General features: G+C 41.2%; 5 protein-coding genes, 2 long non-coding RNA genes, 1 other non-coding gene and 1 pseudogene across 20 annotated transcripts; 2 read left to right on the top strand and 7 right to left on the bottom strand.

The window, feature by feature from the left end:
• Positions 1-6,403: 6,403 nt before the first annotated feature.
• On the top strand, positions 6,404-6,594 carry LOC120097991 (U2 spliceosomal RNA). The gene has a single exon (XR_015642097.1). It is a non-coding gene; the product is annotated as a U2 spliceosomal RNA (small nuclear RNA).
• Positions 6,595-8,516: 1,922 nt separating this feature from the next.
• Positions 8,517-47,478, bottom strand: Zfp91-ps1 (zinc finger protein 91, pseudogene 1). 3 transcript variants are annotated; one of them, XM_087591791.1, is made up of 5 exons: positions 47,359-47,478; positions 44,902-45,014; positions 14,179-14,302; positions 13,924-13,984; positions 8,517-12,692 (listed from the first exon to the last, which is right to left on the bottom strand). In XM_087591791.1, exons 3-5 carry the CDS (start codon positions 14,210-14,212, stop codon positions 10,535-10,537), a joined length of 2,253 nt encoding a protein of 750 aa, XP_087447917.1. In that variant the 5' UTR covers positions 14,213-14,302; positions 44,902-45,014; positions 47,359-47,478; the 3' UTR covers positions 8,517-10,534. The 3 variants fall into 3 exon arrangements, with proteins under 3 accessions (XP_087447917.1, XP_087447915.1, XP_087447916.1); XM_087591789.1 differs by lacking the exon at positions 44,902-45,014 and having other exon boundaries at positions 14,179-14,305; XM_087591790.1 differs by lacking the exon at positions 44,902-45,014.
• Positions 47,479-47,580: 102 nt separating this feature from the next.
• Positions 47,581-53,548, top strand: LOC147999932 (uncharacterized). Its single transcript, XR_015641393.1, has 2 exons — positions 47,581-48,541; positions 52,619-53,548. It is a non-coding gene; the product is annotated as an uncharacterized LOC147999932 (long non-coding RNA).
• A 21,554-nt stretch (positions 53,549-75,102) lies between these two features.
• On the bottom strand, positions 75,103-107,334 carry Zfp808l2 (zinc finger protein 808 like 2). 2 transcript variants are annotated; one of them, XM_087591794.1, is made up of 4 exons: positions 107,247-107,334; positions 81,708-81,831; positions 81,452-81,512; positions 75,103-80,220 (listed from the first exon to the last, which is right to left on the bottom strand). In XM_087591794.1, exons 1-4 carry the CDS (start codon positions 107,247-107,249, stop codon positions 78,315-78,317), a joined length of 2,094 nt encoding a protein of 697 aa, XP_087447920.1. In that variant the 5' UTR covers positions 107,250-107,334; the 3' UTR covers positions 75,103-78,314. The 2 variants fall into 2 exon arrangements, with proteins under 2 accessions (XP_087447920.1, XP_087447919.1); XM_087591793.1 differs by lacking the exon at positions 107,247-107,334 and having other exon boundaries at positions 81,708-84,655.
• Positions 107,072-149,863, bottom strand: LOC147999931 (uncharacterized). 4 transcript variants are annotated; one of them, XM_087591787.1, is made up of 6 exons: positions 149,744-149,863; positions 127,334-127,457; positions 127,078-127,138; positions 123,872-125,847; positions 117,350-117,500; positions 107,072-107,359 (listed from the first exon to the last, which is right to left on the bottom strand). In XM_087591787.1, coding segments are annotated over exons 1-5 (2,241 nt in total). In that variant the 5' UTR covers positions 149,822-149,863; the 3' UTR covers positions 107,072-107,359; positions 117,350-117,498. The 4 variants fall into 4 exon arrangements, with proteins under 4 accessions (XP_087447913.1, XP_087447914.1, XP_087447912.1 ...); XM_087591788.1 differs by lacking the exon at positions 149,744-149,863 and adding an exon at positions 131,075-131,600; XM_087591786.1 differs by lacking the exons at positions 107,072-107,359; positions 117,350-117,500 and adding an exon at positions 131,075-134,120 and having other exon boundaries at positions 121,810-125,847.
• A 7,375-nt stretch (positions 149,864-157,238) lies between these two features.
• Nus1-ps1 (NUS1 dehydrodolichyl diphosphate synthase subunit, pseudogene 1) lies at positions 157,239-158,297 on the bottom strand (annotated as a pseudogene). Its single transcript, XR_015641388.1, has one exon. The product of XR_015641388.1 is annotated as an NUS1 dehydrodolichyl diphosphate synthase subunit, pseudogene 1 (transcript).
• Positions 158,298-169,412: 11,115 nt separating this feature from the next.
• LOC134478814 (zinc finger protein 431-like) lies at positions 169,413-228,959 on the bottom strand. Of its 5 annotated transcripts, XM_087591781.1 has the most exons (5): positions 215,483-215,612; positions 210,872-211,073; positions 180,275-180,401; positions 179,815-179,875; positions 169,413-178,190 (listed from the first exon to the last, which is right to left on the bottom strand). In XM_087591781.1, the coding sequence occupies exons 2-5, from the start codon at positions 210,935-210,937 to the stop codon at positions 176,675-176,677; spliced, it is 1,770 nt and encodes a 589-aa protein (XP_087447907.1). In that variant the 5' UTR covers positions 210,938-211,073; positions 215,483-215,612; the 3' UTR covers positions 169,413-176,674. The 5 variants fall into 5 exon arrangements, with proteins under 5 accessions (XP_087447907.1, XP_087447910.1, XP_087447908.1 ...); XM_087591784.1 differs by lacking the exons at positions 210,872-211,073; positions 215,483-215,612 and adding an exon at positions 228,560-228,959 and having other exon boundaries at positions 180,275-180,398; XM_087591782.1 differs by lacking the exons at positions 210,872-211,073; positions 215,483-215,612 and adding an exon at positions 228,560-228,801.
• Positions 228,960-238,080: 9,121 nt separating this feature from the next.
• On the bottom strand, positions 238,081-245,019 carry LOC147999930 (uncharacterized). The gene is made up of 3 exons (XR_015641387.1): positions 244,707-245,019; positions 240,493-240,595; positions 238,081-239,153 (listed from the first exon to the last, which is right to left on the bottom strand). It is a non-coding gene; the product is annotated as an uncharacterized LOC147999930 (long non-coding RNA).
• A 3,946-nt stretch (positions 245,020-248,965) lies between these two features.
• Zfp715-ps4 (zinc finger protein 715, pseudogene 4) lies at positions 248,966-279,543 on the bottom strand. 2 transcript variants are annotated; one of them, XM_087591777.1, is made up of 4 exons: positions 279,407-279,543; positions 256,339-256,465; positions 256,085-256,145; positions 248,966-254,858 (listed from the first exon to the last, which is right to left on the bottom strand). In XM_087591777.1, the coding sequence occupies exons 1-4, from the start codon at positions 279,407-279,409 to the stop codon at positions 252,887-252,889; spliced, it is 2,163 nt and encodes a 720-aa protein (XP_087447903.1). In that variant the 5' UTR covers positions 279,410-279,543; the 3' UTR covers positions 248,966-252,886. The 2 variants fall into 2 exon arrangements, with proteins under 2 accessions (XP_087447903.1, XP_087447904.1); XM_087591778.1 differs by having other exon boundaries at positions 256,339-256,462.
• Positions 279,544-288,358: the final 8,815 nt, after the last annotated feature.

Genomic DNA, 288,358 nt, shown 5'->3' with positions numbered 1-288,358 from the left:
AGGTCTATAGCACTCCTGACACACAGGCTTATAGGACAGTCTAGCCACTGTCAGAAATAGCAGAACAAAGTAACACTAGAGATAATCTGATGGCGAGAGGCAAGCGCAGGAACCCAAGCAACAGAAACCAAGACTACATGGCACCATCGGAGCCCAATTCTCCCATCAAAACAAACATGGAATATCCAAACACACCAGAAAAGCAAGATCTATTTTCAAAATCATATTTGATCATGATGCTGGAGGACTTCAAGAAAGACATGAAGAACTCCCTTAGGGAACAAGTAGAAGCCTACAGAGAATAATCGCAAAAATGCCTGAAAGAATCGCAAAAATCCCTGAAAGATTTCCAGGAAAACATAAATAAACAAGTAGAAGCCCATAGAGAGGAGACACAAAAATCCCTGAAAGAATTCCAGGAAAACATAAATAAACAAGTAGAAGCCCATAGAGAGGAGACACAAAAATCCCTGAAAGAATTCCAGGAAAACACAATCAAACAGTTGAAGGAATTATAAATGGAAATAGAAGCAATCAAGAAAGAACACATGGAAACAACCCTGGATATAGAAAACCAAAAGAAGAGACAAGGAGCTGTAGATACAAGCTTCACCAACAGAATACAAGAGATGGAAGAGAGAATCTCAGGAGCAGAAGATTCCATAGAAATCATTGACTCAACTGTCAAAGATAATGTAAAGCGGAAAAAGCTACTGGTCCAAAACATACAGGAAATCCAGGACTCAATGAGAAGATCAAACCTAAGGATAATAGGTATAGAAGAGAGTGAAGACTCCCAGCTCAAAGGACCAGTAAATATCTTCAACAAAATCATAGAAGAAAACTTCCCTAATCTAAAAAAAGAGATATCCATAGACATACAAGAAGCCTACAGAACTCCAAATAGATTGGACCAGAAAAGAAACACCCCCCGTCACATAATTGTCAAAACGCCAAACGCACAAAATAAAGAAAGAATATTAAAAGCAGTAAGGGAAAAAGGTCAAGTAACATATAAAGGCAGACCTATCAGAATCACACCAGACTTCTCGCCAGAAACTATGAAGGCCAGAAGATCCTGGACTGATGTCATACAGACCCTAAGAGAACACAAATGCCAGCCCAGGTTACTGTATCCAGCAAAACTCTCAACTAACATAGATGGAGAAACCAAGATATTCCATGACAAAACCAAATTTACACAATACCTTTCTACAAATCCATCACTACAAAGGATAATAAATGGTAAAGCCCAACACAAGGAGGCAAGCTATACCCTAGAAGAAGCAAGAAACTAATCGTCTTGGCAACAAAACAAAGAGAATGAAAGCACACAAACATAACCTCACATCCAAATATGAATATAAAGGGAACCAATAATCACTATTCCTTAATATCTCTCAACATCAATGGCCTCAACTCCCCAATAAAAAGACATAGATTAACAAACTGGATACGCAATGAGGACCCTGCATTCTGCTGCCTACAGGAAACACACCTCAGAGACAAAGACAGACACTACCTCAGAGTGAAAGGCTGGAAAACAACTTTCCAAGCAAATGGTCAGAAGAAGCAAGCTGGAGTAGCCATTCTAATATCAAATAAAATCAATTTCCAACTAAAAGTCATCAAAAAAGATAAGGAAGGACACTTCATATTCATCAAAGGAAAAATCCACCAAGATGAACTCTCAATCCTAAATATCTATGCCCTAAATACAAGGGCACCTACATACGTAAAAGAAACCTTACTAAAGCTCAAAACACACATTGCACCTCACACAATAATAGTGGGAGATTTCAACACACCACTCTCATCAATGGACAGATCATGGAAACAGAAATTAAACAGTGATGTCGACAGACTAAGAGAAGTCATGAGCCAAATGGATTAACGGATATTTATAGAACATTCTATCCTAAAGCAAAAGGATATACCTTCTTCTCAGCTCCTCATGGTACTTTCTCCAAAATTGACCATATAATTGGTCAAAAAACGGGCCTCAACAGGTACAGAAAGATAGAAATAATCCCATGCGTGCTATCGGACCACCACGGCCTAAAACTGGTCTTCAATAACAATCAAGGAAGAATGCCCACATATACGTGGAAATTGAACAATGCTCTACTCAATGATAACCTGGTCAAGGAAGAAATAAAGAAAGAAATTAAAAACTTTTTAGAATTTAATGAAAATGAAGATACAACATACCCAAACTTATGGGACACAATGAAAGCTGTGCTAAGAGGAAAACTCATACCTCTGAGTGCCTGCAGAAAGAAACAGGAAAGAGCATATGTCAGCAGCTTGACAGCACACCTAAAAGCTCTAGAACAAAAAGAAGCAAATACACCCAGGAGGAGTAGAAGGCAGGAAATAATCAAACTCAGAGCTGAAATCAACCAAGTAGAAACAAAAAGGACCATAGAAAGAATCAACAGAACCAAAAGTTGGTTCTTTGAGAAAATCAACAAGATAGATAAACCCTTAGCCAGACTAACGAGAGGACACGGAGAGTGCGTCCAAATTAACAAAATCAGAAATGAAAAGGGAGACATAACTACAGATTCAGAGGAAATTCAAAAAATCATCAGATCTTACTATAAAAACCTATATTCAACAAAATTTGAAAATCTTCAGGAAATGGACAATTTCCTAGACAGATACCAGGTATCGAAGTTAAATCAGGAACAGATTAACCAGTTAAACAACCCCATAACTCCTAAGGAAATAGAAGCAGTCATTAAAGGTCTCCCAACCAAAAAGAGCCCAGGTCCAGACGGGTTTAGTGCAGAATTCTATCAAACCTTCATAGAAGACCTCATACCAATATTATCCAAACTATTCCACAAAATTGAAACAGATGGAGCACTACCGAATTCCTTCTACGAAGCCACAATTACTCTTATACCTAAACCACACAAAGACATAACAAAGAAAGAGAACTTCAGACCAAGTTCCCTTATGAATATCGACGCAAAAATACTCAATAAAATTCTGGCAAACCGAATTCAAGAGCACATCAAAACAATCATCCACCATGATCAAGTAGGCTTCATCCCAGGCATGCAGGTATGGTTTAATATACGGAAAACCATCAACGTGATCCATTATATAAACAAACTGAAAGAACAAAACCACATGATCATTTCATTAGATGCTGAGAAAGCATTTGACAAAATTCAACACCCCTTCATGATAAAAGTCCTGGAAAGAATAGGAATTCAAGGCCCATACCTAAACATAGTAAAAGCCATATACAGCAAACCAGTTGCTAACATTAAACTAAATGGAGAGAAACTTGAAGCAATCCCACTAAAATCAGGGACTAGACAAGGCTGCCCACTCTCTCCCTACTTATTCAATATAGTTCTTGAAGTTCTAGCCAGAGCAATCAGACAACAAAAGGAGATCAAGGGGATACAGATCGGAAAAGAAGAGGTCAAAATATCACTATTTGCAGATGACATGATAGTATATTTAAGTGATCCCAAAAGTTCCACCAGAGAACTACTAAAGCTGATAAACAACTTCAGCAAAGTGGCTGGGTATAAAATTAACTCAAATAAATCAGTTGCCTTCCTCTATACAAAAGAGAAACAAGCCGAGAAAGAAATTAGGGAAACGACACCCTTCATAATACACCCAAATAATATAAAGTACCTCGGTGTGACTTTAACCAAGCAAGTAAAAGATCTGTACAATAAGAACTTCAAGACACTGAGGAAAGAAATTGAAGAAGACCTCAGAAGATGGAAAGATCTCCCATGCTCATGGATTGGCAGGATTAATATAGTAAAAATGGCCATTTTACCAAAAGCAATCTACAGATTCAATGCAATCCCCATCAAAATACCAATCCAATTCTTCAAAGAGTTAGACAGAACAATTTGCAAATTCATCTGGAATAACAAAAAACCCAGGATAGCTAAAGCTATCCTCAACAATAAAAGGACTTCAGGGGGAATCACTATGCCTGAACTCAAGCAGTATTACAGAGCAATAGTGATAAAAACTGCATGGTATTGGTACAGAGACAGACATTGAAGACCCAGAAATGAACCCACACACCTATGGTCACTTGATTTTTGACAAAGGAGCCAAAACCATCCAATGGAAAAAAGATAGCATTTTCAGCAAATGGTGCTGATTCAACTGGAGGGCAACATGTAGAAGAATGCAGATCGATCCATGCTTATCACCCTGTACAAAGCTTAAGTCCAAGTGGATCAAGGACCTCCACATCAAACCAGACACACTCAAACTAATAGAAGAAAAACTAGGGAAGCATCTGGAACACATAGGCACTGGAAAAAATTTCCTGAACAAAACACCAATGGCTTATGCTCTAAGATCAAGAATCGACAAATGGGATCTCATAAAACTGCAAAGCTTCTGTAAGGCAAAGGACACTGTGGTTAGGACAAAACGGCAACCAACAGATTGGGAAAAGATCTGTACCAATCCTACAACAGATAGAGGCCTTATATCCAAAATATACAAAGAACTCAAGAAGTTAGACCGCAGGGAAACAAATAACCCTATTAAAAAATGGGGTTCAGAGCTAAACAAAAAATTCACAGCTGAGGAATGCCGAACGGCTGAGAAACACCTAAAGAAATGTTCAACATCTTTAGTCATAAGGGAAATGCAAATCAAAACAACCCTGAGATTTCACCTCACACCAGTGACAATGGCTAAGATCAAAAACTCAGGTGACAGCAGATGCTGGCGAGGATGTGGAGAAAGAGGAACACTCCTCCATTGTTGGTGGGATTGCAGACTGGTAAAACCATTCTGGAAATCAGTCTGGAGGTTCCTCAGAAAATTGGATATTGAACTGCCTGAGGATCCAGCTATACCTCTCTTGGGCATATACCCAAAAGATGCCTCAACATATAAAAGAGACACGTGCTCCACTATGTTCATCGCAGCCTTATTTATAATAGCCAGAAGCTGGAAAGAACCCAGATGCCCTTCAACAGAGGAATGGATACAGAAAATGTGGTACATCTACACAATGGAATATTACTCAGCTATCAAAAACAACGAGGGTTGGGGATTTAGCTCAGTGGTAGAGCGCTTGCCTAGCAAGCACAAGGCCCTGGGTTCGGTCCCCAGCTCCGAAAAAAAGAAAAAAAAAAAAAAAAAAAGAAAAAAAAAAAAAAACAAAGAGTTTATGAAATTCGTAGGCAAATGGTTGGAACTGGAAAATATCATCCTGAGTGAGCTAACCCAATCACAGAAAGACATACATGGTATGCACTCATTGATAAGTGGCTATTAGCCCAAATGCTTGAATTACCCTAGATCCCTAGAACAAACGAAACTCAAGACGGATGATCAAAATGTGAATGCTTCACTCCTTCTTTAAATGAGGAAAAAGAATACCCTTGGCAGGGAAGGGAGAGGCAAAGATTAAAACAGAGACTGAAGGAACACCCATTCAGAGCCTGCCCCACATGTGGCCCATACATATACAGCCACCCAATTAGACAAGATGGATGAAGCAAAGAAGTGCAGACCGACAGGAGCCGGATGTAGATCGCTCCTGAGAGACACAGCCAGAATACAGCAAATACAGAGGCGAATGCCAGCAGCAAACCACTGAACTGAGAATAGGTCCCCCGTTGAAGGAATCAGAGAAAGAACTGGAAGAGCTTGAAGGGGCTCGAGACCCCAAAAGTACAACAATGCCAAGCAACCAGAGCTTCCAGGGACTAAGCCACTACCTAAAGACTATACATGGACTGACCCTGGACTCTGACCCCATAGGTAGCAATGAATATCCTAGTAAGAGCACCAGTGGAAGGGGAAGCCCTGGGTCCTGCTAAGACCGAACCCCCAGTGAACTAGTCTATGGGGGGAGGGCGGCAATGGGGGGAGGGTTGGGAGGGGAACACCCATAAGGAAGGGGAGGGGGGAGGGGGATGTTTGCCCGGAAACCGGGAAAGGGAATAACACTCGAAATGTATATAAGAAATACTCAAGTTAATAAAAAAAAAAAAAAAAAGAAAAAAAGAAAAAAAAATAAAATATTTCTTTGGTGGATGTTATGAGGTCACACGTTGTCAGTGTTTTGCATCCCTGTGCTATGAACTTTAAACCATGTAATGAAATAGGGCTGCCCAGTGCAAATGGCCCATTCGGAGAAAAGATGTTTCCCATATTTGTACTTATACCTGGACTGGTCTCTGGAGCGAGGGGTGTTTATGAATTTGTTCTAGATTTTATTGTCTGTTGCTAGAGCTGGTGTCTCATGACTTTCTCTATGTTAATTGTGGTCTATCCTGAAGCTGGTGCTTTATGGCTGTTTTTTCAAACAGGCCTGGTGTTCCAAATGGATACAAGGGTTGCTTCAGTGGAGATAAAAAAGGTTTACCTTTCCCTTTCAAAATAATTAATCGCTTCTCGGCCTTTTGGCTAAGATCAAGTGTAGTATCTGTTCTTATCAGTTTAATATCTGATACGTCCTCTATCCGAGGACAATATATTAAATGGATTTTTAGAACTAGGAGTTGGAATAGGAGCTTGCTCCGTCCACTCCACGCATCGACCTGGTATTGCAGTACCTCCAGGAACGGTGCACCCCCTCGGGGGACTTAAAAAAAAATTGTCCAGAAATGGGGTTTATCTCATTCTTTCAATATGAGAATCCAGACAACCCTGGGAAAAAAGTAAGGTATGGATGGCAATCTCAGTGCAGCACTGTTAGAAGCCAGCACATCTTCTCAGTGGGAGGTGAAAACACATATCTGTATTAGCAGAGGTTTTCCAGATGAACAGAACCCAAAGCATGGCTCTCTCTATGTACGGATGAAGTGGATATAGAGAAATGTCTCATGGAATGTTGTCCACGAGTAAAACAATGACTGTGTAACAATGGCAAGCTGAAGAATACAGTCGTGTCTATATGTCTCAGCTGGTCTTCAGCATATTCCAGAATTCCTAACACGGAACCTGGAATGCTAGAAAAATAGTGATCTCTCTTGACAGAGTATGGCAGGAAGAAAAAGAAAAAGTTCCCATCTTCATCATCCTTACATATGTAAGCTTCCACCAGAAGATATGGCCTAGATAAAGATTTTTCTTGTCAACTCAAAAGCTCCAGAAAAACAGAGGGGTTTTGCCATGTTATATATTCCAAATAAGAAAAAGACCTCACATTAACCACCTGTTTCAGTTTAGGTAGTTGACTGCAGCACTTTGACGTGAAGGGCATTTTACCTCATCCTGAGTGCTGTGTGTCTGAAGGCTGTGACATTCTAAAGAAGACTCCATTTCTTTTTTTCCTTTTCTGTCAAAGGATATTTTCTTTATTTACAGTTCAAACGTTATCCCCTTTCCCAGTTTCCACTCCAGAAACCCACTATCACATAGCCCCTCCCCTGCTTCTCTGAGGGTGCTCCCACAAACCCACCCACTCTTGCTTGCCTTCCTGGCATTCCACTACACTGAAGCATTGCAGCTTGACAGGACCAAGGGTCTCTCCTCCCACTGATTTCCAATAGGGCCATCCTCTACTACAGATGTAGCTGGAGTCATGGGTGGCTCCACGTGTGCTCTTTTGTTGGGCGTTTAGTGCCTGGAAGCTCTGTGGGATCAGCTCTGTGGGATTCTTCCTATGGGGTTGGAAACCTCTTTAGGTCCTCCAATCCTGTTTCTAACTCCTCCATTGGGGACCCCGTACTCAGCCCAATGGTTTGCTTTAAAAATCCACCTCTGTATTTGCCAGGCTCTAGCTGAGCCTTTCACCTGACAGCTTTATCAGGCTCCAGTCAGCAAGCATTTCTTGGCATTTGCAATAGTATGTGTTTGGTGACTGTATGTGGGGTGAACACCCAGTGGAGTATTCTCTTGATGTCTTCCCTTCAGTCTCTACTCCATACTTTGTCTCCTTATTTCCTTCTGTGGGTATTTTGTTTTCCCTTCTACGGACTGAACGTCCACACTTTGGTCTTCCTTCTTCATGAGCTTCATAGGATATGTTAATTTTATTGTGGGTATTCTGAGCTTTTGGGCTAATTCCAATTTATCAGTTTGTGGATAACATGTGTGTCTGTTTGTGACCGAGTTGCCTCAGTAACTATGATATTTTATAGTTCCAACCATTTGCCTAGGAATTTTATGCAATCATTGTATTTAATGGCCAAGTAGTACTCCATTGTGTAAACTTACCACATTTTCTGTATCCATTCCTGTGTTTGAGGCCATCTGAGTTCTTTTAAATAAGGCTTCGATAAACATAGAGCAGCATGTGTCCTTGGGAAATGACACCCTTGACATTAGTCACAAAAATATAAAATACATTGTTGTGACATTAACCAAGCAAGTAAAATATCTGCATGACAAGAACATTAAGCCTCTGAAGAAAAATTGAAGATCTCAGAAGATGGAAAGATCTCCCATGCTCAGGGATTGGCAAGATTAATATTGCAAAAATGGCCAAATGGCAAAAAGAAATCTACAAATTCAATGAAATCTCCACCAAATTTCCAACTCAATTATTCAAAGACTTAGAGCAATTTGCAAATTCATTTGGAATAACAAAAAAACCAGAATAGCATACAAAATACTCAACAATACAAGAACTTCTGGGGAAATCATCATTCCCAAGCAGTACTACAGAGCAATGGGGATAAAAACTGTATGGTATTGGTACAGAGACAGGCAGATCAGTGGAACAGCATTGAAGACCCAGAAATGAACCCACACTCATGTGGTCAACTGATGTTTGACAAAGGAACTAAAACCATCAGGTGGCAAAAAGATAACATTTCAATCAATGGTGCTGGTTCAACTGAAGGTTAACATGTAGAAGAATGCAAATTGACCCATTCTTATCACCCTGTACAAACCTTAAATTCAAGTGGATGAAAGAACTCCACATAAAACCAGATACTCAAAGTAATAGAAGAAAACTTGGGGATGAGCCTCAAATACATGGGAAAAGGTGAAAATTTACTGAACAAAATACCAATGGCTTCTCTGTAGGTGTATGTGTTGCTGCAAAATTATAAAAAATGGAATGCTGTCTTTTACCCCCACTTGGTCAGCACCACAGTGACCCTAGTTATCTGTTAGATATCTTAATCTCAATCAGCAAAGCCTCTCACCCTCTTTGCTCTAGCCCCTATAACACTGCCTATGGCCTCTCTCTGAGCCTGGCAACAATCTGTCTACCAATGCAGTCCCCAAGGCAGGCTGTCACCATGCCAGAAATATACATCTCAATTCCATGGTGGCTTAGTATCCCAGCTGACACATACTCTATTAAACTTAATTCCCCGCAAGAAACAACACACAATAACCTCTGATCCAATTGATAAGATCCTCTTCCCTCAAACTTTTCTGCCTTTCATCCTTCCCTCTCATCCAATGACAGGCCTCGTCCTATCTTGTACCTGCCTTCACGTGCTTAATGGCATCACTCACTCCTCCATGCCCTTTAAGATGACTGTGCTCTGTGCTGTCTTTCCCTGGCAGGTGAGCATCTATGACCGTGAAGGCTGAGCTGTTCAGTTTCAGGGGGTACAAGATCTACCTGGAACATGGGCAGCACTATGCCAAGACATTGGAAGGTTTTCCAGTTTTCTTACTGGCAAAAGTGAGTCTGCATTCCTTTCCAAAAGGAATCCTAGGCAGATGAACTAGACAGTCCTCTACAGAAACACACACACACACACACACACACACACACACACACACACACACACACACACACACACACACACACGAAACACAGGCTGAAGAAATTCAAAAGAAAAGAACCCGCAGTACAGTCACATTCCAGGGAGTCATCCCTGTGTGTCTCGTGCTGATATGATGTTAAGAAGAATCAGAAAACGGGAGTCAGGAAAGCTCATTGAGTGCAGGCTATAAGGACTGACAAAAAAAGCAAAAAAGGTTAAGCGGGTACCAAACATAGCAATGGTGGCTGCCAAGGGTGCCACAAAGGCAGCCAATAAACAAAAGATTGTGAATCCCGTGAAGGTTTCTGCTCTGAGAGTTGGTAGGAAAAGCTTATTTGGTAAATCAGAGTTTAAAATAAAATCTGTCTTTAACTCTTAACAGAACAAAACAAACAAACAAAAAAAGATAAATGTGGATTGGAAAACTTTTATCACAATTTTTAAATTGTAGGGTTTCTCTCCAGTATGTATTTTTCTATGTATTTGGAGACTATTATGTTGGGAAAAGGCTTTGTCACATTGGTTACATTTGGAGGGTATCTCTCCTGTGTATGTCCTTTAATGTATTTGGAGATTACTGTGTTGTGAAAGGCTTTATCACATTGCTTACTTTTGTAGGGTTTCTTTTGGTATGAACTCTATGTGCCTAGAGACTATTTTGTTGTGAAAAGGGTTTAACACATTCACTACGTTTGACAGGTTTTGCTCCTGTATGAATTCTTCTATGTACCTGGAGTCTACTGGGTCATGAAAAGGCTTTATCACATTCCTTACATTTGTAGGGTTTCTCTCCAGTATGAATCCTTTCATGTATCAGGAGACTATTGTGTTGCGAAAAGGCTTCACCAGTCACTACATTTGTAGGGTTTGTCTTCAGTATGAATTCTTTTATGCCTCTGAATGTTACCGTGGTCTGAAAAGACTTTATCACATTCATTATATTTGTAGGGTTTCTCCCCCGTATGAACTCTTTTATGCCTGTAGAGGATACTGGGTCGTGAAAAGGCTTTATCACATTCATTACATTTGTAGGGTTTCTCTCCAGTGTGAACTCTTTTATGTATCTGGAGGCTAGTGTGGTATAAAAAGGTTTTATCACATTCATTACATTTGTAGGGTTTTTCTCCTGTATGAATTCTTTTATGCGTCCGTAGGCTATTGTGGTCTGAAAAGGCTTTATCACATTCATTACATTTGTAGGGTTTCTCTCCAGTGTGAACTCTTTTATGCTTCTGGAGGCTACTGTGTACTGAAAAGGCTTTATCACATTCATTACATTTGTAGGGTTTCTCTCCAGTGTGAACTCTTTTATGTATCTGGAGGCTACTGTGGTCTGAAAAGGCTTTACCACATTCATTACATTTGTAGGGTTTCTCTCCAGTGTGAACTCTTTTATGCTTCTGGAGGCTACTGTGTCGAGAAAAGGCTTTATCACATTCATTACATTTGTATGGTTTCTCTCCAGTGTGAACTCTTTGATGCTTCTGGAGGCTACTGTGTACTGAAAAGGCTTTATCACATTCATTACATTTGTAGGGTTTCTCTCCAGTGTGAACTCTTTTATGCTGCTGGAGTCTACTAGGTCGTGAAAAGGCTTTATCACATTCATTACATTTGTAGGGTTTCTCTCCAGTGTGAACTGGTTTATGCTGCTGGAGGCTACTGTGGTCTGAAAATGCTTTATCACATTCATTACATTTGTAGGGTTTCTCTCCAGTGTGAACTGGTTTATGCTGCTGGAGGCTACTGTGTCGTGAAAAGGCTTTATCACATTCATTACATTTGAAGGGTTTCTCTCCAGTGTGAACTCTTTTATGTGTCTGGAGGCTACTGGGTTGTGAAAAGGCTTTATCACATTCATTACATTTGTAGGGTTTCTCTCCAGTGTGAACTCTTTTATGCTTCTGGAGGTTACTGTGTACAGAAAAGGCTTTATTACATTCATTACACTTGAAGGGTTTCTCTCCAGTGTGAACTCTTTTATGTGTCTGGAGTCTACTGTGTCGTGAAAAAGCTTTATCACATTCATTACATTTGTAGGGTTTCTCTCCTGTATGAATTCTTTTATGCGTCGGTAGGCTATTGTGGTCTGCAAAGGCTTTATCACATTCATTACATTTGTAGGGTTTCTCTCCGGTGTGAACTCTATTATGCTTCTGGAGGCCACTGTGTCGTGAAAAGTCTTTATCACATTCATTACATTTGTAGGGTTTCTCTCCAGTGTGAACTCTTTTATGTGTCTGTAGGCTATGGTGTTGTGAAAAGGCTTTATCACATTCCTTACATTTGTAGGGTTTCTCTCCAGTATGAACTCTATTATGCCTCTTGAGTCTACTGTGTCGTGAAAATGCTTTATCACATTCATTACATTTGTAGGGTTTCTCTCCAGTGTGGACTCTTTTATGCCTCTGGAGGCTACTGTGTATTGAAAAGGCTTTATCACATTCATTACATTTGTAGGGTTTCTCTCCAGTATGAACTCTATTATGCATCTGGAGTCTACTTGGTCGTGAAAAGGCTTTATCACATTCATTACATTTGTAGGGTTTCTCTCCAGTATGAACTCTATTATGCCTCTTGAGTCTACTATGTCGTGAAAAGGCTTTATCACATTCATTGCATTTGTAGGGTTTCTCTCCAGTGTGAACTCTTTGATACTTCTGGAGTCTAATGGGTTGTGAAAAAGCTTTATCACATTCAGGACATTTGTAGGGTTTCTTCTCAGTATGAAGTCTTTCATGCTTTTTAAGTTTACTGTGATTTGCAAAAACTTTACCACATTGACTACATTCATAAGGTTTCTGTCTAGCTTGTGTTCTTTTATGTAATTGGAGAACTGTGTAAGGAGCAAAAGCTTCAACACACTGAATAACTTCAGAGGGCTTCTTTTCTGAATGAATCTTTTCATTCCTTTGAGGATGACTGTGAGCATGTAAAGCAAAGGGTTTTCCACAGTGAGTATATTCGGAGGGAATCTCTGCACTCTGACTTCTTTCATGCCTGAGAAGATAATATGCACATGTGAAAGCTTTACCACACTCATGAACACTTTCATCTGGATGATTTAATGTTACTGTTTCTCTAAATATAAAGAGGCATCTGGCCTTAATTTTTTTTTCACTTCGTTCACATTCAAGCTTTCCCTTGACTATGAGCTGTTTTGCATCTTCCAAGATCCCTGAAATGGCAGAGCATTTATTACATAGCTCAGATTTATATATCCTTTTTCTATAAAAGGTTTTTCCCAAATTTGAAGAAAAGCAAAGGAGCTCAGACCTTTAATACACTAAGTGTATTCCAATATTTACTGTAGTGTTGTTCATACTATATTTGGGAAGTAATCCAGGAGAAACAGAAGCATTTCTCCATTCCTAGTACTCAAGAGAATTTATTACAAATTGAGGTTCCATATGTATTGCCAATGAAGTTGGAAAAATAATTAATTGTAAAACATTTATCATGTAGAAACAGTCTGGTATAACAGCCACCCACTATATATCTTCACATTTTTATGGGAGAGAGAGTGTCAGAAAAAGATTGAGATACATAGACAGAAAGATAGGTAGAAAGATAAATAGATGGAAGGATGGAAGGATGGATGGATATGATAGATAAAGATAGATACATAGATGGATAGATAGACAGACAGACAGAGAGGTACATTGTTTCCTTCAAAATCCCTTTTATATACATGGTTTGTGTTCATTATGATATATGACATATCTATGAAAGGAAGATGAACACATTGCATTCACATAATTTAACACTTTGTTCTTCATAGACAAGTAATATAGGGATGGAGGTTAATGCACAACATCCTTCTTACAACAAATAATCTGCCAATTTCAGTAAATCTAACAATATCACTATTAATATCGGAATAAGCTTATTAGAAGCTTTTCGACTTGTATTTGTCAACCACTCAACATGTGGAGCTTTTACAAAATTAGCAGAAATGTATTGCCAGTTGTACAGTGTAGTTGTAATAGGGCTGTCTTTCAAATGGTGATGTACACTAAGGCATTGTTTCCAAGTCCACTTTCTTAAAAAATTGCATTGCAAAAACAAATCAGATAAAAGCGCACGGAATACCATGGTTTTGTTAGAATGTATCAATCACCAATGTATTTAAAGCAGTTCTTATTTACACTGTTGCTTTACTTTCAAACTTTCAGCACACATTAAAATTTCTTCAGAGGCATATTTGTATGATCTTGCATATAAGAAGTACCTTCTCTGTGTTCTAGAACTTTGACAATGTTCCTCAATATTTTGGTCTTCCCAATTAAAGCCTGAAATAGAGTAAGAGAAAAACAATGAATGGAAATTATGAAATATGTAAGCAACAATGTTCTGTAAATCTTAAAGTCATGCTCGCTTTACTCACCAAATTCTCTACCCGTCTCAATTGAAATACAGAAGTGCTTCAAAAGAAAGAAAATGTTTTCTCCAATTTTAAAACAAGAAAGGGAATTTATACTCTTACCTATAGCATTGAGGTTCCTGTAGGTCTCCAGCATGACATCTTTGTAGAGCTTCTTCTGGAAGGGATCCAGCAAAGCCCACTCTTCCCGCGTGAAGTTCACATGCACATCCTCATAAGTCACTGTCTTCTCAAGTATCCCATACATGGGTACAAAAGAAAGCATGATAGAGACAACATTGGGCATGTATTCTTCATAAACAATGTGTTCATATAATTATGGGGATTATCAGATTTATTTCTTGACTCCAAAGTTCTACTGTAACAATACATACTTGTAGGAAATGTATTAATGAGGTTCACCCCTGTCATGTCACAGCCTGTTCAATAGGATGTAGCCTTTCTAGTGAAATGACACCTACATATGTAAAGAGGACACAAGCTCTACAAGATCAATAGTGCTTACCAAACATCGAAGAAATTGTATTAACACTAACAATTACTGACTGTAAAACTCAGTTAAAAGCTGGGTCTATTGTCCTGTGCCTTTAACACTGCAGTCAGGAGACAGAAGCAGAATTATCACATTGAGTCGGATGCCAGTGTGGGGTATATAATGAGTTCTAGAACAGCCAAAGGTACATAGTAAGACCCTGTATCCTCTACCAGAATTGACTAACCAAACCAGAAATATAGAAAGACCTCAGGTTTTTCCTTAAATCTATAAGAGCATTATACATAAAATCCAGTTCTGTAGTCATCTTCCAGAAACCTGAGGTCCACAGGTACAAATTGTAACATTAACAAGATATTACCAAAAGGGAATATATGTTTAAACATTTATATTAGGCAGGGGGGTGGTGATTGAGCTCAGTGGTAGAGCGCTTGCCTAGCAAGCCCAAGACCCTGGGTTCGGTCCTCAGCTCCAGGGGAAACAAAAAGAACTTTACACTTAGGCAGAAGAAAATCTTAGCTATATGAAAGTTGATTAGATGTAAACAACACAGTGCAGGATGGAGGGCTCAGCAGTGAAGTACAGGGCATGGATCTCATGCTTTCACTGGGAATCTGCATGTAAATTCTCCAGTTCCTTGTCTCTAATTGGACTTTGATCGATCAAGATCCATTGACAGCAGCCAATGGAAAGGGTAGAAAAGGTGAGACATCCAGGTTCCCAAAGGTGAGGAAAGAGAAGCAGGAGACAGGAAAGGGAGATTTGTCTTGCTTTGGAGAGAGAGCCAAAAACCATGTAAGATGTCCAGAGGAGTGTTCATTGCCCCCAACCCCAGGTTGGAGATTAGAGATGGAATTAGGCTGAGAGTAGTTTTATGGTGGTGAGCAGTGAAAAGGTAACTGGGCAACAAAGCTAAGGGCAGATATAGAGCGTCGAGAAAAGAGTAACGGAGAGGACACACTAGCTGTGGGAAGCTTGGATGAGACATAAGTCAGGATAAACATATTAGTGTGTGTGTGTGAGTGTGTGTGTGTGTGTGTGTGTGTGTGTGTGTGTGTGTGTGTGTGTTCTATTGTGTGACACTGTTCCCCCATACAAGGGAACCAGGGCAGGGACTGGAAGTATACCTGTAAGGAACTTAAAGCAGGGTAGTGAAAGGGCTACATGCTTCAGGAAGAGCTCTTGCAGGTCCTACAAATAAGTGAGGTGAATTGTTGTATTTACAGCAGGATCACAGCCATCCATTATTCTACTTTCAGCAGGTGTCAGACCAGTGTCTGGCTACTCTGAGGACTAGACACACCTGAGGTGTATATTCATGCATATAGGCAAAAGACTCATAGTTTTTCTAACATAAAGTCACAACAAACAAGACAGGTAGAAAGAAGATCAGTGAATGCCCTGCAATGACTGAGAGGACTCAGAAGTATTAACAACATGAGTACATGGTATCCTAGGAAATAGAATGATAATGACTAAGAAATTTCAAAAATCAAAATGTGGGGTAAGTTCAGCACAAAAGCATATGCTTGACATATAAAGACACCTTCATTCCAGGCCCATTTATATCAATAAAAAAGAAAGGCCAGGCACGTTGGCCCACATATGATTCCAGCATTAGAACCCAGATTCAATTTGATCCCTACATTCATGACTAGCATATAGGCCTACCTTGAGGATACCCACGGCCACAAAGAGAAACTGTCTTCAAAAACAAGCCAAATTTGAAAAATATGAAAATATTAGTTAAGCAAAATAGCTTAGCATTGCTTCTTCTGTATCTCATATGATTTAAGGACAGAGTCTATTAAAAGGAAGGCGGGAGAGGAAGGAAGGACATGAGAAGGAAGCTGAAGGATGAATTTCAAGGAAAACAGAATAACAGAAATAAGTGGATATTGATTAAGTCTATAGACACTCAAATCTCATCCAAAAAAGGAATTGCCTCTTGTAGGAGTCCTTCTCCACATATTCTCACCAACAAGTCCACCAACAAGAGACAAATGTTTAAAGTCAACATATTATCTAGATGCTCTTTCATCCACCTAACTACGCTAGACCATGCTCTCTATAGGTTCATGGTCATTCCATGACAAAAATGCATTTAATATAACATCAAGGACCCTTAAAGTCTGTTACAGCATGTACAGTGTTCAAATGTCCAAAGTCTCCTGTCACCCTCAAGACAATCTTTAGACTGTCACATACTCTAAAGTCTGAAAGCAAGTTATATCTTTATCACATAAAATGGCAAATCCCATGGGGTAGAGAGCTGAATTCCCAGAAGTATGGACAATCCTGAGACCTCAGGGGAGACCGCCACTTCTGCCACTTCTGTTCACATTCCTCAACCAAAAGGAACCTGCATAGTGTCCCCTGCATACAGGTATATAGGACTGGTCACTGGCAGGAACCTGCTGATTCCTGAACTGAACTGGAACTGAACTGAACCAGTACCAGAGATCCCTCCACCCAAATCTTGTGGGTGGGACAGCTGGACCGTCAGAAGTGTGGACAATCCCAAGAACACACAGGAGACAACTACTTACTGCACACCTATCTGACCAAAGATTAAACCTCCTAGTGACATCTGTGCCCCCTGGGCACAGGGACCGAGGAGTCAGGGACAGGACCCTTCGAGTTTCTGCCTGTGCTGAGAGCTGAAAGGCAGTCACAAGGAGTCACACCTGAGAGCAGAGGTAAGATCACCTTTTCTGCTCCAAGCAACCCGTCTAGTGGCCTCAGGACACACAAGCCAGAAGACTTCTGTGACAGGACACTTCTGGCTTCTGGCTGTGCCCAGAACAGAACTGAATGAATCCCACAGGTCCCAGCACCCAAATCCCGTAGGGGAGAGAGCTAAATTCCCAGAAATAAGGACAAATCTGAGACCTCAGGAGAGAACGCCAATTCTGCCCACTTCTGATCACATTCCTGACCCAAGGGGAACATGCATAGTAGCCTCTGGATACAGGAATAGAGCTGCAGTCAGTGGCAGGAACCTGCTAGTAGTTTCTGCTGGAGCCTGGAGATGAACTGAACTGGTCCCACAGCTCCCTCTACCCAAAACCTGTAGGGGAGAAAACTGGACCCTCAGAAGTGCAAACAATCCTGAGAACTCAGGGGAACCAACTACTTTCCACCCACATTCTTCACACAAGAGGAAATTTCTTAGAGCCATCTGTGCCCTTTGGGCACAGGGACCTAGAAGCAGTCAGGGGCAGGAACCTTCTGGTTTCTGCTTGTGCCAAAAGCTGAAAGCCAGTCACCAAAATAGCCTACACACCATGAGCAGAGGTAAGACCAACACTTCTGTGCCAGCAACCCGCCTGGAGGCTTCAGGTCAAACAAACCCAGGAGTAGGTCTCTGTTCCCAGATTCAGCTGAAAGAAAACAGGCCTACAGGAGGGTCAAGCCACTGTCAGAGACAGCAACACAAGCTAACACCAGAGACAACCAGCACAGGATCCTTATCAACAGGAACCAAAACGACTTGGCATCATCAGACCCCAGTTCTCTGAGCAAAACAAATTCTGGATTTCCAAACACACTGGAAAAGCAAGATTTGGGTTAAAATCACATTTTACGATGATGATGGAGAACATAAATAACTCCCTTAAAGAAATACAGCACAGACAAGTAAACAAGTAGAAGCCCTTAAAGAGGAAACACAAAAATCCCTTCAAGAATTACAGGAAAATACAACCAAACAGGTAAAGGAATTGAATAAAAGCATCTATGATTTAAAAATGTAAATAGAAACGATAAAGAAAGCACAAAGGGGGGTTGGGGATTAAGCTCAGTGGTGGAGCGCTTGCCTAGGAAGCGCAAGGCCCTGGGTTAGGTCCCCAGCTCCGAAAAAAAAAAGATCCAAAAAAAAAAAAAAAAAAAAAAGAAAGCACAAAGGGAGATAACCCTGGAGATAGAAAACCTAGGAAAGAGATCAGGACTCGTAGGTGCAAGTGTCACCAATGGAATACAAGCGATAGAAGAGAGAATCTCAGGGGCAGAAGATACCATAGAAAACATTGACACAACCATCAAATACAATGCAAAATGCAAAAATCTCCTAGTCCAAAACATCCAGGAAATCTAGGACACAATGAGAAGATTAAACCTATGGACAATAGGTATAGGAGAAAGTGAAGACTCCTAACTTAAAGGGTCAGTAAATATCTTCAACAAAATTATAGAAGAAAACATCCCTTACCTAAATAAAGAGATGCTCATAAATATACATGAAGACTACAAAACTCCAAATAGGATGGACCAGAAAAGAAATTGCTCCTGTCACATTATACTTAAAAGACCAAATGCACACAACAAAGAAAGAATATTAAAAGCAGTAAGGAAAAAAGGTCAAGTCACATATAAAGGCAGACCTATAAGAATTACACCAGACTTCTCACCAGAAACTATGAAAGCCAGAAGATCCTGGGCGGATGTCATAAGAACACTAGGAGAACACAAATGCCAGTGCATGCAACTGTATCCAGCAAAACTCTCAATTAATATAGATGGAGAAACCAAGATATTCTATTACAAAATGAAATTTACATAATTTCTTTCTAAAAAGCCAGCCCTACAAAGGACAATATGTGGAAAATTCCAACACATGTAAGAAAACTAAATCCTAGAAAAATCTCATGCAATGAACCCAAAAGAAGAGAACCAAACAAACATAATTCCACCTCTAACAACAAAACTAACAGGAAACATAAATCACTATTCCTTAATATAGTTTAACATCAATGGACTCGACTCCCCAATAAAAAGATGTAGACTAACAGACTGGATATGTAAAGAGGACCCAGCATTTTGCTACATACAGGAAACACAACTCAGAGACAAAGACAGACACTACTTCAGAGTAAAAGGCTGGAAAACAACTTTCCAAGCAATTGATCTGAAGAAACAAGCTGAAGCAGCCATTGTAATATCGAATAAAATCGACTTACAACCAAAAGTTATCAAGGAAAATAAGGAAGAAAACTTCATACTCATCAAAGGAAAAATCCACCAAGACAAACTCTCAATCCTAAATATCTATGCTCCAAATGCAATGGCACCTACATTCTTATTAAAACAAACAAACAAAAAAAAACTTATTGAAGCTCAAAGCATACATTGCACCTCACACAATAATAGTAGGAGAACCCCACTCTCATCAATGGATAGATCATGGAAATACAAATGAAACAGAGACATAGAGAAACTAACAGAAGTTATGAACCAAAAGGACTTAAGAAATATTTATAGAACATTTCATCCTAAAAACAAGGATTATACCTTCATTTCAGGACCTCATGGTACCTTCTCCAAAACTGACCATATAATCAGTTACAAAACAGACTTCAACAGATATAAAAAGATTAAAATAATCCCATGCATCCAATCAGATCACCATAGACAAAGGCGGGTCTTCAATAACAACAATAATGACAGAAAGCCCACATATACATGGAAGTTGAACAAAGCTCTACTCAACGATAACAAGGAAGAAATAAAGAAAGAAATAAAAGACCTTTTAGAAATTAATGAAAAAGAAGGCACAACATATCCAAACTTATGGGACACTATGAAAGAAGTTCAAAAAGGAAAACTCACAGCTCTGAGTGCCTCCAAAAAGGAATAGGAGAGAGCATACATCAATCAGCAGCTTGAAAGCACACAGAAAAGCTCTAGAACAAAAGGAAGCAAATACACCCAAGAGGAGTAGAAGGCAGAAAATAATCAAACTCAGGGCTGAAATCAACCAAGTAGAAATGAAAAGGACCATACAAAGATCAACAAAACCAGGAGCTGGTTCTTTGAGAAAATCAACAAGACAGATTAACACTTAGCCAGACTAAACAGAGGGCACAGAGAGTGTATCCAAATTCATAACATCAGAAATGAAAAGGGAGACATAACAACAGAATCTGAGGAAATTAAAATAATCATCAGATCCCACCACAAAAGCCTATATTCAACAAAACTGGAAAATCTGGAGGAAATTTTCTAGACAAGTACCAGATACCAAAGTTAAATCAGCATCAGCTAAAGCATCTAAACAATCCTATCCTTCCTAAAGAAACAGCAGCAGTTATTAAAAGTCTCCCAACCAAAAAGAGCCCAGGACCAGATGGGTTTATTGCAGAATTCTATCAGACCTTCATAGAAGATATCGTACCAGTACTGTCCAAACTATTCCACAAAATACAAACAGACACAAACCACACAAAAACCCAACAAATAAAGAAAACTTCAGACAAATTTCCTTTGTGAATATGGACACAGAATTATTCAATAAAATTCTTGCAAACCTAATCCAAGAACACATCAAAATGATCATCCATCATGATAAAGTAGGCTTCATCCCAGGGATGCAGGGATGTTTCAACATACAGAAATCCATCAACGTAATCCACTATATAAACAAACTCAAAGAAAAAAACTACATGATCATTTCATTAGATGCTCAGAAAGCATTTGAGAAAATTCAACACCCCTTCACAATAAAAGTCCCGGAAAGATCAGGAGTCAAGGCCCATACATAAACATAGTAAAAGCAATACACAGCAAACCAGTAGCCAACATTAAACTGAATGGAGAGAAACTTGAAGCAATCCCACTAGAATCGGGGACTAGACAAGGCTGCCCAATCTCTCACTACCTGTTCAACATACTACTCGAAGTCCTAGCCAGAGCAATCGGACAACAAAAGGAGGTCAGGGGAATGCAAATTGGAAAGGAAGAGGTCAAAATATCACTATTTGCAGATGATATGATAATATACTTTAGTGACCCCTAAAGTTCCACCAGAGAATTACTAAGCCTGATAAACAACTTCAGCAAAGTCGCTTGGTATAAAAGTAAATCAAACAAATCAGTAGCCTTCCTCTACTCAAAGGATAAACAGGCTGAGAAAGAAATGAGAGAAAAGGCATTCCTTCACAATAGTCCCAAATAACATAAAATACCTTGGTGAGACTCTAAGCAAGCAAGTGAAAGAACTTCAAGTCTCTGAAGAAAGAAATTGAGGAAGATCTCAAAAGATGGAAAGATCTCCCATGCTCATGGATTGGAAAGATTAATAAGTTAAAAATGGCCATCTTCCCAAAAGCAATCTACAGATTGAATGCAATCCCCATCAAAATTCCAACTCAATTCTTCATAGAGTTAGAAAGAGCAATTTGCAAATTCATTTGGAATAACAAAAAACCCAGGATAGCGAAAACGATCCTTAACAATAAAAGAACTTCTGTGGGAATCATCATCTCTGACTTCAAACAGTATTACAGAACAATAACGATAAAAACTGTATGGAATTGGTACACAGACAGTCAGGTAGATCAGTGGAACAGAACTGAAGACTGAGAAATGAACCCACACACCTATGGTCACTAGATCTTTGACAAAAAAGCTAAAACCATTCAATAGAAAAAAGATAGCATTTACAACAATTTGTGCTGGTTCAGCTAGAGGTCACCATGTATAGGAATGCAAATGGAACCATTCTTATCACCCTGTCCATAGCTTAAGTCCAAGTGGTTCAAGGACCTCCACATAAAGCCAGATACACTCAAACTAATAGGAAAAAAGTGAGGAAGAGTCTCGATCACATGGGCACTGGGGAAAATTTCCTGAACAAAACACCAATGGCTTAAGCTCCAAGATCAAGAATCATGGGGCTCATAAAACTGCAAAGCTTATGTAAGGCAAAGGACACTGTCAATAGGACAAAACGGCAACCAACAGATTGGGAAAAGATTTTTGCCAATCCTACATCTGATAGGCTAATATGTAAAATATACAGAGAATTCAAGAAACTAGACCCCAGGGAGTCAAATAACCCTATTAAAGATGGAGTACAGAGCTGAATAAAGAATACTCAGCTTAGGCACATTGGAATCCTTACTCATAATGGAAAAGAAAATCAATACAACCCTAAGATTCCACTTCACACCACTCAGAATGGCTAAGATCAAAACCTCAGGTGACCACAAATGCTGGCGAGGATGTGGAGAAACAGGGACACTCCTCCATTGTTGGTGGGATTGCAAACTGGTACAACCACGCTCGAAATCAATCTGAAAGGTCCTCAGAAAATTGGTCATTCCACTACGTGTGGACCCAGTATACCTCTCCTGGGCATATACGGAAAAGGTGCTCCAACATACGAAAAAGACACATGCTCTACTATGTTGACAGCAGTCTTATTTATAATAGCAAATGCTGGAAAGAAACCAGATGACCTTCAACAGAAGAATGGATACCGAAAATGTGGTACATCTACCCCATGGAGTACCACTCAGCTATCAAAATATTGACTTCATGAAAGTTGTAGGCAAATGGATTGAACTAGAAAATATCATCCTGAGTGAAGTAACCCAATCACAGAAAAATACACATGGTATGCACTCACTGATAAGTGGATATTAGCCCAAAAGCTCAAATTACCCAAGATGCAATCCACAGACCACATGATGTTCAAGAAGGACAAGCAAAGTGTGGATGTTTAACTCCTTCTTAAAAGGAGGGTATATGGAAGAATAGTTTGGAGAAGAGATGGAAGGAACAGCCATTCAGAGCCATATATATCCAACAAAACTAAATAAAGTTAATGAAGCTAAGAACTGCATGCTGACAGGAGCCAAATATAGCTGTCTCCTCAGAGGCACAGCAAGAGCATGTCCAATACAGAGGCAAATGCAAGCAGCAAACCATTGAACTGAGAATGGGATCCCTGTTGGAGGAATTAGAGAAAGGATTGAAAACGCTGAAGGGGCTTGCCACCCCATAACAAAAACAGAGCTCCCAGGGACTAAACCACTTCCAAAGACTATACATGAACTAAGCCTGGGCTCCAGCTTCATAATGTAGCAGAGGATGGCCTTGCTGGGCAACAATAGGAGGAAAATCCCTTGGTCCTACCAAGGGTGAACACCCGCCCCCCAGTGTAAGGGAAAGTCAGGAGGGTGGGAAGGTACGGTGGTTGGGGTGGGGAATACCCTTATAATGAAGGAGAGGAGGATAGGATAAAGGGCTTACGTCCGGGCATCTGGGAAAAGGAATAACATTTGAAATGTAAACAAAGAAGTATACAATAAAATACAAAAATGGCACAGAATATCACTTCCCATTCCAATAAACAGGGATGGGTACATCAGTAGATGGAGCAAGGCGAGAAACCTGCAGGTCAAAAGACAAGTCCTATGGCTCTGTCTCAGACATATGTGGCTTACATTTTAAGGGGCAACTTATAACATAGCTGTTGTTTTGGTTACTTCTACATTATGTATGCAGCTCTCTATAGCAGATGACTCATGTTTTGTATCTCAACATCATGTGGTCAGGAAATACAACTGAAGCTTCATCCTCATGACCTCAAGTAATGAACTCAACAGGCTCATCAATGGGGCTCTGACTCTGCAGAACACAGATGGCTGGAAGAGTGCTGAATTGAAACCACAGAGCAAGCATCCATGACCTTTGCATCCTTCTTGTTTCCAACCCACAAGAAATAAGTGGTCTTGTTGAGTCTGGCTTCTAAACTGGGCTGGACCCCATACAGATGAATAACAGTTGTAGAATCTTTTACTGGGACTAGGAATCACTTTGCCTACCCCTTCCATTAATTGGAGGGTTAGTAGGAAAGCTTGTTACTCTCATGGCATCTTCTAAGATTTCAAGTCCATAGAAAGGATCTTCTGTTTAAAGGTGATAATCTCCTTGCATTTCAATTCATGCTTTCCTTTCAGCACTTGATGGTCATTTGAAACTAATTTTCTTCTGGATAAGCCACAAATTTGATTTCACTCCTACGGAACTTGTCGAGTTATTTCATTTGGAACTTCTACAAACTGGACCTCAATATTCCTACAAGTCCGTGTACCACACACTATAAGCTTCAGTGTGTGCACTGCATAGAGAGAGTGGCAGCAACACAGCAATGGCTAGAAATCCAGATTCTCCCCTCCTCAAGGAATGCCCTCTCACTGAGGAAAGAAAGCCCAGTGCATCTCCCCAGATCCACACATATACCAACAAAACAGGGTGGATCACAGCTCATCATACTCTGATAGATCCACCAGTGTACTCTTCCACGTCTGGGGTCTGGGGTCTGGGGTCCTCACACTTACCACGGTGGGACTGTGATCTCCCTCAGATTTCCTAATGGATGTGTCTAAGGGGAATCCTAGAACACACTGCTTGCTATCTCCCACTGGTGTGTGTGACTGCTCGGCCTCCCCATATCCCTCATTAGCTTGAGCCACACAGCTAAGTCTTAGGAACTTAGCATCTCCCCTACTGGAGGTATGCTGGTCAAGCAACTGAGACAAAACAGGTCTCCTGTGATCCACACTTCCACACGAAGTTGTCAGTGATGTCAATTCCTACACAGGATCCTCTTTGTTTGTAGTTACCCCCCAACCCCCGCCCCACGCCAAGGACAGAGACCTCAGAAAACACTAATGAAAGGTCCTTTCTCCTTCCTACTGTCCACTCTTGGAACATCTTGGAAGGTGTTGTAAGACTGTCTTCCAGGAGTGGGTCCCAGAGTCTCACCCACCAATCTTGTGTGTTTACATTAAAAGGTATGAATTAACACTCGTTAGAAAATTACAAAATCACACACCCTAAGTCAGACAGGACTTTATTCATAAAGGTGAGCCCTGCAGATGAAGGCTTTAAACTTCAATTAGTCTGTGATCTAGCTGTTGCCTACCCTGTTTCACTCTGCACTGTACACAGGACACTGGTCCTCCTGTACTGTTCTGAGGGCAGAAGTCCTGCTCCACATACAAATCCTTTCCCTGTTACTGCAAAGCACAGTACAGTCCATGACTCAAATAGGTAATTTTAAAACTCGGTTGAGGTACTGCCCTTTATCTTAAGAATTTAGAAACTTAAATCAAGAAAGCAAGGCCATTGTTCTGGGGACCAATACACATGCTGTAGGCCACCTGCTTCACTTCCATTTTCCTTCCTCCACCTTATCTCACTTCTGTCCTTCTCCCTAAACCTTTTCACTTCCACCTTCCCCTCCCCAGCCCAATAACCTGCTCTAGCCTATATTTTACATGTTAAAATGGGGAGAAGTTTCCAAGGAAAGACACCTGAATATGTGAATACTCCTCATCCTAGGCAGCCCCTCTGGGAAAAGTGGAATTAACATCAAAATACAAACAGCACCAGAGCAATCCACAGTGCCTCTATGTCCTAAGCAATGGAAGATCCTACATCATAGATTCTCCTGTTCCCTTAACAGATTAAATTCCAGTACTACCCAGCCTTTGAGGTGTGGTTTATAACACCCACAAAATTCACTCCAAATTGATTTTAAATGGCAAGGGACAAGATCTGGAGGGCACTGAGTGTAGGGAGCGGCTAATGATGGCGCCGACATCCGGTGGTCGTTTGTGGTAAACACCTACAGCGCATGTGTTGGCAGACCCCCAGCACCTACAAGGCCAGGGTGATATTCATGCTAAATAGGTATTTCATACTCCACCAATCCCCAGTGGACAAATTTACAGCCACAGCCTGTCTTGTATTTAAGGCGAGTGCCTTTGTTCCCCGGGGTCCCCGTATCATCAACTAGGTGTTCCTACAATAAAGGCTGATTGAGAAGGATCCAACGGTGTTGTGTCTTCCTTGTCGGTCGAGGTGGGCACGACAACTGGTGGCCCGTACGGTGACCCGAGAAAATTATCTTTTCTCGTCTGGATCCAGAACTTTTTCAGCCTCAGGACGGTCGGCTCCGGTAAGTTCCCAGTAGGGGCAATTAGTTGCCGGAATTGGGACAATAGAGTTCCTAGAAGTGGAACGGTAAAGTTCCTAGAATAGGGACTGTAAAGCTCCGGGATAAGGGATTGTAAAACTTCCCTGGTAGGACAATAAAGTTCTCTGGAAAAGCAGAGACAATGATAGCCTTGGTTTAGAGGCAAAAAAGGGTTTGTGGAGCACTGCAATGTTGTCTTTTCCATTTGATCCTTTGTGGGTTGGACTAGCACTTTTGCCTTATACTCTTTTTGTGTTGTGGTGTTGCTTCTGTCTGAATTGCCACCGTCCAGGGCATGAATGCATTTGTTGGGAAGAGTCCATGATGAGCCACAAGATCGTGTGTAAATAAACACGCCAGCTCGCCAACTCGCCTTGCTTGTAAATCGATCGTAAATAAGGTCGTAAAAGCATGGGAAGCTCACACTCCACCCCGCTCCTGTCAGCTCTTCAGGAGATTCTTGGTCAGCGTAAGCTTAAAATTGAAAAGAAAATCCTGCTGAGTTTTCTTGATGAGTGTAACCGTTGTGCCCCGTGGTTTATAGTGTCAGGGTTGCTCACTTTGAGAGCATGGGAGAAGCTGAGAAAAGATCTGGATAAGGAGACTACAGAGGGCAAGCTTAAACCGGGGACAAGGCCGCTTTGGCGTATGATCCGTGCCTGCTTGGAAGATAAACGATGTGAAGAAGCTGTTAGGACAGGTCAGAGAATCCTTACAGAACAACAGGAGAGTATGTCAGAAGGAGAGAGAGTTTTGAAGGAAGGAAAGAAAAGAAAAGGAGGAAAAGAGGTAAAAGAGAAGGCAGAAAAGATCAAGGAGAGGATAGACAAAGGCGAGAATAGTAATCAGAATCAAGGAACAAAGAAAATTTATCCCTCATTAAAGGCATTGACCTTGGAGATGTCTAGTGATTCAGAGTTTAGTGATAGTGACTTAGCTGACCTTGAGGAGGAGGTAGCTCATTATGAGAAAGAGATTTATCATTCTGACTGGCCAAACACTTACGCTGTGCAGAAACAAGCCAAGGACTTAAATAAGAAGGCAATTATGCCAACAGCACCTCCTGCACCACCGTATAACATTCAAGATAAAACAATGGTGAAGCCTGCAGGAAGTACTTCTTTTTGCCCGGAAGTATGGAAAGAGTTAGGATTGAGTTTTCCAGTTTTTCTGGATGCAAACGGGCAGCGACATCATGAACCTGTTGACTTTAAGACAATAAAACAATTAACAGAGTCAGTCAAAACCTATGGAGTCAACTCAGCTTTTGTTATTGCTCAAATTGAGGCTCTTGGCAGATACTGTCTCACCCCTGGAGACTGGGGGAGTTTAACCAGAGCCTGCCTCTCTCCGGCTATGGAACAGGTGTAGTGAAAGGAAACTTAATTTTATGGACCCCGCTCTAGTGGCGGTGTGTTGGTTGATAGCCAACGTTAATTTTTGAAGCATAGTGTTTTATCTGTGCTTGTGCTCCTAGCCCACACAGTAGGGGGGAGCGAAACTAGCTGCAGAGCTGCTACAGTGAACATGGAGACTGCTCAGTCTCACCCAATTTTTCTGGCTCTTCAAGAGCTGTTTAAAAGAAAAAGGCTTAGGATAAAAAGAAGCACTATAGAGAGATTTCTTAGTGAGTGCGATTGCCATTGCACCTTGGCTCACTCTCTGGGAATCTCGAGGTGGACAGCTAAGAAAAGCTGGGAAAGATTTAAATTTTGCTTGGGAACAAGGAACCTTAAAGGGACAGGCTGCGTTAGAAATGCTACAGGAGGAATGATCTGAAAAGGCTGAGAGTGAGGTGGGGGAGGACTCTAAGGAAAACAAGAACAAGAAAAGAATTTCTGCTTTTAGTGGCCAGACCTTCAACTTTTGCTCACAGAAAGAGAGTGCTCATTAAGAGAAGTTCTTTCAGGGAGCCTGCCTTATCTGTTGGTTTTATTCCAAGAGAGGAGTCAGTCTCCAACATTAAGTTATTTTTCTCATTAGTCATCATTAACATGGAGAGTGCCTTTGATCCTATCCCCACAGCAGCCAGTTCCTGCCCCTATGGTCAAAATGTCCCAGGTTGGGGGACAGAGAAGCCCCTCGGACAACAAAACTGCCAACAGCCAAAGGTAAAAGTTAAAACAGAGAACATTCCAGGCCCAAGCCTAACCAGATGTGTTTCAAATGCAGATGCTTCATCTACTCTGACCAACTTTTACTCGGACAGGACGAGATAAAAATAATGAGGACCTGAAGATCCGATCCTTCTCCTGATTTAGTAGCTCTGTTCCAAGAACCAGGGGCCATAAAACCTTTTGGCCCTTATCTCCTGGAGCCATAAAAACAGGGACATATTGGGGTAAGATGGGCTAGAAAAGGCCTCGATGATTTGGGCTAGCATGAGTAAAATTGTAATAAAAAAGAGACAAGGTAATGGAAAGTGTTTTTGTGTATGCATTCTTTTAGGGTTATGTTTTAGTCTTTGGACCTGATTAGAGACAGTTTACACCCTAGACATGAGAGAGAATGGGTTTGGGAAAAACAGTCCTCCCAGACTCTCCACAGATGCTTTGGAGAAAGAGAAAAACTTTCAGAGCTCTCCTGAGAACAGAAGAAAGGTAGGAGATGTCCTGCCTCTCTGCTGGCTCCTATTAGAGAAATGCTTATTTCTGGTTCTGAACTCCATAGATAAGATATCTGAGTTCTTTCAGTGGGACACCATCTAGTTTTTTCCCTCTATGTCTATTGTCTGTCCTTGGTGCACCAAGCTGTCCATGTCTGTCAGTTTATGTCTGTGGTTTTTGTTTCTCATTGTTTAAATGTTTTATGTTTCATGTTCAAAAGAAAAAATGGTAAAAACTTTATCTGCCGGTCATTCACACCTTGATTTGGTCTTAACTCGTTTCTGAAAAGAGAACAAATAAATAAAAAGCAGTTTCAATCGGCCTTTGGAGCCCTGTACCTGCAGCAAAGAGCCTAGGTCAGCTGGAGAAGCTGCCCGGGGGCGGAGCATCTGCAGGAGCTGATCTTAAAGGCGCCAACAGCTCCTCAGCTTCTTGGTATGGGAGCTGATGGCTGTTTCTCTTAGAAAAATCCCTGAGTTGTTATTAGACTTAGCAGGTGACAAGGTGTTTCTTTTAAAATCACAGCTAGAAAAGCAAAAATGGTGCTTGGTCTACATATTAAAGACATGTGTTAACCACTTCAATTTTGTTTCTGACTGGTTTTAAATGTATAAATATGTTCTACATGCCTTGGTCATAGATTATTGGCCTTTAAGTTATTGGATATGGTTAAAAAATTATAACATCTATAACAAGAAGTTGACATAAAACTGATAATTTATATAGAGTCATTCTAGACAATATGTGACATGAGCCGACCTAGAGAAACAGGTCTAAATTGAGATAATATTTTTATAGAACTCTTATCCTAGAAGCCAGGCACCCCCAAATTACAGAATGTAAAATTGTGTTAGAAGTTTTTAAAAGATTTCATGATTCTTTCAATTTAATTTCTGATTCTGCTTATGTAGTTAACGCTGTGCGCTCACTTAAAATTACAGGGCCAATTAGGTTGACTAGTACTATATGTCAAATTCTTTTAGAATTACAAAAATTAATTTGGACCAAGAAAAAATAAGTTTTTCATACAACATATTCGAGCTCATACTAATTTGCCTGGTCCCATGGCCAGTTATAACGCTTTGGTGGATGCTAGTACTCGCAGAGAATTTATTTTTCATACAGCTCCAGTTGATCTTGCTAGAAAATTTCATCAAAAGTTTCATGTTCCTGCTTTCACTCTTCAACAAAAATTTAAAATCTCTAGAGCTACAGCTCGTGATGTAGTATTACGTTGCCAGAATTGTGTTCAGTTTCACCACCCTCCTCAGGTGGGAGTTAACCCTCGTGGTCTGATTCCACTAAAACTCTGACAGATAGATGTCACACACATATCTCAATTTAGAAATTTAAAATATACACATGTTTCTGTTGATACCTGTTCTGACATTATACATGCCACTCTGATGACTGGTAAAAAGGCTCCTAATGCCATTAGTCATTGCTTAGAGGCGTGGACAGCCTGGGGAAAGCCTGACAGCCTCAAGACAGACAACGGACCTGCCTACACTACAAAGTCTTTTCAGACATTTTGCCAAACAATACAGGTCAAACATATACAGGATTGCCATACAATCCCCAAGGTCAAGGAATTGTAGAAAGAGCACATCGTACTTTAAAAGAGCTCTTACAAAAACAAAAAGGGGGAATTGCCTATGGCAAAACACCAAGAGAACAGTTGTCTTTAGCTCTTTTTACTCTAAATTTCTTAATTTTGGATATGCATGGCCGCTCTGCTGCGGATCACCATGCTGCTACTAAACCTATGACTATTCAAATACAGACAGCTGAGACTATCAATCAGATTGTAGACAGAACCGCAGTGGCATTAGAGATACAAGAAGAATTTAATGCCCACTTGGCATCTGGCTTTCTATTAGCTAACCAACGAATAGATTTGATTCAAGAACAAATTGAGACATTATATCATATGACGCAGCTGTCCTGCGTTTCCTCTCTTAGAGGCTTATGTGTTATTCCATTGCAAGCTAACTTTTCTCAGTATTTTCAACAGAGCAAAGAAATCTCAAATTATTTGAAAGGAAACTGGTCCATGGAAGCGGAACAATTATCGAGACAATTGCTGATTGCTGTCCTTAACAACACCAGAATGGAACCCATCACGTTTGGAGATTTCACCTCGTGGATCACTAATGCTTTCTCATTTTTCAAAGAATGGGCTGGCATGTTTGCCTGGGGGGCCATTGTCCTCTTGGGATGTGGAGTATGTCTATGGCTTTTTTGCCGTTTACAACGAGAGCATGCCAGACACAAAGCGATTGTTTATCAAGCTATGGCAGCCACTGAAAGCGGTGCTTCTCCCAGTGTATGGCTGGCCTCTCTGATAGATTGAGAGTTCGCCCTAGATCATATTTTGTCACTGTCATGTGAAGTCATTGTATCCAGAGACGGGCAACTTTCCTCAGGCTCGGACCAACCTAAGCCAGGAGCCCGGTGGCGATAGGGTTAATTTCCAGTGACGGGTAAGGCCGAGTTTTTAGAGAGGAACGACCTAAGACAGGAACAATGACGTGTATTGACGTGACACCCAGATCTAGACCAGTCATAGACAGAGGTGGCCTTGCCCTGTTTGAACATTCGGGCTGGTCCTATGCCCCTCTGCTCTGTTTCTCCCCTAATATTAAACACACACGTATAGCCCAGGACGGTGTGTTGTACATAAGTCATCTCTAGCCATTGGGGTACAGTCCTAACTGCAAGAGTGGTTCGCCATGGCCGAGCTGGGCACTCTGTGAGGCATGTCTGACCTATCTCAGACCACTACCTCCACCTAATGGGTTCATTTTTTAAAAAAACAAAAAAGAGGGAGATGTAGGGAGCGGCTAATGATGGCGCCGACATCCGGTGGTCGTTTGTGGTAAACACCTACAGCGCATGTGTTGGCAGACCCCCAGCACCTACAAGGCCAGGGTGATATTCATGCTAAATAGGTATTTCATACTCCACCAATCCCCAGTGGACAAATTTACAGCCACAGCCTGTCTTGTATTTAAGGCGAGTGCCTTTGTTCCCCGGGGTCCCCGTATCATCAACTAGGTGTTCCTACAATAAAGGCTGATTGAGAAGGATCCAACGGTGTTGCGTCTTCCTTGCCGGTCGAGGTGGGCGCGACAACTGAGAAGCTAGGTCTCCGCATTTGGCATCCTGCCCATGATGTTTCTGACAGAAATCCCTTGCTCCAAAGGCTTTGCACAGATGCAGCTCCCAAACGGAACACATGAGAACACCTAATGGCCAGGACCACACGGAATCTACAAGATGGCTGCTAGTTCCCACCAAGCCCATGCATGGGAGGGCCACCTCCCTACCTCCCCCTTCTCAGTCCACTGCTAATTCAGGTTAGGGGCAGTGGTCACATGCTCGCCATGATTGGACTTCGTAGTTCAGGGTTGGCACTCCAGTAAGGCACTCAGCAGCAGAGTTCAAAGTATGTCACACCAATCACTCAAGCCTGCTCGGTAGTAGAGTGAAACTTGCAGCAGGAACAAAAGAACCCGGAAGAACACTCCTTTTCTCCTGATTGGAGGGTCATTAAAAACGCCGTGACTGGCCAGTGAATCTTGAGTGACATGAGCACCTCCATTAGGATTAGAGTGCGCTGAAGGCCCACAGTAGCAAGTTTTCTGGCCCATCAGTGTACTCTAGGAGATGACCCTCTTTAGATTTGCAAGATTTGTGTTTCAGTATCCCATTTGTCTGTCCTCCAATAGCCGACCTTTCTGTCTTCCACCACTAAGCAGGAATTTATTCCCCCTCCTTCTTCTACTCCTTGTCCTCATCTTCCTCTTCCTAGTGCTGCTCCTCCTCTTCCTGGTGTATTTCTTCTCCTCTTCCTCATCTTCTTTTTCTCCTACTCCTTGTCATTTTTGTTCCTCTTCTTGTTCTTTTTCCCCTTCCTATTCTTTTCTGCCACCATCTTTCTGCCCCTGCTCCTCCACTCATGCTAAACCCCCTTGAATCAAGATGGATAGCTTCTAAAGTCCAATTTTCACTACATGACCCCTTGGCAGAATGGTTCCAAGGATATTAATAATTAAAGAGAGCTTTTAGGACACAAAATATGATGTTTGTTTCTGTAATTTCACATTTGCATAAGGAAAATTGTAGCTAATATTCATCTGCTATACGATGTAAGGGTCTGAAAATTGTTGAAGACCACAGACTCTGATAGTATACAAAAACAAAGAGGGTTACTGTGCAGAAACAATCACCATTCAGGGGTCAATCATGATTTGAAATAGCAACCCCAGACAAATGACGCTCTGGAGCCACAGGTTGTCATTGGTCTGCATGCCTTCCTCATGAACTTCTAACCATATAATGAAATAGGGCTGCCCAGTGCAGATGTCCTATCCTGAGAAAGAATATTTCCCATCTTTTGTGGTTATCCCCTGGCTGGTCTCTGGGGGTATGGTTCTATGAATTTGTTCTAGGTTTTATGGTCTGTTCCTAGAGCTGGTGTCTCAGGACTTTCTCTATATTAATTAGGCTCTACTTCTTAAGCTGGTGCTTTATGGCTGTTTTTTAAATTAGGCCTGGTCTTACAAATGGATACAAAAGAGTTGCCTCAGTGGAGATAAATGGGGTTTATCTTTCCTTTCAAAATGATTCTCCAGAAATGGCGTTTATCTTGCTCTTTCAATATGAGACTCTAGACAACACTGGGAGAAAAGCAGGAAGTGGATGCCGATCACAGTGGAGCACTATTGGTAGCCAGCACATCTTCCTCAGTGGGAGGTGAAAACCCATATCTGCATTAGCAGAGGTTTTCCAGATGAACAGAACCCAAAGCATGGCTCTCTCTATGTATAGATGAAGTGGATATAGAGAAATGTCTCATGGAATGTTGTCCACGAGTAAGACAGTGACTGCAACAATGGCAAGTTGAAGAATACAGTCGTGTCTATATGACTCAGCTGGTCTTCAGCATATTCCAGAATTCCTAACACGGAACTTCTAATGCTGGAAAAATAGTGATCTCTCTTGCCAGAGTATGGCAGGAAGAAAAAGAAAAAGAGTTCCCATCTTCATCATCCTTACATATGTAAGCTTCCACCAGAAGATATGGCCTAGATAAAGATTTTTCTTATCAACTCATGAGCTCCACAAAAAAAGGGGGATGGGTTCCCATAGTAAATATTCCAATAAGAAAAATCCCTCAGAGTGCACACCTGTTTCAGTTTAAGGAACTGACTGCAGTCATTTGACCTGAAGTGCATGTATCCTCATCCTGAGTGCTCTGTGTCTCAAGGAATCTTCTGTAGAAGGTTCCTTTTCTTTTCTTTTTTCTTTTCTCTTCTATTACTGGATATTATCTTTATTTACACTTCATATGTTATCACCTTTCCTGTTTTCCCCTTCAGAAACCCCCTCTCACATAGGCCCTCCCCTGCTTCTCTGAGGGTGCTCTGAAAAACCCACCCACTCTCACCTGCCTTCCTGCTATTACCCTACACTGAATCATCAAGCCTTCGCAGGCCCAAGTGCCACTCCTCCCACTGAAGTCCAACAAGGCCATTCTCTGCTACATATGTAGCTGAAGCAAAGGGTCACTCCATGTGTACTCTTTTGTTGGGTGTTTAGTCCCTGGGAGCTCTGGGGGGGGTCTGCTCCATTGATATTGTTGTTCTTCCTGTGGGGATGCAAACCCCTTCAGCTCCTCCAAATCTTTCTTTAACTCCTCCATTGCGGACCCCGGACCCAGTCCAGTAGTTGGCTGTGAGCCTCCAACTCTGTATTTGTCAAGGTATGGCCGAGCCTCTCAGGAGAAAGCTGTATCAGGCTCCTGTCAGCAGGCACTTCATGGCATCTGCAATAGTGTCTGAGTCTGGTGAGTGTATATGGGATGGATCCCCAGGTGGGTCAGTCTCTGGATGGCCTTTCCTTCAGTCTCTGCTCCACACTTTGTGTCCTTATTTCCTCCTGTGTGTATTTTGTTCCTCCTTCTAAGAAAGACTGAAGTATCCACACTTTGGTCTTCCTCCTTCTTGAGCTTCAGATAGTCAGTGAATTGTATTCTGGGTATTCTGAGCTTTTGGGGTAATATCCACTTATCAGTTGTGCATACCATGTGTGTTCCTTTGTGGTTGGGTTACCTCACTCAGGATGATATTTTCTAGTTCCATCCATTTGCCTAAGTATTTCACGAAGTCATTGTTTTAATAACTGAGTTATACTCAATTGTGTAAATGTACCACATTTTCTGCATCCATTACTCTGTTGAAGACATCTGGGTTCTTTTCAACTTATGACTTTGCCTCAAGACATCCAGAAAAGACCACAAGATCCCACCCAAGCAATCTGCCTTCAAATAGGCAGGAACTTTCCATTCTTTAGCATTTTATCCCTCAGCACATCAGCACAGATGCCTTTGCCACAGCTCCCGTCCACCGGGCTATATACCAAGGTAGAAAAAGAAGTTCAAAGAATAAAAAATACAGCCAAAAAGTCAGAAGTCTAAAAATGGAATCTCACCCCTAAGAAGCCCTAAATACCTCAAATTCCAGACCCTGCCCTCTACCTGTAAGTAAGTAAAGGATCCCATTTCTTGAGCCTGCTCTCCCAGGATCCAGATAAAAGGGTTTAAGATAAGGCCCTTAGATAGGTGATCCCAACCTAGTAAAGATAAGAGGAAGCTTCTTCCAGGAACTAGCTGACCATTAAGTTAGATTAAAATCTTAAAAGAACAAACAGCCTTGAGAAGCAGGAAGCTTCTCCTAGGAACTAAAGGGAACAAAAAGTTAAGCAATCTTGACAGGAAGCTTGTGATTTTCCAATGACACTACCCCTGCCCCCTTGGATTGTGGTTTCTCCCTTTAAATACCCTTTCTCCCAGCATGTCAGGGTCGAACCCCACTGCCCCTGCATGGGATATGAGTCTCGACCCCAGTGCACTGGTTCCTATCAATAAACCTCATGTTTATTACAGCAAGGACGGTCTCATCATCCCGAGACTTGAGTGAGGGTCTCCCTGCTCTGGGGGTCTTTCAAAGCCAAAATCTTGGGTCTCTTGGATGTCATGATGAAGGTAACAACTATGAGCATTCGTTACCCAAGACATCAGATGGGAAGAGACTCAGTGGCACTGGACAATAACCAGGCAAATCAGGTGGCTCCAGAAATGGTTATGCAAAGGACCATCCCAGTTTTGGGCCAGCAAGACACACCTGCTGGGAACCAGAATTAGACTAAAGGATGGGCTCATTTAGAATATACAGCAGAAGAAAGGGCCCAAATTGCTTAGAAGAGGAAGGGCAGTGGCACACTCAAGGGTAAAGCTATACTCCCCAGCGAATAAACAAAAGACTCACTTTCCCAAATGTACAAATGGACTCATTTAGCCCTCACCTGCATAAAGACAACAATTCACAGACACCCTAAGGTTGATTGGGAACAATTTAAGGATAGAGTGGTGACTACTTGTTTTAGCCCCTTGGCAGTTAGGAGATGTACATTGCAAATATATTTCACCAATCACTTCTTTTATTTTTTTTTTTTCTTTTCCTTTTTGGGAGCTGGGGACTGAACCCAGGGCATTGTGCTTGCTAGGCAAGCGCTCTACCACTGAGCTAAATCCCCAACCCTTACCAATCATTTCTTAACTACACCAATACTCTGAAAGAGCGGGCCATTCTTCAAGGACAGAATCCTAAGTGGAAGGCTTCAGAGGATGCAAAAGATAGAAAAAGTAGGAGATAGAAAGTATGAAAGCTGGGGTGGGGTAGCAAGGAGCTAAGGCTTCTGCTAAGGAAGCTTCTTAAGAACAGCAGCATTTATACTACCTACAAGGAAAATGGAAAGAAATGGGAGACTTCCATGAAGTCAGCAGAATCAACCATACAATGGCCAAATTAAGGAGGGATCTGATCAAACAATGTTGCTCACTGAGTACAGGGCCATCTCATTAACATTAAAGACCATGCCTCCACTACTTTGGAACTCATGTCTTCAGCCCCATGTGGTAGCAATTTTTGGAATCTCAGCATCAGAGACAACCCGTCTCTAAAGGACCTGGCCCCAGACCATTAACAGATTTCAAAAGCATATGCCTGATTTTAGAGAAGAAGCTCTGCTTTTTTAATACATACCTCAAGGCCTTAGGGAAAGGCCCCAGGTCCTAGGCTCCAGGCCCCTACAGGCTCTAAGATGTGGCTGAGTTTGAGAAGGAGCTATGTAATTCTCTATCCATGAAGTCCTCATGGAAAGCCTTGCTCAATCAGGCCAGTCCTCACCACAACAGTGTTTTTCCTTTTCAAATGGTGTCACCTGATGTCCTGCCCACCTCGCGGATCCATACTTATCTCAAGAAGAAAAGCGGTCCTTTATGGCACACCAGGCCTTAGTGGTGGTTGTGACCCTGCAATGGTCCATGAAGCTGCTTGTTAAAGGGCTGCTCTTTGATCTGGCGTTGGGCCTAGTGGCTGTTGGTTAATCATGGCTGTCTCCTGTGTTACCTTCTGAAGCCATATTTTCTGACAATCCGGGTGAAAAACCATGTGTATCCTAGCATCCTAATCTCTAAGATGCTTGGTTACCCTGCTACGGACCTGAGGGAGGCAGACTCTCCCTGAGGTAAACTCTACTCAGTGTGATTCACTATTTCCCAGGCATTGGAAAATCCTTTACATCAAAGATTCTGTACTCTTTTCATCACAGCTTAATATCAATGTCTACTCCAGGAACTTTGAAAGTGGTAACATCACAGTCCAGAAAGGGACAGAATAAAAGGAAGTTGATAACTTCCCTTCTTTGACAATATTTAATATTACGAATGAACAGTAAGGTAATCAATTTTAGATGATTGATGAGCATCTGACTGGCCTATTTTTGGGTCTACACACTAGGCTATCAAGAATCTGAATAAAACATTGAACTTAGTATGAAACCAAGATACTGTAGTTACACTAGTCCTACGAAATAGAAGATCTGCATAATGCAATGTGGCCCATCGACTCAGGGGAGAAGAGGAGAGGCAACTAGGCGAAGAATTAAGGGAGGGGTACCGGGGAGGAGGGCAGTGTTCAGGATGTAAACTGAATACATAAAAGAAATAAATCAAGTTATTAAAAAGCAGGGGATGGCTTTTATAGTCAAGCTCAAGGCCTAGGTACATAGCATGTGCTTACAGAAGTAGAATCTTTTTTCAGTTAGTAACTTAGTTCACTATCACCCAGGTAACAGAACATGCCAGGAACACTGGAGACCATGTATGATGTGGAGATCACAAGAATGTACATGAAGAACAAGTCAAAAAAAAAAAAAAGGTAACATTTACCTTGGAATCAAATTTTACCATTAAGATTAATTAGTAAAGGAAATAAAAACCGAAATATGCTGGCCGATCACAAATACAGTTCTGATTATTTCCTTTGTTTGAGACAGGGTCTGATTTAGAACCCCAGCTGACTTTGATTTGATGAGCACACTATAATGTATAACACATATTAAAAGTATAGTAGATAGCAGTCTGTGTTTATGCAAGCGCCTTTCAACAAATATTCCTAGCATCGGAATCTTCTACAGAAGAGAGAGCTGAGAAGTCATCTGACGTTGGTCTCATTATTAGTAAAGGAGAATGTTCTTAACAGGATTATTCCTCACGGCAGCCTAGTCTTGTCAATCTTGGGATCACTCCAACCCTTAAAGGATTTGCACTGATGCTAACTGCTCTACAGCTAATGTAGAAGAAAGTCCTCCCTGGTTTGTGTAGTTGGAAGGGGAAATTTACTGTGTTCCAATCATCCACACAACCCTACTGTATGGTTAATTTTCACTGATATCATAAAATAGGCCATGGCCAAGAGGAATCATTATTAAAAGCGTTGAATTGGACTTGCACTTCTAAAGGCTTAGAGTCCATTGTTGTGGTTTGCCTTGGAGTTCTCTCTGAATTTGTAAAATAAAGACAAGAGCTCAAGATTTGGGCAGAGGGAGGAGTCGGGAGCAAGAGGGGAGGAGTCAGGAGAGGGGAGGAGTCAGGAGGGGGAGGAGTCGAGGGAAGGGAAAGGAGAGAAGCGAGGAGAGAGTTGTCTTGGGAGAAGGAGAAGCTGGAGACCTGGCAAATAAAAGGTGCAAGGGATGAGGCATTTGGGAGCTAGGAATAGGACAGTGTAGGTTGGATCTGCCCAATCTAGACGCTAGATTGTTTTCATATTAATTGAGTTGTGTTTTCTTTGTAGTGGCCGATCGGGTTGGAGAGGAAACTGCAACAAACTGCAACAAAATGGCACCCAACGGATCTATTAGAACTCAACAAACCTGAGATAAAATTTTACTTCCCTCTCACCCCCAGAATAGGGCTCTGATAGAGATCTAGGCAGGAGTACTGGTGGATTGGGAGTTGACTGGGTCTGAGGGGTCTACGGAGAAATGCAGAGAGGCTCCCTGTCCCAAACCCCAGACAGAGAGCTACAGCCGAGGGCATCATCTAGAATCGAGGAAAGGGACAGAAGAACCTAGAGCACAACTGCCTGTGAGGGAGTTTTCTAGCCAGCAAATTGAACAGGATTCCCGAGATCACCACACGACCAAGCAAAGCCGGAGACAACCCAAAGAGGTGGAGGGAGAAAAAGGTATAAAGGGCTTTGGATCAGGTACTACTTTGATGTAAGAGAGATATATAACCTTTTGATACTTAAAGATGAGAAACACAATGAATATCTTTTGGGCCTTATGGGATGATATTTTGAATGGTCTGACGGTTGTGAATTTTGAGGAAATAGACACTTTATCATTTACCGGTATTGCAATATTCATTCTTCTGATTTACTATATCTTCTCAAAAGACAGGGCCCTAAATAGCAAATTTCTAGCCTTAGAAAAGAAATTACAAGTACTGCTAGAACAGAAATTTCTGAAATTTATAGATGACTCTGAACAACAGAGAGATAAGCGTATGTCTTGGCAACAGGAGCTAGAAGAGACGCTACAAAAAAAGAATTCGACAACTCATAGATCAAATTGAACAGCAGGGAGATAGAGATAGAATCTGGAAGCAAAGTCTAGAGGATAACTTACTAAAACTAGCAAATCAAAATAAGGCAGAGGCTGCAATATCAGAATTACAACATAAAGAGAAGCTAAGATTATGGAAGCAGAGCTTAGAACAGAAGATACAGGTAATTATGGAACAACATGAACAACAGAAAGAGAAAATTAAGTCTTGGCAATGTAGCCTAGAAGGAACACTAGAATTGAAGACACAGGAAATTATAGATCAGAATAAGAGACAGAAAGATGAAAATGAAGGTGGTAGACAGGAACTAGAAAGGATGTTAGTACAGAACATACAACAGCTCACAGGTCATACTGAACAGCAGAGAGAAAGTAATGAGGTTTGGAAGCAAGACTTGGAGAATAACTTTTTAAAATTAATCAATCAAAAGATAATGGATAGCAGATTATTAGAAGTACAATATAAAGAAAAATTCAAAGTGTGGAAGCAAAGCCTTGAACAGAGAATTCAGGAACTCAAGGAACAGGGGGAAAGACAGAAGGAGAGATATGAAGCATGGGTACAGATTTTAAGAGAGGAATTTAAAATTACAACTAAAGAAAAAACTCAGGTAGAGACAGAAGATAAAATTAGGGAAAGCCAACCTAAGGTTATTAGGAAACAAACTTTAGTCTATCCAGTTAGTGTACAACAAAGGCCTCCAGACTATGATCATCCACAGGGTTATGAAGAATTTGAATGGCAACCCATGGATGTGTTAGAATTGAGGAAATTTAAGGAAAGCGTAACTAATTTTGGAATGCATTCACCATTTGTAAAACAAATCTTGATTTCTTGGGCTATTAAAAATAGAGTAATCCCCCAAGACTGGAAAGATATGGTAAGAGCAATTCTAGAGCCTGCTGAAAATTTACAATGGATTTCGTGGTGGAGAGAAGAAGTGAGGGAGATAGCACGACAAAACAGAGCTAGGGGCAGAGAGATTTCCACAGATCAACTGCTTGGTGAAGGCCGCTTTGCTGAAGTAGAGATGCAGGCTGTATATGATGAAGAAACTCTGGCATGGCGTCGATTGTCAGCCTTAAAGGCCTGGGACAAAGTCGCAGAATCAGGGAAAAGACTTGAAACATTCACTCAAGTCATACAAGGTCCTAAAGAAACCTTCCCTGACTTTTTACAAAGGCTTACCTCAGCTGTGGAAAGGAGTGTATCAGATTCAGCGGCAAGAAAGGCGATAATTGAGTCTTTAGCCTTTGAAAATGCAAATACCGAATGCAGGGAAGTAATCAGACCACTGAAGGCGAGGTCCGCACCAATAGATGAGTGGATTAGATATACAGCTATTGTTGGATCTTGTTCTCCTGAAATGACTGTGATAGGAGAAGCTGCCACTGGGCAGCTAGAGATGACTCAAGATTTCAAATGTTTTAATTGTGGTGAGCAGGGTCATCTCAGATATTACTGCAAGAAAAACCAAAGTAATACCAAAAGGGGGACTATGCCTCCTGGAATGTGTCAAAGATGTGGCAGAGGTGGACATTTGACTAAGGAATGTAGAGCAATAACAGACAGATGGGGCCGCATCCTGCCAAAAAACTCCCAGGGGGGCCTCTCGAAGGCCCCAATGCCAGGCAGGGAGAGTTCTCTTCCTCAGAACAATTAAAGGGCACGACTTCAAAAATAGATATTCTGGGACCAGAGGAGGCTGAGGGAAGTCCTATGGACAATTACAAAAGCCTCAAAGGGAGCAAAAAATGAATATTTTGGCAAACGTCTATAGAGGACCAAAGGCCAAAACTAAAAATACTGGTAAACAATATTGAAGTTGAAGGAATGGTTGATACTGGAGCAGATGTTACCATCATCTCTCCAAAATCTTGGCCCACTAGTTGGCCACTTCAAGGAGTGGATATGCAGTTTCAAGGTGTTGGCACTTTATCCCAAATAAAACAAAGCACCAGGTGGCTTAAATGTATAGGACCAGAAGGTCAGGTAGGAAAATTAAGGCCATACGTGGCTGATATAGCTATTAACTTATGGGGAAGAGATCTAATACAGCAGTGGAAAACTCAAATTAATATCCCCTCAGTTTCAGGGTCTGGCCCTGAAATTCATCAGGCTCCTAATAAAAACTTTAAATCAGTCAGGGAATGTTATCAAGGACAGTTAGAGACTGTCCAAGCTGTCCATAAGCAAGATACAGCAGAGGCTGACAATATAGTGCTACCCCAAGGAGCCACTGCTGTTAAGACAACAACAGCTTTGCCACTAAGGTGGCTGACTGACCAACCCATCTGGATTGATCAGTGGTCTATGGCAAAAGAAAAACTACAGGCATTAGAACAGCTAGTCCAGGAGCAGCTGGAGGCTCAGCATATAGAGGAGTCCACCAGCCCTTGGAATTCTCCAGTATGTGTCATTAAAAAAAGGTCTGCCAAATGGAGGGTGTTGACAGATCTCAGAGCAATTAATAAGATTATTCGGCCGATGGGTTCCCTGCAGCCTGGGATCCCACTGCCTTCTTTGTTGCCTAAGGAGTGGCCTATTACAGTGATTGACTTAAAAGATTATTTTTTCACTATTCCTCTACATGAAGGCGATAAGGAAAGGTTTGCCTTTTCAGTGCCTACCCTCAATAGAGGTCGCCCCATAAAAAGATATCAATGGAAAGTCCTGCCACAAGGAATGTTGAATAGCCCTACCTCGTGTCAATATTTTGTACAGCAGCCATTGGAGATGATTCGCAAACAATTTCCCCAATCTATTATTTATCATTACATGGATGACATTTTATTGTCTGATTCAGATATAAATATCCTGGAAAGAATGTTTGATGAAGGGAAAAAAACCTTACCTTGCTGGGGATTACGAATCGCCCCTGAGAAAATACAAAGAGGGGATTCTATTAATTATCTAGGGTATAAAGTGAGTCTACAAAGGATTAGGCCACAAAAGGTGCAAATCAAAAGAAATCAATTAAGGACACTTAATGATTTTCAGAAACTACTGGGAGATATTAACTGGTTGAGGCCTGTGATTGGCTTGACCACTCAAGAGTTGAGCAATTTATTTCAAACGTTACAAGGCGATAAAGATTTAAACAGCCCAAGGAAACTATCAGCTGAGGCTGAGAAAGAGCTAGCTTTGGTAGAAAGGAAATTGCAGGACACACATCTAGATCGTATTGATCCAAAGATGGCCTGCATATTAGTCATCTTACCCTCTACTCATTCCCCTACAGGAATCCTCATGCAGAGGGAAGATTATATCTTAGAATGGATATTTTTAGCACATAAACAGAGTAAGAAACTGAAAACCTACATTGAGAAGGTCTCTGAATTGATACTTAAAGGAAAATTGAGACTTCGACAATTAGCTGGAATGGATCCGGCTGAAATTGTGGTACCTTTTACTAATGCAGAAATTGCCTCTTTGTGGGTACAAAATGAACATTGGCAAAGAGCATGCAGTAACTTCTTAGGAGAGATTAACAACAGATACCCTAAAAGCAAGCGACTTCAGTTCATAAAACGAACTAACTGGATCCTCCCTCGTATAATAAAGGGAACTCCAATATCTGGAGCCCCTACATTTTACACTGATGCCAGTAAGTCAGGAAAGGCAGGATATAAATCAGAAAATGTAAGCAAGGTGACTGAGAGTCCCTATAAATCAGTTCAAAAATCTGAATTGTATGCAATACTCATGGTGTTGTCAGATTTTCAAGAGCCTCTTAATATAGTAACTGACTCTCAATATGCAGAAAGGGTTGTTTTACACATAGAGACTGCTGAACTTATTCAGGACTATTCTGAATTGACATCACTATTTATTCAGCTACAACAAAAGATCAGAAATAGGAGTTACCCACTATATATAACACACATAAGATCCCATACAGGTCTGCCAGGCCCTCTGGCACAAGGTAATAATGAAATTGACCAGCTACTGATAGGAAGTGCACTAGAGGCTTCAGAATTCCATAAAAAACACCATGTTAATAGCAAAGGCTTAAAGAAAGAATTCTCTATCACTTGGCAACAAGCCAAGGAGATTGTGAGGCAATGTCCTACTTGCTCGTTATATAGTCAAACTCCATTGCCTACAGGAACTAACCCTAAGGGCACCCAAAGAAATGAAATTTGGCAAATGGATGTTCTCCATTTTACAGAGTTTGGTAAGCTGAAATAAATACACCATACTATAGATACATATTCAGGATTTCAATGGGCAACTGCCATAGCGTCAGAAAAGGCCGATTCTGTAATTACACATTTGTTAGAAGTTATGGCTATAATGGGAATACCCATACAAATTAAAACGGACAATGGTCCAGCATATAAATCAAACTAGATTAAGCACTTCTTTGAATATTATAATATAAAACATGTTACAAGTATACTACACAATCCTATAGGACAAGCGATTGTGGAGAGATCTAATCGAAGTCTAAAGGAGATGCTTAACAGGCAAAAAGGGGCAACAAAAACTCCCAGAGATAGGCTACATAGTGCTTTATTAACCTTAAATTTTTTAATGCTGATAAACAAAACAGCACAGCTGCTGAAAGACACTGGATTGTGGAAAAGACTACTGAACTAAACCAGCCTGCTTATATTAAGGATATTCTGACGTCAGAATGGAAAATGGGAAATGTGTTACGCTGGGGAAGGGGTTATGCCTATGTTTCTACAGGAGAAGAAAAGCTGTGGGTTCCTTCCTAGCTGATAAAGATCAGACATGACAAGGGGAGACCTCCTGAAGTCCTTGGCAACACAGAAGAAAAGGGAGACTAAGACAATCAACAAATAGGTGATGTATATATGAGGATGTCTAGGTCTCCGTGTATGAACTGGCTAAAGTGTCTATAAACAGCCAGTAACATTTTGAGTACGAATTTCTCATAACTTGTTATTACATGCATCCTGTAAAATGGCATGTATGACAAAATTATGTTACGGTTTGATTATATGATCAAACTAACCTGGAGAAAGGCAGTCACCTTTCTTTGTTGATCTTTATTTTCTAAGCTGTGCACCCTGCTTACTCCATGTGGATGCGCTTACAGAACTATATGGTGCTTGTAAGTCTTGTGTGCTGCAGGATGAAAGAAGAGAAAGACAGCCCTGAAATGACCCACATTCTGGGATGCTGAGATTCCGGGACCTTCGTGCTTGATTCCCCTCAATGACACTGAAGCTTCTTCATTTAAAGGCTTGCTTTCAGAACTTTCCCAGAATGGCCAGCTTACTTATCCAGCCCTTCAGACTGTCATAGTCAAGATGTCAGCTAAGGGATGAACTTTCTCAGCAGAGTGACTGGCAGGCAAATCCCAGCTAGCTCTACTTCGACAAAGCCAACTCTTCCTAATTCCCCTTGGGCCCCAGAAGGGAATTCTTCACCCCAATTCAGCTGGAAACAGACGAGGAAGATCATCGTCCCAGTTCCTTCTGTTGGGGTGGATGGTTCTGGTTATTCTAAGAGTTGTGGATATGTTTTCTTTTAAGGGATACTATACAAATGTAGCTTTGGGCAGGGGGAACTAGAGAATTTAAACTCAGGGGTTGCTACCTTTCCTTTCCTCTTTTCTATCCTTACTTTTAAAAAAAGGGGGGGGGTGATATAGTAATTCATAGAAGTTAGAGAAATAGACAAACAGGGATAGATTAGCAAACTTACTCTAAAACAAAATTTTACAGCTATATCTTACATTGATAGAAATGTTTGTAATTGATACAAAGTTGAAGCTGCAATCTTTTCATTGGTATAGAATGCATTTTACACAAATGCGAGGTTTTCATTGGTATACTTTCTTATTGATTTATAATTGAGATTAATATTGCTACTTTAACATAAGCATTGTGCCTCCACTATGCATCTAAGAATACAAATCTTAGACCCAGTCCTATAACTGCTATTATACATTGTTTTTAGTTGATTGACTAGTACCAGCTAAAGACCAGATAGCAAAGTCATGGTTCTGAGTCAGTTTAGATGGGTTTTTGGAAATACTTTGATTAGAGAGGGCCAACGGTAGTCTATGCTTAACAGTTCAGAAACGCCTATGTAGACAGGAAATCTTCAAGGGCGTCAGAAGTCCACAGAATAACCCGTTTATGGACATTTCTTCATCTAGATCATTTGACTAGAGACCTGTCTACCCCTGACAGGACCACCCAGATTACCCTAGAGCTACCAGGGATAAACCACCAACCAAAGAGAACACCTGGAGGGATCCAAGGCCCCAGCTGTTCACATAGCAGAGGATGGCCTTATCTGACATCAATGGGAGCAGGGAAGGCCCTTGGTCCTGTGGAGACGCTGCCCCTACGTAGGGGAATGCTAGGGAGGTGAGGCAGGAGTTGGTGGGGGTGCGGGGGAGGGATATCATAGAGGGTTTGCAGAGGGGAAACCAGGAAGAGGGATAACATTTGAAATGTAAATATATCCAATAACCAATAAAAATGAACGAATTAATGAGAAATGAAATATAAAATGTGAAATCAATCGTTGACTCTTTCAAAAGAAAAACATTATTAATAAGAAAATCCCCACATATCCGTACCAATTTTGAATAAGTAAAGGCCATTCCCTGGCAGAGAGAATGGCTTTGACCTGGACCCTATGTGCAATGTTAGGTGCTAGATAAGTAACGTAACACACAGCTGGAACATATGGCATTCTTCTCAACCCACTGAGCTGAAGTAATTGTGCAAGTGGATTGGACACAGCTGCAAAGGGGTACCCTCCAGTTGGAAATTCAATATGCATTGATCAAGCCAACCTCCCCAAAACATATGATTTTGTATAGAACTTGGGTGAGTTTATCCATATTTGTTTGTATAAAAGTCTTTCTTCTCTGAGGGTGTCTCTCTTCTCCTGGCTCATAGAAGTTTACTGCTCCAAACTTCCCCCAAGCCTATCAAGTGAGTGCATCTGGACTTGAGGGAAAGGATCTAGCAATCAATCCTTTACTCAATTACCCGATTCCCTTTTAGTAGACAACGTTTGAGAAAAACTTGGAAATAAACATTAAAGTCACCTTTCAAAGTGTGTCACTTTTCTCCCTGTGACTTCAACTACCAGGCTGGAAGTTAGAGCAGCCCAGTTCCCTGGAGATAGAAGAAAGGCTACTTAACCCTCCTGCTGTTTTAAGGTGAGGGGCTACACACCAGAGATTGCAGTTTACATTCTGGCCTCTGAGGAACTCAGGAAAGTCAGCTACAGCTGCAAAACGCCGTAGACTTAAAATAGGTAAAACGGCAACCCTAAATATCTCGCAAGACCAAGTCTTGCCCCCGCGGACATTCTTCCCCTCCGCTGCCTCAAAAGAAACCAAAAAGAAAGAACAGCCAGGGTTGGCCCCCTGCAACCCACCACACCGAGTCCGGCGGCTGAGCCGCCCGCTCCTTCTCGTTTTGGGCAGCGGTCACCTACTCACCATGTCCCGACTTAGTAGATTGCCAGCACGTCCATAAGACACCCGGCAGCCGACAACAAAACACATCAGGCCAATCATTCAAGCCCGCTAAGCAACTCAGATAAATCGGATGCTGGAAACAGGGCACCAGGAAGTACACTCCTCTTCTACTAGTGGACGTCCTGCCTGGAGGCCCTGATTGGCCAGTGAATCTTGAGTGACATGAACCCCTCCCGTAGGATTAGAGTGCGCTGAAGGCGCACAGCATAGCGTTTCCTGGCCCAGGATTCTAGTCCAGGAGCTTACCCTTCTCAGAGCAGCAAGATTTTTATTTCAGTATCTCTTTAGCGTGTCTTCCAATAACCTATCTTTCTGCCTTCCAGCACTCAGCAGGAGATTCTTCCTCCTGCTCTTGCTGCTGTTGCTGCTCCTCAATCAAGAGGGATACCTTGCAAGGTACAGTATTCAGCTTGGAGCAGGCTAAAGTACAGGTTCCAAGGATAGTAACAATTAAAGAGAGACTTTAGGACACAAAGTGTGATATTTGTTTCTCTGATTGTACGCTGACGTCGGGTAAATTGAAGCTAATATTCAACTGCTACATGTGAGACTGCAAACAACCCTGGGAGAAAAGCAGGGAATGGATTCCGACAGCTACGGAGCACTAATGTTAGAAGCACATCTTCCTCAGTGGGAAGGTGAAACATCATATCTGTGTTAGTAAAGGTTTTCCAGATGAACAGAACTAATACAATGGAAATGTCTATGTGTGCATGGAGTGGATATATAAGAATGGCTCGCAGAATGTGGTCCAACTAGTAAAACAAAAACTGTATACCAATGGAAATTTGAAGAATACAGCAGTAGCTGTGTGTCTCAGCTCGTCTTTACCATATGCCAGAATTAAAGAGAAGGAGATGCTAATGCCAGAAAAAAAATGATCTTTCTAGCCAGTGTATGGCAAGAAGAGAAAGAACTACCAACTTCAATATCCTTTATACATGGAAGCGCCCACCACAAGCTATGGCCTAGACTAATTTTTTCTTGTCAATCAATACCTCCAGATTAAAGAAGAGATTTCCCATCTTGAATATTGCAAATAATAACAATCCCTCAGAGTGCCCATCTGTTTGGTTTTAGGGAACTGAACTCTTGTAACTAGAGTAATTTGAACTAGCTGCATTAGTGTCAACAACAGTTCACAGTAAGTTCAGGTCTTTGTCCATATTCTTCTTTCTTTACATTTGTTTCTACTTTATTTATTTTCTTAGATATTTTATGTATTTACATTTCAAATGTTATCTCCTTTTCCCCCTCTCCTATACCCCCGCCCCCTACCCTTGCTTCTATGACGATGCTCCCTCCCCACACATCGATTCCAAACTTAACGCCCTGGCAATACACTTTCCAGATTCTTCATTGCCTGGCCTGTGGTCCAGAGTAATGGTCAGTCAGGGTGATTATCGACCAAGGGAAATTGATGACGTCACTACTCATTGCTAATGTCAAGTACTGCCAATACAGGAAAACTTTCACCTTCAGAGCCAAGCCTAGAAGAGATGCAGGACTGTCCTCCCATCATGTGGCCTTAGAGACAGGACTAAAGGTTCAAAGCAATTCTCTATTACGTAGCATGACTCAGCCTGGGCTTCAGCAGACCTTGTCCTAAGCAGAACTTGTAAAAAAGGGAAAGAAATTCTTGTGCCTGGGACACATCACAGAATGCAAACAAGTAAGAGTTCAGAGCAGTGCTGCATTAAAGGGAACCAATGGAGGACTTTTTACAAACATAAATAGAATTGAAAAACACATAGGCATTCTGACTTAGAAAAAGAGCAGCCCTTTTCCTGGAAAAGCATTTATCAAATACCGTTTGACCTTGTCTCTATCTGGAGTGTTGCCTGCTGGGACCTGGAACTTGCCACAAACAACTACGGGCAATGAAGGCCTGTGTTTCACATTTCTGAGTTGACTTCTCTATGTCAATGCTGACTGCACATATCTCCCCAGGACAGTAACCTAAGTGCTATTTGAATACTCATGGGCTTCACTGACATCACAAATCCTACACCCACGGATCTAGTCTGTTTTCATTCACCCAACATGAATTAATACATTCTGTAAAATTAGTAAATCACCACCCTGCCATGATCAGGTCCTTTTTTTAAATGGCTACTCCAGTAGCTGATTGTGCCCACCGCCCCAGTAGTGTACCCAATAAACTTCCTCCTATTCTGGTCTGAATGCAGAGGCTATGCCCCTCATGCAAATCCTTTCCCTCTGGATGCAATAAACAGTTGATTATATGACTCAAATGTGAACTTTTAAAACACAGTGGTGGTACAGATGTTAACTTAAGATTCAGCTGGTGTTATCAGTAGGACAGCAATGTTACTGACGTGGGAAATAACATAGTGGAATGAGGGCTCTGTGACTCGCCATGGGAACGCTTGTCTCAGAAACAATGTTCTAAAAGGCTGGATGTACAGCTGGTGTAGAATTAACATCCTTTCCCAGGGAGAGATCACTCATTCCCCTCTGGCTGATGCCCAAAGAAGAGGCAGCCTAAGACAGAGTTTGAGTTCCACGTGTGCTGTCATCCATAAGACTCTTTTAAGTTTGGGCTCCAGGTGATGCTTTGAACAATTTAAATGGGAATAGGATCTTGCAAGTTTAGTCACTGAGGCTGATGGAGATTTACACAGCAAAACTATACTAGTCCTTAATGTTTTGATCAAAAAGATAGACTTAAAAGATGTTTCAATTCCACAACCCTCCCATATACAAAGGACACAGAAGACAAATACAGAATACATCAAGGAACAGTCACATGACACTGCAATGGTTACTGTTCTTACCTGAACACCTGTGCTGAGCTATTCTAACCTCAAGGTAAAGTAGCTTTTCCTCCTGAGCAAGCTGGTTCAGAGGAAGGCAATAGATGCCTAAATGCAGGACAAAAGAATTACATTTCAACTAGCCCTGACTGCTCTCTTTCTCATGACAACGACTTCACTGCAGAGAATTCCAGTGTTTTAAGGTATTCTTTTTGAATTTTTTTTTTATATGTATGGGTATTTTGCCCCCATGTGCCTGTGCACAGTATATGCTTAGACCAGCAGGGGGAAGCAGATCCTTTACAGAGATAGTAACCACGGAGTTTTGGGAATTGGCCTCCTGCCCCTCTAACAGTGCCTTATCAAACTGCTGTGCTATCTGAGCACATTTTTATTTAAATTTTATTTTTATACATGTTGATCTCAATATATCGTACTACTTTTTTGCCTTCCTTATCTCTTCCTTATGCACCCTGAAATCCTTCCTTTCCAATTTCTTGTTAACCACGTGTGAAAATGTATGCACAAATAGATGCATAACACCTGCTTTGTGAGGTACTGTTTGGTGTGTACATGATTTCAGGGATAAACACTTTGCATTGGATGTGCCATTAGGGAGCTCATACCGGCCTGAGGAAAAATTTCCCACTTGCAGTAACCTGGCCCTGAAGTAACCAGGGTGTTTCAAACAGGAAACATTATCAAGTATAGAAAAATTGGAGTGTAAGTACCTCAGCTAACACTTAATGGTGTCATTACCCTGAACCTCTGGAGCTGCAAGGAAGTATATGGATATAGGCCTGAGCCAATCACATTCTGACTTGTTTCTCTAGGACTAGCACCATACCCCATTGATCCCTTTCACCTTGGATGACCTCGAAATCCTGAAACGGCTGTCTCCACTTTCCAAGCACGGTGATTACAGGCCTGTGCCACCAGGTCTGGCTGAGGTGGCTTCCACTTTAGTGAGTCATTAGAATCACAGCATGAGCAACATGAGCAGTTCCACATATCTATGCAGTAATGACAGAGCATTCTGAGTCTGGGTTTCACCATCTGTAGAAAAGGACAGAACTCTGCCCTAGTCCTTTTGTGACTTATAACAGACATGATAAAGCGAAACAATATTGCTCCTAATTAGAAAGACAGTGGAGGGACTGAAGAGATGGCTCAGTGGTTAAGAGCACTGACTGCTCTTCCAGAGGTCCTGAGTTCAATTCCCAGCAACCACATGGTGGCTCACTACCATCTGTAATGGGATCTGATGCCCTTCTGGTGTGTCTGAAGACAGCTAGAGTGTACTCACATACATGAAATGAATAAATCTTTAAAGAAAAAAAAAGAAAGAAAGAAAGACAGTGGAGCTGAAGGGAAGAGGGCTGCATTTCATGGTAGAAATCTATTGCTAGACTTAGGACCACATTCTCTGTCTTTGCTACCTTAACCATATAGACTCAGCCACTCATCCCCATTAAGCCAATTAAAAGGACTGATTCATCAAGCTCTGACATGTTCACCTCTAATGCTGGTATTTTCAGACAAGGTGGGCAAAATTCTTTGAGATTATCCAACAGGTAGGAGTTCCAGGCCAGCCAGAGACTAAGTGAAAATACTCTTTAAAATAAAACAATAAAAATGAAGGAAAAGGAAAAAAGGAAATTATTTATAACAGATGAAAAAGATTAACATATTTACTCCGCGTGACTCATTTGGAACAGGGAATTTTCTCCTATTCCTAAGTCCTTAACAGCATTCTAGCTCTTCTTGCCTCTGAAAAGTATTCAGTAAATGGGAAGATATGCGGAGAAGTTCATACCTAGAGGAATCAGTCATTTTCCAGAGACTCCAAGGGAAATTCAAAGTTCATGGGGTCCACTGTTACACTACAGCATAACCAAAGGGAGAGATATGAATGAATCTTTAGAATATCTACTTCCTACCAGGAGGGCAGGTTATAAGTATGTCCTTGTGGGACTGAAAGACTTTATGGTCTAATTGGAGACTGCCATGCTGGGTATGCAGGGGGCTATCACTGACATCTCTGTGTACATGCCAAGAAAAAAGAGAGGTGAAGAATCAGACAGGACTGACTCGTCACAGCTGAGTGGATATTGAAAGTACAATGGAAGGCGGCTGGTGTTCACGTCCGCCCCAAGTATTGCACTCTGGAGGGCCTTTTCTTCCTCTTGCTTTTACATCCAAAGCCCTACCCCCAATAGTTCATCCATACTCCATGATTCTTTCTAAAGGCTTGACTTCCACAGACTTATGAGAGTGACTTCTGTTTGAGGTCCATCGTCCCCTGAGGACAGCCTTGATGTCACCGAGAGTCACCACCACTCAGAGTTCCTAACTGTAAGTTTTGCAGGCATCAAGGAATCAGAATACAATCCCATTCAGCAAACAAATCTTCATACATACATGTTTCTTTTCTCTCCCTACAGGAAGAATAAATTACATCAGAGGTTCACCTCCCAGGCATTGCTGTGGGCTCCCAATGCTGCCAAATGAGTCCAGAAGCCAGGCACATTGTTTTAGGGACTTTCATTAAAAGGAGGTTTGCTCTTTCATCTAGATACAGATGTCATTCTATAGGACGGCTGTCCAAGAACTCTCTATGTATACAACCATGGTCTAAAGCGCAGAGACTGGACTGCCACCGTGCCCATGTCCTGGACTTACAGGTATGTACCTCGAAGACACACTGAGGTTTTCCTATGTCTTACATTTGAATCAAAGAATGGATGAATGATAAACTAAGATTTAAAAAGGAAACCTCATACTTCTGATGTTCGTTAATATGTACTGATATTTTATAACAATAAGTTAAACTGGCAAATCATTTCATGTGTTCTCAAAAACTGGGTTCTTTCCTTTGTAATCCCTCCATGTAAAAATGTTTCAACTGTGTTTGTGGATATACATCTGTGCCATGGGTGTAGGTAGCAGTGAGAAAACACCTCACAGATGTCTATTATCTACTTCAACTATGTGAGTTTTAGAGATAAAACCCAAGGATGCTTTGAGCTTCAAGTGGCATCATTGATCCTTATTTGGTTTAACATTTTATATACTGCTGGTGTCTGACCTACATATGCCACACCCTAAGTATAGAAATAAGAAAAGAATTTGTAGGGCTGGAGAGATGGCTCAGCGGTTAAGAGCACTGACTGCTCTTCTGGAGGTTCTGAGTTCAATTCCCAGCAACCACATGGTGGCTCACAACCATCTGTAATGGGATCCAATGCCCTCCAAATGCACAAAACAAAGAAAGAATTTTAAAAGCAGTAAGGAAACAAGGTCAAGTGACATATAAAGGCAGACCTATAACAATTACACCAGACTTCTCACCATAGACTAAGAAAGCCAGAAGATCCTGGAGAGATGTTGTACAGACCCTAAGAAAACACAAATGCCAACACAGGTTACTGTAGCCAGCAAAATTTTCCATTAACATAGATGGAGAAACCAAGATATTCCATGACAAAACCAAATTTATGCAATACCTTTCTAAAAATCCAGCCCTAAAAAGGAAAATAGATGGAAAACTCCAACACAAGGAGAGAAACTAGACTGTACAGAAAGCAAGAATATAATTTCCCTGCAATGAAACCAAAAGAAAGACAAACATAATTCCACCTTTAACAATGAAAATAAAAGGAAGCGACAATCACTATTCCTTAATATCTCTCAACATCAATGGACTCAATTCCCCAATAAAAAGACATAGACTAACAGACTGGATACGTAAAGAGGACCCAGTATTTTGCTGCAAGCAGGAAACACAGAGACAAAGACAGACACTACCTCTGAGTAAATGGCTGGAAAACAATTTTGCAAGCAAATGGTCTGAAGAAACAAGCTGAAGTTGCCATCCAAGAGTCATTAAAAAAGATAAGGAAGGACACTTTATATTCATCACAGGAAACATCCACCAAGATGAACTCTCAATCCTAAATATCTATGCTCCAAATGCAAGGGCACCTACATTCATAAAAGGAACCTTACTAAAGCTCAAAGCATACATTGCATCTCACAGGATAATACTAGGAGATTTCAACATCCTACTCTCATCACTGGATATATCATGGAAAAAGAAATTAAAAAGAGGCGTAGAGAAACTAACAGAAGTTATGAATCAATTGGATATAACAGATATTTATCGAACATTCCATGCTGAAAGCAAAAGCATATACCTTCTTCTCAGCACCTCATGGAACCTTCTCCAAAATTGACCATATAATCGGTCACAAAACAGGCCTCAACAGATACAGGAACATAGAAATAATCCCAAGCATCCTTTCAGATCACCACGCACTAAGACTGGTCTTCGATAACAACAATAATGACAGAAAGCCCACATATACATGGAAGTTGAACAATGCTCTACTCAATGACAACGTGGTCAAGGAAGAAATAAAGAAAGAAATTAAAGACTTCTTAGAATTTAGTGAAAATGAAGATAAAACATTCCCAAACTTATAGGACACAGTGAAAGTGGTACTAAGAGGAAAACTCATAGCTCTGAGTGCCTGTAAAAAGATACAGGAGAGAGCATATGCCAGCACCTTGACATCACACATTACAGCTCTAGAACAAAAAGAAATAAATAAACCCAAAAAAGAGTAGAAGTCAGGAAATAATCAAACTCAGAGCTGAAATCAACCAAGTAGGAAAGAAAAGGACTATACAAAGAATCAGCAAACGCAGGAGCTGGTTCTTTAAGAAAATTAACGAGATAGATAAACACTTAGGCAGATTAACCAGAGGTCACAGAGAGTGTATCCCAATTAAGAAAATCAGAAATGAAAAGGGAGAGATAACAACAGAATCTGAAGAAATTTGAAATCATCATTAGATCCTATTACAAAAGCCTATATTCAACAAAACTGGAAAATCTGGAGGAAATGGACAATTTTCTAGACAGATACCAGGTACCAAAGTTAAATCAGGAACAAATAAATCATCTAAACAACGCCATAACTCCAAAAGAATTAGAAGCAGTTATTAAAAGTCTCCCAACCAAAAAGAGCCCAGGTTCAGATGGGTTCAGTGCAGAACACTATCAGACCTTCTTAGAAGACCTCATACCAATACTGTCCAAACTATTCCACAAAATTGAAAGAGATGGAGCACTACCAAATTCCTTCTATGAAGCCACAGTTACTCTTATACCAAAACCACACAAATACCCAACAAAGAAAGAGAACTTCAGACCAAGTTCCCTTATGAATATCGACGCAAAAATACTCAATAAAATTCTTGCAAACCGAATCTAAAAACATATGAGAACAATCATCCATCATGATCAAGTAGGCTTCATCCCAGAGATGCAGGGATGGTTTAATACACGAAAATCCATCAATGTAACCCACTATTTAAACAAACTCAATGATAAGAACGACATGGTCATTTCATTAGATGCTGAGAAAGCATTTGACAAAATTCAACACCCCTTCATGACAAAAGTCCTGGAAAGATCAGCAATTTAAGGAATTTATGTTTACTATCTAAACATAGTAAAAGCCATATACAGTAAACCAGTAGCTAACATCAAACTAAATGGAGAGAAACTTGAAGCAATCCCACTAAAATCAGGGACTAGACAAGGCTGCCCACAACCTCCCTACTTATTCAATATAGTACTCGAAGTACTAGCCAGAGCAATCAGACAGTGAAAGAAGGTCAAAGGGATGCAAATTGGAAGGGAAGAAATCAAAATATCACTATTTGAAGATGATGCGATAGTGTACTTAAGTGACTCCAAAAGTTCTACCAGAGTACTACTCAACCTGATAAACATCTTCAGCAAAGGGTCGGGGTATAAAATTAACTCAAACAAATGAGTAGCCTTCCTCTACTCAAAGGATAAACAGGCTGAGAAAGAAATTAAGGAAATGACACCCTTTATTATTCCAAATAACATAAATATCTTGGTGTGACTTAAACCAAGAAAGTGAAAGATCTGTATGGCAAGAACTTCAAGTCTCTGAAGAAAGAAATTGAAGAAGATCCAAGAAGGTGGAAAGATCTTCCATGCTCATGAATTGGCAGGATTAATATAGTAAAGATGGCCATTTTGCCAAAAGCAATCTACAGATTCAATGCAATCCCCATCAATATTTCTACTCGATTCTTTATACAGATAGAAAGAGCAATGTGCAAATTCATTTGGAATAACAAAAAACCCAGGATAGCGAAAACTATACTCAACAATAAAAGAACTTCTGGGGGAATCGCCTTCCCTGACTTCAAGCAGTATTACAGAGCAATAGTCATAAAAACTGTATGGTACTGGTACAGAGACAGGCAGGTAGATCAGTGGAACAGATTGAAGACCCAGAAATGAACCCACACACCTATAGGTACTTGATCTTTGACAAAGGAACTAAATTCATAGAATGGAAGAAAGATAGCATTTTCAATAAATGGTGCTGGTTCAACTGGAGGTCAACATATAGAAGAATGCCAATTGATCTATTCTTATCACCATGTACAAAGCTTAAGCCCAAGTGGGTCAAGGACCTCCACATGAAACCAGATACACTCAAATTAATAGAAGAAAAAGTGGGGAAGAGTCTCGAACACTTGGGCACTGGGGAAAATTCCTGAACAGAACACCAATGGCTTATGCTCTAAGATCAAGAATAGACAAATGGGACCTCATGAAACTGCAAAGCTTTTGTAAAGCAAAAGACACTGTCAATAGGACAAAACAGCAACCAACAGATTGGGAAAGATCTTTACCAATCCTACATCTGATAGAGGGTTAATATCCAAAATACACAAAGAACTCAAGAAGTTAGACTCCAGAGACCCAAATCGCCCTATTAAAAAAAGGGGTACAGAGCTAAACAAAACATTCCTAGCTGAGGATTATCGAATGGCCAAAAAGCACCTAAAGAAATGTTCAACATCCTTAGTCATCAGGGAAATGCAAATCAAAAAAACCCTGAGATTCCACCTCACACCAGGCAGAATGGCTAAGACAAAAATCTCTCGACAGCAGATGCTGGCGAGGATGTTGAGAAAGAGAAATACTCCTCCATTGTTGGTGGGACTGCAAACTGGTACAACCACTCTGGAAATCAGTCTGGAGGTTCCTCAGAATATTGGACATTAAACTACCTGAGGACCCAGCTATACATCTCTTGGGCATATACCCAAAAGATGCTCCAACATATAACAAAGACACATGCTCCACTATGTTCATAGCAGCCTTATTTATAATAGCCAGAAGCTGGAAAGAACCTAGATGCCCGTCAAAAGAGGAATGGATTCAAAAGTGTGGTAAATCTACACAATGACTTCAGCTATCAAAAACAATGACTTCATGAAATGCATAGGCAAATGAAATGAACTAGAAAATATCATCCTGAGTGAGGTTACTCAATCACACAAAAACACACTTGGTATATACTCATTGGTAAGTGGATATTAGCCAAAAATTCAAATTACCCAAGACGTAATCTACAGACCACAGTAACCTCAAGGATAAGGATGACCAAAATGCAGATGTTCCCATCCCTTTTTAAAATGGGGAAAATATTCACAGGAGGTGATATGGAAGCAAAGATTAGAGCAGTGACTCAAGTAATGGCCATTCAGAATCTGACACACCTGTGGCCCATATATATGCAGCCACCAAAACTAGATAAGATTGATGAAGCTAGAAAATGCATGCGGAAAGGGACTGGCTATAGATCTCTCCTGAGAGACACATCCAGACAATGTCCAATACAGAGGTCAATACTAGCAGCAAACCACCGAACTGAGAATAGGGCTCCCCTGGAGGAATTAGAGGAAGTATTGAAAGAGTTGAAGGAGCTTGCAACCCCATAAAAACAACAATGCCAACCAACCAGAGCTTCCAGGGACTAAACCACTACTGGACTGACCCAGGGCTCCAACTGCATGTGTAGCAGAGAATAGACTTGGTGGGGCACCAGTGGAAGGGAAAGTCCTTGGTCTGATCAAGGTTGGAGCCCCAGTGCAGGGGAATATGGGGGGAGGGCAATACGGAGATTTATAAGGGGAATACATGTATGGGGGGATGGGGAGGGAAGAGAATGGGGGATTATGGACAGGACACGGGGAAGGGAAATAACCTTCAAAAGGTAAGTAAAGATATATATAATAAAAATTTAAAGAAAAATGGAAAATAAAAAGTCATGCCAAGAATGGTCTTTAGAGGAAAATAAATGTCATTGAAAAAATGCAAAGGTAAATTAACTTTGAAAAGGAAGACGCATTCCTTGGCAGAGGCTGTGGAATTACTAAATTATATTTGATCTTTCCCCTATGTAGACTGTTAGGGGCTGAGTCCCATAACCTGAGACACACAGCTGCAGCCAATGAGTGGTCTGTGTCTCAAACATCGAACTGACAGAACTATGTCAATGAGGACAGCACATATCCACATAGGACAGTACCCTAACTGGAAATTCAACATTCATTGCATCAACCTAATCGCTCCAAATTTTACACCCACCAATCTTGTGTGTATTACATTAAAACGTATGAATTAACACTTGGTAGAAAATTAAAAAATCACCAAGCCTTTGTCAATCAGGTCTTTCTTTAAAATGGCAAGGCCTACAGCTGAGTACTTTAAACATTAATGCGTCTGTGTCCTAGCTATTACCCATCCTGTTTCACTCTCCAGTGTACACAGGACACTGTTTCTACTGTTGTGGTCTAAGAGCAGAGGCCATGCTCCACATGCAAATCCTCTCCCTGTTACTGCAATGCAGATCATTCCATGACTCAAATAGGTAATTTTAAAACTCTCTTGTGGTACTACACTTAAATTGAAGGATTTAGAAACTTTAATCAAGAAGAAAGCAAGGGGGATATGGGCACAAGAGAAGCAAGTCCGCTGCATCTGAGACACCGCCGGAACCTGAAGGGACCAACTGGATAAAAGATCTCTGCACCCAAATCCCTTGGGAGGGAGAGCTGAACCTTCAGAGAGGCAGACACGCCTGGGAAACCAGAAGAGACTACACTCTGCCCACATCTCTGACTCCAGAGGAAAACACCAAACGCCATCTAGAACCCTGGTGCACAGAAGCTCCCGGAAAGGGCGGCACAGATCTTCCTGGTTGCTGCCCCCGCTGAGAGCTCATAAACAACACCCCACAAGCAGACTTGACCCTCAGGATCACAGGTAAGACAAACCATCCTGCTCCAAGCGACCTGCCTGGTGAACTCAAGACACAGGCCCACAGGAACAGCTGAAGACCTGTAGATAGGAAAAACTACAAGCCCGAAAGCAGAACACTCTGTTCCCATAACTGTCTGAAAGAAAACAGGAAAACAGGTCTACAGCACTCCTGACACACAGGCTTCTTGGACAGTCTAGCCACTGTCAGAAATAGCAGGACAAAGTAACACTAGAGATAATCTGATGGTGAGAGGCAAGCGCAGGAATCCAGGCAACAGAAACCAACACAACATGGCATCATCGGAGCCCAATTCTCCCACCAAAGCAAACACGGAATATCCAAACACACCAGAAAAACAAAATCTAGTTTCAAAATCATATTTGATCATGATGCTGGAGGACTTCAAGAAAGACATGAAGAACTCCCTTAGAGAAACACAGGAAAACATAAATAAACAAGTAGAAGCCTACAGAGAGGAATCACAAAAATCCCTGAAAGAATTCCAGGAAAACACAATCAAACAATTGAAGAATTATAAATGGAAATAGAAGCAATCAAGAAAGAACACATGGAAACAACCCTGGATATAGAAAACCAAAGAAAGAGACAAGGAGCCGTAGATACAAGCATCACCAACAGAATACAAGACATAGAAGAGAGAATCTCAGGAGCAGAAGATTCCATAGAAATCATCAACTCAACTGTCAAAGATAATGTAAAGCGGAAAGAGCTGCTGGTCCAAAACATACAGGAAATCCAGGACTCAATGAGAAGATCAAACCTAAGGATAATAGGTATAGAAGACAGTGAAGACTCCCAGCTCAAAGGACCAGTAAATATCCTCAACAAAATCATAGAAGAAAACTTCCCTAACCTAAAAAAGAGATACCCATAGGCATACAAGAAGCCTACACAACTCCAAATAGATTGGACCAGAAAAGAAACACCTCCCGACACATAATAGTCAAAACACCAAATGCACAAAATAAAGAAAGAATATTAAAAGCAGTAAGGGAAAAAGGTCAAGTAACATATAAAGGCAGACCTATCAGAATCACACCAGACTTTTCACCAGAGACTATGAAAGCCAGAAGATCCTGGACAGATGTCATACAGACCCTAAGAGAACATAAATGCCAGCCCAGGTTACTATATCCTGCAAAACTCTCAATTAACATAGATGGAGAAACCAAGATATTCCATGACAAAACCAAATTTACACAATATCTTTCTACAAATCCAGCACTACAAGGGATAATAAATGGTAAACCCAACATAAGGAGGCAAGCTACACCCTAGAAAAAGCAAGAAACTAATCATCTTGGCAACAAAACATAGAGAAGAAGAGCATACAAACATAACCTCACATCCAAATATGAATATAACAGGAAGCAATAATAACTTTTCCTTAGTATCTCTCAACATCAATGGTCTCAACTCCCCAATAAAAAGACATAGATTAACAAACTGGATACGCAATGAGGACCCTGCATTCTGCTGCCTACAGGAAACACACCTCAGAGACAAAGACAGACACTACCTCAGAGTAAAAGGTTGGAAAACAAATTTCCAAGCAAATGGTCAGAAGAAGCAAGCTGGAGTAGCCATTCTAATATCAAATAAAATCAATTTTCAACTAAAAGTCATCAAAAAAGATAATGAAGGACACTTCATATTCATCAAAGGAAAAATCCACCAAGATGAACTCTCAATCCTAAATATCTATGCCCCAAATACAAGGGCACCTACACATGTAAAAGAAACCTTACTAAAGCTCAAAACACACATTGAACCTCACACAATAATAGTAGGAGATTTCAACACCCCACTCTCATCAATGGACAGATCATGGAAACAAAGACATAGACATAGACAGACATAAAAGAGACATAGACAAACTAAGAGAAGTTATGAACCAAATAGACTTAACAGATATTTATAGAACATTCTATCCTAAAGCAAAAGAATATACATTCTTCTCATCTCCTCATGGTACCTTCTCCAAAACTGACCATATAATTGGTCAAAGAAAGGGCCTCAACAGGTACAGAAAGATAGAAATAATACCATTCGTGCTATCAGACCACCACGGCCTAAAGCTGCTCTTCAATAACAATAAGGGAAGAACGCCCACATATACGTGGAAGTTGAACAATGCTCTACTCAACGATAACCTGGTCAAGGAAGAAATAAAGAAAGAAATTAAAGACTTCTTAGAATTTAATGAAAAGGAACGTACAACATACCCAAACTTATGGGACACAATGAAAGCTGTGCTAAGAGGAAAACTCATACCTCTGAGTGCCTGCAGAAAGAAACAGGAGAGAGCATATGTCAGCAGCTTGACAGCACACCTAAAAGCTCTAGAACAAATAATCAAACTCAGAGCTGAAATCAGCCAAGTAGAAACAAAAAGGACCATAGAAAGAATCAACAGAACCAAAAGTTGGTTCCTTGAGAAAATCAACAAGATAGATAAACCCTTAGCCAGACTAACGAGAGGACACAGAGAGTTTGTTCAAATTAACAAAATCAGAAATGAAAAGGGAGACATAACTACAGATTCAGAGGAAATTCAAAAAATCATCAGATCTTACTATGAAACCCTATATTCAACAAAAATTGAAAATCTGAGGGAAATGGACAATTTCCTAGACAGATACCAGGTACCGAAGTTAAATCAGGAACAGATAAACCAGTTAAACAACCCCATAACTCCTAAGGAAATAGAAGCAGTCATTAAAGGTCTCCCAAACAAAAAGAGCCCAGGTCCAGACAGGTTTAGTGCAGAACACTATCAGACCTTCTTAGAAGACCTCATACCAATACTGTCCAAACTATTCCACAAAATTGAAAGAGATGGAGCACTACCAAATTCCTTCTATGAAGCCACAGTTACTCTTATACCAAAATCACACAAATACCCAACAAAGAAAGAGAACTTCAGACCAAGTTCCCTTATGAATATCGACGCAAAAATACTCAATAAAATTCTGACAAACCGAATCCAAGAGCACATCAAAACAATCATCCACCATGATCAAGTAGGCTTCATCCCACGCATGCAGGGATGGTTTAATATACGGAAAACCATCAACGTGATCCATTATATAAACAAAGTGAAAGAACAAAACCACATTATCATTTCATTAGATGCTAAGAAAGCATTTGACAAAATTCAAAACCCCTTCATGATAAAAGTCCTGAAAAGAATAGGAATTCAAGGCCCGTACCTAAACATAGTAAAAGCTATATACAGCAAACCAGTTGCTAACATTAAACTAAATGGAGAGAAACTTGAAGCAATACCACCAAAATCAGGGACTAAACAAGGCTGCCCACTCTCTCCCTACTTATTCAATGTAGTTCTTGAAGTTCTAGCCAGAGCAATCAGACAACAAAAGGAAATCAAGGGGATACAGATTGGAAAAGAAGAAGTCAACATATCACTATTTGCAGATGATATGATAGTATATTTAAGTGATACCAAAAGTTCCACCAGAGAACTACTAAAGCTGGTAAACAACTTCAGCAAAGTGGCTGGGTTTAAAATTGTCTCAAACAAATCAGTAGCCTTCCTCTACACAAAAGAGAAATAAGCCGAGAAAGAAATTAGGGAAATGACACCCTTCATAATAGACCCAAACAATATAAAGTACCTCAGTGTGACTTTAACCAAGCAAGTAAAAGATCTGTACAATAAGAACTTCAAGACTCTGAAGAAAGAAATTGAAGAAGACCTCAGAAGATGGAAAGATCTCCCATGCTCATGGATTGGCAGGATTAATATAGTAAAAATGGCCATTCTACCAAAAGCAATCTACAGATTCAATGCAATCCCCATCAAAATACCAATCCAATTCTTCAAAGAGTTAGATAGAACAATTTACAAATTCATCTGGAATAACAAAAAACCCAGGATAGCTAAAACTATTCTCAACAATAAAAGGACTTCAGGGGGAATCACTATCCCTGAACTCAAGCAGTATTACAGAGCAATAGTGATAAAAACTGCATGGTACTGGTACAGAGACAGACAGCTAGACCAATGGAACAGAATTGAAGACCCAGAAATGAACCCACACACCTATGGGCACTTGATTTTTGACAAAGGAGCCAAAACCATCCAATGGAAAAAAAGATAGCATTTTCAGCAAATGGTGCTGATTCAACTGGAGGTCAACATGTAGAAGAATGCAAATCGATCCATGCTTATCACTCTGTATAAAGCTTAAGTCCAAGTAGATCAAGGACCTCCACATCAAACCAGATACACTCAAACTAATAGAAGAAAAACTAGGAAAGCGTCTCGAACACATGGCCACTGGAAAAAATTTCCTGAACAAAACACCAATGGCTTATGCTCTAAGATCAAGAATCGACAAATGGGATCTCATAAAACTGCACAGCTTCTGTAAGGCAAAGGAAACTGTGCTTAGGACAAAACTGCAACCAACAGATTGCGAAAAGATCTATACCAATCCTACAACAGATAGAGGGCTTATGTCGAACATATACAAAGAACTCAAGAAGTTAGACCGCAGGGAGACAAATAACCCTATTAAAAAATGGGGTTCAGTACTAAACAAAGAATTCACAACTGAGGAAGGCCGAATGGCTGAGAAACACCTAAAGAAATGTTCAACATCTTTAGTCATAAGGGAAATGCAAATCAAAACAACCCTCACACCAGTGAGAATGGCTAAGATCAAAAACTCAGGTGACAACAAATGCTGGCGAGGATGTGCAGAAAGAGGAATACTCCTCCATTGTTGGTGGGATTGCAGACTGGTACAACCATTCTGGAAATCAGTCTGGAGGTTCCTCAGAAAATTGGACATTGAACTACCTGAGGATCCAGCTATACCTCTCTTGGGCATATACCCAAAAGATGCCCCAACATATAACAAAGACATGTGCTCCACTATGTTCATAGCAGCCTTATTTATAATAGCCAGAAGCTGGAAAGAACCCAGGTGCCCTTCAACAGAGGAATGGATACAGAAAATATGGTACATCTACACAATGGAATATTACTCAGCTATCAAAAACAATGCCTTTATGAAATTCATAGACAAATGGTTGGAACTGGAAAATATCATCCTGAGTGAGGTAACCCAATCACAGAAAAACACACAAGGTATGCACTCATTGATAAGTGGCTATTAGCCCAAATGCTTGAATTACCCTAGATGCATAGAACACATGAAACTCAAGACGGATCATCAAACCGTGAATGCTTCACTCCTTCTTTAAAAGGGGAACAAGAATACCCTTCGCAGGGAATAGAGAGGCAAAGATTAAAACAGAGACAGAAGGAACACCCATTCAGAGCCTGCCCCACATGTGGCCCATACATATACAGACACCCAATTAGACAAGATGGATGAAGCAAAGAGGGGCAGGCCGATAGGAGCCGGATGTAGATCTCTCCTAAGAGACACAGCCAGAATACAGCAAATGCAGAGGCGAATGCCAGCAGCAAACCACTGAACTGAGAATAGGACCCCCATTGAAGGAATCAGAGAAAGAACTGGAAGAGCTTGAAGGGCTCGAGACCCCTTATGAACAACAATGTCAAGCAACCAGAGCTTCCAGGGACTAAGCCACTATCTAAAGACTATACATGGACTCACCCTGGACTCTGACCTCATAGGTAGCATTGAATATCCTAGTAAGATCACCAGTGGAAGGGGAAGCCCTTGGTCCTGCTAAGACTAACCCCCAGTGAACGTGATTGTTGGGGGGAGGGCAGCAATGGGGGGAGGATGGGGAGGGGAAAACCCATAAAGAAGGAGAGGGGGAGGGGAACACACATAAAGAAGGAGAGGAGGAGGGATTAGGGGGATGTTTTCCCGGAAATCAAGAAAGGGAATAGCATTAGAAATGTAAATAAGAAATACTCAAGTTAATTTAAAAAAAAAGAAAGAAGAAGAAGAAGAAGAAGAAGAAGAAGAAGAAGAAGAAGAAGAAGAAGAAGAAGAAGAAGAAGAAGAAGAAGAAGAAGAAGAAAATAAGAAGGAGGAGGAGGAGGAGGAGAAGGAGAAGGAGGAGGAGGAGGAGGAGGAGGAGGGGAAGGGGAAGGGGAAGGGGAAGGGGAAGGGGAAGGGGAAGGGGAAGGGGAAGAAGGAGAAGGAGAAGGAGAAGGAGAAGAAGAAGAAGAAGAAGAAGAAGAAGAAGAAGAAGAAGAAGAAGAAGAAGAAGAAGAAGAAGAAGAAGAAGAAGAAGAAGAAGAAGAAGAAGAAGAAGAAGAAGAAGAAAGCATGGTCATTACTGAAGGGAGCAACACGTTGGGATCAGTGTCAGTGCCCCCTGAGGCAACATAGTCTGTGTCAGAAACGTTTTTCTAAAGGGCTGAAAATACAGCTGTCTAGAATTAATGTCTTTCCAGGGTACAAATCAGCAAAGACACAATTAAAATATTAACGAAGATAAAGAAATCTCTGTAACAAGGACACTCACCTAATTCTCCCTGATGCTGAAAGAAGAGCCAGGGTAGTAGAGATTTGCATTCCACTTATGCCACTATCCTATGTCTCTTTGGGTTTTACATCCTTGGTTATTAAGGATGGCATGGAGACAACTTGGTTTAGCCACTTGGTGGTTGGGAGATTTACATAGAACACACATTATATCAATTATTTAGCGACACCAAAACCCTGAAAGAGCAGGCTATTCTTCAGAAACACAGTCCTAAGTGGAAGACCACACAGGATGCAAAAGTTAAAAAAAAAAAAAAGGAGGTAGAAAGTATAAAACCTCGGGTGGGATAGTGAGGGGCTAAGGCGGATGCTAAGGGAAGTTTCTCAAGAACAGCAGCTGTAGACTACCTACAGGGAAAAATGGAAAAAATGCAACACTCCCAGGAAATCAGCAGAAACTACCATACAATGGACAAAAGAAAGAGGGCTCTATCAAACAATTCTGCACACTGAGAACAGAGTAATTTCATCAAAATTACTGACCATGACTACAGCGGTTTGGAACTGATTCCATTAGCCCCACGTGGTAGGAATTATTGGAATCTCAGGATCAGAGATAGCCCCTCTCCAAAGGACCTGGCCCCAGACCATTACCAGCTCTCCCAAGCACATGGTTGGTTTTACAGAAGGAGCTCTATTTCTTGTTTTTGTTTCTTTAATAAATACATCAAGGCATTAACTAAAGGCTCCAAGTTCTAGGACCCAGTCTGTAACATGCTCTGTCAAGGATATGGCTGAGTTTCAGAAGGAACCATGTAATTCTCTATCCATGAAGGCCTCACGGAGAGCCTTGCTCAATCAGGCCATTCTGCACCACAACAGTGCTTTTCCTTTTCGAATGGCTTCACCAGATGTCTTGTACTTAGCTATCCTTACTCTGCCAACTCTGTCACTGAAGTACACATAGCTCACTTGTAGGTCAACTCCTCTACATGCTTGCAGCTCTTTTCAAAGCTGCTCCTCTTGTCCCAAATACCTTGTGCATGAGATCATACTTTACTATGTTCAAAGTGGGTTGTTGTAAAAAGCACTAACTATAGAAGCAGGCTTTATCCCTAACATTTACATGGCAGCTCACAGTGATCTATATGTAACTAGAGCTCCACAGAACATCAGATTGTTTTGAAACAGTCTGAGCTGAAGTAAATTTGCAAGTGCATTGGACATATCTCCAATAGTGCCCTCTAGTTGGAAATTCAATATTAAATGGATCAAGCTAATCTTCCCAATTTGTACAGAACATGAATTAATACAGACTGGGAAATTACAAAATCACTCACTGTGGCACAACCTGGTACTGCTACATAATCTTGGCGCTAACACTTGTTTGCTTGCCCTATTTGTCTCCATGATTTACACGAGAAACTAGTCCTCCTACTGTGGTCTGAAGGTAGAAGCCATGCTCCACATGCAGATCCTTTTCCTCTTGCTTCAATGAATGTTGTCTACATGGCTCCAAGAGGGAATTTTAAAACTGAGTGGTGGTGTGGGCAGTTAATTTAAGAATTTAGCTTGCTAATGAAGAAGACAATATTTGTGGCCCTCAGGAGCAACAACTGGGATCAGGGACACATGGCTGTGGTAGAGCTTTTCTCTGAAACATCTTTCTAGTTTGCAGGTACAGCTGCTCTAGCATTAATATGTGTTTGATAAGGGATTTACTGCCCAACACTAAATAATTACTTTAAAAATATCTTTAAAAAGAGTGTGTATTCAGTTCAAAGAAAACCAAACAGGAACAGATTTTGCATTCCACATATGCTATCATTCCTACTTATTTCTGAGTTTTAGGCCTTTAGGGAAAGGACTCTTCAAGTCTAGCATCTGAGGAAGATGGTGGTTTTCAGCACAGACTTACATTTTAATCATGAAGTAAGATCTCTATGATAGCATTAAATGATGTATCAATGCCACAATTCTCACACATACAAAGGACAGAGAACAGGCAGAGAATACATCATGGAAAAGTCACCTGATAGTACTGTGGTTACTGCTCTTACATGAACAACTCTGCTGAGCTATGCTAATATCATAGTAAAGCAGCTTTTCTTCCTGTACAAGCTGGTTCAGAGGAAGGCGTTGGATGCATCAATGCAGGACAAGAATGAATTACATTTCATTTATAGCTGACTGCTCTCTTTCTCAGGACAATGACTGCACTTTGGAGAATTCCAGCTTTTTGAGCTATTCTTTTTAAATGCTATTTTATATGTATTGGTATCTTCACTATATGGGTCTGAGAACAGTATAAGCTGAGACCAGAAGTGGGCAGCAGGTACTTCATAATTATAGTTAGCAACCAAGTAGTTTTGAAAATAAGAATCCTTGTCTACTGTAACAAAGACCAGTTTATCTTAAACTGCTAAGATGTCTATCTGGACACATTTTCATATAAAATGTATTTTTATACACGTTACATAAAAATATATTGCATTATTTTGACTTTGCTCTATTTTTTCTTTATCTGTCCCCATTTTTTTCAATTTTTTCTTGTTAAGGATGAAAAATAATGCACAAATATATCAATAAAACCTGCCGGTGCAGCCCTGATTTATAGTTTCATGGATGAATAATTTGCTTTCTATGTGACACTAGTGAACTCATCCCATCCTGAGTATAATTGTTGCCCTTGGACTCCTACGAGGATCCTACACTGATCCTGAATTGTCCTAGGTTGTCTTGGGCAAGAAATATCAATAATAGAAAATGTTTGGTGATAAATACCTTACCAAACACTTACTGGTTTCAGGACCTTGAGCTTCTGGAGCTGCAGGGAAGACTACGGATACTGGTCTGAGCCAATCATAGTCTCCCTTGTTTCTCTAGGACTAGCACCATACCCCATTGATCACTTTCACCTTGGATGACTGTAAAATCCTGAAACTACTGTCTCCATTTTCCAAGCATTGTGATTACAGGCCTGTGCCACCATATCTGGTTGAGGGCCCCGGCCTGAGGTGGTTCAGAGGACACCTGAAAGGGGGCGAAAGAATGGAGGACAGGAGGCACAAGGAAGGAGAGCAAGTCTGTGTTCTGATCAAGCTCTCAAACTTTAATGAACAAAAACAGCAGCTTATAAAGACAAGCAGGTGGGAAGGTCACCCAGGACCCAAGACTGAGAGATCACTGCCACCATCTTCCCTAAAGCCCTAACCGTAATTTGCAAGTATGGACTGATAAGAACAGATGCTGGAGACAGAAGCTGTAAAAGTGATAAGAATGGACTTCTGGCTTCTATGTCCCAGAGGGTGTAAGTGGGCTTCACATTCCTGAAACATTCCTGAGAGAGAGGCTGAGTAAGGACTTAGCTCCTGGCAGTTGCCTTGCCTTCCACTTCATTTACTGAGTCATTAGAATCACAGCATGAACAAGATGAGCAGGTCCACATATCTATTCAGTAATGGCATAGCACTCTGAGTCTGGGTTTCACCATCTGTATAATAAGGAGAGAACTCTGCCTTTGGTGTCCTTTGGTGACTCATAACAAACAGTATAATAAAGCAAAAACAAAATTCCTCCTAATTTGAAAGACATTGGAGTTGAAGGTTGAAGGGCTGCATTTCAGGGTAGACATCTATTGCTAGACTTAAGACCACAGTCTGTGTCTTAGCTACCCTAACCAGATAGACTCAAAAGAACTGACCCATCTAGCTGTGACAAGTTCGCCTATAATGCTGGTATTTTGGAGGCAGGGTGGGCAGAATTCTCTGATGTTCTAGAACAGGCAAGAGTTCCAGGGCAGACAGAGACTCCTGGTAACAATACATTTTCATATAAAACAACAAAAATGAATAAAAAGAACAAAACAAAATTATTAATGAGAAATGAAAATATATTAATGTATTTGCTCAGTGTGACTCATTTGGAACAGCAATTTTCTCCTTTTTCTAATTCTTTAACTGAATTTTAGTTGCTTTTCCCCCTGACATGTATTCAGTTAAGGAATAAACTTTTGTTATGCACAGAAGTCCTTACCTAGAGGAATCAGTCATGTTTAAGAATTACATTCCAAGGGAAATTCTAAGGATATGGGGTCCAGTGTTCTATTAGACCATAAGCAAAAGGAGAAATATTAATGTAGTTTTTGACTACCTAATTCCTACCATGCAGGCAATTTACAGGGACTATTTGGTGGCCACTAAATGCCTTTAAGTTTTAATGGGAGACTGCCACAGAGGCTATGCATTGTGCTAACACAGATAGATCTGTGTAGTTGTTGCAAAAAAGAGGAGGGGAAGAACTGGACAGGACTGACCCACCACATCTGAGTGGATACAGAGATTACAATGGAAAGCAGCTAGTGTTCAGGTGTACCCTAAGCATCGGGGTTGAGGGCCTTTTCTTCCTCTTTAATATACAATGCCCACTCCCTAGTAGTTGATCAATAGTCCATGATTCTTTCTTTTATTTATTTATTTATTTTTTTGGTTCTTTTTTTCGGCGCTGGGGACCGAACCCAGGGCCTTGCGCTTCCTAGGTAAGCGCTCTACCACTGAGCTAAATCCCCAGCCCCCTTTCTTTTATTTTTTAAGATGTATTTACTTTATAACTATGAGTACACCATCACTATCTTCAGACACACCAAAGAAGTCATCTGATCCCATTACAAATGGTTGCGAGCCACTGTGCCATTGCTGGGTATTAAACTCAGCAGTCGGTGCTCTTAACTGATGAGCCCTCTCTCCAGCTCCCATTGTTCTTTCTAAATACCTGACTTCCATAGTTTTAGAGTGATTTCTGTTTGAGGTCCATGGTACCCTGAAGACAGACTTGATGTCACCCAGAGTTACCAACAGAGTTCAAAAATGAATGATTTTTAGTCATCAAGGAACTCGAATAGGATCCCATTCAGCATGTCAATCTTCACGTATGCATGTTCCTGTTCTCCCCTTACACGAAGCACAACTCACATCAGACTTAAACCTGACATGCATTGTTGTGGGCTCCAACTGCTGCCAAATGAGTCCAGAAAACACTCAGATTCTATTAGGGAATGTCAATAAAATAAGGTATGACCTTTCTTTTCGGGTTTCCTTCTTGAGACAGAATCTGGCTATAAAGTATGTCACTACAAAGTACAGCAATGTGCCTCAAATTCAGAGAGACTGGCCTACCACCCTCCCCATGTCCTGGGATTACACGAATGCAGCCCAAAGGCCAACTGAGATGTTTTTTCAAGACTTAGCTTTGAATCAAAGAATGAATGGCAAGGTAAAACTTACAGATTAAGCCTCGTGGGTTTGATGTTTAGTAATACCTACTGAAACATTGCTATAATAATTTACACAGGAAAATCATTTCATATTTTCTCAAAAATGGGGCATATCCTTTGCATTGTTCATTTCCTCTGCATAAAAAATGTTTCAACTGTGTTTGTGCATATACACCTGTGACATGGGTATAGGTAGCAGTGAGAAAAAAGCATCTTACAGGTGTCTATTGTCTACGTCCACTATGTGCATTCTACAGATAAGATCCAAGTATGCATTTAGCTTCAAGTGACATCATTGTTCCTTATTTTGTTTAAAGTTTTATATACTGCCAGTGTGTGACATACCTATGCCAGATTCTAACTATAGAAATGAGAAAAGAATTCATAGATAATATGCGTCTATTGGAAATTGAAATTATGTCATGAGGTTTAGAAGGAACCAGCTATACCCACTGCGACAGTTGTCTGGAACTCATTGTGGTTCCGAGAAAATTGTTCTGAGTAAGTGTTTCTCTCTAAGAATGCAATAACATATTAAAAGAGATAGCACTGGGCTGGAGAGATGGCTCAGCGGTTAAGAGCACTGACTGCTCTTCCAGAGGTCATGAGTTCAATTCCCAGCAACCACATGGTGGCTCACAACCATCTGTGATGGGATCTGATGCCCTCTTCTGGTGAGTCTGAAGTCAGCTACAGTGTACTCACATACATAAAATAAATAAATAAATCTTAAAAAAAAAAGAGATAGCACTTCAACATTTTTTCTTGCAAATAAGATCCATTATCAACTTATACTTTACTTCAATACTTACAGTTACTATGGTTATGCTTACTTGTATTTATACTATGGCTACAATCTAAAATGAAGACAGCATTAGCACTCAGCAGGCATGTTCTCTTCTTCCTCCAGGAATCAAGGTGGATATATTTCACAATACACTATTCAACTTGCAGGAGGGTGAACTATCACATTCACAGGAGAACTGTTCTAAGAAGATTCCAATTAAAAAGAGATTTAGGATACAAAATATTGCATTTGTTTCTGTGACTTCACGATGGTATCAGGACAACTGCAGCTACTACCTAGAGACTCCTGACACTGGGAAAAAAGAAGGAAATGGATGAAAATGATTTTGGAGCACTATCATTACCTAGAAATATCTTCAGCAGTGGGAAGGTGAAAATCACACAGCTGTAGTAGGTAAACTTCTGTCCATGAACAGAACAGATAGCCTAAAACTTCTCTCAAACTAAATATTCTTTTTGCTCTGATCACCATGTCAGTGAAGAAATAAGAAAGTAATTATAGACTTTCCAGAATTCAATGAAAATGAAGCCACAACAGACACACACACACACACACACACACACACACACACACACACACACCAAACTGAACCCAAGAACACATGTAAACATCAACCACAAACCTATTGAATCAAGGACCTCAACATAATATCAGACACAAGTACTCAAGACGCAATTTCCTGAAAAGAATGGCAATGGTTCAGGCACCAACATCAGCAATTGAAAAGTGGGACTTCATGAAACTACAAAATATCTTTAAGGTAAAGGTCACTGTCAGTAGGACAAAACAGCAGCCTAAAGATTGAAACAGAATATTCACTAACGCTTTATCTTACGTAGGGTTAGTATTAAAAATTTCTGAAGAACTCAAGAGGTTAGACAGTAACAACTCAAATATTCCAATTAAAGTATAGGTACAGTACTAAACAGAGAATGGTCAACAGAGAAATTTTGAATAAGCAAGGAATACTTAAGGAAAGGTACAGATGCTGAGAAACAAGATGTCTGAATTTTGAATCATGCCAAAGATGCATCTGTACTTGAAATTCCTTGCTCCAAATGCTTTGTGCAGATGAGTCTCCCATACTGAAGTTATTCATGTGAAACCCATAAGAACACTTAGTGGCTAGGACCACAAGAACCTCAAAGGTGGCTGCTAATTTACACCCTGCACACAGGAGGGCCACTTGGCCACCTCCCCATTCTCAGTCCCCTGATAATTCAGGTTAGGGACAGTGGTCACAGGCTCACCACAATGAGGTTTAGTAGCTCAGGCCTGCACTCCTGGAAAGCACTCAGCAGAAGAGGTCAAAACACACCATACCAACCTCAGAAGCATCCTCAGCAAGAGAGCTGAACTTGGTGTAGGAACAAGGCACCTGTAAGATCCCTCCTCTTCTGATTGCAGGGTCTTCCAAGAGGCCCTGATTGGCCAGTGGATCTTGAGTGCCAGAAGCACCTCTCTTAGGGTTGGATTGTGCTGAAGGGACACATCACCTTAAGGTTTCCTGGGCCAGCATTCTAGTCCAGGAGCTGACCCTTTTAAGATCCCCAAGATTTGTGTTTTAGTGTCAAATAGGCCTGTCCTCCATTATCCCACCTTTCTATCTCCCAGCAGGAAATTTCTTCCCCCTCCTCCTCCCACCCATTCTTCTTGTCCTCATTCTCCTCTTCCATATATACTGCTCCTGTTTTCCTTCTCACGCTCTTCCTCCTCCACTTCCTGTTCAGTTTCTTCTGCTCTGCTTTTTCTTCCTCCTCCTTCCTCATCTTGTTCTCCTTCTTCTTGTGGTCTTGTTCCTCTTCTTGTTCTTTTCACTCTTCCTCTTCCTTTTCTTTTCTACCACCCCTTTTTCCTCCCCCTCCTCCTCCACTCATACTACACCTCCTTGAATCAAGATGGATAGCTTCTAACGTCCATTATTCACTATATGACCCCTTGAAAGATGGGGTCTTCCCAATTGAAAGAGCTTCCTGGACACAAAATATGATGTTTGTTTCTGTAACTTCACACTTACATCAGGAAAACTGTAGCTAATTTCATCTGCTATATAATGTAAGGGTCTGAATATCACTGAAGGCAGACCCCAGACTTAGATAGTATGCAAAAAAAAAAAAAGAGGGCTCATTTTACAGAGATGGTCTTCATACACACGTCAACCATTCTTGAAATACCAACCCCAGGGAAAGCACAAAATCATTTTATAGGGAACCAGGGAAAATCTCTAGCATAATAAAATATTTCTTTGGTGGATGCTAAGAGGTCACACGTTGTCAGTGTTTTGCATCCCTGTGTTATGAACTTTTAACCATGTAATGAAATAGGGCTGCCCAGTGCAAATGGCCCATTCGGAGAAAAGGTATTTCCCATATTTGTACTTATACCTGGACTGGTCTCTGGAGCGAGGGGTGTTTATGAATTTGTTCTAGATTTTATTGTCTGTTCCTAGAGCTGGTGTCTCATGACTTTCTCTATTGTGGTCTATCCTGAAGATGGTGCTTTATGGCTGTTTTTTCAAAGAGGCCTGGTGTTCCAAATGGATACAAGGGTTGCTCCAGTGGAGATAAAAAAGGTTTATCTTTCCCTTTCAAAATAATTCTCCAGAAATGGGGTTTATCTCATTCTTTCAATATGAGAATCAAGACAACCTGGAGAAAAAGTAGGATATGGATGACAATCTCAGTGGAGCACTATTAGAAGACAGCACATCTTCCTCAGTGGGAGGTGAAAACACATATCTGTATTAGCAGAGGTTTTCCAGATGAACAGAACCCAAAGCATAGCTCTCTCTATGTATGAAGTGGATATATATAGAGAAATGTCTCATGGAATGTTGTCCACGAGTAAAACAATGACTGTGTAACAATGGCAAGCTGAAGAATACAGTCGTGTCTATATGTCTCAGCTGGACTTCAGCATATAACAGAATTCCTAACACGGAACCTTGAATGCTAGAAAAATAGTGATCTCTCTTGCCAGAGTATGGCAGGAAGAAAAAGAAAGAGTTCCCATCTTCATCATCCTTACATATGTAAGCTTCCACCAGAAAATGTGGCCTAAAGATTTTTCTTGTGAACTCAAAAGCTCCAGAAAAAAAGAGGGGTTTTGCCATGTTATATATTCCAAGTAAGAAAAAGACCTCACCTTAACCACCTGTTTCAGATTAGGTAGTTGACTGCAGCACTTTGACGTGAAAGGCATTTTACCTCATCCCGAGTGCTGTGTGTCTGAAGGCTGTGATATTCTAAAGAAGACTCCATTTCTTTTTCTCCTTTTCTGTCAAAGGATATTTTCTTTATTTACAGTTCAAACGTTATCCCCTTTCCCAGTTTCCACTCCAGAAACCCACTAAACGTAGACCCTCCCCTGCTTCTCTGAGGGTGCTCCAACATACCCACCCACTCTTGCTTGCCTTCCTGGCATTCCACTACACTGAAGCATTGCAGCTTGAGAGGACCAATGGTCTCTCCTCCCACTGATTTCCAAAAGGGCCATCCTCTTCTACATATGTAGCTGGAGTCATGGGTGGCTCCACATGTGCTCTCTTGTTGGGCGTTTAGTGCCTGGAAGCTCTGTGGAATCAGCTCTGTGGGATTCTTCCTATGGGGTTGGAAACCTCTTTAGGTCCTCCAATCCTGTTTCTAACTCCTCCATTGGGGACCCCGTACTCAGCCCAATGGTTTGCTTTAAAAATCCACCTCTGTATTTGCCAGGCTCTAGCTGAGCCTTTCACGAGACAGCTTTATCAGGCTCCAGTCAGAAAGCATTCTTGGCATCTGCAATTGTGTCTGTGTTTGGTGACTGTATGTGGGGTGAACACCCTGTGGAGTATTCTCTTGATGTTTTCCCTTCAGTCTCTACTCCATACTTTGTCTCCTTATTTCCTTCTCTGGGTATTTTGTTTCCCCTTCTACGGACTGAAGCATCCACACTTTGGTCTTCCTTCTTCATGAGTTTCATAGGATGTGTTAATTTTATTGTGGGTATTCTGAGCTTTTGGGCTAATTCCATTTCATCAGTTTGTGATATCATGTGTGTCTGTTTGTGACCGAGTTGCCTCAGTAACTATGATATTTTATAGTTCCAACCATTTGCCTAAGAATTTTATGCAGTCATTGTATTTAATGGCCAAGTAGTACTCCATTGTGTAAACTTACCACATTTTCTGTATCCATTCCTGTGTTCGAGGCCATCTGAGTTCTTTTAAATAAGGCTTCGATAAACATAGAGCAGCATGTGTCCTTGGGAAATGACACCCTTGAAAGTAGTCACAAAAATATAAAATACATTGTTGTGACATTAACCAAGCAAGTGAAATATCTGCATGACAAGAACATTAAGCCTCTGAAGAAAAATTGAAGATGTCAGAAGATGGAAAGATCTCCCATGCTCAGGGATTGGCAAGATTAATATTGCAAAAATTGAGAATTGGCCAAAAGAAATCTACAGATTCAATGAAATCTCCACCAAATTTCCAACTCAATTATTCAAAGACTTAGAGCAATTTGCAAATTCATTTGGAATAACAAAAAAACCAGAATAGCATACAAAATACTCAACAATAAAAACTTCTGGGGAAATCATCATCCCCAAGCAGTACTACAGAGCAATGGGGATAAAAACTGTATGGTATTGGTACAGATACAGGCAGATCAGTGGAACAGCACTGAAGACCCAGAAATGAACCCACACTCATGTGGTCAACTGATGTTTGACAAAGGAACTAAAACCATCAGGTGGAAAAAAGATAACATTTCAACCAATGGTGCTGGTTCAACTGAAGGTTAACATGTAGAAGAATGCAAATTGACCCATTCTTATCACCCTGTACAAACCTTAAATTCAAGTGGATGAAAGAACTCCACATAAAACCAGATACTCAAAGTAATAGAAGAAAACTTGGGGATGAGCCTCAAATACATGGGAAAAGGTGAAAATTTACTGAACAAAATACCAATGGCGTCTCTGCAGGTGTGTGTGTTGCTACAAAATTATAAAAAATGGAATGCTGTCTTTTACCCCCACTTGGTCAGCACCACAGTGCCCCTAGATATCTGGTAGATATCTTAATCTCAATCAGCAAAGCCTCTCACCCTCTTTGCTCTAGCCCCTATAACACTGCCTATGGCCTCTCCCTGAGCCTGGCAACAATCTGTCTACCAATGCAGTCCCCAAGGCAGGCTGTCACCATGCCAGAAATATACATCTCAATTCCATGGTGGCTTAGTATCCCAGCTGACACATACTCTATTAAACTTATTTCCGGAAGAAACAACACACAATAACCTCTGATCCAATTGATAAGATCCTCTTCCCTCAAACTTTTCTGCCACTCATCCTTCCCTCTCATCCAATGACAGGCCTCGTCCTATCTTGTACCTGCCTTCACGTGCTTAATGACATCACTCACTCCTCCATGCCCTTTAAGATGACTGTGCTTTGTGCTGTCTTTCCCTGGCAGGTGAGCATCTATGACCGTGAAGGCTGAGCTGTTCATTCAGCGGGTACAAGATCTACCTTGAACATTGGCAGCACTATGCCAAGACAGATTGGAAGGTTTTCCAGTTTTCTTACTGGCAAAAGTGAGTCTGCATTCCTTTCCAAAAGGAATCCTAGGCAGATGAACTAGACTGTCCGCTACAGATACACACACATACACACGCACACGCACACACACGAAACACAGGCTGAAGAAATTCAAAAGAAAAGAACCCGCAGTACAGTCACGTTCCAGGGAGTCATCCCTGTGTGACTTGTGCTGATATGATGCTAAAAAGAATCAGAAAACGGGAGTCAGGAAAGCTCATTGAGAGCAGGCTATAATGACTGACAAAAAAAAGCAAAAAATGTTAAGCGGGTACCAAAGATAGCAATGGTGGCTGCCAAGGCCCCCACAAAGGCAGTCAATAAACAAAAGATTGTGAATCCTGTGAAGGTCTCTGCTCTGGGAGTTGGTAGGAAAAGCTTATTTGGTAAATCAGAGTTTAAAATAAAATCTGTCTTTAACTCTAAACAGAACAAAACAAACAAAAAAAGATAAATGTGGATTGGAAAACTTTTATCACTATTTTTAACTTGTAGGGTTTCTCTCCAGTATGTATTTTTCTATGTATTTGGAGACTATTATGTTGGGAAAAGGCTTTGTCACATTGGTTAAATTTGAGAGTATCTCTCCTGTGTATGTTCTTTAATGTATTTGGAGATTACTGTGTTGTGAAAGGCTTTATCACATTGCTTACTTTTGTAGGGTTTCTTTTGGTATGAACTCTATGTGTCTAGAGACTATTTTGTTGTGAAAAGGGTTTAACACATTCACTACGTTTGACGGGTTTTGCTCCTGTATGAATTCTTCCATGTACCTGGAGTCTACTGGGTCATGAAAAGGCTTTATCACATTCCTTACATTTCTAGGGTTTCTCTCCAGTATGAATCCTTTCATTTATCAGGAGACTATTGTGTTGCGAAAAGGCTTCACCAGTCACTACATTTGTAGGGTTTGTCTTCAGTATGAATTCTTTTATGCCTCTGAATGTTACCGTGGTCTGAAAAGACTTCATCACATTCATTATATTTGTAGGGTTTCTCCCCCGTATGAACTCTTTTATGCCTGTAGAGGATACTGGGTCGTGAAAAGGCTTTATCACATTCATTACATTTGTAGGGTTTCTCTCCAGTGTGAACTCTTTTATGTATCTGGAGGCTAGTGTGGTATAAAAAGGTTTTATCACATTCATTACATTTGTAGGGTTTTTCTCCTGTATGAATTCTTTTATGCGTCCGTAGGCTATTGTGGTCTGAAAAGGCTTTATCACATTCATTACATTTGTAGGGTTTCTCTCCTGTATGAATTCTTTTATGCTTCCGTAGGCTACTGTGGTCTGAAAAGGCTTTATCACATTCATTACATTTGTAGGGTTTCTCTCCAGTGTGGACTCTTTTGTGTATCTGCAGGCTATTGTGTACTGAAAAGGCTTTATCACATTCATTACATTTGTAGGGTTTCTCTCCAGTGTGAACTCTTTTATGTATCTGGAGGCTATTGTGTCCTGAAAAGGCTTTATCACATTCATTACATTTGTAGGGTTTCTCTCCAGTGTGAACTCTTTTATGCTTCTGGAGGTTACTGTGTACTGAAAAGGCTTTATCACATTCATTACATTTGTAGGGTTTCTCTCCAGTGTGAACTCTTTGATGCTTCTGGAGGCTACTGTGTACTGAAAAGGCTTTATCACATTCATTACATTTGTAGGGTTTCTCTCCAGTGTGAACTCTTTTATGCTTCTGGAGGTCACTGTGTCGTGAAAAGGCTTTATCACATTCATTACATTTGTAGGGTTTCTCTCCAGTGTGAACTCTTTTATGTGTCCGGAGGCTACTGTAGTCTGAAAATGCTTTATCACATTCATTACATTTGTAGGGTTTCTCTCCAGTGTGAACGCTTTTATGCCTCTGGAGGCTACTGGATTGTGAAAAGGCTTTATCGCATTCATTACATTTGAAGGGTTTCTCTCCAGTGTGAACTCTTTTATGTGTCTGGAGTCTACTGAGTCGTGAAAAGACTTTATCACATTCATTACATTTGTAGGGTTTCTCTCCAGTGTGAACTCTATTATGCTTCTGGAGGCCACTGTGTCGTGAAAAGTCTTTATCACATTCATTACATTTGTAGGGTTTCTCTCCAGTGTGAACTCTTTTATGTATCTGGAGGCTATGGTGTTGTGAAAATGCTTTATCACATTCCTTACATTTGTAGGATTTCTCTCCAGTATGAACTTTATTATGCCTCTTGAGTCTACTGTGTTGTGAAAAGGCTTTATCACATTCATTACATTTGTAGGGTTTCTCTCCAGTGTGAACACTTTTATGCCTCTGGAGGCTACTGTGTATTGAAAAGACTTTATCACATTCATTACATTTGTAGGGTTTCTCTCCAGTATGAACTCTATTATGCCTCTTGAGTCTACTATGTCGTGAAAAGGCTTCATCACATTCATTGCATTTGTAGGGTTTCTCTCCAGTGTGAACTCTTTGATGCTTCTGGAGTCTAATGGGTTGTGAAAAAGCTTTATCACATTCATGACATTTGGAGGGTTTCTTTTCAGTATGAAGTCTTTCATGCTCTTTAAGTTTACTGTGATTTGAAAAAACTTTACCACATTGACTACATCCATAAGGTTTCTGTCTAGCTTGAGTTCTTTTATGTATTTGGACAACTGTGTAAGGAGCAAAGGCTTCAACACACTGAATAACTTCAGAGGGCTTCTTTTCTGAATGGATCCTTTCATTCCTTTGAGGATGACTGTGAGCATGTAAAGCAAAGGCTTTTCCACAGTGAGTATATTCGGAGGGAATCTCTGCACTCTGACTTCTTTCATGCCTGAGAAGATAATATGCACATGTGAAAAGTTTACCACACTGATGAACACTTTCATCTGGATGATTTAATGTTACTGTTTCTCTAAATATAAAGAGGCATCTGGCCTTAATTTTTTTCACTTCATTCACATTCAAGCTTTCCCTTGACTATGGGCTGTTTTGCATCTTCCAAGATCCCTGCGATGGCAGAGCATCTATTACATAGCTCAGATTTACATATCCTTTTTCTATAAAAGGTTTTTCCCAAATTTGAAGAAAAGCAAAGGAGCTCAGACCTTTAATCCACTAAGTGTATTCCAATATTTACTGTAGTGTTGTTTATACTATATTTGGGAAGTAATCCAGGAGAAACAGAAGCATTTCAGCATTCCTAGTACTCAAGAGAATTTATTACAAATTGAGGTACCATATGTATTGCCAATGAAGTTGGAAAAATCATTAATTGTAAAACATTTATCATGTTGAAACAGTCTAGTATAACAGCCACCCACTATATGTCTTCTCATTGTTATGGGAAAGCGAGTGTCAGAAAAAGATTGAGACACATAGATAGAAAGATAGGTAGAAAGATAAATAGATGGAAGGATGGAAGGATGGATGGATATGATAGATAAAGATAGATACATAGATGGATAGACAGACAGACATAGAGAGGTACATAGTTTCCTTCAAAATCCCTTTTATATACATTTTGTGTTTGTGTTCATTATGATATATGACATATCTATGAAAGGAAGATGAACACATTGCATTCACATAATTTAACACTTTGTTCTTCATAGACAAGTGATATAGGGATGGAGGTTAATGCACAACATCCTTCTTACAACAAATAATCTGCCAATTTCACCAAATCTAACAACATCACTATTAATATCTGAATAAGCTAATTAGAAGCTTTTTGACATGTATTTGTCAACCATTCAACATGTGGAGCTTTTACAAAATTAGCAGAAATGTATTGCCAGTTGTACAGTGTAGTTGTAATAGGGCTGTCTTTCAAATGGTGATGTACACTAAGGCATTGTTTCCAAGTCCACTTTCTTAAAAAATTGCATTGCAAAAACAAATCAGATAAAAGCGCACGGAATACCATGGTTTTGTTAGAATGTATCAATCACCAATATATTTAAAGCAGTTCTTATTTACACTGTTGCTTTACTTTCAAACTTTCAACACACATTAAAATTTCTTCAGAGGCATATTTGTATGAGCTTGCATATAAGAAGTACCTTCTCTGTCTTCTAGATCTTTGACAATGTTCCTTAATATTTTGGTATTCCCAATTAAAGCCTGAAATAGAGTAAGAGAAAAACAATGAATGGAAATTATGAAAAATGTAAGTGACAATGTTCAGTAAATCTTAAAGTCATGCTCGCTTTACTCACCAAATTCTCTACCCATCTCAATTGAAATTACAGAAGTGCTTCAAAAGAAAGAAAGTGTTTTCTCCAATTTTAAAACAGGAAAGGGAATTTATACTCTTACCTATAGCATTGAGGTTCCTGTAGGTCTCCAGCATGACATCTTTGTAGAGCTTCTTCTGGAAGGGATCCAGCAAAGCCCACTCTTCCTGAGTGAAGTTCACATGCACATCCTCATAAGTCACTGTCTTCTCGAGTATTCCATACATGGGTACAAAAGAAAGTATGATAGAGACAACATTGGGCATGTATTCTTCATAAACAATGTGTTCATATAATTATGGGGACTATCAGACTTATTTCTTGACTCTAAAGTTCTACTGTAACTACCAATACATACTTGTAGGAAATGTATTAATGAGGTTCACCCCTGTCATTTCACAGCCTGTTCAATAGGATGTAGCCTTTCTAGTGAAATGACACCTACATATGTAAAGAGGACACAAGCTCTACAAGATCAATAGTGCTTACCAAACATCGAAGAAATTGTATTAACACTAACAATTACTGACTGTAAAACTCAGTTAAAAGCTGGGTCTATTGTCCTATGCCTTTAACACTGCAGTCAGAAGACAGAGGCAGAATTAGCACATTGAGTCGGATGACAGTGTGGGGTATATAATGAGTTCTAGAACAGCCAAAGGTACATAGTAAGACCCTGTATCCTCTACCAGAATTGACTAACCAAACCAGAAATATAGAAAGACCTCAGGTTTTTCCTTAAATCTAGAGCATTATACATAAAATCCAGTTCTGTAGTCATCTTCCAGAAACCTGAGGTCCACAGATACAAATTGTAACATTAACAAGATATTACCAAAAGGGAATATATGTTTAAACATTTACAATTAGGCAGGGGGGTGGTGATTGAGCTCAGTGGTAGAGCGCTTGCCTAGCAAGCCCAAGACCCTGGGTTCGGTCCTCAGCTCCAGGGGAAACAAAAAGAACTTTACACTTAGGCAGAAGAAAATCTTAGCTATATGAAAGTTGATTAGATGTAAACAACACAGTGCAGGATGGAGGGCTCAGCGGTGAAGTACAGGGCATGGATCTCCTGCTTTCACTGGGAATCTGCATGTAAATTCTCCAGTTCCTTGTCTCTAATTGGACTTTGATCGATCAAGATCCATTGACAGCAGCCAATGGAAAGGGTAGAAAAGGTGAGAAATCCAGGTCCCCAAAGGTGAGGAAAGAGAAGCAGGAGACAGGAAAGAGAAATTTGTCTTGCTTTGGAGAGAGAGCTGAAAACCATGTAAGATGTCCAGAGGAGTGTTCATTGCCCGCAACCCCAGGTTGGAGATTAGAGATGGAATTAGGCTGAGAGTAGTTTTATGGTGGTGAGCAGTGAAAAGGTAACTGGGCAACTAAGCTAAGGGCAGATATAGAGCGTCGAGCAAAGAGTAACGGAGAGGACACACTAGCTGTGGGAAGCTTGGATGAGACATAAGTTAGGATAAACAGTGTGTGTGTGTGTGTGTATGTGTGTGTGTGTGTGTGTGTGTGTTCTATTGTGTGACACTGTTCCCCGATACAAGGGAACCAGGGCAGGGACTGGAAGTGTACCTGTCAGGAACTTAAAGCAGGGTAGTGAAAGGGCTACATGCTTCAGGAAGAGCTCTTGCAGGTCCTACAAATAATTGAGGTGAATTGTTGTATTTACAGCAGGATCACAGCCATCCATTATTCTACTTTCAGCAGGTGTCAGACCATTGTGTGGCTACTCTGAGGACTAGACACACCTGAGGTGTATATTCATGCATATAGGCAAAAGACTCATAGACTTTCTAACATAAAGTCACAACAAACAAGACAGGTAGAAAGAAGGTCAGTGAATGCCCTGCAATGACTGAGAGGACTCAGAAGTATTAACAACATGAGTACATGGTACCATAGGAAATAGAATGATGATGACTAAGAAATTTCAAACATCGAATGTATGGTAAGTTCAGCACAAAAGCATATGCTTGACATATAAAGACACATTCATTCCAGGCACATTACATCAATAAAAGAGAAAGGCCAGGCACGTTGGCCCACATTTGATTCCAGCACTAGAACCCAGAATCAATTTGATCCCTACATTCAAAGCCTGACTAGCATATAGGCCTACTTTGAGGATACCCATGGCCACAAAGAGAAACTGTCTTCAAAAACAAAACCAAATTTGAAAAATATGAAAACATTAGTTAAGCAAAATAGCTTAGCATTGCTTCTTCTGTATCTCATATGATTTAAGGACAGACTCTATTAAAAGGAAGGAAGGACAAAAGAAGGAACCTGAAGGATGAATTTCAAGGAAAACAGAATAAGAGAAATAAGTGGTTATTGATTAAGTCTATAGACACTCAAACATCATCCCAAAAAGGAATTGCCTCTTGTAGGAGTCCTTCTCCTACATATTCTCACCAACAAGTCCACCAACAAGAGACAAATGTTTAAAGTCAACATACTATCTGGATGCTCTTTCATCCACCTAACTATGCTAGACCATGCTCTCTATAGGTTCATGGTCATTCCATGATAAAAATGCATTTAATCTAACATCAAGGACCCTTAAAGTCTGTTACAGCATGTACAGTGTTCAAATGTCCAAAGTCTCCTGCCACCCTCAAGACAATCTTTAGACTGTCACGTACTCTAAAGTCTGAAAGCAAGTTATATCTTTATCACATAAAATGGCAAATCCCATGGTGTAGAGAGCTGAATTCCCAGAAGTGTGGACAATCCTGAGACCTCAGTGGAGACCACCACTTCTGCCCACTTCTGTTCACATTTCTGAACCAAAAGGAACCTGCATAGTGTCCCCTGGATACAGGAATATAGGAGTGGTCACTGGCAGGAACCTGCTGATTCCTGAACTGAAGTGGAACTGAACTGAACCAGTACCAGAGTTCCCTCCACCCACATCTTGTGGGTGGGACAGCTGGACCCTCAGAAGTGTGGACAATCCCGAGAACTCACAGGAGACAACTACTTACTGCACACCTATCTGACCAAAGATTAAACCTCCTAGTGACATCTCTGCCCCCTGGGCACAGGGACCTAGGAGCAGTCAGGGACAGGACCCTTCGAGTTTCTGCCTGTGCTGAGAGCTGAAAGGCAGTCACAAGGAGTCACACCTGAGAGCAGAGGTAAGATCACCTTTTCTGCTCTAAGCAACCAGTCTAGTGGCCTCAGGACACACAAGGCTTCTGCCTTCTGGGACAGGACACTTCTGGCTTCTGGCTGTGCCCGGAACTGAACTGAATGAATCCCACAGGTCCCAGCACCAAATCCCGTAGGGGAGAGAGCTAAATTCCCAGAAAGGAGGACAAATCTGAGACCTCAGGAGAGACTGCCACTTCTGCCCACCTCTGATCACATTCATGGCCCAAGGGGAACTTGCATAGTAGCCTCTGGATACAGGAATAGAGAGCTGCAGTCAGTGGCAGGAACCTGCTAGTAGGCTCTGCTGGAGCCTGGAACTGAACTGAACTGGTCCCACAGCTCCCTCTACCCAAAACCTGTAGGGGAGAAAACTGGACACTCAGAAGTGCAAACAATCCTGAGAACTCAGGGGAACCAACTACTTTCCGCCCACATTCTTCACACAAGAGGAAACTTCTTAGAGCCATCTGTGCCCTTTGGGCACAGGGACCTAGAACCAGTCAGGCGCAGGAAACTTCCGGTTTCTGCTTGGGCCAAAAGCTAAAGCCAGTCACCAGGATAGCCTACACACCATGAGCAGAGGTAAGGCCAACACTTCTGTGCCAGCAACCCGCCTGGAGCCTTCAGGTCAAACAAACCCAGGAGTAGGTCTCTGTTCCGAGATTCAGCTGAAAGAAAACAGGCCTACAGGACGGTCAAGCCACTGTCAGAGACAGCAACACAAGCTAACACCAGAGACAACCAGCACAGGATCCTTATCAACAGGAACCAAAACGACTTGGCATCATCAGACCCCAGTTCTCTGAGCAAAACAAACTCTGGATTTCCAAACACACTGGAAAAGCAAGATTTGGGTTAAAATCACATTTTACGATGATGATGGAGAACATAAATAACTCCCTTAAGGAAATACAGCACAGACAAGTAAACAAGTAGAAGCCCTTAAAGAGGAAACACAAAAATCCCTTCAAGCATTACAAGAAAATACAACCAAACAGGTAAAGGAATTGAATAAAACCATCCATGATTTAAAAATGGAAATAGAAACAATAAAGAAAGCACAAAGGGAGATAACCCGGGAGATAGAAAACCTAGGAAAGAGATCAGGAGTCGTAGGTGCAAGTGTCACCAACGGAATACAAGAGATAGAAGAGAGAATCTCAGGGGCAGAAGATACCATAGAAAACATTGACACAACCATCAAATACAATGCAAAATGCAAAAATCTCCTAGTTCAAAACATCCAGGAAATCTAGGAAACAATGAGAAGGTTAAACCTAAGGACAATAGGTATAGGAGAAAGTAAAGACTTCTAACTTAAAGAGCCAGTAAATATCTTCAACAAAATTATAGTGAAAACATCCCTTACCTAAAGAAAGAGATGCTCATAAATATACAAGAAGACTACAAAACTCCAAATAGGATGGACCAAAAAAGAAATTGCTCCTGTCATATCATACTTAAAAGACCAAATGCACACTACAAAGAAAGAATATTAAAAGCAGCAAGGAAAAAAGGTCAAGTAACATATAAAGGCAGACCTGTAAGAATTACACCAGACTTCTCACCAGAGAATATGAAAGCCAGAAGATCCTGGGCAGATGTCATAAGAACACAAGGAGAACACAAATGCCAGCGCATGCTACTGTATCCAGCAAAACTCTCAATGAATGTAGATGGAGAAACCAAGATATTTTATTACAAAATGAAATTTACACAATTTCTTTCTAAAGAGCCAGCCCTACAAAGGACAATATGTGGAAAATTTCAACACATGGAAGAAAAGTAAATTCTAGAAAAATCTCATGCAATGAACCCAAAAGAAGAGAACCAAACAAACATAATTCCACCTCTAACAACAAAACTAACAGGAAACATAAATCACTATTCCTTAATATAGTTTAACATCAATGGACTCGACTCCCCAATAAAAAGATGTAGACTAACAGACTGGATATGTAAAGAGGACCCAGCATTTTGCTACATACAGGAAACACAACTCAGAGACAAAGACAGACACTACTTCAGAGTAAAAGGCTGGAAAACAACTTTCCAAGCAATTGATCTGAAGAAACAAGCTGGAGCAGCCATTGTAATATCTAATAAAATCGACTTGCAACCAAAAGTTATCAAAGAAAATAAGGAAGAAAACTTCATACTCATCAAAGGAAAAATCCATCAAGACAAACTCTCAATCCTAAATATCTATGCTCCAAATGCAATGGCACCTACATTCTCATTAAAAACAAAAACAAAAACAAAAAAAAAAAAACTTACTGAAGCTCAAAGCATACAGTGCACCTCACACAATAATAGTAGAACCCCAGTCTCATCAATGGATAGATCATGGAAATACAAATGAAACAGAGACATAGAGAAACTAACAGAAGTTATGAACCAAAAGGACTTAAGAAATATTTATAGAACATTTCATCCTAAAACAAAGGACTATACCTTCATCTCAGGACCTCATGGTACCTTCTCCAAAACTGACCATATAATCAGTCACAAAACAGACTTCAACAGATATAAAAAGATTAAAATAATCCCATGCATCCAATCAGATCACCATAGACTAAGGCGGGTCTTCAATAACAACAATAATGACAGAAGGCCCACATATACATGGAAGCTCTACTCAATGATAACAAGGAAGAAATAAAGAAAGAAATAAAAGACCTTTTAGAAATTAATGAAAAAGAAGGCACAACATATCCAAACTTATGGGACACTATGAAAGCAGTTCTAAGAGGAAAACTCACAGCTCTGAGTGCCTCCAAAAAGGAATAGGGGAGAGCATACATCAATCAGCAGCTTGAAAGCACACAGAAAAGCTCTAGAACAAAAGGAAGCAAATACACCCAAGAGGAGTAGAAGGCAGAAAATAATCAAACTCAGGGCTGAAATCAACCAAGTAGAAATGAAAAGGACCATACAAAGATCAACAAAATCAGGAGCTGGTTCTTTGAGAAAATCAACAAGACAGATTAACACTTAGCCAGACTAAACAGAGGGCACAGAGAGTGTATCCAATTTCACAACATCAGAAATGAAAAGGGAGACATAACAACAGAATCTGAGGAAATTAAAATAATCATCAAATCCCACTACAAAAGCCTATATTCAACAAAACTGGATAATCTGGAGGAAATGGACAATTTTCTAGACAAGTACCAGATACCAAAGTTAAATCAGCATCAGCTAAACCATCTAAACAATCCTATCCCTCCTAAAGAAACAGCAGCAGTCATTAAAGGTCTCCCAACCAAAAAGAGCCCAGGACCACATGGGTTTATTGCAGAATTCTATCAGACCTTCATAGAAGATATCGTACCAGTACTGTCCAAACTGTTCCACAAAATACAAACAGACACAAACCACACAAAAACCCAACAAAGAAAGAGAACTTCAGACAAATTTCCTTTGTGAATATGGACACAGAATTATTCAATAAAATTCTTGCAAACCTAATCCAAGAACACATCAAAATGATCATCCATCATGATAAAGTAGGCTTCATCCCAGGGATGCAGGGATGTTTCAACATACAGAAATCCATCAACGTAATCCACTATATAAACAAACTCAAAGAAAAAAACTACATGATCATTTCATTAGATGCTCAGAAAGCATTTGAGAAAATTCAACACCCCTTCACAATAAAAGTCCCGGAAAGATCAGGAGTCAAGGCCCATACATAAACATAGTAAAAGCAATACACAGCAAACCAGTAGCCAACATTAAACTGAATGGAGAGAAACTTGAAGCAATCCCACTAGAATCGGGGACTAGACAAGGCTGCCCAATCTCTCCCTACCTGTTCAACATACTACTCGAAGTCCTAGCCAGAGCTATCGGAAAACAAAAGGAGGTCAAAGGAATGCAAATTGGAAAGGAAGAGGTCAAAATATCACTATTTGCAGATGATATACTTTAGTGACCCCAAAAGTTCCACCAGAGAATTACTAAGCCTGATAAACAACTTCAGCAAAGTGGCTTGGTATAAAAGTAAATCAAACAAATCAGTAGCCTTCCTCTACTCAAAGGATAAACAGGCTGAGAAAGAAATTAGAGAAAAGGCATTCCTTCACAATAGTCCCAAATAACATAAAATACCTTGGTGCGACTCTATCCAAGCAAGTGAAAGAACTTCAAGTCTCTGAAGAAAGAAAGTGAAGAAGATCTCAAAAGATGGAAAGTGCTCATGGATTGGAAAGATTAATAGGTTAAAAATGGCCATCTTCCCAAAAGCAATCTACAGATTGAATGCAATCCCCATCAAAATTCTAACTCAATTCTTCATAGAGTTAGAAAGAGCAATTTGCAAATTCATTTGGAATAACAAAAAACCCAGGATACCTAAAACGATCCTTAACAGTAAAAGAACTTCTGTGGGAATCATCATCTCTGACTTCAAACAGTATTACAGAACAATAGCGATAAAAACTGTATGGAATTGGTACACAGACAGGCAGGTAGATCCTGGAACAGAACTGAAGACCGAGTAATGAACCCACACACCTATGGTCACTAGATCTTTGGCAAAAAAGCTAAAACCATTCAATAGAAAAAAGATAGCATTCATAACAATTTGTGCTGGTTCAGCTGGAGGTCACCATGTATAGGAATGCAAATGGAACCATTCTTATCACCCTGTCCATAGCTTAAGTCCAAGTGGATCAAGGACCTCCACATAAAGCCAGATACACTCAAACTAATAGGAAAAAAGTGGGGAAGAGGGGCTGGAGAGATGGCTCAGCGGGTAAGAGCACTGACTGCTCTTCCTGAGGTCCTGAGTTCAAATCCCAGCAACCACATGATGGCTGAGACCCATCTGTAATGAGATCCGATGCCCTCTTCTGGTGTGTCTGAAGACAGCTACAGTGTACTTATATATAATAAATAAATCTTAAAAAAAAAAAAAGTGGGGAAGAGTCTCGATCACATGGGCACTGGGGAAAATTTCCTGAACAAAACACCAATGGCTTAAGCTCCAAGATCAAGAATCATGGGGCTCATAAAACTGCAAAGCTTATGTAAGGCAAAGGACACTGTCAATAGGACAAACCGGCAACCAACAGATTGGGAAAAGATTTTTGCCAATCCTACATCTGATAGACTAATATGCAAAATATACAGAGAATTCAAGAAATTAGACCCCAGGGAGTCAAATAACCCTATTAAAGATGGAGTACAGAGCTGAATAAAGAATACTCACCTTAGGCACATTGGAATCCTTACTCATAATGGAAAAGAAAATCAAAACAACCCTAAGATTCCACTTCACACCAGTCAGAATGGCTAAGATCAAAACCTCAGGTGACCACAAATGCTGGCGAGGATGTGGAGAAACAGAGGATGTGGAGAAATAGGAACACTCCTCCATTGTTGGTGGGATTGCAAACTGGTACAACCACGCTCGAAATCAATCTGAAAGGTCCTCAGAAAATTGGTCATTCCACTACGTGTGGACCCAGTATACCTCTCCTGGGCATATACGGAAAAGGTGCTCTAACATACGAAAAAGACACATGCTCTACTATGTTGACCGCAGTCTTATTTATCATAGCAAATGCTGGAAAGAAACCAGATGACCTTCAACAGAAGAATGGATACAGAAAATGTGGTACATCTACCCCATGGAGTACCACTCAGCTATCAAAATATTGACTTCATGAAAGTTGTAGGCAAATGGATTGAACTAGAAAATATCATCCTGAGTGAAGTAACCCAATGACAGAAAAATACACATGGTATGCACTCACTGATAAGTGGATATTAGCCCAAAAGCTCAAATTACCCAAGATGCAATCCACAGACCACATGATGTTCAAGAAGGACAAGCAAAGTGTGGATGCGTAACTCCTTCTTAAAAGGAGGGTATATGGAAGAAATGTTTGGAGAAGAGACAGAAGGAACAGCCATTCAGAGCCATATATATCCAACAAAACTAAATAAGATTAATGAAGCTAAGAACTGCATGCTGACAGGAGCCAAATATAGCTGTCTCCTCAGAGGCACAGCAAGAGCATGTCCAATACAGAGGCAAATGCAAGCAGCAAACCATTGAACTGAGAATGGGATCCCTGTTGGAGGAATTAGAGAAAGGATTGAAAACGCTGAAGGGGCTTGCCACCCCATAACAACAACAGAGTTCCCAGGGACTAAACCACTATCAAAGACTATACATGAACTAACCCATGGCTCCAGCTTGATAATGTAGCAGAGGATGGCCTTGCTGGGCAACAATAGGAGGAAAATCCCTTGGTCCTACGAAGGGTGAACCCCCGACCACCAATGTAAGGGAACGTCAGGAGGGTGGGAAGGGAGGGTGGTTGGGGTGGGGAACACCCTTATAATGAAGGAGAGGAGGATAGGATAGAGGGCTTACGTCCGTGAATCTGGAAAGGGAATAACATTTGAAAGGTAAACAAAAAAGAATACAATAAAAGACAAAAATGGCACAGAATATCACTTCCCATTCCAATAAACAGGGATGGGTACATCAGTAGATGGAGCAAGAAACCTGCAGGTCAAAGGCAAGTCCTATGGCTCTGTCTCAGACATACGTGGCTTACATTTTAAGGGGCAACTTAAACATAGCTGTTGTTTTGGTTACTTCTACATTATGTATGCAGCTCTCTATAGCAGATGTTTTGTATCTCAACATCATGTGGTCAGGAAATACAACTGAAGCTTCATCCTCATGACCTCAAGTAATGAACTCAACAGGCTCATCAATGGGGCTCTGACTCTGCAGAACACAGATGGCTGGAAGAGTGCTGAATTGAAACCACAGAGCAAGCATCCATGACCTTTGCATCCTTCTTGTTTCCAACCCACAAGAAATAAGTGGTCTTGTTGAGTCTGGCTTCTAAACTGGGCTGGACCCCATACAGATGAATAAAAGTTGTAGAATCTTTTACTGGGACTAGGAATGACTTTGCCTACCCCTTCCATTAATTGGAGGGTTAGTAGGAAAGCTTGTTACTCTCATGGCATCTTCTAAGATTTCAAGTCCATAGAAAGGATCTTCTGTTTAAAGGAGATGACCCTTTTTAGATCTGCAAGATTTGTGTTTCAGTATCCCATTTGTCTGTCCTCCAATAGCCGACCTTTCTGTCTTCCACCACTAAGCAGGAATTTATTCCCCCTCCTTCTTCTACTCCTTGTCCTCATCTTCCTCTTCCTAGTGCTGCTCCTCCTCTTCCTGGTGTATTTCTTCTCCTCTTCCTCATCTTCTTATTCTCCTACTCCTTGTCATTTTTGTTCCTCTTCTTGTTCTTTTTCCCCCTTCCTCTTATTTTCTACCACCCTCTTTCTGCCCCTCCTCCTCCACTCATGCTAAACCCCCTTGAATCAAGATGGACAGCTTCTAAAGTCCAATTTTCACTACATGACCCCTTGGCAGAATGGTTCCAAGGATATTAATAATTAAAGAGAGCTTTTAGGACACAAAATATGATGTTTGTTTCTGTAATTTCACATTTGCATAAGGAAAATTGTAGCTAATATTCATCTGCTATACGACGTAAGGGTCTCAAATTGTTGAAGACCACAGACTCTGATAGTATACAAAAACAAAGAGGGTTATTGTGCAGAAACAATCACCATTCAGGGGTCAATCATGATTTGAAATAGCAACCCCAGACAAATGACGCTCTGGAGCCACAGGTTGTCAGTGGTCTGCCTGCCTCCGTCATGAATTTCTAACCATATAATGAAATAGGGCTGCCAGTGCAGATGGCCTATCCTGAGAAAGAATATTTCCCATCTTTTGTGGTTATCCCCTGGCTGGTCTCTGGGGGTATGGTTCTATGAATTTGTTCTAGGTTTTATGGTCTGTTCCTAGAGCTGCTGTCTCAGGACTTTCTCTATATTAATTAAGCTCTACTTCTTAAGCTGGTGCTTTATGGCTGTTTTTAAAATTAGGCCTGGTCTTACAAATGGATACAAAAGAGTTGCCTCAGTGGAGATAAATGGGGTTTATCTTTCCCTTCAAAATGATTCTCCAGAAATGGCGTTTATCTTGCCGTTTCAATATGAGACTCTAGACAACCCTGGGAGAAAAGCAGGAAGTTGATGCCGATCACAGTGGAGCACTATTGGTAGCCAGCACATCTTCCTTAGTGGGAGGTGAAAACACATATCTGCATTAGCAGAGGTTTTCCAGATGAACAGAACCCAAAGCATGGCTCTCTCTATGCATGGATGAAGTGGATATAGAGAAATGTCTCATGGAATGTTGTCCACAAGTAAGACAGTGACTGCAACAATGGTAAGTTGAAGAATACAGTCGTGTCTATATGTCTCAGCTGGTCTTCAGCATATTCCAGAATTCCTAACACGGAACCTCTAATGCTAGAAAAATAGTGATCTCTCTTGCCAGAGTATGGCAGGAAGAAAAAGAAAAAGCGTTCCCATCTTCATCATCCTTACATATGTAAGCTTCCACCAGAAGATATGGCCTAGATAAAGATTTTTCTTATCAACTCATGAGCTCCACAAAAAAGGGGGCTGGGTTCCCATAGTAAATATTCCAATAAGAAAAATCCTTCAGAGTGCACACCTGTTTCAGTTTAAGGAACGGACTGCAGTCATTTGACCTGAAGTGCATGTATCCTCATCCTGAGTGCTCTGTGTCTCAAGGAATCTTCTGTACAAGGTTCCTTTTCTTTTCTTTTTTCTCTTCTTTTACTGGATATTATCTTTATTTACACTTCATATGTTATCACCTTTCCTGTTTTCCCCTTCAGAAACCCCCTATCACATAGCCCCTCCCCTGCTTCTCTGAGGGTGCTCTAAAAAACCCACCCATCTCACCTGCCTTCCTGGTATTACCCTACACTGAATCATCAAGCCTTCGCAGGCCCAAGTGCCACTCCTCCCACTGATTCCAACAAGGCCATTCTCTGCTACATATGTAGCTGAAGCAAAGGGTCACTCCATGTGTACTCTTTTGTTGGTTGTTTAGTCCCTGGGAGCTCTGGGGGGGGGGGGTCTCCTCCATTGATATTGTTGTTCTTCCTGTGGGGATGCAAACCCCTTCACCTCCTCCAATCCTTTCTTTAACTCCTCCATTGCGGACCCCGGACCCAGGCCAGTAGTTGGCTGTGAGCCTCCAACTCTATATTTGTCAAGCTATGGCCGAGCCTCTCAGGAGAAAGCTATATCAGGCTCCTGTCAGCAGGCACTTCATGGCATCTGCGATAGTGTCTGAATCTGGTGACTGTATATGGGATGGATCCCCAGGTGGGTCAGTCTCTGGATGGCCTTTCCTTCAGTCTCTGCTCCACACCAGGCAGCCGACATCAAAACACATCAGGCCAATCATTCAAGCCAGCTAAGCAACTCCGGTAAATCAGCTGCTGGAAACAGGGCACCAGGAAGTACACTCCTCTTCTACTAGTGGAGGGCCTGCCTGTAGGCCCTGATTGGCCAGTGAATCTTGAGTGACATGACCCCTCCTGCAGGATTGGAGTTTGCTGAAGGCACACAGCATAGCGTTTCTGGCCCAGGATTCTAGTCAGGGAGCTTATCCTTCTCAGAGCTGCAAGATTTTTATTTCAGTATCTCTTTTGTGTGTCTTCCAATAACCTATCTTGCTGCCTTCCAGGACTCAGCAGGAGTTTCTTCCTCCTGCTCTTTCTGCTGTTGCTGCTCCTCAATCAAGAGGGATAACTTGCAAGGTACAGTATTCAGCTTGGAGCAGACTAAAGTATAGGTTCCAAGGATAGTAACAATTAAAGAGAGACTTTAGGACACAAAGCGTGATACTTGTTTCTCTGATTGTACGCTGACGTCGGGAAAATTGCAGCTAATATTCAACTGCTACATGTGAGACTGCAAACAACCCTGGGAGAAAAGCAGGGAATAGATGCCGACCGCTACGGAGCACTAATGTTAGAAGCACATCTTCCTCAGTGGGAAGGTGAAACATCATATCTGTGTTAGTAAAGGTTTTCCAGATGAACAGAACTAATACAATGGATCTGTCTATGTGTGCATGGAGTGGATATATAAGAATGGCTCGCAGAATGTGGTCCAACTAGTAAAACAAAAACTGTATACCAATGGAAATTTGAAGAATACAGCAGTAGCTGTGTGTCTCAGCTCGTCTTTACCATATGCCAGAATTAAAGAGAAGGAGATGCTAATGCCAGAAAAAAAATGATCTTTCTAGCCAGTGTAGGGGAAGAAGAGAAAGAACTACCAACTTCAATATCCTTTATACATGGAAGCGCCCACCACAAGCTATGGCCTAGACTAATTTTTTCTTGTCAATCAATACCTCCAGATTAAAGAAGAGATTTCCCATCTTGAATATTGCAAATAATAACAATCCCTCAGAGTGCCCATCTGTTTGGTTTTAGGGAACTGAACTTGTGTAACTAGAGTAATTTGAACTAGCTGCATTAGTGTCAACAACAGTTCACAGTAAGTTCAGGTCTTTGTCCATATTCTTCTTTCTTTACATTTGTTTCTACTTTATTTATTTTCTTAGATATTTTATGTATTTACATTTCAAATGTTATCTCCTTTTCCCCCTCCCCTATACCCCCGCCCCCCTACCCTTGCTTCTATGAGGATGCTCCCACCCCCACACATCGATTCCAAACTTAACCCCCCGGGCAATACACTTTCCAGATTCTTCATTGCCTGGTCTGTGGACCAGAGTAATGGTCAGTCAGGGTGATTATCGACCAAGGGAAATTGATGACGTCACTACTCATTGCTAATGTCAAGTACTGCCAATACAGGAAAACTTTCACCTTCAGAGCCAAGCCTAGAAGAGATGCAGGACTGTCCTCCCATCATGTGGCCTTAGAGACAGGACTAAAGGTTCAAAGCAATTCTCTATTACGTAGCATGACTCAGCCTGGGCTTCAGCAGACCTTGTCCTAAGCAGAACTTGTAAAAAGGGGAAAGAAATTCTTGTGCCTGGGACACATCACAGAATGCAAACAAGTAAGAGTTCAGAGCAGTGCTGCATTAAAGGGAACCAGTGGAGGACTTTTTACAAACATAAATAGAATTGAAAAACACATAGGCATTCTGACTTAGAAAAAGAGCGGCCCTTTTCCTGGAAAAGCATTTATCAAATACCGTTTGACCTTGTCTCTATCTGGAGCGTTGGCTGCTGGGACCTGGAACTTGCCACAAACAACTACGGGCAATGAAGGCCTGTGTTTCACATTTCTGAGCTGACTTCACTATGTCAGTGCTGACTGCACATATCTCCCCAGGACAGTAACCTAAGTGCAATTTGAATACTCATGGGCTTCACTGACATCACAAATCCTACACCCACGGATCTAGTCTGTTTTCATTCACCCAACATGAATTAATACATTCTGTAAAATTACTAAATCACCACCCTGCCATGATCAGGTCCTTTTTTAAAATGGCTACTCCAGTAGCTGATTGTGCCCACCGCCCCAGTAGTGTACCCAATAAACTTCCTCCTATTCTGGTCTGAATGCAGAGGCTATGCCCCTCATGCAAATCCTTTCCCTCTGGATGCAATAAACAGTTGATTATATGACTCAAATGTGAACTTTTAAAACACAGTGGTGGTACAGATGTTAACTTAAGATTCAGCTGGTGTTATCAGTAGGACAGCAATGTTACTGACGTGGGAAATAACATAGTGGAATGAGGGCTCTGTGACTCACCATGGGAACGCTTGTCTCAGAAACAATGTTCTAAAAGGCTGGATGTACAGCTGGTGTAGAATTAACATCCTTTCCCAGGGAGAGATCACTCATTCACCTCTGGCTGATGCCCAAAGAAGAGGCAGCCTAGGACAGAGTTTGAGTTCCACATACGCTGTCATCCATAAGTCTCTTTTAAGTTTGGGCTCCAGGTAATGCTTTGAACAATTTAATTGGGGGCCGGAACTTGCAAGTATAGTCACTGCGATAGATGGAGATTTACACAGCAAAACTATCTCATACTAGTCCTTAATGTTTTGATCAAAAAGACAGACTTAAAAGATGTTTCAATGCCACAACCCTCCCATATACAAAGGACACAGAACACAAATACAGAATACATCAAGGAACAGTCACATGACACTGCAATGGTTACTGTTCTTACCTGAACACCTGTGCTGAGCTATTCTAACCTCAAGGTAAAGTAGCTTTTCCTCCTGAGCAAGCTGGTTCAGAGGAAGGCAATAGATGCCTCAATGCAGGACATAAAAAATTACATTTCAACTAGCCCTGACTGCTCTCTTTCTCATGACCACGACTTCACTGCAGAGAATTCCAGTGTTTTAAGGTATTCTTTTTGAATTTTTTTTTATATGTATGGGTATTTTATTTTGCCCCCATGTGCCTGTGCACAGTATATGCTTAGACCAGCAGGGGGAAGCAGATCCTTTACAGAGATAGTAACCACGGAGTTTTGGGAATTGGCCTCCTGCCCCTCTAACAGTGCCTTATCAAACTGCTGTGCTATCTGAGCACATTTTTATTTAAATTTTATTTTTATACATGTTGATCTCAATATATTGTATTACTTTTTTGCCTTCCTTATCTCTTCCTTATGCACCCTGAAATCCTTCCTTTCCAATTTCTTGTTAACCATGTGTGAAAAAGTATGCACAAATAAATGCATAACACCTGCTTTGTGAGGTACAGTTTGGTGTGTACATGATTTCAGGGATAAACACTTTGCATTGGATGTGCCATTAGGGAGCTCATACCGGCCTGAGGAAAAATTTCCCACTTGCAGTAACCTGGCCCTGAAGTAACCAGGGTTTTTCAAACAGGAAACATTATCAAGTATAGAAAAATTGGACTGTACGTACCTCAGCTAACACTTAATGGTGTCATTACCCTGAACCTCTGGAGCTGCAAGGAAGTCTATGGATATAGGCCTGAGCCAATCACATTCTGCCTCGTTTCTCTAGGACTAGCACCATACCCCGTTGATCCCTTTCACCTTGGATGACCTTGAAATCCTGAAACGGCTGTCTCCACTTTTCAAGCACGGTGATTACATGCCTGTGCCACCAGGTCTGGCTGAGGTGGCTTACACTTTAGTGAGTCATTAGAATCACAGCATGAGCAACATGAGCAGTTCCACATATCTATGCAGTAATGACAGAGCATTCTGAGTCTAGCTTTCACCATCTGTACAAAAGGATAGAACTCTGCCCTAGTCCTTTGGTGACTTATAACAGACATGATAAAGCAAAACAATATTGCTCCTAATTAGAAAGACAGTGGAGGGACTGGAGAGATGGCTCAGTGGTTAAGAGCACTGACTGCTCTTCCAGAGGTCCTGAGTTCAATTCCCAGCAACCACATGGTGGCTCACTACCATCTGTAATGGGATCTGATGCCCTTCTGGTGTGTCTGAAGACAGCTAGAGTGCACTCACATACATGAAATGAATAAATCTTTAAAGAAAAAAAAAGAAAGAAAGAAAGACAGTGGAGCTGAAGGGAAGAGGGGTGCATTTCATGGTAGACATCTATTGCTAGACTTAGGACCACAGTCTCTGTCTTTGCTACCCTAACCATATAGACTCAGCCACTCATCCCCATTAAGCCAATTAAAAGAACTGATTCATCAAGCTCTGACATGTTCACCTCTAATGCTGGTATTTTCAGACAAGGTGGGCAAAATTCTTTGAGATTATCCAACAGGTAGGAGTTCCAGGCCAGCCAGAGACTAAGTGAAAATACTCTTTAAAATAAAACAATAAAAATGAAGGAAAAGGAAAAAAGGAAATTATTTATAACAGATGAAAAAGATTAACATATTTACTCCGCGTGACTCATTTGGAACAGGGAATTTTCTCCTATTCCTAAGTCCTTAACAGAATTCTAGCTCTTCTTGCCTCTGAAAAGTATTCAGTAAATGGGAAGATATGCGGAGAAGTTCATACCTAGAGGAATCAGTCATTTTCCAGAGACTCCAAGGGAAATTCAAAGCTCATGGGGTCCACTCTTACACTACAGCATAACCAAAGGGAGAGATATGAATGAATCTTTAGAATATCTACTTCCTACCAGGAGGGCAGGTTATAGGTATGACCTTGTGGGACTGAAAGACTTTATGGTCTAATTGGAGACTGCCATGCTGGGTATGCAGGGGGCTATCACTGACATCTCTGTGTACGTGCCAAGAAAAAAGAGAGGTTAACAATCAGACAGGACTGACTCGTCACAGCTGAGTGGATATAGAAAGTACAATGGAAGGCGGCTGGTGTTCACGTCCGCCCCAAGTATTGCACTCTGGAGGGCCTTTTCTTCCTCTTGCTTTTACATCCAAAGCCCTACCCCCAATAGTTCATCCATACTCCATGATTCTTTCTAAAGGCTTGACTTCCACAGACTTATGAGAGTGACTTCTGTTTGAGGTCCATCGTCCCCTGAGGACAGCCTTGATGTCACCGAGAGTCACCACCACTCAGAGTTCCTAACTGTAAGTTTTGCAGGCATCAAGGAATCAGAATACAATCCCATTCAGCAAACAAATCTTCATACATACATGTTCCTTTTCTCTCCCTACAGGAAGCATAAATTACATCAGAGGTTTACCTCCCAGGCATTGCTGTGGGCTCCCAATGCTGCCAAATGAGTCCAGAAGCCAGGCACATTGTTTTAGGGACTTTCACTAAAAGGAGGTTTGCTCTTTCATCTAGATACAGATGTCATTCTATAGGATGGCTGTCCAAGAACTCTCTATGTACACAACCATGGTCTAAAGCGCAGAGACTGGACTGCCACCGTGCACATGTCCTGGGCTTACAGGTATGTACCTCGAAGAGACTCTGAGGTTTTCCTATGTCTTACATTTGAATCGAAGAATGGATGAATGATAAACTAAGATTTAAAAAGGAAACCTCATACTTTTGATGTTCGGTAATATGTACTGATATTTTATAACAATAAGTTAAACTGGCAAATCATTTCATGTATTCTCAAAAACTGGGTTCTTTCCTTTGTAATCCCTCCATGTAAAAATGTTTCAACTGTGTTTGTGGATATACACCTGTGCCATGGGTGTAGGTAGCAGTGAGAAAACACCTCACAGATGTCTATTATCTACTTCAACTATGTGAGTTTTAGAGATAAAACCCAAGGATGCTTTGAGCTTCAAGTGGCATCATTGATCCTTATTTGGTTTAACATTTTATATACTGCTGGTGTCTGACATACATATGCCACACCCTAAGTATAGAAATAAGAAAAGAATTTGTAGGGCTGGAGAGATGGCTCAGCGGTTAAGAGCACTGACTGCTCTTCTGGAGGTTCTGAGTTCAATTCCCAGCAACCACATGGTGGCTCACAACCATCTGTAATGGGATCCAATGCCCTCCAAATGCACAAAACAAAGAAAGAATTTTAAAAGCAGTAAGGAAACAAGGTCAAGTGACATATAAAGGCAGACCTATAACAATTACACCAGACTTCTCACCATAGACTAAGAAAGCCAGAAGATCCTGGAGAGATGTTGTACAGACCCTAAGAAAACACAAATGCCAACACAGGTTACTGTAGCCAGCAAAATTTTCCATTAACAAAGATGGAGAAACCAAGATATTCCATGACAAAACCAAATTTATGCAATACCTTTCTACAAATCCAGCCTTACAAAGGAAAATAGATGGAAAACTCCAACACAAGGAGAGAAACTAGACTGTACAGAAAGCAAGAATATAATCTCCCTGCAATGAAACCAAAAGAAAGACAAACATAATTCCACCTTTAACAATGAAAATAAAAGGAAGCGACAATCACTATTCCTTAATATCTCTCAACATCAATGGACTCAATTCCCCAATAAAAAGACATAGACTAACAGACTGGATACGAAAAGAGGACCCAGTATTTTGCTGCAAGCAGGAAACACACCTCAGAGACAAAGACAGACACTACCTCAGAGTAAATGGCTGGAAAACAATTTTGCAAGCAAATGGTCTGAAAAAACAAGCTGAAGTTGCCATCCAAGAGTCATTAAAAAAGATAAGGAAGGACACTTTATATTCATCACAGGAAACATCCACCAAGATGAACTCTCAATCCTAAATATCTATGCTCCAAATGCAAGGGCACCTACATTCATAAAAGGAACCTTACTAAAGCTCAAAGCACACATTGCACCTCACAGGATAATACTAGGAGATTTCAACATCCTACTCTCATCACTGGATACATCATGGAAAAAGAAATTAAAAAGAGGCGTAGGGAAACTAACAGAAGTTATGAATCAATTGAATATAACAGATATTTATCGAACATTCCATGCTGAAAGCAAAAGGATATACCTTCTTCTCAGCACCTCATGGAACCTTCTCCAAAATTGACCATATAATCGGTCACAAAACAGGCCTCAACAGATACAGGAAGATAGAAATAATCCCAAGCGTCCTTTCAGATCACCACGCACTAAGACTGGTCTTCGATAACAACAATAATGACAGAAAGCCCACATATACATGGAAGTTGAACAATGCTCTACTCAATGACAACGTGGTCAAGGAAGAAATAAAGAAAGAAATTAAAGACTTCTTAGAATTTAATGAAAATGAAGATAAAACATTCCCAAACTTATAGGACACAATGAAAGTGGTACAAGAGGAAAACTCATAGCTCTGAGTGCCTGCAAAAATATACAGGAGAGAGCATATGCCAGCAGCTTGACATCACACCTTACAGCTCTAGAACAAAAAGAAAGAAATAAACCCAAAAAGAGTAGAAGTCAGGAAATAATCAAACTCAGAGCTGAAATCAACCAAGTAGGAAAGAAAAGGACTATACAAAGAATCAGCAAACGCAGCAGCAGGTTCTTTAAGAAAATTAACGAGATAGATAAACACTTAGGCATACTAACCAGAGGTCACAGAGAGTGTATCCAAATTAAGAAAATCAGAAATGAAAAGGGAGAGATAACAACAGAATCTGAAGAAATTTGAAATAATCATCAGATCCTACTACAAAAGCCTATATTCAACAAAACTGGAAAATCTGGAGGAAATGGACAATTTTCTAGACAGATACCAGGTACCAAAGTTAAATCAGGAACAAATAAATCATCTAAACAACCCCATAACTCCAAAAGAATTAGAAGCAGTTATTTAAAAGTCTCCCAACCAAAAAGAGCCCAGGTTCAGATGGGTTCAGTGCAGAACATTATCAGAACTTCTTAGAAGACCTCATACCAATACTGTCCAAACTATTGCACAAAATTGAAAGAGATGGAGCACTACCAAATTCCTTCTATGAAGCCACAGTTAATCTTATACCAAAACCACACAAATACCCAACAAAGAAAGAGAACTTCAGACCAATTTCCCTTATGAATATCGACGCAAAAATACTCAATAAAATTCTTGCAAACCGAATCCAAGAACATATCAGAACAATCATCCATCATGATCAAGTAGGCTTCATCCCAGGGATGCAGGGATGGTTTAATATACGAAAATCCATTAATGTAACCCACTATTTAAACAAACTAAATGATAAGAACGACATGGTCATTTCATTAGATGCTGAGAAAGCATTTGACAAAATTCAACACCCCTTCATGATAAAAGTCCTGGAAAGAATAGGAATTCAAGGCCCATACCTAAACATAGTAAACCCTATATACAGCAAACTAGTTGCTAACATTAAACTAAATGGAGGTGGTTGGGGATTTGGCTCAGTGGTAGAGTGCTTGCCTAGGAAGCGCAAGGTCCTGGGTTCGGTCCCCAGCCCCCCCCCCCCAAGAAAAAAAAAAACTAAATGGAGAGAAACTTGAAACAATCCCACCAAAATCAGGGACTAAACAAGGCTGCCCACTCTCTCCCTACTTATTCAATATAGTTCTTGAAGTTCTAGCCAGAACAATCAGACAACAAAAGGAAATCAAGGGGATACAGGTTGGAAAAGAAGAAGTCAAAATATCACTATTTGCAGATGATATGATAGTATATTTAAGTGATCCCAAAAGTTCCGCCAGAGAACTACTAAAGCTGATTAACAACTTCAGCAAAGTGGCTGGGTATAAAATTAACTCAAATAAATCAGTAGCCTTCCTCTACACAAAAGAGAAACAAGCCGAGAAAGAAATTAGGGAAATGACACCCTTCATAATAGACCGAAACAATATAAAGTACCTCGGTGTGACTTAACCAAGCAAGTAAAAGATCTGTACAAGAAGAACTTCAAGACTCTGAAGAAAGAAATTGAAGAAGACCTCAGAAGATGGAAAGATCTCCCATGCTCATGGATTGGCAGGATTAATATAGTAAAAATGGCCATTCAACCAAAAGCGATCTACAGATTCAATGCAATCCCCATCAAAATACCAATCCAATTCTTCAAAGAGTTAGACAGAACAATTTACAAATTCATCTGGAATAACAAAAAACCCAGGATAGCTAAAACTATTCTCAACAATAAAAGGACTTCAGGGGGAATCACTATCCCTGAACTCAAGCAGTTTTACAGAGCAATAGTGATAAAAACTGCATGGCATTGGTACAGAGACAGACAGATAGACGAGTGGAACAGAATTGAAGACCCAGAAATAAACCCACACACCTATGGGCACTTGATTTTTGACAAAGGAGCCAAAACCATCCAATGGAAAAAAGATAGCATTTTCAGCAAATGGTGCTGATTCAACTGGAGGTCAACATGTAGAAGAATGCAAATTGATCCATGCTTATCACCCTGTACAAAGCTTAAGTCCAAGTGGATCAAGGACCTCCACATCAAACCAGATACAATCAAACTAATAGAAGAAAAACTAGGGCAGCATCTCGAACACATGGGCACTGGAAAAAATTTCCTGAACAAAACACCAATGGCTTATGCTCTAAGATCAAGAATCGACAAATGGGATCTCATAAAACTGCAAAGCTTTGCCGTCTGTAAGGCAAAGGACACTGTGCTTAGGACAAAACTGCTACCAACAGATTGGGAAAAGATCTATACCAATCCTACAACAGATAGAGGGCTTATGTCGAACATATACAAAGAACTCAAGAAGTTACACCGCAGGGAGACAAATAACCCTATTAAAAAATGGGGTTCAGTACTAACCAAAGAATTCACAACTGTGGAATGCCGAATGGCTGAGAAACACCTAAAGAAATGTTCAACATCTTTAGTCATAAGGGAAATGCAAATCAAAACAACCCTCACACCAGTGAGAATGGCTAAGATCAAAAACTCAGGTGGCAACAAATGCTGGCGAGGATGTGGAGAAAGAGGAACACTCCTCCATTGTTGGTGGGATTGCAGACTGGTACAACCATTCTGGAAATCAGTCTGGAGGTTCCTCAGAAAATTGGACATTGAACTACCTGAGGATCCAGCTATACCTCTCTTGGGCATATACCCAAAAGATGCCCCAACATATAACAAAGACACGTGCTCCACTATGTTCATAGCAGCCTTATTTATAATAGCCAGAAGCTGGAAAGAACCCAGATGCCCTTCAACAGAGGAATGGATATAGAAAATGTGGTACATCTACACAATGGAATATTACTCAGCTATCAAAAACAATGCCTTTATGAAATTCATAGACAAATGGTTGGAACTGGAAAATATCATCCTGAGTGAGGTAACCCAATCACAAAAAAACACACATGGTATGCACTCATTGATAAGTGGCTATTAGCCCAAATGCTTGAATTACCCTAGATGCATAGAACACATGAAACTCAAGACGGATGATCAAAACGTGAATGCTTCACTCCTTCTTTAAAAGGGGAACAAGAATACCCTTCGCAGGGAATAGAGAGGCAAAGATTAAAACAGAGACAGAAGGAACACCCATTCAGAGCCTGCCCCACATGTGGCCCATACATATACAGACACCCAATTAGACAAGATGGATGAAGCAAAGAGGGGCAGGCCGACGGGAGCCAGATGTAGATCTCTCTTAAGAGACACAGCCAGAATACAGCAAATACAGAGGCGAATGCCAGCAGCAAACCACTAAACTGAGAATAGGACCCCCATTGAAGGAATCAGAGAAAGAACTGGAAGAGCTTGAAGGGCTCGAGACACCTTATGAACAACAATGTCAAGCAACCAGAGCTTCCAGGGACTAAGCCACTACCTAAAGACTATACATGGACTGACCCTGGACTCTGACCTCATAGGTAGCATTGAATATCCTAGTAAGATCACCAGTGGAAGGGGAAGCCCTTGGTCCTGCTAAGACTGAACCCCCAGCGAACGTGATTGTTGGGGGGAGGGCGGCAGTGGGGGGAGGATGGGGAGGGGAACACCCATAAAGAAGGAGAGGGGGAGGGATTAGGGGGATGTTTGCCCGGAAACCAAGAAAGGGAATAGCATTCGAAATGTAAATAAGAAATACTCAAGTTAATTAAAAAAAAAAAGGAAGAAGAAGAAGAAGAAGAAGAAGAAGAAGAAGAAGAAGAAGAAGAAGAAGAAGAAGAAGAAGAAGAAGAAGAAGAAGAAGAAGAAGAAGAAGAAGAAGAAAGCATGGTCATTACTCTAGGGAGCAACACATTGGGATCAGTGTCAGTGCCCCCTGAGGCAACACAGTCTGTGTCAGAAATGTTTTTCTAAAGGGCTGAAAATACAGCTGTCTAGAATTAATGTCTTTCCAGGGTACAAATCAGCAAAGACACAATTAAAATATTAACGAAGATAAAGAAATCTCTGTAACAAGGACACTCACCTAATTCTCCCTGATGCTGAAAGAAGAGCCAGGGTAGTAGAGATTTGCATTCCACTTATGCCACCATCCTATGTCTCTTTGGGTTTTACATCCTTGGTTATTAAGGATGGCATGGAGACAACTTGGTTTAGCCACTTGGTGGTTGGGAGATTTACATAGAACACACATTATATCAATTATTTAGCAACACCAAAACCCTGAAAGAGCAGGCTATTCTTCAGAGACACAGTCCTAAGTGGAAGACCACACAGGATGCAAAAGTTAAAAAAAAAAAAAAAGGAGGTAGAAAGTATAAAACTTCGGGTGGGATAGTGAGGGGCTAAGGCGGATGCTAAGGGAAGTTTCTCAAGAACAGCAGCTGTAGACTACCTACAGGGAAAAATGGAAAAAATGCAACACTCCCATGAAATCAGCAGAAACTACCATTCAATGGACAAAAGAAAGAGGGCTCTATCAAACAATTCTGCACACTGAGAAGAGAGTAATTTCATCAAAATTACTGACCATGACTACAGGGGTTTGGAACTGATTCCATTAGCCCCACGTGGTAGGAATTATTGGAATCTCAGGATCAGAGATATCCCCTCTCCGAAGGACCTGGCCCCAGACCATTACCAGCTCTCCCAAGCACATGGTTGGTTTTACAGAAGGAGCTCTATTTCTTGTTTTTGTTTCTTTAATAAATACATCAAGGCATTAACTAAAGGCTCCAAGTCTAGGACCCAGGCTGTAACATGCTCTGTCAAGGATATGGCTGAGTTTCAGAAGGAACCATGTAATTCTCTATCCATGAAGGCCTCACGGAGAGCCTTGCTCAATCAGGCCATTCTGCACCACAACAGTGCTTTTCCTTTTCGAATGGCTTCACCAGATGTCTTGTCCATGGGACAGAACTATGCTTTTCTCAAGAAGAAAAGCAGTCCTTTATGGCACACCAGGCCTTCGTGTTAGTTACGACCCCACAATGCTCCATTCAGCAGTTTTTTAATAGGCTGGTCTTTGACCCGGTCATGGACATTGTGGGTGTTTGTTAATTAAGGTTCTCTTCTTTTATATGATCTGGAGCCATATTTCCCCACAACCCTGAGAAAAAAACATGTGTATCCTAGCATCCTAATCTCTGACATGATTGGTTAACATACTACTTCTCAGTGGGATGTTTTATAAGGGTTTGGGTTTTTTTTCTTGTTTTTTCTTTTTTGCGTTTTTGTTTGTTTGTCTGTTTGTTTGTTTTGGGAGCTGAGGACCGAACCCAGGGCCTTGCGCTTGCTAGGCAAGCCCTCTACCACTGAGCTAAAGCCCCAACCCCGTGGGATGTTTTAAAGGGAGTCATTCCCTCAACTAAATTTTATTCCTTGTGTCCTACTATTTTCCAAACTTTGGATAATCCTTTAAATCACAGATTCTAATCTCATCACACCTTAAATTTGGAGCGTTACACAGTGGGTGAGATGGGTTTTACAGTCTCCACAAAATTAACTCCAAACGGATCTTAAGCAGCAAGGGCACACCTTCTACAACATACCAGACAAACCAGGCCTCTCCGAATTGGGCATATAGCTAAGGATATTTCTACATGCAAGCCCTTGCTCCAAATGGTTCGCGCAGATGCACCTCCCAAAATGAAGTTATTCAGATGTCACCGCTGAATACATCTAGCGGCTCAGATCATAGGGAACCACACAGAGGGCTGTTAGTTTCCACTCCATACAAGGGTTGGGCCTGCCACCCGGACTCCCGCTTCTCAAGTCACCTTCCCTTCAGGTTAGGGGCAGTGGTCCCAGGCTCACCATATTGCGATTCAATTGCGATTCACCTGTCCGTACTCCGCTAAGGCACAGAGAAGCAGAGGTCAAACCACATCAAACCAATCCATTATGGTTGCTCTTCAATGGCGATGAACCTGCAGCAGAGACCAAAGTGCTCAGAAGTACCTGCTCTTCTGATCGGAAGGTCTTCTTGGAGGTCCTCATTGGCCAGTGAATCTTGAGTGACATGTGCACCAACATTAGGCTAAGAATGGGAGGAACCTACAGCAGGCAGGAAAGCATTCGGAAGTTCCTGCCCCTTTTAAGTGGAAAGTGTTTTTGTAGACCCTGATTGGCTGCTGCATCTTCAGTGACGTGAGCACCGCCTTTAGGGTTAGAGTGCATTGAAAGTACACAGTAAATGCTTTCCTGCCCCAGGATTCTAGTGTAGGAGCTGACACTTTTCTGATGGTCAAGACTCTTGTTTCAATGTCACTTGTGCCAGTCCTCCAATAACCTGTCTTTCTACATTCCAACACTCAGCATGAATGTCTTCATTCGCCTCCTGGTCCTGCTGCTTCTGCCTCTCCCTTTCCTCTTCCTCCTCCTCCCCTCCCCCAACTGTCCTCTGTTCCTGCTCTTGAATCAAGGTGAATTGCTTGCACAGTCTATTTTTCACCTTTTAGCAGAGGGAAGTATAGGACCCACAGGCAAAAGGATTCCAAGGATAGTGACAGTTACAGGGCTATTGTAGGACACAATAGGTATTCGTTTCTGTGATTTCACACTGATGTCAGGAAAGGAGGAATTGATATTCACCTGCCACATGTTGTGATGGTCTGAAAATCACTGAAAGAAAACCCTAGGCCCAGATAATATGCAAAAATAAAAAGCACTTAATTATGTAGAAAACACCCGTTTGTGGGTGTTAACCATTCTTTGAAATGTCGATCCCAGGAAAGGCACACACACACTTTCTTATAGGGAACAGGTGGAACCGTCTAGAAGAATTAGGTAATCTACAATGTCATTGCTGTGTGCTAGGGGGTGACAGGTCAGTGTCTGAATTTCAGTGTCATGGACTTTTAATCATATGGTGAAATAGGGCTGCACAGTGCAGATCGGGCATTCTGATATACCATATTTCTACTATTTTGTGGTTATAGCAAGATTGGTCTCTGGCAGCGGGGGTTTATAATCTTGTTCTGGACTTTAGGGTCTGTTCCTAGAGCTCCTCCCTTATGACTTACTTTCAGGGACTTAGGGTCTACTTCTGAAGCTGGTGCTTAATGGCTCTTTAGGAAATCAGGTCTGGTCTTCCAAATGGAGACAAATGAGGTCCATATGGAGATTAATGGAGTTTATCTTTACCTTTCAATATGATTCTCCAGAAATGGTGCTTATCTTGCCCTTTCAATAAGATTCTCCCGACAACCCGGGGAGAAGAGCAGGAAATGGTTGCTGATCACTAAGGAGCACCATTGTTAGCCCTCTTAAATATCCTCTCTGTATGTGGCCTGTCAACAGAAGCTGTGGGCTAATATAAAGATTTTCCTTGTAAATCCAAAAGCTCCACATTAAAGAGGGTTTTCCATGCTAAGTATTAAAAACAATGTAAAGCCCTCATAGTGTCCACTGGTTTCAGTTTTAGGTAATTAACTAGAGTAATTTTAACTGAAGGGCATCTGACCTCATCCTGAGTGCTGTTTGTCTCAAGGCTGTTACATCTGCATAGAAGACTCCGTTTTTTTTTATACTTTATTTTTATTTTATGTATATGAGTGTTTTTCTGGCACTTGTTTGTACAAGGGTCAGAGGAGGGGAATATATCCGAGAGATTGCAGTCAGAGCAGCAGGAGTACTGCCATATGTTCTCTAGGAATGCATCTGTGTCTTGTGTAACAACATTCAATGTTCAAAACTTAGTCATATCATTATTTAGTATACTTTCATTTAAAATTAATATTTATACATTTGAAATATAATACATCACTGTGTGTAACCTTTATCTTTTTACATCTTCCTAATATGTATTTCCAAACCTGCTAACCTAGAGAGTAAACTTAATTTTCCTATGTATATGAGAAATATCTATTTATAAGCTTGAATATACAACTAAACTGCTAGGTGCTCAGAACTCTCCTTCATCCATGACCTTCTACCTAGGTAGGCGACCTTTCTCTTGAGGTCATCAGAACTCATGGGAGCTCCTCTGCTCCCTTTCCTCACATCCTGTTTCATCTGTGTCCTGCTATTTCTCACCCTCTTCTTCCAAGAAGTTCTTCTAAGCCAAGAGACAGAGATGGAGTCAAAAGAGACTGCCCACCAAGAGGGCTCTCGAATGTCTAATTGCTGCTAAAGACGACTCTATCTTCCTCACTATACCTTTGTCAGGCTGTAGCAGGTCATTGCAATTAGTGGTTCTCCTGTGAGGATCCAAGCACAGTCTGTAGGGAGTCAACAGTTTTCAACTTAACTGATGAGCACCTCAATGCATCCAGCTGACATGGCCTCAAGTCTGACAGCAAAGAAACAAGATCCCTCTCCAGCAATTTGTCTTAAAATAGGCAAGAACTTTCCTCTCTTTAGAATTCTTCTCTAGTGAGACTTTCAGACACACAACCAAACCACATCTTTTCAGGACACACCCAGCTGCATCTGAAAAGGCAATATCTTCCTAAGCTTTGGTTTTTTACTACAACTACTCTTTCTAGGAACCATAATCAAATATCCTCAACAATTTATGCCCTTCTTTCTTTTTGCTCAATCCTAGATTCTTCCCCACCAATTTCTTCTTTGTTATGTATGTGTCAATATAAATGCTCAAACATATAAATTTTTGACTGCATTTCTACTGGTTATGTGTATATGGTTGAAGGACTGACCATGTTGCATTGATTAGCCAAAAAGAAATTCACTGCCTGAGCCTAATTCTCCAACTTGAGGAGGAGTTCCAAACTTTAATAAACAATAGGACTTGCAGATCACAATGTATCCACCAATTATTAGGAAAATAAAGAAGGGGCCTCCCTCCTTAGAGATGGAGATCAAGTGCCTGCCTGGAATCTAAATGCTGCAAGTGTATTTTTTTTTATTTACATGTTCAGCTTTTTGCTTTTTGTGGTGGAAGAAGCCCCCTACCTTGATATAAAGGTAGATGTCACCCACATTCCCAAGAATGATTAACCCATGCTTTGCCCCCTCCGAACTGTCACTTAACCTTATGTAAAATGTGACATGTATTTTATGGTCTGCCGTCCTCTTTGTTATTTGTCAGAGACCACATTTGATCATACATCGTTAAGCTAGACAATCTATTCCCTGGTAATATGCTTTTGGAAAAAGGGTTTCTGTCTCGGTACTTCCTTGGCTGTATATTTGCCCCAGGAGTTGGACTGATTGGATAGACAGTTGCCTGGAAAACTTTTGCCTTATTGCAATGTGTTTTAGGTATGCTGGCAATGATTCGCCTGGTGTTAGGTGCCCTGAATTCTGATCCAGGTTGAAAAAGACAATTTTCATGAGGTTTTCATTCTCATCTCTTCCCAAGATTTCCTTTCCATTCTTCAGGGACCCATCAAGGAAATCATGACCCCTGACATGCTCTAGAACACATAGGACAAGAAACATGATCAAGAATAGACAACCTAGGATAGAATATACCCCCCAAAAGACAGAGTCCTAAACTTTCTATCAGACCTTTGAGATTTCATTCCCAGTATATAAGGTAGCACTGACTAAAAGTAGTAGAGCCTTTCTTTTTTTCTTTTTTTTCTTTTTATTTTTTTCAGGGCTGGGGACCGAACCCAAGTAGAGTCTTTTAATAGTCAAAATCAAGGCTCAGTATTATAGCACGTGATGACAAAAGGAGATTCTTTTCAGGTATTAATTTAGTTATATATCAGCCAATTTTTAAAACATACCATAAACAGTAGAAATAATTTATGATGTGGAAATCACAAGATTATAGAGGAAGAACAAGTAAAAAAAAAGTTGGCTTTTAACTTGGAAGTCAAATTTTACATTGTGATTAATTAGTAACTTGTAGAAACAGTGTAGTCTGCTAGGCTGTCACAAATATGTTTGATCTGTCTCCTCTGTATGAGACAGAGTCTCTTTTAGAACACCTGCTGATCTTGATTCACTAAGCACACTAAAATATATAATAGATACTGAACGCAGTATAGATACTGAAATAGCAGTATATATTTATGCCATGCAATTGAACCACTATTCCTAGCATGATAATCTTCTACAGAAGAGTGACCTGAAAAGTAATTTGTTATTGGCCTGTTTAGAATAAAGCATTATGTTCCTAACAGGATTGATTCTCCATAGCAGCCTAGACTTGTCTATCATGGGGTTGCTCTTACTCTCAAAGGGAATGGACTTAAGCTAACTGCTCTGAAACTCGATTTAGAAAATACCCTCCATGGTTTCTCATTGGAAGGGGAGGTGTACTGTGCTCTCACTGTTCACAAAACCTTTCTGTGTAGTTAACATTTAGTGTTGTCATAAAACACATCATGGCCAAGGCAAATTATAATTGAAAGAATTAAATTGGACTTCTACTTCCATAGGCTTAGAGTCCTGGAAGAAAATGAAAACCCATGGAAATGAGAAGAAAATAGAGTTCACATTTTGAAACTCAGAAAGGAAATAGGCAGCACACTTGTATGGTCATAGGCATATGAAGGTTCTTAAATCATCTACATGATACACATGTGCTCACATCTCTATTCCTTTCCAAAGTCTTCCAGGTACTGGAAAATAAGTATTTTTAGATATGAGTGAATGAGACACATTCCCGTTTCAACAGCACATTTTGCTAAAATCTTAGAGAGTGCAAACTACCTCTTACACTTCCACAATCTTCCATGACCTTCAACAAGAGTGCTAGGTTTCCGCCATATAGTGTGAAGAATAAACGGTATTATTTCACAATGAGTCAAAGCATGCTAAGGATAGAACAGACCAAAGCAAGACTAAATCCAGCAGGAAAACGTGGAGTCATGAAGATCATTGTTCAGCTTCTTGAGATTATGATGAAGTCGCCTAACTACAGTGTACTTAGCTATCCTTACTCTGCCAACTCTGTCACTGAAGCACACATAGCTCACTTGTATGTCAACTCCTCTACATGCTTGCAGCTCTTTTCAAAGCTACTCCTCTTGTCCCAAATACATTGTGCATGAGATCATACTTTACTATGTTCAAAGTGGGTTGTTGTAAAAAGCACTAACTATAGAAGCAGGCTTTATCCCTAACATTTACATGCCAGCTCACAGTGATCTATATGTAACTAGAGCTCCACAAAACATCAGATTGTTTTGAAACAGTCTGAGCTGAAGTAAATTTGCAAGTGCATTGGACATATCTCCAATAGTGCCCTCCAGTTGGAAATTCAATATTAATTGGATCAAGCTAATCTTCCCAATTTGTACAGATCATGAATTAGTACAGGCTGGGAAATTACAAAATCACTCACCGTGGCCCCAAACTGGTACTTCTACACAATCTTGGTGCTAACAGTTGTTTGCTTGCCCTATTTGTCTCCATGATTTACACGAGAAACTAGTCCTCCTACTGTGGTCTGAAGGTAGAAGCCATGCTCCACATGCAGATCCTTTTCCTCTTGCTTCAATGAATGTTGTCTACATGGCTCCAAGAGGGAATTTTAAAACTGAGTGGTGGTGTGGGCAGTTAATTTAAGAATTTAGCTTGCTAATGAAGAAGACAATATTTGTGGCCCTCAGGAGCAACAACTGGGATCAGGGACACATGGCTGCGGTAGAGCTTTTCTCAGAAACATTTTTCTAGTTTGCAGGTACAGCTGCTCTAGCATTAATATGTGTTTGATAAGGGATTTACTGCCCAACACTAAATAATTACTTTAAAAATATCTTTAAAAAGAGTGTGTATTCAGTTCAAAGAGAACCAAACAGGAACAGATTTTGCATTCCACATATGCTATCATTCCTACTTATTTCTGAGTTTTAGGCCCAACGTCATCCTTAGAACCACATCAATAGGGAAAGGACTCTGCAAGTCTAGCATCTGAGGAAGATGGTGGTTTTCAGCACAGACTTACATTTTAATCATGAAGTAAGATCTCTATGATAGCATTAAATGATGTATCAATGCCACAATTCTCACACATACAAAGGACAGAGAACAGGCAGAGAATACATCATGGAAAAGTCACCTGATAGTACTGTGGTTACTGCTCTTACATGACCAACTCTGCTGAGCTATCCTAATATCATAGTAAAGCAGCTTTTCTTCCTGTACAAGCTGGTTCAGAGGAAGGTGATGGATGCATCAATGCAGGACAAGAATGAATTACATTTCATTTATCCCTGACTGCTCTATTTCTCAGGACAATGACTTCAGTTTGGAGAATTCCAGTTTTCTGAGCTATTCCTTTTAAATGCTATTTTATATGTATTGGTATCTTGACTACATGGGTCTGAGAACAGTATAAGCTGAGACCAGAAGTGGGCAGCAGAAACTTTGTAATTATAGTTAACAACCAAGTAGTTTTGAAAATAAGACTCCTTGTCTACTGTAACAAAGACCAGTTTATCTTAAACTGCTAAGTTGTCTATCTGGACACATTTTCATATAAAATGTATTTTTATACACATTACATAAAAATATATTGCATTATTTTCACTTTGCTCTATTTTTTCTTTATCTGTCCCCATTTTTTTCAAATTTTTCTTGTTAAGGATGAAAAATAATGCATAAATATATCAATAAAACCTACCGGTATAGCCCTGATTTATAGTTTTAGGGATGAATAATTTGCTTTCTATATGACACTAGTGGACTCATCCCATCCTGAGTATAATTGTTGCCCTTGGACTCCTACTAGGATCCTACACTGATCCTGAATTGTCCTAGGTTGTCTAGGGGAAGAAATATAAATAATAGAAAACGTTTCCTGATAAATACCTTACCAAACACTTACTGGTTTCAGGACCTTGAGCTTCTGGAGCTGCAGGGAACACTATGCATATTGGTCTGAGCCAATCACAGTCTGCCTTGTTTCTCTAGGACTAGCACCATACCCCATTGATCACTTTCACCTTGGATGACTGTAAAATCCTGAACCTACTGTCTCCATTTTCCAAGCATTGTGATTACAGACCTGTGCCACCATATCTGGTTGAGTGCCCCGGTCTGCGGTGGTTCAGTGGAGACCTGAGAGGGGGCGAAAGAATGGAGGACAGGAGGCACAAGGAAGGAGAGCAAGTCTGTGTTCTGATCAAGCTCTCAAACTTTAATGAACAAAAACAGCAGCTTATAAAGACAAGCAGGTGGTCCGGAAAAAAAGAACCAAAAAAAAAAAAAAAAAAAAGACAAGCAGGTGGGAAGATCACCCAGGACCCAAGACTGAGAGACCATTGCCACCACCTTCCCTAAAGCCCTAAACCGTAATTTGCAGGTATGGCCTGATAAGAACAGATGCTGGAGACAGAAGCTGTAAAAGTGATAAGAATGGACATCTGGCTTCTATGTCCCAGAGGGTGTAAGTGGGCTTGACATTCCTGAAACATTCCTGAGAGAGAGGCTGAGTAAGGACTTAGCTCCTGGCAGTTGCCTTGCCTTCCACTTCATTTACTGAGTAATTAGAATCACAGCATGAACAAGGTGAGGAGGTCCACATATCTATTCAGTAATGGCATAGCACTCTGAGTCTGGGTTTCACCATCTGTATAATAAGGACAGAACTCTGCCCTAGTCCTTTGGTGACTCATAACAAACAGTATAATAAAGCAAAAACAAAATTCCTCCTAATTTGAAAGACATTGGAGTTGAAGGTTGAAGGGCTGCATTTCAGGGTAGACATCTATTGCTAGACTTAAGACCACAGTCTGTGTCTTAGCTACCCTAACCAGATAGACTCAAAAGAAAAGACCCATCTAGCTGTGACAAGTTCGCCTATAATGCTGGTATTTTGGAGGCAGGGTGGGCAGAATTCTCTGATGTTCTAGAACAGGTAAGAGTTCCAGGGCAGCCAGAGACTCCTGGTAAGAATACACTTTCATATAAAACAACAAAAATGAATAAAAAGAACAAAACAAAATTATTAATGAGAAATTAAAATATATTAATGTATTTGCTCAGTGTGACTCATTTGGAACAGCAATTTTCTCCTTTTTCTAATTCTTTATCTGAATTTTAGTTGCTTTTCCCCCTGACATGTATTCAGTTAAGGAATAAACTTTTGTTATGCACAGAAGTCCTTACCTAGAGGAATCAGTCATGTTTAAGAATTACATTCCAAGGGAAATTCTAAGGATATGGGGTCCAGTGTTCTATTAGACCATAAGCAAAAGGAGAAATATTAATGTAGTTTTTGACTACCTAATTCCTACCATGCAGGCAATTTACAGGGACTATTGGGTGGCCACTAAATGCCTTTAAGTTTTAATGGGAGACTGCCACAGAGGCTATGCATTGTGCTAACACAGATAGATCTGTGTAGTTGTTGCAAAAGAAAAAGAGGAGGGGTAGAACTGGACAGGACTGACCCACCACATCTGAGTGGATACAGAGATTACAATGGAAAGCAGCTAGTGTTCAGGTGTACCCTAAGCATCTTCCTCTTTAATATACAATGCCCACTCCCTAGTAGTTGATCAATAGTCCATGATTCTTTCTTTTATTTATTTATTTATTTATTTATTTATTTATTTATTTATTTATTTATTTTTGGTTCTTTTTTTCGGCGCTGGGGACCGAACCCAGGGCCTTGCGCTTCCTAGGTAAGCGCTCTACCACTGAGCTAAATCCCCAGCCCCCTTTCTTTTATTTTTTAAGATGTATTTACTTTATAACTATGAGTACACCATCACTATCTTCAGACACACCAAAGAAGTCATCTGATCCCATTACAAATGGTTGTGAGCCACTGTGCCATTGCTGGGTATTAAACTCAGCAGTCGGTGCTCTTAACTGATGAGCCCTCTCTCCAGCTCCCATTGTTCTTTCTAAATACCTGACTTCCATAGTTTTAGAGTGCTTTCTGTTTGAGGTCCATGGTACCCTGAAGACAGACTTGATGTCACCCAGAGTTACCAACAGAGTTCAAAAATGAATGATTTTTAGTCATCAAGGAACTCGAATAGGATCCCATTCAGCATGTCAATCTTCACGTATGCATGTTCCTGTTCTCTCCTTACACGAAGCACAACTCACATCAGACTTAAACCTGACATGCATTGTTGTGGGCTCCAACTGCTGCCAAATGAGTCCAGAAAACACTCAGATTCTATTAGGGAATGTCAATAAAATAAGGTATGACCTTTCTTTTCGGGTTTCCTTCTTGAGACAGAATCTGGCTATAAAGTATGTCACTACAAAGTACAGCAATGTGCCTCAAATTCAGAGAGACTGGCCTACCACCCTCCCCATGTCCTGGGATTACACGAATGCAGCCCAAAGGCCAACTGAGATGTTTTTTCAGACTTAGCTTTGAATCAAAGAATGAATGGCAAGGTAAAACTTACAGATTAAGCCTCGTGGGTTTGATGTTTAGTAATACCTACTGAAACATTGCTATAATAATTTAAACAGGAAAATCATTTCATATTTTCTCAAGAATGGGACATATTCTTTGCATTGTTCATTTCCTCTGCATAAAGAAATGTTTCAACTGTGTTTGTGCACCTACACCTGTGCCATGGGTATAGGTAGCAGTGAGAAAAAAGCACCTTACAGGTGTCTATTGTCTACTTCCACTATGTGCATTCTACAGATAAGATCCAAGTATGCTTTTAGCTTCCAGTGACATCATTGTTCCTTATTTTGTTTAACGTTTTATATACTGCCAGTGTGTGACATACCTATGCCAGATTCTAACTATAGAAATGAGAAAAGAATTCATAGATAATATGCGTCTATTGGAAATTGAAATTATGTCATGAGGTTTAGAAGGAACCAGCTATACCCACTGCGACAGTTGTCTGGAACTCATTGTGGTTCTGAGAAAACTGTTCTGAATAAGTGTTTCTTTCTAAGAATGCAATAACACATTAAAAGAGATAGCGCTTCAACATTTTTTCTTGCAAATAAGATTCATTATCAACTTATAGTTTTCTTCAATACTTATAGTTACTATGGTTATGCTTACTTACAGTTATATCATGGTTAACATCTAAAATGAAGACAGCATTAGCACTCAGCAGGCATGTTCTCTTCTTCCTCCAGGAATCAAGGTGGATATATTTCACAATACACTATTCAACTTGCAGGAGGGTGAACTATCACATTCACAGGAGAACTGTTCTAAGAAGATTCCAATTAAAAAGAGATTTAGGATATAAAATATGGCATTTGTTCCTGTGACTTCACGATGGTATCAGGACAACTGCAGCTGCTACCTAGAGACTCCTGACACTGGGAGAAAAGAAGGAAATGGATGAAAATGATTTTGGAGCACTATCATTACCTAGAAACATCTTCCGCAGTGGGAAGGTGAAAAACACACAGCTGTAGTAGGGAAACTTCTCTCCATGAACAGAACAGATAGCCTAAAACTTCTCTCAAACTAAATATTCTTTTTGCTCTGATCACCATGTCAGTGAAGAAATAAGAAAGTAATTATAGACTTTCCAGAATTCAATGAAAATGAAGCCACCACACACACACACACACACACACACACACACACACACACACACACACACCCAAACTGAACCCAAGAACACATGTAAACATCAACCACAATCCTATTGAATCAAGGACCTCAACATATTATCAGACACAAGTACTCAAGATGGAATTTCCTTAAAAGAATGGCAATGGTTCAGGCACCAACATCAGCAATTGAAAAGTGGGACTTCATGAAACTACAAAATATCTTTAAGGTAAAGGTCACTGTCAGTAGGACAAAAAAGCAGCGTAAAGATTGAAACAGAATATTCACTAATGCTTTATCTTACGTAGGGTTAGTATTAAAAATTTCTGAAGAACTCAAGAGGTTAGACAGAAACAGCTCAAATATCCTAATTTAAGTATAGGGTACAGTACTAAACAGAGAATGGTCAACAGAGAAACTTTGAATAAACAAGGAATACTTAAGGAAAGGTTCAGATGCTGAGAAACAAGATCTCCGAATTTGGAACCATGCCAAAGATGCATCTCTACTTGAAATCCCTTGCTCCAAATGTTTTGTGCAGATGAGGCTCCCATACTGAAGTTATTCATGTGAAACCCATAAGAACACTTAGTGGCTAGGACCACAAGAACCTCAAAGGTGGCTGCTAATTTACACCCTGCACACAGGAGGGCCACTTGGCCACCTCCCCATTCTCAGTCCTCTGATAATTCAGGTTAGGGACAGTGGTCACATGCTCACCACAATGAGGTTTAGTAGCTCAGGCCTGCACTCTTGGAAAGCACTCAGCAGAAGAGGTCAAAACACACTATACCAACCTTAGAAGCATCCTCAGCAAGAGAGCTGAACTTGCTGTAGGAACAAGGCACCTGTAAGATCCCTCCTCTTCTGATTTCAAGCTCTACCTACAGGCCCTGATTGGCCAGTGGATCTTGAGTGCCATAAGCACCTCTCTTAGGGTTAGATTGTGCTGAAGAGACACATCAGCTTAAGGTTTCCTGGGCCAGAATTCTAGTCCAGGAGCTGACCCTTTTAAGATCCCCAAGATGTGTGTTTCAGTATCAAATATGCCTGTCCTCCGTTATCCCACCTTTCTATCTTCCAGCAGGAAATTTCTTCCCCCTCCTCCTCCCACCCATTCTTCTTGTCCCCATTCTCCTCTTCCATATATACTGCTCCTGCTTTTCCTTCTCACGCTCTTCCTCCTCTTCCTCTTCAGTTTCTTCTGCTCTGCCTCTTCCTCCTCCTTCCTCATCTTGTTCTCCTTCTTCTTGTTGTCTTGTTCCTCTTCTTGTTCTTTTCACTCTTCCTCTTCCTTTTCTTTTCTACCACCCCTTTGTCCTCTCCCTCCTCCTCCACTCAAACTACACCTCCTTGAATCAAGATGTTTAGCTTCTAAAGTCCATGATTCACTATATGACCCCTTGAAAGATGGGGTGTTCCCAATTGAAAGAGCTTCCTGGACACAAAATATGATGTTTGTTTCTGTAACTTCACACTTACATCAGGAAAACTGTAGCTAATTTCATCTGCTATATAATGTAAGGGTCTGAATATCACTGAAGGCAGACCCCAGACTTAGATAGTATGCAAAAAAAAAAAAGAGGGCTCATTTTACAGAGATGGTCTTCATACACAGGTCAACCATTCTTGAAATACCAACCCCAGGGAAAGCACAAAATCATTTTATAGGGAACCAGGGAAAATCTCTAGCATAATAAAATATTTCTTTGGTGGATGCTAAGAGGTCACACGTTGTCAGTGTTTTGCATCCCTGTGTTATGAACTTTTAACCATGTAATGAAATAGGGCTGCCCAGTGCAAATGGCCCATTCGGAGAAAAGGTATTTCCCATATTTGTACTTATACCTGGACTGGTCTCTGGAGCGAGGGGTGTTTATGAATTTGTTCTAGATTTTATTGTCTGTTCCTAGAGCTGGTGTCTCATGACTTTCTCTATTGTGGTCTATCCTGAAGATGGTGCTTTATGGCTGTTTTTTCAAAGAGGCCTGGTGTTCCAAATGGATACAAGGGTTGCTCCAGTGGAGATAAAAAAGGTTTATCTTTCCCTTTCAAAATAATTCTCCAGAAATGGGGATTATCTCGTTATTTCAATATGAGAATCAAGACAACCTGGGGAAAAAGTAGGATATGGATGGCAATCTCAGTGGAGCACTATTAGAAGACAGCACATCTTCCTCAGTGGGAGGTGAAAACACATTACCTGTATTAGCAGAGGTTTTCCAGATGAACAGAACACAAAGGATGGCTCTCTCTATGTATGGATGAAGTGGATATAGAGAAATGTCTCATGGAATGTTGTCCACGAGTAAAACAATGACTGTGTAACAATGGCAAGCTGAAGAATACAGTTGTGTCTATATGTCTCAGCTGGTCTTCAGCATATACCAGATTTCCTAACACGGAACCTTGAATGCTAGAAAAATAGTGATCTCTCTTGCCAGAGTATGGCAGGAAGAAAAAGAAAGAGTTCCCATCTTCATCATCCTTACATATGTAAGCTTCCACCAGAAAATGTGGCCTAAAGATTTTTCTTGTGAACTCAAAAGCTCCAGAAAAAAAGAGGGGTTTTGCCATGTTATATATTCCAAATAAGAAAAAGACCTCACATTAACCACCTGTTTCAGTTTAGGTAGTTGACTGCAGTAACTTGACGTGAAAGGCATTTTACCTCATCCTGAGTGCTGTGTGTCTGAAGGCTGTGACATTCTAAAGAAGACTCCATTTCTTTTTCTCCTTTTCTGTCAAAGGATATTTTCTTTATTTACACTTCAAACGTTATCCCCTTTCCCAGTTTCCACTCCAGAAACCCACTATCACATAGCCCCTCCCCTGCTTCTCTGATGGTGCTTCCACAAACCTACCCACTCTTGCTTGCCATCCTGGCATTCCACTACACTGAAGTATTGCAGCTTGACAGGACCAAGGGTCTCTCCTCCCACTGATTTCCAAAAGGGCCACACTCTGCTACAGATGTAGCTGGAGTCATGGGTGGCTCCACGTGTGCTCTTTTGTTGGGCATTTAGTGTCTGGAAGCTCTGTGGGATCAGCTCTGTGGGATTCTTCCTATGGGGTTGGAAACCTCTTTAGGTCCTCCAATCCTGTTTCTAACTCCTCCATTGGGGACCCCGTACTCAGCCCAATGGTTTGCTTTAAAAATCCACCTCTGCATTTGCCAGGCTCTAGCTGAGCCCTTCACGAGACACCTTTATCAGGCTCCAGTCAGCAAGCATTTCTTGGCATCTGCAATAGTATCTGTTTGGTGACTGTATGTGGGGTGAACACCCTGTGGAGTATTCTCTTGATGTTTTCCCTTCAGTCTCTACTCCATACTTTGTCTCCTTATTTCCTTCTCTGGGTATTTTGTTTCCCCTTCTACGGACTGAAGCATCCACACTTTGGTCTTCCTTCTTCATGAGCTTCATAGGATGTGTTAATTTTATTGTAGGTATTCTGAGCTTTTGGGCTAATTCCAATTTATCAGTTTGTGGATAACATGTGTGTCTGTTTGTGACCGAGTTGCCTCAGTAACTATGATATTTTATATCATAGTTTGCCTAAGAATTTTATGCAGTCATTGTATTTAATGGCCAAGTAGAACTCCATTGTGTAAACTTACCACATTTTCTGTATCCATTCCTGTGTTTGAGGCCATCTGAGTTCTTTTAAATAAGGCTTCGATAAACATAGAGCAGCATGTGTCCTTGGGAAATGACACCCTTGACAGTAGTCACAAAAATATAAAATACATTGTTGTGACATTAACCAAGCAAGTGAAATATCTGCATGACAAGAACATTAAGCCTCTGAAGAAAAATTGAAGGTCTCAGAAGATGGAAAGATCTCCCATGCTCAGGGATTGGCAAGATTAATATTGCAAAAATTGAGAATTGGCCAAAAGAAATCTACAGATTCAATGAAATCTCCACCAAATTTCCAACTCAATTATTCAAAGACTTAGAGCAATTTGCAAATTCATTTGGAATAACAAAAAAACCAGAATAGCATACAAAATACTCAACAATACAAGAACTTCTGGGGAAATCATCATTCCCAAGCAGTACTACAGAGCAATGGGGATAAAAACTGTATGGTATTGGTACAGAGACAGGCAGATCAGTGGAACAGCATTGAAGACCCAGAAATGAACCCACACTCATGTGGTCAACTGATGTTTGACAAAGGAACTAAAACCATCAGGTGGCAAAAAGATAACATTTCAATCAATGGTGCTGGTTCAACTGAAGGTTAACATGTAGAAGAATGCAAATTGACCCATTCTTATCACCCTGTACAAACCTTAAATTCAAGTGGATGTAAGAACTCCACATAAAACCAGATACTCAAAGTAATAGAAGAAAACTTGGGGATGAGCCTCAAATACATGGGAAAAGGTGAAAATTTACTGAACAAAATACCAATGGCTTCTCTGTAGGTGTATGTGTTGCTGCAAAATTATAAAAAATGGAATGCTGTCTTTTACCCCCACTTGGTCAGCACCACAGTGACCCTAGTTATCTGTTAGATATCTTAATCTCAATCAGCAAAGCCTCTCACCCTCTTTGCTCTAGCCCCTATAACACTGCCTATGGCCTCTCTCTGAGCCTGGCAACAATCTGTCTACCAATGCAGTCCCCAAGGCAGGCTGTCACCATGCCAGAAATATACATCTCAATTCCATGGTGGCTTAGTATCCCAGCTGACACATACTCTATTAAACTTAATTCCCCGCAAGAAACAACACACAATAACCTCTGATCCAATTGATAAGATCCTCTTCCCTCAAACTTTTCTGCCACTCATCCTTCCCTCTCATCCAATGACAGGCCTCGTCCTATCTTGTACCTGCTTTCACGTGCTTAATGGCATCACTCACTCCTCCATGCCCTTTAAGATGACTGTGCTCTGTGCTGTCTTTCCCTGGCAGGTGAGCATCTATGACTGTGAAGGCTGAGCTGTTCAGTTTCAGGGGGTACAAGATCTACCTGGAACATGGGCAGCACTATGCCAAGACAGATTGGAAGGTTTTCCAGTTTTCTTACTGGCAAAAGTGAGTCTGCGTTCCTTTCCGAAAGGAATCCTAGACAGATGAACTAGATTGTCCTCTACAGAAACACTCACACACACACACACACACACACACACACACACAAACACACACACACACACACACACACACACACACACACACACACACACACACACACACACACGAAACACAGGCTGAAGAAATTCAAAAGAAAAGAACCCGCAGTACAGTCACATTCCAGGGAGTCATCCCTGTGTGTCTCGTGCTGATATAATGCTAAGAAGAATCAGAAAACAGGAGTCAGGAAAGCTCACTGAGAGGAGGATAGAAGGAACAAGAAAGTAAAAAAGGCTAAGCAGGTATCAAAGATAGCAATGGTGGCTGCCAAGGCCCCCACAAAGGCAGTCAATAAACAAAAGATTGTGAATCCTGTGAAGGTCTCTGCTCTGGGAGTTGGTAGGAAAAGCTTATTTGGTAAATCAGAGTTTAAAATAAAATCTGTCTTTAACTCTAAACAGAACAAAACAAACAAAAAAAGATAAATGTGGATTGGAAAACTTTTATCACTATTTTTAACTTATAGGGTTTCTCTCCAGTATGTATTTTTCTATGTATTTGGAGACTATTATGTTGGGAAAAGGCTTTGTCACATTGGTTACATTTGGAGAGTATCTCTCCTGTGTATGTTCTTTAATGTATTTGGAGATTACTGTGTTGTGAAAGGCTTTATCACATTGCTTACTTTTGTAGGGTTTCTTTTGGTATGAACTCTATGTGTCTAGAGACTATTTTGTTGTGAAAAGGGTTTAACACATTCACTACGTTTGACGGGATTTGCTCCTGTATGAATTCTTCTATGTACCTGGCATCTACTGGGTTGTGAAAAAGCGTTATCACATTCATTACATATGTAGGCTTTCTCTCCAGTATGAACTCTATTATGAATCTGGAGTCTACTGGGCCGTGAAAAGGCTTTATCACATTCCTTACATTTGTAGGGTTTCTCTCCAGTATGAATCCTTTCATGTATCAGGAGTCTATTGTGTTGCGAAAAGGCTTCACCACAGTCACTACATTTGTAGAGTTTGTCTTCAGTATGAATTCTTTTATGCCTCTGAATGTTACCGTGGTCTGAAAAGACTTCATCACATTCATTATATTTGTAGGGTTTCTCCCCAGTATGAACTCTTTTATGCCTGTAGAGGATACTGGGTCGGGAAAAGGCTTTATCACATTCATGACATTTGCAGGGTTTCTCTCCAGTGTGAACTCTTTTATGTATCTGGAGGCTAGTGTGGTATAAAAAGGTTTTATCACATTCATTCCATTTGTAGGGTTTCTCTCCAGTGTGGACTCTTTTGTGTATCTGGAGGCTACTGTGGTCTGAAAAGGCTTTATCACATTCATTACATTCGTAGGGTTTCTCTCCAGTGTGGACTCTTTTATGTGTCAGGAGGCTACTGTGTCCTGAAAAGGCTTTATCACATTCATTACATATGTAGGGTTTCTCTCCAGTGTGAACTCTTTTATGCTTCTGGAGGTTACTGTGTACTGAAAAGGCTTTATCACATTCATTACATTTGTAGGGTTTCTCTCCAGTGTGAACTCTTTGATGCTTCTGGAGGCTACTGTGTACTGAAAAGGCTTTATCACATTCATTGCATTTGAAGGGTTTCTCTCCAGTGTGAACTCTTTTATGCTTCTGGAGGTTACTGTGTCGTGAAAAGGCTTTATCACATTCATTACATTTGAAGGGTTTCTCTCCAGTGTGAACTCTTTTATGTGTCTGGAGGCTACTGGATTGTGAAAATGCTTTATCACATTCATTACATTTGTAGGGTTTCTCTCCAGTGTGAACGCTTTTATGCCTCTGGAGGCTACTGGATTGTGAAAAGGCTTTATCGCATTCATTACATTTGAAGGGTTTCTCTCCAGTGTGAATTCTTTTATGTGTCTGGAGTCTACTGAGTCGTGAAAAGACTTTATCACATTCATTACATTTGTAGGGTTTCTCTCCAGTGTGAACTCTTTGATGCTTCTGGAGTCTACAGGGTCGTGAAAAGGCTTTATCACATTTATTGCATTTGTAGGGTTTCTCTCCTGTATGAATTCTTTTATGCGTCCATAGGCTATTGTGGTCTGAAAAGGCTTTATCACATTCATTACATTTGTAGGGTTTCTCTCCAGTGTGAACTCTATTATGCTTCTGGAGGCCACTGTGTCGTGAAAAGTCTTTATCACATTCATTACATTTGTAGGGTTTCTCTCCAGTGTGAACTCTTTTACGTATCTGGAGGCTATGGTGTTGTGAAAATGCTTTATCACATTCCTTACATTTGTAGGGTTTCTCTCCAGTATGAACTCTATTATGCCTCTTGAGTCTACTGTGTTGTGAAAAGGCTTTATCACATTCATTACATTTGTAGGGTTTCTCTCCAGTGTGAACGCTTTTATGCCTCTGGAGGCTACTGTGTATTGAAAAGACTTTATCACATTCATTACATTTGTAGGGTTTCTCTCCAGTATGAACTCTATTATGCCTCTTGAGTCTACTATGTCGTGAAAAGGCTTTATCACATTCATTGCATTTGTAGGGTTTCTCTCCAGTGTGAACTCTTTGATGCCTGTAGAGTATACTGAGTTGTGAAAAGTCTTTATCACATTCATTACATTTGTAGGGTTTCTTTTCAGTATGAAGTCTTTCATGCTTTTTAAGTTTACTGTGATTTGAAAAAACTTTACCACGTTGACTACATCCATAAGGTTTCTGTCTAGCTTGAGTTCTTTTATGTATTTGGAGAACTGTGTAAGGAGCAAAGGCTTCAACACACTGAATAACTTCAGAGGGCTTCTTTTCTGAATGGATCCTTTCATTCCTTTGAGGATGACTGTGAGCATGTAAAGCAAAGGCTTTTCCACAGTGAGTATATTCGGAGGGAATCTCTGCACTCTGACTTCTTTCATGCCTGAGAAGATAATATGCACATGTGAAAGGTTTACCACACTGATGAACACTTTCATCTGGATGATTTAATGTTACTGTTTCTCTAAATATAAAGAGGCATCTGGCCTTAATTTTTTTCACTTCGTTCACATTCAAGCTTTCCCTTGACTATGGGCTGTTTTGCATCTTCCAAGATCCCTGAGATGGCAGAGCATCTATTACATAGCTCAGATTTACATATCCTTTTTCTATAAAAGGTTTTTCCCAAATTTGAAGAAAAGCAAAGGAGCTCAGACCTTTAATCCAACTAAGCGTATTCCAATATTTACTGTAGGGTTGTTCATACTATATTTGGGAATTAATCCAGGAGAAACAGAAGCATTTCAGCATTCCTAGTACTCAAGAGAATTTATTACAAATTGAGGTTCCATACGTATTGTCAATGAAGTTGGAAAAATCATTAATTGTAAAACATTTATCATGTTGAAACAGTCTAGTATAACAGCCACTCACTATATGTCTTCTCATTGTTATGGGAGAGAGAGTGTCAGAAAAAGATTGAGATACATAGATAGAAAGATAGGTAGAAAGATAAATAGATGGAAGGATGGAAGGATGGATGGATATGATAGATAGAGATAGATACATAGATGGATAGATAGACAGACAGACAGAGAGGTACATTGTTTCCTTCAAAATCCCTTTTATATAAACGGTTTGTGTTCATTATGATATATGACATATCTATGAAAGGAAGATGAACACATTGCATTCACATAATTTAACACTTTGTTCTTCATAGACAAGTGATATAGGGATGGAGGTTAATGCCCAACATCCTTCTTACAACAAATAATCTGCCCATTTCACTAAATCTAACAATATCACTATTAATATCTGAATAAGCTAATTAGAAGCTTTTTGACATGTATTTGTCAACCATTCAACATGTGGAGCTTTTACAAAATTAGCAGAAATGTATTGCCAGTTGTACAGTGTAGTTGTAATAGGGCTGTCTTTCAAATGGTGATGTACACTAAGGCATTGTTTCCAAGTCCACTTTCTTAAAAAATTGCATTGCAAAAACAAATCAGATAAAAGCGCACGGAATACCATGGTTTTGTTAGAATGTATCAATCACCAATATATTTAAAGCAGTTCTTATTTACACTGTTGCTTTACTTTCAAACTTTCAACACACATTAAAATTTCTTCAGAGGCATATTTGTATGAGCTTGCATATAAGAAGTACCTTCTCTGTCTTCTAGATCTTTGACAATGTTCCTCAATATTTTGGTCTTCCCAATTAAAGCCTGAAATAGAGTAAGAGAAAAACAATGAATGGAAATTATGAAAAATGTAAGTGACAATGTTCAGTAAATCTTAAAGTCATGCTCGCTTTACTCACCAAATTCTCTACCCATCTCAATTGAAATTACAGAAGTGCTTCAAAAGAAAGAAAGTGTTTTCTCCAATTTTAAAACAGGAAAGAGAATTTATACTCTTACCTATAGCATTGAGGTTCCTGTAGGTCTCCAGCATGACATCTTTGTAGAGCTTCTTCTGGAAGGGATCCAGCAAAGCCCACTCTTCCTGAGTGAAGTTCACATACACATCCTCATAAGTCACTGTCTTCTCGAGTATCCCATACATGGGTACAAAAGAAAGTATGATAGAGACAACATTGGGCATGTATTCTTCATAAACAATGTGTTCATATAATTATGGGGACTATCAGACTTATTTCTTGACTCTAAAGTTCTACTGTAACTACCAATACATACTTGTAGGAAATGTATTAATGAGGTTCAGCCCTGTCATTTCACAGCCTGTTCAATAGGATGTAGCCTTTCTAGTGAAATGACACCTACATATGTAAAGAGGACACAAGCTCTACAAGATCAATAGTGCTTACCACACATCGAAGAAATTGTATTAACACTAACAATTACTGTCTCTAAAACTCAGTTAAAAGCTGGGTCTATTGTCCTGTGCCTTTAACACTGCAGTCAGGAGACAGAAGCAGAATTATCACATTGAGTCGGATGCCAGTGTGGGGTATATAATGAGTTCTAGAACAGCCAAAGGTACATAGTAAGACCCTGTATCCTCTACCAGAATTGACTAACCAAACCAGAAATATAGAAATACCTCAGGTTTTTCCTTAAATCTATAAGAGCATTATACATAAAATCCAGTTCTGTAGTCATCTTCCAGAAACCTGAGGTCCACAGATACAAATTGTAACATTAACAAGATATTACCAAAAGGGAATATATGTTTAAACATTTACAATTAGGCAGGGGGGTGGTGATTGAGCTCAGTGGTAGAGCACTTGCCTAGCAAGCCCAAGACCCTGGGTTCGGTCCTCAGCTCCAGGGGAAACAAAAAGAACTTTACACTTAGGCAGAAGAAAATCTTAGCTATATGAAAGTTGATTAGATGTAAACAACACAGTGCAGGATGGAGGGCTCAGCAGTGAAGTACAGGGCATGGATCTCATGCTTTGACTGGGAATCTGCATGTAAATTCTCCAGTTCCTTGTCTCTAATTGGACTTTGATCGATCAAGATCCATTGACAGCAGCCAATGGAAAGGGTAGAAAAGGTGAGAATTCCAGGTTCCCAAAGGTGAGGAAAGAGAAGCAGGAGACAGGAAAGAGAAATTTGTCTTGCTTTGGAGAGAGAGCTGAAAACCATGTAAGATGTCCAGAGGAGTGTTCATTCCCCGCAACCCCAGGTTGGAGATTAGAGATGGAATTAGGCTGAGAGTAGTTTTATGGTGGTGAGCAGTGAAAAGGTAACTGGGCAACTAAGCTAAGGGCAGATATAGAGCGTCGAGCAAAGAGTAACAGAGAGGACACACTAGCTGTGGGAAGCTTGGATGAGATATAAGTCAGGATAAACATATTAGTGTGTGCGGTGTGTGTGTGTGTGTGTGTGTGTGTGTGTGTGTGTGTGTTCTATTGTGTGACACTGTTCCCCCATACAAGGGAACCAGGGCAGGGACTGGAAGTGTACCTGTCAGGAACTTAAAGCAGGGTAGTGAAAAGGATACATGCTTCAGGAAGAGCTCTTGCAGGTCCTACAAATAAGTGAGGTGAATTGTTGTATTTACAGCAGGATCACAGCCATCCATTATTCTACTTTCAGCAGGTGTCAGACCATTGTGTGGCTACTCTGAGGACTAGACACACCTGAGGTGTATATTCATGCATATAGGCAAAAGACTCATAGACTTTCTAACATAAAGTCACAACAAACAAGACAGGTAGAAAGAAGATCAGGGACTGCCCTGCAATGACTGAGAAGACTCAGAAGTATTAACAACATGAGTACATGGTACCCTAGGAAATAGAATGATAATGACTAAGAAATTTCAAAAATCAAAATGTGGGGTAAGTTCAGCACAAAAGCATATGCTTGACATATAAAGACACCTTCATTGCAGGCCCATTTATATCAATAAAAGAGAAAGGCCAGGCACGTTGGCCCACATTTGATTCCAGCATTAGAACCCAGATTCACTTTGATCCCTACATTCATGACTAGCATATAGGCCTACCTTGAGGATACCCACGGCCACAAAGAGAAACTGTCTTCAAAAACAAGCCAAATTTGAAAAATATGAAAATATTAGTTAAGCAAAATAGCTTAGCAATGCTTCTTCTGTACCTCATATGATTTAAGGACAGAGTCTATTAAAAGGAAGGCGGGAGAGGAAGGAAGGACATGAGAAGGAAGCTGAAGGATGAATTTCAAGGAAAACAGAATAACAGAAATAAGTGGATATTGATTAAGTCTATAGACCCTCAAATCACATCCCAAAAAGGAATTGCCTCTTGTAGGAGTCCTTCTCCACATATTCTCACCAACAAGTCCACAAACAAGAGACAAATGTTTAAAGTCAACATACTATCTACATGCTCTTTCATCCACCTAACTACGCTAGACCTTGCTCTCTATAGGTTCATGGTCATTCCATGACAAAAATGCATTTAATATAACATCAAGGACCCTTACAGTCTGTTACAGCATGTACAGTGTTCAAATGTCCAAAGTCTCCTGCCACCCTCAAGACAATCTTTAGACTGTCACGTACTCTAAAGTCTGAAAGCAAGTTATATCTTTATCACATAAAATGGCAAATCCCATGGGGTAGAGAGCTGAATTCCCAGAAGTGTGGACAATCCTGAGACCTCAGGGGAGACCGCCACTTCTGCCCACTTCTGTTCACATTCCTCAACCAAAAACCTGCATAGTGTCCCCTGCATACAGGTATATAGGACTGGTCACTGGCAGGAACCTGCTGATTCCTGAACTGAAGTGGAACTGAACTGAACCAGTACCAGAGATCCCTCCTCCCAAATCTTGTGGGTGGGACAGCTGGACCCTGAGAAGTGTGGACAATCCCGAGAACTCACAGGAGACAACTACTTACTGCACACCTATCTGACCAAAGATTAAACCTCCTAGTGACATCTCTGCCCCCTGGGCACAGGGACCTAGGAGCAGTCAGGGACAGGACCCTTCGAGTTTCTGCCTGTGCTGAGAGCTGAAAGGCAGTCACAAGGAGTCACACCTGAGAGCAGAGGTAAGATCACCTTTTCTGCTCTAAGCAACCAGTCTAGTGGCCTCAGGACACACAAGGCTTCTGCCTTCTGGGACAGGACACTTCTGGCTTCTGGCTGTGCCCGGAACTGAACTGAATGAATCCCACAGGTCCCAGTACCAAATCCCGAAGGGGAGAGAGCTAAATTCCCAGAAAGGAGGACAAATCTGAGACCTCAGGAATTAACATCAAAATACAAACAGCACCAGAGCAATCCACAGTACCTCTTACTATTTCCTAAGCATTGGAAGATCCTACATCATGGATTCTCCTGTTCCCATCATGGATTAAATTCCAGTGCTGCCCAGCCTTTGAGATATGGTTTACAACACCTACAAAATTCATTCTAAATTGATTTTAAATGGCAAGGGACAAGTTCTGGAAGATACTGAGAAGCTAGGTCTCCGCATTTGGCATCCTGCCCATGATGTTTCTGACAAAAACCCCTTGCTCCAAAGGCTTTGCACAGATGCAGCTCCCAAACTGAACACATGAGAACACCTAATGGCTAGGACCACACGGAATCTACAAGATGGCTGCTAGTTCCCACCAAGCCCATGCATGGGAGGACCACCTCCCTGCCTCCCCCTTCTCAGTCCACTGCTAATTCAGGTTAGGGGCAGTGGTCACATGCTCACCATGATTGGACTTGGTAGTTCAGGGTTGGCACTCCGGTAAGGCACTCAGCAGCAGAGTTCAAAGCACGTCCAACCAACCATTCAAGCCTGCTCCTTAACAGAGTGGAACTTGCAGCAGGAACAAAAGAACCCGGAAGAACACTCCTTTTCTCCTGATTGGAGGGTTGTTAAAAACGCCCTGACTGGCCAGTGAATCTTGAGTGACATGAGCACCTCCATTAGGATTAGAGTGCAGTAAAGGCACGGAGTAGCAAGTTTTCTGGCCCATCATTGTACTCTAGGAAATGACCCTTTTTAGATCTGCAAGATTTGTGTTTCACTATCCCATTTGTCTGTCCTCCAATAGGCGACCTTTCTGTCTTCCAGCACTAAGCAGGAATTTATTCCCCTCCTTCTTCTACTCCTTGTCCTCATCTTCCTCTTCCTAGTGCTGCTCCTCCTCTTCCTGGTGTATTTCTTCTCCTCTTCCTCATCTTCTTTTTCTCCTACTCCTTGTCATTTTTGTTCCTCTTCTTGTTCTTTTTCCCCCTTCCTCTTATTTTCTACCACCCTCTTTCTGCCCCTCCTCCTCCACTCATGCTAAACTCCCTTGAATCAAGATGGACAGCTTCTAAAGTCCAATTTTCACTACATGACCCCTTGGCAGAATGGTTCCAAGGATATTAATAATTAAAGAGAGCTTTTAGGACACAAAATATGATGTTTGTTTCTATAATTTCACATTTGCATAAGGAAAATTGTAGCTAATATTCATCTGCTATACGACGTAAGGGTCTCAAATTGTTGAAGACCACAGACTCTGATAGTATACAAAAACAAAGAGGGTTATTGTGCAGAAACAATCACCATTCAGGGGTCAATCATGATTTGAAATAGCAACCCCAGACAAATGACGCTCTGGAGCCACAGGTTGTCAGTGGTCTGCCTGCCTCCGTCATGAATTTCTAACCATATAATGAAATAGGGCTGCCAGTGCAGATGGCCTATCCTGAGAAAGAATATTTCCCATCTTTTGTGGTTATCCCCTGGCTGGTCTCTGGGGGTATGGTTCTATGAATTTGTTCTAGGTTTTATGGTCTGTTCCTAGAGCTGGTGTCTCAGGACTTTCTCTATATTAATTAGGCTCTACTTCTTAAGCTGGTGCTTTATGGCTGTTTTTAAAATTAGGCCTGGTCTTACAAATGGATACAAAAGAGTTGCCTCAGTGGAGATAAATGGGATTTATCTTTCCCTTCAAAATGATTCTCCAGAAATGGCGTTTATCTTGCCGTTTCAATATGAGACTCTAGACAACCCTGGGAGAAAAGCAGGAAGTTGATGCCGATCACAGTGGAGCACTATTGGTAGCAAGCACATCTTCCTTAGTGGGAGGTGAAAACACATATCTGCATTAGCAGAGGTTTTCCAGATGAACAGAACCCAAAGCATGGCTCTCTCTATGTATGGATGAAGTGGATATAGAGAAATGTCTCATGGAATGTTGTCCACAAGTAAGACAGTGACTGCAACAATGGCAAGTTCAAGAACACAGTCGTGTCTATATGTCTCAGCTGGTCTTCAGCATATTCCAGAATTCCTAACACGGAACCTCTAATGCTAGAAAAATAGTGATCTCTCTTGCCAGAGTATGGCAGGAAGAAAAAGAAAAAGCGTTCCCATCTTCATCATCCTTACATATGTAAGCTTCCACCAGAAGATATGACCTAGATAAAGATTTTTCTTATCAACTCATGAGCTCCACAAAAAAGGGGGCTGGGTTCCCATAGTAAATATTCCAATAAGAAAAATCCTTCAGAGTGCACACCTGTTTCAGTTTAAGGAACTGACTGCAGTCATTTGACCTGAAGTGCATGTATCCTCATCCTGAGTGCTCTGTGTCTCAAGGAATCTTCTGTACAAGGTTCCTTTTCTTTTCTTTTTTCTCTTCTTTTAATGGATATTATCTTTATTTACACTTCATATGTTATCACCTTTCCTGTTTTCCCCTTCAGAAACCCCCTATCACATAGCCTCTCCCCTGCTTCTCTGAGGGTGCTCTGAAAAACCCACCCATCTCACCTACCTTCCTGGTATTGCCCTACACTGAATCATCAAGCCTTCGCAGGCCCAAGTGCCACTCCTCCCACTGATGTCCAACAAGGCCATTCTCTGCTACATATGTAGCTGAAGCAAAGGGTCACTCCATGTGTACTCTTTCGTTGGTTGTTTAGTCCCTGGGAGCTCTGGGGGGGGGTCTGCTCCATTGATATTGTTGTTCTTCCTGTAGGGATGCAAACCCCTTCAGCTCCTCCAATCCTTTCTTTAACTCCTCCATTACGGACCCCGGACCCAGTCCAGTAGTTGGCTGTGAGCCTCCAACTCTATATTTGTCAAGCTATGGCCGAGCCTCTCAGGAGAAAGCTATATCAGGCTCCTGTCAGCAGGCACTTCATGGCATCTGCGATAGTGTCTGAATATGGTGACTGTATATGGGATGGATCCCCAGGTGGGTCAGTCTCTGGATGGCCTTTCCTTCAGTCTCTGCTCCACACTTTGTGTCCTTATTTCCTCCTGTGTGTATTTTGTTCCTCCTTCTAAGAAAGACTGAAGCATCCACACTTTGGTCTTCCTCCTTCTTGAGCTTCAGATAGTCAGTGAATTGTATTCTGGGTATTCTCACCTTTTGGGCTAATATCCACTTATCAGTTGTGCATACCATTTGTGTTCCTTTGTGGTTGGGTTACCTCACTCAGGATGATATTTTCTAGTTCCATCCATTTGCCTAAGTATTTCACGAAGTCATTGTTTTAATAACTGAGTTATACTCAATTGTGTAAATGTACCACATTTTCTGTATCCATTCCTCTGTTGAAGACATCTGGGTTCTTTTCAACTTCTGACTTTGACTCAAGACATCCAGAAAAGACCACAAGATCCCACCCAAGCAATCTGCCTTCAAATAGGCAGGAACTTTCCATTCTTTAGCATTCTATCCCTCAGCACATCAGCACAGATGCCTTTGCCACAGCTCCCGTCCACGGGCTATATACCAAGGTAGAAAAAGAAGCTGAAAGAATAAAAAATACAGCCAAAAAGTCAGAAGTTTAAAAATGGAATCTCACCCCTAAGAAGCCCTAAATACCTCAAATTCCAGACCCTGCCCTCTACCTGTAAGTAAGTAAAGGATCCCATTTCTTGAGCCTGCTCTCCTAGGATCCAGATAAAAGGGTTTAAGATAAGGCCCTTAGATAGGGGATCCCAACCTAGTAAAGATAAGAGGAAGCTTCTTCCAGGAACTAGCAGACCATTAAGTTAGATTGAAATCTTAAAAGAACAAACAACCTTGAGAAGCAGGAAGCTTCTCCTAGCAACTAAAGGGAACAAAAAGTTAAGCAATCTTGACAGGAAGCTTGTGATTTTCCACTGACACTATCCCTGCCCCCTTGGGTTGTGGTTTCTCCCTTTAAATACCCTTTCTCCCAGCATGTGGGGGTCGAACTCCACTGCCCCTGCATGGGATATGAGTCTCGACCCCAGTGCACTGGTTCCTATCAATAAACCTCATGTTTATTACAGCAAGGACGGTCTCACATGACTTCTTGGGGGGATGCATCATCCCGAGACTTGAGTGAGGGTCTCCCTGCTCCGGGGGTCTTTCAAAGCCAAAATCTTGGGTCTCTTGGATGTCATGATGAAGGTAACAACTATGAGCATTCATTACCCAAGACATCAGATGGGAAGAGACTCAGTGGCACTGGACAATAACCAGGTAAATCAGGTGGCTCCAGAAATGGTTATGCAAAGGACCATCCCAGTTTTGGGCCAGCAAGACACACCTGCTGGGAACCGGGATTAGACTAAAGGATGGGCTCATTTAGAATATACAGCAGAAGAAAGGGCCCAAATTGCTTAGAAGAGGAAGGGCAGTGGCACACTCAAGGGTAAAGCTATACTCCCCAGAGAATAAACAAAAGACTCACTTTCCCAAATGCACAAATGGACTCATTTAGCCATCACCTGCATAAAGACAACAATTCACAGACACCCTAAGGTTGATTGGGAACAATTTAAGGATAGAGTGGTGACTACTTGTTTTAGCCACTTGGCAGTTAGGAGATTTACACAGCAAATATATTTCACCAATCATTTCTTTTTTTTTTTTTTCTCTTTTCTTTTTTTTTGGAGCTGGGGACTGAACCCAGGGCACTGTGCTTGCTAGGCAAGCGCTCTACCACTGAGCTAAATCCCCAACCCTCACCAATCATTTCTTAACTACACCAATAATCTAAAAGAGCTGGCCATTCTTCAAGGACAGAATCCTAAGTGGAAGGCTTCAGAGGATGCAAAAGATAGAAAAAGTAGGAGATAGAAAGTTTGAAAGCTGGGGTGGGGTAGCAAGGAGCTAAGGCTTCTGCTAAGGAAGCTTCTTAAGAACAGCAGCATTTATACTACCTACAAGGAAAATGGAAAGAAATGGGAGACTTCCATGAAGTCAGCAGAATCAACCATACAATGGACAAATTAAGGAGGGATCTGATCAAACAATGTTGCTCACTGAGTACAGGGCCATCTCATTAACATTAAAGACCATGCCTCCACTACTTTGGAACTCATGTCTTCAGCCCCATGTGGTAGCAATTTCTGGAATCTCAGCATCAGAGACAACCCGTCTCCAAAGGACCTGGCCCCAGACCATTAACAGATCTCAAAAGCATATGCCTGATTTTAGAGAAGAAGCTCTGCTTTTTTAATACATACCTCAAGGCCTTAGGGAAAGGCCCCAGGTCCTAGGCCCCAGGCCCTTACAGGCTCTAAGATGTGGCTGAGTTTGAGAAGGAGCTATGTAATTCTCTATCCATGAAGTCCTCATGGAAAGCCTTGCTCAATCAGGCCAGTCCTCACCACAACAGTGTTTTTCCTTTTCAAATGGTGTCACCTGATGTCCTGCCCACCTCGCGGATCTATGCTTATCTCAAGAAGAAAAGCGGTCCTTTATGGCACACCAGGCCTTAGTGGTGGTTGTGACCCTGCAATGGTCCATGAAGCTGCTTGTTAAAGGGCTGCTCTTTGATCTGGCGTTGGGCCTAGTGGCTGTTGGTTAATCATGGCTGTCTCCTGTGTTACCTTCTGAAGCCATATTTTCTGACAATCCGGGTGAAAAACCATGTGTATCCTAGCATCCTAATCTCTAAGATGCTTGGTTACCCTGCTACGTACCTGAGGGAGGCAGTCTCTCCCTGAGGTAAACTCTACTCAGTGTGATTCACTATTTCCCAGGCATTGGAAAATCCTTTACATCAAAGACTCTGTACTCTTTTCATCACAGCTTAATATCAATGTCTACTCCAGGAACTTTGAAAGTGGTAACATCACAGTCCAGAAAGGGACAGAATAAAAGGAAGTTGATAACTTCCCTTCTTTGACAATATTTAATATTACGAATGAACAGTAAGGTAATCAATTTTAGATGATTGATGAGCGTCTGACTGGCCCATTTTTGGGTCTACACACAAGGCTATCAAGAATCTGAATAAAACATTGAACTTAGTATGAAACCAAGATACTGTAGTTACACTAGTCCTACGAAATAGAAGATCTGCATAATGCAATGTGGCCCATCGACTCAGGGGAGAAGAGGAGAGGCAACTGGGCGAAGAATTAAGGGAGGGGGTAACCGGGAGGAGGGCAGTGTTCAGGATGTAAACTGAATACATAAAAGAAATAAATCAAGTTATTAAAAAGCAGGGGATGGCTTTTATAGTCAAGCTCAAGGCCTAGGTACATAGCATGTGCTTACAGAAGTAGAATCTTTTTTCAGTTAGTAACTTAGTTCACTATCACCCAGGTAACAGAACATACCAGGAACACTGGAGACCATGTATGATGTGGAAATCACAAGAATGTACATGAAGAACAAGTCAAAAAAAAAAAAAAAAGGTAACATTTACCTTGGAATCAAATTTTACCATTAAGATTAATTAGTAAAGGAAAGAAAAACCGAAATATTCTAGCCTATCACAAATACAGTTCTGATTATTTCCTTTGTTTGAGACAGGGTCTGATTTAGAACCCCAGCTGACTTTGATTTGATGAGCACACTATAATGTATAACACATATTAAAAGTATAGTAGATAGCAGTCTGTGTTTAAGCAAGCGCCTTTCAACAAATATTCCTAGCATCGGAATCTTCTACAGAAGAGAGAGCTGAGGAGTCACCTGATGTTGGTCTCATTATTAGTAAAGGAGAATGTTCTTAACAGGATTATTCCTCACGGCAGCCTAAACTTGTCAATCTTGGGATCACTCCAACCCTTAAAGGATTTGCACTGATGCTAACTGCTCTACAGCTAATGTAGAAGAAAGTCCTCCCTGGTTTGTATAGTTGGAAGGGGAAATTTACTGTGTTCCGATCATCCACACAACCCTACTGTATGGTTAATTTTCACTGATATCATAAAATAGGCCATGGCCAAGAGGAATCATTATTGAAAGCATTGAATTGGACTTGCACTTCTAAAGGCTTAGAGTCCATTGTTGTGGTTTGCCTTGGAGTTCTCTCTGAATTTGTAAAATAAAGACAAGAGCTAAAGATTTGGGCAGAGGGAGGAGTCGGGAGCAAGAGGGGAGGAGTCAGAAGAGGGGAGGAGTCAGGAGGGGGAGGAGTCGGGAGAGGGAAAGGAGAGAAGCAGGAGAGAGTTGTCTTGGGAGAAGGAGAAGCTGGAGACCTGGCAAATAAAAGGTGCAAGGGATGAGGGATTTGGGAGCTAGGAATAGGACAGTGTAGGTTGGATCTGCCCAATCTAGACGCTAGATTGTTTTCATATTAATTGAGTTGTGTTTTCTTTGTAGTGGCCGATCGGGTTGGAGAGGAAACTGCAACAAACTGCAACAAAATGGCGCCCAACGGATCTATTAGAACTCAACTAACCTGAGATAAAATTTTACTTCCCTCTCACCCCCAGAATAGGGCTCTGATAGAGATCTAGGCAGGAGTACTGGTGGATTGGGAGTTGACTGGGTCTGAGGGGTCTACGGAGAAATGCAGAGAGGCTCCCTGCCCCAAACCCCAGACAGAGAGCTACAGCCGAGGGCATCATCTAGAATCGAGGAAAGGGACAGAAGAACCTAGAGCACAACTGCCTGTGAGGGAGTTTTCTAGCCAACACATTGAACAGGATTCCTGAGATCACCACACGACCAAGCAAAGCCGGAGACAACCCAAAGAGGCGGAGGGAGAAAAAGGTATAAAGGGCTTTGGATCAGGTACTACTTTGATGTAAGAGAGATATATAACCTTTTGATACTTAAAGATGAGAAACACAATGAATATCTTTTGGGCCTTATGGGATGATATTTTGAATGGTCTGACGGTTGTGAATTTTGAGGAAATAGACACTTTATCATTTACCGGTATTGCAATATTCATTCTTCTGATTTACTATATCTTCTCAAAAGACAGGGCCCTAAATAGCAAATTTCTAGCCTTAGAAAAGAAATTACAAGTACTGCTAGAACAGAAATTTCTGAAATTTATAGATGACTCTGAACAACAGAGAGATAAGCGTATGTCTTGGCAACAGGAGCTAGAAGAGACGCTACAAAAAAAGAATTCGACAACTCATACATCAAATTGAACAGCAGGGAGATAGAGATAGAATCTGGAAGCAAAGTCTAGAGGATAACTTACTAAAACTAGCAAATCAAAATAAGGCAGAGGCTGCAATATCAGAATTACAACATAAAGAGAAGCTAAGATTATGGAAGCAGAGCTTAGAACAGAAGATACAGGTAATTATGGAACAACATGAACAACAGAAAGAGAAAATTAAGTCTTGGCAATGTAGCCTAGAAGGAACACTAGAATTGAAGACACAGGAAATTATAGATCAGAATAAGAGACAGAAAGATGAAAATGAAGGTGGTAGACAGAACTAGAGAGGATGTTAGTACAGAACATACAACAGCTCACAGGTCATACTGAACAGCAGAGAGAAAGTAATGAGGTTTGGAAGCAAGACTTGGAGAATAACTTTTTAAAATTAATCAATCAAAAGATAATGGATAGCAGATTATTAGAAGTACAATATAAAGAAAAATTCAAAGTGTGGAAGCAAAGCCTTGAACAGAGAATTCAGGAACTCAAGGAACAGGGGGAAAGACAGAAGGAGAGATATGAAGCATGGGTACAGATTTTAAGAGAGGAATTTAAAATTACAACTAAAGAAAAAACTCAGGTAGAGACAGAAGATAAAATTAGGGAAAGCCAACCTAAGGTTATTAGGAAACAAACTTTAGTCTATCCAGTTAGTGTACAACAAAGGCCTGCAGATGATGATCATCCACAGGGTTATGAAGAATTTGAATGGCAACCCATGGATGTGTTAGAATTGAGGAAATTTAAGGAAAGCGTAACTAATTTTGGAATGCATTCACCATTTGTAAAACAAATCTTGATTTCTTGGGCTATTAAAAATAGAGTAATCCCCCAAGACTGGAAAGATATGGTAAGAGCAATTCTAGAGCCTGCTGAAAATTTACAATGGATTTCGTGGTGGAGAGAAGAAGTGAGGGAGATAGCACGACAAAACAGAGCTAGGGGCAGAGAGATTTCCACAGATCAACTGCTTGGTGAAGGCCGCTTTGCTGAAGTAGAGATGCAGGCTGTATATGATGAAGAAACTCTGGCATGGCGTCGATTGTCAGCCTTAAAGGCCTGGGACAAAGTCGCAGAATCAGGGAAAAGACTTGAAACATTCACTCAAGTCATACAAGGTCCTAAAGAAACCTTCCCTGACTTTTTACAAAGGCTTACCTCAGCTGTGGAAAGGAGTGTATCAGATTCAGCGGCAAGAAAGGCGATAATTGAGTCTTTAGCCTTTGAAAATGCAAATACCGAATGCAGGGAAGTAATCAGACCACTGAAGGCGAGGTCCGCACCAATAGATGAGTGGATTAGATATACAGCTATTGTTGGATCTTGTTCTCCTGATATGACTGTGATAGGAGAAGCTGCCACTGGGCAGCTAGAGATGACTCAAGATTTCAAATGTTTTAATTGTGGTGAGCAGGGTCATCTCAGATATTACTGCAAGAAAAACCAAAGTAATACCAAAAGGGGGACTATGCCTCCTGGAATGTGTCAAAGATGTGGCAGAGGTGGACATTTGACTAAGGAATGTAGAGCAATAACAGACAGATGGGGCCGCATCCTGCCAAAAAACTCCCAGGGGGGCCTCTCGAAGGCCCCAATGCCAGGCAGGGAGAGTTCTCTTCCTCAGAACAATTAAAGGGCACGACTTCAAAAATAGATATTCTGGGACCAGAGGAGGCTGAGGGAAGTCCTATGGACAATTACAAAAGCCTCAAAGGGAGCAAAAAACGAATATTTTGGCAAACATCTATAGAGGACCAAAGGCCAAAACTAAAAATACTGGTAAACAATATTGAAGTTGAAGGAATGGTTGATACTGGAGCAGATGTTACCATCATCTCTCCAAAATCTTGGCCCACTAGTTGGCCACTTCAAGGAGTGGATATGCAGTTTCAAGGTGTTGGCACTTTATCCCAAATAAAACAAAGCACCAGGTGGCTTAAATGTATAGGACCAGAAGGTCAGGTAGGAAAATTAAGGCCATACGTGGCTGATATAGCCATTAACTTATGGGGAAGAGATCTAATACAGCAGTGGAAAACTCAAATTAATATCCCTTCAGTTTCAGGGTCTGGCCCTGAAATTCATCAGGCTCCTAATAAAAACTTTAAATCAGTCAGGGAATGTTATCAAGGACAGTTAGAGACTGTCCAAGCTGTCCATAAGCAAGATACAGCAGAGGCTGACAATTTAGTGCTACCCCAAGGAGCCACTGCTGTTAAGACAACAACAGCTTTGCCACTAAGGTGGCTGACTGACCAACCCATCTGGATTGATCAGTGGTCTATGGCAAAAGAAAAACTACAGGCATTAGAACAGCTAGTCCAGGAGCAGCTGGAGGCTCAGCATATAGAGGAGTCCACCAGCCCTTGGAATTCTCCAGTATGTGTCATTAAAAAAAGGTCTGCCAAATGGAGGGTGTTGACAGATCTCAGAGCAATTAATAAGATTATTCGGCCGATGGGTTCCCTGCAGCCTGGGATCCCACTGCCTTCTTTGTTGCCTAAGGGGTGGCCTATTACAGTGATTGACTTAAAAGATTGTTTTTTCACTATTCCTCTACATGAAGGCGATAAGGAAAGGTTTGCCTTTTCAGTGCCTACCCTCAATAGAGGTCGCCCCATAAAAAGATATCAATGGAAAGTCCTGCCACAAGGAATGTTGAATAGCCCTACCTTGTGTCAATATTTTGTACAGCAGCCATTGGAGATGATTCGCAAACAATTTCCCCAATCTATTATTTATCATTACATGGATGACATTTTATTGTCTGATTCAGATATAAATATCCTGGAAAGAATGTTTGATGAAGGGAAAAAAACCTTACCTTGCTGGGGATTACAAATCGCCCCTGAGAAAATACAAAGAGGGGATTCTATTAATTATCTAGGGTATAAAGAGAGTCTACAAAGGATTAGGCCACAAAAGGTGCAAATCAAAAGAAATCAATTAAGGACACTTAATGATTTTCAGAAACTACTGGGAGATATTAACTGGTTGAGGCCTGTGATTGGCTTGACCACTCAAGAGTTGAGCAATTTATTTCAAACGTTACAAGGCGATAAAGATTTAAACAGCCCAAGGAAACTATCAGCTGAGGCTGAGAAAGAGCTAGCTTTGGTAGAAAGGAAATTGCAGGACACACATCTAGATCGTATTGATCCAAAGATGGCCTGCATATTAGTCATCTTACCCTCTACTCATTCCCCTACAGGAATCCTCATGCAGAGGGAAGATTATATCTTAGAATGGATATTTTTAGCACATAAACAGAGTAAGAAACTGAAAACCTACATTGAGAAGGTCTCTGAATTTATACTTAAAGGAAAATTGAGACTTCGACAATTAGCTGGAATGGATCCGGCTGAAATTGTGGTACCTTTTGCTAATGCAGAAATTGCCTCTTTGTGGGTACAAAATGAACATTGGCAAAGAGCATGCAGTAACTTCTTAGGAGAGATTAACAACAGATACCCTAAAAGCAAGCGACTTCAGTTCATAAAACGAACTAACTGGATCCTCCCTCGTATAATAAAGGGAACTCCAATATCTGGAGCCCCTACATTTTACACTGATGCCAGTAAGTCAGGAAAGGCAGGATATAAATCAGAAAATGTAAGCAAGGTGACTGAGAGTCCCTATAAATCAGTTCAAAAATCTGAATTGTATGCAATACTCATGGTGTTGTCAGATTTTCAAGAGCCTCTTAATATAGTAACTGACTCTCAATATGCAGAAAGGGTTGTTTTACACATAGAGACTGCTGAACTTATTCAGGACTATTCTGAATTGACATCACTATTTATTCAGCTACAACAAAAGATCAGAAATAGGAGTTACCCACTATATATAACACACATAAGATCCCATACAGGTCTGCCAGGCCCTCTGGCACAAGGTAATAATGAAATTGACCAGCTACTGATAGGAAGTGCACTAGAGGCTTCAGAATTCCATAAAAAACACCATGTTAATAGCAAAGGCTTAAAGAAAGAATTCTCTATCACTTGGCAACAAGCCAAGGAGATTGTGAGGCAATGTCCTACTTGCTCGTTATATAGTCAAACTCCATTGCCTACAGGAACTAACCCTAAGGGCACCCAAAGAAATGAAATTTGGCAAATGGATGTTCTCCATTTTACAGAGTTTGGTAAGCTGAAATACATACACCATACTATAGATACATATTCAGGATTTCAATGGGCAACTGCCTTAGCATAAGAAAAGGCAGATTCTGTAATTACACATTTGTTAGAAGTTATGGCTATAATGGGAATACCCATACAAATTAAAACAGACAATGGTCCAGCATATATCTCTAACAAGATTAAGCGCTTCTTTGAATATTATAATATAAAACATGTTACAGGTATACTACACAATCCTATAGGACAAGCGATTGTGGAGAGATCTAATCGAAGTCTAAAGGAGATGCTTAACAGGCAAAAAGGGGCAACAAAAACTCCCAGAGATAGGCTACATAGTGCTTTATTAACCTTAATTTTTTTAAATGCTGATGAACAAAACAGCACAGCTGCTGAAAGACACTGGATTGTGGAAAAGACTACTGAACTAAACCAGCCTGCTTATATTAAGGATATTCTTACGTCAGAGTGGAAAATGGGAAATGTGTTACGCTGGGGAAGGGGTTATGCCTATGTTTCTACAGGAGAAGAAAAGCTGTGTGTTCCTTCCTAGCTGATAAAGATCAGACATGACAAGGGGAGACCTCCTGAAGTCCTTGGCAACACAGAAGAAAAGGGAGACTAAGACAATCAACAAATAGGTGATGTATATATGAGGATGTCTAGGTCTCCGTGTATGAACTGGCTAAAGTGTCTATAAACAGCCAGTAACATTTTGAGCACGAATTTCTCATAACTTGTTATTACATGCATCCTATAAAATGGCATGTATTACAAAATTATGTTACGGTTTGATTATATGATCAAACTAACCTGGAGAAAGGCAGTCACCTTTCTTTGTTGATCTTTATTTTCTAAGCTGTGCACCCTGCTTACTCCATGTGGATGCGCTTACAGAACTATATGGTGCTTGTAAGTCTTGTGTGCTGCAGGATGAAAGAAGAGAAAGACAGCCCTGAAATGACCCACACTCTGGGATGCTGAGATTCCGGGACCTTCGTGTTTGATTCCCCTCAATGACACTGAAGCTGCTTCATTTAAAGGCCTGTTTTCAGAACTTTCCCAGAATGGCCAGCTTACTTATCCAGCCCTTCAGACTGTCATAGTCAAGATGTCAGCTAAGCGATGAACTTTCTCAGCACAGAGTGACTGGCAGGCAAATCCCAGCTAGCTCTACTTCGACAAAGCCAACTCTTCCTAATTCCCCTTGGGCCCCAGAAGGGAATTCTTCACCCCAATTCAGCTGGAAACAGACGAGGAAGATCGTCGTCCCAGTTCCTTTGGTTGGGGTGGATGTTTCTGGTTATTCTAAGAGCTGTGGATATGTTTTCTTTTAAGGGATACTATACAAATGTAGCTTTGGGCAGGGGGAACTAGAGAATTTAAACTCAGGGATTGCTACCTTTCCTTTCCTCTTTTCTATCCTTACTTTTAAAAAAAGGGGGGGTGATATAGTAATTCATAGAAGTTAGAGAAATAGACAAACAGGGATAGATTAGCAAACTTACTCTAAAACAAAATTTTACAGCCAAATCTTACATTGATAGAAATGTTTGTAATTGATACAAAGTTGAAGCTGCAATCTTTTCATTGGTATAGAATGCATTTTACACAAATGCGAGGTTTTCATTGGTATACTTTCTTATTGATTTATAATTGAGATTAATATTGCTACTTTAACATAAGCATTGTGCCTCCACTATGCATCTAAGAATACAAATCTTAGACCCAGTCCTATAACTGCTATTATACATTGTTTTTAGTTGATTGACTAGTACCAGCTAAAGACCAGATAGCAAAGTCATGGTTCTGAGTCAGTTTAGATGGGTTTTTGGAAATACTTTGATTAGAGAGGGCCAACGGTAGTCTATGCTTAACAGTTCAGAAACGCCTATGTAGACAGGAAATCTTCAAGGGCGTCAGAAGTCCACAGAATAACCCGTTTATGGACATTTCTTCATCTAGATCATTTGACTAGAGACCTGTCTACCCCTGACAGGACCCCTTAGACTCGAAGAAGAAATTGAGCATCAATGGAGTTGCTCAAATCGTGGTGACACAGCCACTGGGCAAATTGCTTCAATTCATCTATAGACAAAACACTGTCCAGAAAAGGACAAATTATGCAGAATAGTCGACTGATAATCTCTGCCAAGGCAGGGTGATCAGCCCTTCAAAATCTGCATTACAAAGGTCTGTCAGATGATCCTGGGCCAGAAGGCTGAAGACTGATGCTCTGACATATTAAGGAATAGGAGGACTGTCCAGGTGATCAGCAGTCTCTATAAATTGGCTAAGCTTGGAAGCCATGTTTTGTGCTTCCCATATTTTCAGGTAATATTAATCATTCTTGGATTTCTGATGTGGTTGGAGACTGGTAGTCTCATAGACAACCCAAGCGGTTTAGTATTGAGAAAGATGATAAATCTGTTAGGGTGGTTTTCAGGTGGCATAGGATCTAGAACCAGGATATAGTCAGGTATAGTTTTTAGTATAGATGACATGGTTAATGAACAAAATTGATGGACTGGGTGATGAGTGTATTGTTGGTTTTATAAATTGCAGAATGGTAATAATACTTAGTTCACATATGTATAGGGAAAAGGTTTTTTAACTGGACAAAAAGGGGAAAATGTTGTGGTTTGCCTTGGAGTTCTCTCTGAATTTGTAAAATAAAGGCAAGAGCTCAAGATTTGGGCAGAGGGAGGAGTCGGGAGCGAGAGGGGAGGAGTCAGGAGGGGGAGGAGTCAGGAGGGGGAGGAGTCAGGAGGGGGAGGAGTCGGAAGAGGGAAAGGAGAGAAGCCAGGAAAGAGTTGTCTTGGGAGAAGCTGGAGACCTGGCAAATAACAGGTGCAAGGGATGAGGGATTTGAGAGCTAGGAATAGGACAGTGTAGGTTGGATCTGCCCAATCTAGACGCTAGATTGTTTTCATATTAATTGAGTTGTGTTTTCTTTGTACTGGCCGATCTGGTTGGAGAGGAAACTGCAACTAACTGCAACAGTCCGTGACAGCAATGGAGGCACATGGCAACACGAAGACCAAAGAGCTCACTGGTTGAATCTCAGACAGGATGGAGACAGCGACTCAGATTAAAAAAAAACTATAAATTAAAATATCAAACAATTGGCACTGGTAAGATGGTTCGGTGGTTAAGAGCACTGACTCCTTTTCCAGGTAGACTGAATTCAATTCCCAGCAACCACAGGGTGGCTCACTACCATCTGTGTTGGGATCAGATGCCCTCTACTGGTTTATCTGAAGACAGCTACAGTGTATGCATACACATAAAATAAATAATTCTTTTAAAAAATGTATTTTTAGAAACATTCCAGCAATTTATGATGGGGAAGCTGATCCCAGGGTATGTGCCATCTTATAGAACACAGAGTTATCAATGGGATAATAAAGAAATAGAAAACACACAGACACAGTAAGACACAAAGATACAATAATCAAGACTGTGTGCAGTCTTGCTGACATAATGAGGGAACAGAGAGAAAAAGCCATGAACAAAAGCACAAAATATAGTCAGGCTTTCATCAAACACTTAAGGAGACTCTGCCAGGCATAATGTCAACTTGACCATTATTACCTATGATTGTATGTGTGAAAAATTTACAAAGAACAGAGACTTCACAGCCACCACAAAAATACCTCAAACTGCCCTCTAATCTGTTTATTTCTTACCGTCAGTGGCTACTGATCTTTCTCTCAAGAGTGCTTCCCATCACCGCCTGTCTATCAGTTTCTAAACAATTAGTAAAATGTAGCAGGCAAACCAAAATGTGGAATGCAGTGTTCACAAGTCCTAGGAACCAGACCTTCATTTCTTAGAAATTATCTTTTGACTTCACAACAAAGGCACTGTTCATCCCTAATATTAAGTACTGTCACAGCAGCAATGTTATCAACTTCCTTTTGGGGTACAGACCTAAACAAAGAATTCTCAAATGAGGAAAATCGAATGGCTCAGAGGCACCCCCTAAATTGCATCTCCATCAAATGATCATGTGGTCTGAAATGCTGACAATGAGCAAATTAGGAGGCAGAGACAAGAATATATGAGAAAATTGTGAGAGCCTCAAACCAAATCAGTCATTTAAGTATTAACAATCCAAACACTGGGGCTGGAGATATGGCTCAGTGCTTAAGAGCACTGACTGCTCTTCCAGAGGTCCCAAGTTCAAATTCTAGCAACTACCTGGTGGCTCAAAACCAACTGAAATAAGATCAGATGCCCTCTTCTGCTGTGCCTGAAGACAGTTACAGTGTACTGATATATAGTAAAATCTTTTTAAAAATTTTAAAAAGTGGGAGGGAAATTTCATTTAAAAAAATGTTCAACATTCTTAGTCATCAGAGAAATGAAAATCAAAATGACCATGAGATTCTACCTCACACCAGTCAGAATGGCTAAGATCAAAACCTCATGTGACAGCACATGCTGGTAAGGATGTGGAGAAGAGAAACACTCCTCAATTGTTGGTGGGTTTGCAAGACGGTACAAACACTCTGGAAATCACTCTGACTGTTCTTCAGAAAATTGGACATATTCGTCCTTGTAGACCTAGATATATCACTCCTGGGCATATACCCAAAAGATGTTCCAACATATAACAAAGGTACGTGCTCCACTATGTTCACATCAGCCTTATTGATACTACCAGAAGCTGGAAAGAACCCAGATGTCCCTCAGCAGAGGAATGGATACAGAAAATGTGGTACATCTACACAATGGAGTACTACTCGGCTATTAAAAACAATGACATCATGAAACTCACAGGCAAATGGATGGAAGTAGAAAATATCTTCCTGAGTGAGGTAACCCAGTCAGAAAAGAATAAATATGGTATGTACTCATTGATAACTAGAGGTTAGACAAAAAGCTCAGAATACCTACGATACAACTCACAGACCATATGAAATGCAAGGAGGAAGATCAATGTGGATGTTCAGTCCTACTTAGAAGAGGGAATAAAATAATTACAGAAGGCAGAAAGAGGGAGAGGGAAAGGGTGGGCGGGCAGTGGGGGTGGGAGAGCATTAGTTGTGGGGAGAGACAGGAAGAAGTACAGAGAGTCAGGAAATGGAAGGGGAGTGTGTAGCAGTGGGGAATGAGGAACTGGGAGTAGCCACTAGAAAGCCCTAGATGCTAGGAAAGCAAGAGGCTCCCAGCACACAACTGGGATGGCATTGGCTGAAATACCCAACAAAGGGGAAAGAGAACCTGTAGAGACCATATGCAGACCCAGTTGCGGGATGGGGCCACACACACATCTCAAAAATATTAACACACAATTGTTCCTGTCTAAGGGAAATGCAGGGACAGAGAATGGAGCAGAGACTGAAGGAAAGGCCATCCAGAGACTGCCCCCCCATGCGGATCCATCTTATCTGCAGACACCAAACCCAGACACTATTGCTGATGCCAAGAAGCATGAACTCACAGGAACCTGCTATGGCTGCTCCCTGAGGGGCTCGGCCAGAGCCTGACCAATACAGATGTGGATGCTCACAGCCAACCATCGGACTGAGTGAGCACTAGGACAGCAGAGAGGACTTAGGGGAAAGACTGAAGAAGCTGAAGGGGTTTGCAACCCCATAGCAAGAACAACATTATCACCACCCAGATTACCCTAGAGCTACCAGGGATAAACCACCAACCAAAGAGAACACCTGGAGGGATCCAAGGCCCCAGCTGTTCACATAGCAGAGGATGGCCTTATCTGACATCGATGGGAGCAGGGAAGGCCCTTGGTCCTGTGGAGACGCTGCCCCTACGTAGGGGAATGCTAGGGAGGTGAGGCAGGAGTTGGTGGGGGTGCGGGGGAGGGATATCATAGAGGGTTTGCAGAGGGGAAACCAGGAAGAGGGATAACATTTGAAATGTAAATATATCCAATAACCAATAAAAATGAACGAATTAATGAGAAATGAAATATAAAATGTGAAATCAATCGTTGACTCTTTCAAAAGAAAAACATTATTAATAAGAAAATCCCCACATATCCGTACCAATTTTGAATAAGTAAAGGCCATTCCCTGGCAGAGAGAATGGCTTTGACCTGGACCCTATGTGCAATGTTAGGTGCTAGATATGTAACATAACACACAGCTGGAACATATGGCATTCTTCTCAACCCACTGAGCTGAAGTAATTGTGCAAGTGGATTGGACACAGCTGCAAAGGGGTACCCTCCAGTTGGAAATTCAATATGCATTGATCAAGCCAACCTCCCCAAAACATATGATTTTGTATAGAACTTGGGTGAGTTTATCCATATTTGCTTGTATAAAAGTCTTTCTTCTCTGAGGGTGTCTCTCTTCTCCTGGCTCATAGAAGTTTACTGCTCCAAACTTCCCCCAAGCCTATCAAGTGAGTGCATCTGGACTTGAGGGAAAGGATCTAGCAATCAATCCTTTACTCAATTACCCGATTCCCTTTTAGTAGACAACGTTTGAGAAAAACTTGGAAATAAACATTAAAGTCACCTTTCAAAGTGTGTCACTTTTCTCCCTGTGACTTCAACTACCAGGCTGGAAGTTAGAGCAGCCCAGTTCCCTGGAGATAGAAGAAAGGCTACTTAACCCCCCTGCTGTTTTAAGGTGAGGGGCTACACACCAGAGATTGCAGTTTACAGTCTGGCCTCTGAGGAACTCAGGAAAGTCAGCTACAGCTGCAAAACGCCTTAGACTTAAAATAGGTAAAACGGCAACCCTAAATATCTCGCAAGACCAAGTCTTGCCCCCGCGGACATTCTTCCCCTCCGCTGCCTCAAAAGAAACCAAAAAGAAAGAACAGCCAGGGTTGGCCCCCTGCAACCCACCACACCGAGTCCGGCGGCTGAGCCGCCCGCTCCTTCTCGTTTTGGGCAGCGGTCACCTACTCACCATGTCCCGACTTAGTAGATTGCCAGCACGTCCATGAGACACCCGGCAGCCGACAACAAAACACATCAGGCCAATCATTCAAGCCCGCTAAGCAACTCAGATAAATCGGATGCTGGAAACAGGGCACCAGGAAGTACACTCCTCTTCTACTAGTGGACGCCCTGCCTGGAGGCCCTGATTGGCCAGTGAATCTTGAGTGACATGAACCCCTCCCGTAGGATTAGAGTGCGCTGAAGGCGCACAGCATAGCGTTTCCTGGCCCAGGATTCTAGTCCAGGAGCTTACCCTTCTCAGAGCAGCAAGATTTTTATTTCAGTATCTCTTTAGCGTGTCTTCCAATAACCTATCTTTCTGCCTTCCAGCACTCAGCAGGAGATTCTTCCTCCTGCTCTTGCTGCTGTTGCTGCTCCTCAATCAAGAGGGATACCTTGCAAGGTACAGTATTCAGCTTGGAGCAGACTAAAGTATAGGTTCCAAGGATAGTAACAATTAAAGAGAGACTTTAGGACACAAAGTGTGATATTTGTTTCTCTGATTGTACGCTGACGTCGGGTAAATTGAAGCTAATATTCAACTGCTACATGTGAGACTGCAAACAACCCTGGGAGAAAAGCAGGGAATGGATGCCGACAGCTACGGAGCACTAATGTTAGAAGCACATCTTCCTCAGTCGGAAGGTGAAACATCATATCTGTGTTAGTAAAGGTTTTCCAGATGAACAGAACTAATACAATGGAAATGTCTATGTGTGCATGGAGTGGATATATAAGAATGGCTCGCAGAATGTGGTCCAACTAGTAAAACAAAAACTGTATACCAATGGAAATTTGAAGAATACAGCAGTAGCTGTGTGTCTCAGCTCGTCTTTACCATATGCCAGAATTAAAGAGAAGGAGATGCTAATGCCAGAAAAAAAATGATCTTTCTAGCCAGTGTAGGGGAAGAAGAGAAAGAACTACCAACTTCAATATCCTTTATACATGGAAGCGCCCACCACAAGCTATGGCCTAGACTAATTTTTTCTTGTCAATCAATACCTCCAGATTAAAGAAGAGATTTCCCATCTTGAATATTGCAAATAATAACAATCCCTCAGAGTGCCCATCTGTTTGGTTTTAGGGAACTGAACTTGTGTAACTAGAGTAATTTGAACTAGCTGCATTAGTGTCAACAACAGTTCACAGTAAGTTCAGGTCTTTGTCCATATTCTTCTTTCTTTACATTTGTTTCTACTTTATTTATTTTCTTAGATATTTTATGTATTTACATTTCAAATGTTATCTCCTTTTCCCCCTCTCCTATACCCCCGCCCCCCTACCCTTGCTTCTATGAGGATGCTCCCACCCCCACACATCGATTCCAAACTTAACGCCCTGGCAATACACTTTCCAGATTCTTCATTGCCTGGTCTGTGGTCCAGAGTAATGGTCAGTCAGGGTGATTATCGACCAAGGGAAATTGATGACGTCACTACTCATTGCTAATGTCAAGTACTGCCAATACAGGAAAACTTTCACCTTCAGAGCCAAGCCTAGAAGAGATGCAGGACTGTCCTCCCATCATGTGGCCTTAGAGACAGGACTAAAGGTTCAAAGCAATTCTCTATTACGTAGCATGACTCAGCCTGGGCTTCAGCAGACCTTGTCCTAAGCAGAACTTGTAAAAAAGGGAAAGAAATTCTTGTGCCTGGGACACATCACAGAATGCAAACAAGTAAGAGTTCAGAGCAGTGCTGCATTAAAGGGAACCAATGGAGGACTTTTTACAAACATAAATAGAATTGAAAAACACATAGGCATTCTGACTTAGAAAAAGAGCAGCCCTTTTCCTGGAAAAGCATTTATCAAATACCGTTTGACCTTGTCTCTATCTGGAGTGTTGCCTGCTGGGACCTGGAACTTGCCACAAACAACTACGGGCAATGAAGGCCTGTGTTTCACATTTCTGAGTTGACTTCTCTATGTCAATGCTGACTGCACACATCTCCCCAGGACAGTAACCTAAGTGCTATTTGAATACTCATGGGCTTCACTGACATCACAAATCCTACACCCACGGATCTAGTCTGTTTTCATTCACCCAACATGAATTAATACATTCTGTAAAATTACTAAATCACCACCCTGCCATGATCAGGTCCTTTTTTTAAATGGCTACTCCAGTAGCTGATTGTGCCCACCGCCCCAGTAGTGTACCCAATAAACTTCCTCCTATTCTGGTCTGAATGCAGAGGCTATGCCCCTCATGCAAATCCTTTCCCTCTGGATGCAATAAACAGTTGATTATATGACTCAAATGTGAACTTTTAAAACACAGTGGTGGTACAGATGTTAACTTAAGATTCAGCTGGTGTTATCAGTAAGACAGCAATGTTACTGACGTGGGAAATAACATAGTGGAATGAGGGCTCTGTGACTCGCCATGGGAACGCTTGTCTCAGAAACAATGTTCTAAAAGGCTGGATGTACAGCTGGTGTAGAATTAACATCCTTTCCCAGGGAGAGATCACTCATTCCCCTCTGGCTGATGCCCAAAGAAGAGGCAGCCTAGGACAGAGTTTGAGTTCCACGTGTGCTGTCATCCATAAGACTCTTTTAAGTTTGGGCTCCAGGTGATGCTTTGAACAATTTAAATGGGAATAGGATCTTGCAAGTTTAGTCACTGAGGCTGATGGAGATTTACACAGCAAAACTATACTAGTCCTTAATGTTTTGATCAAAAAGATAGACTTAAAAGATGTTTCAATTCCACAACCCTCCCATATACAAAGGACACAGAAGACAAATACAGAATACATCAAGGAACAGTCACATGACACTGCAATGGTTACTGTTCTTACCTGAACACCTGTGCTGAGCTATTCTAACCTCAAGGTAAAGTAGCTTTTCCTCCTGAGCAAGCTGGTTCAGAGGAAGGCAATAGATGCCTCAATGCAGGACAAAAGAATTACATTTCAACTAGCCCTGACAGCTCTCTTTCTCATGACAACGACTTCACTGCAGAGAATTCCAGTGTTTTAAGGTATTCTTTTTGAATTTTTTTTTATATGTATGGGTATTTTGCCCCCATGTGCCTGTGCACAGTATATGCTTAGACCAGCAGGGGGAAGCAGATCCTTTACAGAGATAGTAACCACGGAGTTTTGGGAATTGGCCTCCTGCCCCTCTAACAGTGCCTTATCAAACTGCTGTGCTATCTGAGCACATTTTTATTTAAATTTTATTTTTATACATGTTGATCTCAATATATTGTACTACTTTTTTGCCTTCCTTATCTCTTCCTTATGCACCCTGAAATCCTTCCTTTCCAATTTCTTGTTAACCACGTGTGAAAATGTATGCACAAATAGATGCATAACACCTGCTTTGTGAGGTACTGTTTGGTGTGTACATGATTTCAGGGATAAACACTTTGCATTGGATGTGCCATTAGGGAGCTCATACCGGCCTGAGGAAAAATTTCCCACTTGCAGTAACCTGGCCCTGAAGTAACCAGGGTGTTTCAAACAGGAAACATTATCAAGTATAGAAAAATTGGAGTGTAAGTACCTCAGCTAACACTTAATGGTGTCATTACCCTGAACCTCTGGAGCTGCAAGGAAGTATATGGATATAGGCCTGAGCCAATCACATTCTGACTTGTTTCTCTAGGACTAGCACCATACCCCATTGATCCCTTTCACCTTGGATGACCTCGAAATCCTGAAACGGCCGTCTCCACTTTCCAAGCACGGTGATTACAGGCCTGTGCCACCAGGTCTGGCTGAGGTGGCTTCCACTTTAGTGAGTCATTAGAATCACAGCATGAGCAACATGAGCAGTTCCACATATCTATGCAGTAATGACAGAGCATTCTGAGTCTGGGTTTCACCATCTGTAGAAAAGGACAGAACTCTGCCCTAGTCCTTTGGTGACTTATAACAGACATGATAAAGCGAAACAATATTGCTCCTAATTAGAAAGACAGTGGAGGGACTGAAGAGATGGCTCAGTGGTTAAGAGCACTGACTGCTCTTCCAGAGGTCCTGAGTTCAATTCCCAGCAACCACATGGTGGCTCACTACCATCTGTAATGGGATCTGATGCCCTTCTGGTGTGTCTGAAGACAGCTAGAGTGTACTCACATACATGAAATGAATAAATCTTTAAAGAAAAAAAAAGAAAGAAAGAAAGACAGTGGAGCTGAAGGGAAGAGGGCTGCATTTCATGGTAGAAATCTATTGCTAGACTTAGGACCACATTCTCTGTCTTTGCTACCTTAACCATATAGACTCAGCCACTCATCCCCATTAAGCCAATTAAAAGAACTGATTCATCAAGCTCTGACATGTTCACCTCTAATGCTGGTATTTTCAGACAAGGTGGGCAAAATTCTTTGAGATTATCCAACAGGTAGGAGTTCCAGGCCAGCCAGAGACTAAGTGAAAATACTCTTTAAAATAAAACAATAAAAATGAAGGAAAAGGAAAAAAGGAAATTATTTATAACAGATGAAAAAGATTAACATATTTACTCCGCGTGACTCATTTGGAACAGGGAATTTTGTCCTATTCCTAAGTCCTTAACAGCATTCTAGCTCTTCTTGCCTCTGAAAAGTATTCAGTAAATGGGAAGATATGCGGGGAAGTTCATACCTAGAGGAATCAGTCATTTTCCAGAGACTCCAAGGGAAATTCAAAGTTCATGGGGTCCACTCTTACACTACAGCATAACCAAAGGGAGAGATATGAATGAATCTTTAGAATATCTACTTCCTACCAGGAGGGCAGGTTATAAGTATGTCCTTGTGGGACTGAAAGACTTTATGGTCTAATTGGAGACTGCCATGCTGGGTATGCAGGGGGCTATCACTGACATCTCTGTGTACATGCCAAGAAAAAAGAGAGGTGAAGAATCAGACAGGACTGACTCGTCACAGCTGAGTGGATATTGAAAGTACAATGGAAGGCGGCTGGTGTTCACGTCCGCCCCAAGTATTGCACTCTGGAGGGCCTTTTCTTCCTCTTGCTTTTACATCCAAAGCCCTACCCCCAATAGTTCATCCATACTCCATGATTCTTTCTAAAGGCTTGACTTCCACAGACTTATGAGAGTGACTTCTGTTTGAGGTCCATCGTCCCCTGAGGACAGCCTTGATGTCACCGAGAGTCACCACCACTCAGAGTTCCTAACTGTAAGTTTTGCAGGCATCAAGGAATCAGAATACAATCCCATTCAGCAAACAAATCTTCATACATACATGTTCCTTTTCTCTCCCTACAGGAAGCATAAATTACATCAGAGGTTTACCTCCCAGGCATTGCTGTGGGCTCCCAATGCTGCCAAATAAGTCCAGAAGCCAGGCACATTGTTTTAGGGACTTTCAGTAAAAGGAGGTTTGCTCTTTCATCTAGATACAGATGTCATTCTATAGGACGGCTGTCCAAGAACTCTCTATGTACACAACCATGGTCTAAAGCGCAGAGACTGGACTGCCACCGTGCCCATGTCCTGGACTTACAGGTATGTACCTCGAAGACACACTGAGGTTTTCCTATGTCTTACATTTGAATCAAAGAATGGATGAATGATAAACTAAGATTTAAAAAGGAAACCTCATACTTCTGATGTTCGTTAATATGTACTGATATTTTATAACAATAAGTTAAACTGGCAAATCATTTCATGTATTCTCAAAAACTGGGTTCTTTCCTTTGTAATCCCTCCATGTAAAAATGTTTCAACTGTGTTTGTGGATATACACTTGTGCCATGGGTGTAGGTAGCAGTGAGAAAACACCTCACAGATGTCTATTATCTACTTCAACTATGTGAGTTTTAGAGATAAAACCCAAGGATGCTTTGAGCTTCAAGTGGCATCATTGATCCTTATTTGGTTTAACATTTTATATACTGTTGGTATCTGACATACATATGCCACACCCTAAGTATAGAAATAAGAAAAGAATTTGTAGGGCTGGAGAGATGGCTCAGCGGTTAAGAGCACTGACTGCTCTTCTGGAGGTTCTGAGTTCAATTCCCAGCAACCACATGGTGGCTCACAACCATCTGTAATGGGATCCAATGCCCTCCAAATGCACAAAACAAAGAAAGAATTTTAAAAGCAGTAAGGAAACAAGGTCAAGTGACATGTAAAGGCAGACCTATAACAATTACACCAGACTTCTCACCATAGACTAAGAAAGCCAGAACATCCTGGAGAGATGTTGTACAGACCCTAAGAAAACACAAATGCCAACACAGGTTACTGTAGCCAGCAAAATTTTCCATTAACATAGATGGAGAAACCAAGATATTCCATGACAAAACCAAATTTATGCAATACCTTTCTACAAATCCAGCCCTAAAAAGGAAAATAGATGGAAAACTCCAACACAAGGAGAGAAACCAGACTGTACAGAAAGCAAGAATATAATCTCCCTGCAATGAAACCAAAAGAAAGACAAACATAATTCCTCCTTTAACAATGAAAATAAAAGGAAGCGACAATCACTATTCCTTAATATCTCTCAACATCAATGGACTCAATTCCCCAATAAAAAGACATAGACTAACAGACTGGATACGTAAAGAGGACCCAGTATTTTGCTGCAAGCAGGAAACACTGAGACAAAGACAGACACTACCTCAGAGTAAATGGCTGGAAAACAATTTTGCAAGCAAATGGTCTGAAGAAACAAGCTGAAGTTGCCATCCAAGAGTCATTAAAAAAGATAAGGAAGGACACTTTATATTCATCACAGGAAACATCCACCAAGATGAACTCTCAATCCTAAATATCTATGCTCCAAATGCAAGGGCACCTACATTCATAAAAGGAACCTTACTAAAGCTCAAAGCACACATTGCACCTCACAGGATAATACTAGGAGATTTCAACATCCTACTCTCATCACTGGATACATCATGGAAAAAGAAATTAAAAAGAGGCGTAGAGAAACTAACAGAAGTTATGAATCAATTGGATATAACAGATATTTATCGAACATTCCATGCTGAAAGCAAAAGGATATACCTTCTTCTCAGCACCTCATGGAACCTTCTCCAAAATTGACCATATAATCGGTCACAAAACAGGCCTCGACAGATACAGGAACATAGAAATAATCCCAAGCGTCCTTTCAGATCACTACGCACTAAGACTGGTCTTCGATAACAACAATAATGACAGAAAGCCCACATATACATGGAAGTTGAACAAAGCTCTACTCAATGACAACGTGGTCAAGGAAGAAATAAAGAAAGAAATTAAAGACTTCTTAGAATTTAGTGAAAATGAAGATAAAACATTCCCAAACTTATAGGACACAATGAAAGTGGTACTAAGAGGAAAACTCATAGCTCTGAGTGCCTGCAAAAAGATACAGGAGAGAGCATATGCCAGCAGCTTGACATCACACCTTACAGCTCTAGAACAAAAAGAAAGAAATAAACCCAAAAAGAGTAGAAGTCAGGAAATAATCAAACTCAGAGCTGAAATCAACCAAGTAGGAAAGAAAAGGACTATACAAAGAATCAGCAAACGCAGGAGCTGGTTTTTTTGTTTTTTTTTTTTTTGTTTGTTTGTTTTGTTTTTTTTAGGTGTGTACAGAGTTTTATAGGTACTTTGTAAACATCAGTCACTTGGGTCCTTTTCTCCAAAAGCCTGAAGTCAAATTATGCAAGCAGGGACCATTACTTCCCCAGATGCTGTTCACAAGCTGCATACTGCCAGAGGGCGGAGAAAAGGTCCTCATAGCTGATGTTTGAGTGAGAAGGCAAAGAGATGATCTCAGTCAATCTGATTTGCCAGGGAAGAAAGCCTAACGTGCTGTCCACAGGACCAAACTTCAACACTAAGTCAGGATCAGGGAAGCCATGTGAACTCAGTAAGCTGTCGAGCAGCTCTACACCCAGCTCTGTCGGCCTCCTCTGCTGCTGGGCTACTAACTGGCAAAAGTCCTGGGCGGCTCGCACAATGTCGGCTTTTCCATCTTCTGGGGACAGCACCTTCACTGCCGATGGGCAATTTAAAACTTGATCGTCTTTGTCGTTACTATTTGCAAACTCTGGTGAGTATTTGGAACAATCTTGGCCCAAAAGTTCCTGCTGTTGTTTTAAAATTTCATCCATCAATCTGGAATTATTTCTCTTGAAAATACCTTGGTGGTCGTATTCGCTAATGTAGGAGATCCCCATGGCCATACACCACACCACGAGGTTGGCGATGTCTGAGAAGCTGGGCTCCTGCACTTCCTCGGTGATCACCAGGCCCATGTGCACCGGCAGCTTCTGCAGGGAACGGCCGTCCACGCGCCAGCGCAGCCGGGGTTGGGTGGCGGCTGGTCCGGGTCCCCGGTGGGGGTGCCGGTGATGACGCCGGTTCCTGCCGACGGCCGGGAGCTTGCGGAGCGTGAAGCCGAGCGGCGCTAGGACCGCGGCGGAGGCGGCGCAACAGCAGCGCCGCCAGATCCAGTTCCAAGTGCCGAAGCGAACGCAGAGCCAGGAGGTGAGCGTGCGGTACAGGCAGAACAGCAAGTGCAGCACCCGCCACACCAGCTCTTACAGCCCCGTCATACTCCTGTGGCGCTCGGGCACAGTAGGAGCTGGTTCTTTAAGAAAATTAACGAGATAGATAAACACTTAGGCAGACTAACCAGAGGTCACAGAGAGTGTATCCAAATTAAGAAAATCAGAAATGAAAAGGGACAGATAACAACAGAATCTGAAGAAATTTGAAATAATCATCAGATCCTACTACAAAAGCCAATATTCAACAAAACTGGAAAATCTGGAGGAAATGGACAATTTTCTAGACAGATACCAGGTACCAAAGTTAAATCAGGAACAAATAAATCATCTAAACAACCCCATAACTCCAAAAGAATTAGAAGCAGTTATTAAAAGTCTCCCAACCAAAAAGAGCCCAGGTTCAGATGGGTTCAGTGCAGAACACTATCAGACCTTCTTAGAAGACCTCATACCAATACTGTCCAAACTATTCCACAAAATTGAAAGAGATGGAGCACTACCAAATTCCTTCTATGAAGCCACAGTTACTCTTATACCAAAACCACACAAATACCCAACAAAGAAAGAGAACTTCAGACCAAGTTCCCTTATGAATATCGACGCAAAAATACTCAATAAAATTCTTGCAAACCGAATCCAAGAACATATCAGAACAATCATCCATCATGATCAAGTAGGCTTCATCCCAGGGATGCAGGGATGGTTTAATATACGAAAATCCATCAATGTAGCCCACTATTTAAACAAACTCAATGATAAGAACGACATGGTCATTTCATTAGAGGCTAAGAAAGCATTTGACAAAATTCAATACCCCTTTATGACAAAAGTCCTGGAAAGATCAGCAATTTAAGGAATTTATGTTTACTATCTAAACATAGTAAAAGCCATATACAGTAAACCAGTAGCTAACATCAAACTAAATGGAGAGAAACTTGAAGCAATCCCACTAAAATCAGGGACTAGACAAGGCTGCCCACAATCTCCCTACTTATTCAATATAGTACTCGAAGTACTAGCCAGAGCAATCAGACAGTGAAAGGAGGTCAAAGGGATGCAAATTGGAAGGGAAGAAATCAAAATATCACTATTTGAAGATGATGCGATAGTGTACTTAAGTGACTCCAAAAGTTCTACCAGAGTACTAGTCAACCTGATAAACATCTTCAGCAAAGGGTCGGGGTATAAAATTAACTCAAACAAATGAGTAGCCTTCCTCTACTCAAAGGATAAACAGGCTGAGAAAGAAATTAAGGAAATGACACCCTTTATTGTTCCAAATAACATAAATATCTTGGTGTGACTTTAACCAAGCAAGTGAAAGATCTGTATGGCAAGAACTTCAAGTCTCTGAAGAAAGAAACTGAAGAAGATCTAAGAAGATGGAAAGATCTTCCATGCTCATGAATTGGCAGGATTAATATAGTAAAGATGGCCATTTTGCCAAAAGCAATCTACAGATTCAATGCAATCCCCATCAATATTCCTACTCAATTCTTTTTTTTTTTTTTGGTTTTTTTTTTTTTTTCGGAGCTGGGGACCGAACCCAGGGCCTTGCGCTTCCTAGGTAAGCGCTCTACTACTGAGCTAAATCCCCAGCCCCTCCTACTCAATTCTTTATAGAGACAGAAAGAGCAATGTGCAAATTCATTTGGAATAACAAAAAACCCAGGATAGCGAAAACTATACTCAACAATAAAAGAACTTCTGGGGGAATCGCCTTCCCTGACTTCAAGCAGTATTACAGAGCAATACTCATAAAAACTGTATGGTATTGGTACAGAGACAGGCAGGTAGATCAGTGGAACAGATTGAAGACCCAGAAATGAACCCACACACCTATAGGTACTTGATCTTTGACAAAGGAGCTAAATTCATAGAATGAAAGAAAGATAGCATTTTCAATAAATGGTGCTGGTTCAACTGGAGGTCAACATATAGAAGAATGCCAATTGATCTATTCTTATCACCATGTACAAAGCTTAAGCCCAAGTGGGTCAAGGACCTCCACATCAAACCAGATACACTCAAATTAATAGAAGAAAAAGTGGGGAAGAGTCTCGAACACTTGGGCACTGGGGAAATTTTCCTGAACAAAACACCAATGGCTTATGCTCTAAGATCAAGAATAGACAAATGGGACCTCATGAAACTTCAAAGCTTTTGTAAAGCAAAAGACACTGTCAATAGGAGAAAACGGCAACCAACAGATTGGGAAAAGATCTTTACCAATCCTACATCTGATAGAGGGTTAATATCCAAAATACACAAAGAACTCAATAAGTTAGACTCCAGAGATCCAAATCGCCCTATTAAAAAAGGGGTACAGAGCTAAACAAAACATTCCTAGCTGAGGATTATCGAATGGCCAAAAAGCACCTAAAGAAATGTTCAACATCCTTAGTCATCAAGGAAAAGCAAATCAAAACAACCCTGGGATTGCACCTCACACCAGTCAGAATGGCTAAGATAAAAAACTCTGGCGACAGCAGATGCTGGCGAGGATGTTGAGAAAGAGAAATACTCCTCCATTGTTGGTGGGACTGCAAACTGGTACAACCACTCTGGAAATCAGTCTGGAGGTTCCTCAGAATATTGGACATTATACTACCTAAGGACCCAGCTATACCTCTCTTGGGTATATGCCCAAAAGATGCTCCAACATATAACAAAGACACATGCTCCACTATGTTCATAGCACCTTATTTATAATAGCCAGAAGCTGGAGAGAAACTAGATGCCCTTCAACAGAGGAATGGATTCAAAAGTGTGGTAAATCTACACAATGACTTCAGCTATCAAAAACAATGACTTCATGAAATGCATAGGCAAATGAAATGAACTAGAAAATATCATCCTGACTGAGGTTACTCAATCACACAAAAACACACTTGGTATATACTCATTGGTAAGTGGATATTAGCCAAAAACTCAAATTACCCAAGATGTAATCTACAGACCACAGTAAGCTCAAGGAGAAGGATGACCAAAATGCAGATGTTCCCATCACTTTTTAAAATGGGGGAAATATTCATAGGAGGTGATATGCAAGCAAAGATTAGAGCAGTGACTCAAGTAATGGCCATTCAGAATCTGACACACCTGTGTCCCATATATATGCAGCCACCAAAACTAGATAAGATTGAAGAGGCTAGAAAATGCATGTGGAAAGGGACTGGCTATAGATCTCTCCTGAGAGACACATCCAGACAATGTCCAATACAGAGGTCAATGCTAGCAGCAAACCACCGAACTGAGAATAGGGCCCCCTTGGAGGAATTAGAGGAAGTATTGAAAGAGGTGAAGGAGCTTGCAACCCCATAAAAACAACAATGCCAACCAACCAGAGCTTCCAGGGACTAAACCACTACTGGACTGACCCAGGGCTCCAACTGCATATGTAGCAGAGAATAGACTTGGTGGGGCACCAGTGGAAGGGAAAGACCTTGGTCTTATCAAGGTTGGAACCTCAGTGCAGGGGAATATGGGGGGAGGGCAATGCGGGGATTTATAAGGGGAATACATGTATGGGGGGATGGGGAGGGAAGAGAATGGGGGATAACGGACAGGACACGGGGAAGGGAAATAACCTTCAAAAGGTAAGAAAAGAAATATATAATAAAAAATTAAAGAAAAATGGAAAATAAAAAGTCATGCCAAGAATGGTCTTTAGAGGAAAATAAATGTCATTGAAAAAATGCAAAGGTAAATTAACTTTGAAAAGGAAGAGGCATTCCCTGGCAGAGGCTGTGGCATTACTAAATTACTTTTGATCTTTCCCCTATGTAGACTGTTAGGGGCTGAGTCCCAAAACCTGACACACACAGCTGCAGCCAATGAGTGGTCTGTGTCTCAAACATCGAACTGACTGAACTATGTCAATGAGGACAGCACATATCCACATAGGACAGTACCCTAAATGGAAATTCAACATTCATTGCATCAACCTAATCGCTCCAAATTGTACACCCCACCAATCTTGTGTGTTTTACATTAAAACGTATGAATTAACACTTGGTAGGAAATTACAAAACCACCAAGCCTTTGTCAATCAGGTCTTTCTTTAAAATGGCAAGGCCTGCAGCTGAGTACTTTAAACATTAATGAGTCTGTGACCTAGGTATTACCGATCCTGTTTCACTCTCCAGTGTACACAGGACACTGTTTTACTGTTGTGGTCTGAGAGCAGAGGCCATGCTCCACATGCAAATCCTCTCCCTGTTACTGCAATACAGTTCATTCCATGACTCAAATAGGTAATTTTAAAACTCTCTTGTGGTACTACACTTAAATTGAAGAATTTAGAAACTTTAATCAAGAAGAAAGCAAGAGGGATGAGGGCACAAGAGCAGCAAGTCCGCTGCATCTGAGACACTGCGGGAACCTGAAGGGACCAACTGGATAACCAGATCTCTGCACCAAATCCCTTGGGAGGGAGAGCTGAACCTTCAGAGAGGCAGACACGCCTGGGAAACCAGAAGAGACTACACTCTGCCCACATCTCTGACTCCAGAGGAAAACACCAAACACCATCTGGAACCCTGGTGCACAGAAGCTCCCGGAAAGGGCGGCACAGATCTTCCTGGTTGCTGCCCCCACTGAGAGCTCATAAACAACACCCCACGAGCGGACTTGACCCTCGGGATCACAGGTAAGACAAACCATCCTGCTCGAAGCGACCTGCCTGGTGAACTCAAGACACAGGCCCACAGGAACAGCTGAAGACCTGTAGATAGGAAAAACTACATGCCCGAAAGCAGAACACTCTGTTCCCATAACTGTCTGAAAGAAAACAGGAAAACAGGTCTACAGCACTCCTGACACACAGGCTTCTAGGACAGTCTAGCCCCTGTCAGAAATAGCAGGACAAAGTAACACTAGAGATAATCTGATGGCGAGAGGCAAGCGCAGGAACCCAGGAAACAGAAACCAACACAACATGGCATCATCGGAGCCCAATTCTCCCACCAAAGCAAACACGGAATACCCAAACACACCAGAAAAACAAAATCTAGTTTCAAAATCATATTTGATCATGATGCTGGAGGACTTCAAGAAAGACATGAAGAACTCCCTTAGAGAAACACAGGAAAACATAAATAAACAAGTAGAAGCCTACAGAGAGGAATTACAAAAATCCCTGAAAGAATTCCAGGAAAACACAATCAAACAATTGAAGAATTGTAAATGGAAATAGAAGCAATCAAGAAAGAACACATGGAAACAACCCTGGATATAGAAAACCAAAGAAAGAGACAAGGAGCCGTAGATACAAGCATCACCAACAGAATACAAGACATAGAAGAGAGAATCTCAGGAGCAGAAGATTCCATAGAAATCATCGACTCAACTGTCAAAGATAATGTAAAGCGGAAAGAGCTGCTGGTCCAAAACATACAGGAAATCCAGGACTCAATGAGAAGATCAAACCTAAGGATAATAGGTATAGAAGAGAGTGAAGACTCCCAGCTCAAAGGACCAGTAAATATCTTCAACAAAATCATAGAAGAAAACTTCCCTAACCTAAAAAAGAGATACCCATAGGCATACAAGAAGCCTACACAACTCCAAATAGATTGGACCAGAAAAGAAACACCTCCCGACACATAATAGTCAAAACACCAAATGCACAAAATAAAGAAAGAATATTAAAAGCAGTAAGGGAAAAAGGTCAAGTAACATATAAAGGCAGACCTATCAGAATCACACCAGACTTTTCACCAGAGACTATGAAAGCCAGAAGATCCTGGACAGATGTCATACAGACCCTAAGAGAACATAAATGCCAGCCCAGGTTACTATATCCTGCAAAACTCTCAATTAACATAGATGGAGAAACCAAGATATTCCATGACAAAACCGAATTTACACAATATCTTTCTACAAATCCAGCACTACAAAGGATAATAAATGGTAAACCCAACATAAGGAGGCAAGCTACACCCTAGAAAAACCAAGAAACTAATCGTCTTGGCAACAAAACATAGAGAAGAAGAGCACACAAACATAACCTCACATCCAAATATGAATATAACAGGAAGCAATAATCACTATTCCTTAGTATCTCTCAACATCAATGGTCTCAACTCCCCAATAAAAAGACATAGATTAACAAACTAGATGCGCAATGAGGACCCTGCATTCTGCAGCCTACAGGAAACACACCTCAGAGACAAAGATAGACACTACCTCAGAGTAAAAGGCTGGAAAACAACTTTCCAAGCAAATGGTCAGAAGAAGCAAGCTGGAGTAGCCATTCTAATATCAAATAAAAGCAATTTTCAACTAAAAGTCATCAAAAAGATAAGGGAGGATACTTCATATTCATCAAAGGAAAAATCCACCAAGATGAACTCTCAATCCTAAAGATCTATGCCCCAAATACAAGGGCACCTACATACGTAAAAGAAACCTTACTAAAGCTCAAAACACACATTGAACCTCAGACAATATTAGTAGGAGATTTCAACACCCCACTCTCATCAATGGACAGATCATGGAAACAGAAATTAAACAGAGACATAGACAGACTAAGAGAAGTCATGAACCAAATAGACTTAACAGATATTTATAGAACATTCTATCCTAAAGCAAAAGAATATACATTCTTCTCAGCTCCTCATGGTACCTTCTCCAAAACTGAGCATATAATTGGTCAAAGAAAGGGCCTCAACAGGTACAGAAAGATAGAAATAATCCCATGCGTGCTATCAGACCACCACGGCCTAAAGCTGCTCTTCAATAACAATAAGGGAAGAATGCCCACATATACGTGGAAGTTGAACAATGCTCTACTCAACGATAACCTGGTCAAGGAAGAAAGAAAGAAAGAAATTAAACACTTCTTAGAATGTAATGAAAAGGAAGGTACCACATACCCAAACTTATGGGACACAATGAAAGCTGTGCTAAGAGGAAAACTCATACCTCTGAGTGCCTGCAGAAAGAAACAGGAGAGAGCATATGTCAGCAGCTTGACAGCACACCTAAAAGCTCTAGAACAAAAAGAAGCAAATACACCCAGGAGGAGTAGAAGACAGGAAATAATCAAACTCAGAGCTGAAATCAGCCAAGTAGAAACGAAACGGACAATAGAAAGAATCAACAGAACCAAAAGTTGGTTCTTTGAGAAAATCAACAAGATAGATAAACCCTTAGGCAGCCTAACGAGAGGACACAGAGAGTGTGTCCAAATTAACAAAATCAGAAATGAAAAGGGAGACATAACTACAGATTCAGAGGAAATTCAAAAAATCATCAGATCTTACTATAAAAGCCTACATTCAACAAAACTTGAAAATCTGCGGGAAATGAACAATTTCCTAGACAGATACCAGGTACCGAAGTTAAATCAGGAACAGATAAACCAGTTAAACAACCCCATAACTCCTAAGGAAATAGAAGCAGTCATTAAAGGTTGCCTAACCAAAAAGAGCCCAGGTCCAGACGGGTTTAGTGCAGAATTCTATCAAACCTTCATAGAAGACCTCATACCAATAATATCCAAACTATTCCACAAAATTGAAACTGAGCACTACTGAATTCCTTCTATTAAACCACAATTACTCTTAGACCTAAACCACACAAAGACCCAACAAAGAAAGAGAACTTCAGACCAATTTCCCTTATGAATATCGACGCAAAAATACTCAATAAAATTCTGACAACCGAATCCAAGAGCACATCAAAACAATCATCCACCATGATCAAATAGGCTTCATCCCAGGCATGCAGGGATGGTTTAATATATGGAAAACCATCAACATGATCCATTATATAAACAAACTGAAAGAACAAAACCACATGATCATTTCATTAGATGCTGAGAAAGCATTTGACAAAATTCAACACCCCTTCATGATAAAAGTGCTGGAAAGAATAGGAATTCAAGGCCCATACATAAACATAGTAAAAGCCATATACAGCAAACCAGTTGCTAACATTAAACTAAATGGAGAGAAACTTGAAACAATCCCACCAAAATCAGGGACTAAACAAGGCTGCACACTCTCTCCCTACTTATTCAATATAGTTCTTGAAGTTCTAGCCAGAACAATCAGACAACAAAAGGAAATCAAGGGGATACAGATTGGAAAAGAAGAAGTCAAAATATCACTATTTGCAGATGATATGATAGTATATTTAAGTGATCCCAAAAGTTCCGCCAGAGAACTACTAAAGCTGATAAACAACTTCAGCAAAGTGGCTGGGTATAAAATTAACTCAAATAAATCAGTAGCCTTCCTCTACACAAAAGAGAAACAAGCCGAGAAAGAAATTAGGGAAATGACACCCTTCATAATAGACCGAAACAATATAAAGTACCTCGGTGTGACTTTAACCAAGCAAGTAAAAGATCTGTACAATAAGAACTTCAAGACTCTGAAGAAAGAAATTGAAGAAGACCTCAGAAGATGGAAAGATCTCCCATGCTTATGGATTGGCAGCATTAATAGTAAAAATGGCCATTCTACCAAAAGCGATCTACAGATTCAATGCAATCCCCATCAAAATACCAATCCAATTCTTCAAAGAGTTAGACAGAACAATTTACAAATTTATCTGGAATAACAAAAAACCCAGGATAGCTAAAACTATTCTCAACAATAAAAGGACTTCAGGGGGAATCACTATCCCTGAACTCAAGCAGTTTTACAGAGCAATAGTGATAAAAACTGCATGGTATTGGTACAGAGACAGACAGATAGACGAGTGGAACAGAATTGAAGACCCAGAAATGAACCCACACACCTATGGGCACTTGATTTTTGACAAAGGTGCCAAAACCATCCAATGGAAAAAAAGATAGCATTTTCAGCAAATGGTGCTGATTCAACTGGAGGGCAACATGTAGAAGAATGCAAATTGATCCATGCTTATCACCCTGTACAAAGCTTAAGTCCAAGTGGATCGAGAACCTCCACTTCAAACCTGATACACTCAAACTAATAGAAGAAAAACTAGGGCAGCGTCTCGAACACATGGGCACTGGAAAAAATTTCCTGAACAAAACACCAATGGCTTATGCTCTAAGATCAAGAATCGACAAATGGGATCTCATAAAACTGCAAAGCTTCTGTAAGGCAAAGGACACTGTGCTTAGGACAAAACTGCAGCCAACAGATTGGGAAAAGGTCTATACCAATCCTACAACAGATAGAGGGCTTATATCGAACATATACAAAGAACTCAAGAAGTTAGACCGCAGGGAAACAAATAACCCTATTAAAAAATGGCGTTCAGTACTAAACAAAGAATTCACAGCTGAGGAATGCCGAATGGCTCAGAAACACCTAACAGGTTCATGATGTTGCTGTGAGAGACCCCGGTTTAGCAGAAGTAACGCCATTTTACAAGGCTGTGCTTGGATGAGTGGTTCAGGGAAGGGTTGGAACACTGGGAACGAGGCAACTGCCAAACAGGATGTTCGTGTTTGAGCGCCTGGCAACAAAGGGGGAGGTGGAGGGCCACCCCGGGGAGGTCCCACACCCTAGTGGGGGGCCGAGTCAGCCGTTATGTTCCAGGAAGGCAGCCAGGGAACTTGCCCCCCAGGCTAAACCCTTGCCTAATTAGAATCCACCAATTATGTCCCTGTACCCCTACATCTGCTTCTGTATGCTTGCTTCTGCTCCGCAGAACCCTATAAAAAACCCATCCCTGGCTCCGTGGGCATGCCAGTCCCCCGAGTTGACTGAGACGCCCACAGATATCTGCAGATACCTGTGTACAATAAACCCTCTTGCTGATTGCTTCCGGAGGTCTTGGCCTGGTCATTGGGCTTGGGGATCTCCTTCCTGAAGGAAGATTCTCTCTGAGGGTCTTTCAGCTGCCTGTTTGCATCCAGAAAAACTGGAAAACTCAATCGTAACTCTTTCCATACCTTCTGGGTAAAAAGAAGTACGTCCTGCAAGCTTCACCATCCTTTTACATTGAAAGTTATACGGAGGTGCAGGGGGTGTCGTTGGTACAATTGCTTTCTTATCTAATTCTTTGGCTTGTTTCTGCATAGTGTTGGCAAGTGGCCAGTTAGGATGATAAATCCCTTTCTCATACCGAGCGGCTTCTTCCTCAAAGTCAACTAAGTCATTATCACTGACCTCTGAGTCACTAGACATTCCCAAGGTCAATGCCTTTAATGAGGGATAGATTTTCTTTGTCTCTAGGTCGTGATTATTATCTCTGTCTCTGTCTATCCTCTCCTTGGTCTTTTCTGTCTTTTCCTTTACTTCTTTTCCTCCTTTTCTTTTCTTTCCTTCCTTCAAAACTTTCTCTCCTTCTGACATACTCTCTTGTTGCTCTGTAAGGATTTTCTGACTTGTCCTAACAGCTTCTTCACATCGTTTATCTTCTAAACAGGCACGAACCATATGCCAAAGCGGCTTTGTCCCTGGTTTAAGCTTGCCCTCTGTTGTTTCCCTATCCAGATCTTTTCCTAACTTGTCCCATGCTCTTAAGGTGAGCGACCCTGACACTATAAACCACAGAGCACAATGGTTACATTCATCAAAAAAACTCAACAGGATTTTCTTTTCGATTTTAAGCTTATGCTGACCAAGAAGCTCCTGAAGAGCTGACAGGAGCAGGGTGGAGTGTGAGTTCCCCATGCTTTAAGACCTTATTTACAATCGATTTACGAGCAGGGCGAGCTGGCGTGTTTATTTACACACGATCTTGTGGCTCATCATTAGTGGGCTCTTCCCAGCAAATGCATTCGTGCCCTGGACGGTGGCAATTCAAATAGTAGCAACACCACAACACAAAAAGAGTATAAGGCAAAAGTGCTAGTCCAACCCACAAAGGATCAAATGAGAAAGACAACATTGCCTTGTTCCACAAACCCCTTTGCCTCCAAACCAAGGCTTTCATCGTCTCTGCTTACTCCAGAGAACCTTATTGTTCCATTAGGGAAATTTAATAATCCCTATTATCCGGGAGCCTTATCGTCCCTTATCCAGGAGACTTATCGTCCCTTATCCGGGAACCGTACTGTCCCTTCTCCGGAAGCTAATGGCCCCTTCTGGGAACTTACAGACGTCGACCGTCCTGAGTCTGGAAAGTTCTGAATCCAAACGACAAAAGAGAATTTTCTCAGGTCCCCCTACTTTGGCCACCAGTTGAAACGCCCACCTCGACCAGCAAGGAAGACACAACACCGTTGGATTCTTCTCAACAGCCTTTATTGCAGGAACACCTCATTCTTGATATGGGGGAACTGGGAACAAAGGCACTTGCCTTAAGTACAAGACAGACAGTGGCTGTGAAAATGTCCTCTGGGGACTGGTGGAGTATGAAATACCTTATTAGCATGCATATCACCATGGCCTTGTAAATGCCAGAAGAAGGCCAGGGACATGGCTATAATGGTTGTATACCACAAACAACCACCAGATGTCAGTGTCATCTTTAGCCGCTCCCAACATCAACTATGTTTGTGCATATACACCTGTGCCATGGGTATAGGTAGCAGTGAGAAAAAAGCATCTTACAGGTGTCTATTGTCCACTTCCACTATGTGCATTCTACAGAAAAGATCCAAGTATGCTTTTAGCTTCAAGTGACATCATTGTTCCTTATTTTGTTTAATGTTTTATATACTGCCAGTGGGTGACATACCTATGCCAGACTCTAACTATAGAAATGAGAAAAGAATTCATAGATAATATGCGTCTATTGGAAACTGAAATTATGTCATGAGGTTTAGAAGCAACCAGCCATACCTACTGCGACAGTTGTCTGGAACTCATTGTGGTTCTGAGAAAATTGTTCTGAATAAGTGTTTCTCTCTAAGAATGCAATAACACATTAAAAGAGATAGCGCTTCAACATTTTTTCTTGCAAATAAGATTCATTATCAACTTATACTTTTCTTCAATACTTATAGTTACTATGGTTATGCTTACTTGTATTTATACTATGGTTACAATCTAAATTGAAGACAGCATTAGCACTCAGCAGGCATCTTCTCTTCTTCCTCCAGGAATCAAGGTGGATATATTTCACAATACACTATTCAACTTGCAGGAGGGTGAACTATCACATTCACAGGAAAACTGTTCTAAGAAGACTCCAATTAAAAAGAGATTTAGGTTACAAAATATGGCATTTGTTTCTGTGACTTCACGATGGTATCAGGACAACTGCAGCTGCTACCTAGAGACTCCTGACACTGGGAGAAAAGAAGGAAATGGATGAAAATGATTTTGGAGCACTATCATTACCTAGCAACAACTTCCGCAGTGGGAAGGTGAAAAACACACAGCTGTAGTAGGGAAACTTCTGTCCATGAACAGAACAGATAGCCTAAAACTTCTCTCAAACTAAATATTCTTTTTGCTCTGATCACCATGTCAGTGAAGAAATAAGAAAGTAATTATAGACTTTCCAGAATTCAATGAAAATGGAGCCACAACAGACACACACACACACACACACACACACACCAAACTGAAGCCAAGAACACATGTAAACATCAACCACAATCCTATTGAATCAAGGACCTCAACATAATATCAGACACAAGTACTCAAGACGCAATTTCCTTAAAAGAATGGCAACGGTTCAGGCACCAACATCAGCAATTGAAAAGTGGGACTTCATGAAACTACAAAATATCTTTAAAGTAAAGGTCACTGTCAGTAGGACAAAACAGCAGCCTAAAGATTGAAACAGAATATTCACTAACGCTTTATCTTACGTAGGGTTAGTATTAAAAATTTCTGAAGAACTCAAGAGGTTAGACAGAAACAACTCAAATATCCCAATTAAAGTATAGGGTACAGTACTAAAGAGAGAATGGTCAACAGAGAAATTTTGAATAAGCAAGTAATATTTAAGGAAAAGTTCAGATGCTGAGAAACAAGATCTCCGAATTTGGAATCTTGCCAAAGATGCATCTGTACTTGAAATTCCTTGCTCCAAATGGTTTGTGCAGATGAGGCTCCCATACTGAAGTTATTCATGTGAAACCCATAAGAACACTTAGTGGCTAGGACCACAAGAACCTCAAAGGTGGCTGCTAATTTACACCCTGCACACAGGAGGGCCACTTGGCCACCTCCCCATTCTCAGTCCTCTGATAATTCAGGTTAGGGACAGTGGTCACATGCTCACCACAATGAGGCTTAATAGCTCAGCCTGCACTCCTGGAAAGTAATCAGCAGAAGAGGTCAAAACACACTATACCAACCTTAGAAGCATCCACAGCAAGAGAGCTGAACTTGCTGTAGGAACAAGGCACCTGTAAGATCCCTCCTCTTCTGATTGCAGGGTCTTCCTAGAGGCCCGGATTGGCCAGTGGATCTTGAGTGCCATAAGCACCTCTCTTAGGGTTAGATTGTGCTGAAGGGACACATCAGCTTAAGGTTTCCTGGGCCAGCATTCTAGTCCAGGACTGACCCTTTTAAGATCCCCAAGATTTGTGTTTCGGTGTCAAATAGGCCTGTCCTCCATTATCCCACCTTTCTATCTTCCAGCAGCAATTTCTTCCCCCTCCTCCTCCCACCCATTCTTCTTGTCCTCATTCTTCTCTTCCATATATACTGCTCCTGCTTTTCCTTCTCACACTCTTCCTCCTCCTCTTCCTCTTCAGTTTCTTCTGCTCTGCCTTTTCTTCCTCCTCCTTCCTCATCTTGTTCTCCTTCTTCTTGTTGTCTTGTTCCTCTTCTTGTTCTTCTTTTCACTCTTCCTCTTCCTTTTCTTTTCTACCACCCCTTTGTCCTCTCCCTCCTCCTCCACTCAAGCTATACCTCCTTGAATCAAGATGGATAGCTTCTAACATCCATTATTCACTATATGACCCCTTGAAAGATGGGGTCTTCCCAATTGAAAGAGCTTCCTGGACACAAAATATGATGTTTGTTTCTGTAACTTCACACTTACATCAGGAAACTGTAGCTACTATTCATCTGCTATATAATGTAAGGGTCTGAATATCACTGAAGGCAGACCCCAGACTTAGATAGTATGCAAAAAAAAAAAAAAAAAAGAGGGCTCATTTTACAGAGATGGTCTTCATACACAGGTCAACCATTCTTTGAAATACCAACCCCAGGGAAAGCACAAAATCATTTTATAGGGAACCAGGGAAAATCTTTAGCATAATAAAATATTTCTTTGGTGGATGCTAAGAGGTCACACGTTGTCAGTGTTTTGCATCCCTGTGTTATGAACTTTTAACCATGTAATGAAATAGGGCTGCCCAGTGCAAATGGCCCATTCGGAGAAAAGGTATTTCCCATATTTGTACTTATACCTGGACTGGTCTCTGGAGCGAGGGGTGTTTATGAATTTGTTCTAGATTTTATTGTCTGTTCCTAGAGCTGGTGTCTCATGACTTTCTCTATTGTGGTCTATCCTGAAGATGGTGCTTTATGGCTGTTTTTTCAAAGAGGCCTGGTGTTCCAAATGGATACAAGGGTTGCTCCAGTGGAGATAAAAAAGGTTTATCTTTCCCTTTCAAAATAATTCTCCAGAAATGGGGATTATCTCGTTATTTCAATATGAGAATCAAGACAACCTGGGGAAAAAGTAGGATATGGATGGCAATCTCAGTGGAGCACTATTAGAAGACAGCACATCTTCCTCAGTGGGAGGTGAAAACACATTATCTGTATTAGCAGAGGTTTTCCAGATGAACAGAACCCAAAGGATGGCTCTCTCTATGTATGGATGAAGTGGATATAGAGAAATGTCTCATGGAATGTTGTCCACGAGTAAAACAATGACTGTGTTACAATGGCAAGCTGAAGAATACAGTGCTGTCTGTATGTCTCAGCTGGTCTTCAGCATATTCCAGAATTCCTAACACGGAACCTGGAATGCTAGAAAAATAGTGATCTCTCTTGCCAGAGTATGGCAGGAAGAAAAAGAAAAAGTTCCCATATTCATCATCCTTACATATGTAAGCTTCTACCAGAAGATATGGCCTAGATAAAGATTTTTCTTGTGAACTCAAAAGCTCCAGAAAAACAGAGGGGTTTTGCCATGTTATGTATTCCAAATAAGAGAAAGACCTCACATTAACCACCTGTTTCAGTTTAGGTAATTGACTGCAGCAATTTGACATGAAGGGCATTTTACCTCATTCCTGAGTGCTGTGTGTCTCAAGGCTGTGACATTCTAAAGAAGACCCCAGTTCTTTTTCTCCTTTTCTGTCAAAGGATATTTTCTTTATTTACACTTCAAATGTTATCCCCTTTCCCAGTTTCTACTCCAAAAACCCACTATCACATAGCCACTCCCCTGTTTCTGTGAGGGTGCTCCCACAAACCCACCCACTCTTGCTTGCCTTCCTGGCATTCCACTGCACTGAAGCATTGCAGCTTGACAGGAACAAGGGTCTCTCCTCCCACTGATTTCCAATAGGGCCATCCTCTGCTACATATGTAGCTGGAGTCATGGGTGGCTCCACGTGTGCTCTTTTGTTGGGCATTTAGTGCCTGGAAGCTCTGTGGGATCAGCTTGGTTGATATTATTCTTCTTCCTATGGGGTTGCAAACCTCTTTAGGTCCTCCAATCCTGTTTCTAACTCCTCCATTGGGGACCCCGTACTCAGCCCAATGGTTTGCTTTAAAAATCCACCTCTGTATTTGCCAGGCTCTAGCTGAGCCTTTCACCTGACAGCTTTATCAGGCACCAGTCAGCAAGCATTTCTTGGCATCTGCAATAGTATCTGTTTGGTGACTGTATGTGGGGTGAACACCCTGTGGAGTATTCTCTTCATGTTTTCCCTTCAGTCTCTACTCCATACTTTGTCTCCTTATTTCCTTCTCTGGGTATTTTGTTTTCCCTTCTACGGACTAAAGCATCCACACTTTGGTCTTCCTTCTTCATGAGCTTCATAGGATGTGTTAATTTTATTGTGGGTATTCTGAGCTTTTGGGCTAATTCCAATTTATCAGTTTGTGATATCATGTGTGTCTGTTTGTGACCGAGTTGCCTCGGTAACTATGATATTTTATAGTTCCAACGATTTGCCTAAGAATTTTATGCAGTCATTGTATTTAATGGCCATGTAGTACTCCATTTTGTAAACTTACCACATTTTCTGTATCCCTTCCTGTGTTCGAGGCCATCTGAGTTCTTTTAACTAAGGCTTTGATAAACATAGAGCAGCATGTGTCCTTGGGAAATGATACCCTTGACAGTAGTCACAAAAATGTAAAATACATTGTTGTGACATTAACCAAGCAAGTGAAATGTCTACATGACAAGAACTTCAAGCATCTGAAGAAAAATTGAAGATCTCAGAAGATGGAAAGATCTCCCATGCTCAGGGATTGGCAAGATTAATATTGCAAAAATGGCCATTTGGCCAAAAGAAATCTACAGATTCAATGAAATCTCCACCAAATTTCCAACTCAATTATTCAAAGACTAAAGAGCAATTTGCAAATTCATTTGGAATAACAAAAAAACCAGAATAGCATACAAAATACTCAACAATAAAAGAACTTCTGGGGAAATCATCATCCCCAAGCAGTACTACAGAGCAATGAGGATAAAAACTGTATGGTATTCGTACAGAGACAGGCAGATCAGTGGAACAGAATTGAAGACCCAGAAATGAACCCACACTCATGTGGTCAACTGATGTTTGACAAAGGAACTAAAACCATCAGGTGGAAAAAAGATAACATTTCAACAAATGGTGCTTGTTCACCTGGAGGTTAAGATGTAGAAGAATGCAAATTGACCCATTCTTATCACATTTTACAAACCTATAAATTCAAGTGGATCAAGGAACTCCACATAAAACCAGATACTCAAACTAACAGAAGAAAACTTGGTGATGAGCCTCAAATACATGGGAAAAGGGGAAAATTTACTGTACAAAATACCAATGGCTTCTCTGCAGGTGTATGTGTTGCTGTAAAATTATAAAAATGGAATGCTGTCTTTTACCCCCACTTGGTCGGCACTACAGTGTCCCAAGATATCTGGTAGATATCTTAATCTCAATCAGCAAAGCCTCTCACCTCCTTTGCTCTAGCCCCTATAACACTGCCTATGGCCTCTCTCTGAGCCTGGCAACAATCTGTCTACCAATGCATTCCCCAAGGCAGGCTTTGCCAGAAATATACATCTCAATTCCATGGTGGCTTAGGTCCCAGCCGATACATACTCTATTAAACTTAATTCCCCACAAGAAACAACACACAATAACCTCTGATCCAATTGATAAGATCCGCTTCCCTCAAACTTTTCTGCATTTCATCCTACCCTCTCATCCAATGACAGGCCTCGTCCTATCTTGTACCTGTCTTCACCTGCTTAATGACATCACACACTCACCATGCCTTTTAAGATGACTGTGCTCTTTGCTGTCTCTCCCTGGCAGGTGAGCATCTGTCACCGTGAAGGATGCGCTGTTCAGTTTCAGTGGGTACAAGATCTACCTGGGACATGGGTAGCATTATGCCAAGGCAGACTGGAAAGTTTTCCATTTTTCTTACTGGAAAAGTGAGTCTGCATTCCTTTCAAAAAGGAATCCTAGGCAGATGAACTAGAAGGCCCTTTACAGAAACACACACACACACACACACACACACACACACACACACACACACACACGAAACACAGGCTGAAGAAATTCAAAAGAAAACAACCCTCAGTACAGTCATGTTCCAGGGAGTCATCCCTGTGTGTCTCCTGCTGATATCATGCTAAGAAGAATCAGAAACCCGGAGTCAGGAAAGCTCATTGAGAGCAGACTAGAAGGGCTGAGAAGAAAACAAAAAAGGCTAAGCGGGTATCAAAGACAGCAATGGTGGCTGCCAAGGCCCCCACAAACGCAGCCAATAAACAAAAGATTGTGAATCCTGTGAAAGTCTCTGCTCTGAGAGTTGGTAGGAAAAGCTAATTTGGTAAATCAGAGTTTAAAATAAAATCTGTCTTTAATTCTTAACAGAATAAAACAAACAAACAAAAAAAGATGAATGTGGATTGGAAAACTTTTATCACCATTGTTAACTTGTAGGGTTTCTCTCCAGTATGTATTTTTCTATGTATTTGGAGACTATTATGTTGGGAAAAGGCTTTGTCACATTGGTTACATTTGGAGGGTATCTCTCCTGTGTGTGTTCTTTAATGTATTTGGAGATTACAGTGTTGTGAAAGGCTTTATCACATTGCTTACGTTTGTAGGGTTTCTCTCCAGTATGAACTCTGTGTCTGGAGACTACTTTGTTGTGAAAAGGCCTTAACACATTCATTACATTTGATGGGTTTTGCTCCTGTATGAATTCTTCTATGCATCTAGAGTCTACTGTGTTGTGAAAAGGCTTTATCACATTCCTTACATTTGTAGGGTTTCTCTCCAGTGTGAATCCTTCTATGCATCAGGAGTCTATTGTGTTGTGAAAAGGCTTCACCACAGTCACTACATTTGTAGGGTTTGTCTTCAGTGTGAATTCTTTTATGCCTCAGTAGGCTACTGTGGTCTGAAAAGGCTTTATCACATTCATTACATTTCTGGGTTTCTCTCTGGTATGAATTCTATTATGCCTCCAGAGGCTACTGTGTTGTGAAAAGGCTTTATCACATTCACTACATTTGTAGGGTTTCTCTCGAGTGTGAACTCTATTATGCATCTGGAGGCTACTGGGTCCTGAAAAGTCTTTATCACATTCCCTACATTGGTAGGGTTTCTCTCCAGTGTGAACTCTTTTATGCGTCCGGAGGCTACTGTGGTCTGAAAAGGCTTTATCACATTCCTTACATTTGTAGGGTTTCTCTCCAGTGTGAACTCTTTTATGCGTCTGGAGGTTACTGTGTTCTGAAAAGGCTTTATCACATTCATTACATTTGTATGGTTTCTCTCCAGTGTGAACTCGTTTATGCTTCCATAGGCTACTGTGGTCTGCAAAGGCTTTATCACATTCATTACATTTGTAGGGTTTCTCTCCAGTATGAATTCTTTTATGCCTATAGAGTATACTGGGTTGTGAAAAGGCTTTATCACATTCATGACATTTGTAGGGTTTCTCTCCAGTGTGAACTCTTTTATGCTTCTGGAGGCTACTGGGTCGTGAAAAGGCTTTATCACATTCATTACATTTGTAGGGTTTCTTTCCAGTATGAACACTTTTATGCGTCTGGAGGTTACTGTATTCTGAAAAGGCTTTATCACATTCATTACATTTGTACGGTTTCTCTCCAGTGTGAACTCTTTTATGATTGTAGAGTATACTGGGTCGTGAAAAGGCTTTATCACATTCATTACATTTGTACGGTTTCTCTCCAGTATGAACCCTATTATGCATCTGGAGTCGACTGTGTCCTGAAAAGGCTTTATCACATTCCCTACATTTGTAGGGTTTCTCTCTGGTATGAATTCTATTATGCCTCCACAGGCTACTGTGTTGTGAAAAGGCTTTATCACATTCCTTACATTTGTAGGGTTTCTCTCCAGTATGAACTCTATTATGCAACTGGAGTCCACTGGGTCGTGAAAAGGCTTTATCACATTCCCTACATTTGTAGGGTTTCTCTCCAGTGTGAACTCTTTTATGCCTGTAGAGTATACTGAGTTGTGAAAAGGCTTTATCACATTCATGACATTTGTAGGGTTTCTCTCCAGTGTGAACTCTTTTATGCTTCTGGAGGCTACTGTATCGTGAAAAGGCTTTATCACATTCATGACATTTGTAGGGTTTCTTTTCAGTATGAAGTCTTTCATGCTTTTTAAGTTTACTGTGATTTTCAAAAACTTTACCACGTTGACTACATCCATAAGGTTTCTGTCTAGCTTGAGTTCTTTTATGTATTTGGAGAACTGTGTAAGGAGAAAAGGCTTCAACACACTGAATAACTTCAGAGGGCTTCTTTTCTGAATGGATCCTTTCATTCCTTTGAGCATGACTGTGAGCATGTAAAGCAAAGGGTTTTCCACAGTGAGTATATTCGGAGGGAATCTCTGCACTCTGACTTCTTTCATGCCTGAGAAGATAATATGCACATGTGAAAGGTTTACCACACTGATGAACACTTTCATCTGGATGATTTAATGTTACTGTTTCTCTAAATATAAAGAGGCATCTGGCCTTAAATTTTTTTTCACTTCGTTCACATTCAAGCTTTCCCTTGACTATGGGCTGTTTTGCATCTTCCAAGATGCCTGCGATGGCAGAGCATTTATTACATAGCTCAGATTTACATATCCTTTTTCTATAAAAGGTTTTTCCCAAATTTAAAGAAAAGTAAAAGAGCTCAGAGCTTTAACACACTAAGTGTTTTCCAATATTTACTGTAGTGTAGTTCATACTATATTTGGGAAGTAATCCAGGAGAAACAGGAGCATTTCTCCATTCCTAGTACTCAAGAGAATTTATTACAAATCGAGGTTCCATATGTATTGCCAATGAAGTTGGAAAAATAATTGATTGTAAACATTTATCGTGTTGAAACAGTCTAGTATAACAGCCACCCACTATATATCTTCTCATTGTTATGGGAGAGTGTCAGAAAAAGATTGAGATACATAGATAGAAAGATAGGTAGAAAGATAAATAGATGGAAGGATGGATGGATGGATAGATATGATAGATAAAGATCGATAGATACATAGATGGATAGATAGATAAACAGAGAGAGAGGTACACTGTTTCCTTCAATATCCCTTTTATATACATGGTTTGCATTCATCAAGATATATGACATATCTATGAAAGGAAGACAAACACATTGCATTCACATAATTTAACATTTTGTTCTTATAGACAGGAGATGTAGGGATTGAGGTTAATGCCCAACATCCTTCTTACAACAAATAATCTGCCTATTTCACTAAATCTAACAGTGTCACTATTAATATCGGAATGAGCTTATTAGAAGCTTTTCAACATGTATTTGTCAACTATTCAACATGTGGAGCTTTTACAAAATTAACAGAAATGTACTGCCAGTTGTACAGTGTAGTTCTAATAGGGCTGTGTTTCAAATGCTGATATACACTAAGGCAGTGTTTAAAAGTCCACTTTATTAAAAAAATTGCATTGAAAACAAATAAGATGGGCTGGAGAGATGGCTTAGTGGTTAAGAGCACTGACTGCTCTTCCAGAGGTTCTGAGTTCAAATCCCAGCAACCACATGGTGGCTCACAGCCATCTATGAGATCTGATGCCCTCTTCTGGTGTGTCTGAAGACAGCTACAGTGTACCTATATATAAGAAATAAATCGGGGCTGGGGATTTAGCTCAGTAGAGCGCTTACCTAGGAAACACAAAGCCCTGGGTTCGGTCCCCAGCTCAAAAAAAAAAAAAAAAGGTTGGGGATTTAGCTCAGTGGTAGAGCACTTGCCTAGGAAGCGCAAGGCCCTGGGTTCGGTCCCCAGCTCTGAAAAAAAGAACCACAAAAAAAAAAAAAAAAAAGAAATAAATCTTAAAAAAAAAAAAAAAACAAATAAGATAAAAGCACATGGAATACCATGGTTTTGTTAGAATGTATTGATCACCAATATACTTAAAGCAGTTCTTAGGTACACTGTTGCTTTACTTTCAAACTTTCAACACACATTAAAATTTCTTCAGAGGCATATTTGTATGAGCTTGCATTTAAGAAGTACCTTCTCTGTCTTCTAGATCTTTGACAATGTTCCTCAATATTTTGGTCTTCCCAATTAAAGCCTGAAATAGAGTAAGAAAAAAACAATGAATGGAAATTATGAAAAATGTAAGTGACAATGTTCAGTAAATCGTAAAGTCATGCTCGCTTTACTCACCAAATTCTCTACCCATCTCAATTGAAATTACAGAAGTGCTTCAAAAGAAAAAAAGTGTTTTCTCCAATTTTAAAACAGGAAAGGGGGGCTGGAGAGATGGCTCAGCGGTTAAGAGCACCCGACTGCTCTTCCAGAGGTCATGAGTTCAATTCCCAGCAACCACATGGTGGCTCACAACCATCAGTAAAGAGATCTGATGCCCTCTTCTGGTGTATCTGAAGACAGCTACAGTGTACTTATATATAATAAATAAATAAATCTTTAAAAAAAAAAAAAAAACAGGAAAGGGAATTTATACTCTTACCTATAGCATTGAGGTTCCTGTAGGTCTCCAGCATGACATCTTTGTAGAGCTTTTTCTGGAAGGGATCCAGCAAAGCCCACTCTTCCTGAGTGAAGTTCACATGCACATCCTCATAAGTCACTGTCTTCTTGAGTATCCCATACATGGGTACAAAAGAAAGCATGATAGAGACAACATTGGGCATGTGTTCTTCATAGACAATGTGTTCATATACTTATGGGGACTATCAGACTTATTTCTTGACTCTGAAGTTCTACTTTAACTACCAATACATACTTGAAGGAAATGTATTAATGAGGTTCAACCCTGTCATGTCACAGCCTGTTCAATAGGATGTAGCCTTTCTAGTGAAATGTCACCTAAATATGTAAAGAGGACACAAGCTCTACAAGATCAATAGTGCTTACCACACATCGAAGAAATTATATTAACACTAACCATTACTAACTGTAAAAATCAGTTAAAAGCTGGGTCTATTGTCCTGTGCCTTTAACACTGCAGTCAGGAGACAGAAGCAGAGTTATCACATTGAATCGGATGCCAGTGTGGGGTATACAATGAGTTCTAGAACAGCCAAAGGTACATAGTAAGACCCTGTATCCTCTACCAGAATTGACTAACCAAACCAGAAATATAGAAAAACCTCAGGTTTTTCCTTAAATTCCTGAGAGAATTATACATAAAATCCAGTACTGTAGTCATCTTCCAGAAACCTGAGGTCCACAGGTACAAATTATAACATTAACAAGATATTGCCAACAGGGAATATATGTTTAAATATTTACAATTAGGCAGGGGGGTGGTGATTTAGCTCAGTGGTAGAGCGCTTGCCTAGCAAGTGCAAGGCCCTGGGTTCGGGTCCTCAGCTCCGGGGGGGAAAAAGAACTTTACAATTAGGTAGAAGAAAATCTTAGCAATATGAAAGTTGAATAGATGTAAACAACACAGTGCAGGAGAGATGGCTCAGCAGGGAAGTACAAGGCATGGTTCTCATACTTTGACTGGGAATCTGCATGTAAATTATGCAGTTCCTTGTCTCTAATTGGACTTTGATTGATCAAGATCCATGGACAGCAGCCAATGCAAAGGGTAGAAAAGGTGAGAATTCCAGGTTCCCAAAGGTGAGGAAAGAGAAGCAGGAGGCAGGAAATAGAGATTTGTCTTGCTTTGGAGAGAGAGCCGAAAACCATGTAAGATGTCCAGAGGAGTGTTCATTGGCCACAACCCCAGGTAGGAGATTAGAAATGCAATTAAGCTGAGAGTAGTTTTATGGTGGTGAGCAAAGAAAAGGTAACTGGGCAACTAAGCTAAGGGCAGGTATGAGCATAGAGCAAAGAGTAACGGAGAGGACACACTAGCTATGGGAAGTTTGGATGAGACATAAGTTAGGATAAACATTGTGTGTGTGTGTGTGTGTGTGTGTGTGTGTGTGTGTGTGTGTGTGTTCTATTGTGTGACACTGTTCCCCTATACAAGGGAACCAGGGCAGGGACTGGAAGTGTACCTGTCAGGAACTTAAGGCAGGGTAGTAAAAGGGCTACATGCTTCAGGAAGAGCTCTTGCAGGTCCTACAAATAATTGAGGTGAATTTCTTGTATTTACAGCAGGATCATAGCCATCCATTATTCTACTTTCAGCAGGTGTCAGACCATTGTCTGGCTACTCTGAGGACTAGACACACCTGAGGTGTATATTCATGCATATAGGCAAAAGACTCATAGTCTTTCTAACATAAAGTCACAACAAACACGACAGTTAGAAAAAAGGTCAGAGGGGTTGGGGATTTGGCTCAGTGGCAGAGCGCTTGCCTAGGAAGCGCAAGGCCCTGGGTTCGGTCCCCAGCTCCGAAAAAAAAAAAAAAAAAGAAAAAAAAAAGAAAAAAGGTCAGTGAATGCCCTGCAATGACTAAGAAGACTCAGAAGTATTAATATCATGAGTACATGGTACCATAGGAAATAGAATGATAATGACTAAGAAATTTCAAAAATCAAAATGTGGGGTAAGTTCAGCACAAAAGCATATGCTTGACATATAAAGACACAATCTTTCCAGGCCAATTTATATCAATAAGAGAAAGGCCAGGCACGTTGGCCCACGTTTGATTCCACTACCAGAACCCAGAATCAATTTGATCCGTACACTGAAGACCTGACTAGCATATAGGCCTACTTTGAGGATACCCATGGCCACAAAGAGAAACATTGTCTTCAAAAACAAAACCAAATTTGAAAAATATGAAAACATTAGTTAAGCAAAATAGCTTAGCATTGCTTCTTCTGTAAATCATATGATTTAAGGACAGAGTCTATTAAAAGGAAGGCAGGACAGGAAGGAAGGACACGAGGAGGAAGCTGAAGGATGAATCTGCCGGAAAACAGAATAAGAGAAATAAGTGGTTATTGATTAAGTCTATAGACACTCAAATCCCTTCCCAATAAGGAATTGCCTCTTGTAGGAGTCCTTCTCCACATATTCTAACCAACAAGTCCACCAACAAGAGACAAATGTTTAAAGTCAACATACTATCTAGATGCTCTTTCATCCACCTAACTATGCTAGACCATGCTCTCTATAGGTTCATGGTCATTCCATGACAAAAATGCATTTAATATAACATCAAGGACCCTTAAAGTCTGTTACAGCATGTACAGTGTTCAAATGTCCAAAGTCCCCTGTCACCCTCAAGACAATCTTTCGACTGTCACATACTCTAAAGTCTGAAAGCAAGTTATATCTTTATCACATAAAATGGCAAATCCCATGGGGTAGAGAGCTGAATTCCCAGAAGTGTGGACAATCCTGAGACCTCAGGGGAGACCGCCACTTCTGCCCACTTCTGTTCACATTCCTCAACCAAAAGGAACTTGCATAGTGTCCCCTGGATACAGGAATATAGGAGTGGTCACTGGCAGGAACCTGCTGATTCCTGAACTGAAGTGGAACTGAACTGAACCAGTACCAGAGATCCCTCCACCCAAATCTTGTGGGTGGGACAGCTGGACCCTCAGAAGTGTGGACAATCCCAAGAACTCACAGGAGACAACTACTTACTGCACACCTATCTGACCAAAGATTAAACCTCCTAGTGACATCAGTGCCCTCTGGACACAGGGACCTAGGAGCAGTCAGGGACAGGGCCCTTCGAGTTTCTGCCTGTGCTGAGAACTGAAAGGCAGTCACAAGGAGTCACACCTGAGAGCAGAGGTAAGATCACCTCTTCTGCTCCAAGCAACCAGTCTAGTGGCCTCAGGACACACAAGGCAGAAGACTTCTGGGACAGGACACTTCTGGTTTCTGGCTGTGCCCGGAACTGAACTGAATGAATCCCACAGGTCCCAGCACCAAATCCCGTAGGGGAGAGAGCTAAATTCCTAGAAATGAGGACAAATCTGAGACCTCAGGAGAGACTGCCACTTCTGCCCACTTCTCATTACATTCCTGGCCCACGGGGGACTCGCATAGTAGCCTCTGGATACAGAAATAGAGCTGCAGTCACTGGCAGGAACCTGCTAGTAGGCTCTGCTGGAGCCTGGAACTGAACTGAACTGGTCCTACAGCTCCCTCTACCCCAAACCTGTAGGGAAGAAAACTGGACCCTCAGAAGTGCAAACAATCCAGAGAACTCAGGGGAACCAACTACTTTCCAACCACATTCTTCATCCAAGAGGAAATTGCTTAGAGCCATCTGTGCCCTTTGGGCACAGGGACCTAGAAGCAGTCAGGGGCAGGAACCTTCTGGTTTCTGCTTGTGCCAAAAGCTGAAAGCCACTCACCAGGATAACCTACACACCATGAGCAGAGGTAAGACCTACACTTCTGTGCCAGCAACCCGCCTGGAGGCTTCAAGTCAAACAAACCCAGGAGTAGGTTTCTGTTCCCAGATTCAGCTGAAAGAAAACAGGCCTACAGAAGGGTCAAGCCACTGTCAGAGACAGCAACACAAGCCAACACCAGAGACAACCAGCACAGGATCCTAATCAACAGGAACCAAGAATACTTGGCATCATCAGAGCCCAGTTCTCTGAGCAAAACAAACTCTGGATTTCCAAACACACTGGAAAAGCAAGATTTGGATTTAAAATCACATTTTACGATTATGATGGAGAACATAAATAACTCCCTTAGAGAAATACAGCACAGAACAAGTAAACAAGTAAAAGCCCTTAAAGAGGAAACACAAAAATCCCTTCAAGAATTACAGGAAAATACAATCAAACAGGTAAAGGAATTGAATAAAACCATCCATGATTTAAAAATGGAAACAGAAACAATACAGAAAGCACAAAGGGAGATAACCCTGGAGATAGAAAACCTAGGAAAGAGTTCAGGAGTCTTAGGTGCAAGTGTCACCAACGGAATACAAGAGATAGAAGAGAGAATCTCAGGGGCAGAAGATACCATAGAAAACATTGACACAACCATGAAATATAATGTAAAATGCAAAAATCTCCTAGTCCAAAACATCCAGGAAATCTAGGACACAATGAGAAGATTAAACATAAAAACAGTAGATATAGAAGAAAGTGAAGACTCCTACCTTAAAGGGCCAGTAAATATCTTCAACACAATTATAGAAGAAAACGTCCCTAAAGTAAAGAAAGAGATGCTCATAAATATACAAGAAGACTACAAAACTCCAAATAGGATGGACCAGAAAAGAAATTGCTCCTGTCACATTATACTTAAAAGACCAAATGCACACAACAAAGAAAGAATATTAAAAGCAGTAAGGAAAAAAGGTCAATTAACATACAAAGGCAGACCTATAAGGATTACACCAGACTTCTCACCAGAGACTATGAAAGCCAGAAGATCCTGGCAGATGTCATACAAACACTAGGAGAACACAAATGCCAGCAGATGCTACTGTATCCAGGAAAACTCTCAATTAATATAGATGGAGAAACCAAGATATTCTATTACAAAACAAAATTTACACAATATCTTTCTAAAAATCCAGCCCTACAAAGGACAATATGTGGAAAACTCCAACACAAGGAAGATAACTAAATCCTAGAAAAATCTCATGCAATGAACCCAAAACCAGAGAACCAAACAAACATAATTCCACCTCTAACAACAAAACTAACAGGAAACATAAATCACTATTCCTTAATATAGTTTAACATCAATGGACTGGTCTCCCCTATAAAAAGATGTAGACTAACAGACTGGATATGTAAAGTGGACCCAGTATTTTGCTACATACAGGAAACACAACTCAGAGACAAAGACAGACACTACTTCAGAGTAAAAGGCTGGAAAACAACTTTCCAAGCAATTGATTCGAAAAAACAAGCTGGACTACCATTGTAATATCGAGTAAAATCAACTTGCAACCAAAAGTTACCAAAGAAAATAAGGAAGAAAACTTCATACTCATCAAAGGAAAAATCCGCCAAGACAAACTCTCAATCCTAAATATCTGTGCTCCAAATGTAATGGCACCTACATTCTTATTAAAAAAAAAAAAATTACTGAAGCTCAAAGCATACATTGCACCTCACACAATAATAATAGTAGGAGAACCCCACTCTCATCAATAAATGGATCATGGAAATACAAATTAAACAGAGACATAGAGAAACTAACAGAAGTTGTGAACCAAATGGACTGAAGAAATATTTATAGAACATTTCATCCTAAAACAAAGGAATATACCTTCATCTCAGGACCTCATGGTACCTTCTCCAAAACTGACCATATAATCAGTCACAAAACAGACTTCAACAGATATAAAAAGATTAAAATAATCCCATGCATCCAATCAGATCACCATAGACTAAGGCGGGTCTTCAATAACAACAATAATGACAGAAAGCCCACATATACATGGAAGTTGAACAAAGCTCTACTCAATGATAACAAGGAAGAAATAAAGAAAGAAATAAAAGACCTTTTAGAAATTAATGAAAAAGAAGGCACAACATATCCAAACTTACGGGACACTATGAAAGCAGTTCTAAGAGGAAAACTCACAGCTCTGAGTGCCTCCAAAAAGGAATAGGAGAGAGCATACATCAATCAGCAGCTTGACAGCACACAGAAAAGCTCTAGAACAAAAGGAAGCAAATACACCCAAGAGGAGTAGAAGGCAGAAAATAATCAAACTCAGGGCTGAAATCAACCAAGTAGAAACGAAAAGGACCATACAAAATCAGGAGCTGGTTCTTTGAGAAAATCAACAAGACAAATTAACACTTAGCCAGACTAACCAGAAGGCACAGAGAGTGTATCCAAATTCACAACATCAGAAATGAAAAGGGAGACATAACAACAGAATCTGAGGAAATTAAAATAATCATCAGATCCCACTACAAAAGCCTATATTCAACAAAACTGGATAATCTGGAGGAAATGGACAATTTTCTAGACAAGTACCAGATACCAAAGTTAAATCAGCATCAGCTAAACCATCTAAACAATCCTATCCCTCCTAAAGAAACAGCAGCAGTCATTAAAGGTCTCCCAACCAAAAAGAGCCTAGGACCAGATGGGTTTATTGCAGAATTCTATCAGACCTTCATAGAAGATATCGTACCAGTACTGTCCAAACTATTCCACAAAATACAAACAGACACAAAGCACACAAAAACCCAACAAAGAAAGAGAACTTCAGACAAATTTCCTTTGTGAATATGGACACAGAATTATTCAATAAAATTCTTGCAAACCTAATCCAAGAACACATCAAAATGATCATCCATCATGATAAAGTAGGCTTCATCCCAGGGATGCAGGGATGTTTCAACATACAGAAATCCATCAACGTAATCCACTATATAAACAAACTCAAAGAAAAAAACTACATGATCATTTCATTACATGCTCAGAAAGCATGAGAAAATTCAACACCCCTTCACAATAAAAGTTCCGGAAAGATCAGGAGTCAAGGCCCATACATAAACATAGTAAAAGCAATACACAGCAAACCAGTAGCCAACATTAAACTGAATGGAGAGAAACTTGAAGCAATCCCACTAGAATTGGGGACTAGACAAGGCTGCCCAATCTCTCCCTACCTGTTCAACATACTACTCGAAGTCCTAGCCAGAGCTATCGGAAAACAAAAGGAGGTCAAAGGAATGCAAATTGGAAAGGAAGAGGTCAAAATATCACTATTTGCAGATGATATGATAATATACTTTAGTGACCCCAAAAGTTCCACCAGAGAATTACTAAGCCTGATAAACAACTTCAGCAAAGTGGCTTGGTATAAAAGTAAATCAAACAAATCAGTAGCCTTCCTCTACTCAAAGGATAAACAGGCTGAGAAAGAAATGAGAGAAAAGGCATTCCTTCACAATAGTCCCAAATAACATAAAATACCTTGGTGCGACTCTATCCAAGCAAGTGAAAGAACTTCAAGTCTCTGAAGAAAGAAAGTGAAGAAGATCTCAAAAGATGGAAAGATCTCCCATGCTCATGGATTGGAAAGATTAATAGGTTAAAAATGGCCATCTTCCCAAAAGCAATCTACAGATTGAATGCAATCCCCATCAAAATTCCAACTCAATTCTTCATAGAGTTAGAAAGAGCAATTTGCAAATTCATTTGGAATAACAAAAAACCCAGGATAGCGAAAACTATCCTTAACAATAAAAGAACTTCTGTGGGAATCATCATCTCTGATTTCAAACAGTATTGCAGAACAATAGCGATAAAAACTGTATGGAATTGGTACACAGACTGGCAGGTAGATCACTGGAACAGAACTGAAGACCGAGAAATGAACCCACACACCTATGGTCACTAGATCTTTCCCAAAAAAGCTAAAACCATTCAATAGAAAAAAAGATAGCATTCATAACAATTTGTGCTGGTTCAGCTGGAGGTCAGCATGTACAGGATTGCAAATGGAACCATTCTCATCACCCTGTCCATAGCTTAAGTCCAAGTGGATCAAGGACCTCCACATAAAGCCAGATACACTGAAACTAATAGGAAAAAAGTGAGGAAGAGTCTCGATCACCTGGGCACTGGGGGAAATTTTCTGAACAAAACACCAATGGCTTAAGCTCCAAGATCAAGAATCGACACTTGGGGCTCATAAAACTGCAAAGCTTATGTAAGGCAAAGGACACTGTCAATAGGACAAAACGGCAACCAACAGATTGGGAAAAGATTTTTGCCAATCCTACATCTGATAGGCTAATATGCAAAATATACAGAGAATTCAAGAAATTAGACCCCAGGGAGTCAAATAACCCTATTAAAGATGGAGTACAGAGCTGAATAAAGAATACTCAGCTTAGTCACATTGGAATCCTTACTCATAATGGAAAAGAAAATCAAAACAACCCTAAGATTCCACTTCACACCACTCAGAATGGCTAAGATCAAAACCTAATGGCTAAGACCACAAATGCTGGCGAGGATGTGGAGAAAGAGGAACACTCCTCCATTGTTGTTGGGATTGCAAACTGGTACAACCACGCTCGAAATCAATCTGAAAGGTCCTCAGAAAACTGGTCATTCCACTACGTGTGGACCCAGTATACCTTTCCTGGGCATATACGGAAAAGGTGCTCCAACATACGAAAAAGACACATGCTCTACTATGTTGATAACAGTCTTATTTATAATAGCAAATGCTGGAAAGAAACCAGATGACCTTCAACAGAAGAATTGATACAGAAAATGTGGTACATCTACCCCATGGAGTACCACTCAGCTATCAAAATATTGACTTCATGAAAGTTGTAGGCAAATGGATTGAACTAGAAAATATCATCCTGAGTGAAGTAACCCAATCACAGAAAAATACACATGGTATGCACTCACTGATAAGTGGATATTAACCCAAAAGCTCCAATTACCCAAGATGCAATCCACAGACCACATGATGTTCAAGAAGGACAAGCAAAGTGTGGATGCTTAACTCCTTCTTCTTTTTTTTTTTTAAAGATTTATTTATTTATTATATATAAGTACACTGTAGCTGTCTTCAGATACACCAGAAGAGGGCATCAGATCTCTTTACAGATGGTTGTGAGCCACCATGTGGTTGCTGGGAATTGAACTCATGACCTCTGGAAGAGCAGTCGGGTGCTCTTAACCGCTGAGCCATCTCTCCAGCCCGCTTAACTCCTTCTTAAAAGGAGGGTATATGGAAGAAATGTTTGGAGAAGAGACAGAAGGAACAGCCATTCAGAGCCATATATATCCAACAAAACTAAATAAGATTAATGAAGCTAAGAACTGCATGCTGACAGGAGCCAAATATAGCTGTCTCCTCAGAGGCACAGCAAGAGTATGTCCAATACAGAGGCAAATGCAAGCAGCAAACCATTGAACTGAGAATGGGATCCCTGTTGGAGGAATTAGAGAAAGGATTGAAAACGCTGAAGGGGCTTGCCACCCCATAACAACAACAGAGCTCCCAGGGACTAAACCACTATCAAAGACTATACATGAACTAACCCATGGCTCCAGCTTGATAATGTAGCAGAGGATGGCCTTGCTGGGCAACAATAGGAAGAAAATCCCTTGGTCCTACCAAGGGTGAACACCCGCCCCCCAGTGTAAGGGAACGTCAGGAGGGTGGGAAGGGAGGGTGGTTGGGGTGGGGAACACCCTTACAATGAAGAAGAGGAGGATAGGATAGAGGACTTACGTCCGGGAATCTGGAAAGGGAATAACATTTGAAAGGTAAACAAAAAAGTATACAATAAAAGACAAAAATGGCACAGAATATCACTTCCCATTCCAATAAACAGGGATGGGTACATCAGTAGATGGAGCAAGAAACCTGCAGGTCAAATGGCAAGTCCTATGGCTCTGTCTCAGACATATGTGGCTTACATTTTACGGGGCAACTTGTAACATAGCTGTTGTTTTGGTTACTTCTACATTGTGTATGCAGCTCTCCATAGCAGATGACTCATGTTTTGTATCTCAACATCATGTGGTCAGGAAATACAACTGAAGCTTCATCCTCATGACCTCAAGTAATGAACTCAACAGGCCCATCATTGGGGCTCTGACTCTGCAGAACACAGATGGCTGGAAGAGTGCTGAATTGGAACCACAGAGCAAGCATCCATGACCTTTGCATCCTTCTTGTTTCCAACCCACAAGAAATAAGTGGTCTTGTTGAGTCTGGCTTCTAAACTGGGCTGGACCCCATCACAGATGAATAACAGTTGTAGAATCTTTTACTGGGACTAAGAATCACTTTGCCTACTCCTTCCATTAATTGGAGGGTTAGTAGGAAAGCGTGTTACTCTCATGGCATCTTCTAAGATTTCAAGTCCATAGAAAGGATCTTCTGCTTAAAGGTGATAATCTCCTTGCATTTCAATTTATGCTTTCCTTTCAGCACTTGATGGTCATTTGAAACTAATTTTGTTCTGGATAAGCCACAAACTTTGATTTCACTCCTACGGAACTTGTCGAGTTATTTCATTTGGAACTACTACAAACTGGACCTCAATATTCCCTACAAGTCTGTGTACCACACACTATAAGCTTCAGTGTGTGCACTGCATAGAGAGAATGGCAGCAACACAGCAATGGCTAGAAATCCAGATTCTCCCTTCCTCAAGGAATGCCCTCTCACTGAGGAAAGAAAACCCAGTGCATCTCCCCAGACCCACACATATACCAACAAAACAGTGTGGATCACAGCTCATCCTACTCTAACACATTAGACTCTGATAGATCCACCAGTGTACTCTTCCACGTCTGGGGTCTGGGGTCTGGGGTCCTCACACTCACCACGGTGGGACTGTGATCTCCCTCAGATTTCCTAATGGATGTGTCTAAGGGGAATCCTAGAACATAGTGCTTGCTATCTCCCAGTGGTGTGTCTGACTACTCGGCCTCCCCATATCCCTCATTAGCTTGAGCCACACAGCTAAGTCTTAGGAACTTAGCATCTCCCCTACTGGAGGTATGCTGGTCAAGCAACTGAGACAAAACAGGTCTCCTGTGATCCACACTTCCACACGAAGTTGTCAGTGAAGTCAATTCATACACAGGATCCTCTTTGTTTGTAGTTACCCCCCAACCCCCGCCCCACGCCAAGGACAGAGACCTCAGAAAACACTAATGAAAGGTCCTTTCTCCTTCCTACTGTCCACTCTTGGAACATCTTGGAAGGTGTTGTAAGACTGTCTTTCAGGAGTGGGTCCCAGAGTCTCACCCACCAATCTTGTGTGTTTACATTAAAAGGTATGAATTAACACTCCTTAGGAAATTACAAAATCACACACCCTAAGTCAGGCAGGACTTTATTCATAAAGGTGAGCCCTGCAGATGAAGGCTTTAAACTTCAATTAGTCTGTGATCTAGCTGTTGCCTACCCTGTTTCACTCTGCACTGTACACAGGACACTGGTCCTCCTGCACTGTTCTGAGGGCAGAAGTCCTGCTCCACATACAAATCCTTTCCCTGTTACTGCAATGCACAGTACAGTCCATGACTCAAATAGGTAATTTTAAAACTCGGTTGAGGTACTGCCATTTATCTTAAGAATTTAGAAACTTAAATCAAAAAAGCAAGGCCATTGTTCTGGGGACCAATACACATGCTGTAGGCCACCTGCTTCACTTCCATTTTCCTTCCTCCACCTTATCTCACTTCTGTCCTTCTCCCTAAACCTTTTCACTTCCACCTTCCCCTCCCCAGCCCAATAACCTGCTCTAGCCTATATTCTACATGTTAAAATGGGGAGAAGTTTCCAAGGAAAGACACCTGAATATGTGAATACTCCTCATCCAAGGCAGCCCCTCTGAGGGAAGTGGAATTAACATCAAACTACAAACAGCACCAGAGCAATCCACAGTGCCTCTATTTCCTAAGCACTGGAAGATCCTACATCATAGATTCTCCTGTTCCCTTAACAGATTAAATTCCAGTGCTACCCAGCCTTTGAGGTGTGTTTTAGAACACCCACAAAATTCACTCCAAATTGATTTTAAATGGCAAGGGACAAGTTCTGGAGGACACTGAGAAGCTAGGTCTCCGCATTTGGCATCCTGCCCATGTTCCTGACAGAAATCCCTTGCTCCAAAGGCTTTGCACAGATGCAGCTCCCAAAGGGAACACATGAGAACACCTAATGGCTAGGACCACAAGGAATCTACAAGATGGCTGCTAGTTCCCACCAAGCCCATGCATGGGAGGACCACCTCCCTGCCTCCCCCTTCTCAGTCCACTGCTAATTCAGGTTAGGGGCAGTGGTCACATGCTCACGATGATTGGACTTGGTAGTTCAGCGTTGGCAGTCCAGTAAGGCACTTACCAGCAGAGTTCAAAGCATGTCCCACCAACCATTCAAGCCTGCTCTGTAGTAGAGTGGAACTTGCAGCAGGAACAAAAGAACCCGGAACAACACTCCTTTTCTCCTGATTGGAGGGTCGTTATAAACGCCGTGACTGGCCAGTGAATCTTGAGTGACATGAGCACCTCCATTAGGATTAGAGTGCGCTGAAGGCATACAGTAGCAAGTTTTCTGGCCCATCAGTGTACTCTAGGAGATGACCCTTTTTAGATCTGCAAGATTTGTGTTTTAGTATCCCATTTGTCTGTCCTCCAATAGCCGACCTTTCTGTCTTCCACCACTAAGCAGGAATTTATTCCCCCTCCTTCTTCTACTCCTTGTCCTCATCTTCCTCTTCCTAGTGCTGCTCCTCCTCTTCCTGGTGTATTTCTTCTCCTCCTCTTCCTCATCTTCTTATTCTCCTACTACTTGTCATTTTTGTTCCTCTTCTTATTCTTTCTCCCCTTCCTCTTCTTTTCTACCACCCTCTTTCTGCCCCTCCTCCTCCACTCATGCTAAACCCCCTTGAATCAAGATGGATAGCTTCTAAAGTCCAATTTTCACTACATGACCCCTTGGCAGAATGGTTCCAAGGATATTAATAATTAAAGAGAGCTTTTAGGACACAAAATATGATGTTTGTTTCTGTAGTTTCACATTTGCATAAGGAAAATTGTAGCTAATATTCATCTGCTATACGATGTAAGGGTCTAAAAATTGTTGAAGACCCCAGACTCTGATAGTATACAAAAACAAAGAGGGTTATTGTGCAGAAACAATCACCATTCAGGGGTCAATCATGATTTGAAATAGCAACCCCAGGGGAGGGGGGAGGGGCATGTTTGCCTGGAAACCGGGAAAGGGAATAACACTTGAAATGTATATAAGAAATACTCAAGTTAATAAAAAAAAAATAATAATAAAATAAAAAATTTTATTAAAAAAAAAAGTTAAGAAAAAAAACAGAAAAAAAAAAAGCAAACCCAGACAAATGACGCTCTGGAGCCACAGGTTGTCAGTGGTCTGCATGCCTTCCTCATGAACTTCTAACCATATAATGAAATAGGGCTGCCCAGTGCAGATGGCCTATCCTGAGAAAGAATATTTCCCATCTTTTGTGGTTATCCCCTGGCTGGTCTCTGGGGGTATGGTTTTATGAATTTGTTCTAGGTTTTTTTTTTAAATGTTTTTTTTAATATTTTATTTATTTATTATATATGAGTACATTGTAGCTGTCTTCAGACACACCAGAAGAGGGCATCAGATCTCATTACAGATGGTTGTGAGCCACCATGTGGTTGCTGGCATTTGAACTCAGGACCTCTGGAAGAGCAGTCAGTGCTCTTAACCGCTGAGCCACCTCTCCAGCCCCTTGTTCTAGGTTTTATGGTCTGTTCCTAGAGCTGGTGTCTCAGGACTTTCGCTATATTAATTAGGCTCTACTTCTTAAGCTGGTGCTTTATGGCTGTTTTTTAAATTAGGCCTGGTCTTACAAATGGATACAAAAGAGTTGCCTCAGTGGAGATAAATGGGGTTTATCTTTCCCTTCAAAATGATTCTCCAGAAATGGCGTTTATCTTGCCATTTCAATATGAGACTCTAGACAACCCTGGGAGAAAAGCAGGAAGTGGATGCCAATCACAGTGGAGCACTATTGGTAGCCAGCACACCTTCCTCAGTGGGAGGTGAAAACCCATATCTGCATTAGCAGAGGTTTTCCAGATGAACAGAACTCAAAGCATGGCTCTCTCTATGTATGGATGAAGTGGATATAGAAAAATGTCTCATGGAATGTTGTCCACGAGTAAGACAATGACTGCAACAATGGTAAGTTGAAGAATACAGTCGTGTTGAAAAGCTCTCAGGGAGAACTTTCCCTCGGGATGGAGACCCTCCAACTCTAAAGACCAGACCGAGACACCACAGGATGCAATCAGCAAGAGGATTTGGTTTATTGTCGGGATACACAGGCACAGGCACCTGCAGGCGCTTCAGTCATTCGGGGGACTGGCGCGCCCCACGGAACCAAGGATGGGCTTTTTATAGGATTTTGGGGAGCAGAAGCAAGCATACAGAAGCAGATGCATGGTTACAGGGATATAATTGGTGGATTCTAATGTGGCCAAGGGTTCAGCCCCGGGGCAAGTTTCCTAGCTACCTTCCTGAAACATAAGGGCTGACTCGGCCCCCCCAAGGGTTCAGCCCAGGGGCAAGTTTCCTAGCTACCTTCCTGAAACATAAAGGCTGACTCGGCCCCCCACCAGGGTGTGGGACCTCTCCCAGGGCTTTTCTCATTGTCAGGTTCTCAACCGCAGTCGTCCTGTTGCCAGGCCTTCAACCAAACATATCTTGCTTGGCAGCCCCTGTGTACTCAGTGTTCTAACCTTTCCCTGAACCAGTCATCTTAAGTACAGCCTTGCAAAATGGCGTTACTGCTGCTAAGCTGGGGTCTTTCAGTGTCTTTATGACTCAGCTGGTCTTCAGCATATTCCAGAATTCCTAACACGGAACCTCTAATGCTAGAAAAATAGTGATCTCTCTTGCCAGAGTATGGCAGGAAGAAAAAGAAAAAGAGTTCCCATCTTCATCATCCTTACATATGTAAGCTTCCACCAGAAGATATGGCCTAGATAAAAATTTTTCTTATCAACTCATGAGCTCCACAAAAAAAAGGGGGATGGGTTCCCATAGTAAATATTCCAATAAGAAAAATCCCTCAGAGTGCTCACCTGTTTCAGTTTAAGGAACTGACTGCAGTCATTTGACCTGAAGTGCATGTATCCTCATCCTGAGTGCTCTGTGTCTCAAGGAATCTTCTGTAGAAGGTTCCTTTTCTTTTCTTTTTTCTTTTCTCTTCTTTTACTGGATATTATCTTTATTTACACTTCATATGTTATCACCTTTCCTGTTTTCCCCTTCAGAAACCCCCTATCACATAGCTCCTCCCCTGCTTCTCTGAGGGTGCTCTGAAAAACCCACCCACTCTCACCTGCCTTCCTGGTATTACCCTACACTGAATCATCAAGCCTTCGCAGGCCCAAGTGCCACTCCTCCCACTAAAGTCCAACAAGGCCATTCTCTGCTACATATGTAGCTGAAGCAAAGGGTCACTCCATGTGTACTCTTTTGTTGGTTGTTTAGTCCCTGGGAGCTCTGGGGGGGGTCTGCTCCATTGATATTGTTGTTCTTCCTGTGGGGATGCAAACCCCTTCAGCTCCTCCAAATCTTTCTTTAACTCCTCCATTGCGGACCCCGGACCCAGTCCAGTAGTGGGCTGTGAGCCTCCAACTCTATATTTGTCAAGCTATGGCCGAGCCTCTCAGGAGAAAGCTATATCAGGCTCCTGTCAGCAAGCACTTCATGGCATCTGCAATAGTGTCTGAGTCTGGTGACTGTATATGGGATGGATCCCCAGGTGGGTCAGTCTCTGGATGGCCTTTCCTTCAGTCTCTGCTCCACACTTTGTGTCCTTATTTCCTCCTGTGTGTATTTTGTTCCCCCTTCTAAGAAAGACTGAAGTATCCACACTTTGGTCTTCCTCCTTCTTGAGCTTCAGATAGTCAGTGAATTGTATTCTGGGTATTCTGAGCTTTTGGGCTAATATCCACTTATCAGTTGTGCATACCATGTGTGTTCCTTTGTGGTTGGGTTACCTCACTCAGGATGATATTTTCTAGTTCCATCCATTTGCCTAAGTATTTCACGAAGTCATTGTTTTAATAACTGAGTTATACTCAATTGTGTAAATGTACCACATTTTCTGTATCCATTCCTCTGTTGAAGACATCTGGGTTCTTTTCAACTTCTGACTTTGCCTCAAGACATCCAGAAAAGACCACAAGATCCCACCCAAGCAATCTGCCTTCACATAGGCAGGAACTTTCCATTCTTTAGCATTCTATCCCTCAGCACATCAGCACAGATGCCTTTGCCACAGCTCCCGTCCGCTGGGCTATATACCAAGGTAGAAAAAGAAGCTGAAAGAATAAAAAATACAGCCAAAAAGTCAGAAGTTTGAAAATGGAATCTCACCCCTAAGAAGCCCTAAATACCTCAAATTCCAGACCCTGCCCTCTACCTGTAAGTAAGTAAAGGATCCCATTTCTTGAGCCTGCTCTCCAGGGATCCAGACAAAAGGGTTTAAGATAAGGCCCTTAGATAGGTGATCCCAACCTAGTAAAGATAAGAGGAAGCTTCTTCCAGGAACTAGCTGACCATTAAGTTAGATTAAAATCTTAAAAAAACAAACAACCTTGAGAAGCAGGAAGCTTCTCCTAGCAACTAAAGGGAACAAAAAGTTAAGCAATCTTGACAGGAAGCTTGTGATTTTCCAATGACACTACCCCTGCCCCCTTGGGTTGTGGTTTCTCCCTTTATATACCCTTTCTCCCAGCATGTCGGGGTCGAACCCCACTGCCCCTGCATGGGATATGAGTCTCGACACCAGTGCACTGGTTCCTATCAATAAACCTCATGTTTATTACAGCAAGGACGGTCTCACGTGACTTCTTGGAGGGATGCATCATCCCGAGACTTGAGTGAGGGTCTCCCTGCTCCGGGGGTCTTTCAAAGCCAAAATCTTGGGTCTCTTGGATGTCATGATGAAGGAAACAACTATGAGCATTCATTACCCAAGACATCAGATGGGAAGAGACTCAGTGGCACTGGACAATAACCAGGCAAATCAGGTGGCTCCAGAAATGGTTATGCAAAGGACCATCCCAGTTTTGGGCCAGCAAGACACACCTGCTGGGAAGGGATTAGACTAAAGGATGGGCTCATTTAGAATATTCAGCAGAAGAAAGGGCCCAAATTGCTTAGAAGATGAAGGGCAGTGGCACACTCAAGGGTAAAGCTATACTCCCCAGAGAATAAACAAAAGACTCACTTTCAGAATGCACGAATGGACTCATTTAGCCCTCACCTGCATAAAGACATCAATTCACAGACACCCTAAGGTTGATTGGGAACAATTTAAGGATAGAGTGGTGACTACTTGTTTTAGCCACTTGGCAGTTAGGAGATTTACACAGCAAATATATTTCACCAATCATTTCTTTTTTTTTTTTCTCTTTTCTTTTTTTTTTTTTTTGGGCTGGGGACTGAACCCAGGGCATTGTGCTTGCTAGGCAAGCGCTCTACCACTGAGCTAAATCCCCAACCCTAACCAATCATTTCTGAACTACACCAATAATCTTAAAGAGCTGGCCATTCTTCAAGGACAGAATCCTAAGTGGAAGGCTTCAGAGGATGCAAAAGATAGAAAAAGTAGGAGATAGAAAGTATGAAAGCTGGGGTGGGGTAGCAAGGAGCTAAGGCTTCTGCTAAGGAAGCTTCTTAAGAACAGCAGCATTTATACTACCTACAAGGAAAATGGAAAGAAATGGGAGACTTCCATGAAGTCAGCAGATTCAACCATACAATGGACAAATTCAGGAGGGATCTGATCAAACAATTGAAAGGAGAATTATACGAATTCTAGGTTTGGAGATACAAAATTAAAAGAATAAACCCCAAAAGGCCACAGATACAAAATTAAAAGAATAAACCCCAAAAGGTCACAGACCGAGGGCTAAGCCCTACAGCCAGGACTAGCAGGCCATAAAGATAAAGGAGCACAGGAAACACTGTCTAGGCAGGACTGGCAAGCCATAAAGATAAGGAAAGGAATGCAGAACAGACCAGGAGTACCGGATCTGACTCACAGGCCACCTGGCAGGAAGAGATAAGCCCCCAGCCCCCGACATCCAGGACGCCCCAAACCTGCCAATGTGTGTAGCTATGCCTTATTACCTCATCATGTGAAATAGCCAATCATATGTGAACATGTCTATGTGCCTCGTTTGAATCCACCAATCCCTGTAACTATGCATCTGCTTCTGTACGCCCGCTTCTGCTTCCCCAATCCCTATAAAAGCCCCATGCTGGAGCTGCTGGGCGCGCAAGTCCTCCGAAGAGACTGTGTGCCCGCAGGTACCTGTGTTTTCCAATAAACCCTCTTGCTGATTGCATCCGAGTGGACTCGGCTCGGTCATTGGGCGCTTGGGACTCCTCCTGAGGGAAAGGTCCTCTTTGGGGGTCTTTCATTATGGGGGCTCGCCCGGGGTTTGGAGACCCTCTGCCCAGAGATCACCGACCACCCACCGGGAGGTAAGCCGGCCGGCGTTTGTCTTGTCTGTTGTGTCTTGACCTGTGAACGATCGATCAATAGGCTCAGATCTGGGGACTATCTGGGCGGGCCAGAGAAGGAGCTGACGAGCTCGGACTTCTCCCCCGCAGCCCTGGAAGACGTTCCAAGGGTGGTTGGAGGAGAGGGAGATCCGGATCCGTGGCACCTCCGTCCGTTTTCAGAGGGATCCGCACCCTTGATGACTCCGTCTGAATTTTATTGGAGTAGAGGATCCAAGACCCTCACTGACTCCGTCTGAATTCTTGGTTTCAGTTTGGTACCAAAGCCGCGCGGCGCGTCTGTTTGTTACTTGTTTGACTGTTGGAATTGTTTGTCTTCTTTGTGACCTGACTGTGGTTTTCTGGACGTGTTGGTGTCTGTTAGTGTCTTTTTGACTTTTGTTTCGTGTTTGAATTTGGACTGACGACTGTGTTTAAAATCTTGGACCGATGACTGTGTTTGAAATCATGAAACTGTTTGCTTTGTTCGTCGAAGAGTTTTACTTGGTCCCCTTAACGCTTAGTGAGTAAGAAACTTAATTTTGTGGACCCCGCTCTAGTGGCAGTGTGTTGGTTGATAGCCAAAGTTAATTTTTAAAACATAGTGTTTTGGGGGTTGGGGATTTAGCTCAGTGGTAGAGCTCTTGCCTAGCAAGCACAAAGCCCTGGGTTCGGTCCCCAGCTCTAAAAAAAAGGAAAGAAAAACAAAACAAAAACATAGTGTTTTATCTGTGCTTGTGCTCGCAGCCAGCTGTGATGAACTGGGAAAGATTTAAATTTTCCTTGGGAGTAAGGAATCTTAAAGGCGGAGTTTCAGCCGGTATGGCACTTAGTGAGTAGCTGCCTAAAAGATCAGAAATGCTGTCAACAGGCTATAAAAAAAGGGACAGGCGGTGTTAGAAATGCTACGGGAAGAACTATCTAAAAAGGCTGAGAGCGAGGTGGGAGAGGACTATAAGGAAAACAAAGGAATTTCTGACATTTGCTCACAGAAGGAGAGCGCTCATTAAGAGAAGTTCTTTAAGGAAGCCTGCCTTATATGCTGTCCTTATTCCAAGGGAGGAGTCAGTCTCCAACATTAAATTACTTTTCTCGCTGATCATCATTAACATGGAGAGTGCCTTTGGTCCTATCCCCACAGCAGCCAGTTCCTGCCCCTATGGTTAAAATGCCCCAGGTTGGGGGACAAAAAGAGCCCCTAAAATAGTTCTAAAGAATCTACAACTGTGAAGAACTTTGTTTTGCCAGTCAGGATTAATGTTTTCTTTTCCATGGGCTTTTAAACCCAGTGAGACGGTTTGGTAAAGGGCTGCTACTGAGGTCCTGATAGCCCCAGGTGAACTGGTTACGATTCTTTTTTCAGCCACCTGGCATCTAGCAACCAGGTTCTAACCATCTCTCCATCCTTTTGTTATTAGTTGTTACTAAAAGCCTAGTGTCATTTGGAGGCTAGTTCTCTTGAGAGACAAAGCCACCAAGCTGACACTGAAGGGAGGTAGGTACTCCTTAAGGGAAAATCTAAGCCCAGAGAGACAGCCGGTAACAGCTAGGCGAGCAAAGCTTGTGCTTATATTTACACTGGCCTTTTTGTCCAAAAAAAGGCCTCCTGGTTTAGCTGTGTGACTAAATGCTATTTGTCCTCTTCAGTGGACCTCTCTCCTCTTGTTTTCTCACCATCCCACGTGAGATGCTTGTTAGTAACTGTTACAGAACTTCTTTACCACCAAGGAAAGACAGAATCCTGCTAGAGGCCAGAAAGAATGTTCCAGACATGGATGGAAGGCTCCTGACTGTTGACTTCAATACGCCTGAAGGTAGGGAGTGCTCCAGGTCTGCCTCCAGGCTCCAAGGGTGGGTCTCCTAGGGGCTGGAAAATGCCCCACCAATCTGGCTAAGATAAGGAAAGGGTATGAAGAGAAAGATACAGAAATTTGAAGGGTTAAGCTAAGTTGCTGAGAGTTAGTATAAGTTACAGAGAAAGTAACGTTAAACAAAGAGAAAGAGAAAAGAAGGTAAAAAGAGCAGAAAGCTAGGGAAGAAAAGAGACAAAAAGAAGAGGAAGCTAGAGAGCTAAAGAGAGATAAAAGACAAGAGAGGAACATATACTGGCCACAGTAGTTAGGGAACCTAGGAAGACAGTACCTGGCAACAGAAGAGAATTCCTGGCTAAAGATCAGTGTGCCTAATGCAAAGAAAACAAAAGACACTGGGTCAGGGACTGCCCCAGAAAGAACAAGAGGGGACACTGGAGAGCCTTTCGGTCCTGGAGTGCTGGCTATGTGCAGAGATAGGAGGGAAGCCTACCCAGTTGTTTTATGGATACAGGGACCCAATGCTCTGTGCTCCTATGCTCCAGTGGGCCAGTATCCAAAGACCTTGGGTACAGGGGCCTACTGGCAACAAACAATACTTATGGACTGCCCGAAGAACAGTGGACCTTGGTGTGGGCCGGGTAACCCACTAGTTCATAGTCATCCCTGACTGCCCCCATCCCTTGCTCATGAGAAAATTGCTCCCCAAAATGGCTTGCGTGGGCTGAAATGGCTGGGTGAGGCCATGTGTATGCATATCTACAGACTGTATGCGGAGCTTAAGACCTGTCTCAGTGCACCAGTAAGTACCTGATGCTGGGAGATGAATGGCTTAGCGCTGTTCTACTTGGAACATATCACTCCTGCCAGCTGGGCACTAACAATTATCACCCAATCCAGGACTTAAACTGTGATAGAGTGGCTGATGTCTTGCCTTTGAATAGTGTCCCAAAAGATGGGACCACTGGTCAGCTGCCATGGACTAGATTCTCTACCGGTTGGGGACAATCTGGTCACCTTGCTGCCCAATCCGGATCTGGAGTCACTGCAACACGAGTGTCAAGCACTGGCAGAAGCCCATGGGTGGAGGAAAGACCTCTGCGACTGGCTGATTGACCCCTGCTGAAAGCCGAGGCTACCTTGTCCACAGACGGGAACAGTTCTCTTCATGAATGAAGGTCAGAGACAAGTGGGTGCTGCCATGGTGGACAACACAATGTCATCTGGGATGGCTGAACCTCAACCCCCCAGTACATCAGTGCCGCAGATGCCTTTGCCATCTCTTGGATACCCTGGTGAAGCCAACAACTGTGAGTACTATTCATTGCTCAGGATATCAGGAGGGAAGAGATTCAGTGGCATTGGGCAGTAACAAAGCAGATAAAGTGGCTTGGGAAATGGCTATGCAGGAGCCTATCCTGGTTGAAGGCCTGCAAGAGACAGCCACTGAGAACTAGGATCGGACTAAGGGATGGCCTCACTTAGAATGTAAAACAGAAGAAAAGGCCCAAATTGCTTAAACGAAAAAAAAAAAAAAGACAATGACGCACTTGAGGGGAAAGCTATACTCCCCAGAGAACAAAAAAAGACTCACTTTACCAAATACAGAAATGGACTCATTTAGGAGATAAAAAGTTTGTCCAAGTAGTTAAGTGTATGTAATAGACTTTAAGATTTTAGCCAGAGAGGCAGTAGAAAGTATAAGGTATGACAATAAGTGAATGCTTAGCAAGCAAACAGGGCAAAGAGACCTAGAGAGTTTAGTGAAAAGTCGAAGTGAACTTCATTGAGATAAAACCAGAAAAATATAATCACAAGTATCTCCTAGTGCTTGTAGATACTTTTTCAGGAATAGATAGAAGCTTTCCTCACCAAACGAGAGACAGCCTCTGCAATCATCAAGAAGATACTGGAAGAAATCTTCCCCAGGTCTGGAATGCCCAAGGTAATCTGGTCAGACAACGGCCCTACTTTCGTTGCCAAGGTAAGCCAGGGTGTGGCCAAGTATTTAGAGGTCGATTGGAAATTACATTGTATTTACAGACCTCAAAGTTCAGAACAGGTAGAGTAAATAAATAGAACTCTAAAAGAGACCCTGACCAAATTGACCATGGAGACTGGCACAGACTGGGTGGCACTCCTTCCTTCTTGCTCTCTTCAGAGCAAGAAATACCCCTTCCAGATTCAGCCTTACCCCCTTTGAGATCTTTTATGGGCCCTCAGCCCCCCTGACTGTATTAGATGATGTTACTGAACCAACATGTCATAGTGCCATAGTAATAATGATTTGTGTGCCAGGCTAAAAGACCTACAGGTGATACAGAAAGAAATCTGCTCACAGCTGACAGCAGCCTATGCCCCGGAGACCCCTGAGACATCTCATCAGTTCCAGGTCGGAAGCAGCTACACTGAGCCCAGACACTCGAGCATCGCTGGAAAGGACTGTACCTGGTGCTACTGACCACCCTGACAGCCGTCAATTCTCAGCCCTCACCAGCCACATACTAGCTGTTGGGGCTGAGAGCTGAGACCTAGAGGGACACTCAGATCTTCAAAAAGCTCCCTAGACTTACACATCAGATAAGTGGATACATCAGAAACTGACTGGGAGGTTGCTATAATGCTCACTTGAGGAGTGTGCTTTAGAAACAAGAATTTCATGTTTGCCCTCGTTCCATCGGGATAGGTGTGGAAATAGGCTTGATTTCTATTGCAAATGATGTAACATTGCATATGTTAGTACTCCTAACACTTCTTGGGACTGTGCCTCAGGGATCACAACCTGTATGAGTTTAGAAGTTCTGAAAGACAGTCATGACCTTGGTGTATAGATTCAGATAGTGTCCAGATTGGAATCCTGATGCTAAAGACTTAGTAAGACACAAAAAGAAGGAGTTGAGAATTACTTAGGGCTAAGGCTATCTAGGTGCTGCAAGGGCAGCACAAGGACATCTGCTGTTGCAATGCAAGGCTTATAGAGAATTCAGAACTGCCATTCAGGAGTGATTAAAGACTCCATGAATAAATTTAGAGAAAGGTTAGATAAAAGACAGAAAGACAGAGAAGCACATCAGGAATGGTTCGAGAGCTGGGTTAGTAGATCTCCTTGGATAACTACTCTGATATCTTCCCCTATGGGACCCTTCTTAGTTTTGCTTCTGCTCCTGATTATAGGTCCATGTATGTTAAAGAAACTAGTTAATAGGCTTGACTCCTACAAAAAGATAGAGACGCTTAACAAGGTTGGTTTGAGTCTTGGTTCACTCAGTCTCCCTGGATGACTACCCTACTCTCTGCTACAGCTGGGCCATTATTAATAATTTTCTTGGTTTTAGTTTTTGGACCCTGTGTGACTGAGACAACAGTACCAGTCAGTTAGGACAACTGGGGAGGCCAAATACAAGACTTGATATCAAAATTCTAAGATTAGAATTATTTAGTAGAAGGAGAAGGGAATGAAAGGAGAATTATACGAATTCTAGGTTTGGAGATACAAAATTAAAAGAATAAACCCCAAAAGGCCACAGATACAAAATTAAAAGAATAAACCCCAAAAGGGCTAAGCCCTACAGCCAGGACTAGCAGGCCATAAAGATAAAGGAGCACAGAAAACACTGTCTAGGCAGGACTGGCAAGCCATAAAGATAAGGAAAGGAATGCAGAACAGACCAGGAGTACCGGATCTGACTCACAGGCCACCTGGCAGGAAGAGATAAGCCCCCAGCCCCCAACATCCAGGACGCCCCAAACCTGCCAATGTGTGTAGCTATGCCTTATTACCTCATCATGTGAAATAGCCAATCATATGTGAACATGTCTATGTGCCTCGTTTGAATCCACCAATCCCTGTAACTATGCATCTGCTTCTGTACGCCCGCTTCTGCTTCCCCAATCCCTATAAAAGCCCCATGCTGGAGCTGCTGGGCGCGCAAGTCCTCCGAAGAGACTGTGTGCCCGCAGGTACCTGTGTTTTCCAATAAACCCTCTTGCTGATTGCATCCGAGTGGACTCGGCTCGGTCATTGGGCGCTTGGGACTCCTCCTGATGGAAAGGTCCTCTTTGGGGGTCTTTCACAATGTTGCTCACTGACTACAGGGCCATCTCATTAACATTAAAGACCATGCCTCCACTACTTTGGAACTCATGTCTTCAGCCCCATGTGGTAGCAATTTTTGGAATCTCAGCATCAGAGACAACCCGTCTCCAAAGGACCTGGCCCCAGACCATTAACAGATCTCAAAAGCATATGCCTGATTTTAGAGAAGAAGCTCTGCTTTTTTAATACATACCTCAAGGCCTTAAGGAAAGGCCCCAGGTCCTAGGCTCCAGGCCCTTACAGGCTCTAAGATGTGGCTGAGTTTGAGAAGGAGCTATGTAATTCTCTATCCATGAAGTCCTCATGGAAAGCCTTGCTCAATCAGGCCAGTCCACACCACAACAGTGTTTTTCCTTTTCAAATGGTGTCACCTGATGTCCTGCCCACCTGGCGGATCTATGCTTATCTCAAGAAGAAAAGCGGTCCTTTATGGCACACCAGGCCTTAGTGGTGGTTGTGACCCTGCAATGGTCCATGAAGCTGCTTGTTAAAGGGCTGCTCTTTGATCTGGCGTTGGGCCTAGTGGCTGTTGGTTAATCATGGCTGTCTCCTGTGTTACCTTCTGAAGCCATATTTTCTGACAATCCGGGTGAAAAACCATGTGTATCCTAGAATCCTAATCTCTAAGATGCTTGGTTACCCTGCTACGTACCTGAGGGAGGCAGTCTCTCCCTGAGATAAACTCTACTCAGTGTGATTCACTATTTCCCAGGCATTGGAAAATCCTTTACATCAAAGATTCTGTACTCTTTTCATCACAGCTTAATTTCAATGTCTACTCCAGGAACTTTGAAAGTGGTAACATCACAGTCCAGAAAGGGACAGAATAAAAGGAAGTTGATAACTTCCCTTCTTTGACAATATTTAATATTACGAATGAACAGTAAGGTAATCAATTTTAGATGATTGATGAGTCCAGGAGCAGCTGGAGGCTCAGCACATAGAGGAGTCCACCAGCCCTTAGAATTCTCCAGTATGTGTCATTAAAAAAAGGTCTGCCAAATGGAGGGTGTTGACAGAGCTCAGAGCAATTAATAAGATTATTCGGCCGATGGGTTCCCTGCAGCCTGGGATCCCACTGCCTTCTTTGTTGCCTAAGGGGTGGCCTATTACAGTGATTGACTTAAAAGATTGTTTTTTCACTATTCCTCTACATGAAGGCGATAAGGAAAGGTTTGCCTTTTCAGTGCCTACCCTCAATAGAGGTCGCCCCATAAAAAGATATCAATGGAAAGTCCTGCCACAAGGAATGTTGAATAGCCCTACCTCGTGTCAATATTTTGTACAGCAGCCATTGGAGATGATTCGCAAACAATTTCCCCAATCTATTATTTATCATTACATGGATGACATTTTATTGTCTGATTCAGATATAAATATCCTGGAAAGAATGTTTGATGAAGGGAAAAAAACCTTACCTTGCTGGGGATTACGAATCGCCCCTGAGAAAATACAAAGAGGGGATTCTATTAATTATCTAGGGTATAAAGTGAGTCTACAAAGGATTAGGCCACAAAAGGTGCAAATCAAAAGAAATCAATTAAGGACACTTAATGATTTTCAGAAACTACTGGGAGATATTAACTGGTTGAGGCCTGTGATTGGCTTGACCACTCAAGAGTTGAGCAATTTATTTCAAACGTTACAAGGCGATAAAGATTTAAACAGCCCAAGGAAACTATCAGCTGAGGCTGAGAAAGAGCTAGCTTTGGTAGAAAGGAAATTGCAGGACACACATCTAGATCGTATTGATCCAAAGATGGCCTGCATATTAGTCATCTTACCCTCTACTCATTCCCCTACAGGAATCCTCATGCAGAGGGAAGATTATATCTTAGAATGGATATTTTTAGCACATAAACAGAGTAAGAAACTGAAAACCTACATTGAGAAGGTCTCTGAATTGATACTTAAAGGAAAATTGAGACTTCGACAATTAGCTGGAATGGATCCGGCTGAAATTGTGGTACCTTTTACTAATGCAGAAATTGCCTCTTTGTGGGTACAAAATGAACATTGGCAAAGAGCATGCAGTAACTTCTTAGGAGAGATTAACAACAGATACCCTAAAAGCAAGCGACTTCAGTTCATAAAACGAACTAACTGGATCCTCCCTCGTATAATAAAGGGAACTCCAATATCTGGAGCCCCTACATTTTACACTGATGCCAGTAAGTCAGGAAAGGCAGGATATAAATCAGAAAATGTAAGCAAGGTGACTGAGAGTCCCTATAAATCAGTTCAAAAATCTGAATTGTATGCAATACTCATGGTGTTGTCAGATTTTCAAGAGCCTCTTAATATAGTAACTGACTCTCAATATGCAGAAAGGGTTGTTTTACACATAGAGACTGCTGAACTTATTCAGGACTATTCTGAATTGACATCACTATTTATTCAGCTACAACAAAAGATCAGAAATAGGAGTTACCCACTATATATAACACACATAAGATCCCATACAGGTCTGCCAGGCCCTCTGGCACAAGGTAATAATGAAATTGACCAGCTACTGATAGGAAGTGCACTAGAGGCTTCAGAATTCCATAAAAAACACCATGTTAATAGCAAAGGCTTAAAGAAAGAATTCTCTATCACTTGGCAACAAGCCAAGGAGATTGTGAGGCAATGTCCTACTTGCTCGTTATATAGTCAAACTCCATTGCCTACAGGAACTAACCCTAAGGGCACCCAAAGAAATGAAATTTGGCAAATGGATGTTCTCCATTTTACAGAGTTTGGTAAGCTGAAATAAATACACCATACTATAGATACATATTCAGGATTTCAATGGGCAACTGCCTTAGCGTCAGAAAAGGCCGATTCTGTAATTACACATTTGTTAGAAGTTATGGCTATAATGGGAATACCCATACAAATTAAAACGGACAATGGTCCATCATATAAATCAAACTAGATTAAGCACTTCTTTGAATATTATAATATAAAACATGTTACAAGTATACTACACAATCCTATAGGACAAGCGATTGTGGAGAGATCTAATCGAAGTCTAAAGGAGATGCTTAACAGGCAAAAAGGGGCAACAAAAACTCCCAGAGATAGGCTACATAGTGCTTTATTAACCTTAAATTTTTTAATGCTGATAAACAAAACAGCACAGCTGCTGAAAGACACTGGATTGTGGAAAAGACTACTGAACTAAACCAGCCTGCTTATATTAAGGATATTCTGACGTCAGAATGGAAAATGGGAAATGTGTTACGCTGGGGAAGGGGTTATGCCTATGTTTCTACAGGAGAAGAAAAGCTGTGGGTTCCTTCCTAGCTGATAAAGATCAGACATGACAAGGGGAGACCTCCTGAAGTCCTTGGCAACACAGAAGAAAAGGGAGACTAAGACAATCAACAAATAGGTGATGTATATATGAGGATGTCTAGGTCTCCGTGTATGAACTGGCTAAAGTGTCTATAAACAGCCAGTAACATTTTGAGTACGAATTTCTCATAACTTGTTATTACATGCATCCTGTAAAATGGCATGTATGACAAAATTATGTTACGGTTTGATTATATGATCAAACTAACCTGGAGAAAGGCAGTCACCTTTCTTTGTTGATCTTTATTTTCTAAGCTGTGCACCCTGCTTACTCCATGTGGATGCGCTTACAGAACTATATGATGCTTGTACAGTTTTGTGTGCTGCAGGATGAAAGAAGAGAAAGACAGCCCTGAAATGACCCACACTCTGGGATGCTGAGATTCCGGGACCTTCGTGCTTGATTCCCCTCAATGACACTGAAGCTGCTTCATTTAAAGGCTTGCTTTCAGAACTTTCCCAGAATGGCCAGCTTACTTATCCAGCCCTTCAGACTGTCATAGTCAAGATGTCAGCTAAGCGATGAACTTTCTCAGCAGAGTGACTGGCAGGCAAATCCCAGCTAGCTCTACTTCGACAAAGCCAACTCTTCCTAATTCCCCTTGGGCCCCAGAAGGGAATTCTTCACCCCAATTCAGCTGGAAACAGACGAGGAAGATCATCGTCCCAGTTCCTTCTGTTGGGGTGGATGGTTCTGGTTATTCTAAGAGTTGTGGATATGTTTTCTTTTAAGGGATACTATACAAATGTAGCTTTGGGCAGGGGGAACTAGAGAATTTAAACTCAGGGGTTGCTACCTTTCCTTTCCTCTTTTCTATCCTTACTTTTAAAAAAAGGGGGGGGTGATATAGTAATTCATAGAAGTTAGAGAAATAGACAAACAGGGATAGATTAGCAAACTTACTCTAAAACAAAATTTTACAGCTATATCTTACATTGATAGAAATGTTTGTAATTGATACAAAGTTGAAGCTGCAATCTTTTCATTGGTATAGAATGCATTTTACACAAATGCGAGGTTTTCATTGGTATACTTTCTTATTGATTTATAATTGAGATTAATATTGCTACTTTAACATAAGCATTGTGCCTCCACTATGCATCTAAGAATACAAATCTTAGACCCAGTCCTATAACTGCTATTATACATTGTTTTTAGTTGATTGACTAGTACCAGCTAAAGACCAGATAGCAAAGTCATGGTTCTGAGTCAGTTTAGATGGGTTTTTGGAAATACTTTGATTAGAGAGGGCCAACGGTAGTCTATGCTTAACAGTTCAGAAACGCCTATGTAGACAGGAAATCTTCAAGGGCGTCAGAAGTCCACAGAATAACCCGTTTATGGACATTTTTTCGTCTAGATCATTTGACTAGAGACCTGTCTGCCCCTGACAGGACCCCTTAGACTCGAAGAAGAAATTGAGCATCAATGGAGTTGCTCAAATCGTGGTGACACAGCCACTGGGCAAATTGCTTCAATTCATCTATAGACAAAACACTGTCCAGAAAAGGACAAATTATGCAGAATAGGCGACTGATAATCTCTGCCAAGGCAGGGTGATCAGCCCTTCAAAATCTGCATTACAAAGGTCTGTCAGATGATCCTGGGCCAGAAGGCTGAAGACTGATGCTCTGACATATTAAGGAATAGGAGGACTGTCCAGGTGATCAGCAGTCTCTATAAATTGGCTAAGCTTGGAAGCCATGTTTTGTGCTTCCCATATTTTCAGGTAATATTAATCATTCTTGGATTTCTGATGTGGTTGGAGACTGGTAGTCTCATAGACAACCCAAGCGGTTTAGTATTGAGAAAGATGATAAATCTGTTAGGGTGGTTTTCAGGTGGCATGGGATCTAGAACCAGGATATAGTCAGGTATAGTTTTTAGTATAGATGACATGGTTAATGAACAAAATTGATGGACTGGGTGATGACTGTATTGTTGGTTTTATAAATTGCAGAATGGTAATAATACTTAGTTCACATATGTATAGGGAAAAGGTTTTTTAACTGGACAAAAAGGGGAAAATGTTGTGGTTTGCCTTGGAGTTCTCTCTGAATTTGTAAAATAAAGGCAAGAGCTCAAGATTTGGGCAGAGGGAGGAGTCGGGAGCGAGAGGGGAGGAGTCAGGAGAGGGGAGGAGTCAAGAGGGGGAGGAGTCATGAGGGGGAGGAGTCGGGAGAGGGAAAGGAGAGAAGCCAGGAGAGAGTTGTCTTGGGAGAAGCTGGAGACCTGGCAAATAAAAGGTGCAAGGGATGAGGGATTTGGGAGCTAGGAATAGGACAGTGTAGGTTGGATCTGCCCAATCTAGACGCTAGATTGTTTTCATATTAATTGAGTTGTGTTTTCTTTGTACTGGCCGATCGGGTTGGAGAGGAAACTTCAACAAACTGCAACAGTCCGTGACAGCAATGGAGGCACATGGCAACACGAAGACCAAAGAGCTCACAGGTTGAATCTCAGACAGGATGGAGACAGCGACTCAGATTAAAAAAAAACTAATAATTAAAAAATCGAACAATTGGCACTGGTAAGATGGTTCGGTGGTTAAGAGCACTGACTGGTTTACCAGGTAGACTGAATTCAATTCCCAGCAACCACAGGGTGGCTCACTACCATCTGTGTTGGGATCTGATGCCCTCTACTGGTTTATCTGAAGACAGCTACTGTGTACGCATAGACATAAAATAAATAATTCTTTTAAAAAATGTATATATAAAAACATTACAACAATTAATGATGGGGAAGCTGATCCCAGGGTATGTGCCACCCTATACAACACAGAGTAATGAATAGGACAATAAAGAAATAGAAAACACGACACCAGCGGAACCTGAAGGAAACAGACTGGATAAACAGTTCTCTGCACCCAAATCCCGTGGGAGGGAGAGCTAAACCTTCAGAGAGGCGGACACACCTGGGAAACCAGAAGAGACTGCACTCTGTGCACATCCAGACGCCAGAGGAAAACACCAAAGGCCATCTGGAACCCTGGTGCACGGAGGCTCCCGGAAAGAACGGCGCAGATCTTCCCGGTTGCTGCCGCCGCGGAGAGGACTTAGGCAGTACCCCACGAGCAAACTTGAGCCTTGGAACCGCAGGTAGGACCAACTTTTCCCCTGCAAAAAAACCTGCCTGGTGAACTCAGGACACACAGAGGCAAAATTCTTCTAGGACCGGGCACTTCCTGTGTTTACCGGAAGTCCCACACCCGCGGATCCCGGCCTGCAGCAGCTCTCTGCTCCCAAACCCCGTGGGAGAGAGACCTCACCGCATGATCAGGTGGGCACTCCTGAGGCTGCAGAGCGGAGGAGACCACCAACACTGCCCACCCCTGCCCACATCCATGGCCCAAGAGGGAACTGTATAAGGCCTCTGGGTTCCCGTAGGGGAGGGCCCAGGAGCCGCAGGACCCCTGCCCCTGAGACACCGCCGGAACCTGAAGGAAACACACCAGATAAACAGTTCTCTGCACCCAAATCCCGTGGGAGAGAGAGCTAAACCTTCAGAGAGGCAGACATGCCTGGGAAACCAGAAGAGACTGCACTCTGTGCACATCCAGACGCCAGAGGAAAACACCAAACGTCATCTGGAACCCTGGTGCACGGAGGCTCCCGGAAAGAGCGGCGCAGATCTTCCCGGTTGCTGCCACAGCGGAGAGGACTTAGGCAGTACCCCACGAGCAAACTTGAGCCTTGGAACCGCAGGTAGGACCAACTTTTCCCCTGCAAGAAACCTGCCTGGTGAACTCAAGACACAGGCCCACAGGAACAGCTGAAGACCTGTAGAGAGGAAAAACTACACGCCCGAAAGCAGAACACTCTGTCCCCATAACTGGCTGAAAGAAAACAGGAAAACAGGTCTACAGCACTCCTGACACACAGGCTTATAGGACAGTCTAGGCACGGTCAGAAATAGCAGAACAAAGTAACACTAGAGATAATGTGATGGCGAGAGGCAAGCGCAGGAACCCAAGCAACAGAAACCAAGACTACATGGCATCATCGGAGCCCAATTCTCCCACCAAAGCAAACACGGAATATCCAAACACACCAGAAAAGCAAGATCTAGTTTCAAAATCATATTTGATCATGATGCTGGAGGACTCCAAGAAAGACATAAAGAACTCCCTTAGAGAACAAGGAGAAGCCTACAGAGAGGAATCGCAAAAATCCCTGAAAGAATTCCAGGAAAACACAATCAAACAGTTGAAGGAATTAAAAATGGAAATAGAAGCAATCAAGAAAAGAACACATGGAAACAACCCTGGACATAGAAAATCAAAAGAAAAGACAAGGAGCTGTAGATACAAGCTTCACCAACAGAATACAAGAGATGGAAGAGAGAATCTCGGGAGCAGAAGATTCCATAGAAATCATTGACTCAACTGTCAAAGATAATGTAAAGCAGAAAAAGCTACTGGTCCAAAACATACAGGAAATCCAGGACTCAATGAGAAGATCAAACCTAAGGATAATAGGTATAGAAGAGAGTGAAGAATCCCAGCTCAAAGGACCAGTAAATATCTTCAACAAAATCATAGAAGAAAACTTCCCTAACCTAAAAAAAGAGATATCCATAGCATACAAGAAGCCTACAGAACTCCAAATAGATTGGACCAGAAAAGAAACACCTCCCGTCACATAATTGTCAAAACACCAAATGCACAAAATAAAGAAAGAATATTAAAAGCAGTAAGGGAAAAAGGTCAAGTAACATATAAAGGCAGACCTATCAGAATCACACCAGACTTTTCGCCAGAAACTATGAAGGCCAGAAGATCCTGGACAGATGTCATACAGACCCTAAGAGAACACAAATGCCAGCCCAGGTTACTGTATCCTGCAAAACTCTCAATTAACATAGATGGAGAAACCAAGATATTCCATGACAAAACCAAATTTACACAATATCTTTCTACAAATCCAGCACTACAAAGGATAATAAAGGGTAAAGCCCAACATAAGGAGGCAAGCTATACCCTAGAAGAAGCAAGAAACTAATCATCCTGGCAACAAAACAAAGAGAAGAAAAGCACACAAACATAACCTCACATCCAAATATGAATATGACAGGAAGCAATAATCACTATTCCTTATTATCTCTCAACATCAATGGCCTCAACTCCCCAATAAAAAGACATAGATTAACAAACTGGATACGCAATGAGGACCCTGCATTCTGCTGCCTACAGGAAATACACCTCAGAGACAAAGACAGACACTACCTCAGAGTGAAAGGCTAGAAAACAACTTTCCAAGCAAATGGTTGGAAGAAGCAAGCTGGAGTAGCCGTTCTAATATCAAATAAAATCAATTTTCAACTAAAAGTCATCAAAAAAGATAAGGAAGGACACTTCATATTCATCAAAGGAAAAATCCACCAAGATGAACTCTCAATCCTAAATATCTATGCCCCAAATACAAGGGCACCCACATACGTAAAAGAAACCTTACTAAAGCTCAAAATACACATTGCACCTCACACAATAATAGTAAGAAATGTCAACACCCCACTCTCATCAATGGACAGATCATGGAAAGAGAAATTAAATAGAGACGTAGACAGACTAAGAGAAGTCATGAGCCAATTGGACTTAACAGATATTTATAGAACATTCTATCCTAAAGCAAAAGGATATACCTTCTTCTCAGCTCCTCATGGTACTTTCTCCAAAATTGACCATATAATTGGTCAAAAATGGGCCTCAACAGGTACAGAAAGATAGAAATAATCCCATGCGTGCTATCGGACCACCACAGCCTAAAGCTGCTCTTCAATAACAATAAGGGAAGAACGCCCACGTATACGTGGAAATTGAACAATGCTCTACTCAATGATAACCTGGTCAAGGAAGAAATAAAGACCTGTAGAGACCATATGCAGACCCAGTTGCGGGATGGGGCCACACACACATCTCAAAAATATTAACACACAATTGTTCCTGTCTAAGGGAAATGCAGGGACAGAGAATGGAGCAGAGACTGAAGGAAAGGCCATCTAGAGACTGCCCCCCCCCCATGCTGATCCATGTTATCTGCAGACACCAAACCCAGACACTATTGCTGATGCCAAGAAGCATGAGCTGACAGGAGCCTGCTATGGCTGCTCCCTGAGGGGCTCGGCCAGAGCCTGACCAATACAGATGTGGATGCTCACAGCCAACCATCGGACTGAGTGAGCACTAGGACAGCAGAGAGGACTTAGGGGAAAGACTGAAGAAGCTGAAGGGGTTTGCAACCCCATAGCAAGAACAACATTATCACCACCCAGATTCCCCTAGAGCTACCAGGGATAAACCACCAACCAAAGAGAACACCTGGAGGGATCCATGGCCCCAGCTGTTCACATACCAGAGGATGGCCTTATCTGACATCGATGGGAGCAGGGAAGGCCCTTGGTCCTGTGGAGACTCTGCCCCAACTTAGGGGAATGCTAGGGAGGTGAGGCAGGAGTTGGTGGGGGCGAGGAAGAGGGATATCATAGGGGGTTTGCAGAGGGGAAACCAGGAAGAGGAATAACATTTGAAATGTAAATAAATCAAATAACCAATAAAAATGAACGAATTAATAAGAAATGAAATATAAAATGTGAAATCAATCGTTGACTCTTTCAAAAGAAAAACATTATTAATAAGAAAATCCCCACGTATCCGTACCAATTTTGAATAAGTAAAGGCCATTCCCTGGCAGAGAGAATGGCTTTGACCTGGACCCTATGTGCAATGTTAGGTGCTAGATATGTAACATAACACACAGCTGGAACTTACGGCATTCTCCTCAACCCACTGAGCTGAAATAATTGTGCAAGTGGATTGGACACAGCTGCAAAGGGGTACCCTCCAGTTGGAAATTCAATATGCATTGATCAAGCCAACCTCCCCAAAACATGATTTTGTATAGAACTTAGGTGAGTTTATCCATATTTGCCTGTATAAAAGTCTTTCTTCTCTGAGGGTGTCTCTCTTCTCCTGGCTCATAGAAGTTTACTGCTCCAAACTTCCCCCAAGCCTATCAAGTGAGTGCATCTGGACTTGAGGGAAAGGATCTAGCAATCAATCCTTTACTCAATTACCCGATTCCCTTTTAGTAGACAACGTTTGAGAAAAACTTGGAAATAAACATTAAAGTCACCTTTCAAAGTGTGTCACTTTTCTCCCTGTGACTTCAACTACCAGGCTGGAAGTTAGAGCAGCCCAGTTCCCTGGAGATAGAAGAAAAGCTACTTAACCCCCTGCTGTTTTAAGGTGAGGGGCTACACACCAGAGATTGCAGTTTACAGTCTGGCCTCTGAGGAACTCAGGAACGTCAGCTACAGCTGCAAAACGCCTTAGACTCAAAATAGGTAAAACAGCAACCCTAAATATCTCGCAAGACCAAGTCTTGCCCCCGCGGACATTCTTCCCCCTCCGCAGCCTCAAAAGAAACCAAAAAGAACAGCCAGGGTTGGCCCCCTGCATCCCACCACACCGAGTCCGGCGGCTGAGCCGCCCGCTCCTTCTCGTTTTGGGCAGCGGTCACCTACTCACCATGTCCCGACTTAGTAGATTGCCAGCACGTCCATAAGACACCCGGCAGCCGACATCAAAACACATCAGGCCAATCATTCAAGCCCGCTAAGCAACTCAGATAAATCGGCTGCTGGAAACAGGGCACCAGGAAGTACACTCCTCTTCCACTAGTGGACGCCCTGCCTGGAGGCCCTGATTGGCCAGTGAATCTTGAGTGACATGAACCCCTCCCGTAGGATTAGAGTGCGATGAAGGCACACAGCATAGCGTTTCCTGGCCCAGGATTCTAGTCCAGGAGCTTACCCTTCTGAGAGCTGCAAGATTTTTATTTCAGTATCTCGTTAGCGTGTCTTCCAATAACCTATCTTTCTGCCTTCCAGCACTCAGCAGGAGTTTCTTCCTCCTGCTCTTGCTGCTGTTGCTGCTCCTCCTCAATTAAGAGGGATAACTTGCAAGGTACAGTATTCAGCTTGGAGCAGACTGATGTATAGGTTCCAAGGATAGTAACAATTAAAGAGAGACTTTAGGACACAAAGCGTGATATTTGTTTCTCTGATTGTACGCTGACGTCGGGAAAATTGCAGCTAATATTCAACTGCTACATGTGAGACTGCAAACAACCCTGGGAGAAAAGCAGGGAATGGATGCCGACAGCTACGGAGCACTAATGTTAGAAGCACATCTTCCTCAGTGGAAGGTGAAACATCATATCTGTGTTAGTAAAGGTTTTCCAGATGAACAGACCTAATACAGTGGATCTGTCTATGTGTGCATGGAGTGGATATATAAGAATGGCTCGAAGAATGTGGTCCAACTAGTAAAACAAAAACTGTATTGGAAGAAATTTGAAGAATACAGCAGTAGCTGTGTGTCTCAGCTCGTCTTTACCATATGCCAGAATTAAAGAGAAGGAGATGCTAATGCCAGAAAAATAAAATGATCTTTCTAGCCAGTGTAGGGGAAGAAGAGAAAGGACTACCAACTTCAATATCCTTTATACATGGAAGCGCCCACCACAAGCTATGGCCTAGACTAATTTTTTCTTGTCAATCAATACCTCCAGATTAAAGAAGAGATTTCCCATCTTGAATATTGCAAATAATAACAATCCCTCAGAGTGCCCATCTGTTTGGTTTTAGGGAACTGAACTCGTGTAACTAGAGTAATTTGAACTAGCTGCATTACTGTCAACAACAGTTCACAGTAAGTTCAGGTCTTTGTCCATATTCTTTCTTTACATTTGTTTCTACTTTATTTTATTTTCTTAGATATTTTATGTATTTACATTTCAAATGTTATCTCCTTTTCCCCCTCTCCTATACCCCCGCCCCCTACCCTTGCTTCTATGAGGATGCTCCCACCCCCACACATCGATTCCAAACTTAACGCCCTGGCAATACACTTTCCAGATTCTTCATTGCCTGGTCTGTGGTCCAGAGTAATGGCCAGTCAGGGTGATTATCGACCAAGGGAAATTGATGACGTCACTACTCATTGCTAATGTCAAGTACTGCCAATACAGGAAAACTTTCACCTTCAGAGCCAAGCCTAGAAGAGATGCAGGACTGTCCTCCCATCATGTGGCCTTAGAGACAGGACTAAAGGTTCAAAGCAATTCTCTATTACGTAGCATGACTCAGCCTGGGCTTCAGCAGACCTTGTCCTAAGCAGAACTTGTAAACAAGGAAAAGAAATTCTTGTGCCTGGGACACATCACAGAACGCAAACAAGTAAGAGTTCAGAGCAGTGCTGCATTAAAGGGAACCAGTGGAGGACTTTTTACAAACATAAATAGAATTGAAAATCACATAGCCATTCTGACTTAGAAAAAGAGCGGCCCTTTTCCTGGAAAAGCATTTATCAAATACCGTTTGACCTTGTCTCTATCTGGAGCGTTGGCTGCTGGGACCTGGAACTTGCCACAAACAACTACGGGCAATGAAGGCCTGTGTTTCACATTTCTGAGCTGACTTCACTATGTCAATGCTGACTGCACATATCTCCCCAGGACAGTAACCTGAGTGCAATTTGAATACTCATGGGCTTCACTGACATCACGAATCCTACACCCACGGATCTAGTCTGTTTTCATTCACCCAACATGAATTAATACATTCTGTAAAATTACTAAATCACCACCCTGCCATGATCAGGTCCTTTTTCCTTATGGCTGCTCCAGTAGCTGATTGTGCCCACCGCCCCAGTAGTGTACCCAATAAACTTCCTCCTATTCTGGTCTGAATGCAGAGGCTATGCCCCTCATGCAAATCCTTTCCCTCTGGATGCAATAAACAGTTGATTATATGACTCAAATGTGAACTTTTAAAACACAGTGATGGTATAGATGTTAACTTAAGATTCAGCTGGTGTTATCAGTAGGACAGCAATGTTACTGACGTGGGAAATAACATAGTGGAATGAGGGCTCTGTGACTCGCCATGGGAACGCTTGTCTCAGAAACAATGTTCTAAAAGGCTGGATGCACAGCTGGTGTAGAATTAACATCCTTTCCCAGGGAGAGATCACTCATTCACCTCTGGCTGATGCCCAAAGAAGAGGCAGCCTAGGACAGAGTTTGAGTTCCACATATGCTGTCATCCATAAGACTCTTCTAAGTTTGGGCTCCAGATAATGTTTTGAACAATTTAAATGGGAGCCGGAACTTGCAAGTTTAGTCACTGAGATAGATGGAGATTTACACAGCAAAACTATCTCATACTAGTCCTTAATGTTTTGATCAAAAAGACAGACTTAAAAGATGTTTCAATGCCACAACCCTCCCATATACAAAGGACACAGAACACAAATACAGAATACAGCAAGGAACAGTCACATGACACTGCAATGGTTACTGTTCTTACCTGAACACCTGTGCTGAGCTATTCTAACCTCAAGGTAAAGTAGCTTTTCCTCCTGAGCAAGCTGGTTCAGAGGAAGGCAATAGATGCCTCAATGCAGGACAAAAGAATTACATTTCAACTAGCCCTGGCTGCTCTCTTTCCCACGAACAGGACTTCACTGCAGAGAATTCCAGTGTTTTAAGGTATTCTTTTTGAATTTTTTTTTATATGTATGGGTATTTTGCCCCCATGTGCCTGTGCACAGTATATGCTTAGACCAGCAGGGGGAAGCAGATCCTTTACAGAGATAGTAACCACGGAGTTTTGGGAATTGGCCTCCTGCCCCTCTAACAGTGCCTTATCAAACTGCTGTGCTATCTGAGCACATTTTTATTTAAATTTTATTTTTATACATCTTGATCTCAATATATCGTATTACTTTTTTGCCTTCCTTATCTCTTCCTTATGCACCCTGAAATCCTTCCTTTCCAATTTCTTGTTAACCATGTGTGAAAAAGTATGCACAAATAAATGCATAACACCTGCTTTTGAGGTACTGTTTGGTGTGTACATGATTTCAGGGATAAACACTTTGCATTGGATGTGCCATTAGGGAGCTCATACCGGCCTGAGGAAAAATTTCCCACTTGCAGTAACCTGGCCCTGAAGTAACCAGGGTTTTTCAAACAGGAAACATTATCAAGTATACAAAAATTAGAGTGTAAGTACCTCAGCTAACATTTAATGGTGTCATTACCCTGAACCTCTGTAGCTGCAAGGAAGTCTCTGGATATAGGCCTGAGCCAATCACATTCTGCCTCGTTTCTCTAGGACTAGCACCATACCCCGTTGATCCCTTTCACCTTGGATGACCTTGAAATCCTGAAACGGCTGTCTCCACTTTTCAAGCACGGTGATTACATGCCTGTGCCACCAGGTCTGGCTGAGGTGGCTTACACTTTAGTGCGTCATTAGAATCACAGCATGAGCAACATGAGCAGTTCCACATATCTATGCAGTAATGACAGAGCATTCTGAGTCTGGCTTTCACCATCTGTAGAAAAGGACAGAACTCTGCCCTAGTCCTTTGGTGACTTATAACAGACATGATAAAGCAAAACAATATTGCTCCTAATTAGAAAGACAGTGGAGGGACTGGAGAGATGGCTCAGTGGTTAAGAGCACTGACTGCTCTTCCAGAGGTCCTGAGTTCAATTCCCAGCAACCACATGGTGGCTCACTACCATCTGTAATGGGATCTGATGCCCTTCTGGTATGTCTGAAGACAGCTAGAGTGCACTCACATACATGAAATGAATAAATCTTTAAAGAAAAAAAAAGAAAGAAAGAAAGACAGTGGAGCTGAAGGGAAGAGGGGTGCATTTCATGGTAGACATCTATTGCTAGACTTAGGACCACAGTCTCTGTCTTTGCTACCCTAACCATATAGACTCAGCCACTCATCCCCATTAAGCCAATTAAAAGAACTGATTCATCAAGCTCTGACATGTTCACCTCTAATGCTGGTATTTTCAGACAAGGTGGGCAAAATTCTTTGAGATTATCCAACAGGTAGGAGTTCCAGGCCAGCCAGAGACTAAGTGAAAATACTCTTTAAAATAAAACAATAAAAATGAAGGAAAAGGAAAAAAGGAAATTATTTATAACAGATGAAAAAGATTAACATATTTACTCCGCGTGACTCATTTGGAACAGGGAATTTTCTCCTATTCCTAAGTCCTTAACAGAATTCTAGCTCTTCTTGCCTCTGAAAAGTATTCAGTAAATGGGAAGATATGCGGAGAAGTTCATACCTAGAGGAATCAGTCATTTTCCAGAGACTCCAAGGGAAATTCAAAGCTCATGGGGTCCACTCTTACACTACAGCATAACCAAAGGGAGAGACATGAATGAATCTTTAGAATATCTACTTCCTACCAGGAGGGCAGGTTATAGGTATGACCTTGTGGGACTGAAAGACTTTATGGTCTAATTGGAGACTGCCATGCTGAGTATGCAGGGGGCTATCACTGACATCTCTGTGTACGTGCCAAGAAAAAAGAGAGGTGAAGAATCAGACAGGACTGACTCGTCACAGCTGAGTGGATATAGAAAGTACAATGGAAGGCAGCTGGTGTTCACGTCCGCCCCAAGTATTGCACTCTGGAGGGCCTTTTCTTCCTCTTGCTTTTACATCCAAAGCCCCACCCCCAATACTTCATCCATACTCCATGGTTCTTTCTAAAGGCTTGACTTCCACAGACTTATGAGAGTGACTTCTGTTTGAGGTCCATCGTCCCCTGAGGACAGCCTTGATGTCACCGAGAGTCACCACCACTCAGAGTTCCTAACTGTAAGTTTTGCAGGCATCAAGGAATCAGAATACAATCCCATTCAGCAAACAAATCTTCATACATACATGTTCCTTTTCTCTCCCTACAGGAAGCATAAATTACATCAGAGGTTTACCTCCCAGGCATTGCTGTGGGCTCCCAATGCTGCCAAATAAGTCCAGAAGCCAGGCACATTGTTTTAGGGACTTTCAGTAAAAGGAGGTTTGCTCTTTCATCTAGATACAGATGTCATTCTATAGGACGGCTGTCCAAGAACTCTCTATGTACACAACCATGGTCTAAAGCGCAGAGACTGGACTGCCACCGTGCCCATGTCCTGGACTTACAGGTATGTACCTCGAAGACACACTGAGGTTTTCCTATGTCTTACATTTGAATCAAAGAATGGATGAATGATAAACTAAGATTTAAAAAGGAAACCTCATACTTTTGATGTTCGGTAATATGTACTGATATTTTATAACAATAATTTAAACTGGCAAATCTTTTCATGTATTCTCAAAAACTGGGTTCTTTCCTTTGTAATCCCTCCATATAAAAATGTTTACACTGTGTTTGTGGATATACACCTGTGCCATGGGTGTAGGTAGCGGTGAGAAAACACCTCACAGATGTCTATTATCTACTTCAACTATGTGAGTTTTAGAGATAAAATCCAAGGATGCTTTGAGCTTCAAGTGGCATCATTGATCCTTATTTGGTTTAACATTTTATATACTGCTGGTGTCTGACATACATATGCCACACCCTAAGTATAGAAATAAGAAAAGAATTTGTAGGGCTGGAGAGATGGCTCAGTGGTTAAGAGCACTGACTGCTCTTCTGGAGGTTCTGAGTTCAATTCCCAGCAACCACATGGTGGCTCACAACCATCTGTAATGGGATCCAATGCCCTCCAAATGCACAAAACAAAGAAAGAATTTTAAAAGCAGTAAGGAAACAAGGTCAAGTGACATATAAAGGCAGACCTATAACAATTACACCAGACTTCTCACCATAGACTAAGAAAGCCAGAAGATCCTGGAGAGATGTTGTACAGACCCTAAGAAAACACAAATGCCAACCCAGGTTACTGTAGCCAGCAAAATTTTCCATTAACATACATGGAGAAACCAAGATATTCCATGACAAAACCAAATTTATGCAATACCTTTCTACAAATCAAGCCTTACAAAGGAAAATAGATGGAAAACTCCAACACAAGGAGAGAAACTAGACTGTACAGAAAGCAAGAATATTATTTCCCTGCAATGAAACCAAAAGAAAGACAAACATAATTCCACCTTTAACAATGAAAATAAAAGGAAGCGACAATCACTATTCCTTAATATCTCTCAACATCAATGGACTCAATTCCCCAATAAAAAGACATAGACTAACAGACTGGATACGAAAAGAGGACCCAGTATTTTGCTGCAAGCAGGAAACACACCTCAGAGACAAAGACAGACACTACCTCAGAGTAAATGGCTGGAAAACAATTTTGCAAGCAAATGGTCTGAAGAAACAAGCTGAAGTTGCCATCCAAGAGTCATTAAAAAAGATAAGGAAGGACACTTTATATTCATCACAGGAAACATCCACCAAGATGAACTCGCAATCCTAAATATCTATGCTCCAAATGAAAGGGCACCTACATTCATAAAAGGAACCTTACTAAAGCTCAAAGCACACATTGCACCTCACAGGATAATACTAGGAGATTTCAACATCCTACTCTCATCACTGGATACATCATGGAAAAAGAAATTAAAAACAGGCGTAGAGAAACTAACAGAAGTTATGAATCAATTGAATATAACAGATATTTATCGAACATTCCATGCTGAAAGCAAAAGGATATACCTTCTTCTCAGCACCTCATGGAACCTTCTCCAAAATTGACCATATAATCGGTCACAAAACAGGCCTCAACAGATACAGGAACATAGAAATAATCCCAAGCGTCCTTTCAGATCACCACACACTAAGACTAGTCTTCGATAACAACAATAATGACAGAAAGCCCACATATACATGGAAGTTGAACATTGCTCTACTCAATGACAACGTGGTCAAGGAAGAAATAAAGAAAGAAATTAAAGACTTCTTAGAATTTAATGAAAATGAAGATAAAACATTCCCAAACTTATAGGACACAATGAAAGTGGTACTAAGAGGAATACTCATAGCTCTGAGTGCCTGCAAAAAGATACAGGAGAGAGCATATGCCAGCAGCTTGACATCACACCTTACAGCTCTAGAACAAAAAGAAAGAAAGAAACCCAAAAAGAGTAGAAGTCAGGAAATAATCAAACTCAGAGCTGAAATCAACCAAGTAGGAAAGAAAAGGACTATACAAAGAATCAGCAAACGCAGGAGCTGGTTCTTTAAGAAAATTAACGAGATAGATAAACACTTAGGCAGACTAACCAGAGGTCACAGAGAGTGTATCCAAATTAAGAAAATCAGAAAAAAAAGGGAGAGATAACAACAGAATCTGAAGAAATTTGAAATAATCATCAGATCCAACTACAAAAGCCTATATTCAACAAAACTGGAAAATCTGGAGGAAATGGACAATTTTCTAGACAGATACCAGGTACCAAAGTTAAATCAGGAACAAATAAATCATCTAAACAACCCCATAACTCCAAAAGAATTAGAAGCAGTTATTAAAAGTCTCCCAACCAAAAAGAGCCCAGGTTCAGATGGGTTCAGTGCAGAACACTATCAGACCTTCTTAGAAGACCTCATACCAATACTGTCCAAACTATTCCACAAAATTGAAAGAGATGGAGCACTACCAAATTCCTTCTATGAAGTCACAGTTACTCTTATACCAAAACCACACAAATACCCAACAAAGAAAGAGAACTTCAGACCAAGTTCCCTTATGAATATCGACGCAAAAATACTCAATAAAATTCTTGCAAACCGAATCCAAGAACATATCAGAACAATCATCCATCATGATCAAGTAGGCTTCATCCCAGGGATGCAGGGATGGTTTAATACACGAAAATCCATCAATGTAACCCACTATTTAAACAAACTAAATGATAAGAACAACATGGTCATTTCATTAGATGCTGAGAAAGCATTTGACAAAATTCAACACCCCTTCATGGTAAAAGTCCTGGAAAGAATAAGAATTCAAGGCCCATACCTAAACATAGTAAACGCTATATACAGCAAACTAGTTGCTAACATTAAACTAAATGGAGAGAAACTTGAAACAATCCCACCAAAATCAGGGACTAAACAAGGCTGCCCACTCTCTCCCTACTTATTCAATATAGTTCTTGAAGTTCTAGCCAGAGCAATCAGACAACAAAAGGAGATCAAGGGGATACAGATCGGAAAAGAAGAGGTCAAAATATCACTATTTGCAGATGACATGATAGTATATTTAAGTGATCCCAAAAGTTCCGCTAGAGAACTACTAAAGCTGATAAACAACTTCAGCAAAGTGGCTGGGTATAAAATTAACTCAAATAAATCAGTAGCCCTCCTCTACACAAAAGAGAAACAAGCCGAGAAAGAAATTAGGGAAACGACACCCTTCATAATAGACCGAAACAATATAAAGTACCTCGGGGTGACTTTAACCAAGCAAGTAAAAGATCTGTACAATAAGAACTTCAAGACACTGAGGAAAGAAATTGAAGAAGACCTCAGAAGATGGAAAGATCTCCCATACTCATGGATTGGCAGCATTAATATAGTAAAAATGGCCATTCAACCAAAAGCGATCTACAGATTCAATGCAATCCCCATCAAAATACCAATCCAATTCTTCAAAGAGTTAGACAGAACAATTTACAAATTCATCTGGAATAACAAAAAACCCAGGATAGCTAAAACTATTCTCAACAATAAAAGGAATTCAGGGGGAATCACTATCCCTGAACTCAAGCAGTTTTACAGAGCAATAGTGATAAAAACTGCATGGTATTGGTACAGAGACAGACAGATAGACGAGTGGAACAGAATTGAAGACCCAGAAATAAACCCACACACCTATGGGCACTTGATTTTTGACAAAGGAGCCAAAACCATCCAATGGAAAAAAGATAGCATTTTCAGCAGATGGTGCTGATTCAACTGGAGGTCAACATGTAGAAGAATGCAAATCGATCCATGCTTATCACACTGTACAAAGCTTAAGTCCAACTGGATCAAGGACCTCCACATCAAACCAGATACACTCAAACTAATAGAAGAAAAACTAGGGCAGCGTCTCGAACACATGGGCACTGGAAAAAATTTCCTGAACAAAACACCAATGGCTTATGCTCTAAGATCAAGAATCGACAAATGGGATCTCATAAAACTGCAAAGCTTCTGTAAGGCAAAGGACACTGTGGTTAGGACAAAACTGCAGCCAACCGATTGGGAAAAGGTCTATACCAATCCTACAACAGATAGAGGGCTTATGTCGAACATATACAAAGAACTCAAGAAGTTACACCGCAGGGAGACAAATAACCCTATTAAAAAATGGGGTTCAGTACTAACCAAAGAATTCACAACTGAGGAATGCCGAATGGCTGAGTAACACCTAAAGAAATGTTCAACATCTTTAGTCATAAGGGAAATGCAAATCAAAACAACCCTCACACCAGTGAGAATGGCTAAGATCAAAAACTCAGGTGGCAACAAATGCTGGCGAGGATGTGGAGAAAGAGGAACACTCCTCCATTGTTGGTGGGATTGCAGACTGGTACAACCATTCTGGAAATCAGTCTGGAGGTTCCTCAGAAAATTGGACATTGAACTACCTGAGGATCCAGCTATACCTCTCTTGGGCATATACCCAAAAGATGCCCCAACATATAACAAAGACACGTGCTCCACTATGTTCATAACAGCCTTATTTATAATAGCCAGAAGCTGGAAAGAACCCAGATGCCCTTCAACAGAGGAATGGATACAGAAAATGTGGTACATCTACACAATGGAATATTACTCAGCTATCAAAAACAATGCATTTATGAAATTCATAGACAAATGGTTGGAACTGGAAAATATCATCCTGAGTGAGGTAACCCAATCACAGAAAAACACACATGATATGCACTCATTGATAAGTGGCTATTAGCCCAAATGCTTGAATTACCCTAGATGCATAGAACACATGAAACTCAAGATGGATGATCAAAACGTGAATGCTTCACTCCTTCTTTAAAAGGGGAACAAGAATACCCTTGGCAGGGAATAGAGAGGCAAAGATTAAAACAGACACAGAAGGAACACCAATTCAGAGCCTGCCCCACATGTGGCCCATACATATACAGACACCCAATTAGACAAGATGGATGAAGCAAAGGGGGCAGGCCAACGGGAGCCAGATGTAGATCTCTCTTAAGAGACACAGCCAGAATACAGCAAATACAGAGGCGAATGCCAGCAGCAAACCACTGAACTGAGAATAGGACCCCCATTGAAGAAATCAGAGAAAGAACTGGAAGAGCTTGAAGGGCTCGAGACACCTTATGAACAACAATGTCAAGCAACCAGAGCTTCCAGGGACTAAGCCACTACCTAAAGACTATACATGGACTGACCCTGGACTCTGACCTCATAGGTAGCCATGAATATCCTAGTAAGATCACCAGTGGAAGGGGAAGCCCTTGGTCCTGCTAAGACTGAACCCCCAGTGAACCTGATTGTTGGGGGGAGGGCGGCAATGGGGGAGGATGGGGAGGGGAACACCCATAAAGAAGGAGAGGGGGAGGGATTACGGGGATGTTTGCCCGGAAACCAAGAAAGGGAATAGCATTCGAAATGTAAATGAGAAATACTCAAGTTAATTAAAAAAAAAAGAAAGAAGAAGAAGAAGAAGAAGAAGAAGAAGAAGAAGAAGAAGAAGAAGAAGAAGAAGAAGAAGAAGAAGAAGAAGAAGAAGAAGAAGAAGAAGAAGAAGAAAGCAAGGTCATTACTGTAGGGAGCAACACGTTGGGATCAGTGTCAGTGCCCCCTGAGGCAACACAGTCTGTGTCAGAAACGTGTTGCTAAAGGGCTGAAAATAGAGCTGTCTAGAATTAATGTCTTTCCAGGGTACAAATCAGCAAAGACACAATTAAAATATTAACGAAGATAAAGAAATCTCTGTAACAAGGACACTCACCTAATTCTCCCTGATGCTGAAAGAAGAGCCAGGGTAGTAGAGATTTGCAGTCCACTTATGCCACTATCCTATGTCTCTTTGGGTTTTACATACTTGGTTATTAAGGATGGCATGGAGACAACTTGGTTTAGCCACTTGGTGGTTGGGAGATTTACATAGAACACACATTATATCAATTATTTAGCAACACCAAAACCCTGAAAGAGCAGGCTATTCTTCAGAGACACAGTCCTAAGTGGAAGACAACACAGGATGCAAAAGTTAAAAAAAAAAAAAAGGAGGTAGAAAGTATAAAACCTCGGGTGGGATAGTGAGGGGCTAAGGCGGATGCTAAGGGAAGTTTCTCAAGAACAGCAGCTGTAGACTACCTACAGGGGAAAATGGAAAAAATGCAACACTCCCATGAAGTCAGCAGGAACTACCATACAATGGACAAAATAAAGAGGACTCTATCAAACAATTCTGCACACTGAGAACAGAGTAATTTCATCAAAATTACTGACCATGACTACAGGGGTTTGGAACTGATTCCATTAGACCCACGTGGTAGGAATTATTGGAATCTCAGGATCAGAGATATCCCCTCTCCAAAGGACCTGGCCCCAGACCATTACCAGCTCTCCCAAGCACATGGTTGGTTTTACAGAAGGAGCTCTATTTCTTGTTTTTGTTTTTTTAATAAATACATCAAGGCATTAACTAAAGGCTCCAAGTTCTAGGACCCAGGCTGTTACATGCTCTGTCAAGGATATGGCTGAGTTTCAGAAGGAACCATGTAATTCTCTATCCATGAAGGCCTCACGGAGAGCCTTGCTCAATCAGGCCATTCTGCACCACAACAGTGCTTTTCCTTTTCGAATGGCTTCACCAGATGTCTTGTCCATGGGACAGAACTATGCTTTTCTCAAGAAGAAAAGCAGTCCTTTATGGCACACCAGGCCTTCGTGTTAGTTACGACCCCACAATGCTCCATTCAGCAGTTTTTTAATAGGCTGGTCTTTGACCCGGTCATGGACATTGTGGGTGTTTGGTAATTAAGGTTCTCTTCTTTTATATGATCTGGAGCCATATTTCCCCACAACCCTGAGAAAAAAACATGTGTATCCTAGCATCCTAATCTCTGACATGATTGGTTAACATACTACTTCTCAGTGGGATGTTTTATAAGGGTTTGGGTTTTTTTTCTTGTTTTTTGTTTTTTGCGTTTTTGTTTGTTTGTTTGTTTGTTTGTTTTCGGAGCTGAGGACCGAACCCAGGGCCTTGCGCTTCCTAGGCAAGCGCTCTACCACTGAGCTAAATCCCCAACCCCGTGGGATGTTTTAAAGGGAGTCATTCCCTCAACTAAATTTTATTCCTTGTGTCCTACTATTTTCCAAACTTTGGATAATCCTTTAAATCACAGATTCTAATCTCATCACAGCTTAAATTTGGAGCGTTACACAGTGGGTGAGATGGGTTTTACAGTCTCCACAAAATTAACTCCAAACGGATCTTAAGCAGCAAGGGCACACCTTCTACAACATACCAGACAAACCAGGCCTCTCCGAATTTGGCATATAGTTAAGGATATTTCTACATGCAAGCCCTTGCTCCAAAGGTTCGCGCAGATGCACCTCCCAAAATGAAGTTATTCAGATGTCACCGCTGAATACATCTAGCGGCTCAGACCATAGGGAACCACACAGGGGGCTGTTAGTTTCCACTCCATACAAGGGTTGGGCCTGCCACCCGGACTCCCGCTTCTCAAGTCACCTTCCCTTCAGGTTAGGGGGAGTGGTCCCAGGCTCACCATATTGCGATTCAATTGCAATTCACCCGTCCGTACTCCGCTAAGGCACAGAGAAGCAGAGGTCAAACCACATCAAACCAATCCATTATGGTTGCTCTTCAATGGCGATGAACCTGCAGCAGAGACCAAAGTGCTCAGAAGTACCTGCTCTTCTGATCGGAAGGTCTTCTTGGAGGTCCTCATTGGCCAGTGAATCTTGAGTGACATGTCCACCAACATTAGGCTAAGAATGGGAGGAACCTACAGAAGGCAGGAAAGCATTCGGAAGTTCCTGCCCCTTCTAAGTGGACAGTGTTCTTGAAGACCCTGATTGGCTGCTGCATCTTGAGTGACGTGAGCACCGCCCTTAGGGTTAGAGTGCATTGAAAGTACACAGTAAATGCTTTCCTGCCCCAGGATTCTAGTGTAGGAGCTGACACTTTTCTGATGGTCAAGACTCTTGTTTCAATGTCACTTGTGCCAGTCCTCCAATAACCTGTCTTTCTACATTCCAACACTCAGCAGGAATTTCTTCATTCGCCTCCTGGTCCTGCTGCTTCTGCCTCTCCCTTTCCTCTTCCTCTTCCTCCCCTCCCCCAAACGTCCTCTGTTTCTGCTCTTGAATCAAGGTGAATTGCTTGCACAGTCTATTTTTCACCTTTTAGCAGAGGGAAGTATAGGACCCACAGGCAGAAGGATTCCAAGGATAGTGACAGTTACAGGGCTATTGTAGGACACCATAGGAATTAATTCGTTTCTGTGATTTCACACTGATGTCAGGAAAGGAGGAATTGATATTCACCTGCCACATGTTGTGATGGTCTGAAAATCACTGAAAGAAAACCCTAGGCCCAGATAATATGCAAAAATAAGAAGCACTTAATTATGTAGAAAACACCCGTTTGTGGGTGTTAACCATTCTTTGAAATGTCGATCCCAGGAACAGGTGGAACCGTCTAGAAGAATTAGGTAATCTACAATGTCATTGCTGTGTGCTAGGGGGTGACAGGTCAGTGTCTGAATTTCAGTGTCATGGACTTTTAATCATATGGTGAAATAGGGCTGCACAGTGCAGATCGGGCATTCTGATATACCATATTTCTACTATTTTGTGGTTATAACAAGATTGGTCTCTGGCAGTGGAGGTTTATAATCTTGTTCTGGACTTTAGGGTCTGTTCCTAGAGCTCCTCCCTTATGACTTACTTTCAGGGACTTAGGGTCTACTTCTGAAGCTGGTGCTTAATGGCTCTTTAGGAAATCAGGTCTGGTCTTCCAAATGGAGACAAATGAGGTCCGTATGGAGATTAATGGAGTTTATCTTTACCTTTCAATATGATTCTCCAGAAATGGTGCTTATCTTGCCCTTTCAATAAGATTCTTCCGACAACCCGGGGAGAAGAGCAGGAAATGGTTGCTGATCACTAAGGAGCACCATTGTTAGCCCTCTTAAATATCCTCTCTGTATGTGGCCTGCCAACAGAAGCTGTGGGCTAATGTAAAGATTTTTCTTGTAAATCCAAAAGCTCCACATTAAAGAGGGTTTTCCATGCTAAGTATTAAAAATAATGTAAAGCCCTCATAGTGTCCACTGGTTTCAGTTTTAGGTAATTAACTAGAGTAATTTTAAGTGAAGGGCATCTGACCTCATCCTTAGTGCTGTTTGTCTCAAGGCTGTGACATCTGCATAGAAGACTCCGTTTTTTTATACTTTATTTTTATTTTATGTATATGAGTGTTTTTCTGGCACTTGTTTGTACAAGGGTCAGAGGAGGGGAATATATCCGAGAGATTGCAGTCAGAGCAGCAGGAGTACTGCCATATGTTCTCTAGGAATGCAACCTGTGTCTTGTGTAACAACATTCAATGTTCAAAACTTAGTCATATCATTATTTAGTATATTTTCATTTAAAATTAATATTTATACAGTTGAAATATAATACATCACTGTGTGTAACCTTTACCTTTTTACATCTTCCTATTATGTATTTCCAAACCTGCTAACCTAGAGAGTAAACTTAATTTTCCTATGTATATGAGAAATATCTATTTATAAGCTTGAATATACAACTAAACTGCTAGGTGCTCAGAACTCTCCTTCATCCATGACCTTTTACCTAGGTAGGCGACCTTTCTCTTGAGGTCATCAGAACTCATGGAAGCTCCTCTGCTCCCTTTCCTCACATCCTGTTTCATCTGTGTCCTGCTATTTCTCACCCCTCTTCTTCCAAGATGTTCTTCTAAGCCAAGAGACAGAGATAGAGTCAAAAGAGACTGCCCACCAAGAGGGCTCTCGAATGTCTAATTGCTGCTAAAGACGACTCTATCTTCCTCACTATACCTTTGTCAGGCTGTAGCAGGTCATTGCAATTAGTGGTTCTGCTGTGAGGATCCAAGCACAGTCTGTAGGGAGTCAACAGTTTTCAACTTAACTGATGAGCACCTCAATGCATCCAGCTGACATGGCCTCAAGTCTGACAGCAAAGAAACAAGATCCCTCTCCAGCAATTTGTCTTAAAATAGGCAAGAACATTCCTCTCTTTAGAATTCTTCTCTAGTGAGACTTTCAGACACACAACCAAACCACATCTTTTCAGGACACACCCAGCTGCATCTGAAAAGGCAATATCTTCCTAAGCTTTGGTTTTTTACTACAACTACTCTTTCTAGGAACCATAATCAAATATCCTCAACAATTTATGCCCTTCTTTCTTTTTGCTCAATCCTAGATTCTTCCCCACCAATTTCTTCTTTGTTATGTATGTGTCAATATAAATGCTCAAACATATAAATAAAATTTTTGACTGCATTTCTACTGGTTATGTGTATATGGTTGAAGGACTGACCATGTTGCACTGATTAGCCAAAAAGAAATTCACTGCCTGAGCCTAATTCTCCAACTTGAGGAGGAGTTCCAAACTTTAATAAGCAATAGGATTTGCAGATCATAATGCATCCACCAATTATTAGGAAAATGAAGAAGGGGCCTCCCTCCTTAGAGATGGAGATCAAGTGCCTGCCTGGAATCTAAATGCTGCAAGTGTATTTTTTTTTTATTTACATGTTCAGCTTTTTGCTTTTTGTGGTGGAAGAAGCCCCCTACCTTGATATAAAGGTAGATGTCACCCAAATTCCCAAGAATGATTAACCCATGCTTTGCCCCTTCCGAACTGTCACTTAACCTTATGTAAAATGTGACATGTATTTTATGGTCTGCCGTCCTCTTTGTTATTTGTCAGAGACCACATTTGATCATACATCGTTAAGCTAGACTATCTATTCCCTGGTAATATGCTTTTGGAAAAAGGGTTTCTGTCTCGGTACTTCCTTGGCTGTATATTTGCCCCAGGAGTTGGACTGATTGGATAGACAGTTGCCTGGAAAACTTTTGCCTTATTGCAATGTGTTTTAGGTATGCTGGCAATGATTCGCCTGGTGTTAGGTGCCCTGAATTCTGATCCAGGTTGAAAAAGACAATTTTCATGAGGTTTTCATTCTCATGTCTTCCCAAGATTTCCTTTCCATTCTTCAGGGACCCATCAAGGAAATCATGACCCCCGACATGCTCTAGAACACATAGGACAAGAAACATGATCAAGAATAGACAACCTAGGATAGAATATACCCCCCAAAAGACAGAGTCCTAAACTTTCTATCAGACCTTTGAGATTTCATTCCCAGTATATAAGGTAGCACTGACTAAAAGTAGTAGAGCCTTTCTTTTTTTCTTTTTCTTTTTATTTTTTTCAGGGCTGGGGACCGAACCCAAGTAGAGTCTTTTAATAGTCAAAATCAAGGCTCAGTATTATAGCACGTGATGACAAAAGGAGATTCTTTTCAGGTATTAATTTAGTTATATATCAGCCAAGTTTTAAAACATACCATAAATAGTAGAAATCATTTATGATGTGGAAATCACAAGATTATAGAGGAAGAACAAGTTAAAAAAAACGTTGGATTTTAACTTGGAAGTTAAATTTTACATTGTGATTAATTAGTAACTTGTAGAAACAGTGTAGTCTGCTAGGCTGTCACAAATATGTTTGATCTGTCTCCTCTGTATGAGACAGAGTCTCATTTAGAACTCCTGCTGACCTTGATTCACTAAGCACACTAAAATATATAATAGATACTGAACGCAGTATAGATACTGAAATAGCAGTATATATTTATGCCATGCAATTGAACCACTATTTCTAGCATGATAATCTTCTACAGAAGAGTGACCTGAAAAGTAATTTGTTATTGGCCTGTTTAGAATAAAGCATTATGTTCTTAAGAGAATTGATTCTCCATAGCAACCTAGACTTGTTTATCATGGGGTTGCTCTTACTCTCAAAGGGAATGGACTTAAGCTAACTGCTCTGAAACTCGATTTACAAAATACCCTCCATGGTTTCTCATTGGAAGGGGAGGTGTACTGTGCTCTCACTGTTCATAAAACCTTTCTGTATAGTTAACATTTAGTATTGTCATAAAACACATCATGGCCAAGGCAAATTATAATTGAAAGAATTAAATTGGACTTCTACATCCAAAGGCTTAGAGTCCTCGAAGAAAATGAAAACTCATGGAAATGAGAAGAAAATAGAGTTCACATTTTGAAACTCAAAAAGGAAATAGGCAGCACACCTGTATGGTCATAGGCTTATAAATGTTCTTAAATCATCTACATGATACACATGTGCTCACATCTCTATTCCTTTCCACAGTCTTCCAGGTACTGGAAAGTACGTATTTTTAGATATGAGTGAATGGGACACATTCCCGTTTCAACACCACATTTTGCTAAAATCTTAGAGAGTGCAAACTACCTCTTACACTCCCACAATCTTCCATGACCTTCAACAAGAGTGCTAGGTTTCCGCCATACAGTGTGAAGAATAAACGGTATTACTTCACAATGAGTCAAAGCATGCTAAGGATGGAACAGACCAAAGCAAGACTAAATCCAGCAGGAAAACATGGAGTCAGGAAGATCATTGTTCAGCTTCTTGAGATTATGATGAAGTCGCCTAACTACAGTGTACTTAGCTATCCTTATTCTGCCAACTCTGTCACTGAAGCACACATAGCTCACTTGTAGGTCAACTCCTCTACATGCTTGCAGCTCTTTTCAAAGCTGCTCCTCTTGTCCCAAATACCTTGTGCATGAGATCATACTTCACTATGTTCAAAGTGGGTTGTTGTAAAAAGCACTAACTATAGAAGCAGGCTTTATCCCTAACATTTACATGGCAGCTCACAATGATCTATATGTAACTAGAGCTCCACAGAACATCATATTGTTTTGAAACAGTCTGAGCTGAAGTATATTTGCAAGTGCATTGGACATATCTCCATTAGTGCCCTCCAGTTGGAAATTCAATATTAATTGGATCAAGCTAATCTTCCCAGTTTGTATGACCACTACTGTGATATCCTTTCACTCACAGAACACAAATTAATACAGGCTGGGAAATTACAGAATCACTCACCGTGGCCACAACCTGGTAATTCTATATAATCTTGGTGCTAACAGTTGTTTGCTTGCCCTATTTGTCTCCATGATTTACACCAGAAACTAGTCCTCCTACTGTGGTCTGAAGGTAGAAGCCATGCTCCACATGCAGATCCTTTTCCTCTTGCTTCAATGAATGTTGTCTACATGGCTCCAAGAGGGAATTTTAAAACTGAGTAGTGGTGTGGGCAGTTAATTTAATAATTTAGCTTGCTAATGAAGAAGACAATATTTGTGGCCCTCAGGAGCAACAACTGGGATCAGGGACACATGGCTGTGGTAGAGCTTTTCTCAGAAACATCTTTCTAGTTTGCAGGTACAGCTGCTCTAGCATTAATATGTGTTTGATAAGGGATTTACTGCCCAACACTAAATAATTACTTTAAAAATATCTTTAAAAAGAGTGTGTATTCAGTTCAAAGAGAACCAAACAGGAACAGATTTTGCATTCCACATATGCTATCATTCCTACTTATTTCTGAGTTTTAGGCCCAACGTCATCCTTAGAACCACATCAATAGGGAAAGGACTCTGCAAGTCTAGCATCTGAGGAAGATGGTGGTTTTCAGCACAGACTTACATTTTAATCATGAAGTAAGATCTCTATGATAGCATTAAATGATGTATCAATGCCACAATTCTCACACATACAAAGGACAGAGAACAGGCAGAGAATACATCATGGAAAAGTCACCTGATAGTACTGTGGTTACTGCTCTTACATGAACAACTCTGCTGAGCTATCCTAATATCATAGTAAAGCAGCTTTTCTTCCTGAACAAGCTGGTTCAGAGGAAGGCAATGGATGCATCAATGCAGGACAAGAATGAATTATATTTCATTTATCCCTGACTGCTCTATTTCTCAGGACAATGACTTCAGTTTGGAGAATTCCAGTTTTCTGAGCTATTCCTTTTAAATGCTATTTTATATGTATTGGTATCTTGACTACATGGGTCTGAGAACAGTATAAGCTGAGACCAGAAGTGGGCAGCAGGTACTTCGTAATTATAGTTAGCAACCAAGTAGTTTTGAAAATAAGACTCCTTGTCTACTGTAACAAAGACCAGTTTATCTTAAAGTGCTAAGATGTGTATTTGGACACATTTTCATATAAAATGTACTTTTATACACATTACATAAAAATATATTGCATTATTTTGACTTTGCTCTATTTTTTCTTTATCTGTCCCCATTTTTTTTCAATTTCATCTTGTTAAGGATGAAAAATAATGCACAAATATATCAATAAAACCTGCCGGTGCAGCCCTGATTTATACTTTCAGGGATGAATAATTTGCTTTCTATATGACACTAGTAAACTCATCCAATCCTGAGTAAAATTGTTGCCCTTGAACTCCTACTAGGATCCTACACTGATCCTGAATTGTCCTAGGTTGAATTGGGCAAGAAATATCAATAATAGAAAATGTTTCCTTACCAAACACTTACTGGTTTCAGGACGTTGAGCTTCTGGAGCTGCAGGGAACACTATGGATATTGGTCTGAGCCAATCACAGTCTCCCTTGTTTCTCTAGGACTAGCACCATACCCCATTGATCACTTTCACCTTGGATGACTGTAAAATCCTGAAACTACTGTCTCCATTTTCCAAGCATTGTGATTACAGGCCTGTGCCACCATATCTGGTTGAGTGCCCCGGCCTTCGGTGGTTCAGAGGAGACCTGAGAGGGGGCGGAAGAATGGAGGACAGGAGGAACAAGGAAGGAGAGCAAGTATGTATTCTGATCAAGCTCTCAAACTTTAATGAACAAAAACAGCAGCTTATAAAGACAAGCAGGTGGGAAGGTCACCCATGACCCAAGACTGATAGATCACTGCCACCACCCACCCTAAAGCCCTAAACCGTAATTTGCAGGTATGGACTGATAAGAACAGATGCTGGAGACAGAAGCTGTAAAAGTGATAAGAATGGACATCTGGCTTCTATGTCCCAGAGGGTGTAAGTGGGCTTCACATTCCTGAAACATTCCTGAGAGAGAGAGTGAGTAAGGACTTGGCTCCTGGCAGTTGCCTTGCCTTCCACTTCATTTACTGAGTCATTAGAATCACAGCATGAACAAGATGAGCAGGTCCACATATCTATTCAGTAATGGCATAGCACTCTGAGTCTGGGTTTCACCATCTGTATAATAAGGACAGAACTCTGCCCTAGGTCTTTGGTGACTCATAACAAACATTATAATAAAGCAAAAACAAAATTCCTCCTAATTTGAAAGACATTGGAGTTGAAGGTTGAAGGGCTGCACTTCAGCGTAGACATCTATTGCTAGACTTAAGACCATAGTCTGTGTCTTAGCTACCCTAACCAGATAGACTCAAAAGAACTGACCCATCTAGGTGTGACAAGTTCACCTATAATGCTGGTATTTTGGAGGCAGGGTGGGCAGAATTCTCTGATGTTCTAGAACAGGCAAGAGTTCCAAGGCAGCAAAAGACTACTGGTAAGAATTCACTTTCAAATAAAACAACAAAAATGAATAACAGGAACAAAACAAAATTATTAATGAGAATTGAAAAAAGATTAATGTATTTGCTCAGTGTGACTCATTTGGTACAGCAATTTTCTCCCTTTCCTAATTCTTTAACTGAATTTTAGTTGCTTTTCCCCCTGAAATGTATTCAGTTAAGGAATAAACTTTCGTTATGCACAGAAGTCCTTACCTAGAGGAATCAGTCATATTTGCGAATGACATTCCAAGGGAAATTCTAAGGATATGGGGTCCAGTGTTCTATTAGGCCATAAGCAAAAGGAGAAATATTAATGTAGATTTTGACTACCTAATTCCTACCATGCAGGCAATTTACAGGGACCATTGGGTGGCCTCTAATGCCTTTAAGTTTTAATTGGAGAATGCCACAGAGGCTATGCATTGTGCTAACACAGATAGATCTGTGTAGTTGTTGCGAAAGAAAAAGAGGAGGGGAAGAACTGGACAGGACTGACCCACCACATCTGAGTAGACACAGTGATTACAATGGAAAGTAGCTGGTGTTCAGGTCCACCCTAAACATTGGGGTCGAGGGCCTTTTCTTCCTCTTTAATATACAATGCCCACCCCCTAGTAGTTGATCAATACTCCATGATTCTTTCTTTTTTTAAAGATTTATTTACTTTTTAAATATGAGTACATCGTCACTATCTTCAGACACACCAGAAGTAGTCATCTGATCCCATTACAAACGGTTGTGAGCCACTGTGCCATTGCTGGGTATTAAACTCAGGACCTCTGTAAGAGCAGTCAGTGCTCTTAACTGATGAGCCCTCTCTCCAGCCCCCATTGTTCTTTCTAAATACCTGACTTCCATAGTTTTAGAGTGATTTCTGTTTGAGGTCCATGGTACCCTGATGACAGACTTGATGTCACCTAGAGTTACCAACAGAGTTCCAAAATGAATGTTTTTTAGTCATCAAGGAACTCGAATAGGATCCCATTTAGCATGTCAATCTTCATGTATGCATGCTCCTGTTCTCTCCTTACACGAAGCACAACTCACATCAGAGGTACACCTGACATGCATTGTGGGCTCCCACTGCTGCCAAATGAGTCCAGAAAACACTCAGATTCTATTAGGGAATGTCAATAAAATAAGGTATGCTCTTTCTTTTCAGATTTCATTCTTGAGACAGAATCTGGCTATAAAGTATGTCACTACAAAGTACAGCACTGTGCCTCAAATTCAGAGAGACTGGCCCACCACCCTCCCCATGTCCTGGGATTACACGAATGCAGCCCAAAGGCCAACTGAGATGTTTTTTCAAGACTTAGCTTTGAATCAAAGAATGAATGGCAAGGTAAAACTTACAGATTAAGCCTCATGGGTTTGATGTTTAGTAATACCTACTGAAACCTTGCAATAATAATAATAATAATAATAATAATAATAATAATAATAACAGGAAAAATCATTTCATATTTTCTCAAAAATGGGGCATATTCTTTGCATTGTTTATTTCCTCTACATAAAAAAATGTTTCAAGTTGAAGCGCCCATCAGCAAGGAAGACGCAACACCGTTGGATTCTTCTCAACAGCCTTTATTGCAGGAACATCTCATTCTTGATACGGGGACCGGGGAACAAAGGCACTCGCCTTAAGTACAAGACAGACAGTGGCTGTGAAAATGTCCTCTGAGGATCAGTGGAGTATGAAATACCTTATTAGTATGCATATAACCCTGGCCTTGTAAATGCCAGAAGAAAGCCAGGGACATGGCTATAATGGTTGTATACCACAAACGACCACTAGATGTCAGTGCCATCTTTAGCCACTCCCAACAACTCCCCCTTTATTGTATTATAAAAATGAAACCATTTGATGGAAATAGTGGTCTGAGAGAGATCAGACATGCCTCACAGAGTGCACAGCTCAGCCATGGCAAGCCACTCTTGCAGTTAGGACTGCACCCCAATGACTAGAGATGACTTATGTTGTAACACACTGTTCTGGGCTATATGTGTGTGTTTATTTGGGGGAGAAACTGGGCAGAGGGGCATTTGACCAGCCCGAATGTTCAAACGGGGCGTAGGCACCTCTGTCTATGAGTGGCCTAGATCAGGGTGTCACGTCAATACATGTCATTGCTCCTGCCTTAGGTCGTTCCTCTCCAAGATTCGACCTTACCTGTCCTTGGGTAATCCTATCGCCACTGGGCCCCGTGTCTTAGGTTGGTCTGAGCCCGAGGAAAGTTGCCCGTCTCTGGAACAATGGCTTCACATGACAGTGACAAAATACGATCTAGGGCAAACTCTTAATTTTTCAAAGAGGCCAGCCATATACTGGGAGAAGCAAACTTTCAATGGCAGCCATAGCCTTGTAAATAATCGCTTTGTTTCTGGCATGCTCTCGTTGTAATCGTCAAAAAAGCCATAGACATACGCCACATCCCAAGAGGACAACGGCCCCCCAGGCAAACATGCCAGCCCATTCTTTAAAAAAGGAGAAAGCATTGGTAATCCATGAGGTGAAATCTCCAAACGTGATGGGTTCCATTCTAGTGTTGTTAAGGACAGCAATCTGCATCAGCAATTGTCTCGATAATTGCTCCGCTTTCATGGACCAGTTTCCTTTCAGATAATTCGAGATTTCTTTGCTCTGTTGAGAATACTGAGAAAGGTTAGCTTGCAAAGGAGTAATGCATAAGCCTCTAAGAGAGGAAACACAGGACAGCTGTGTCATATGATATAATGCCTCAATTTGTTCTTGAATTAAATCCATTCGTAGGTTAGCTAATAGAAAGCCAGATGCCAAGTGGGCATTAAATTCTTCTAGTATCTCTAATGCCACTGCGGTTCTTTCCACAATCTGATTGATAGTCTCAGCCGTCTGTACTTGATTAGTCATAGCAATTGCGGCTGTTGTTGCTGCAGCGGCTGATAGTACAATGGCTGAAATTATAGCTGCCGTAATACCAAAATCCCTTTTGGTTCTTAATAAATGAAGTATGGGAAAATCATCTGGATTTGCTACTACAGGGGTAGGCACAAAGGAGGGAATCTTGACCATCACTGTGGTATCCCAGCATTCAGCTGAATAACAGACTACATCAGAGTTATTACAGTTTAAAGAATCATCGCTTACATTAGTGCTTATCAGAAAGAAGAAAGGTGGTCTAACACATACTGAAGCACCAACGGCAGTATTATTTGCTAAAAGGCCATCAATCTTTACATTTACTAATCTGGTTTTGTTATTTGCTCTAGTGGCTGAAATATTATACAATGTAAATTCTTCACCTAATAATTGAGCAAAAGGAATTAGAGATGTGTATGCTCCCTGCTCATTTGATAATACCCATTGATACCAAGGCCAAAAATTACGCCTGCCAGTCTTATTTGTTTTCCGATTATACTGTACATTGCCAAGAGGAGGGGAAAATTCAAATCCTGGTAGGAATTGTATAGCTCTTTGGAATGGACTCTGACATGGGGTAAATTTAGGTGGAAAGGCTTGATATGGGGGGCAAGTAGGTAGGACTCTACGACAGGTAGAGTTATCCAGTGTGTGAATGCCTTGCCCCGGGGGTGATGGAAAACTACAATTATGCATCATAATCAAATTGTAATGTTCAACTTAGCAGACTTCTTGATTGATGTGTCTCCACTGCCTGAAGAGGCTCCTTGGGTAATTTGACTCAAAGCAGCCAGGATGGTTCCAGTGCCCATAGCACTATTACTCACAGGATCTAACCAATTAGCCAATGTTGTCCTTCGCAGCCATATACAAGGCTGGGAGGAATTTTTAAGACTGAAACATAATGTATGTAACAAAGAAAGATTAGTGGCAGTATACCATTTGGCACTATACAAGGAACATCACGCAAACAGGATGTGGAGAAAAAGGTTGGCAAGACAGTAGAATTGCTATGAACTGGCATAAGTACTGGCCAGGATCTGGCAATAGCCCACAGCGTGAGTGAATCAAGCTGGATTACCATTCCCAGTAGTAATAGTAGGGTTCGTAGTCTCATCTTCAGGAATAGCAGGAGGCAGTTTGCGAGTCAAACGTTCAGGCACCCAGATTGGATTGTCTTGATTCTGTGGAAAAACACAAACAGTTCCCCTAGATCTCGAAATTACAGGATCTGGGACACACCATTTATCAGTTAAGACATCCTTCCACTTTACTTCTGCATTAGTCATAAGTTTAGTAGCAGCTTGGCGATCCACAGCAGAGCGGCCATGCGCATCCAAAATTAAGAAATTTAGAGTAAAAAGAGCTAAAGACAACTGTTCTCTTGGTGTTCTGCCATAGGCAATTTCCCCTTTTTGTTTTTGTAAGAGCTCTTTTAAAGTATAATGCCCTCTTTCCACAATTCCTTGACCTTGGGGATTGTATGGTAATCCTGTAGTGTGTTTGACCTCCATAGTTTGGCAAAATGCCTCAAAGGACTTTGTAGTGTAGGCAGGCCCGTTGTCTGTCTTGAGACTCTCAGGCTTTCCCCAGGCTGCTCACGCCTCTAAGCAATGACTAATGGCATTACGAGCCTTTTCACCAGTCATCAGAGTGGCATGCATAATACCGGAACAGGTATCAACAGAAACATGAACATATTTTAAATTTCCAAATTGAGATATGTGTGTGACATCCATCTGCCAAAGTCTTAATGGGAGCAGACCACGAGGGTTAATTCCCACCTGAGGAGGGTGGTGAAATTGAACACAATTCTGGCAACTTAATACCACATCACGAGCTGCAGCTCTAGAGATTTTAAATTTTTGTTGAAGAGTGAAAGCAGGAACATGAAACTTTTGATGAAATTCTCTAGCGAGATCAACTGGAGCTGCATGAAAAATAAATTCTCTACGAGTACTAGCATCCACCAGGGCATTATTACTGGCCATGGGACCAGGCAAATTAGTATGAGCTCGAATATGTTGTATGAAAATTTTATTTTTTCTGGCCCAGATCAATTTTTGTAATTCTAAAAGAATTTGACATACAGTACTAGTCGATCTAATTGGCCCTGCAATTTCAAGTGAGTGCACAGAGTTAACTACATAAGCAGAATCAGACATTAAATTAAAAGAATCATGAAATCTTTTAAAAACTTCCAATACAATTTTACATTCTGTAATTTGGGGGGGTGCCTGGACTGTATTGAATTAATACTGGTTCTTGAGAATCAACCATATAGGCACCTACACCTCTTTTGGAGCCATCTGTATAAATATCTAACGCTCCAGACAAAGGCTCTGAGACAGTGACCTTAGGAAAGATGACTGGATGTTCAGTAAAAAATTGTAACAAAGGATCCTTAGGATAATGATTGTCGAACTCTCCATCAAAACTGCAGCGTAATATGGCCCAATCATCTATTAAGGCACACAGTGTTTCCACCTGAGTTGCAGTATATGGTATAATAATTTTCTTGGGTAAAATACCAAAATGCTGAGTACAAGATTTAACATCTAACATAGCAGGCTGTGCAACAGCAGAAGGATAATATTCAAGGGTCTTATTAGGAGAAATATGGGGATAAATCCACAGAAGTGGTCCTTGTTGCCATAGCACTCCTGTAGGCTGACGAAAAGTTCTCAGGATACACAAAAGAAGATCCTCTTTTTCCTTGTACCTTCTTAGCATTGCTTTTTACAGTCTTTCTTCTACTTTCCTTAAAGATAATCGTGCTTCCTTGGTTAAAGCACGGGGTGAAGTAAGCTGAGAATCCCCTTTCAGGATCTCATAGAGTGGTTGTAAATCTAAATTAAGCATTTTAATACAGGGTCGAATCCAATTTATGCTGCCTAGTAACTTTTAAAAGTCATTTAATGTTTTTAAATGATTCTTTCGTCAAGTGGCTGACAAAAGAATTGTAAGCAGTTCACCTGGGACTTTCAGGACCTCAGTAGCAGCCCTTTATCAAAACTGTCTCAGTGGGCTAAAGGCCCATGGAAAAGAAAACATTAATCTTGACCTTAGCCACAGCCTCTAATTGGAGTAAGCTGAAGAGCCGGTGCCAAGACTTTCTCCTCTTATCTTGTTAGAGTAAAGGCTGTTCTGTCTAGAAAGACAAAGTTATTCACAGTCTGTTGCACACTTTTTCTGAAACTACTTAAGGGCTCCCCTGTCCCCAAACCTGGGGCATTTTGACCATAGAGGCAGGAACTGGCTGCTGAGGGGATAGGATCAAAGGCACTCTCCATGTTAATGATGACTAACTTAATGCTGGAGACTGACTCCTCTCTTGGAATAAGGCCAGCAGATATGGTAGGTTCCCTGAAAGAACTTCTCTTAATGAGCGCTCTCCTTCTGTGAGCAAATGTTGAAGGTCAGGCCACTAAAAGCAGAAATTCTTTTCTTCTTCTTGTTTTCCTTAGAGTCTTCCCCCACCTCACTCTCAGCCTTTTCAGACCATTCCTCCGGTAGCATTTTTAACACAGCCTGTCCCTTTTTTATAGCCTGCTGACAGCACTTCTGATCTTCTGGGCAGCTATGCACTAGGTACCATACCGGCTGAAACTCCGCCTTTAAGATTCCTTGTTCCCAAGCAAAATTTAAATCTTTCCCCAGCTTATCTCAGCTGTCCACCATGAGATTCCCAGAGACTGCGAACCAGGGTGCAATGGCAATCACACTCACGAAGAAATCTCTCTATCCTAAGCCTTTTTCTTTCAAACAGCTCTTGAAGAGCCAGAAAAATTGGGTGAGACTGAGAAGTCTCCATGCTGGCTGCAGCAGCTCTGCAGCTAGTTTCACTCCCCCCTACTGTGTGGGCTGGGAGCACAAGCACAGATAAAACACTATGCTTTAAAAATTAACGTTGGCTATCAACCAATACACCGCTACTAGAGCAGGGTCTATGAAATTAAATTTTCTTTCACTACACTTACTCCATAGCCGGAGAGAGGCAAACTCTAGCTAAACTCCCCCAATCTCCAGGGGTGAGACAGTATCTGCCAAGAGCCTCAATTTGAACGATAACAAAAGCTGCATTGACTCCATAGGTTTTAACTGACTCTGCTAATTGCTTTATTGTCTTAAAGTCAACAGGTTCATGATGTCGCTGCCCGTTTGCATCCAGAAAAACTGGAAAACTCAATCGTAACTCTTTCCATACTTCTGGGCAAAAAGAAGTACCTCCTTCAGGCTTCACCATCCTTTTACATTGAAAATTATACGGAGGTGCAGGGGGTGCCTTTGGTACAATTGGTTTCTTATCTAATTCTTTGGCTTGATCTGCATAGTGTTGGCACGTGGCCAGTCAGGATGATAAATCTCTTTCTCATACCAAGCGGATTCTTCCTCAAGGTCAACTAAGTCATTATCACTAAGCTCTGAGTCACTAGACATTCCCAAGGTCAATGCCTTTAATGAGGGATAGATTTTCTTTGTCTCTAAGTCCTGATTATTACCTCTGTCTCTGTCTATCCTCTCCTTGGTCTTTTCTGTCTTTTCCTTTACTTCTTTTTCTCCTTTTCTTTTCTTTCCTTCCTTCAAAACTTTCTCTCCTTCTGACATACTCTCTTGTTGCTCTGTAAGGATTTTCTGACCTGTCCTAAGAGCTTCTTCACATCGTTTATCTTCTAAACAGGCACAAACCATACGCCAAAGTGGCTTTGTCCCTGGTTTAAGCTTGCCCTCTGTTGTTTCCCTATCCAGATCTTTTCCTAACTTGTCCCATGCTCTTAAGGTGAACGACTCTGACACTATAAACCATGGAGCACAACGGTTACATTCATCAAGAAAATCAACAGGATATTCTTTTCGATTTTAAGCTTATGCTGACCAAGAAGCTCCTGAAGAGCTGACAGGAGCAGGGTGGAGTGTGAGTTCCCCATGCTTTACGACCTATTTACGAGCAGGGCGAGCTGGCGTGTTTATTTACACACGATCTTGTGGCTCATCATTAGTGGGCTCTTCCCAGCAAATGCATTCGTGCCCTGGTCGGTGGCAATTCAAACAGTAGCAACACCACAACACAAAAAGAGTATAAGGCAAAAGTACTAGTCCAACCCACAAAGGATAAAATGAGAAAGACAACATTGCCTTGTTCCACAAACCCCTTTGCCTCCAAACCAATGTTTTCATCGTCTCTGCTTACTCCAGAGAACCTTATTGTCCCATTAGAGAAATTTAATAATCCCTATTATCCGGGAGGCTTATCGTCCCTTATCCGGAAGCTAAATGCCTCTTCTGAGAACTTACTGATGTCGACCGTCCTTAGGCTGGATAGTTCTGAATCCAAACGACAAAAGAGAATTTTCTCAGGTCCCCGTACTTTGGCCACCAATTGAAGCGCCCACCTCGACCAGCAAGGAAGACGCAACACCGTTGGATCTTCTCAACAGCCTTTATTGCAGGAACACCTCATTCTTGATATGGGGGACCGGGGAACAAAGGCACTCGCCTTAAGTACAAGACAGACAGTAGCTGTAAACATATCCTCTGGGGATTGGTGGAGTATGAAATACCTTATTAGCATGCATATCACCCTGGCCTTGTAAATGCCAGCTATAATGGTTGTATACCACAAACGACCACTAGATGTCAGTGCCATCTTTAGCCACTCCCAACATCAACTGTGTTTGTGCATATACACCTCTGCCATGGGTATAGGTAGCAGTGAGAAAAAAGCATCCTACAGGTGTCCATTTCCACTATGTGCATTCTACAGAAAAGATCCAAGTATGCTTTTAGCTTCAAGTGACATCATTGTTCCTTATTTTGTTTAACATTTTATATACTGCCACTGTGTGACATACCTATGCCAGACTCTAACTACAGAAATGAGAAAAGAATTCATAGATAATATGCGTCTACTGGAAACTGAAATTATGTCATGAGGTTTATGAGCAACCAGCTATACCCACTGCGACAGTTGTCTGGAACTCATTGTGGTTCTGAGAAAATTGTTCTGAATAAGTGTTTCTCTCTAATAATGCAATAACACATTAAAAGAGATAGCACTTCAACATTTTTTCTTGCAAATTCATTATCAACTTATACTTTTCTGGGGCTGGAGAGGTGGCTCAGTGGTTAAGAGCACCGACTGCTCTTCCAAAGGTCCTGAGTTCAAATCCCAACAACCACATGGTGGCTCACAACCACCCGTAATGGAATCCGATGCCCTCTTCTGGTGTGTCTGAAGACAGCTACAGTGTACTCATATACAAAATAAATAAATAAATCTTTAAAAAAAAACTTATACTTTTCTTCAATACTTGTAGTTACTATGGTTATGCTTACTTACAGTTATACTATGGTTAACATCTAAAATGAAGACAGCATTAGCACTCAGCAGGCATGTTCTCTTCTTCCTCCAGGAATCAAGGTGGATATATTTCACAATACACTATTCAACTTGCAGGAGGGTGAACTATCACATTCACAGGAGAACTGTTCTAAGAAGATTCCAATTAAAAAGAGATTTAGGATATAAAATATGGCATTTGTTCCTGTGACTTCACGATGGTATCAGGACAACTGCAGCTGCTACCTAGAGACTCCTGACACTGGGAGAAAAGAAGGAAATGGATGAAAATGATTTTGGAGCACTATCATTACCTAGCAACAACTTCCGCAGTGGGAAGGTGAAAAACACACAGCTGTAGTAGGGAAACTTCTGTCCATGAATAGAACAGATAGCCTAAAACTTCTCTCAAACTAAATATTCTTTTTGCTCTGATCACCATGTCAGTGAAGAAATAAGAAAGTAATTATAGACTTTCCAGAATTCAATGAAAATGAAGCCACAACAGACACACACACACACACACACACACACACAAACACACCCCCCCCCCAACTGAACCCAAGAACACATGTAAACATCAACCACAAACCTATTGAATCAAGGACCTCAACATAATATCAGACACAAGTGCTCAAGACGCAATTTCCTGACAAGAATGGCAATGGTTCAGGCACCAACATCAGCAATTGAAAAGTGGGACTTCATGAAACTACAAAATATCTTTAAAGTAAAGGTCACTGTCAGTAGGACAAAACAGCAGCCTAAAGATTGAAACAGAATATTCACTAACGCTTTATCTTACATAGGGTTAGTATTAAAAATTTCTGAAGAACTCAAGAGGTTAGACAGAAACAACTCAAATATCCCAATTAAAGTATAGGGTACAGTACTATACAGAAAATGGTCAACAGAGAAATTTTGAATAAGCAAGGAATACTGAAGGAAAGGTTCAGATGCTGAGAAACAAGATCTCCGAATTTGGAATCATGCCAAAGATGCTTCTCTACTTGAAATCCCTTGCTCCAAATGCTTTGTGCAGATGAGGCTCCCATACTGAAGTTATTCTTGTGAAGCCCGTAAGAACACTTAGTGGCTAGGACCACAAGAACCTCAAAGGTGGCTGCTAATTTACACCCTGCACACAGGAGGGTCACTTCGCCACCTCCCCATTCACAGTCCTCTGATAATTAAGGTTAGGGACAGTGGTCACATGCTCACCACAATGAGGCTTAGTCGCTCAGGCCTGCACTCCTGGAAAGCACTCAGCAGAAGAGGTCAAAACACACTATACCAACCTTAGAAGCATCCTCAGCAAGAGAGCTGAACTTGCTGTAGGAACAAGGCACCTGTAAGATCCCTCCTCTTCTGATTGCAGGGTCTTCCTAGAGGCCCTGATTGGCCAGTGGATCTTGAGTGCCATAAGCACCTCTCTTAGGGTTGGATTGTGCTGAAGAGACACATTAGCTTAAGGTTTCCTGGGCCAGCATTCTAGTCCAGGAGCTGACCCTTTTAAGATCCCCAAGATATGTGTTTCAGTATCAAATATGCCTGTCCTCCGTTATCCAACCTTTCTATCTTCCAGCAGGAAATTTCTTCCCCCTCGTCCTCCCACCCATTCTTCTTGTCCTCATTCTCCTCTTCCATATACACTGCTCCTGTTTTCCTTCTCACGCTCTTCCTCCTCCTCTTCAGTTTCTTCTGCTCTGCCTTTTCTTCCTCCTCCTTCCTCATCTTGTTCTCCTTCTTGTTGTCTTGTTCCTCTTCTTGTTCTTTTCACTCTTCCTCTTCCTTTTCTTTTCTACCACCCCTTTGTCCTCTCCCTCCTCCTCCACTCAAACTACACCTCCTTGAATCAAGATGGATAGCTTCTAAAGTCCATGATTCACTATATGACCCCTTGTAAGATGGGGTCTTCTTAACTAAAAGAGCTTTTTGGACACAAAATATGATGTTTGTTTCTGTAACTTCACACTTACATCAGGAAAACTGTAGCTACTATTCATCTGCTATATAATGTAAGGGTCTGAATATCACTGAAGGCAGACCCCAGACTTAGATAGTATGCAAAAGCAAAGAGGGCTCATTGTACAGAGATGGTCTTCATACAGAGGTCAACCATTCTTTGAAATACCACCCCCAGGAAAAGCACAAAATCATTTTATAGGGAACCAGGGAAAATCTCTAGCATAATAAAATATTTCTTTGGTGGATGCTATGAGGTCACACGTTGTCAGTGTTTTGCATCCCTGTGTTATGAACTTTTAACCATGTAATGAAATAGGGCTGCCCAGTGCAAATGGCCCATTCGGAGAAAAGGTATTTCCCATATTTGTACTTATACCTGGACTGGTCTCTGGAGCGAGGGGTGTTTATGAATTTGTTCTAGATTTTATTGTCTGTTCCTAGAGCTGGTGTCTCATGACTTTCTCTATTGTGGTCTATCCTGAAGATGGTGCTTTATGGCTGTTTTTTCAGAGAGGCCTGGTGTTCCAAATGGATACAAGGGTTGCTCCAGTGGAGATAAAAAAGGTTTATCTTTCCCTTTCAAAATAATTCTCCAGAAATGGGGATTATCTCGTTATTTCAATATGAGAATCAAGACAACCTGGGGAAAAAGTAGGATATGGATGGCAATCTCAGTGGAGCACTATTAGAAGACAGCACATCTTCCTCCGTGGGAGGTGAAAACACATTATCTGTATTAGCAGAGGTTTTCCAGATGAACAGAACCCAAAGGATGGCTCTCTCTATGTATGGATGAAGTGGATGTAGAGAAATGTCTCATGGAATGTTGTCCACGAGTAAAACAATGACTGTGTAACAATGGCAAGCTGAAGAATACAGTCGTGTCTATATGTCTCAGCTGGTCTTCAGCATATACCAGATTTCCTAACACGGAACCTTGAATGCTAGAAAAATAGTGATCTCTCTTGCCAGAGTATGGCAGGAAGAAAAAGAAAGAGTTCCCATCTTCATCATCCTTACATATGTAAGCTTCCACCAGAAGATATGGCCTAGATAAAGATTTTTCTTGTGAACTCAAAAGCTCCAGAAAAAAAGAGGGGTTTTGCCATGTTATATATTCCAAATAAGAAAAAGACCTCACCTTAACCACCTTTTTCAGTTTAGGTAGTTGATTGCAGTGAAAGGCATTTTACCTCATCATGAGTGCTGTGTGTCTGAAGGCTGTGACATTCTAAAGAAGACTCCATTTCTTTTTTTCCTTTTCTGTCAAAGGATATTTTCTTTATTTACACTTCAAACGTTATCCCCTTTCCCAGTTTCTACTCCAGAAACCCACTATCACATAGCCCCTCCCTGGCTTCTCTGAGGGTGCTTCCACAAACCCACCCACTCTTGCTTGCCTTCCTGGCATTCCACTACACTGAAGCATTGCAGCTTGAGAGGACCAATGGTCTCTCCTCCCACTGATTTCCAATACGGTCATCCTCTGCTACAGATGTAGCTGGAGCCATGGGTGGCTCCACCTGTGCTCTTTTGTGGGGCGTTTAGTGCCTGGAAGCTCTGTGGGATCAACTTGGCTGATATTATTGTTCTTCCTATGGGGTTGCAAACCTCTTTAGGTCCTCCAATCCTGTTTCTGACTCCTCCATTGGGGACCCCGTACTGAGCCCAATGGTTTGCTTTAAAAATCCACCTCTGTATTTGCCAGGCTCTAGCTGAGCCTTTCACCTGACAGCTTTATCAGGCTCCAGTCAGCAAGCATTTCTTGGCATCTGCAATAGTATCTGTTTGGTGACTGTATGTGGGGTGAACACCCGGTGGAGTATTCTCTTGATGTCTTCCCTTCAGTCTCTACTCCATACGTTGTCTCCTTATTTCCTTCTGTGGGTATTTTGTTTCCCCTTCTACGGACTGAAGCATCCACACTTTGCTCTTCCTTCTTCATGAGCTTCATAGGATGTGTTACTTTTATTGTGGGTATTCTGAGCTTTTGGGATAATATCCATTTATCAGTTTGTGGATATCATGTGTGTTGGTTTGTGACTGAGTTACCTCAGTTACTATGATATTTTATAGTTCCAACCATTTGCCTAAGAATTTTATGCAGTCATTGTATTTAATGGCCATGTAGTACCCCATTGTGTAAACTTACCACATTTTCTGTATCCATTCCTGTGTTCGAGGCCATTTGAGTTCTTTTAAATAAGGCTTTGATAAAAATAGAGCAGCATGTGTCCTTGGGAAATGACACCCTCGACAGCAGTCACAAAAATATAAAATACATTGTGACATTAACCAAGCAAGTGAAATGTCTGCATGACAAGAACATTAAGCCTCTGAAGAAAAATTGAAGATCTCAGAAGATGGAAAGATCACAGATTGGCAAGATTAATATTGTAAAAATGGCCATTTGGCCAAAAGAAATCTAACATTCAATGAAATCTCTACCAAATTTCCAACTCAATTATTCAAAGATTTAGAGCAATTTGCACATTCATTTCGAATAACAAAAAAAAAATAAAAAATAAAAACCAGAATAGCATACAAAATACTCAACAATAAAAGAACTTCTGGGGAAATCATCATCCCCAATCAGTACTACAGAGCAAAGGGGATAAAAACTGTATGGTATTGGTACAGAGACAGGCAGATCAGTGGAACAGCATTGAAGACCCAGAAATGAACCCACACTCATGTGGTCAACTGATGTTTGACAAAGGAACTAAAACCATCAGGTGGAAAAAAGATAACATTTTAAGTAATGGTGCTGGTTCAACTGAAGGTTAACATGTAGAAGAATGCAAATTGACCCATTCTTATCACCCTGGACAAAGCTTAAATACAAGTGGATCAAGGAACTCCACATAAAACCAGATATTCAAACTAATAGAAGAAAACTTGGGGGTGAGCCTCAAATACATGGGAAAAGGTGAAAATTTACTGAACGAAACACCAATGGCTTCTCTCCAGGTGTATGTGTTGCTGCAAAATTATAAAAAATGGAATGCTGTCTTTTACCCCCACTTGGTCAGCACCACAGTGCCCCTAGTTATCTGGTAGATATCTTAATCTCAATCAGCAAAGCCTCACACCCGCTTTGCTTTAGCCCCTGTAACACTGTCTATGGCCTCTCTCTGAGCCTGGCAACGATCTCTCTACCAATGCAGTCCCCAAGGCAGGCTGTCACCATGCCAGAAATATACATCTCAATTCCATGGTGGCTTAGTATCCCAGCTGACACATACTCTATTAAACTTAATTCCCCACAGGAAACAACACACAATAACCTCTGATCCAATTGATAAGATCCTCTTCCCTCAAACCTTTCTGCCACTCATCCTTCCCTCTCATCCAATGACAGGCCTCGTCCTATCTTGTACCTGCCTTCACCTGCTTAATGACATCACCCACTCCCCCATGCTTTTAAGATGACTGTGCTCTGTGCTGTCTTTCCCTGGCAGGTGAGCATCTATGACCGTGAAGGCTGAGCTGTTCAGTTTCAGCGGGTACAAGATCTACCTGGGACATGGGTAGCATTATGCCAAGAGAGACTGGAAGGTTTTCCAGTTTTCTTACGGGCAAAAGTGAGTCTGCATTCCTTTCCAAAAGGAATCCTAGGCAGATGAACTAGACTGTCCTCTACAGATACACACACACACACACACACACACACACACACACACACACACACACGAAACATAGGCTGAAGAAATTCAAAAGAAGAGAACCCGCAGTACAGTCACGTTCCAGGGAGTCATCCCTGTGTGTCTCTTGTTGATATAATGCTAAGGAGAATCAGAAAACGGGAGTCAGGAAAGCTGATTGAGACCAGGCTAGAAGGGCTGACAAGAAAGCAAAAAAGGGTAAGCGGGTATTAAAGACAGCAATGGTGGCTGCCAAGACCCCCACAAAGGCAGCCAATAAACAAAAGATTGTGAATCCTGTGAAAGTCTCTGCTCTGAGAGTTGGTAGGAAAAGCTAATTTGGTAAATCAGAATTTAAAATAAAATCTGTCTTTAACTCTAAACAGAACAAAACAAACAAACAAAAAAAGATGAGTGTGGATTGGAAAGCTTTTATCACAATGATTAATTTGTAGGGTTTCTCTCCAGTATGTATTTTTCTATGTATTTGGAGACTATTATGTTGGGAAAAGACTTTGTCACATTGGTTACATTTGGAGGGTATCTCTCCTGTGTGTGTTCTTTAATGTATTTGGAGATTACTGTGCTGTGAAAGGCTTTATCACATTGCTTAAGGTTGTAGGGTTTCTCTCTGGTATGAACTCTATGTGTCTAGAGACTATTTTGTTGTGAAAAGGGTTTAACACATTCACTACTTTTGATGGGTTTTGCTCCTGTATGAATTCTTCTATGTACCTGGAGTCTACTGGGTTGTGAAAAGGCTTTATCACATTCATTACATTTGTAGGCTTTCGGTCCAGTATGAACTCTATTATGAATCTGGAGTCTCTGAGTTTTGAAAAGGCTTTATCACATTCATTACATTTGTAGGCTTTCGGTCCAGTATGAACTCTATTATGAATCTGGAGTCTCTGAGTTTTGAAAAGGCTTTATCACATTCATTACATTTGTAGGGTTTCTCTCCAGTATGAATCCTTTCATGTATCAGGAGTCTATTGTGTGGAGCAAAGTCTTCACCACAGTTACTACATTTGTAGGGTTTGTCTTCAGTATGCCTCCGAATGTTACCGTGGTCTGAAAAGACTTTATCACACTCATTACATTTGTAGGATTTCTACCCAGTATGAACTCTTTTATGCCTGTAGAGGATACTGGGTCGTGAAAAGGCTTTATCACATTCATGACATTGTAGGGTTTCTCTCCAGTATGAATCCTTTTATGCATCTGGAGACTACTGTGTACTGAAAAGGCTTTATCACATTCACTACTTTTGTCGGGTTTCTCTCCAGTATGAACTCTATTGCGCATCTGGAGTCCACTGGGTCGTGAAAAGGCTTTATCACATTCATGACATTTGTAGGGTTTCTCTCCAGTATGAATCCTTTTATGCATCTGGATACGATTGTGTTTTTAAAAGGCTTTATCACATTCATTACATTTGTAGAGTTTCTCTTCAGTATGAACTCTATTATGCCTCTTGAGTCTACTGGGTCGTGAAAAGCTTTATCACATTCATTACATTTCTATGATTTCTCTCTAGTATGAATTCTATTATGGTTTGGTAGGCTAGTGTGGTCTGAAAAAGCTTTATCACATTCATTACATTTGTAGGGTTTCTCTCCAGTATGAACTCTTTTATGCATCTGGAGGCTACTGTGTACAGGAAAGGCTTTATCACATTCATTGCATTTGTAGGGTTTCTGTCCAGTGTGAACTCTTTTATGTTGTTGGAGTCTACTGGGTCGTGAAAATGCTTTATCACATTCATTACATTTGTAGGGTTTCTCTCCAGTGTGAACTCTTTTATGTGTCTGGAGGCTACTGTGTTTTGAAAAGGCTTTATCACATTCATTACATTTGTAGGGTTTCTCTCCAGTGTGAACTGGTTTATGCTGCTGGAGGCTACTGGGTCGTGAAAAGGCTTTATGACATTCATTACATTTGTAGGGTTTCTCTCCAGTATGAATTCTTTTATGGTTCCGTAGGCTAGTGTGGTCTGAATAGGCTTTATCACATTCATTACATTTGTAGGGTTTCTCTCCAGTGTGAACTCTTTTATGCTTCTGGAGGCTACTGTGTACTGAAAAGGCTTTATCACATTCAATACATTTGTAGGGTTTCTCTCCAGTGTGAACTCTTTTATGCTTCTGGAGGCTACACGGTTGTGAAAAGGCTTTATCACATTCATTACATTTGTAGGGTTTCTCCCCAGTATGAATTCTTTTATGCTTCCGTAGGCTATTTTGGTGTGAAAAGGCTTTATCACATTCATTACATTTGTAGGGTTTCTCTCCAGTGTGAACTCTTTTATGCATCTGGAGGCTACTGTGTTCTGAAAAGGCTTTATCACATTCATCACATTTGTAGGGTTTCTCTCCAGTGTGAACTTTTTTATGCTGCTGGAGTCTACTGGGTCGTGAAAAGGCTTTATCACATTCATTACATTTGAAGGGTTTCTCTCCAGTGTGAACTGTTTTATGCGTCTGGAGTCCACTGTGTTCTGAAAAGGCTTTATCACATTCATTATATTTGTAGGGTTTCTCTCTAGTGTGAACTCTTTTATGCTTCTGTAGGCTACTGTGTCGTGAAAAGGCTTTATCACATTCATTACATTTGTAGCGTTTCTCTCCAGTGTGAACTGGTTTATGCTGCTGGAGGCTACTGGGTCGTGAAAAGGCTTTATCACAGTCATTACATTTGTAGGGTTTCTCTCCAGTATGAACTCTTTTATGCGACTGGAGGCTACTGTGGTCTGAAAAGGCTTTATCACATTCATTACATTTGTAGGGTTTCTCTCCAGTATGAATTCTTATATGCTTCCGTAGGCTATGGTGTTGTGAAAAGGCTTTATCACATTCATTACATTTGTAGGGTTTCTCTCCAGTGTGAACTCTTTGATGCGTCTGGAGTCCACTGTGTCCTGAAAAGGCTTTATCACATTCCCTACATTTGTAGGGTTTCTCTCCAGTGTGAACTCTTTTATGCTTCTGGAGGCTACTGTGTTCTGAAAAGGCTTTATCACATTCATTACATTTGTAGGGTTTCTCTCCAGTGTGAACTCTTTTATGTGTCTGTAGGCTATGGTGGTGTGAAAAGGCTTTATGACATTCACTACATTTGTAGGGTTTCTCTCCAGTGTGAACTCTTTGATGCGTCTGGAATCTACTGGGTCGTGAAAAAGCTTTATCACATTCATTATATTTGTAGGGTTTCTTTTCAGTATGAAGTCTTTCATGCTTTTTAAGCTTACTGTAATTTGCAAAAACTTTACCACATTGACTACTTTCATAAGGTTTCTGTGCAGCTTGTGTTCTTTTATGTATTTGGAGAACTGTGTAAGGAGCAAAGGCTTCAACACACTGAATAACTTCAGAGGGCTTCTTTTCTGAATGAATCCTTTCATTCCTTTGAGCATGACTGTGAGCATGTAAAGCAAAGGGTTTTCCACAGTGAGTATATTCGGAGGGAACCTCTGCACTCTGACTTCCTTCATGCCTGAGAAGATAATATGCACATGTGAAAGGTTTACCACACTGATGAACACTTTCATCTGGATGATTTAATGTTACTGTTTCTCTAAATATAAAGAGGCATCTGGCCTTAATTTTTTTCACTTCGTTTACATCCAAGCTTTCCCTTGACTATGGGCTGTTTTGCAACTTCCAAGATCCCAGAGATGGCGGAGCATTTATTGCATACCTCAGGTTTACATATCCTTTTTCTATAAAAGGTTTTTCCCAAATTTGAAGAAAAGCAAAGTAGCTCAGAGCTTTAACGCACTAAGTGTATTCCAATATTTACTGTAGTGTTGTTCATACTACATTTGGGAGAAATGCAGGAGAAACAGAAGCATTTCTCCATTCCTAGTACTCAAGAGAATGTATTACAAATTGAGGTTCCATATGTATTGCCAATGAAGTTGGAAAAATAATTAATTGTAAAACATTTATCATGTAGAAACAGTCTGGTATAACAGCCACCCACTATATATCTTCACATTTTTATGGGAGAGAGAGTGTCAGAAAAAGATTGAGATACATAGATAGAAAGATAGGTAGAAAGATAAATAGATGGAAGGATGGAAGGATGGATGGATATGATAGAGATAGATAGATACATAGATGGATAGATAGATAGACATAGAGAGGTACATTGTTTCCTTCAAAATCCCTTTTATATACATGGTTTGTGTTCATTATGATATATGACATATCTATGAAAGGAAGATGAACACCTTTCATTCACATAATTCAACACTTTGTTCTTCATAGACAAGTGATATAGGGATGGAGGTTAATGCACAATATCCTTCTTACAACAAATAATCTGCCAATTTCACTAAATCTAACAATATCACTATTAATATCTGAATAAGCTTATTAGAAGCTTTTCAACATGTATTTGTCAACTATTCAACATGTGGAGCTTTTACAAAATTAGCAGATATGTATTGCCAGTTGTACAGTGTAGTTGTAACAGGGCTGTCTTTCAAATGGTGATATACACTAAGGCATTGTTTCCAAGTCCACTTTCTTAAAAAATTGCATTCCAAAAACAAATCAGATAAAAGCACACGGAATACCATGGTTTTGTTAGATTGTATCAATCACCAAGATATTTAAAGCAGTTCTTATTTACACTGTAGCTTTACTTTCAAACTTTCAGCACACATTAAAATTTCTTCAGAGGCATATTCGTATGAGCTTGCATATAAGAAGTACCTCCTCTGTCTTCTAGATCTTTGACAATGTTCCTCAATATTTTGGTCTTCCCAATTAAAGCCTAAAATAGAGTAAGAAAAACGATGAATGGAAATTATGGAAAATGTAAGTTACAATGTTCAGTGAATCTTAAAGTCATGCATGCTTTACTCGCCAAATTCTCTACCCATCTCAATTGAAATTACAGAAGTGCTTCAAAAGAAAGAAAGTGTTTTCTCCAATTTTAAAACAGGAAAGGGAATTTATACTCTTACCTATAGCATTGAGGTTCCTGTAGGTCTCCAGCATGACATCTTTGTAGAGCTTTTTCTGGAAGGGATCCAGCAAAGTCCACTCTTCCTGAGTGAAGTTCACATGCACATCCTCATAAGTCACTGTCTTCTTGAGTATCCCATACATGCGTACAAAAGAAAGCATGATAGAGACAACATTGGGCATGTGTTCTTCATAGACAATGTGTTCATATAATTATGGGGACTATCAGACTTATTTCTTGACTCTGAAGTTCTACTGTAACTACCAATACATACTTGAAGGAAATGAGGTTCAACCCTGTCATGTCACAGCCTGTTCAATAGGATGTAGCCTTTCTAGTGAAATGACACCTACATATGTAAAGAGGACACAAGCTCTACAAGATCAATAGTGCTTACCACACATCGAAGAAATTGTATTAACACTAACAATTACTGACTCTAAAAATCAGTTAAAAGCTAGGTCTATTGTCCTGTGCCTTTAACACTGCAGTCAGAAGACAGAAGCAGAATTATCACGTTGAGTCGGATGCCAGTGTGGGGTATATAATGAGTTCTAGAACAGCCAAAGGTACATAGTAAGACCCTGTATTCTCTACCAGAATTGACTAACCAAACCAGAAATATAGAAAGACCTCAGGTTTTTCCTTAAATCTATAAGAGCATTATACATAAAATCCAGTTCTGTAGTCATCTTCCAGAAACCTGAGGTCCATAGGTACAAATTGTAAGATTAACAAGATATTACCAAAAGGGAATATATGTTTAAAGATTTACAATTAGGCAGGGGGGTGGTGATTGAGCTCAGTGGTAGAGCGCTTGCCTAGCAAGCCCAAGACCCGGGGTTCCGTCCTAAGCTCCGGGGGTAAAAAAAAAGAACTTTACAATTAGGCAGAAGAAAATCTTAGCTATATGAAAGTTGATTAGATGTAAACAACACAGTGCAGGATGGAGGGCTCAGCAGTGAAGTACAGGGCATGGATCTCATGCTTTGACTGGGAATCTGCATGTAAATTCTGCAGTTCCTTGTCTCTAATTGGATTTTAATCGATCAAGACCCATTGACAGCAGCCAATGGAAAGGGTAGAAAAGGTGAGAATTCCAGGTTCCAAAAGGTGAGGAAAGAGAAGCAGGAGACAGAAAAGAGAGATTTGTCTTGCTTTGGAGAGAGAGCCGACAACCATGTAAGATGTCCAGAGGAGTGTTCATTGCCCGCAACCCCAGGTTGGAGATTAGAGATGCAATTAGGCTGAGAGTAGATTTATGGTGGTCAGCAGTGAAAAGGTAACTGGGCAACTAAGCTAAGGGCAGATATAGAGCGTAGAGCAAAGAGTAACGGAGAGGACACACTAGCTGTGGGAAGCTTGGATGAGATATAAGTCAGGATAAACATATTAGTGTGTGTGGTGTGTGTGTGTGTGTGTGTGTGTGTGTGTGTGTGTGTGTGTGTTCTATTGTGTGACACTGTTCCCCCATACAAGGGAACCAGGGCAGGGACTGGAAGTGTACCTGTCAGGAACTTAAGGCAGGGTAGTGAAAAGGCTACATGCTTCAGGAAGAGCTCTTGCAGGTCCTACAAATAAGTGAGGTGAATTGCTTGTATTTACAGCAGGATCACAGCCATCCATTATTCTACTTTCAGCAGGTGTCAGACCATTGTCTGGCTACTCTGAGGACTAGACACACCTGAGGTGTATATTCATGCATATAGGCAAAAGACTCATAGTTTTTCTAACATAAAGTCACAACAAACAAGACAGGTAGAAAGAAGATCAGTGAATGCCCTGCAATGACTGAGAGGACTCAGAAGTATTAACAACATGAGTACATGGTATCCTAGGAAATAGAATGATAATGACTAAGAAATTTCAAAAATCAAAATGTGGGGTAAGTTCAGCACAAAAGCATATGCTTGACATATAAAGACACCTTCATTCCAGGCCCATTTATATCAATAAAAAAGAAAGGCCAGGCACGTTGGCCCACATATGATTCCAGCATTAGAACCCAGATTCAATTTGATCCCTACATTCATGACTAGCATATAGGCCTACCTTGAGGATACCCACGGCCACAAAGAGAAACTGTCTTCAAAAACAAGCCAAATTTGAAAAATATGAAAATATTAGTTAAGCAAAATAGCTTAGCATTGCTTCTTCTGTATCTCATATGATTTAAGGACAGAGTCTATTAAAAGGAAGGCGGGAGAGGAAGGAAGGACATGAGAAGGAAGCTGAAGGATGAATTTCAAGGAAAACAGAATAACAGAAATAAGTGGATATTGATTAAGTCTATAGACACTCAAATCTCATCCAAAAAAGGAATTGCCTCTTGTAGGAGTCCTTCTCCACATATTCTCACCAACAAGTCCACCAACAAGAGACAAATGTTTAAAGTCAACATATTATCTAGATGCTCTTTCATCCACCTAACTACGCTAGACCATGCTCTCTATAGGTTCATGGTCATTCCATGACAAAAATGCATTTAATATAACATCAAGGACCCTTAAAGTCTGTTACAGCATGTACAGTGTTCAAATGTCCAAAGTCTCCTGTCACCCTCAAGACAATCTTTAGACTGTCACATACTCTAAAGTCTGAAAGCAAGTTATATCTTTATCACATAAAATGGCAAATCCCATGGGGTAGAGAGCTGAATTCCCAGAAGTGTGGACAATCCTGAGACCTCAGGGGAGACCGCCACTTCTGCCCACTTCTGTTCACATTCCTCAACCAAAAGGAACTTGCATAGTGTCCCCTGGATACAGGAATATAGGAGTGGTCACTGGCAGGAACCTGCTGATTCCTGAACTGAAGTGGAACTGAACTGAACCAGTACCAGAGATCCCTCCACCCAAATCTTGTGGGTGGGACAGCTGGACCCTCAGAAGTGTGGACAATCCCAAGAACTCACAGGAGACAACTACTTTCTGCACACCTATCTGACCAAAGATTAAACCTCCTAGTGACATCTCTGCCCCCTGGGCACAGGGACCTAGGAGCAGTCAGGGACAGGACCCTTCGAGTTTCTGCCTGTGCTGAGAGCTGAAAGGCAGTCGCAAGGAGTCACACCTGAGAGCAGAGGTAAGATCGCCTTTTCTGCTCCAAGCAACCCGTCCGGTGGCCTCAGGACACACAAGCCAGAAGACTTCTGGGACAGGACACTTCTGGCTTCTGGCTGTGCCCAGAACTGAACTGAATGAATCCCACATGTCCCAGCACCCAAATCCCATAGGGGAGAGCGATAAATTCCCAGAAATGAGGGCAAATCTGAGATCTCAGGAGAGAACGCCAATTCTGTCCACTTCTTATCACATTCCTGGCCCAAGGGGAACTTGCATAGTAGACTCTGGGTACAGGAATAGAGCTGCAGTCAGTGGCAGGAACCTGCTAGCAGTTTCTGCTGGAGCCTGGAGATGAACTGAACTGGTCCCAAGCTCCCTCTACACAAAACCTGGAGGGGAGAAAACTGGACCCTCAAAGTGCAAACAATGCTGAGAACTCAGGGGAACCAACTACTTTCCACCCACATTCTTCACCCAAGAGGAAATTGCTTAGAGCCATCTGTGCCCTTTGGGCACAGGGACCTAGAAGCAGTCAGGGGCAGGAACCTTCCAGTTTCTGCTTGTGCCAAAAGCTGAAAGCCAGTCACCAGGATAGCCTACACACCATGAGCAGAGGTAAGACCAACACTTCTGTGCCAGCAACCCGCCTGGAGGCTTCAGGTCAAACAAACCCAGGAGTAGGTAGGTCTCTGTTCCCAGATTCAGCTGAAAGAAAACAGGCCTACAGGACGGTCAAGCCACTGTCAGAGACAGCAACACAAGCTAATACCAGAGACAACCAGCACAGGATCCTTATCAACAGGAACCAAAACTACTTGGCATCATCAGAGCCCAGTTCTCTGAGCAAAACAAATTCTGGATTTCCAAACACACGGGCAAAGCAAGATTTGGATTTAAAATCACATTTTACGATGATGATGGGGAACATAAATAATTCCCTTAAAGAAATACAGCACAGACAAGTAAACAAGTAGAAGCCCTCAAAGAGGAAACACAAAAATCCCTTCAAGAATTACAGGAAAATACAACCAAACAGGTAAAGGAATTGAATAAAACCATCCATGATTTAAAAATGGAAATAGAAACAATAAAGAAAGCACAAAGGGAGATAACCCTGGAGATAGAAAACCTAGGAAAGAGATCAGGAGTCGTAGTTGCAAGTGTCACCAACGGAATACAAGCGATAGAAGACAGAATCCCAGGGGCAGAAGATACCATAGAAAATATTGATACAACCATCAAATACAATGCAAAATGTAAAAATCTCATAGTCCTAAACATCCAGGAAATCTAGGACACAATGAGAAGTTTAAACCTAAGGACAATAGGTATAGGAGAAAGTGAAGACTCCTAACTTAAAGGGCCATTAAATATCTTCAACAAAATTATAGAAGAAAACGTCCCTTACCTAAAGAAAGAGATGCTCATAAATATACATGAAGACTACAAAACTCCAAATAGGATGGACCAGAAAAGAAATTGCTCCTGTCACATTATACTTAAAAGACCAAATGCACACAACAAAGAAAGAATATTAAAAGCAATAAAGAAAAAAGGTCAAGTAACATATAAAGGCAGACCTATAAGAATTACACCAGACTTCTCACCACAGACTATGAAAGCCAGAAGATCCTGGGCAGATGTCATAAGAACACTAGGAGAACACAAATGCCAGCGCATGCTACTGTATCCAGCAAAACTCTCAATTAATATAGATGGAGAAACCAAGATATTCTATGAAAAAATGAAATTTATACAATTTCTTTCTAAAAAGCCAGCCCTACAAAGGACAATATGTGGAAAATTCCAACACATGTAAGAAAACTAAATCCTAGAAAAATCTCATGCAATGAACCCAAAAGAAGAGAACCAAACAAACATAATTCCACCTCTAACAACAAAACTAACAGGAAACATAAATCACTATTCCTTAATATAGTTTAACATCAATGGACTCGACTCCCCAATAAAAAGATGTAGACTAACAGACTGGATATGTAAAGAGGACCCAGCATGTTGCTACATACAGGAAACACAACTCAGAGACAAAGACAGACACTACTTCAGAGTAAAAGGCTGGAAAACAACTTTCCAAGCAATTGATCTGAAGAAACAAGCTGGAGCAGCCATTGTAACATCGAATAAAATTGACTTGCAACCAAAAGTTTTCAAGGAAAATAAGGAAGAAAACTTCATACTCATCAAAGGAAAAATCCACCAAGACAAACTCTCAATCCTAAATATCTATGCTCCAAATGTAATGGCACCTACATTCTTATTAAAACAAACAAACAAAAAAAAAAAACTTACTGAAGCTCAAAGCATACATTGCACCTCACACAATAATAGTAGGAGAACCCCACTCTCATCAATGGATAGATCATGGAAATACAAATGAAACAGAAACATAGAGAAACTAACAGAAGTTATGAACCAAATGGACTGAAGAAATATTTATAGAACATTTCATGCTAAAACAAAGGACTATACCTTCATCTCAGGACTTCATGGTACCTTCTCCAAAATTGACCATATAATCAGTCACAAAACAGACTTCAACAGATATAAAAAGATTAAAATAATCCCATGCATCCAATCAGATCGCCATAGACTAAGGCGGGTCTTCAATAACAACAATAATGACAGAAAGCCCACATATACATGGAAGTTGAACAAAGCTCTACTCAATGATAATAAGGAAGAAATAAAGAAAGAAATAAAAGACCTTTTAGAAATTAATGAAAAAGAAGGCACAACATATCCAAACTTATGGGACACTATGAAAACAGTTCTAAGAGGAAAACTCACAGCTCTGAGTGCCTCCAAAAAGGAATAGGAGAGAGCATACATCAATCAGCAGCTTGACAGCACACAGAAAAGCTCTAGAACAAAAGGAAGCAAATACACCCAAGAGGAGTAGAAGGCAGAAAATAATCAAACTCAGGGCTGAAATCAACCAAGCAGAAACGAAAAGGACCATACAAAGATCAACAAAATCAGGAGCTGGTTCTTTCAGAAAATCAACAAGACAGATTAACACTTAGCCAGACTAACCAGAGGGCACAGAGAGTGTATACAAATTCACAACATCAGAAATGAAAAGGGAGACATAACAACAGAATCTGAGGAAATTAAAATAATCATCAGATCCCACTATAAAAGCCTATATTCAACAAAACTGGAAAATCTGGAGGAAATGGACCATTTTCTAGACAAGTACCACATACCAAAGTTAAATCAGCATCAGCTAAACCATCTATACAATCCTATCCCTCCTAAAGAAACAGCAGCAGTCATTAAAGGTCTCCCAACCAAAAAGAGCCCAGGACCAGATGGATTTATTGCAGAATTCTATCAGACCTTCATAGAAGATATCATACCAGTACTGTCCAAACTATTCCACAAAATACAAACAGACACAAACCACATAAAAACCCAACAAAGAAAGAGAACTTCAGACAAATTTCCTTTGTGAATACTGACACAGAATTATTCAATAAAATTCTTACAAACCTAATCCAAGAACACATCAAAATGATCATCCATCATGATAAAGTAGGCTTCATCCCAGGGATGCAGGGATGTTTCAACATACAGAAATCCATCAACGTAATCCACTATATAAACAAACTCAAAGAAAAAAACTACATGATCATTTCATTAGATGCTCAGAAAGCATTTGAGAAAATTCAACACCCCTTCACAATAAAAGTCCCAGAAAGATCAGGAGTTCAAGGCCCATACATAAACATAGTAAAAGCAATACACAGCAAACCAGTAGCCAACATTAAACTGAATGGAGAAAACTTGAAGCAATACCACTAGAATCGGGGACTAGACAAGGCTGCCCCATCTCTCCCTACCTGTTCAACATACTACTCGAAGTCCTAGAAAGAGCAATCGGACAACAAAAGGAGGTCAGGGGAATGCAAATTGAAAAGGAAGAAGTCAAAATATCACTATTTGCAGATGATATGATAATATACTTTAGTAACCCCAAAACTTCCACCAGAGAACTACTAAACCTGATAAACAACTTCAGCAAAGTAGCTTGGTATAAAAGTAACTCAAACAAATCAGTAGCCTTCCTCTACTCAAAGGATAAACAGACTGAGAAAGAAATGAGATAAAAGGCATTCCTTCACAATCGTCCCAAATAACATGAAATACCTTGGTGTGACTCTAAGCAAGCAAGTGAAAGAACTTAAAGTCTCTGAAGGAAGAAAGTGAAGAAGATCTCAAAAGATGGAAAGATCTCCCATGCTCATGGATTGGAAAGATTAATAGGTTAAAAATGGCCATCTTCCCAAAAGCAATCTACAGATTGAATGCAATCCCCATCAAAATTCCAACTCAGTTCTTCATAGAGTTAGAAAGAGCAATTTGCAAATTCATTTGGAATAACAAAAAACCCAGGCTGGCGAAAACTATCCTTAACAATAAAAGAACTTCTGTGGGAATCATCATCTCTGACTTCAAACAGTATTACAGAACAATAGCGAAAAAAACAGTATGGAATTGGTACACAGACAGGCAGGTAGATCAGTGGAACAGAACTGAAGACCGAGAAATGAACCCACACACCTATAGTCACTAGATCTTTGGCAAAAAAGCTAAAACCACTCAATAGAAAAAAGATAGCATTTATAACAATTTGTGCTGGTTCAGCTGGAGGTCAGCATGTACAGGAATGCAAATGGAACCAGTCTTATCACCCTGTCCATAGCTTAAGTCCAAGTGGATCAAGGACCTCCACATAAAGCCAGATACACTGAAACTAATAGGAAAAAAGTGAGGAAGAGTCTCGATCACATGGGCACTGGGGAAAATTTCCTGAACAAAACACCAATGGCTTAAGCTCCAAGATCAAGAATCGACACGTGGGGCTCATAAAACTGCAAAGCTTATATAAGGCAAAGGACACTGTCAATAGGACAAAACGGCAACCAACAGATTGGGAAAAGATTTTTGCCAATCCTACATCTGATAGGCTAATATGCAAAATATACAGAGAATTCAAGAAATTAGACCCCAGGGAGTCAAATAACCCTATTAAAGATGGAGTACAGAGCTGAATAAAGAATACTCAGCTTAGTCACATTGGAATCCTTACTCATAATGGAAAAGAAAATCAAAACAACCCTAAGATTCCACTTCACACCACTCAAAATGGCTAAGATCAAAACCTCAGGTGACCACAAATGCTGGGGAGAATGTGGAGAAACAGAGGATGTGGAAAAATAGGAACACTCCTCCATTGTTGGTGGGATTGCAAACTGGTACAACCACGCTCGAAATCAATCTGAAAGGTCCTCAGAAAATTGGTCATTCCACTACGTGTGGACCCAGTATAGCTCTCCTGGGCATATACGGAAAAGGTGCTCCAACATACGAAAAAGACACATGCTCTACTATGTTGACAGCAGTCTTATTTATAATAGCAAATGCTGGAAAGAAACCAGATGACCTTCAACAGAGGAATGGATACAGAAAATGTGGTACATCTACCCCATGGAGTACCACTCAGCTATCAAAATATTGACTTCATGAAAGTTGTAGGCAAATGGATTGAACTAGAAAATATCATCCTGAGTGAAGTAACCCAATCACAGAAAAATACACATGGTATGCACTCACTGATAAGTGTATATTAGCCCAAAAGCTCCAATTACCCAAGATGCAATCCACAGACCACATGATGTTCAAGAAGGACAAGCAAAGTGTGGATGCTTAACTCCTTCTTAAAAGGAGGGTATATGGAAGAAATGTTTGGAGAAGAGACAGAAGGAACAGCCATTCAGAGCCATATATATCCAACAAAACTAAGATTAATGAAGCTAAGAACTGCATGCTGACAGGAGCCAAATATAGCTGTCTCCTCAGAGGCACAGCAAGAGTATGTCCAATACAGAGGCAAATGCAAGCAGCAAACCATTGAACTGAGAATGGGATCCCTGTTGGAGGAATTAGAGAAAGGATTGAAAACGCTGAAGGGGCTTGCCACCCCATAACAACAACAGAGTTCCCAGGGACTAAACCACTACCAAAGACTATACATGAACTAACGCATGGCTCCAGCTTGATAATGTAGCAGAGGATGGCCTTGCTGGGCAACAAGAGGAGGAAAATCCCTTGGTCCTACGAAGGGTGAACACCTGACCCCCAGTGTAAGGGAAAGTCAGGAGGGTGGGAAGGGAGGGTGGTTGGGGTGCGGAACACCCTTACAATGAAGAAGAGGAGGATAGGATAGAGGACTTACGTCCAGGAATCTGGAAAGGGAATAACATTTGAAAGGTAAACAAAAAAGTATACAATAAAAGACAAAAATGGCACAGAATATCACTTCCCATTCCAATAAACAGGGATGGGTACATCAGTAGATGGAGCAAGGCGAGAAACCTGCAGGTCAAAAGGCAAGTCCTATGGCTCTGTCTCAGACATATGTGGCTTACATTTTAAGGGGCAACTTGTAACATAGCTGTTGTTTTGGTTACTTCTACATTGTGTATGCAGCTCTCCATAGCAGATGTCTCATGTTTTGTATCTCAACGTCATGTGGTCAGGAAATACAACTGAAGCTTCATCCTCATGACCTCAAGTAATGAACTCACCCTGGCCCATCATTGGGGCTCTGACTCTGCAGAACACAGATGGCTGGAAGAGTGCTTAATTGAAACCACAGAGCAAGCATCCATGACCTTTGCATCCTTCTTGTTTCCAACCCACAAGAAATAAGTGGTCTTGTTGAGTCTGGCTTCTAAACTGGGCTGGACCCCATCACAGATGAATAACAGTTGTAGAATCTTTTACTGGGACAAGAATAACTTTGCCTACTCCTTCCATTAATTGGAGGGTTAGTAGGAAAGCGTGTTACTCTCATGGCATCTTCTAAGATTTCAAGTCCATAGAAAGGATCTTCTGTTTAAAGGTGATAATCTCCTTGCATTTTAATTTATGCTTTCCTTTCAGCACTTGATGGTCATTTGAAACTAATTTTGTTCTGGATAAGCCACAAATTTGATTTCACTCCTACGGAACTTGTCGAGTTATTTTAATTGGAACTACTACAAACTGGACCTCAATATTCCCTACAAGTCTGTGTACCACACACTATAAGCTTCAGTGTGTGCACTGCATAGAGAGAATGGCAGCAACACAGCAATGGCTAGAAATCCAGATTCTCCCCTCCTCAAGGAATGCCCTCTCACTGAGGAAAGAAAGCCCAGTGCATCTCCCCAGACCCACACATATACCAACAAAACAGTGTGGATCACAGCTCATCCTACTCTAACACATTAGACTCTGATAGATCCACCAGTGTACTCTTCCACGTCTGGGGTCTGGGGTCCTCACACTCACCACGGTGGGACTGTGATCTCCCTCAGATTTCCTAATGGATGTGTCTAAGGAGAATGCTAGAACACACTGCTTGCTGTCTCCCACGGGTGTGTCTGACTGCTCGGCCTCCCCATATCCCTCATTAGCTTGAACCACACAGCTAAGTCTTAAGAACTTAGCATCTCCCCTATTGGAGGTATGCTGGTCAAGCAACTGAGACAAAACAGGTCTCCTGTGATCCACACTTCCACACGAGGTTGTCAGTGAAGTCAATTCATACACAGCATCCTCTTTGTTTGTAGTTACCCCCCCCCCCCCCATGCCAAGGACAGAGACCTCAGAAAACACTAATGAAAGGTCCTTTCTCCTTCCTACTGTCCACTCTTGGAACATCTTGGAAGGTGTTGTAAGACTGTCTTCCAGGAGTGGGTCCCAGAGTCTCACCCACCAATCTTGTGTGTTTACATTAAAAGGTATGAATTAACACTCGTTAGGAAATTACAAAGTCACACACCCTAAGTCAGGCAGGACTTTATTCATAAAGGTGAGCCCTGCAGATCAAGGCTTTAAACTTCAGTTAGTCTGTGATCTAGCTGTTGCCTACCCTGTTTCACTCTGCACTGTACACAGGACACTGGTCCTCCTGCACTGTTCTGAGGGCAGAAGTCCTGCTCCACATACAAATCCTTTCCCTGTTACTGCAAAGCACAGTACAGTCCATGACTCAAATAGGTAATTTTAAAACTCGATTGTGGTACTGCCCTTTACCTTAAGAATTTAGAAACTTAAATCAAGAAGAAGCAAGGCCATTGCTCTGGGGACCAATACACATGCTGTAGGCCACCTGCTTCACTTCCATTTTCCTTCCCCATCTTCCCTCATGTCTCTCCTTCTCCCTAAAGCTTTTCAGCTCCACCTTCCCCTCCCCAGCCCAATAACCTGATGTAGCCTATATTTTACATGTTAAAATGGGGACAAGTATCCAACGAAGTCACCTGAATATGGGAATACTCCTCATCCTAGGCAGCCCCTCTGGGGGAAGTGGAATTAACATCAAAGTACAAACAGCACCAGAGCAATCCACAGTGCCTCTATTTCCTAAGCACTGGAAGATCCTACATCATAGATTCTCCTGTTCCCTTAACAGATTAAATTCCAGTGCTACCCAGCCTTTGAGGTGTGGTTAATAACACCCACAAAATTCACTCCAAATTGATTTAAAATGGCAAGGGACAAGTTCTGGAGGACACTGAGAAGCTAGATCTCCGCATTTGGCATTCTGTCCATGATGTTTCTGACAGAAACCCCTTGCTCCAAAGGCTTTGCACAGATGCAGCTCCCAAACTGAACACATGAGAACACCTAATGACTAGGACCACACGGAATCTACAAGATGGCTGCTAGTAACCACCAAGCCCATGCATGGGAGGACCGCCTCCCTGCCTCCCCCTTCTCAGTCCACTGCTAATTCAGGTTAGGGGCAGTGGTCACATGCTCACGATGATTGGACTTGGTAGTTCAGGGTTGGCACTCCGGTAAGGCACTCAGCAGCAGAGTTCAAAGCATGTCCCACCAACCATTCAAGCCTCCTCTGTAATAGAGTGGAACTTGCAGCAGGAAAAAAAGAACCCGGAACAACACTCCTTTTCTCCTGATTGGAGGGTCGTTAAAAATGCCCTGACTGGCCAGTGAATCTTGAGTGACATGAGCACCTCCATTAGGATTAGAGTGCAGTAAAGGCACAGAGTAGCAAGTTTTCTGGCCCATCAGTGTACTCTAGGAGATGACCCTTTTTAGATCTGCAAGATTTGTGTTTCAGTATCCCATTTGTCTGTCCTCCAATAGCCGACCTTTCTGTCTTCCACCACTAAGCAGGAATTTATTCCCCCTCCTTTTTCTACTCCTTGTCCTCATCTTCCTCTTCCTAGCGCTGCTCCTCTTCTTCCTGGTGTATTTCTTCTCCTCCTCATCTTCTTTTTCTCCTACTCCTTGTCATTTTTGTTCCTCTTCTTGTTCTTTTTCCCCTTCCTCTTCTTTTCTACCACCCTCTTTCTGCCCCTCCTCCTCCACTCATGCTAAACCCCCTTGAATCAAGATGGATAGCTTCTAAAGTCCAATATTCACTACATGACCCCTTGGCAGAATGGTTCCAAGGATATTAATAATTAAAGAGATCTTTTAGATCACAAAATATGATGTTTGTTTCTGTAATTTCACATTTGCATAAGGAAAATTGTAGCTAATATTCATCTGCTATACGATGTAAGGGTCTGAAAATTGTTGAAGACCGCAGACTCTGATAGTATACAAAAACAAAGAGGGTTATTGTGCAGAAACAATCACCATTCAGGGGTCAATCATGATTTGAAATAGCAACCTCAGACAAATGACACTCTGGAGCCACAGGTTGTCAGTGGTCTGCATGCCTCCGTCATGAACTTCTAATCATATAATGAAATAGGGCTGCCCAGTGCAGATGGCCTATTCTGAGAAGGAATATTTCCCATCTTTTGTGGTTATCCCCTGGCTGGTCTCTGGGTGTATGGTTTTATGAATTTGTTCTAGGTTTTATGGTCTGTTCCTAGAGCTGGTGTCTCAGGACTTTCTCTATATTAATTAGGCTCTACTTCTTAAGCTGGTGCTTTATGGCTGTTTTTTAAATTAGGCCTGGTCTTACAAATGGATACAACAGAGTTGCCTCAGTGGAGATAAATGGGGTTTATCTTTCCCTTCAAAATGATTCTCCAGATGGCGTTTATCTTGCTCTTTCAATATGAGACTCTAGACCACCCTGGGAGAAAAGCAGGAAGTGGATGCCAATCATACTGGAGCACTATTGGTAGCCAGCACATATTCCTCAGTGGGAGGTGAAAACACATATCTGCATTAGCAGAGGTTTTCCAGATGAACAGAACTCAAAGCATGGCTCTCTCTATGTATGGATGAAGTGGATATAGAGAAATGTCTCATGGAATGTTGTCCACGAGTAAGACAATGACTGCAACAATGGCAAGCTGAAGAATACAGTCGTGTCTATATGTCTCAGCTGGTCTTCAGCATATTCCAGAATTCCTAACACCTCTAATGCTAGAAAAATAGTGATCTCTCTTGCCAGAGTATGGCAGGAAGAGAAAGAAAAAGAGTTCCCATCTTCATCATCCTTACATATGTAAGCTTCCACCAGAAGATATGGCCTAGATAAAGATTTTTCTTATCAACTCATGAGCTTCAAAAAAAGGGGGATGGGTTCCCATAGTAAATATTCCAATAAGAAAAATCCCTCAGAGTGCACACCTGTTTCAGTTTAAGGAACTGACTGCAGTCATTTGACCTGAAGTGCATGTATCCTCATCCTGAGTGCTCTGTGTCTCAAGGAATCTTCTGTAGAAGGTTCCTTTTCTTTTTTTTTTTCTTTTCTCTTCTTTTACTGGATATTATCTTTATTTACACTTCATATGTTATCACCTTTCCTGTTTTCCCCTTCAGAAACACCCTATCACATAGCCCCTCCCCTGCTTCTCTGAGGGTGCTCTGAAAAACCCACCCACTCTCACCTGCCTTCCTGGTATTACCCTACACTGAATCATCAAGCCTTCGCAGGCCCAAGTGCCACTACTCCCACTGAAGTCCAACAAGGCTATTCTCTGCTACATATGTAGCTGAAGCAAAGGGTCACTCCATGTGTACTCTTTTGTTGGTTGTTTAGTCCCTGGGAGCTCTGGGGGGGGGGGTCAGCTCCATTGATATTGTTGTTCTTTCCGTGGGGATGCAAACCCCTTCAGCTCTTCCAAATCTTTCTTTAACTCCTCCATTGCGGACCCCGGACCCAGTCCAGTAGTTGGCTGTGAGCCTTCAACTCTATATTTGTCAAGCTATGGCCGAGCCTCTCAGGAGAAAGCTATATCAGGCTCCTGTCGGCAGGCACTTCATGGCATCTGCAATAGTGTCTGAGTCTGGTGACTGTATATGGGATGGATCCCCAGATGGGTCAGTCTCTGGATGGCCTTTCCTTCAGTCTCTGCTCCACACTTTGTCTCCTTATTTCCTCCTGTGTGTATTTTGTTCCTCCTTCTAAGAAAGACTGTAGCATCCACACTTTGGTCTTCCTCCTTCTTGAGCTTCAGATAGTCAGTGAATTGTATTCTGGGTATTCTGAGCTTTTGGGCTAATATCCACTTATCAGTTGTGCATACCATGTGTGTTCCTTTGTGGTTGGGTTACCTCACTCAGGATGATATTTTCTAGTTCCATCCATTTGCCTAAGTATTTCACGAAGTCATTGTTTTAATAACTGAGTTATATTCAATTGTGTAAATGTACCACATTTTCTGTATCCATTCCTCTGTTGAAGACATCTGGGTTCTTTTCAACTTCTGACTTTGCCTCAAGACATCCAGAAAAGACCACAAGATCCCACCCAAGCAATCTGCCTTCAAATAGGCAGGAACTTTCCATTCTTTAGCATTCTATCCCTCAGCACATCAGCACAGATGCCTTTGCCACAGCTCCCGTCCACGGGCTATATACCAAGGTAGAAAAAGAAGCTGAAAGAATAAAAAATACAGCCAAAAAGTCAGAAGTTGAAAAATGGAATCTCACCCCTAAGAAGCCCTAAATACCTCAAATTCCAGACCCTGCCCTCTACCTGTAAGTAAGTAAAAGATCCCATTTCTTGAGCCTGCTCTCCCAGCATCCAGATAAAAGGGTTTAAGATAAGGCCCTTAGATAGGTGATCCCAACCTAGTAAAGATAAGAGGTGGCTTCTTCCAGGAACTAGCTGACCATTAAGTTAGATTAAAATCTTAAAAGAACAAACAGCCTTGAGAAGCAGGAAGCTTCTCCTAGGAACTAAAGGGAACAAAAAGTTAAGCAATCTTGACAGGAAGCTTCTTGTGATTTTCCAATGACACTACCCCTGCCCCCTTGGGTTGTGGTTTCTCCCTTTAAATACCCTTTCTCCCAGCATGTTGGGGTCGAACTCCACTGCCCCTGCATGGGATATGAGTCTCGACCCCAGTGCACTGGTTCCTATCAATAAACCTCATGTTTATTACAGCAAGGACGGTCTCACGTGACTTCTTGGGGGGATGCATCATCTCGAGACTTGAGTGAGGGTCTCCCTGCTCTGGGGGTCTTTCAAAGCAAAAATCTTGGGTCTGTTGGATGTCATGATGAAGGTAACAACTGTGAGCATTCATTACCCAAGACATCAGATGGGAAGAGACTCATTGGCACTGGACAATAACCAGGCAGATCAGGTGGCTCCAGAAATGGTTAGGCAAGTGACTATCCCAGTTTTGGGCCAACAAGAGACACCTGCTGGGAACCGGGATTAGACTAAAGGATGGGCTCATTTAGAAGATACAGCAGAAGAAAGGGCCCAAATTGCTTAGAAGAGGAAGGGCAGTGGCACACTCAAGGGTAAAGGTATACTCCCCAGAGAATAAACAAAAGACTCACTTTCCCAAATGCACAAATGGACTCATTTAGCCCTCACCTGCATAAAGACAACAATTCACAGACACCCTAAGGTTGATTCTGAACAATTTAAGGATAGAGTGGTGACTACTTGTTTTAGCCACTTGGCAGTTAGGAGATTTACATAGGAAATATATTTCACCCATCTTTTCTTAACTACACCAATACTCTGAAAGAGCGGGCCATTCTTCAAGGACAGAATCCTAAGTGGAATGCTTCAGAGGATTCAAAAGATAGAAAAAGTAGGAGATGGAAAGTATGAAAGCTGGGGTGGGGTAGCAAGGAGCTAAGGCTTCTGCTAAGGAACCTTCTTAAGAACAGCAGCATTTATACTACCTACAAGGAAAATGGAAAGAAATGGGAGATTTCCATGAAGTCAGCAGAATCAATCATACAATGGACAAATAAAGGAGGGATCTGATCAAACAATGTTGCTCACTGAGTACAGGGCCATCTCATTAACATTAAAGACCAAGCCTCCATTACTTTGGAACTGATGTCTTCAGCCCCATGTGGTAGCAATTTTTGGAATCTCAGCATCAGAGACAACCCCTCTCCAAAGGACCTGGCCCAGACCATTAACAGATCTCAAAAGCATATGCCTGGTTTTAGAGAAGAAGCTCTGCTTTTTTAATACATACCTCAAGGCCTTAGGGAAAGGCCCCAGGTCCTAGGCCCCACGCCCTTACAGGCTCTAAGATGTGGCTGAGTTTGAGAAGGAGCTATGTAATTCTCTATCCATGAAGTCCTCATGGAAAGCCTTGCTCAATCAGGCCAATCCTCACCACAACAGTGTTTTTCCTTTTCAAATGGTGTCACCTGATGTCCTGCCCACCTCGCGGAACTTTGCTTTTCTCAAGAAGAAAAGCGGTCCTTTATGGCACACCAGGCCTTAGTGGTGGTTGTGACACTGCAATGCTCCATGAAGCTGCTTGTTAAAGGGCTGCTCTGTGATCTGGGGATGGGCCTACTGGCTGTTGGTTAATCAGGGCTGTCTCCTGTGTTACCTTCTGAAGCCATATTTTCTGACAATCCGGGTGAACAACCATGTGCATCCTAGCATCCTAATCTCTAAGATGCTTGATTACCATGCTACTTACCTGAGGGAGGCAGTCTCTCCCTGAGGTAAACTCTACTTAGTGTGATTCACTATTTCCCAGGCATTGGAAAATCCTTTACATCAAAGATTCTGTACTGTTTTCATCACAGCTTAATATCAATGTCTACTCCAGGAACTTTGAAAGCGGTAAAGTCACAGTCCAGAAAGGGACAGAATAAAAGGAAGTTGATAATTTCCCTTCTTTGACAATACTTAATATTACGAGTGAACAGTAAGGTAATCAATTTTAGATGATTGATGAGCGTCTGACTGGCCCATTTTTGGGTCTACACACCAGGCTATCAAGAATCTGAATAAAACATTGAACTTAGTATGAAACCAAGATACTGTAGTTACACTAGTCCTACGAAATAAAAGATCTGCGTAATGCAATGTGGCCTATCGACTCAGGGAGAAGAGGAGAGGCAGCTGGGCGACGAATTATGGGAGGGGGTAACCGGGAGGAGGGCAGTGTTCAGGATGTAAACTGAATACATAAAAGAAATAAATCAAGTTATGAAAAAGCAGGGGATGGCTTTTATAGTCAAGCTCAAGGCCTAGGTACATAGCATGTGCTTACAGAAGTAGAATCTTTTTTCAGTTAGTAACTTAGTTCACTATCACCCAGGTAACAGAACATACCAGGAACACTGGAAACCATGTATGATGTGGAAATCACAAGAATGTACATGAAGAACAAGTAAAAAAAAAAAGGTAACTTTTACTTTGGAATCAAATTTTACCATTAAGATTAATTAGTAAAGGAAAGAAAAACCAAAATATGCTGGCCTATCACAAATACAGTTCTGATTATTTCCTTTGTTTGAGACAGGGTCTGATTTAGAACCCCAGCTGACTTTGATTTGATGAGCACACTATAATGTATAACACATATTAAAAGTATAGTAGATAGCAGTCTGTGTTTAAGCAAGCACCTCTCAACAAATATTCCTAGCATCGGAATCTGCTACAGAAGAGAGAGCTGAGAAGTCATTTGACGTTGGTCTCATTATTAGTAAAGGAGAATGTTATTTTTTTTAAAGATTAATTTATTCATTTATTATATATAAGTACACTGCAGCTGTCTTCAGATACACCAGAAGAGGGCACCAGACCTGATTATAGATGGTTGTGAGCCACCATGTGGTTGCTGGGAATTGAACTCAGGACCTCTGGAAGAGCAGTGGGGTGCTCTTAACCACTGAGCCATCTCTCTAGCCCAAGGAGAATGTTCTTAACAGGATTATTCCTCAAGGCAGCCTAGACTTGTCAATCTTGGGATCACTCCAACCCTTAAAGGATTTGCTCTGATGCTAACTGCTCTACAGCTAATGTAGAAGAAAGTCCTCCCTGGTTTGTGTAGTTGGAAGGGGAAATTTATTGTGTCCCGATCATCCACACAACCCTACTGTATGGTTAATTTTCACTGATATCATAAAATAGGCCATGGCCAAGAGGAATCATTATTGAAAGCACTGAATTGGACTTGCACTTCTAAAGGATTAGAGTCCATGACAGCAATGTAGGCACATGGCAACAAGAAGACCAAAGAGCTCACTGGTTGAATCTCAGACAGGATGGAGACAGCAACTCAGATTTAAGAAAAACTATGAATTAAAATATCAAACAATTGGCACTGGTAAGATGGTTCGGTGGTTAAGAGCACTGACTGCTTCTCCAGGTAGACTGAATTCAATTCCCAGCAACCATAGGGTGGCTCACTACCATCTGTACTGGGATCTGATGCCCTCTACTGGTTTATCTGAAGACAGCTACAGTGTACACATAGACATAAAATAAATAATTCTTTTAAAAAATGTATTTATAAAAACATTCTGTAGTGAGCCATATTGGATTTGGGCCTGGCTGCTTTGTAACTGCATGGCCACAGTTAAGAAGTCATGGGATTGTTGAACAGAGGCTTCTCCCACGTATTTACGGCACAGGAAGAAAAGACCAAGTAGTAAACACCTGGTGTCTCCACTGCATTACCTCTGCTGAGCCAGGCTGATGCATGTGGAACTGACACACCCGGACCACACCTGGGTGGTGGTCAATTTACTTCTGCCTTTTGCTTCCTCAGCCTTTATCCTTGAGATTTAGGCTGGTCTTCTCGGATTTCTCCCTAATTAATTCAGGTCTCCTACTGGGTCTTTTGTTAAAGGAGTCCCAAGCCAGGGTTTCCCACTGTGCTTCCCAGTTATTTTCTACCTGGAGACTTGGGTATATAAGTGGTGAATAAAGCTACAGGAGACTCTCACTCTTCCTTCCCCTCTTCCACTCCTCCTCCTCCTCCTCCTCCTCCTCCTCCTCCTCCTCCTCCTCCTCCTCCTCCTTCTTCCTCTCTCTCTCTCTCTCTCTCTCTCTCTCTTCCTCTCTTCCTCTCCTGGCTTGACAAGATAACCTGTATATGTGTGTGTGTGTGTGTGTGTGTGTGTGTGTGTGTGTGTGTGTGTGTGTGTGTGTTTCTTGAATCCCTTAGGCTTTCGCCCTATTCTCGGTATTGTGTCGGTGCTGGCGCCGACACATTCCAACAATTTATGAGGGGGAAGCTGATCCCAGGGTATGTGCCATCTTATAGAACACAAGAGTTATCAATAAGATAATAAAGAAATAGAAAACACACAGACACAGTAAGACACAAAGATACAATAATCAAGACTGCGTGCAGTCTTGCTGACATATGAGGGAACAGAGAGAAAAAGCCATGAACAAAAGCACAAAATATAGTCAGGCTTTCATCAAACACTTAAGGAGACTCTGCCAGGCATAATGTCAACTTGACCATTATTACCTATGATTGTATGTGTGAAAAATTTAAAAAGAACAGAGACTTCACAGCCACCACAAAAATACCTCAAATTGCCCTCTAATCTGTTTATTTCTTACCGTCAGTGGCTACTGATCTTTCTCTCAAGAGTGCTTCCCATCACCGCCTGTCTATCAGTTTCTAAACAATTAGTAAAATGTAGCAGGCAAACCAAAATGTGGAATGCAGTGTTCACAAGTCCTAGGAACCAGACCGTCATTTCTTAGAAATTATCTTTTGACTTCACAACAAAGGCACTGTTCATCCCTAATGTTAAATACTGTCACAACAGCAATGTTATCAACTTCCTTTGGGGGTACAGAGCTAAACAAAGAATTCTCAAATGATGAATCAGAGGCAACCCCTAAATTGCATCTCTATCAAATGATCATGTGGTCTGAAATGCTGACAATAAGCAAATTAGGAGGCAGAGACAAGAATATATGAGAAAATTGTGAGAGCCTCAAACCAAATCAGTCATTTAAGTATTAACAATCCAAACACTGGGGCTGGAGACATGGCTCTGTGCTTAAGAGTACTGACTGCATTTTCCAGAGTTCCCAAGTTCAAATTCCAGCAACCACCTGGTGGCTCAAAACCATCTGAAATAAGAGCAGATGCCCGCTTCTGGTGTGCCTGAAGACAGTTACAGTGTACTGATATATAGTAAAATCTTTTAAAAAAATTTTAAAAAGTGAGAGGGAAATTTCATTTAAAAAAATGTTCAACATTCTTAGTCATCAGAGAAATGAAAATCAAAATGACCATGAGATTCTACCTCACACCAGTCAGAATGGCTAAGATCAAAACCTCATGTGACAGCACATGCTGGTAAGGATGTGGAGAAGAGAAACACTCCTCAATTGTTGGTGGGTTTGCAAGACGGTACAAACACTCTGGAAATCACTCTGACTGTTCTTCAGAAAATTGGACATAGTCGTCCTTGTAGACCTAGATATATCACTCCTGGGCATATACCCAAAAGATGTTCCAACATATAACAAAGGTACATGCTCCACTATGTTCATAGCAGCCTTATTGATAATAGCAGAAGCTGGAAAGAACCCAGATGTCCCTCAGCAGAGGAATGGATACAGAAAATGTGGTACATCTACACAATGGAGTACTACTCGGCTATTAAAAACAATGACATCATGAAACTCACAGGCAAATGGATGGAAGTAGAAAATATCTTCCTGAGTGAGGTAACCCAGTCAGAAAAGAATAAATATGGTATGTACTCATTGATAACTAGAGGTTAGACAAAAAGCTCAGAATACCTACGATACAACTCACAGACCATATGAAATGCAAGAAGGAAGACCAATGTGGATGCTTCAGTCCTACTTAGAAGAGGGAATAAAATAATTACAGAAGGCAGAAAGACGGAGAGGGAAAGGCTGGGCGGGCAGTGGGGGTGGGAGAGCATTAGTTGGGGGAGAGATAGGAAAGAAGTACAGAGAGTCAGGAAATGGAAGGGGAGTGTGTAGCAGTGGGGAATGAGGAACTGGGAGTAGCCACTAGAAAGCCCTAGATGCTAGGAAAGCAAGAGGCTCCCAGCACACAACTGGGATGGCATTGGCTGAAATACCCAACAAAGGGGAAAGAGAACCTGTAGAGACCATATGCAGACCCAGTTGCGGGATGGGGCCACACACACATCTCAAAAATATTAACACACAATTGTTCCTGTCTAAGGGAAATGCAGGGACAGAGAATGGAGCAGAGACTGAAGGAAAGGCCATCCAGAGACTGCCCCCCCATGCGGATCCATCTTATCTGCAGACACCAAACCCAGACACTATTGCTGATGCCAAGAAGCATGAACTCACAGGAACCTGCTATGGCTGCTCCCTGAGGGGCTCGGCCAGAGCCTGACCAATACAGATGTGGATGCTCACAGCCAACCATCGGACTGAGTGAGCACTAGGACAGCAGAGAGGACTTAGGGGAAAGACTGAAGAAGCTGAAGGGGTTTGCAACCCCATAGCAAGAACAACATTATCACCACCCAGATTCCCCTAGAGCTACCAGGGATAAACCACCAACCAGAGAACACATGGAGGGATCCATGGCCCCAGCTGTTCACATACCAGAGGATGGCCTTATCTGACATCAATGGGAGCAGGGAAGGCCCTTGGTCCTCTGGAGACTCTGCCCCAACGTAGAGGACTCCTAGGGAGGTGAGGCAGGAGAGTTGGTGGGGGTGCGGGGGAGGGATATCATAGGTGGTTTGCAGAGGGGAATCCAGGAAGAGGGATAACATTTGAAATGTAAATAAATCAAATAACCAATAAAAATGAACGAATTAATAAGAAATGAAATATAAAATGTGAAATCAATCGTTGACTCTTTCAAAAGAAAAACATTATTAATAATAAGAAAATCCCCACATATCCGTACCAATTTTGAATAAGTAAGGGCCATTCCCTGGCAGAGAGAATGGCTTTGACCTGGACCCTATGTGCAATGTTAGGTGCTAGATATGTAACATAACACACAGCTGGAACGTACGACATTCTTCTCAACCCAATAAGTTGAGTAATTGTGCAAGTGGATCGGACACAGCTGCAAAGGGGTACCCTCCAATTGGAAATTCAATATGCATTGATCAAGCCAACCTCCGCAAAACATACGATTTTGTATAGAACTTAGGTGAGTTTATCCATATTTGCTTGTATAAAAGTCTTTCTTCTCTGAGGGTGTCTCTCTTCTCCTGGCTCATAGAAGTTTACTGCTCCAAACTTCCCCCAAGCCTATCAAGTGAGTGCATCTGGACTTGAGGGAAAGGATCTAGCAATCAATCCTTTACTCAATTACCCGATTCCCTTTTAGTAGACAACGTTTGAGAAAAACTTGGAAATAAACATTAAAGTCACCTTTCAAAGTGTGTCACTTTTCTCCCTGTGACTTCAACTACCAGGCTGGAAGTTAGAGCAGCCCAGTTCCCTGGAGATAGAAGAAAAGCTACTTAACCCCCTGCTGTTTTAAGGTGAGGGGCTACACACCAGAGATTGCAGTTTACAGTCTGGCCTCTGAGGAACTCAGGAAAGTCAGCTACAGCTGCAAAGCGCCTTAGACTTAAAATAGGTAAAACAGCAACCCTAAATATCTCGCAAGACCAAGTCTTGCCCCCGCGGACATTCTTCCTCTCCGCTGCCTCAAAAGAAACCAAAAAGAAAGAACAGCCAGGGTTGGCCCCCTGCATCCCACCACACCGAGTCCGGCGGCTGAGCCGCCCGCTCCTTCTCGTTTTGGGCAGTGGGCACCTGCTCACCATGTCCCGACTTAGTAGATTGCCAGCACGTCCATAAGACACCGGTCAGCAGACATCAAAACACATCAGGCCAATCATTCATGCCGGCTAAGCAACTCCGGTAAGTCCGCTGCTGGAAACAGGGAAGCAGGAAGTACACTCCTCTTCTACTAGTGGAGGGCCAGCCTGGAGGCCCTGATTGGCCAGTGAATCTTGAGTGACATGGACCCCTCCCGTAGGATTAGAGTGCGATGAAGGCACACAGCATAGCGTTTCCTGGCCCAGGATTCTAGTCCAGGAGCTTATCCTTCTCAGAGCTGCAAAATCTTTATTTTAGTATCTCTTTTGTGTGTCTTCCAATAACCTATCTTTCTGCCTTCCAGCACTCAGCAGGAGTTTCTTCCTCCTGCTCTTGCTGCTGTTGCTGCTCCTCAATCAAGAGGGATAACTTGCAAGGTACAGTATTCAGCTTGGAGCAGACTAAAGTATAGGTTCCAAGGATAGTAACAATTAAAGAGAGACTTTAGGACACAAAGTGTGATGTTTGTTTCTCTGATTGTACGCTGACGTCGGGAAAATTGCAGCTAATATTCAACTGCTACATGTGAGACTGCAAACAACCCTGGGAGAAAAGCGGGGAATGGATGCCGACCGCTACAGAGCACTAATGTTAGAAGCACATCTTCCTCAGTGGAAGGTGAAACATCATATCTGTGTTAGTAAAGGTTTTCCAGATGAACAGAACTAATACAGTGGATCTGTCTATGTGTGCATGGAGTGGATATATAAGAATGGCTCGCAGAATGTGGTCCAACTAGTAAAACAAAAACTGTGTACCAATGGAAATTTGAAGAATACAGCAGTAGCTGTGTGTTTCAGCTCGTCTTTACCATATGCCAGAATTAAAGAGAAGGAGATGCAAATGCCAGAAAAATAAAATGATCTTTCTAGCCAGTGTAGGGGAAGAAGAGAAAGAACTACCAACTTCAATATCCTTTATACATGGAAGCGCCCACCACAAGCTATGGCCTAGACTAATTTTTTCTTGTCAATCAATACTTCCAGATTAAAGAAGAGATTTCCCATCTTGAATATTACAAATAATAACAATCCCTCAGAGTGCCCATCTGTTTGGTTTTAGGGAACTGAACTCGTGTAACTAGAATAATTTGAACTAGCTGCATTAGTGTCAACAACAGTTCACAGTAAGTTCAGGTCTTTGTCCATATTCTTCTTTCTTTACATTTGTTTCTACTTTATTTTATTTTCTTAGATATTTTATGTATTTACATTTCAAATGTTATCTCCTTTTCCCCCTCTCTTATACCCCCACCCCCCTACCCTTGCTTCTATGACGATGCTCCCACCCCACACATCGATTCCAAACTTAACGCCCTGGCAATACACTTTCCAGATTCTTCATTGCCTGGTCTGTGGTCCAGAGTAATGGTCAGTCAGGGTGATTATCGACCAAGGGAAATGGATGACATCACTACTCATTGCTAATGTCAAGTACTGCCAATACAGGAAAACTTTCACCTTCAGAGCCAAGCCTAGAAGAGATGCAGGACTGTCCTCCCATCATGTGGCCTTAGAGACAGGACTAAAGCTTCAAAGCAATTCTCTATTACGTAGCATGACTCAGCCTGGGCTTCAGCAGACCTTGTCCTAAGCAGAACTTGTAAAAAGGGGAAAGAAATTCTTGTGCCTGGGACACATCACAGAATGCAAACAAGTAAGAGTTCAGAGCAGTGCTGCATTAAAGGGAACCAGTGGAGGACTTTTTACAAACATAAATAGAATTGAAAAACACATAGGCATTCTGACTTAGAAAAAGAGCGGCCCTTTTCCTGGAAAAGCATTTATCAAATACCGTTTGACCTTGTCTCTATCTGGAGCGTTGGCTGCTGGGACCTGGAACTTGCCACAAACAACTACGGGCAATGAAGGCCTGTGTTTCACATTTCTGAGCTGACTTCTCTATGTCAGTGCTGACTGCACATATCTCCCCAGGACAGTAACCTGAGTGCAATTTGAATACTCATGGGCTTCACTGACATCACAAATCCTACACCCACGGATCTAGTCTGTTTTCATTCACCCAACATGAATTAATACATTCTGTAAAATTACTAAATCACCACCCTGCCATGATCAGGTCCTTTTTTAAAATGGCTGCTCCAGTAGCTGATTGTGCCCACCGCCCCAGTAGTGTACCCAATAAACTTCCTCCTATTCTGGTCTGAATGCAGAGGCTATGCCCCTCATGCAAATCCTTTCCCTCTGGATGCAATAAACAGTTGATTATATGATTCAAATGTGAACTTTTAAAACACAGTGGTGGTACAGATGTTAACTTAAGATTCAGCTGGTGTTATCAGTAGGACAGCAATGTTACTGACCTGGGAAATAACATAGTGGAATGAGGGCTCTGTGACTCGCCATGGGAACGCTTGTCTCAGAAACAATGTTCTAAAAGGCTGGATGCACAGCTGGTGTAGAATTAACATCCTTTCCCAGGGAGAGATCACTCATTCACCTCTGGCTGATGCCCAAAGAAGAGGCATCCTAGGACAGAGTTTGAGTTCCACGTGTGCTGTCATCCATAAGACTCTTTTAAGTTTGGGCTCTAGGTGATGCTTTGAACAATTTGAATGGGAATAGGATCTTGCAAGTTTAGTCACTGAGGCAGATGGAGATTTACACAGCAAAACTATCTCATACTAGTCCTTAATGTTTTGATCAAAAAGATAGACTTAAAAGATGTTTCAATTCCACAACCCTCCCATATACAAAGGACACAGAACACAAATACAGAATACATCAAGGAACAGTCACATGACACTGCAATGGTTACTGTTCTTACCTGAACACCTGTGCTGAGCTATTCTAACCTCAAGGTAAAGTAGCTTTTCCTCCTGAGCAAGGTGGTTCAGAGGAAGGTAATAGATGCCTCAATGCAGGACATAAAGAATTACATTTCCACTAGCCCTGACTGCTCTCTCTCAGGACCATGACTTCACTGCAGAGAATTCCAGTGTTTTAAGGTATTCTTTTTGAATTTTATTTTGTATGTATGGGTATTTTGCCCCCATGTGCCTGTGCACAGTATACGCTTAGACCAGCAGGGGGAAGCAGATCCTTTACAGAGATAGTAACCACGGAGTTTTGGGAATTGGCCTCCTGCCCCTCTAACAGTGCCTTATCAAACTGCTGTGCTATCTGAGCACATTTTTATTTAAATTTTATTTTTATACATCTTGATCTCAATATATCGTATTACCTTTTTTCCTTCCTTATCTCTTCCTTATGCACCCTGAAATCCTTCCTTTCCAATTTCTTGTTAACCATGTGTGAAAAAGTATGCACAAATAAATGCATAACACCTGCTTTGTGAGGTACTGTTTGGTGTGTACATGATTTCAGGGATAAACACTTTGCATTGAACGTGCCATTAGGGAGCTCATACTGGCCTGAGGAAAAATTTCCCACTTGCAGTAACCTGGCCCTGAAGTAACCAGGGTTTTTCAAACAGGAAACATTATCAAGTATACAAAAATTAGAGTGTAAGTACCTCAGCTAACACTTAATGGTGTCATTACCATTACCATTACCCTGAACCTCTGGAGCTGCAGGGAAGTCTATGGATATAAGCCTGAGCCAATCACATTCTGCCTTGTTTCTCTAGGACTAGCAGCATACCCCGTTGATCACTTGCACCTTGGATGACCTCGAAATCCTGAAATGGCTGTCTCCACTTTCCAAGCACGGTGATTACAGGCCTGTGCCACCAGGTCTGGCTGAGGTGGCTTCCACTTTAGTGAGTCATTAGAATCACAGCATGAGCAACATGAGCAGTTCCACATATCTATGCAGTAATGACAGAGCATTCTGAGTCTGGGTTTCACCATCTGTAGAAAAGGACAGAACTCTGCCCTAGTCCTTTGGTGACTTATAACAGACATGATAAAGCAAAACAATATTGCTCCTAATTAGAAAGACAGTGGAGGGACTGGAGAGATGGCTCAGTGGTTAAGAGCACTGACTGCTCTTCCAGAGGTCCTGAGTTCAATTCCCAGCAACCACATGGTGGCTCACTACCATCTGTAATGGGATCTGATGCTCTTCTGATGTGTCTGAAGACAGCTAGAGTGTACTCACATACATGAAATGAATAAATCTTTAAAGAAAAAAAAGAAAGAAAGAAAGACAGTGGAGCTGAAGTGAAGAGGGCTGCATTTCATGGTAGACATCTATTGCTAGACTTAGGACCACAGGCTCTGTCTTTGCTACCCTAACCAGATAGACTCAGCCACTCATCCCCATTAAGCCAATCAAAAGAACTGACTCATCAAGCTCTGACATGTTCACCTCTAATGCTGGTATTCTCAGGCAAGGTGGGCAAAATTCTTTGAGATTATACAACAGGTAGGCCAGCCAGAGACGAGAGTGAAAATACTCTTCAAAATAAAATAATAAAAATGAAGGAAAAGGAAAAAAAGGAAATTATTTATAACAGATGAAAAAGATTAACATAACATAGGTAGCAGTGAGAAAACACCTCACAGATGTCTATTATCTACTTCAACTATGTGAGTTTTAGAGATAAAATCCAAGGATGCTTTGAGCTTCAAGTGGCATCATTGATCCTTATTTGGTTTAACATTTTATATACGGCTGGTGTCTGACATACGTATGCCACACCCTAAGTATAGAAATAAGAAAAGAATTTGTAGGGCTGGAGAGATGGCTCAGCGGTTAAGAGCACTGACTGCTCTTCTGGAGGTTCTGAGTTCAATTCCCAGCAACCACATGGTGGCTCACAACCATCTGTAATGGGATCCAATGCCCTCTAAATGCACAAAACTAAGAAAGAGTTTTAAAAGCAGTAAGGAAACAAGGTCAAGTGACATATAAAGGCAGACCTATAACAATTACACCAGACTTCTCACCATAGACTAAGAAAGCCAGAAGATCCTGGAGAGATGTTGTACAGACCCTAAGAAAACACAAATGCCAACCCAGGTTATTGTATCCAGCAAAATTTTCCATTAACATAGATGGAGAAACCAAGATATTCCATGACAAAACCAAGTTTATGCAATACCTTTTTACAAATCCAGCCCTACAAAGGACAATAGATGGAAAACTCCAACACAAGGAGAGAAACTAGACTGTACAGAAAGCAAGAATATAATTTCCCTGCAATGAAACCAAAAGAAAGACAAACATAATTCCACCTTTAACAATGAAAATAAAAGGAAGCGATAATCACTATTCCTTAATATCTCTCAACATCAATGGTCTCAACTCCCCAATAAAAAGACATAGACTAACAGACTGGATATGTAAGGAGGACCCAGTATTTTGCTGCAAGCAGGAAACACACCTCAGAGACAAAGACAGACAGTACCTCAGAGTAAATGGCTGGAAAACAATTTTGCAAGCAAATGGTCTGAAGAAACAAGCTGAAGTTGCCATCCAAGAGTCATTAAAAAAGATAAGGAAGGACACTTTATATTCATCACAGGAAACATCTACCAAGATGAACTCTCAATCCTAAATATTTATGCTCCAAATGCCAGGGCACCTACATTCATAAAAGGAACCTTACTAAAGCTCAAAGCACACATTGCGCCTCACACGATAATACAAGGAGATTTCAACATCCTACTCTCATCACTGGATACATCATGGAAAAAGAAAATAAAAAGAGGCATAGAGAAACTAACAGAAGTTATGAACCAATTGGATATAACAGATATTTATAGAACATTCCATCCTGGAAGCAAAAGGATATACGTTCTTCTCAGCACCTCATGGAACCTTCTCAAAAATTGACCATATAATCGGTCACAAAACAGGCCTGAACAGATACAGGAAGATAGAAATAATCCCAAGCGTCCTTTCAGATCACCATGTACTAAGACTGGTCTTCAATAACAACAATAATGACAGAAAGCCCACATATACATGGAAGTTGAACAATGCTAAACTCAATGACAACGTGGTCAAGGAAGAAATAAAGAAGGAAATTAAAGACTTCTTAGAATTTAATGAAAATGAAGATAAAACATTCCCAAATTTATGGGACACAATGAAAGTGGTACTAAGAGGAAAACTCATAGCTCTGAGTGCCTGCAAAAAGAAACATGAGAGAGCATATGCCAGCAGCTTGACAGCACACCTTAAAGCTCTAGAACAAAAAGAAATAAATAAACCCAAAAAGTGTAGAAGTCAGGAAATAATCAAACTCAGACCTGAAATCAACCAAATAGGAAAGAAAAGGACTATACAAAGAATCACCAAACTCAGGAGCTGGTTCTTTGAGAAAATTAACGAGATAGATAAACACTTAGCCAGACTAACCAGAGGTCACAGAGAGTGTATCCAAATTAAGAAAATCAGAAATGAAAAGGGAGAGATAACAACAGAATCTGAAGAAATTTTAAAAAATCATCAGATCCTACTACAAAAGCCTATATTCAACAAAACTGGAAAATCTGGAGGAAATGGACAATTTTCTAGACAGATACCAGGTACCAAAGTTAAATCAGGAACAAATAAATCATCTAAACAACCCCATAACTCCAAAAGAATTAGAAGCAGTTATTAAAAGTCTCCCAACCAAAAAGAGCCCAGGTTCAGATGGGTTCAGTGCAGAACACTATCAGACCTTCATAGAAGACCTCATACCAATACTGTCCAAACTATTCCACAAAATTGAAAGAGATGGAGCACTACCAAATTCCTTCTATGAAGCCACAGTTACTCTTATAGCAAAACCACACAAAGACCCAACAAAGAAAGAGAAATTCAGACCAAGTTCCCTTATGAATATCGACGCAAAAATACTCAATAAAATTCTTGCAAACCAAATCCAAGAACATATCAGAACAATCATCCATCATGATCAAGAAGGCTTCATCTCAGGGATGCAGGGATGGTTAAATATACGAAAATCCATCAATGTAACCCACTATTTAAACAAACTCAATGATAAGAACGACATGGTCACTTCATTAGATGCTGAGAAAGCATTTGACAAAATTCAACACCCCTTCATGAGAAAAGTCCTGGAAAGATCAGGAATTCAATGCCCATGTCTAAACATAGTAAAAGCAATTTACAGCAAACCAGTAGCAAACATCAAACTAAATGAAGAGAGACTTGAAGCAATCCCACTAAAATCAGGGACTAGACAAGGCTGCCCACAATCTCCCTACTTATTCAATATAGTACTCGAAGTCCTAGCCAGAGCAATCACTGAAAAGAGGTCAAAGGGATACAAATTGGAAGGGAAGAAATCAAAATATCACTATTTGCAGATGATGCGATAGTGTACTTAAGTGACTCCAAAAGTTCTACCGGAGTACTAGTCAACCTGATAAACAACTTCAGCAAAGGGTCGGCGTATAAAATTAACTCAAACAAATGAGTAGCCTTCCTCTACACAAAGGATAAAGAGGTTGAGAGAGAAATTAACGAAATGACACACTTTACAATAGTTCCAAATAACATAAATATCTTGGTGTGACTTAAACCAAGCAAGTGAAAGATCTGTATGGCAAGAACTTCAAGTCTCTGAAGAAAGAAATTGAAGAAGATCCAAGAAGATGGAAAGAACTTCCATGCTCATGAATTGGCAGGATTAATATAGTAAAGATGGCCATTTTGCCAAAAGCAATCTACAGATTCAATGCAATCCCCATTATATTCCTACTCAATTCTTTATAGAGACAGAAAGAGGAATGTGCAAATTCATTTGGAATAACAAAAAACCCAGGATAGCGAAAACTATACTCAACAATAAAAGAACTTCTGGGGGAATCGCCTTCCCTAACTTCAAGCAGTATTACAGAGCAATAGTCAAAAAACTGTATGGTATTGGTACAGAGACAGGCAGGTAGATCAGTGGTACAGATTGAAGACCCAGAAATGAACCCACACACCTATAGGTACTTGATCTTTGACAAAGGAGCTAACTCATACAATGGAAGAAAGATAGCATTTTCAATAAATGGTGCTGGTTCAACTGGAGGTCAACATATAGAAGAATGCCAATCGATCCATTCTTATCACCATGTACAAAGCTTAAGCCCAAGTGGGTCAAGGACCTCCACATCAAACCAGATACACTCAAATTAATAGGAGAAAAAGTGGGGAAGAGTCTCGAACACTTGGGCACTGGGGAAAATTTCTTGAACAAAACACCAATGGCTTATGCTCTAAGATCAAGAATAGACAAATGGGACCTCATGAAACTGCAAAGCTTTTGTAAACCAAAAGACACTGTCATTAGGACAAAACGGCAACCAACAGATTGGGAAAAGATCTTTACCAATCCTACATCTGACAGAGGGTTAATATCCAAAATACACAAAGAACTCAAGAAGTTACACTCCAGAGAGCCAAATTGCCCTATTAAAAAAGGGGTACAGAGCTAAACAAAACATTCTTAGCTGAGGATTATCGAATGGCCAAAAAGCACCTAAAGAAATGTTCAACATCCTTAGTCATCAGGGAAATGCAAATCAAAACAACCCTGAGATTCCACCTCACACCAGTCAGAATGGCTAAGATAAAAAACTCCGGCGACAGCAGATGCTGGCGAGGATGTTGAGAAAGAGAAATACTCCTTCATTGTTGGTGGGACTGCAAACTGGTACAACCAACTCTGGAAATCAGTCTGGAGGTTCCTCAGAATATTGGACATTATACTACCTGAGGACCAAGTTATACCTCTCTTGGGCATATACTCAAAAGATCCTACAACATATAACAAAGACACATGCTCCACTATGTTCATAGCAGCCTTATTTATAATAGCCAGAAGCTGGAAAGAACCTAGATGCCCTTCAACAGAGGAATGGATTAAAAAATTGTGGTACATCTACACAATGAATTCAGCTATCAAAAACAATGACTTCATGAAATGCATAGGCAAATGAAATGAACTAGAAAATATCATCC

The sequence above is a fragment of the Rattus norvegicus genome, chromosome 17, assembly GCF_021556685.1.
Source record: "Rattus norvegicus strain SHRSP/BbbUtx chromosome 17, alternate assembly SHRSP_T2T, whole genome shotgun sequence".
In the NCBI taxonomy this organism is placed as follows: domain Eukaryota; kingdom Metazoa; phylum Chordata; class Mammalia; order Rodentia; family Muridae; genus Rattus; species Rattus norvegicus.
The sequence above is the reverse complement of the archived record's forward strand: the minus strand, read 5'-3'. Positions and strand labels throughout refer to the sequence as shown.

Excerpts from the sequence above, each read along its gene's own strand:
- Zfp91-ps1 (XM_087591789.1), bottom strand. The coding sequence starts at position 47,436 with ATGATTGGCCTGATGTGTTTTGTTGTCGGCTGCCGGGTGTCTTATGGA. Across the intron at positions 14,306-47,358 it reads ATCTACTAAGTCGGGACATG|AAGACAGTGACTTATGAGGA; the intron begins GTGAGTAGGTGA and ends GGGATACTTGAG. Across the intron at positions 13,985-14,178 it reads CAGGAACCTCAATGCTATAG|GCTTTAATTGGGAAGACCAA; the intron begins GTAAGAGTATAA and ends ACTCTATTTCAG.
- Zfp808l2 (XM_087591793.1), bottom strand. The coding sequence starts at position 81,891 with ATGCCCAATGTTGTCTCTATCATACTTTCTTTTGTACCCATGTATGGA. Across the intron at positions 81,513-81,707 it reads CAGGAACCTCAATGCTATAG|GCTTTAATTGGGAATACCAA; the intron begins GTAAGAGTATAA and ends ACTCTATTTCAG. Across the intron at positions 80,221-81,451 it reads AGATCTAGAAGACAGAGAAG|GCATGAAAGAAGTCAGAGTG; the intron begins GTACTTCTTATA and ends TTATCTTCTCAG.
- LOC147999931 (XM_087591785.1), bottom strand. The coding sequence starts at position 149,821 with ATGATTGGCCTGATGTGTTTTGTTGTCGGCTGCCGGGTGTCTCATGGA. Across the intron at positions 127,458-149,743 it reads ATCTACTAAGTCGGGACATG|ACAGTGACTTATGAGGATGT; the intron begins GTGAGTAGGTGA and ends ATACTCGAGAAG. Across the intron at positions 127,139-127,333 it reads CAGGAACCTCAATGCTATAG|GCTTTAATTGGGAAGACCAA; the intron begins GTAAGAGTATAA and ends ACTCTATTTCAG.
- LOC134478814 (XM_087591779.1), bottom strand. The coding sequence starts at position 215,560 with ATGATTGGCCTGATGTGTTTTGATGTCGGCTGCCGGGTGTCTTATGGA. Across the intron at positions 179,876-180,274 it reads CAGGAACCTCAATGCTATAG|GCTTTAATTGGGAAGACCAA; the intron begins GTAAGAGTATAA and ends ACTCTATTTCAG. Across the intron at positions 178,191-179,814 it reads AGATCTAGAAGACAGAGAAG|GCATGAAAGAAGTCAGAGTG; the intron begins GTACTTCTTAAA and ends TTATCTTCTCAG.
- Zfp715-ps4 (XM_087591777.1), bottom strand. Across the intron at positions 256,146-256,338 it reads CAGGAACCTCAATGCTATAG|GCTTTAATTGGGAAGACCAA; the intron begins GTAAGAGTATAA and ends ACTCTATTTTAG. Across the intron at positions 254,859-256,084 it reads AGATCTAGAAGACAGAGGAG|GCATGAAGGAAGTCAGAGTG; the intron begins GTACTTCTTATA and ends TTATCTTCTCAG.